Raw genomic sequence first — 288,358 nt, forward strand, 5'->3', positions numbered from 1 at the left:
AGGGAAACTCCTTTGCTCTTCCTGTTGGTTCCCCACTCCATCATTGGCCACTTGGCCATGGTGTATCCGCAGTCAAGTGACAAATTTAGGAGGATGTTGTTCCTGCAGGTAAAGTTAGCTCCGTGTCACAGATCTTGGGATAAATGGTGGCACTCGGTGAGGAGGTGGCGGCTCCCACCTCGGGCAGTCGCGGTTTGGTGGCGCTAAGGGGGAATTTGATGGGAATTTGATGATCTCTGGGAGAAAATGCAGTCAACAGCCAGGAGATCCTGCTGAAACCTCATTTCCTATCAGTCCTTATCAGGCTGGACACTGCCAGGAGAGGGGTGGGGATCAGATCCAGATTAAACCCCAGGGTTCTCTTATCACCTCCAACGCTGCCACAGCAAAACGCTCCAGCCCAGCCCTCCTGGCAGGGCAAGCCCAGCATTAGAATTTAATATAAAAAATGGGATCAGAAAAATGATAAAATGCTTGTGCTCCTTGGAAATATCATTTTTGTTCCTGGCCTCTCTCCCTGCATGCAGATCTAATGAAAATCTTGGGTTTACCAAAAATAAAAATATGTGGACAGCAGCAGGGTAGCACAGCCTGGAAGTTGGGGGTCCTTAAGGCATTAGGAGTAGAAGTGAATTATTTGCCTTAGTTATTAAAACATGAACACCACTGTTTGCTGGTTGGTTGATTAAATTTTACAAACATTACTAAGTAACAGCAATGTGCATTTTAAGAAGAGGTTTTTGCATATTGGGATGTGCAGGATTGAAAATACAGATTATTTTAATAGTAAATTTTACATTAAAGTTTTGCATAATAATGCAATGGGGCTGAGGGGGTCCTGATTTTGGGCATTGGTGTTCATATGTGGATGAATTGTAAGAGAAATAATAGAAGTCAAATATCTTGGAGGAGGAATTTGGCCATATTTCCTCAGCTTGAGAAGTATTTTTATCCTTTTCCCCTTTCCCCTAAAAATGTAACCAGATTTTGGGTTTTCAAGGCTGGAAAACACAGGAAGAGCATGATACAATTTGATTTTTGCATGTGAGCTCTGTGTGGTCTAAGCAGCCTTTTAGGGCTGCAATTCCATTTAATTTATAGCCAAATCTCTGGTACTTGATGAGTATAAAGCTGGTGATGAGCTCTGAAGAACAAATATCTGAAGGGTGTTTCTGAGGAGCATTTCTCTTCCAAAAAGTGCTGCCAATTAGCTTTAGGAGCAGGGAATGAATGGCAGCCTGGAGAATGCCGTGTCTGAGGCAGATCTGGCTGGGCTTTAAAGAAATGCAAACGGGCAGAAATTAAAATTAGCAGCAAAAAGTCAAACTTGCCTGGTGCGGTGCTGTGGGTGAAGTCAAAACCTCAGGAGTTAAGGACGGCTTTTGGCGGTGTTTTCATCAAGTGTAACATTTGTGGAGGATAGATTTTGTTTTTTAGTGATTAACCACCAACAATTCATGGAAATGAGACCTTGAGGTGTAAAATACACAGATAATTTCAGGTAATTTTGTTGCTGAAACCCAAATTTTTCTATTTTTGCACTCAAAGAGGAGCTGTGATTTTTGCCAGTGTAAATTCCTGAAGTTGATGATGCTGTGCTGGAGAGTTCCTTCCAGGGCAAACATGGGGCTTTTGACCAAGAAGACTAAAAATCAAATTAAGTTTTCAGCCCCTTGGGGTGTTACAGGGATACTTTAGACTCAGCTCCAAGCCTGTGTAGGTGTTGGTGTTGGCCTTGGTGGCAAAGGTCCCAGGAGGCTCTTGACCTGCTGGGATGCTCACTACTGAATAATCCCTTTGCTTTGGGCTTTGCAAAAGACATCAAAAATAATGGAAAAAGTGGATTTCAGGCAGCAGGAATGAGAAGTTTGAGTTTCCTTCCCAAAAGCAGGATTCTTGAGCATTGTGAAAATCTGGTGCTCCCTCTTGGACATGATGACTTGTGCAGATATGTTGTGAAAGTTCTGCTATTTTTAATTGATTTTAAAAGAATTCATCCATTGAAATGAAAATTCCCCTGTAGCAGCAGCATCTACAAATTTGTTTTCATGTTTGGTTTGAACTTCTCTTGAACCCCCAACTTCTGAAGGAAAATATTTCCAACAGAGCAAGAACTGAAAAATCCATTTGGTTTAAAATAGGTGATAATAATTATTAATTTTATTATTATTTAGACTTGACAAGTTCTGTTACACAAACCTGCCTCTGCTTGGATTTTAACCACTTAAATAATTGGGAAAATTCATGGTCCAAGTGGCTAAAAAAAAAAAAATGCCCTGAAGACCCAGTGGTGCTTCATTCTATATTAACTGATGTTTCTTACTGTGAAAAGTGAGTTCTCTCTTAGCAAAATGTCTTTTCTGTTCTGCCAGGCAATTTAAAATTAAAGCTTGACAGGCCATGCTAATGAAATAAAGCAATAAACATTTTCTGACAGGTGCAAAATACAGCCCTTGTTCGATAAGATGATATTTGGGGGAAAAATTTGCTTGGTAAATCTAATTTGTGTCAGCTCAATATTGGCTTGAGCATCAAATTCTAATTTATTGAAAGCACCAGCAAATACTAGAACCATTTGTTTAGCACAAAGCATTCAATCTATAAGGACCAACTCCATGAAATTTAATTTTCTGAGCCAAAAAAGACAATCAAAGTAGGAAAAGCAGGAAAAAACCCCCTCATGTTGGAATAAAGGGAACTACAACTTTAGAGGATGAAAATATTTAATTTACCATGAAAAAAGGGAAAAACCTCTATGAAATGAAATAATCTGACAGATTTTTTTTTTAGCTGTTGCTGATTTTTAATTCTATTTTCCCCTCTTTTCAGTGGAAATACTGATATTCCAACCTTCTTCCTGACCACTCATGCAGAGATTTTTGTGGATTGATAAAGAAACATTGAGCAGTTGGGATGAGATGAGCTTTAAGTCCCTTCCAACCCAATCCATTCTGTAATTCCATGATCCTCCAGTGTTTAAATCTCCACCAGTTTCCCCAGTTTGCTATTCTCAAAGCTGATTGGGATGGGATTTATTTAACATTGGAGTTTAATATTAGACCTGCTGAAGTGGTAACTGCTGCGTTCAAATGAAGGAGTTCCAAGTATCCCAGCTTTATTATTAGAATAATTTTTATTATATCCCCATTTTGGTTTATTTTTGAGGGGAATATTTAATGAACCTCAGTGAAAACCAGGAGCAATCATCTCTCCCAAGGTCTCAGGTCTTGGATTGGATTCCTGTAAAACTGTTAATCGAAAATCAGATATTTTTAGCATCTTTTTGGGGGGCTGGTAATCCTGCAAATATTTTTGCCTTCACTTTTTGACTTCCAGAAATTTAACTTTTTTTTTCTCTTTACAATGATCTGATTGGCTGAAACAATTACAGATTAATCTGGCTGATAATTAAGCATCATGCTGGGTTTATGATGTGTTTCCTTATTGGATATTGCACAAGGCTGGAAGATTTTGGAAATTTCTTTATTCTGCTGTTCCCAAACCCATCAGCACTGCTTCCCTGGCATCTCCTCTCTGGTGCTGACAGAGGATTTAGGACAGATCCTGTGTGGAAATTCTTCCCCTTCCCAGAAGGTTGATTGATGAGGATTTCCTAGATTTAACCCTAAAATCACTCAAATCAGCAGGGCTAGATTGAACTAAAAATGAGATTTCCTTGCAATTAGGATTTTTAACTGTTTCAATTCCCTTTGGGGTGCAGCAGGTGAGGAGCTGAGGGCAAAGCTGGATTTTGAGGAGCAGAGATTCCTCCAGCTGTGCCTCCCCTGCACAGGAAAACTGGATCTCCAAACCTCTCCTGCCCCAAAAATTTCCTCTAAACCACTGTCTGCACTGAGGAGATGCATCCTGAAATATCAGCAAGGTTGGGAATTGTGCTGCCTGGCAAAGTGATGTGGAAAGATCTAAAATCCATGGCGGTTATTAAGCAATCCTTCTGCTCTTATGGCTTTTGGGGATTGCTTCTATTTACTCCTTGAACAATTTTTTGGGTTGATTTTTTTTTTTTTCTTTCAAGGAAGTGTGAGGGGAATATTTCTCAATTTTATCTGTCGAGAGCTCATCCAAGCCCATAAAATTCCTCCAGAAAAGAGGAAAAAATCCATATGGCATATTTATAGCCAATTATTTTCCTGATTCTTCCTTTCTTCAACTCACAAGTTTTATGGGAGCTTCATCTTTATCCATTTTACACTCCAGCAAGCTTTGCAAATAAATACTGAAGGTTAAGAAGAGTTGCTGATTTATCCTTAAACGCAGCTGGAGAGGAGCTGTGGTTCTGGGGCTGTCTGGATCCCATGGACCCATATTAAATTAGCAGCTCATTCCTCCTGGGCTGCTCATTTGCACCTTTTAATCACGGAGTTCTGAGGTGGCCTAAACTTGCATAGGTATAAAAATTGCCTGTAACAGTCAAATTTTTTGTTATTTTTCTTGTCAAAATTGAACCTCATGGCACTGCAGCTGCACTCAGCAATCCAGACCAGGCACAACTCACAAGAGGATATTTTTGGGAATGCTTTGCTTCTTAAATTTTTCTGCAGTTTGGGGGAAGAGGCTTCTCATCCTCTGCCAAAAATCTCTCATTGTTGTGTGGCTTTTGCACTGCAGAGTTTTTCCAGCCACGTGCTCCACTCTTATCAGCAAGAGCAAATTGCCACCTCTGGATTTTTGGGAACCTCATTTCCAGTTGGATCTTTGGGACAATTGTTGTCTTCATTCTCTGGTTTTTTTGACCTTAAACTCTTTAGCTCTGAATACCACATGTTTTTGATAGGTGTTGTTCTTACCAGCAGCTCCTGAATACCTGCATTAAAATCAATTTTAGTCCAGGGATTAGGGAAATGGATTGTGGGGGTAAGGAAAGGATTGATATTTTTCCATCTGTACCCTAGTTAATTGTATCATGTTTGGTACTTAACTGTACTTTTTGGGTTTCAGGATGTCTTTGCTGAATTAAAACAATATTTTTTCCATCCTTGGACGTGTCCAAGGGCAGGCTGGATGGAGCTTGGAGCACCCTGGGATAGTGGAAGTTGTCCCTGTCCATGGAATGGCTGAAATTAAGTTGGAATGGGTTGGAACCTTCCAATCCCAAGCCATTCTGTGATCTCAGTGTTTTCAAATATCAAAATAGATCTTTATTATTGCCCTGAATCCCTGAACAAAATTGTCCACATATTTAATTTCATATTCTATTCCAAAGTGTCCATTTCTGAGTTGGAATTTTGCTGTGCAATGTATTTTTAAATATTTTCATAAAAGTAGCTTAAACTGTTGGCATCATTTAGAGAATGGTGCTGATAACAGAGCCCAAATTGAAATATTTATAAATTTTATTAAAATGTATTAAAATTATTTTTACATTATATATTAATGTATAAATATATATTAAAATGTATAAATGTTCTATATTTATAAATATAGAATATTTATAAATATATCAATATAGAATCAGTTGATTTTGGAGCTCAGATAACATCTTGCCCACAGAAGGCTGTGTGATTTTGTTTTCCAATATATTTCTACTGATATTTTCTCTCTACAGTTCCCAAAAGGAGGTTGTAGCCAGCTGGGACCTGACCCCTTCTCTGAGGTAAAAGTGACTGGATGAGAGGAAATTGTGCTAGGGAGATTCAGATTGGGTGTCATGGAAAATTCCTTCACTTTTGATATAGATTTGGCCATGAAATTCCTGCTTCTTCTCCTTCTGAAAGCCCTCAAAACCAAGTAAAATTCCTTTGGAGTTTTTTAATTTGTTTTTTTAATACTTTAAAAATGAAGGCGCCAACGAGACCTACACAACCACACGTGAAATTTCATAAATATTTCCAGGGAGGAATTTTGAGAAAGTCAAGTGCAGAAGTTTCTCTCTGATGCACATCTGAGGTGAAGGTGTCTATTTAAGAAAGGATAAATCTGGATGCCATGGTGATGGGAGGCTTTATATAGTCTAAAAGGATAATTGCATTACTTTGAATTTTCCTGGGCTGGGACAGGTCTGTAATTTGGATTCCACAGAGCTTGATGGATCAAATTAGCAATGACTTTATTTGATGGAAATAACCTTCAATATTTTACTTTTTAAAGCACCCACGTGATTTGCCACCAAGTTTGCACCACTGAGGTCGTGGTGCTCCTCGTTCCTTGGTTCTTCCTTTGGGAAAAGTTGACTTTGGATCCACTTCTGAGCCTCTTTGGATCTTTTTTTCCCCAGCAACAGGATGAGAGGAAAGAGCTTCAAGTTGAACCAGGAGAGTTTAGGTCAGACATCAGGGAAAGTTTCTTCAATGAAAGGTTGGTCAAGGTTTCATGACCTCAAATTAAGACTTTTCACCAAAAAAATCTTTTTTTTACTGAGATAAATCAAACAAAATCCTTTATTCATCAACCAGAAGGTCCAGGTGGGTTGAATGAGCAAATTTATTAAAATAATTTAACTTTTTTTACTAAATTTACCTTGTATTTTTCATCCTTTTTTTTTTAATCTCTCCTTTGTTGTATGGTGGCCTCTTGATATATTTATTATTTCCTACTTACTGTTCTCCTATCACCCTAAATTTACTTTTCTATTATCTTATTATAAAAACCTCAACACGTGAATATTTCTTGGATGGATAAGAAAAAGTACTTTAAAAATAAGACCATAATTTTCAATAATTTTTCTTTCATCACTTTTTTTGCTATTTATCTTAATCCCCTTCTCTTGCCATATTATGATTATTTTTGTATAGATTGATCACATCCAGATATTTGAATATATGTGAAATTGGGCAACACGAGTGGTTGACTTGGTGTTCCCACAAAAAATGGGAAATTCGGATGTGCTGAGCATATTCTCATGAAAATCTTTAGTAAAAATATTGTTTATATGAAGAATTCTTCAGGATCTCACTCCCAATAATTTAATGCATTTTGCAGATTTCATGACCTGCATATGAAAAGGAAATTTCCAAACACAGAGAGAACTTTCCTAAACTTTTGATAAAATCTCTCATGATCTGTGCAAGGAATATAATCTTTAATTTTATATTTGACCTCATCAACATCCTCTTAATGCTCCCATTTGGAAGTGCAATATTCCTCCCCATGTGATATTTGTGGAAAATCACAGAAATGGTTTAAGGAAAGTAATTTTCTGGAAGACTTAATTTTTTTATATCTGATAATTAATGGTTATTTGATGAATGATAGGACAGTGAAGTAGGAATTTAATTCTCATTTAGAAGTTGGATTAAACACAGAAATCCCAGGGGCCAGAAACATGTATGGGATTTTTGTTTGATTTATGAACTTGTGCCACCCACTCGTGAAAATCTGTGCATTTTCAGCTGATTTCCTTCAAATATTTTTTTTTCCAGAGGTTGAAGATGTTTTGGGAGGGAGAGATAATTCAAATATTGTGTCCCCAGCCCCTCCTGGACTGCAGTGTTCAATCACAAGGTGGCACTTCTGCCTCACAGATGAGGTTTTTTTTCCTCCCTCGCTTTCGATCCAGCTCCCAAAAATCCCAGTCGGTGCTTCCTGCCTCGCTCCCCCTTTCCTTTTCCCTGGGAATAAACGTTCCTTACATCCCAGGAAAAGGGCTTCTAAATATGACCACAGCTTTTAACTCCAATTCAACCCTGCAATGACAACAGTGTAAAACCAGAGATAGGAGTGAGGTTGTAAATCTTCATTTTCCCTTCCTGCCCTGAACTTTCCCTAAAATGATTTAGGTCAGTGAGGTGCTAAAATTGGTCTTATTGCTATTTTTAAATTTTGGTCATGGAAAAACGATCTCTTCTTTTATCTGAATTTTATTATTTCTTACATAATTTTGATTTAAAGCTCACAACCTGTTCCCATGTCCCAGAAAGGTGCTGGGAGCTGCTGGGGTCAAGCTGGGATATTCCAATAATAGTTTTATTTTATTTGTCAGTCCAGGTATTAAATAACTTCTGGAATGAGCTTGCCTTGATTATTGAAGACCCAGGTTTTGTTCCTCTCTTTGCCTTGGGAATATTTTATGGCTTGAAGAGGGTTTGTCCCAGGAAACACCTGAGGGAGAAGGAAAACTCCTGGCCTTACTTAATATTTATATTTTCCCTTACTTAATGTTTATATTTCTCCAACAGGCTGTTCCTGTTGGCTGCCCAGTCCATCAGGATTAATATTTCTGTGAACTTGAGGCCGTCATTCTACCTGACTTTTATTTTTTTCCATTATCATTTACGATCATCCTCATTGGTAGCCAGAGAAAAAGTAATTTAGACCTTCCTGAAGACTTCCCAAAAACTCCATAATTAGTGATAATGTTTAGCTAGAAAAGGATAATTTTTAAAGGGTATGGGCTTGGATCTTTCTTTTCTTTTTGGAAAGCTTAAGGCCAGGTTGGCTGGAGCTTTGGATGATCTGGGATAGTGGGTAATGTCCCTGCCCTTACTTAATATTTATATTATTTCCCTTAGTTAATATTTCTATTGCTCCTTTTCCTCATGTCTCTCCTCTCCCTGCTCCTGTCCTAAATTCCAATCCCTCCTGTGGATAAATCTCCCCTGGATCACTGGGACCAAATAGGGACCCCAGATAATTCATAACAAAATTAGTTAACAATGCTCAACTGCACCATTTAGATTTCTTAGAGGCATCCAACTCCATGAAGAGTTTGATTGGAAAACAGGGAACTTGTAGCTCAAAAATTCCTTGATTGGATTTTTTTCCATGTTTTTCAGGCACTTTTCCTTCATTTTCAGAATAAATCAGGTGATTTTGAAAGCAGTGCTAATCTAAACAAAGATTTATTATTATTTATATTTATACACAAAATATAATTTAACCTCACCACGGCACAGGATGCAGATTAACATTTTTGCCATACTCATTTCCTGACCTATTTCGGGCTTTTCCTTATTTTACCTTTTCATTTTATTATATGTGGATGCCTTTGCTGAGCCCTGGCAACCAGAAATCCCTTTATTACAGAGCTGATGCCTCAGGTAGGTCAGCAAATAATCCAAATATCCAGATGGGATCCCCAGGAAGGGTTGAACCTCCTTTGGATGGCAAGAAAGACCTGAGCTTTGTCTCAGCTCTTAAAAAATTAAGAGCTGAATTTTCTTTTTTTTTCTTAATTAATTTTTTTTTCCTTTGTTCTTTTTTTTTTCCTTGTCTCTTGACACAAAAATAAAATTGTATTTTTAGCTTTAAACGTGGCTCTGAGGTGGAGGGGATGTGGTAATTCTGCTTTCTCATGCTTCTGCTCTGCTAAATCAAAGGAATTGACATTTAAATTGGTTTAAACCTTGCTTAAGTTCAATTTTTACCAGGTGATGTCAGGATAAACATTTGATTAGATCATGAAGAATGAAGGATCCAGGCAGGAAAAGGAGCACTGGAATTGTTTGTTTTCCTAGAGAATTTCTAGGGATTATTTTCTTCCTGTGGCTAAAATCCTGGCCAAGTGTGGATATGGCCCTAAAATGCTCCAAACTGCTCCAGCAGATTGAGAAATTTTATCCCAAATTAAAGGAGATTTAATTGAAAAAATTCTTTAATCTGCTTTTTAATTTTGGATAATGACTCAGAGAATTTCAGTGTTTTGATTAGTTGGGTTGTTGATTTTTTTCGTTTTTTTTAAACCTGTCATTTTTGGCCTTTTTAATCCCTATCCCAGGGTCTGAGTAACTGCTGTGTGTGTTTGGTTGTCCCTGACCCAGGATTTCAATAATTACTGTGTGCATGATTCAGTTCTGAAATTGATGCCACAGAGAGGTGCAAATTGGGAAAATCAAAGCAGAATTCTTGGTATTTTTCGCGGGTGCCCCTGCAAACATCCCCAAGTCTGGACTGTGATTCCCCTTTCTCTGTTCTCAGCTCTTCACGTGTTTGTGAAATGCTGGAAAATATTAACTGACCTTTTTTAGATATGGAAAAAAAAGCAGATTTCAAGCAGACACTGAATTTCCATTGATTTTTACATTATTTGGTTCTATTAGGTTTTGCTGTTTGTTCTTCCTTAATGTAGCATTGGATGAAGATTTATTTATTTCCTCAAAATCTTATTTTTGCTGTGGAAAGGTTGCATCCAAACCTTTATTGTTAAGTCGATTTTAAAAGTCCTGAATTTCCACCCATCAGAATGAATAAATACAATAACCAAGAACATTTTGCTGACATCCCATGGAGTTATGGAGGGTACTTAATTTTCCTAATTTGCGTTGTCTGGCAAAATTCTTGGTCTGTTTCCTTCATGGTTTTCTTGAGATGTTATAATGTGGGATTATTATTTATTATCATTATTATTATTATTTATTCCCTATTTTTTGTCTAACATATGCTTTGCTCCATGTTTTCCAGGGATAATTGTCAGCCTGGAGACACGTAGAGCAAGGAGCTCATAAGAAATCTGATTGTGCCATATGGTTCCAAACGTTGTGCTGGAAACATTTGGGGTTTTGGAAATCCTTGATGATCCTTGCTCTCAGCAAATGGTGGTGGGGAGCACTAGAGAGAACTTCTACCATCCAGAAAATTCACGTTAATGCCAAATTTATTTCCCATCTGTGGATTCCTGTTGCCATCACACGAGGATGAGTTGGGAGGGTCAGAGACATGGACAGAAATAGCGACAACTGAATTTTTCCTGTGGAAAAAATTGCTCATTAAAACCTTGAGGAGGATGAATTACTTGCATGGAATGGTTTGGGTTGGAAGGGACATAAAAAACCATCCCATTCCACTCCTGCTATGGCAGGGAGACTTCCCACTATCCCAGGGTGCTCCAACCGTGGAAACGAGAAATTTTTGTCCTTGCAAATGCCTGAGGGAGCTGAGGAGATGGAGAGAGAAAATTGTCAGGGAGTGGAGGGACAGAACACAGGGAATGGCTTCAAACAAACAGAAATTAGGAATGTATGGGATTTTGGGAAGGAATTGCTGGCTGTGAGGGTGGGGAGGGGCTGGGATGGAATTCCCAGAGCAGCTGTGACCACCCCTGGAGCCCTGGAAATCTCCAAGGCCAAGCCGGAGCAGCCTGGGATGGTGGCAGTGTCCCTGCCATGGCAGGGGTGGCACTGGGTGATTTTTGATGTCCCTTCCCATTCTGGGATCAGAAACACCTCTAGATGTTTGGTGTAATCACTCAGCTTTGATAGTTTTGGCAAAATTTCCTGGCAAAATTTCCTGAAAAATTCCTGGTCAGGATGTCTGGGAGCTCATCAGGACGGCCTGGTCTGCTGGAGCGGAGCTGGGCCCTCCTGAGGGCAGCTCTGGGAGCTTTCCTCCTTTCCAAAGTGGGTTTTGGAACATGAATCCCTACACTTCTTGCCTGTGTGATGAGGAAATCATGTCTTTGGCATCTGGAATGTCACAATGTGGTTTCTATTTGTGTTCAGATAAACCTTGGATGGGGCTGAGATTCTGCTTCTCCTTCGCTTTACCGAGCAAATCAGGGCGGCAGAGCCACAACTTGCTTTTGTTTCCCAGTCCCTTTGAACAAGTGATTTTATTGCTACTTGAACAGGAATTTTGGAGGATGAGGGGGTTGCTTGGCAACTAAACTGCAGTTTTTGCACTGGTAGCTGCTGGGAGAGCAGAGTTTTCTCTGGTTTTCATTTGTTGCTCACACAGGACGTGGTGCTGCTCCTCCAGCCTGGTCTGTCATTCCCTAGACCCTGAGGGGGACTCATGGAAATTCCTGCCCCTTCCCAGGGCTTTGCAAACTGATTTTTGGTGAAGTTCTCAACCTCTGAAGGTGCTTAAAGCAAAACTGTGTCTGATTCATGGAATCACAGGTTTGGGTTGGGAGGGATCTCAAATTCACCCTGTTCCACCCTGTGCCATGGGCACATTTTCCACTGTCACAGATGATCCAAACCTCCAGCCAACCTGGCCTTAAACTTTCCAAAAAGAAAAGAATGATCCAAGCCCATACCCTTTAAAAATTATACTTTTTAATCTGAGCATTATTATCATTATTTAAGAAGTTTTTAGGAAAGTCTGAATGACTTTTTTTTTTGCCTACCAATGAGGATAATGGTAAATGATAATGGAAAAAAAAAGAAAAAATGTCAGGTAGGATGAAGGCCTCAGGTTTACAGAAATATTAATCCTGACGGGCTGGGCAGCCAACAGGAACAGCCTTCACAGCCCCTGTGTTTTATTTCATTTTTAACTGAGTCTTAAGGTGACAATCTAGCTTTTATTAATGGCAACTCCAGCTAATCTGCTTTTTTTTTTTTTTTTTTTTTTTTTTTGGAATTGAGAGAAGGCAGAATGTATCCCCGGATTAGTCATGCTCCATGATATAATGTGCACACAAAGGGCTATGTTTTATTCATTGCTGATATGCAAAGTGCATTTCCAAATAGAAACTTTCTTCCAGGCCTCCTACAGCACCGTGTCTAACACTGGTCTGTACAAATGCTCTCTTGAGAACACCTGGTTTAAAAAAGGGGAGGAAAACCCCCCCAAAACACTTTCTTTTACTGTATGGACATCCTTGGGATGCTTAGAAATTATTTATCCTGTCCAGAAGCTAAAAATGAATGAAAATTGAAAAAAAAAAAAGCTAAATTACTGGAAAGAACAAAGATTTTCTAACCTCTGTTTGCCCCTGCAATATTTTGTGCAAAGAACTTGGCAAAAAAATTTTTATTATCAACAATTTTAATAACTTTTAAGGGACACAAAATACAGGAGGCCTGGAAATGTGGCATGAGGGAATGGGTTTTTAGGATTCCCCCAGACTTGCCAAAGCTAAATAGCTGAATCCTTGTCCCTTAAGTTATATTTTAAGAGGAAAAGGAAATACATTTCCTTTCATTTTCAGATAATGGTTTGTGAACCCTACTTGGAGAACTTTTCTATCAGGGGACATGGGCAGGACAACCTGGGAATGATCTCCAGGAGGAGAGCGCTTTGGAACATCTGGAAACCCTTCTGGATACAGGCAGAAATTGCAGGAAAATGTTCATGAATGGAAATGTGATGCAGGCAAGGAGAGCTCAGAGCCTGAAGGGGCTCCAGGAGAGCTGGACAGGGATTTGGGACAAAGGGATGGAGGGACAGGACACAGGGAATGGCTTTGAACTGGGACAGGGGAGATTGGGGTGGAAGGAATTCCTGGCAGGGATGGAATTCCCAGATTTGCTGTGGCTGCCCTGGATCCCTGGCAGTGCCCAGGGCTCCTTCCCCTCTATTTTCCACATGAGCCTTTGAATCCACGGGCTGCAAACTGAAAGCAGCACATGGAGTGAAGTCTTGGAATCTTAACTACTTTGATCCTTCACCTCGCCAGATTTCTCAGCTGTAGGGGGAACATAAGCAGGGAGGAAATTCTTCCCTCTGAAAAAAATCATCCAGATCTTTAGTATTGAATTTATACCCCAAATACTGCCATGGGTGGGGGAAAAAAAGCAATTTTTGTGGGAAAAAGCAATCAAATCAAGGCAAGATGAGGAGCTGTATTGCACACACAGCCAGGCTGAAAATTATGGGGGAGGTCTCATCATGTGGCACCTCAGCTTTGCCCTTGAGCCTGGAAAAATCATATTTTCCTTTTCTAAGGAAAGGAAAAGCGTGGAAGGGCTGAGGAATTAGGGAGGGGAGCTGATTCCCACCTCCCACTTGATCCCCAATCTTTGATTCCCCACTTTTCAGGGAAATTGGGCTCACCCCATTCCCAGGCTGGGGTTGTGGAAGGAATATTGGGTTTGCTTTCACCTTCACCAGTGAGATCGAAAAAAAGACAAAAGAATCAGCTGGAACTGAGCTCCAAGGAGGCAAAAACCAGCAGGAAGCACAGCTCCTATAAATGAAACATGAGGGGCCTTGTATGAAAATGTGATAATCTCGTGTCACCAGGCTCCTGGCATGAGCTGGGGGCGTAGGTGTTGTCTTAGGTGAGTAGGAACAGAGATTTTAAAAATAACATCTCCAAAGAATGGTTCTGGAGGGAGGAGAGCTGCTTTTTTTTCCCACCAGCCGAGCCCCTAAGCTGCATAAAATATTTGCCAGAGCATGTCGTTGATGTGAGTACAAGATTTCAGGAAGCTGGAGTGGTTTTCCACCCGTTTGTTGTTTTTTATCTTGTAACAACAGCAAATGTAGAGAATTCTGAATTTAAGGGAGGAAATGCCCAGTGCTCTCCACTTGGCATGTTCCCTGTGTCCTGTCCCACCATCCCTTTGTCCCAAATCCCTCTCCATCTCTCCTGGAGTCCATTTAGGCACTGGAAAGGGCTCTGAGGTCTCTTTGCCTCAATTAATGAAGATTTCCCTGTAATTTCTGCCTGCATCCAGAAGGGTTTCCAGATGTTCCAAATGCTCTCTCCTCCTGGGGGATTAATGGAGAAAAAAATAGGATTTTAAGTGTCTGCACTGACCTAGGAAATATCTTAACCATAACCAATTTTATCTCTGTGCTTTTACTTGCCCACACACAGGTAAGCCATGCCCATCACGTAAAAATTGTTCCAAAATGTAGAAACCACATTGAAATGATCTTAAAATTAAAATATCAGCCAGCTCCGGGTTTTTCAAGAAAATTCTGATTTTTTTGGCCCTGCAGCTGAAGGTGATGCTTGGTCACCCTCACCTGGGGCTCCTTGCAGCACTCCTGGGGAGCAAGGAAATAATTTCAGTAATTAACTTGATGGATGCTTCCCATCAAACCACTCCAGTCCAGGGAGCTGCTACTGGGATACCCCATGTGAAAATAGGGAAAAATTCCATTAAATATTATCCAAATCCTGCATTTTCTTCCTTCTTTTCTCTAGGCTTGCTCTGCAGAGGTGCAGGTTTTGGGATGAGGTTTTAGTTTTTATTCTGGTTTAAAATGTACTTTGGTTTTGTCAGGATTGCTGATCCTCGATTTAAATGTTGTTTATTGAGTGACAAGAAGTATCAAAACAGAATCAGGTGGAGAATGGGGATTTTTAGGTTCTTTCTACAAATGTGATTTATTAGCAAAGCACAGGATTTTCTGTGGATTTTACTGTTGCTAGTGACAGAAAACATTGTGTTAGAATTTTGTTTATATTGAGCTCTTTGCTTTGTCTCAGAGTGTAAAATATGATGGTTCATACAGTATCTTTCTAATTTCCAGCTTTATTTTATTGTATGATTATTTTAAATTTAAATTTCTTTTATTCCATTTTTATTTTAGAATTTATTTTAATTTTATTTTAATTTTTAAAATTTTAATTTATTTTTTAATTTTTTTTTTTTCCCCCAGGACCTGCATATTTGATACTTGGACAATTTTGATTTTTTGATACTTTTGATAGTATTTTTTCTGTAAGTGCTGGAATTTTGATCCTGGCAGCAAAAAACTGGGCGGATCTTCCTAATCTTGAGCTCCCTGATTTGATTTGCTCTCAGTTCTGACACAGAGGTGCTGACTGGCCCTGTAGAATATTCCCAGTGATGCAATCAGGGCAGGGAAGACTTTGATTATCCTGGAAAAGTAGAAATTCCCCCAGGATGGGCCAGAGATGCTGAGCTCACCTGTTTCCCCTGTGCTCCATAAGAACAAAGCCTTGAAATTCAAATTATTCTATAAAAATAAGGACCAAAGAAATCAATTTTTTTCTGGAAAAAGCTGGACCTGGCTGCTGTTTTAATTTTAAGGGAATTTCAGTGTGTTTTGTCCATTTTGCTATAATTTTTACTGGGGTGATGGGAGTGACTTGTCTGGGTATGGTTAAAACCACAGAGATAAAAATGAATTTGGTTAAATATTTTCTAAGTCAGTGCAGACACCTAAAATCCTATTTTTTTTTTCCCATGAAACCTAGCCTGGACTCTACTGCTGTTCTGTATTGCAAGAAAAATCCCTGAAAATTCACATTAAATTTAACTGTGGCGTTTCCATAGCGATGATGTTTAGCATAAAAATAGCTGAAACATTTTGACACTGATTCCGAGCCTGTGGTTCATAACATCTCTCTTTTAAGCTGAAGTATGGAAATAAATCCCTCATTCCAACCACAAAAACCACGGGGTGAAATATGGGAAGGTAAAAGAATTTGTCTCTAATTCAAGATAATTAAAGGCAACTTTTCCACAAATTGGAAACGGAACTTATCTTGTTAAATCAAAGATGAGTTGAAAGGAACGTTGTAATTTGAATTTATCTCTAATTTAAAATAATTAACCCCGAATTCTCTGCAAATTGGAAGGTGTAACTTTTCTTGTTACATCAAGGATGAGCTAAAAGGAAAATCCTAATTTAAATTTCCACAAATGGGTTGGGTGTTTATAGGTCTGAAGGGAAGAGTGAATTATAGTCAATAGAGATGTTTGAATTTTGTGTTAGAAGCCAAAAACGTTGATTTTTGGATCATTTCCTTCATTGGCAAGGACTGCAGGAAGAGTTTCAGAATAATTTCAAGTGCTTCTGGAGGTGAAGCAGAATGATCTCCCTGTTCAGGCTCCTGAGCTGACATTTTTTGGGTTCCATCCTGGGAGAGGAGCCAGATCTGATAAACGTGGGGAGCCGAAGGTTCAGAGATCCCAACGTCGTTCCACAGGAAATTCAGTTTGGGTTGTTGGCTCTGCCTGATGGATTTTAGCAAGGTGGAGTTGGAATAAAGAGGTGAAGGAAATCCAGAGGTTGAAAATTACAGGAAAAATGCCACGACCCTCAAAACACCACTGTTCCTGAAAAAATTAGGCATTACTGGCAATTTTGGCCCAGGAAGCAACAGGAATGTTCTTCCTTCTGGGTGCAAGAGCACTTCCATAATTCAGAATATGGGGTTTTTACATCGTGGTATTCCAAACAAAAAGTTTTTCCAGGAAAATATGTGTTCTTCCTTTGGAACTATGTGTTCTAATTCAAGCTCATGTCCTGTTGGGCAGAAATTCCCCCGAAACTTGAAATGAAATAATTTTGGCTTCAGGAAATGCAGATAATCAAGTGATTAGTGGGCTGTGGGACTCATTAAGATGTTTGGTTTTCATTCCCAGTGGATCTCACCACCTCTGCATCCATGAAATGAATGGAGAGATATCCAAGGAAAGATAAAAATGGGATCTTTATAAGGGATCTTTGGGATTCCTCCTCAGAAACACTTCAAAGGAGCAAAGCAATGAGATTTTGGGCTGGAAATCCTGAGTTTTGAGGAGCAGCTGCTGGGAATGGCTGTGCCTCTTGGCTGGAGACTTGGGGCACCTACAGGAGGCAGGAAACTAATTTCCAGGAGTATTTCCTGAATTTTCAGAGTGGTCTCCAGAAAATCTGGCAGTGCTGGTGTTTCCTTGGAGCCACTCATCATTCCAGAATCCACTTTTTTGGGGGTCCCAGCCATGCCTTAGTGAGGAACCTCACTGAGTTTTAGGAACCAATGCAAAAAAATAGCAAAAAAGTCTAAAAAAGAAGGTATTGAACAGGTAAATCCTTGGAATAACTGCTGGGAAATGAAAATCAAGCCATGACCAGCACCCTTAAATGGGTATTTACAGGGAGAACTGAAATATTTGTTAGACTATATTTTGTCACCCTGTGATGTTATTTCCCACCAAAAATGACAAAATTTACTTAAAACAGCTGTTTTAGACTGTGGTGAATTCTAGTTTTGTGGGGTTTTTTTGCTGCCTGTCCTGATTTTCCTCATTTCAGTGACTCAGAAATGAGTTCTTTACTCTTTTTGTGAAGAACTCCCCAGAGGTGACACCAGTGCCTCGTTCTTGCTGCTTTTGAGGCTCCAGATAATCACAGGGAACTTATTTGGGGACTGATGGGGAAGTTGTTAAGCGGCTGTGCTTCACTTCCACTGAAAATCAGCCTTAATTAAAAGATAATTATTTGAAATTGTCCCAATCCTTTGGCAACAATATTAGAAACACGGAAGGGGGAAGCGAGGGGATTGATTTCAAATGAGATCCAGGCAATTAAAAGGAGGGCTTGAAACGGAATTCTCCTGGAGCAGGGGGTGGAAAGGCAGGGTCAGGTAAATCTCCTGAGAAAATTCCTGGGATCCAGAGAAATTCCTGTGATTTGGGATGATTGGAGCAGGGATATTGGTCAAACAGCCGCTGGTTCAGTGCCTTCTTTTCACCACTGCCATAAGGAACCAATCAATAAATAATCAATTAATACAGTCAATAATTACTGCAAACCATCTTTGCAGCCATTGAAAAATTGGGAAGCTATCCCTGTCCTTCCTGTGCTAAAGTCACAAAGAAGTGATTTCTGGAACCTTTTAAAAACTTTAAAGGTAATTTATTGTTGTTAACTCTGTCAGTAATAAATATAAATATAAATTTAATTATATATAAATATGCATATGTTTAATTATATATTTAAATATACAAATATTTAAATATAAAATATATTTAATTGTACATTTAAATATATAAATATATTTATTTAATGCTTAAATAAGTTACAAAACCTGTGCTGATATCTATGGCAGCTAAGAAAAAAATGCAGAAAGGCTATAAAAATAAAATGTAAATTAAATTATTGGCCTGTGTGGCTGTCCTCTGCCCTGTGCCATTAAAAACTGATTTAAAAACATCAAATATTCTTCTGCCTTTCTATTAAAATCACTGTAAAAGCAAAAAATAATAAAACTGTGAGGGGAATTTTAAGATGTTTTTAGACACTTTTCCTTGCTTTAAAATTTTTTGAATGCATTTTTCCTTTTCCCCTTGTTTTGGTGATATTATTTCAGGCTCATGTTAGGAAAAAATGTGAATATTCGCATATATTAAATATATAAATTCACATATGTAAGTATATATATATTCGCATATATTAAAGTATATATATATTGATGGGGGGGGAAATGGGAGGAGTTTTTCTTGTGATGACTGCATGTAATTTGTGTTAATTTGCAGCTCCTGCCTCAATAATCCACCTGAATTATTGAATTGTTCAGCTGAATTATTGAGCTGAGCTTTAGTGTGGCAGAGGAAAGCTGATCCAGCCCTGGGATGTTCCTGCTCTTCCCCTTCCTGGTGGATTCTGGGATCTGGAACCCTTTGAAACCATGTATTTATCAGCAAATAATGAAGTACCTTCATTTTCTCTCCAGCTCTAAAGAACAAACAAAGAAAGGAATGGGAGAGGGCAATCTAGAACATGAATTTTTAATTTATTTTTTCCTTGCTCAGCCTGAGGGAGGTGAAGGAAAATCCCAAGAGCCCCAAATGAGGGATGGCCTTTCTCCAAGTTTCTCCTGTGTTGATCAGGGCCCTTTACAGGGAAAAATTCCTCATTTTCAGGACATGTTCCTGAAAAGAAAGCTCACATTCTTTTCCAGAGCAGGGTGTAAAAGCAAATTCAACTCGTCCTGAGCTGCTACAGCAAAAAGTGACTGAGTTAGACCCTGAAAGGGGAATTCTTTAGGGATTTTGGCAAGCACCAAAATCCAAGGGCTGCTGTCCCTCTGGAGGGTTGTGCCTCAGCTGCTGCTGGAGGAGCACACCCATGGCTTTGATTTCCTCTGGATTTGCTCCTCCTTGCAGCACTCTGGGGTCTGAGGCTGAACAAAGAGCACAAATAGCAATTAAGGACATTAAAAATTATTCTTATGGGAAATCCTAGGGAAGCTTCAGGGAGAAAAAGGTGGCTTGGGTTTGTTTTTTTATTTAATTATGAATCTGTAATTTTAAATAATATCTTTGGTTTGTGTTGGGAAATTCAAGTGCTGGTGAAGTATGGTGATGAGATACAAACCAGCTGTGGTTTTCTGAACTCCTCCTTGGAGAGAGGAGGCTGGGAATTATTTATTCTGATAAATGATTGGACAAAAAGGACTCAACCAGAATTGTTTACAAAGGGTATAAAAACTAAAATTATTATTATTGTATAAGATAGGATAGTTCAGTATAGCAAATAATATTAAAACAATTATATTGCTTTAGTTACAAATAATAATACTAAAGCAATGTAAATTAATTGTAGTTAATATTAATATTAAAGCAATTATATTGATTAGTTAAAAATAATATTAGCGCAATGTTAATGAATTATAGTTAATATTAATATTAAAGCAATGATATTACTTAGCAAAAAGAATCAATTATTAGAGGTTGATGGAAGGTATAAAAGTTAAAATTATTATTATAGTATAAGATAGGATAGTGCAGTATATCAAATAATATTAAAACAATGATGCTGCTGTAGTTAAAAAGAATAATTCTAAAGCAATGTTAATTAATTATAGTTAATAATGATATTCATGCAATGACATTGCTTAGCAAAAAGAAATAATTATTAGAGGTTGATGGAAGGGTATAAAAGCTAAAATTATGATTATAGTATAAGATAGGATAGTTCATGATATTAAACCAATTACGTTAAAGTTAGCAAAAAGAAACAATTATTAGGGATTGATGGAATTCACCCAGATTAAGGACTGTGTCTTGAGGGATACCCTTGATGTGCATCCCCAAAACCAAAGGGAGGAATCGCCACCCATTCCAAGGAGGAATATGGAAAAGAACCCACCCCACGGAAAGTTTTATGGTTTTCTGGGGTTGGCAATGCCAGGCAAATGTCTCCAGATCAGCTGAGCTAGATTTTGACCTCAGTGTCAGGATGAGGATTTGAGGTTGGGGCTCCAGACTGGTTTTAGGATAATTCCACCCCAAACCCCAGCCCCTCTCAATCTGCCCCTACAACCTTGCAAATAGGGCATTGCTGGAGCTGCTTCTTCACAATCCAGCAGCCTGAAAAATCTGGGCTTTTAGCTGTTCTCAAAGCTCCTTCAGCTCTGTCAGAGCACAGGACTTTTAAAGAAGACACAAACAGGGAGAATCAGTTGTGGGGACAATAATGAGTTTTAGATTCTGCCACCATCAAATGTGGAGAAAGTTGTTAAAAAAACCCAGATCTCTGAACATTTCAGGTATTTCCAGATGATGCAGCTGCCGTGTGCTTCGGCCACAGCCGAGATTGTGAGCAGAACATCAATTCCTGTATGAAGCCCATTGTCTGCACCAGAAATGTGTTTGCCACGCAGGGAATTTATCAGATTTGCTGATTTTTGTGCTGCTCTGTAGTCAGAGGCTGCTGTTCCAGTTCGGGCAAGCTCCTCTCTGCATTTCCTTCTGCCCACTGCCTCCACAAATTGCTTTCCCTGGAAATCAAAGGGGGCCTGGAGCAATGAATTTTCTTATTCTGTTTACATCCTTGAAGTTTCTGGCCCTCTCTGTGACTTTTGCACTTGCAAAGGTTTTTCTGTGAGGAATGCAGAGCTACTGACACATGTGCATGTGTTTATATGTGCACAAAACCACCTAAAGTGAACTCTTCCCCCTGGGATCCAGGGATAGACTGGTGGGAATGGTTCAGAACTCTTCTGAAGATTTACAGCAGGAAGCATTTCTTTACTGAGAGGTGGATAAACCCTGGATCAGGCTGCCCAGAAAGGTGATGGATATCCCCAGCCTGTTGCTGTTTAAAAAGGGTTTGGAGAATGCCCTTAACAGGCTTTAACTTTTGGTCGGGCAGCTGGGTTAGATATTAAATTATTTTATATCCGTAGAATCCCTTTCTCATCCCCAAAAACCAAAAATTAGGTGAATTGCAATGACTGTAAGCTCTAAAACTTGCTATCCTTAATTTCTGTGGTTCCTTTATCATTATTTCTGTATCCTCTGATCAGGGATTGGTAGTAATCAGTTGAATATTTATATTACTTGTGCAAGATTTGAACCCTTTTAGTGCCTTAAGGATGCTTTGAAAAAGAACTTTTGATACAGACAAGGATTTGAAAATGAGGAGAGGCAGATTAAATGTTAGGAAGGAATTCTTTACAGAGGGTGCTCTAACAGTGGAACAGGTTGCCCAGAGAAGCTGGGAATGTCAATTAAATGTTATTTAATTAGCAGATGGAAGTGCATGACTGAGAGAAAAACCTCCTGGAATGAAAGCTTTCCCCTTGTCCTTCCCTGGAGTGGTTTCTGAGTCCCTGATTCCTTCAGTGCCTTCCCTGCAGTGCCATGTGTGAGCTCTGCTTGGTGCTCCTGCAAAACAGGAGATTTCTAGTGATTAAAATGGGCCAATAAAATTTCATTTTAGCTCAGTCTACAAAGCAGAGCTTTATTTTTACAGATATTTAACCGAGGGAAAGCTCAGAGTTCTGCATTTGAGCTTCAGGAGAGGAAAAAATGTTTCACACAAGTTCGACAAGTACCTTGATGTTGTTTGGAGAAAAGTTCCCAGTTCAACAGGTAAATTTTTTCTCCAAAAATAAAAATACCTTTTTAATTGCACCAATCTAGCATGATTGCTTTTATTTTGGAGCATCGTGATGATGAATCACGCTGAGATAATTGGCTTGAATAAACTGAATAATCCCTACCTATGCAAATAAAAGATGGAAAAATTGGATATATTCTGAACATGTGGCGCTCAGGCAGGAGGGAAAGGCTTCCATGGATGATGAGGACTAAGATTAGTGCTCATCAATTGCAGTTATTAGTGCTTTCAAAATTTTAATTCGTATGCAAAATGGATTGTTTTAAAAAGAATCCACAGAATCAAGTCTGGAATAACTTCTCAATATTGTGCAGTTGTCCTGGTTTGTTTCAGCTGTTGGGAATATGTGTTGGGAGAGTTATTGGAGAAAGCAGTGCTTGGAGTTGTAGTCTGTGGTGATTTTCTCCTGAGAGTTTTCATTTGGTGTGTGTTTAAGACAATTTCAGGGAATTTAAGCACAATGTGTTAATACAATTTTTAAAATTTCTTTTCTTTTTTTTCAGGAGAAGGAGTTGTCAAGGATTTTGGAGACTTTTTTCTTGTTGCTATGAAGATGGCCATAAAGATCTTGCAAAGCAGTCAAAGCAGCTTTTCCTGACTGAGGTGAAGATGATCATGTCCAGGTGCTTCACCTTTCCCATGTGAGCAAACAGCTCCAGGCTCATCTTTGCAAGGGAGGCCCCCACAGTTTCAGTAAAGAAGGAAAAGCTGCACAAGTTCCTGAGCAGTTTTCAGTGGAGGCAGAGGGGAGTGTCCTGGTTTCAGCTGTGCTTGAATCACACCATGAGCAGTCCTTGTTTCTTATTTTTTATAATCAGAATAGTTTGGCTTGGACCAGATTTTGAAGCCCAGCCCATTTCACTATCCCAGGTTGCTCCAAGCCTGGCCTTGGACACTTCCAGGGATGGGTTATAATGTAGAATTTTACATGTATTACCCTGTGGAGCCAAAACCTTAAAGCCCTGAAGGTTTGGACTGTGGAGAAGGTTTGTGCTGTACTCAGCCTCCCCAGGAGGAGCAGAGCTCTCCTGGGACTTTCCCAGCTGCACACTGCAAGGAGCTGGGAAGGGAGTGATGCCTTGAGGGGGTACCTGGAACACAGGCTAGGCAGTGCTAAAGGAATAAAGTAGAGATTTATTAAAAGGCTTTATTTATGTATTTATTATCCAAAGGATACACCTTGGGCAGTACAAGAGCCTCACGAAGGCTCTGCCCAAGATGGACTCCTGGTCACGAGTTCTCACCCTTTTATAAGTTTTGGTCCATTTCCATATTGGGGTTAATTCTCCAATTCCAGCCCCAGGTTCTGCAGTCCCACCCTCCCAGTTTGCTCTCCTCCGTCCCCTGCTGTTTGCACTTTGGGCTGAAGTTGCAGCGGTGTCCTTGGTTCTGGGCTGGAAAAGGATTGTTTTGGCTGAACTGTGAGAGCTGCTGCTACTTTATACAGTTCAGAGTCACACACTAAGGCAGTACAGAATCTGGAAAATATGAAAGCTAAACTGAAGGTGTCAGAGGCAGAGCTCAGACAAGGCCAGGTCACCCTTGTAGGAGGCCAAGAGTTCTCTGAGGTCTCTGGCAGAGGAAGGAAGGAGCTCCCAGGTGGGCAGAGCCCTCCTGGTGCTGCTGCTGCAGCTCCTGGGGCACACGTGCTGGGTGGGGATGGAGCAAAGGGCAATTCCCAGCCTGGAGCTGCTGCTCCATCCCCTCAGCCCTTCCAGGCAGTGGGAATCCCTTCCATGAGTGCAGCTGGCTCCTTGCTTCCCTCTGTGCCAGCAGCAGTTTGTGTTGTACAAAAACAAGGATAATTTTTTCTCCTGGCACCCTCTGTGGAGGCAGAACCTTGTCACCTATTCCCACATCACATCCCTTCTGCTCCAGCCTCCTGCTCCCAGTGATGCCTTAGTGTTTGATTTTTTTCTATTTCCATGTATCTGTACCCCTGCAGCTCTTCAGTGTGTAACTCTGAGCTCCACACCCAGTGCCAGCTGCTGCTTTCCCATCCTGGGCAGACACAACAATTCCTCTCCAGGCCTGGCAGTCAAGGACACCTCCCTGCCTCAGGGCCAGAGATGGAAACAAAAGTGAGCTGGGGGAGCAAACTGGGGGTCAGTGACTGCATGAGCTGAAGCTGGAACTGGAGGATGAGCCCCCAAAATGCAAATGGCCAAACTTATCCAAGTGTGAAACCCGTGAGCCGTGGAGCATTTTGGGTGCAGCCCTGGGGGGCTTGGTCTGCCCTGGATGTACCTGAAGGGCCTGCAATAAACAGAACTGCTTTTTATTCCCTGCACTCTGGCTGCCCTCTGGTTTTAGGTAGACCCGGAAGGCATCACAGGCACACAACTCCTTCATCCTCCCTCCCAGTCAGTTGTGGTTTAATGTCAAACTGGATTATGGAATTGAAGATGAACTCTTGCAGGGTGATCATCAGAAATATCAAAGCATAATTGGAAATGAAAGATTGGAGTTCAATCTCGGAGGTAATTAATTATCGTTGCATAGGCACACTGTATGTACAACTACTTAAATCACTTTATCTAAGCTGTATCATTAATATTAGAAATATTTGGGTAGGAGACAGCAAAATTGCTGTACTTAGCATAAAGTTAATGAGTTAAACTACTATTATACCTAGAAAAAAATTCTCAGTAGATGACAAATTATTGGTATTAAAGAGAGTGGGTATTTTTATAATTATTTTTCTTTGCACAATGCAGTGGAGTCAAGAGGTTCATAATAGATTTTTAAAACAATAAAGAGAAAATTTAAATACTTCCCAGAAATCAGGTAAAGCTGCCATGGGTTATGTGATAAATGAGGGCTGAAAGCAGAGCCATCCTGAGCCAGCAGGAAAGATTAGATTAAAACAGCTGAGATAGAAAACACTGGAGAAGACATGGATGGATGAAAAGGGATGAGTGAGAGTTATGTGGGAAATGAAAGGGCAGGAATGGGATTCAGGATGAACCCCAAAGATCCTCCTGGACTGGGCGTGAGGCTCACACAGCAGCAGTGTCACCTGTCCAGGAGGAGGGGAGGATGAAGAGCTCATCCTGGGGCAGCTGAACAAGATGTTCCAGCTCTCTGGAGAAATATGGATGTGGGTGGGGTATTTGGGTTGTGAAGAGATGGGTTTGTGCACCAGAGCAGCTGTGCTCCTTTCCCAGAAAAGGTGGATGTGGTTCAGCATTTTGGACTTGTGGGAGTGAGTCCAGAGGAGGCACCAGGATGAGCAGAAGGATGGAGCAGCTCTGCTGTGGGGAAAGGCTGGAGAACTGGGATTGCTCAGCCTGGAGAGGAGAAGGTTTCGGGGTGAGCTAACTGTGGCCTGAAGGGAGCTACGAGAAAGATGGAGAGAGACTTTGGACAAGAGCAGGTAATGACAGGGAAAGAGGGAATGGCTTCACATGGACAGAGAGTAGGTTTGGCTAAAATATGAGGAAGAAATTCCTGGCTGTGAGGGTGGGGAGGCCCTGAGCAGCTGTGGCTGCCCCTGGATCCCTGGCAGTGCCCAAGGCCAGGTTGGACCTTGGGGCTTGGGGCAGCCTGGGACAGTGGAAGGTGTCCCTACCATGGCAGGGTGCTGGGAAAAAAGGGATCTTTAAGGACACTTCCACCCCAAACCATTTATGATTCTAGGAAGAAAAACATGAACTTTGCAGTTTCAGTCCCACTCCAGAGTTTGTGGATTCCTCTGGGCTCTGCCAGAGTCACTCATTTCCAGTTTTTCCCTCAAAGCCACGGAATATCCGTGTGCCAGCTGAAGGCTCCACAATTGTGTGCCGTTGTGATGGAGCAGGCACTGAAATAAATGATTTTTTAATTTGATGTGCTCATTGTTTGAAAGCTGAGAATCGTTTTCCTCTTTATTCAGCGGTGAGCTTTTTTTTTCTTCCTGGCTTTTCAGACCAAATGAATAAAGAGCTGTAACAAATATTGAAGGCTTAGAATTCATAAAGCAGTGCATAAAAGTATCTCTCCCACTTTATAAATCATATTGTCCATTTGAAAGATTTTGCTTTAATGACTGGAAATAAATTGGAGGCTGAGGTGTTTTTCAAGGAGCTGTGAAGAACAAAATAGCTGTGGAAAACTCTGCAGCAGTTAAATGTACCAAGAGGAGAAGAATTGATTGAGAACCCCAAATGCACGATGCCCTCCTTCAAATCAATTAAGAAATTGCTGAAAATGTCATAATTAATGACAAGTGGGAATAGTGCCGTTGCAGGAAAGGTGTTTTATGCAGATTGAATTATTCCAGGGATGCTCTTTCCTTCTGATTCCATTCTCCAGGTGTTGTGTGCATGGACATCAGTCAGTGGGATTGATGGCAGAGCCCAGCAGCTCCAGCTGGGGATAGTTGTGGATGCAGAGATCTGAATAACACCGTGGTGGGATGGACTGTGAGCATCTGAAGGTTTGTTCAACACACTTCTGATCTCAGGGATGGTTTTTCTGCCTGTGAAGCTCATGTGGGGCTGGCAGGGGGAAGCCAAGGATAAAAACCTGTTTGGATCAGGCTGTTCACAGCTCCATTCCTCACCACGCGGTTTTGTTTCAGTAAAGGACCTCACACTTTGATTCCTGCAAACAATGATGTGGCCTGAGCATCTGTGGGTGCTTCAGACAAGAGCTGCTCAGGGGGGTGGCATCTTCTGCCTGCTGCATGGGACTAATTCAAAACATGCCACTTTTCTCACCTTCGGTTTCCCAACCAGGCTGCTGCTCTTGAAACCTCTCCACTGAAACAATTCCTTCTGTAACGTGTCCCCTCACCTGTTTCCATGGCAAAGAGTGAGCACCTGCTCTTGCACTGATTCACTGATGTGTAATTTCCCCTGAGAGTGCTGTCCCTGGAATGTGGCAGCCTCCTCTTTGTCCTGAAGAATTACGTTTGGATAGAGCATCCTCAGGGTTTAATTGCAGCTTGTTCTTAGGCCTGGCTCAACAGCTCTCCAGATTTGGATTGAAGGAAAGGGGGCACCAGGGAAAGGAGACAAATCAAGGCTGTGCATGCAGAGACAAGAGTACCCAAAAACACTCTGAAAGTAGAAGAGCTGGTTTTTGGTTGGGTGGTTTTTTTTCAAGGTTGTCTCTGTGCTGTCAATAACAACTAAATTAAGGTAGGCCTCAACTTAGCCCTCATGGTCATCAAAATGAAGACATATCAAAGTAAATCTTCAATATAGTTTGCTTAACAGTCTTTGAGGATTTATTCTGCTGTTTGTATTTCCAGTTTCTGGCTGGCTGTTCCCTTGCTTTGTTAATTTAATGAGGAATTGGTGCTGTGGGAAGTGAGAAACATGTTGCCCAAGCAGTTGTGCGCTCATTTTTTGTGGAAGGAAATCCCAAGGTGAGAAGCAGAACCCCATAAACAAGAAGAGGTTATAGAGGAAGTTAAATTAATTGTCACCATTTCACCATCATTTTTCACCATTTCATTTGTTTGGGGCTGTCGGTGGGTTTTGCTTGATTGTCACACAGTTAAAGGAGGCCGAGCTCAAAATACTCTAATTGGGCCTATTAATTAACAGGAAATGATGCCCTGTAGCTTAATGGGTCATGGGAGGTGGAGCAGAGGCAGAACCTGGCAGTACCCAATTAGGTCAACCAGCAGGTTTTTCATTTCCTTGTTTTGGGCAACCTTTAAAAGAGATTGGGAATGAAGGCACTTGGAATTGCACTCGTTGGGAGCTGCAATTGGGGCAATGGGTGCCATCAACAAAATTGCTACTGGTAAAGGAGGTTTGGCTCTTAGGATGGATTCTGGGGAACTGCAAAGTAGGTGAGGAGCGAATTGAGGTAATGGCAGTGATAACCATTAAACCAGGGCTGTCTGCCAAGACCTCGCCCCTTAAGAGAGCAAGGAGAGAATTGTCTGGGCTGGGAGATGTTCCCATGGAACAACTGGAGGTTTAAACCATGAAACACCCAGTCATTTCAAACCAGTCCTCAACACACCTGAGAGAGACCCTGAACAACTAAACTGAAGGAAAAAAAAAAAGCAAGAAAAAGCTAATTTTAGTTCAGCCCCTGAGACCAACACGAGACAGAATAAACCCAACATATTTAGAAGTGCCCGAGGCTTTTCCAGTGCATGGAGAATGCCTGATGCAGTTTGGAAATTCAGCAGATACTGCATTCCCATTGCTGTTATCACTCCAAAGATAACCCAGCTCCTCCCTATCGCTTTCCTGACGTTAGTTCTGATAAGTGCACGTTTCTTTTTATGGCTTAAACCACTTTCAGAAACACTGGTCTTTGAAAAATTGATATATTTTTAACCATGTAGCAGAAGAGGGACAATCCCAGTGGACTGCACACGTGGATCTGCATCTACTCCACACAGAACCCACTCAATCAATAACCAGAAAGAATGGGGAGTTTTCTGTGTGTTTTTTATGTCTTTTGCAAAGGGAGAAGAGAGAACTGTGAGTGAAGAGTAAATAACTCCTGAATTTTAAAGAGATGGAATTGTTGGATGTCAGCAAAACCTGTGTCCTATGAGTTTCTTTAAATAATACCCACTTTGGAGGAAAAAAACTTATCAAAACATGCCAAATGCACCAAAAAACTGGCTTAGTAGCCATGGCTGTGTACTGTAAACAAGGATTAACAATTAAAACAAAGCATGAGGCAGTTGGAGTGTCCTTCAGAGCCCCATTCCAAGGACGACTTTTCCATCATCTTCTTCCCCATCCAAAGGTCACAGGCTTTGTAGCAGCCACTTCCATGGGTGGCTCCATGCAGGCAAAATCTTGGAAAACTAGGAAAAAATCTCTTTGTGGAAAGGGCTGTAAAACATTGGCTCAGGCTCTTCAGGGAATGGTAGAGTCACCATCCCTGGATATATTCCAAAAACGTGGGGATGTGGCACTTGAGGGCATGGTTTAGTGGTGACCACTGTGGTGGTAGGCTGGTGGTTGGACTTAAAGATCTTAAAAGTCTTGTGCAAAATTACCAATTCTCTGATTTTATTTTTATTTAATGCTATGAAAATATTTCAGATCTAGCATTAAAAAAAAAATCAGTTTTTGCTCAAGAAATAAGGATTGGCACAAAGTATCATTTGGTTTTGGTCACCTCCACCAATTCATGAGCCATATTTTTCATTAGGGTGAGGGAGAAACTTTTTTTCAAGCTTGTTGGAATTCAGCTTCTTGTTGGCTCTTTACAACAATTAATACCACACAGAAACTTCATTTCTATTGGGCTTTCAGTTTTGGAAAGGGATTCAGAGGTCAGAAATCAACACAAATAATGCTAGACGTTTTTTGCCTGTTGATTTCAATAGATAGTGGATTTAACTCAGCCTTTCCCATCAGAAACCAACTCTCCCAGTTGTTTCAGACAAAAGGCAATGACCTGTTCTTAAATATGAAGTCAGTCTTGTTCTGATGTCATTTCAAGGGGTAGAACAGAACGTCTGCACTCATCTCCCTGCTCTGCTTTGGGTCTGGAATGTTCCTTCTGAGTGACTCCTGTCAATTATCCCTGGCCTGTCTTGGCTGACTCACAAAATGCTGGGGAAAACACAAAAGCCTTGTGAGTAATGGTATTGATGGGAACCCAGAGCAAATGATGATGTCTGGGAAGTAAAGCCGTGCATTCAAATCTCCTCAGAAAGTTTGGGAAAGGACACAGGAACTGGATAACTTTTATATTGTTAGAGAGGGGCATGCTCTGTTCTTGTATTTGTTCCTGCAAAATCACATCTTCTCTTGGAATGATATTGACTGGGTGGTTATTTAAATCTGTAGTGTTTCAACATTTCGAGTTCTTTTTTGTAATTATATTTTCCTTCCATCCATTGTCATTTGTTTGTACTTGGTCAGGCTCTTCCCTTTGTTTGAGTTTTATATTATTTTATATTCTTTTCCCCAAGAGAGTTGTTATATCTGGTTTTATTTTCTTGCCTATTGTTTTCGTGAGCTAATCTCCTTGTTTTCCTTCATTTTGTTGTTCTCTTTGCCATTTAGACTCATTGTGTGTGTCTTTACATCCAAGCCTGCATTGATCTCATTTTGCTGGGGAAGAATTGCTCCTTTTGGCTGCAGTTTGAAGCTGTATCTATTTTTTGCTGATACTTTTTATTACCATGACAAATCCTTTTATTTAAGGGCATCTTGTTAAGACAGCATCTTGTTTTTGTTGCTTCGTGTCTTCAGTGGGTTTAAGGCTTCTCTGCCAATTTTGCTCATGAATTCTGTATTGTCCACTTCCAACATCAGAGAGTGTGCAGGCCCTTTTCCATAGTATTTCTCCCTAATTTTTCCTTGGATGCATCTTCTTTTTTTTGACCCTGAATTCCCTGCTGCTGGAATTTTGGCCCTGCAGGATTGAAGGTGTGTAAATTCAGCTTTCCCATGCACAGAGTGCAGAGTCAGTTTTCCTCTTTATATTTAATACCAGTGGTTAAAGCAGCCCTTTTGCATTTTTTGGGGAGGCTGTTACTTGTTAAGAGGGTCCTGTACAGCTTCTGCTGGATTTTGGAATCAGTTGGACAGTTGGGATCAGACCCTTTTAGGTGGAATCAGCACATATTTATAATTGCAATGTCCTTAATCCTTGGAGCTCTTACACATCCCATTGGACTGGTCATGGGAATTCTGTTTCCCTGCCAATATCTTGCACAGAGATACACTGATTTTTTTTTTTTTTTAATATATAATTTCTCTTTGAAGACATAGGCTGAGGACTCCAGGAGCCCAAGAATGAGCTGAAGTCTCTGAGTGCCCTGTCAGGAGTGAAAAGGGTTTTCTTTCACAGCTGACAGGAAAAGGGTTCATTCATGACAGTCCCTTCAGAAAAAAACATTAATTAACACTTGTCATCTGTGCCAGTCACAGGGAATTCCCACAGCGACAGGTCTTTGCACGGATTCCCATTTTGTCCTTTGACAACTGGACCGTGAATTCTAATTTTACCAGGACAGAAAATGGTATCAGTGTCTATGCCAGGTTTTGAAAGGCATCAAAATGAGCAGGGAAGTGTCTGCAGAGCACTGGGAGCACCCAGGTGCTCCTCTCAGGACAAGGGGCATTGCTCTGACAAGCAGCAACCAGTCATTAATTACAAACAGCTAATTGGCCTCTTAGGGCAAGCTTGAGGATCATAATCCAAAAAAGAAAAAGAAAACCCAAATAATTTGTTGGTGGTTGGCTGCAGCGAGGGAATTAACAGCTGAATGCCTGAATGACAATAGAAAACAATAGCTGACTTTCATTCTGTAAAATATCTCTGATTAATGAGTTGATAGTGGCTATGAGTATCCAGTGAGTAATCCTGCACAGATGAGTAGCTGCTGCCTCAGTAAGAATCACAGAACCACAGAATATCCTGAGTGGGGAGGGCCCCACAATGATCTTCCAGCCCTGCACAGGACACCCCAGAAATCCCACCCTGTGCCTGAGAGCTGTGAAATGGGAATAGTCTGGGAAGTTTTACACAGGTCTGGCATGAACAGTGACAGAATTTGGAATCCAAGAAAAACACTTCCCATTTCCGAGTAGATCAGAATGGTTTAACACCTCATCCATGGGAATGTGCTTTCCTTTGACACCACCAGTGCAAATCTCAGCAATTCCTGAGACAATTTTCCCCCACTGGAGTTGATCCCATTTCTCTCCTTGGCTTTAGGGAGGTGCCAGTGTCCTCTCACAGCAGATCCTGGCTGAGCTTCAGCTCTGGGGGAAGGAGCTACTCCAGTTGACACTCGACTTAATTATCTTTGTAGCTTCACATGCAGTGCCTTTTTCCCCCAGACAACTTGGTCAGGCCTGGCTTTTGGAATGCCTCCAGCTCTTGTTTCAATCCATAATGTGCAGCTGAGCATATGCTTTAGGATCTCTTAAAGAACAAGTGTAGCATGAAGGCTGAAATGAGGCGTGGACGTGTCTGCTAATTAGAGCAGCGGAGCAGGGAGCTGGAAACGAGCTGGGAATCAGCTCCTCTGCACCAGTCATCTCCCTCACCTGCAGAAATTCTTATTTTGGGACTCATGGTGTTGGGGATTGTATTAAAAAATGTCATGATTGATGTGATCTTCAGATAGAGGTTGTGACTATGAGGGGAAGAACTCCCTCAGAGTTCTCCTGAGGGATTTTCCTGAGTGCAGGGAAATCCTATCCAGAGGGCAATGAAGATGGTGTAGCAGGATGAGAAAGTTTTCTTTGAGTATAATTGTCACATGAATTTCTGCTGCATGACTTCCCAGTAATTCCCAGTATCCTCCTGGTTACTCAGGGCCTGTATCCATGTTGGATGTTTCCCACACGGTGCCTCCCACATTCCTGATAAAACACAGAGTTTCTCTATGAGGCCTCTGATGCTGAGTTTAATATCCAGATATTTCCTACTTTATCAGCAAACCCACCCCCAGCTCCGATACCAGCACTTCCTCCAGCTCATGGCTTCACTATTCCCTTCTGATTATCCCCCAATTTCTAAGTTTCATCAACTTTATCATATTCCACCAGATAGCAACTTCCTGCTGGATATTTTAGCATGTTCTGGTGCTGAGATTGTGGTAAACTGCAGACCCTGTGTTTGTCAGTCACCAGCCAGCACTGCCTGCCTCAATTGATGGACTTTTATCTTGTGGAATTTGCTTTATCCCAACAGCTCTTCCTCTCCTCCTTTTCCAAGAGCAGGAAAGCCTGGCTGCTGCTCTCCCGTTAAAAAAGTTCATACATCAATCCAGGTGAGATGGGAATTTAGCCTTAACATCTGTGCAAGTGCTGTGTGTGCTGGTGTTCAGGGAATGGATAAAAGTTTGGGCCTGAGGAGTCTTTGCTCCTTTTTGCCAGGGTCAGGATTAAAAGCGATTAAATGTTTGGACTCAGATGTTTATTGGTTTCTATGTTACAGTCTCATTAGTTGTGAGCTCTGTAGTATTTGACTTCAACAGGCTAAAAATGGAGCCCCGTGTCTCTCTCTCTTTTTAGGATAAACTGACCAATTAAGAAATAACACCTAAATTATTTTTACTTTTAATCCAATAACCAACCACCCGTGGCCCTCAATGGGGACTTTTTATCCAGTTACACAAAACCACCCAAACCCATGGAGAAGGAGGAGAAGGAGCAGCTTCTGCCCTAAAACCTCCATCTTGCTTTATCTATATTACTATATTCTTATCCCCTAAACTCTGAGTTTCCCACCCTGTGATATCACACACTTCTATTCAAACTCCACACCCACAATCCCAGTTCTGTCATCCCAATTTGGAAGCTTCTCCATGGCCTCAGGTCAATGCAGAGTTCTCATGGAGGTCAGAGCCAGCACAGAAAGTCTGAAATTCTCAGTGCCCAGGGTTTCAACATGGGCCTACTCAAATAAAAACTCATTCTATTAAAACAAGATTTACAGGGCTGGACCTGTGCATGGAAGTGCTGAACTTACCCCATAATATTCTGTGCTGTGCTCACCCCATAAAACTCCTGGAAGGCTTTGCCTTGTCTGTCCAGCTTGGATTTGTGAGCATGTGTGCCTGTGTTAAACTTCTTTTTGCAGCTGCTATTGCTAGTTTAGCTTTTTAAATCTGATTTTATTGTGCTGTAAACTCCTTTCTCTCTTCTGGAAAGTAATTTCACTTCCCTCTGTGTGAGGAATGTGGTAAAAAACTTACAACTATTAAGTAAAAAAATATAGGGAGTTTTGTTTGCCTCCAGCCTGGCTTTTTATTTTACCTCTGGAAGCTTTTGGCAATATCCGTGGCCTGGGAAGTCATGCTTGTTTTGCATGCTTTCCAATTAAGCAGCTTTTCTTCATCAAATTCTGCTCTCGAGGACTTTCAGCATCTGCTGGCTCAGAGGAAAAAGTTCTCAGTGAAAATCCTAATTTCAGAAGTACTTTCTAATCACAGCATGTAAGTTTTTATACAATATTTCAGATTTTCACCCCAAACTCTGACCTGTGCTTTGAGAGATAATTAAACTCAGTCTTAGCTTTAAAGCAACTGGGGAAGAAGGAGCAAACAGAAGGGATTTATCCAAACTTCTGGTTACTCTGAGATGGAAAATTGCCTCTTTTAAAACACTGAAAGTTGAAAAAGCCACCAAAATCCATGGAGGAATAGCAGGAAAATTGTCTTGTCCTCCATTTCATGTTTATTTTATGGGTACTTTCCATGGCTGAATAAATTATAGGGACTTTTACATCCTAAATGACACTTTTTGGCTGGTTTTAAAGTGTTCCAGTTTTTCCTACAGGTTTTGAGGCTCCAGCCTTGGGAAGTACCATAAGAGACCAGGGAAAATGGGATTAATTTGGGGAGTGGCACAAACCAAGCTCTGTAAAACAAAATGCTGGTGGATTTTATTTGCTGTCGTCTTAAAAATAATTATTATTATCACTATTCTATTTAATTTTATTAATATTTTTTCATATTTCTATTTATTGTATTATTCTTCTAATAATTATTATTAATTCTGAGCAGAGAATCTGCTCTTTACCAGATCAAGATTATGTTCTTTGTACAATACTTTTCCCTGCATTTTTTCATTTTCAACTCCAAGTTTTCAAGCCAACTCCAGGTAAAACGTGGAATATTCATGAGGAATGTTGTGTCAGCCACAGAGAACTGAGGTAGAGCCACATTTAAGTTAATTAAACCTTGACCTGGACAGGTAATTTATGTCTTTTTCATTGACAATAATGAAGGAAAGGTTAAAAAATATAAATGTTGGAATACCTAAAAAAAACCCCAAAAACAAACAAAAAAAAGGAATTAAAGATGAAAATCACCACCACAACCAAGTAAATGCAAGCAATATTTCATATTTTTCATATTAAAAGCCATTTATTTCAAATCACTCACAGAAAATATTAATATGTGATTCAACTCTCCTTAAATATCCATTTGGGTTGATTATATAAAACAAAACCCATATTTTTTCAGTGGGTTTTCTGCAGCAAAAGCACGTTTGGAACACTTGAAAATCTGTTTTTCTTTTTGTTCTGCCTCATTTATTTGTTGTTTTCAGCCAAGGTTTCAGTTGAGCACTGCAAAGTGTCAGAGGTGGTTAAAGAACATTATTGATTCCAAAACTGCTGAAAGACAGAACCAGTTTGGGATGAAGGGATCATTTTTCTGCATGGTGAAGGTTTCTCAGCCTCCAGTTTTGTTCCAGGGTGACTGGATTGAAATGGGTTTTTAATGAGTCAAGGGAAGTGCTAAACCATGGCAGCAAAAAAGAGTAGATTTTGGAAGATTTAAGAGCAAAAAGAAGATTTTGTAAAATTTTGGAGTAAAAAGAGGCAGATTTTATAGAATTATTCAGGGGCAAAACCAATAAGAGGCATATTTTGTAAATTAATTCAATTTTTTTTGACTGAACAGGAAAAGTTATGGGCTTGATCTACAGGAATTACATGAAATGGTAGGAAAATCCAAGTTGTGGGTTTCAATGGTATTTCCTACCATTTTCCTGTTAAAACAGGCAGAATTATTGAGGTTAGCAAAGAGTTAATGGATTTGGAAAGGAAAAAAATTATTTGACAGTGCTGGGTCCAAAACCAAACAAGGATTTTTGCCTATTTTAGTGCTGCTTGGAAAAAACAAACAAAGGATTAAGTGGCTTTAAATTGGAGGATGGAAATAATACCTCAAGTATTTTTTGGGAATTTGGGAATCCATGAGAGGAGCTGTTGAAATCCAAAATAACATAAAAAAATATTTTTGTGGTACCTGTGGTACAAAGAAGGGAAGTTTCTTGTATTTGCTGTTTTCTATAATTTAGGAATCAGCAAAAGTAGAATCGATTCAAGGATATCCTAGTGGAAAGTTTCCCAGATTTAGGTTGGAAACAGCTTTGGAATTCCAGTGTTTAAAACCAACCCTTGAATCTTGAAGCAGCAAATATTCTTGGGATCACAAAGAGTCAGGAAAGCGCTCCTTTCTCCTCATTCTCTGGTCTCATCCATCTCTTCCAGGAGCTGCCTCAACATCCTGATCCCTGATTTTCACCTGCACCAGGTTTTTTTGGAGTACAGTCCATGGAAGTTTGGAGAAGGGCCCTAAAACCAACCCAAACATTGGCTCTGTTCACCACCAAACCCTGTCCCCAAGGGCCACATCCTGAACAGTTCCAGGGATGGGCATTCCACCTGCTCCAACGCCTGAGCAACCTTCTAGAGGAGAAATTTTCCCTGATATTTAATCTAAACTCTCCAGCTCAGTCTTGAGGAACATTTGGGAGAGATCCCCATTGGATCAATCTCCTTCATGAAGTCACGTGGTTTTATCTGCTGCGGGTGTGGGAATTTTATACCAAATTTATCATACATATATATTTTTAAAGATGTTTATTTTGATGAGAAAGCAAAGAGATCACATTTCTTCAGACGTTCCACCTATTCCTGCTCTTTAAACCAGGGATGGGAATGGATCCTGTGGTGGGATTGCTCCTCAGGTGAGCTGGCAATAATGCAAAAGGAGATTCCATGATTTCTGAAGGCTCCCTAGCAGCCCTTGTGGGCACTGCTGTGTGGTTTTGCTTACCTGGCTTCCAGACTTACCAATCAATAAGTCCTGGCTCGTGTCTGGGTATTTTCTGCTCTTTCAGAGCTGTCATTTCTCACGCTGCATTTAAAAATTGGCTTTTTCCAAAGCTGTTTCATGGAGTGGTTGGGGTTGAACGTCGCTATTTAAGATCAACCCTTAAAAGAAATCGGGTTTAAACTCGAAGTGAAAAATGCTTTTTCTGAGACACAGCAGGCTGAGATCTGACAGTGCCTTCAGCTGCTATTTTCAGTCTCTTCTCAAACTTTTTATGCTTCATGCTGAACCCTCCCTAGAGACTTGGTAAAGCAAATGTGGAAAATGCCACTGTGCTCTTTATAAATGTAGACTAGAAGTGTTTCAAACCCCAAAGTTTATCTGTCAGCATCAGGAAAAGCTACATTTCATACACTGGGTATGATTTGTTTCTCAGTGACAGCTCTTGTTCAGATCATTTTGTTGTAATTTTCCCTGGGTTGAGTGAATAGTCTTTAATTTTGGTGGAATTTTAGGTCGTTTTACACATCCCTGGTATTTTTCCTAAGGGAGCAGCTGTTATAAAAACTTGATTGTTATGTGGAGTTTTCTCTTGGTGGCTTTGTTTCTTTTTGCAGAATCACCTGAATTTAGAATAAGGGAAAGGAAATGGATATACACTAAAACTTCTGCCACTGATTATGATCTCCTTGGCTTCTTTTCTCCTATTTTTTGCCAACCAAATTCTGTGGATTTTCAATCAATGCATTAAAAATTTGGGTGGTATTGTCCTGTATCCCAGCAGATCCCTTGGGAATATGACTCCCCCTGAAGGGTTCTGAGTGTGGGGATAGTTTATATTGTGTAATGGAGCAAATCTAAATCTTTCATCCCCTTGGAGGATTTGAAAACTTGTCATTATTTAATTGTTTATATTAAGTCGAGTTTCACCTGCCCCTTGCCCATCCAATCTCTAAGATATCCACAACATAAAATACTGAGAGTCTTTGCTCTTGTGATGCCTTTCCAAAGGGATTAATCTGATTTATTCCACAGAATCTCTGAGTTTCCATCCAAAGACATCCCGTGTTTCGGGAGGGATGTAAAATTGTGGAAGAAATTTCATTGTGGTGTCTCCTCCCAGCTAAATCAACTCACTGAGTTATATTTAGCAGAGTGTGATGCTCCTGAACTCGGGAACAAATCTGTCTGGGCTTTCATGGGGCTTGGGAATGATGAAAACTGATGCCCTGAATGCAATTTGTTTGGTTTTGTGCTCTCTGGCTTCATAAACTCTTGAAAATTGCTATAAATACAGTCAGGCACAACACAGCAAGAACCAGAGAAGGCATAAAGCTCTCCTCTGGATTTTCCAGTTCCGTGCACATTGTCTTTGAAATGCTCCTTTAAAATGTGCATTACTCATTGTATTCCTGTAACCCTCTAAACATGACAGGAAACCAGGGACTCTGTGGCTTGTCACCCACATTTGGGACATCAGCAGGCTGGGGGAGAGGAGCCCAAAGGGTGAAGGCAAATATTTAGCTGTGTAAAAGAAATGTTTTGATCCTTTCATGTGTCAGTCATTCATCCTGTCCATGGCAAAGGAACACACCTGACGAAAAGCTGAATTTAATTGTCCCATGTTGTTACTGCCAGATGCTCCTAAATAACCTTTGTTTTTGCAGCTGCCAGAACTCAGCTGATAAAAGGTGTTTGGATTCCATTCATCATCCCTTTTCTGGAGCCACAGAAGTGAGGCAACACTTCATCTTCTCTGAAGGGTGGAACACAGAGCTTAAAGCCTCCAAGTTTGGTGTGGTTTAATTATTGGAAAGTTGTTCCCTGCACCATTTGGATAAAATCAGAGAATAGGGGACAGAATTTTTGGAATATTTGCTAAATTATGCGGGGCTGGATCTCTTCTGGAATCGAGATAATCTGAATTATCTCAATCTGATGTCTGATAGACCTTATCTAGAAAATAAGTATATAGTCTTCTCTGTAGCCCTGTGTTTCTTGAAAATTAAGGTGAATTTCTTGTCTTCTGTGGGCAGAACTGTCCTGATGCCCAAAAAGAAAATAAGTGCTTTGAATAGAGTTAGGTTTCAGAAGTGCTTTGAATAGATTTAGGTTACTTCCATGTAAAAATCCCCTATATTTTAGCAGGGCTCAGGAACACCAGAGCTCATTCCTTTGGTGAAGTCAACTTCTTTAAACAGCTGATGCTTTGATCTGACTTGCAGATGAGAGAGGGATAAACAAGCATTTCCCAGCATTTTCCCTCCATTCTTACAGCAAGGATCAGGCATTGTCTGGGAACAGCAGATCTATTGCTCAGCCCAATGCATTTGAATAAATAACATATTAAAAATCCCTGTTTATCTGTTTGCCTTCTCCCCTGCTCAATTCCCAAAACCAAACCAAATTTTAAAGCATGCCTGAATTTAAAAACAAAAAAATATGGAGCAGTTAGAGTTATCACTTTGAGTAGATAAACACTTGTGACTCTTGCATAGATGTCAATAAATAATATTAAATGAGCAGTACCCTGTTTTCTTGTCTAATGTTCTGGTTTTTGTTCTGTGCCTGCTGCTATAAATCATGCAGGATGTTCCTCCAGCTCCTGAGACACTCAGAAGAGGCTTTTCTGGGTCATGACTTCAGGAATTTGCTTTTTTTTGCCCGAAACATCTGGTTTACATGCTCACCTTCACCTCAGGTGAGAAATGGCAGGAGGAAAATATCGTTATCTTTGAAGCTGTGCTGGGTTATTTGTACAGGAGCCATGCCCTGTACGAATTATTGTATGCCCTTATTGAAAAAGGTGGATATTGCCAACTGCAGGCAGCTGGGAGGGCTGGAATGACACGCTCAGCAAAGGAGAAAGTGTTTGTGGCAATAAAAATGTAAAGGTTGGATTCTAACTGCTTCTCTCTGTGCAGAAGGGGAGGTGAGGGATGGAAGGGTGAGGCTGTTGCACTGGAATAATCCGAGGGGTTTATTTGCACAGTGGCCATGGAAGTGGAATTTAAACGGGCTCATGGAAATAAATCAGGATTTCTGCTGCAGGAACTTGTGGGAAATGTGGGGGTTGAGCCCAGGTGCTTGCAGAAATATCAAATGCAGCACTTTGTTGGTAAAGGAGAGGGTGGACATGGCCTTGCTGGGGGTGGCACTGGCAGGGAGGTGAAGCTGCTGCCCCTGCATGGTGAGCTCAAGGTTATAGGAATAAATCACAGAGATTCCATTTTCTTCATGGTGGAAAAAGCCCATTCTTCACATTTTTATTCAGATTTACAGACCTGTGTGTGACTCCCATTGGTCAGTAATTTTCTTGCCAATCACTTTATTGGTCAGTACCAAGTTGTTATTCTGTACTCATTGGTCACTCCAACCCCAGTGTGTATGTGCTGAAAAGTTTGTGAGATAATTTTCATTTTTCTAAGGGTGTAAAAACAGTTTATACAGGTGCTGGTTGGTTTTACCTGGGAATAGATTGTTATGTTAATGAACTGCTCACACCAGGATTGTTTTTACATGGCAGTTGCAGAGGGCTACCTTGACTTAGAAGAAATGACAGACCAGACAGAGCAGGCCTGATTTTATAAAGGTTTTCTTTGTAGTTTTTCTACCTTACTGCAACACAAGGTGCCATGGCCAAGGCAAGGGAGTCATTTGTAGGTCGGTGATTGTGGTCTGACTGATGCCAGTGGTTCAGAGCTTCGAGAAACTTGTGTTAAAACAAATTTTTCTTTTCAGGACAGTTATTACACGTATTTTTTGTCTCTTTGGAGCCATTTTTCATAAAGAGGCAAGAAATTGTTGTGCTGTGACAAAACCAGAGCTGCCATATATCAAACAAGGTCCTTTGGTTTCCTTTTGTGCTTGCTGGTTTATGTTTTGAGGTTGCTGTGACCTCCACACACACCTAAAAACATTCCTTGGCAGCTTTCTCTTCCCTGCATGTGTTGTCCCAGCCACGATCCAAACCTTCCCCAAATTTTTTGTTCCCTTGTTCCATATTCCTTTGTTCTGTCCTGCCACCACAAGGCCTTTGTTCCACAGGACCTGGTTCTGGGAATAACTGGATATCCATAGAAACCTCTTTCATCTGGAATTGGGAAGAAAAGCCTGGAGGGAGAGGACTGGGGCAGGAAGAAGCTTGGATCGAAAGCAAAGGTAAGGGCTTCATTCCTAGTGGCTGAAATAATTAGTTGTGTTTATCTTTGCAATCAGCTCTTCAAATTTCATCTTGGATCAAGCAAAATAAGCCGGGCTTTCAGTAGATATTATCTTTTCAATTGTAGTTCTTGATATCCTTGTATTTATTCATTTCATGTAATTTCAGGACACAACATAATAACAGAAAAAGTGCTCTTGTTGGCAGCTTCTATTGAACTTAATGTCTCTGTACTAAATTCAATTTAGGATTTGCTCCACTTTGAGCATTTTGCACCCTGCATCTTATATTGTGGAAGGCTTCTCATTTTGGTGGTACAGGTATTTCCCTTGTTAGCTGAAGCCTGTGGTTTTTATGTTTTGATGGAATGAATCAGTCTAGAGGCCAAAAAATTCTGCTTTCAGGTTCCATTCCAGTTCCTGCCTAAGGAATAAATTTACAGCCTCACAAAATGTAAACCAACAACACTAGAGGAAAGGTTTTAATTCCCAGGAGCTGGAGGAAATGTGGCAGGGCAGCCTCGTGCCTGATTTTCACAGGTCCCAGCTGAAGGGCACGAGGTGATCTGGAGCAAACTCAAAGCAGGGATAACTTGGGGAATGAGCACTTGCATCCTTTCTATTCCAAAACGCCCAGGGTGTAAAATTCAAACTATTTTTTTATACAAAATTGTTTGTGGCAGTCCCTAATCTGATGCAGACAAGGAATGGGAGGAGAGGGAATCATCCTGCTTGGTTCAAAGAGGAGGTTTTCCTGAAATTCCCATTTATTAAATGGACACAAAGGATCTCTTGAAATTTGCAGTTGATCCCTTGCTGGTGCCATAGAATATTTCCTTCAGTTCTGCATCTGTGCTTTTAATTCCCACTGCAGCCTTCAGGAGTTTAGAAGGGCAATTAATCTCCAAAATTTAGAGAAAAATTAGAATAAACCAGGAGAAGTTCATAATTCAGCAAAGATGAAAACATCAGGTGCAGGAAAACTAAATCCACATTATCCCTCCTTGCCCCCTCAAAACATCTTTTACTCTCCAACAGACAAAAACTAGATTAAGAAAACTTTATTTGCCTCAGGAATAATTTCAGTATGAACGAGAGTGTCATTGTACCTTTCAAATAATTTGTATTCCGTGGTCGGAAAAGTCTTTTGGGTGTGAATTTTCTCCCAGTTGCAGCCTTTCCGTCAGTGGGATCTTTTATAGGATTTCTCTCAGCCCTGGCTGGGATGGATGAGTCAATGTGTTTGCAGTTGGATGGGAGTGGGCAGGGAGAGCTGCAGGAAACGGGATGTGAAACATCCACACGGAGAAACAGGGCTGGGAAATGACTGCAAAACACAACAGTTGCTCCTCTCAGACCAAAACACAGGCTCCACACCAAACTCCACAAATATCACAGCTGCCACAAGCTGTGGAAGCAAAGATTCCCACGTGGAGAGGTTTAGATTGAAATTTCGGGAAAAATTCCGGCAGGAATTTGTTCAGGAAAAATTCTCAAGCCCAGGGCAGGGATGGAGTCCCCATCCCTGGAGAGATTTAAAAGTTGTGGAATGTGGGCTAGGGGTGGCCTTGGCAGTTCTGGATCACTTGATGATCTTAGGGGGCTTTTCAGACCTCAGTCATTCCCATTCTGTGAGGTAAAACAGCCCTGGACAGATTCCAGCCGTGAGTAAAATCTCTTTTTGACAGTTGTGAGGATATAAAACAGCAACAGAAATTTAAACCCTTTAATAAAATGCTTTCCAAAGGACTTTTTTGGGAATTTCATTCCCTGTTTGGGCCCAGTGAGGCTCTGGGAGGTGGGAGCAGAAAAATAATTATTTTGAATAATTGGTTCACATGGAAATGATGAACGGCTCTGGAAATAATTTCTTCCTAAAACAAATCAGTGCAGAGTGTGAATTCAGAACACAGCAATGATTGGTGGCTTTCCTTCGTTATTTGTTTAATTCAGTTTATTTTGCCAGAAGTTTCCATCCATACATTTGAGGACAAAACTGTACCTCTGGGAACTTCAGGTATAATGCACCAAAAAATGAATTTTTAAATGGGAAATAATAAGAGTAATGCATCATTACTGACTACACTGGTGTAAATTTATAGCAGCTTCATTTTTAACCATTAATAAACAGGCTAAATATTAACATTAATTTCCCTGGAATATTGGTTATTATATTATTGAGTTATTAATGAATTATATTATTGAATTGTATTCTGTACACCCAGAATGCTAAATGTAGTATTTAATTGTATGCCTCATTGCTCCATATTTTTAAAATACAATCAATATTTCACAGTTTTTGTGGTTTATGTCTCCTACTTTGGGTTTTTCCCTGCCTATTTTTGAAAACTTTCTTTTGTTAGAACCCTGTTGTTCACTGCTTCACTCTAAATCAGGATTCTGATGAAACATGTAAGAACTAAAAATGGGAGGGTAAGAGTTTAATGCCTCTTGAAATGCCGTGTAATGCTTGGAAGAATCCCATCACTTGTACCAGGAGCCTTCATGCATGATCCCAGAATGTTTTTTTATATGGAAAAGGAAAGGAATGGAATAGCTCCTTCATTCCAGGCACATTGGCTTTTTGTGGAATGATAAACTGATTACCTCTGACTGCTAAAAGCAGGATTTCAACGTGCTGAACAAATTGGCTTTTAATATTTCCCTATTTATATAAATGTATATCACCTTAAAATATGGGATTTCCATTTGGGATTATGTTAATGGAAAAGTTCAGCCTCACAGGCAACAGGATGGAAAAAGCCATCGTGTTTCAGCCTTTCGTTCAATCTGGGGATGTGTAAAACTCATCAAACTGGGTCACAGAATGAGCACCTGGAATATGAGCTGCAGATCTGATCCTTGTGGGCCTGGAGAACAGGAAATTGAGTGTCGGGAAGTATTGAATTCTGAGCTTAAAAATCCATCCTGGATCTGCATAAGGGGTCTAAAACCAAATAAATCACCTGAAGGCCGCGGCTGTCCGCAGCTCTGCTGTCACTGTGAGCTGACCCTGCCCAGGTGGGGATGTGGGATGGGTTTGTGGTCCTGGAGCAGTTCCCAGCTCTTGGCAGGAGTCCCCAAACCACACACCAGCTCCATGCCTTTTATCTTCTCTTCCATTCCAGCAGGGAATGTGTGCGGGAAGGGAATTGAGGGACTTAAGTGGGAAGGGGGGAGATGGGATCTGGTGAGGGATTGATCCCAGCCCAACACACGGCATGGTCATGGAATGGTCTGGGTTGGAGAGACATTAAAACCATCCAGTGCCACCCCTGCCATGGCAGGGACACCTTCCACTGTCCCAGGCTGCTCCAAGCCCTCTCCAACCTGGCCTTGGGCACTGCCAGGGATCCAGGGGCAGCCACAGCTGCTCTGGGAATTCCATCCCAGCCCCTTCCCACCCTCCCAGCCAGAAATTTCTTCCCAATATCCCGTCTAACCCTGCTCTCTTTTGGTTAGAAGTCTGGAAATTTGACACAATTGACCCTTAGCTTGCATCCAAAGTATATTCTGAGTGGACATCCCAGTAGAAGGAATATTGGGGGAGTGGGAGAAGGAAGAGCAGTTTGTGCAGCTCAGACCTCAGTAATCTTCATTTTTTCCTTCTTCTTTAAGCAATTACAGAGCTGAGGTCGTTGGAGGAGCAGAAAGGAATAAAGAAGAAGGGGGAAAGGAGATGGTTGTAGTCATAAAAGTTGCAGGAGAGGCATGACTTGTTTTATTGATGTGAAATTCCCTGGATGCCCAAGTGACTTCACTTCTTAGGAGAAATCTCAGCGATGTTTCAGAAGGGGATATTCTAAATGAAATGATCCATCTGTAAAGTGCTAAAAATACATCTCCTCTCTGGTGAGTTCTTTAACTTTGAGGTTTCTGGCTTTGGGAAATTACCTTTGAAGCTCCTGTTGTCTGCACTACCTCTATTGGAGCCCCGTTCCTTAAAACTGGGGGATTATGAGGGAAAGCAATATTTTTTTTTTTGGTTTTCCATTTTGCAGGAAAGGTTGTTCCTGCTGTTCTGCCACTTCAGGATCTGTTTCCCCAGGAACACAGACATGGAAAATTGTGCTGACACAGAGAGGAGTCCTGGCTGTTGTTGCAGAGGCGTTGGTGTTGTGAGACTTTATTGGAAATCTGGGAAAATTTGTGTCAACCCTGACTAAGATCTGTCTCCAGGGAGTACAAACTAATTCTGAGAAAGAGAGGGAAAACAGAACACCCCAAAGATGTTCAGAACATCTCCTCAGCAGTTTCCTGCATTTCCCCAAACACCAGCATATTTTAGGATGCACTTTAACACTGCTTTTCCACTCCAGAAAATCTGAGCTCCTTTTTACTCCCCCAGGTAATCAAAACAAAAATCCTTGTTTTGATTTTCTGTATAAAGTAAATATCCCTATATTCTAAAGACAACTCTTCAACAGGAATGGATAAATGGATACAGTGGCACTTGGAGAGGATCCTTCTCTTTTAAGAAGCCTCAATTTCCTTTCTGAAGGCACTGGTACATCATGAGGGTAAAGTTCCCTTTCAAAAAATCTCTCTCTTCATGCTTCCGACTGATGGGAGCCCTGTGCTGCTGAAAGGTGCCAATTAATCCTTTAACAAAGATTTCTTGCTTGTCCCAGGTTCCTGCTGGCCCAGTCACAGCAGAGCCGTTTGTAGCTGGGAAAATCTGACTTTCCTCTGTTATTTTCTCCCCCTCTCTCACAAACATTATCTCCCAAACAGGAATTTCTCTTTCATTTTGCCATCATGGCAGCTCGAGGAGGTGTTTTTCATTTCACAACCACATCCCTGAGGACAGAGAGCCAATAGTGAGCCTGAATTCCCAAAAGCTATTTCCTTTGATATCCATACCCTCTTCTCCTTCTATTGGCGCAATCTAAAGCTGGAGATGGATAAAAGCTACTCTGCTACAAGTTCATCTCCTGCCAGGGCAGGAGCTGTTCTCTGTAGTTTATTTCTGGTGTTTTTGACCAATTTGTTATTTCGAAGTTCATTGTATCTGTCTGTTAGGAAATAGAAGTTTCTCCTGTTATCCATCCTAAATTTTTCTTTACCTTATTTCATTTTTTTCTTCCCTCCTCCCATTTCTATTTTCTTGCAGCTCAAAAGTAGAGAATGACACATCTTTAACACTCACAAGGAAGAATCTTTCTGTAAAAATAACAAATTGAGGAAGCTTTTTGTAAATTTTTACTTCTAAATCTTTAGACAGGATGAATCTGGGTATGAAACATAAGATTTCTGGAGAAAAGAGCAGGCTGATGCTCCTGGTGGCCCTTGAATTGCTCTAAAGCAGTCTCTAGCTGAGGAATGGGAGAGAAATTCCTCTGACAACTGTTGGCTTCTCTGTGGGTTTTGTAGGGTTCTTTTTTTTGGTTGTGTGTGACAAACATTTGCTGTCACTGTAGTTTCAGCAAGCTCCATGATATGATGCAAAAGCCAGAAGTGCAGAAGCGTTTTGGGCAATTCTGCTTGCTCCTTTCAGTGTCACTCACGGGGCTGGCAGCTGTCAAACCCACAGAGACAGGTCCTGACCATGCTGGGAGGGATCAGCATTGATCCTCCTGGAAAAGGGAGCTCTAGGAAAGGCCCCCAGCCTTCCCCTGAGTCCCTTTGGGAAGGAGCAGATGATGGGTATGGGAAGCCACCAGAACCATGGAGATGTGGCTGCTCTGAGGCAAGAAGAGGTTAATAAGAACTGAGAGAGGGAGGGGGAAGAAATCAAAGCACAAAAGAAAATTTCTCAGTCTCTCTTGCAGTCCTTTGGCTCCAGCCTTAGCTCTGCCTGGTCTCCCCTTTCCCCAGTCTATTCATAGCTCTGTATTTAACACTTGTGTTTGCTTTAAAAACCCAAAGTACATCAAGGCCAAGCAGAAGCATCTCTGCGACTCTTTGTTGTCTCTTACAAAGGCTGCAGCTGAGAGTCCTCACTCCCTGGCACCTCCAGACACTAATTACAGATGTCAAACGAGGTGTGGGTTGCCACCACCACCCTCAGAGGAGAGTTTGCTTTGATGTCTCACACCTTCCCTGCGCTGACTGAAGTCCCTGGCAGAGGTGCAAGACATCCTAATCCCTCCCTCTCTTCCTGCCTGTTTACCTCTGGGAAGCTTTCCAGGTAAAATATGGGAGTGAAGCAGTGCATTGGTGGTACTGATGCCTCAGGTTTGAGCTTTTCTATGTTTCAGGTTCTGTGTTGCTTTAGTGTGCAGTTCTGAGCTTCACATGAGGGGGTGGTGAGCTCTGTGCACAGAGCAGGGAGACAAAACAATTCCTGCTCCAGCTGGGCACCAAGGACAAATGATCCCAATCTCAGCCCAGGAGCACAAACCCCGTGGGCTGCAGAGAGAAAAACAAGCAGGGTGGGACTGCAGGGGCTGCAGTGGGATTGGCCACTGAACTGCAATGTGCACATGGAGCAGAGCTGAGCCCAGGGAGAGACCCCGGCAGCGCTCGTGCATTTTGGGGCCATTTGGGTTCATCCTGGGGGCAGCCCTGGCTGGGCTCTGCTGCTGCCCAAGGGGGATCCATGGAGGAGATCCTTTGAATCCATCCCTGCTTTATTCTGGAGCTCTGGCCAGCCTCTGCTCTAGGGCAGCCTGCACAAGGCATCAATACCCTCCTTGCTTTGAGGTGCTGCTTTTATAAATTTTGTACATTTTGTCCTGTTCCAAGTCACCTCTGACCTGAGGTCAGATGCACACACATCATTTACATAAAGGCATTTTGCAATTCTAGTTCAATAACAGCTCTGATTAATCTTTTTATTCTCATGGAGAAAACCTTGATGCTTAAGGTAAACTTCATAATTTTTTCAGTAATTAAAAAAAAATCATATTCTATGACTGCAATGACCTCCCTGGAAGGAGATGGTGGTGAGGAGGGGCTCAGCCTCTTCTCCCATAAACCAGTGACTGGACAATGGGAAATGGCCTCATGTTGTGTCAAGGGAAGTTCAGGCTGGATATTAGGAGGATTTTTTTGCACTGGAAGAGTGGTTAAGCTTTGGAAGTCTCCATCCCTGGAAAACTTCAAGAAGTTGCAACTTTTCAGTCTGGTTTAGGGCAGGGTGGTGATCAGTCAAAGGTTGGACTTGATCTTGGAGGTATTTTCCAACTTTAATTTCATTTAATTGTATGATTCTATGATCTGTTTCTTTTGAAATCCTGTTGTTGCGGTGTTCACTGAAATTCCCCTTCCCTCTGCTTTGTCCTTTCCTGCATTCCTCCCCCCTGCTCTCTCTCTAATGTGTGATCAACGCCCCAATTCCATAGGGAGATTTTCTCATCCCCCTGATTGTGGGGATTAAAGTTCCAAGAACCTTGAGATTCCAGCTCCCAAGAGGGGCCTTTCATTGAGCCTCTCTGCTCTCCTGTGAAATCACAAATAATAACTTGTCTACAAAATATTTCTGCTTGGAATTTAACCAGAAGCAGGGATGTAAAACATCCCCCTGTGTCCGGGGAAAACTCTGTGTCCTGAAGAAGCCTTGGGGCCATCCACATGGGATTTGTTTGTGGGAAACTGAGTTTTCCTGAAACCTTCAGGAAATGTGTCTTGTAGTAAACAGGTTTCAAAGAGACCGAGCTGCCACAATTTCAGCTTTGAGCAGTGAACACTGTAAATATAAATTGCCATTATAAAATGCAGTAATTGTGATTTTCAGGAGTTTAACTTTCCTATTTTATCCTGCTGTTTATAACCAACCAAGAGCTGGAGCGATATAAAAATACATAGATTCACTCAAATGCTCACTAATACACTGTTTAATTCAAATTGTCCTTAAATAGCTTCCTAAATTCTATTTCATTTTGTTATTTTTCAATTTATGGCTGCTTTAGTTCATAAAGCTGCTGGATTCCAAAATCTGAATTACAGTCCCTCTCTTTTTTTTTTACTACAATAAGTTGTATACAAGTATTCTTGATTACTTTCCTTTAGTTCCTCGTGAAATAATAAAGTAACAGCTTTTTATGCTCTATTTAAATTTTGAGTGCCAGCCAAGCTCCGTCTCTCCCTGTTTTATCATCCATTTAAAGTGAGTTTTGTAATCAGCTCTGCCCTGCACATCATAAAGCCTCCCCTCACTATGTGTGCTGATAACTCCAGAGATTTCCAGGCTGGGAAATTGCTGGTCATGCTTCCCTGGCACTGCTTCCCCCAAGAATCCAGCCCTTAGGAAATTCATATTCCCTGATCCCGAGATGATACAGATTCAGGAGCAGATGGTTCCGTGGAATTCCCAAGGTCAGCGTTCAAGGAGGTTGGAAAACTTTCTCTGAACATTTCCATGCTCCACAACCTCAGTAACTTCTCCCTCTGATAAGTTTATTTGGTTGATCTTGGGCTCTTTTTCTCCTTGAATGGTCTCTTACTTTTCAATAAAAGCCCTAAAAGGAGAAGATGTAGTTTTAAGTCCTAATATTAGCTCAAAACAAGACTCCTGTTGGTTTAAAAGGACCTTTCACCCTTCTCAGGGCTCCTCATGATGCCAATATCTTCTGGCACCATGCAACCCAAACCTGGTACTATGTCCAATTCCAGTCATATGAGGTAAAAAATAAAGCACAGTGACTCTGGCCATCAAATTATGGCTGTGATGAGTCAAAGGATGGGGTGAAAATTGCAGAACTCAAAGTAACCCCATTCAAAACCCCTACATGGCAGGAAAAAACCTGTTCCCCCTCAGCAATCTTCTCACCTGGCAAATGTCTGAGAAATTAAAAGCAAACAAATAGATGGAAAACTAAAATTCCCCCTCACAAATGCCGTTTTTTGGTTATATTCCCTCATCAGCAATGGGCTGATGCTGCAAATGAAAAATGTGGATTATTGCTGTGAAACGAATCTCTGCAGAGGAGGCATCGAGCTCCATTCAGCCCCAAGAAATGGTGCTTAACTGGGGCTGTAAAATGAAAAGGCAGCAGCAGGGAGAACACAGCACTGAGAGCTGTGTTATTATGCTCAGATTTGAACATTAGCAAGGAGTAAGATGCAAAATATGATTTCTAAACATCTCCAGAAGCCTGTGCTCCTAAAATGAATTAATTTTAGGAGACATTGCAATGTCTGTAGCCCCACAATGACTCACTAACCCTCTTATTATGCTTCAATATTATTATTAAGTGTTTTATTCATAACACTTTTATTTTTGCTGTATTTTCTGAGATGCTTCCATGTCAAAAATCACCTCACTTTTAGTATCGTAGTTGATACTTAAATTTTGCCCTTTTTTCCAAGCTTTATCTTTTAAAGAGCAGCTCAAATATTTGTCATCTGGCTGCTGCAATAACGCTGAGTAGATATGAAAATTCTCCTCCTGAATTTTTTTCCAGCAGCACTTGTAGCAAATCTTCCTTTTCAAGGTCGTTTCTCGCCTTATTTAGACACCCAAAGACCCTGATGGGGGGTTTTGGTTGCTTTTCTCTCTGTCCCAGCATGGTTTTGCCTGGGCTCACCCCCGTGAGGATACAAAACCCATTCCAAGGCACAGCGAGGGCTGAACCTCCTCTGCAGGGCCAGGCTGGAAAGGCTCCAAGGAGGGAATTCTGCTGGAACTCCGGAACGTTCACTGCCTGCTCCCAGTGTTTCTCTTGCTCCAGTTGGTTTCATCCTTTCCCTTTTGTGTGTTTTTGTTTGAAGGGGAGGTCAGGGAGCCGCTGGTGTCCCAGCAGAGCAGGAGGGAGCTGCCGCCGGAGCGCCAGAGGCCGCCTGGAAGGGAACTTCTGACGGGAACAAAGGAAGCTGGAAGGAGACAGAGGTTCAAGGCACAGCCCTTTAGAAACAAGAGGTCAGGTGAAGGTTTCAAATTGTGTATAGTTTTCTCCTGGCTTTGATGGAAAGTTCTTTTCAAGCTCAGCTGGAAGAAAGGGCTGGGAGTGAGGGGAGGGTTTGCAGCTGATTTTTCTGCTTTCTCATCAGGATTGCACACTCTGCAATAGCCCCAGCCTTCTATTTGGCTGCTCAGATGTCTGTGGAGAGGTGAGTTAAATTATCCCCTTCAATGGCAAATTGACTGTGTGGGTAAAGTGCACACACAGAGAACTAATTATAAAAAATAAAAATTAAAACTTCACCTCGGAAGATTTCCTCCTTCCTTCCTCCCTCCTGGGGAAGGCTGAGGACACCTCAGCCTTGGGCTGGTTCTCCCTTTGTGGAGCTCCACACGCTGCTCTGAGCACTGAAAATGTTGAGAGGTGTGGTTTTCTCTGAGATGGGCACCTGAGGGGGCTCCATGTCACCCATGGAAGCAGCAGCACTTGGAATCTTTATAAATAACATAATGGATCTGGACAAACATGCCAAATAGCCCCTCTTTTGATTTAAAATTTCTAATAATGGAATTATGGAATTGTTTGGGTTGGAAGGGATATTAAAGGTCTCATTCCAATCCTCTGCCAGGATTTCTTTCAGCTGGTTTCATGTTTTGGTGAACAGAGGTTGTGAAATGCATTCAAGTTATCAGCCCTCATTTAGATTTACTCAAATTTTAAGTATTTTCTTGAATTTTTTCCCTTTTTTCATGCTGTGTTTTCTTCCTAGACTTGTGTGCTCAGTTGAAGTTCATGAGGCTGTTGTAAGGATACAAATTTAGAAGCTGGAGAAATTTAAAAAATCATTAATTGCACATTTTAAGCAGAAAAAAACCTCCATAATCTGAATAAATAACCACCCCCTGTCATGGGCAGGAGCACCTCACACTCTCCAGGCTGCTCCAAGCCCCATCCAAGCTGGCCTTGGACACTTCCAGGGATGGACACCCTGTGCCAGTCCCTCCCCACTGTCACAGGGAGCAATTTCTTCCTAATATCCTATCTACCTCTGTTTTCTTTCAGTTTGAAGCCATTCTCACTTATCCTGTCATGTAAAAAAAAAAATATCCATGGACCATTCGCAATTTCCATTTCTTTACCTTTTCTCCCTTATTTTTTTTTGGCAGTGCTGTTGCAGAAGGGTGATACTCTGACATTCTGCAAAGGACAGCAATTGGATTTTTTGCTGCTTCCAAATTGATTTGGGTTCCTAACATGACTCAACAGACATACAAATCTTACTTAAACTTGTCAGATCCAGAATAAAATGTATCAGTTGATACAGAGTGACATTTTTAACTGAGATGTTTGATTTGCAAAAATGTTCTTAGTCCCAGCTTTTTTTTCCCTCATGAACTGTAAAAGGAGTAGTTTTGGGCATGTCCTTACATATCTGAGTGGGCAACGATTGCCTTGATTGCTTTACCAGAGCAATAGATGACATAATTAAATAATGAGGCTTTAAATGTTTATATTTTGTAAATGCAAGGATGAGGCTTTAAATATTAAATTCAAATCAATAAAGCAGAGTAGCTGCATTACAAAATTCTGAAGGCTGACAATGTTCCTGGAATGAGGCTGGGCTTGATCAAAACACAAAACTGAGAGAAACTGTGAAAATTTTTATAAAGAACACGTAGACCAAGATCTGATTGCTTTTGAACCAGTGCAAGATCAGCAGGGTTATCCCAAAATCCATTCAGACTTCCAAATCCATCCCGTTGACTGCCTCAAAATCCTGGAATGGTTTGGGTTGGAAGGGGATATTAAAGCCCATCCCATTCCACTCCCTCCATGGGCAGGGACACCTTCCACTAGCCCAGGCTGCTCCAAGCCCCATCTAACCTTGCCTTGAATATTTCCAGGATTGGTGCAGAAAGATTTTTTCCCACCCTCAAAGGCTTGGTTTTTATTTTATCCAAAGTCAAGGCTATGGAGTCACCACCGGTGCTCTTTGTGATGGCTTTCTGGTCTGCACTGAAATTATAAATTTTAATTAGTGGAGTTAAGAACAGTTGCAGCAGCACAGATCCATAACCCTGCTGAGGCTGATCGATGTCCGGGGATGATGGAAGGGGTGGGTTCAGTTCCTCACCAGCTTGGGGAAAATAAAATGTAAATTCATACGTCAGCATCAAAAATCTTGAGTAGAACTTGGTGTTATTAATGTCTGAAATGCCCCAAACCATGTGAATGAGCAGCAATGACCTGGTTCTATGAAAAAAAAAAAAAATTGTACAGAAAAACCTACTCAAGCTGTTTTAATTGATTGTTCAGTCACCTGCAAATGATGCCCCTGGCCATGAAATGCAAATTTGCCTCGAAATATTCTTGTTCCTGTGAGGAGAATGAGGTCTGGTGTACTTGGAATCTCAATAGCTTGAGGAGCCTGTCCTCTGCACAGAGTTATTCATACAATGTGAATATATAGATTATTGTATAAATCATATATTTTAAATGGAGATGTATAATCTATTTGTATAATCCCCTTGGTGTCCATGGCAGGAAAACTGGGAAACGAGAGACAGGACTCTGCCACCATTTATTTTCCAGATTGTCCCCCTCAGATCCTGGGATATTTGCTGCATGTTTGAGCTTTTGGGGTATTTTCTCCAATCATATCTTAAATTACCTAAATGATAATGTTTTTCTTTCTTCCTTTCAGAGATAATCTGATATTATAATCTAATTTTGCAATCTAATATGTCAGTGTCAGGGAGATATTTCCCTTTAAGCTCTGCTCCCTTACATTATCATTTTCCCCCACTTCAGCTCATTCATCAAACGTTTATATGCAGTTTATGCCCCTATTTACTCATTACTTAGCCAAATTTTACACCCTTAACTCATCCTTCAGTCTTCAAGTATTTACCCTAAAGGTTTATTGCAGCTCAGAATGTGCTTTGATTGCTAGTGAAGAAGAAAGATTAATTTTTTCTGATTTATGTCACCGTAACTGTATTAGAACATTACCTGTCTTATTTATCCAGTGTCAGTGCATGGAGAATTATGAAAAAAGTACAGAAATTGGTCTGTTGGGCTTGTGTTGCACTTTGGGCAGAAGTTGCTAATCTGAAGTGACATCGAGCTGAAAAGCAGCAAAGAGCAGTGGGCCAGAATTGCTGTGCCTTGGCAAAATCCTATTTTTCCTTCCTTGTACTCTGGTTATTAGAGAGGCAGAGGAATAATTTTGGTTTGTGGGGCAGAACCCAAAAAGTTTCTAAATATGGATTTCTGAGTACAGGTGTGTGTGGACGTCTGGATGCTAAAGAGAACTGGTTCTGCTTTGAGAGAATGAGTCAAGCCCAACCAGAAAATAACAATAATCAGTGTTTTTCACATCCTTGAATTAACATTTCTGCATTCTTTTGCTTCACTTGGGAAAACAAACCCATTCTGCATTTTGTTGCTTTAGAGCTGCTCCAAGGGCTCTGTCTGTTGGAGTGAATCCTCTGCTCTGGCTCTGTGCTCCTGCCCTATCCCAGCCCTATTAGAGGAAATCTTTGTTATTGACCCCAGCAGCGTGTGAGCTGCCACTGGGCCGTGCTGAGCAGCCCAATTTATTGATATTATTCATGCTGAGCAGCCCAGTTTATTGATATAATTCATGCTCTTGAGCCAGAGGGACTCCTGTGAGGCTGGCTGCTGAAGGAGGCATGTCCAACCCTCAGCTCTGGTGGTCTGGGGTGTGCTCAGGAAAGGGAAAATGTGATTTCTTTGGAACTCTGCAGATCTTTGTTCCTGGCTGGGAACAAGTGTTTGGGGGGAGTGGTGTGTGGGCCAGTGTTGGATGTGTTGCTGAAACCCCAGCCTGAGTCTCTGGGGATGAAGGAAGGGAGCTTCTGTCAGTTCTTTCTGATTTGAAATAATTTTTTTTTTTCAGGCATGAGGCAGTTTTAATATTTCCCCAAGAACATGTGGTAGAAAGAGCTGGAAAGTGAATGATGGGGCCATAAAACATCCTAATTTTTCAGGCAAAGGGAGATGCTTTCTCCCACAGCTGTTGTCTCTTTGCTGGGTTTCCCTTCCCACGAGTGTTATTCCACACTTTTGGAGCCTTTTGCAGCCTCCAACTCCTCTTGGCTCCTTTCAAACTCTGCAGCAGCCCAAGACTTTTGGGTTTGTCACCATCCCCAAGGAGCCAAACCCATCCCAGTGCAGAGCCCACCCCTCCCAGCAAAGGCACTGACTCTCTCCTCAAATACAATGATTTCCTTCCATAAACAACAGAGGGAACAAATGGCTGGAATTCACATCAAAAAACAGCACAGAGGGGAAAATCAATTTTCAATGACCTCTCTCATTAGAACTCTAAAACTCTGGCACTGTGCTGCCTGTATTTATTTCTCCCTCTTTATTCCTCCTTGCAGTTGTTGCACGTTCCTGTTGTTTCAGTGCTTTTCCTGGCTGCCTCTGCCTCGCTTCAGTTTTTGTTGCAGTTGTTCCCTGTGGTTTTAGGGCTTTTTCCTCTCTTTTCTGTGCTGCTCCTCGTGCTGAGAAAAACATCACCCGCTGCTCTGTGCTCACTCACCTGGGCTGAATGGGGAGAAATAAGGTTAAAAAAAGGGAAAGGTTGTAAAATTTCACAGGTGTGGTACTAAAACATCACCCCTGACAGATGGATTTCAAATCTGGACTGTGCTTCGATTTATTTACTTATTTATGTGTTGATTTTCAAACCAGAAACTGCCCTGCCAAGCTCCCAGCTGACTAAAACTGTGACTTTCCTTTCCCAAAACCAGTAAATAAAAAGGAGAATGTGGTGTCAGCACTGTCAGTCTTGTCCCTTATAAGTTTGACCACCATATTTAAAGAAAAAAACAAGAATGATGCAGGTTTTTGTGTTAAAAATTTTATGGTTTTTTATGTTAAAAATGGTGAGTTTAATTTCATATTTTTGTTTTCCCCCACAGAGTAAGTTGTTGAGGAGAAAGAACATTGTGGGGCTGAACAGAAGAACATTCTTCAGGGATGGACATGAAGATTTCAGATGAATTTATTCCTTCATTTTATTTATTTAGAAGAGGATGAATTAAACCTTCCACAGAATCCTGGCCACAAACATTTTTCTGGGATATCTTCAGGAAAAAAGAAAAGAATTTAAAAAGTAAGTGAGAACAAATTATAGCAATAGTTTAGTTTTTCTATCTTTTAGAGGAGACTGCACCAGAAATAAATATGTTTAAACAATTTCTAAGATAGTCACAGTCAAAGTTCAAAGATTCAGAAATAACTGAAATAGCTTTTACATATTTGCACTTTTAGTCCAGGTTTTTCATTTGTTTGAGTTAAAATAGCCTTAAAGTTGTTCCTTTAGTACGAAGCTTTTTATATGTCTTTAGGTAAGATCTTTATCTTCTCAATTTGGAGGTTCTGATCCCTTGTAAAACACTGGCTATAAATGAGAAAATATGGTCCTTTCAATGGTGACCTGGGAAGGGAACTTTAAAATGCTCTGTTAAACTTCTGAGCCTGAAATTTCTAAAAAAGAAAGATAAATAAGAGAGCTGGGGAGTGCAAATAAAAGAGTGAGAGGTTTATGCTGCTGGCTGCCAGGAATGCTGAATGCATTCAGGTTGGAGGGAAGGAAGGACAATAAAACACCAGGCTGCAAATCCAGGCAGGGATTTCATGGCAAGTAGAGGGACTAATTGTTCTTGTCAGGCTTCAAATGTAAATGAAGGTGTTGTGGGGATGAATCCCAGACTGGTTTGGGTTGGGGAGATATTAAAACTCAACAAATTCCACTCCTGCCATGTACAGGAACAGCCTCCACTGTCCCAGGCTGCTCCAATCCCTGTCCAGCCTGGCCTTGGGCACTGCCAGGGATCCAGGGGCAGCCACAGCTCCTCTGGGCACCTCCCCACCCTCCCAGCCAGGAATTCCTTTCCAATATCCCCGGGAATCCCACTAGACCATGAGACAAGAGAAAATGAGAGACCTTGATGCTTCCTGTTCTAGAACTGTCTCTTCACTTATCCAGAGTTTGGTGTGGGGGGATGCTGTTGGTTAATTGATTTTTTGATGGAGTTTTATTGTTCATGGACAAGTGGGAATGGCTTCCCACTGCCAGAGGGTAGGGAGAGATGGGGTATTGGAAAAAAAATTCCTCCTTGTGAGGGTGGAGAGGCCCTGGAATAGAATTCCCAGAGCAGCTGTGGCTGCTCCTTGATCCCTGGAAGTGTCCAAGGCCAGGCTGGACAGGGCTTGGAGCAGCCTGGGACAGTGAAAGTGTCCCTGCACATGTCAAGAGTAGCACTGGATGAGCCTTAATGTCCCTTCCAATCCCATCCATTCCATGACTTTAATCTGCTCACTGTCAGTAATAAGAATTGGTTACATTTCAAGGTATTGAAATGATTTTTTAGAAGCAATGGTTGCAGAAATTAAAATATTTTGGTTTTGTGCCTTTAAATGAATTTTTAATATTCCGTCTCTTAATTAAGAAGGGCAGGAAAGAAAGGAATTCTTCAGGGGAAAGCCAGAAGATATGGTTTGATATTTTAAAAGTGCTCAAAAATTTAGAAAGCTTAATGAAGTAATAAAGCAGAAAATATATTCCCACTGTTCCCATTTATTTTCTTTATCTTCCACTATCTTGGGACCCTCCAAAGTTTCCAGGGTAGGTGTAGGAACAGTGACTAAACTTTTCCTGGTTACCTCCAGTGCCTCAGCAGTGATCCATGGCCCTGGGGATCTGTAGATCATGACTGGGAGCAATAAAAGCTGCAATATAACTCATTTAAAAGTTACTTTGTGGAAATGATGATTGCTGAGTCTTGCAGCAATATTCACATGAATTGTCTCTTGACTTGGATTGAGTCAATTAAAGCTACTTAATTAGTGCAGTTAGTAATCATCTGCTAAAATTACAGACATTATTTTGTGCCCGGGTTTGTCTGTTTTAATAACATTTTAAACCATTTTAAAAAATGACCCTGTGCAGATGAATTTGGTTAAACATTTTCTTTAAGTTGCTTTTGCACTTAAGGACAATTTTAAAATATTTTAATATCTGAGACTTCTTACAGCAATATAATTCCTATTTTTCTATATTTTTATGATTCCTGCTTTGATTCCTTGTTATCCCTCGTGGTTAAATCTTCTAAACTGTGAGACTTGCTTCCATTTTCCTTGGGCTTTTGTTTGTTTTCCCAATTAATTTATTAATCCTGAAAGGCCATCAACTTTCCTTATAGGAAATGTCATTTAGTGCACCAGACTGAACTCTTAGACTGCACTTTGATTTTGAAGTAATCTGTTCCCTCTTGGAAGGAGCTACAGGACAAGGAAAACTGATAGACCCAAATTAAACATAAATCTTGGGCAAAAAGGCAGTGGAAGAAGCAGAGCCTGTAAATTCCCTCTGGAAGAGCCAAAGGGACAACAGGCTCGAGACTGCCTGGAAATTGGTGGGAGGGATTTTTAGTCGTTACAGGAAAAGCAGTCCTGTAACAAAGCTTTGGGTTATTGATCCCTCTTAAGTTCCATAAACATCACAAGGCGTTGTCACAGAATTCCCAGAATCCCTGGGTTGGAAGAGACCTTCAAGATCATGGAGTCCAACCCACTCTAACTCCTCAACTAAACCAGTGCCACACCCAGGCTTTGTTAAACACACCCAGGGATGGTGACTGCACCACCTCCCCGGGCAGCCATTCCAGAACTTTACCACTCTTTCTGTAAAAACTTTTTCCTGATATCCAGCCCAAATTTCCCTTGGCACAGCTGCAGGCTGTGTGCTCTGGTTGTGTCAGTGCTGCCTGGAGAAAGAGCCCAGGCATCTTTCAGGAGCTGTGCAGAGCGATGAGGGCACCCCTGAGTCTCCTTTCCTCCAGGCTGAGCACCCCCAGCTCCCTCAGTGGTTCCTCACAGGGTTTGTGTTCCCAGCCCCTCTCCAGCCTCATTGCCCCCCATGGACACTCTCAAGCATCTCAACATCCTTCCCAAAATGAGGGGTTTTCTCACTTAGCAGGATTCTGTCATTGTCTCCAACCTGAATGTTTAAATCCAGTGTGGCACCTGGAATATCCCCACGTGGGCAGTTTTTCCCTGCTGAGGAGCTGATTCCCCAGCACACCAGGCACTGGGAAGGACGTGGCTCGTGTTTAGTTCTGGAGCTGGTTCTGCCACGACAAATCCCTCTCATTTTGACTTGCTCATATTTGTTGAGCGAGTAGCAATCCAAAATATTGTGAGAATTATTTTCGAGCCGAGCGTTTGTTTTGCCGGTATTGAAAAAAAGCAGGGGAAAAGCAGAGATATTATCCTGTGACAATGCATCCTTTTATACCTGAGAGGCATCGATTCACAGCAGAGCCATTTGCAGCTCTTCACACGCCTCAAAAATTGTTTACAAGAACAAGGAACCACTGCCAGGCTGCTCTGTGAAATCCTGAGGAGTTTTTTTTCCTATGAAAATCATTCCATATTCAGGATGGGGTGGGTGGAAGGTGGCTTTGAACAATCTCTGTGCTCCTGCTTTGCAGGTCCTGTCAATAAAACCAGACCAGATTTATGGACTGACTGCACAGCCCAGGAAAGGACAGGAATGCTCTGCAGGGAATGAGATCACCAGGAATGAGCCCAGGAACAAACAGCTCACAGGAGAGGACACAGAAGGTGCTCCAAAAGGTGATGGGACAAGGGAAATGGCCTTAAGATAAAGGAGGGGAAGTTTTGATTGGATATTGGGAAGAAATTCTACACTGTGAGGGTGGGGAGGTGCCCAGGGAAGCTGTGGCTGCCCCTGGATCCCTGGCAGTGTCCAAGGCCAGGCTGGATGGGGCTTGGAGCACCCTGGGACAGTGGAAATTGTCCCTGCCCATGGCAGGAGGTGGAATTGGATGATTTTAAGGCTCTTTCCAGCCCAAACCTTCTCTGATTTTGTGATTCTCTACTCTTCATGGAGGAATTTAGCTTCCCAGAGCTCCCATCATATTTAGTGTCAATTTGTTCAAAACTGAGACCTTCAGTCTTTCACTGGGCATGGAATCGTCTTCAGCTAGGGAGATTCTTCTCTCAGCAGCGTGGCTGGATCCACAGTAGCCAGGCTGAAATCACTCAGATATTTCAGATTTATTTGGTCTTCAAATCCTACACCTGAATTTAAGTCCAGATCCATTGCATAAACCCAAACAAAATGAGGTTTAAATGAATCTATTTGCTCTCCAAATCTGTATTTTTTTGTGATTCAAGTATTTCTCAGTTTTAAATAATACAGAACATGCCCCTTATGCTTCATTGGCTTTATCCAGGCACGTGCATGGCCTTGACCTTGGAGAAAATGCCAGTAAATGTTTAATAACTCCACAGGCCAGCCTGAACTGTAAGAATTGTTCCAATACACGGATCAATAGCACGTGTTGGAACGCTGTTATTAAATAGAGAGCTGCCTCAGTAATGAAAAAAACACATCAACTTTCTATGAAAAGCTGTTTTTTAGAGGCAGAGTGAGCCATAGATCAAGCTTTGACAAATTCTGCTGCTGTTGAATAGATTAATTTTTTGCTATCAGCCCCTGTTCCACCTGTAAGAGAGAAAAGAAAGGAATTTGTGCTACAAAAGAGATTTAAAAGGAGGTGAAGGAAGGCACAGCTCCAAACAGCAATGTTTTGATTCAGAAGCTTGAACACTGGTGCATCATAAATTGTAAAATGTGTTTGTTTCTACTCAGTGATAATTCCTGTTTTAGGAGAAAAAGGCTTTCTTTTATATTTCTGACAATCTGAAAAAAAAATTCAAATCCTGCTGTGTTTTTGCAGACAAAATTCAATTAATTTGCAATTCTGTGAAATTTCACTTCTTCACAAAAAGAAAATAAATGGCAAAATATTAAAATTTGAAATTTCAGTGCCTCTCCTGCCGCTTTGCCCCAACAGCACACAGTTGTGGATCCTTCAGCTGGCACTTGGATATTCTGGGTCTTTGAGGGAAAAACTGGAAGTGAGCAATTCTGGCAGAGCCAGAGGGATCCACAAACTCTGGAGTGGGACTGAAATTTCAAAGTTTGTGTTTTTTTTTTTTGTACAATCCCAGAATGGTTTGGGTGGGAAGGGACCTTGAAGGTCATCTCCTTTCACCCCCTGCCCTGGCAGGGACACCTCCCACTGTCCCAGGTGCTCCAGCCCCAATGTCCAGCCTGGCCTTGGGCACTGCCAGGGATCCAGGGGCAGCCACAGCTGCTCTGGGAATCCCATCCCACCCAGGAATTCCCAATTCCCAGTCTCCCATCCAGCCCTGCCCTCTGGCACTGGGAGCCATTCCCTGTGTCCTGTCCCTGCATGCCCTGGAAATTGACTCTCTCCAGGTTTCCTGAGGCTCCTCCAGGCCCTGCAAGGCTCAGCCCAAAGCTTCTCCTGTACAGGTGAACAATGCCAGCTGTGCCAGCCTTTCCTGCCAGCAGAGCTGCTCCATCCTCTGCTCATCCTGGAGCCTCCTCTGGGCTCTCTGCAGCAGCTCCAGCTCCTCCCTGTGCTGGGCACCCCAGCTCTGCAGGTGGGGGTCTCAAAAATCAATAATCGAATTTTATCAATTACCAAAAGCGTTTTGAAGTTTGATTGTCCTGGGCAGTGCCTTCCTGCCCTCTTAGCAAAAGAAAAAGAAGTGTGTTTGAGATGTAAACCTATAAAATTTGTCTGTTCCCAATCCTGCTGAAAATGATGTCACGCTGCAGGACAATACATTCCAAACAATACCTGATATTAAATTATCCATCCTCCCCTGCATGATCCCATTGTCTGTGACCTCAGGGGGGCTTTGGCTGCTCTTTTGTGCTGCCTCCCTGCTCTGTCACCCTGACACTTCCCAGGTGTCCCTGGCAAGGAGGGCGGCACCAAATGTTCTCTGTGAGGCAATTCCACTCAACAGGTGAAATAATCAGCATTTTCCCAGTGGTTTCCTGACATGTCCACCCCCGCAGTGAGATCAGTTAAAATTCCTCCTGTCCCGCTGTCCATCAGCTGAGGAAAATGGAATTGTCTTTGTGCCTCTCTTTGGAAAATTTGGCCATCGGTCAGTGGTGTTTCCATGGCAAATCCAACCTCAGAAGTCCCCAAAGTGCGCCAGCTAAGCACATGTAGCCAAAATATCTCCCAAAATGTGAAATATGATGCTAAGATTATGTCAACAAATCCAGGACAGACATAACTCTTCCTATAGAGTAACTGTGTTATATAAGCAGCCATGAAAGCCTTGGAAACACAAGATATTTGAAATCTCATTTGATAGAGACGATTTGTGCTAAAGCAATTTCTCCCAAAGAAATGTGGATCTAATTTGCCAACTGTGATTTGAAAGAAGAAATATATCTATATTGATTTTTTTCTGGTTTTGTAGTTTTGTGGTTTGGGGTTTTTTTTTTGGCCCTTGCAGGATTTTACTCCAGATTTTACTCCAGAGCAGGGAAGGGGACACGGAATAAATACTCAATTCTTCTCTCATAGATCACTGAAATTCCCTGTAGGAAGTGATGTTCCATTCCACAGATGTGACATCCCCACGCAGCCCTAAATGGTTTATTTTTAAGCCCTGTATTATATTGTAGGTTACGAAACATCTTTTAATAAACACTCAATTTAAGAGGAATTTAGCAAATTTTGGCAAGGTGTCCTCAAAGCTGACTCCTCCCTTCAGTACTTTCAGGGTTTATTTGAATTAATAAAGGTATTAACTTACAGCACAATGAAAATATTTGACAAAAAAACCCCAAAATATTGAATAATGCTTTTCCTTAATATCTTTTTCCTGTATTTTCCAACAGCTGGGGACACTTTTGGAGTCATGATTCCCAACTTTTGCTGCATGAAGCCATGAAAAATAAAAAGTCAAAGTGTTTCTCACAGATTTTGTGATTCTCACTGGAGTCAAAAGAAGCCACCTAACTAAAAGTGAGTATTTTCCTTTGTGGGACATGGGAATACAGTTTCTAAGACAGAATTGTTTGGAAACTGTTGTGATCTGAAGTTGTTGAGGGCACAGTGATGCCGAGTTTTGTCCTTTTAATCTGTTTTCTTAATAACACAATTTTAAAGTCTCGTGAGCTTCCCATTGTCACCTAGTTCAAGGAAAATATGAAAAATCTGGATAGGGATGAGCAGGGAAGGATTGATGGACCAGGAAGCCCATGGGAAATCTCTGGCTCTTTTATTCCAAGGGCTTAAAACTCCTTCTGTACCTCCTCACAAAGATGGTGTCCACCACTCCATCTTTGGATGTATTAATTACGTATTAATGGGAAGGAATTAATATTTATTACTTTTTTGGACTGCAACTTATGGTATTGATGTTTCTTCCCGTCCTTTTTTACTGTTCTCTGTGGAAGACAGTGCTAAAAACAAACAAACATTTGCAGCTCTTCCTCAGAAATTCTCTTTAAAGTTTGATTGTTTTTTCCCAGACCGTGCCTGTTAATCCAGTGACACAAACCCTTCGTTGTTCTCCTTAGATGTTGAAGTTTTAGTTTAAAAACAGTGGTTCTGTTTGAAATCAGAGTCAAATATTTTTATTGTCTCTCTGAATCAAAAAGCATTTTTCTGCTATTTAAAGTCTAAAGAAAAATCCTCTTTACGGTGTTTTGCAGATGTCAGAATCACTCCCTAAATTTGCTGTTGCAAACTCTCCACCTTTCTCTGTTACAGAACAGATAAACACAGGCTGAGGGGCTGTTTCCCTGCCATTTTTTTCATGGTATTTTTCCCTTTATTTGGATTCCATGGTATGATATATGAAGCAAAATCAATAATTCCCACTTTTCAGGTTAAGGGCACAGCTGAATAAATAATTCATAAGTCATTGGATCAATGTGATTTCAGAGAACATCCACCAGCAGAGACCAGTTTTCTCAGATACCCCCATTATTTGAAATTATCTGACAATTGTCTTGGGTAAATCTTTAAGTCCTTCTATTGACCAGAACTAATTTGAAATAAGCACTTGCTATTTGTGCTCTGCTACTTCTTTGTGACCTGCCAGCTCTGAGTCACCTTGTGCTGCCTGATTGGATCAGCAGCAAATCCTTGATGAAAAAGCCTTAAAAAACCAGAATTCCAGACTGGTTTGGGTTGGAAGGGAGATTAAAACCCATCCAGTTCCAACCCTGCCTGGGCAGGGACACCTTCCATATCCAGGGTGCTCCAAGTTGGCCTTGGACAATTCCAGGGATGAAACTACCACACCCTCCCTGATTTCCTTGGGTGGAAGAAATATCCATGCCTGTCCTAGTTTAGATGGAGACAATACAAACCAACACACTCCATTTTCAAAAGGGCTTCAAACTGTTTTTATTCTAGCATGCATGCTTTTTATTCATTCTTACAAAAGTTTACACTTTACTCATTGGTCACCAGAGACAAACAAAGCGTTCATTGGAACAGGCAGCTGCAGGTTTCTCTTATTTATTCTTCTTTCTTTCTTGGTTTCTGTGTCAACAACCTTGGTAGAGAATTTCTTCAGGGGTAAACATGGATCCTCTTATCAAACATGGATCCCCTTATCAAACTTCTCTCTGGCTCACAGAGGTCACTGTAAAACCTCTTCCACACATGCCATTAAGAGTGCAGCACTTTCCCACCAATTTTTTTTTAAGGATAGATTGTCTGGAGTCAAAATCCCTTCTCCTTCCCATTTTTTATTGGCACTATGGAGACAATGTCTGCGAAGGCATTCATCTTCCTGCAGCCTCTTTTTAAGGATTCGCTCTGGAAGGTGTAACACATTTATCTCCCAGTCCCATGGGGCTGATCCGAGCGCTCTCGGAATCAATGGAACAATTCCCGGCGTTTCCAGGGAAAGTGGAAATGTTCTAAAGGGATGTTGGGACACGTTTGAGCCACGGAGATTTCTTGCAAGGTAAAGTTCAGCTGTCTGTGCTGGCGGAAATCAAAATGTTTTAATTCAGAAATTGAATGCAAAGATGGAGGAACAGTAAAAAGAGACATTAATCAAAACTTTTCTGATATTCAGGCTTCTCTTGCTGTTTCCATGGTAGGTTTCTGATATCTGCTCCTACACATAAGTCTTGCCCATATCACATCTTTTGTGATAAGGGCTATCTTACCCGCTGAAAACCCAGCTGATAATGCCTTTCCCAGTCCATTTTATGGAGCATGGAATTTAGTTCTATGAATTCTCAGCCAGGTTTTCTATTTTAAATTGTTTCAGCTATAGGTTGATTTGTTTCTAGTGCTCTTAACAGCTGGTACATCTCTGAAATATTATTTTTGTCATTTATTCTTCCAGGCCTTACTCCTGCCAGGATCACACTGGGACAACAGCTCCCGTGTGTAGCTAAAACATAGTCAGTCATTAAATCAGTCATCATTGCTCATGTGAAAATCTACTTTTTAAACTTCTCCCCAAAATCTTAAAATCTGTTTTATGCTACAATATTTACAGGTAAAAGAGGGACCAGGCTGCTGATGCACTCTGAGCACTTCATCCTTCTGGCCTTTATTTTCTTGCTTTCTGTACTCCTCTAGTGTATTTTGTCTTCAACTTTGGAGGCAGATTCCTGGCCGGGGAACTTCCCTAGGAAGAGATGTAATTCCTCATGTCCCTACTCCATGAACAAAGCTGCAGGCACTGCATTTATACAGATTATAGCTGATTTTATATATCCTTATGTAATGCATTCTAACAGATTTAAGCTGGGGGAGCATTTTGTAACTTCTGTATGGGAGCTTCATCATCAAATCCTATTTGTTTTTCAGATTTTGGTTCTAATTCTCATGAATCCTTTTACAAATGTCCTTTTCTTCACGGAATAATGTCAAACAACTTTTCTGATCGCTGGGTTTTGTTTCTCCTGGAACATGCTGGATTCCTCTGAGGTAGGATTTGTAAAGTTTTTACATCTCCTTTTCTGGTCACAATTGAGAGTATTACAAGTATTTGGATTTTTGGATACTTTGTCCTGAAATCTTTCCTTATTAACAAACTCAGGGAGGTTTTGTTAAGTAGGCTGGCATAGCAGATAACTAATTTTGAACTCTTGAGTGTGCTGAACTCTTGGATATCTCAGGCTGTTCTAGCCACAAATAGTTTTGTCAGTTTTTTCAAGAGAAAAAAATAGGTTTTTAAAGCAAAGCCATGATGGTTAAGATTTAAGACATCCCAATGCAACAGCAAAAAGTTATTTTGGCAGGATATTGGACTCCCTGGTTGAAATAATTAATAAATCCTTGGAAAACTATTGGGATAATCAGTTTGCAGCCACTCTTGGAAGACTCTGCTGCTCTAACTGCCCAGGGAGGGATCTGCTCTGTAAATAAGATTTTACCATTCCTCCATCTCCATTTCCAGTCCATAAAATTGAGGCTTCCCATGGAGGAATGGCCCAGTTATCAACAGCTTCATTTTGCATAATTGGGTTCTCTGGTGCTGCAATAAGAAGTCCCATTAAATCCTAGCCAGGCTGACAAAGCACGGGAGTGAGAGTGGAGAGCAGGAGTGAATCCTGGAGCACTGACATCCCCAAAAGCACCTCTGTGGAGCTGGTCAGCACTAAGACAGTGGGAAATGCTGTTATGCAGAGATGATCCAGATGTCCTGTGCTTGGAACTGTTCCCAGTGCCTTGTTTTGTGGGTGGATTTTCATCCTACACTGATGCAAAGCCACTAAAACTGGTGAAGTTCTCCATGTGGGATGTGGGAATTAGACCCGTGGTAGAGCAATATCCATAACCACCGAGTTAAACCAACTGCTTGGATAGTCAGGACTGAATTTTGAATTCAAAGCATGAACTGTTTTTTGGTCTACAGTTTCTTACTGGTTTAGGACCATGTATAAAACCAGTATATATGTGCAGTATAATCCAAATAATCTGTGTTAAACTGGTTTTACTCCCTCTGTTGCCTGTTATGGCCATGTCCTATAATGATGGGACTCATCCCAACAATTATATCATCCTTCGTCCCCAGAGCATGCTGTGTTTATTACAACCCTTCAGTTTCTCTGGTACTTTGAATATTTTTAACTTTTTTTTTCAAATGCCCAAACAGTTTTCAGATCATTCTGTCTTCTCACTCTGCAACTGCAATGATATTTCAGAGAGCAGTAATAACCTACATTTTAGAGTTTATCCTTTTCCTCTCAGAAAATACGATTAAAACTCTGTTCTCTCAGTTCTGAAGACTTAATTTATTTGTCTTTCACAGGCAGATTATTTAAAGTCTTCTAATATTCAAATGTAAATAATCAAACCTAAGGCCTATTTGCTGTAGATCTTAAAACAAAATCTCTGTTCTTTAAATCTTTGTTTCCAAGAGAGAAAAGAACCTTATGCCAAAAAAATAAAAAAATTAAAAAACAGGGAAAAAAAGAAAAATCACTTGCAGTTCATCTTTTGGATAAGACTATTACAAAGCTATTGGAAGCAAAAAAGCCAACCTACAAAAATGCACATTGTATTGCCTCAGATATAGAAGAATGAATTACAGGATTTGAGTCTTATTTATTTTCCAGAACTGCTTAAGAACATTCAATCTTGTGTTAAAAAGTAGCCACTCGCTGCTTTGTTCATGGGTTTGTTGTTGGGGGTTTTGGCTGGGTGGGTTTTTTTTACCTAAACTTTAGCAAAGCAGAGAGGAAAGTAGGGCACTGCAGCAGAGTGAGGGCCTTGGAGAGGGGAAAACAACCCTCAGCCAGCAGGGATGGGACAGGGGCAGGGACAGGGATGGAGCAGTGACAGCAATGGAGATGTGACAAAGATGGAGCAGTGACAGGGATGGAGGCAAGTCAGGGATGGAGCTGCATGAAGGATGGAGCTGTGTTGAAGAAGAAGCCAAGTCAGGCTCCAGTTTTCAGGATTGTGATGTTTGAACTTCCATATGGGTCTATGGAGATATGGCCACCACAATTTTTTTGAGAAGCCATTGAAGAACAGTGCTGAATGTTCCTTTTCCATCCTGTTATTCCTTCCTTTTTAAAGTTTGTAATCTTCAGAGTGGATGAAATCTTTGGAGAGGATCAGCACACGGAGGAGTTTGTTATCTCTCTTTGACCCTGTGAAATCACCTCCATTCTGAACAAAGCCACCTTGCCTTTGATGTCTGGGGGAGGCACAGGAGCAGAGCTACTCCCTTTGGGAGTGTGAATCCTTCAAACAGAACCTTGGGACATTGTTTTAAACGCTGAAAACAAAGCAGAGCCCTGACAGGGCACATCGCTTTGTGGAGTTAATTTGGGGAGTTCTCAGATCCTTGATGGGTGAACAGAAATCCTTTCTTGGAATATTACTGTGGAGATGCTTCAATTTTACACCCCCCACAGTGGAGGATTCTTGTCACAAAATTCCACATCTCAGATGTTTGATAAAAGCAAGGATGCTGTGAGTGCCCACAGATGAGGCAGCTCCAAAATGTTTTTTTTTTTCTGGAGTCCATAATTGTAAGACATTTTTTGAGGTTTTTTCAAATGTTTTATCTTTGTATCATGATTAAATTATAGTCTGATCATAGACTGACCACGAGGATGTTGGTGAAATAACCTATGAATAATGCAAGGATACTTATCCAGGAGCCTTACATGGGTCTGACTGTACCACCTCTGAAATTTAATTTGAAATCTTAACTTTACCTAGAATTTTTTACAGTAATGTTAATAGTTACTATAAGCACAATTTAATTTCGCTGACAGCAAGAAGTTTGGCTTCTCTATACATTTCCTTCTATCAAATGCAAAGTATTTTTTGAAATCATCTTAGAAATTCCTTCTGTGAAGTAGCTCCTGGCAAAGGTAAAACAAAGGTGCAGTTCTGTTACATTTAACAAGCAGAGAAATGCTTTATAAGCTTGAAGAAATAATTAATGAATTTCTTCTCCTTTATTTTAAATGTGTCTAATCATGAGGAGAAATAACAGAACAGACTAACACCTTTTTCTTTATATTAAGTCAAAACTTATATTAAGTTTTAAAGATTCATTTTCATGTGGAACTGGCTTTAAAATGATGCTTTTAATTTTAATTGTTGCTCTATGAATATTTTAATTTAATCTCTGCTGGAGAGGTGAAGGTCCAGGACAGCGGTGACACAGCCGAGGTGACCCTGAGGGAGAGGGAAAAGCCAGTACAGAAGCTTTAACTCCTTTCACAAGTTCAGACACATTTACAAATACCTATTTTCAGCATCTTCCTGCTGCATCCAAATCTGTCAGATCAACCTCTTTTCAGTTTGTGTGGAATCACATCACTCCTGCTCCGAGGTGAAGCCTCATTAGCCTTCACAAAACAATATCAACAGGAAATGTCTGGGATGATGGGACTGCAGAGGTGCAAAACTGCTGGTGGAAACACAGATACCTGACAAGCCATTAATGAGATCATTAAAAACAGGCAAAAATTCAATTTCATCTGAAAATATGAGACTTGTAATGTGCTGAAAAATACATCAAAAAGCTGTTACATAGCTAAAAATGCTCAGGGAGTTTTGCATCCTAATGTGGGGCATTGACTGACATGCAACTGAGGGAAAAATATCAATATTAAATCAAATGGAATGGCAGGCTGTAACTTCTGCCATCCGTGGGAATTGTAATTGAATTTCATGTGGGAATTGTAGAAGTGGAGGTGCACAAAAATCCCCTTAGGGAGACAGAGGTGCAGAGGCTGCAGGTTTGCTCATGCCCAAAGCTACAGCAAGAGTGAAAATGCAGTGAAAAGGTATTCCTCAATGGATTTTGTCAGGAATTATATTTTTGGAAATATTGCTGAAAGTGTTTGAGGCCAGATTGGACAAGGCTTGGAGCAGTCTGGTCTGTGGAAAGTCTCATGGCAGGGGTGGAACTTCATGGGTGGGCTTCAAACCCAAACCATTCTGGGATTTATTATAAGATTTTATGAAGTTCTTAGGAAATTTGTCAAGTTTGAATGATCTGGAGTGTGACAAAGGGATCTCTAATGAAAAAGCTTTAGATTAATGAATTTCTCCTGCTGAATCATGGAAAAATTTGGGTCTGAAGAGACCTTAAAGCTCATCTTGTTCCAGCCCTGTGCCGTGGGAGATGGGTGGTGCTCAGTGTGGAATTCCAGCTGGGTGGAAGGTGGGGATCAGCTCCTGTGCAGCTCATTCCCATCCCAAGGAACAGCGCTCGGGCTCCGGATCCATCAGCCCCGTTCGATGCCCGCCTTGTCCGTAATCTCTTGGCAGACTCCTGCAGCTAATCTTCCCATTGATTTTGGCTTAGGAACACCTGGAGCTGCTCAAGCCCTAATAAAATCTGAGGAGCTCAGTTTTCGAGCCATTTAACTCATTTGGAGGCAGAGCTTATTTATTTTCTGAGGAGCAATCGAAGAGCTCTGCTCGTTCCTGAGTAAAGGCGTTGGATGGACGGGTAGAAACCGAGCCAAAATCCATCCAACCACACCAAGTCCAGCCCTGCAGCTGGAATCCTTTGGGCTACCATGCACCTGCCTGGGTTTTTTCCCTCCTTTTCCTTCTCTCCTGTTTATTTTCCCAGTTTTGACTTTGGAGAAAAAAAATAAGTTTCTCTTAACCTTGTGTTTCAGGACACTGCCATAAGATGGGTCCAGGTTGGAAGGAATGCCAAACTTTCTGATTGCCTTTACCATTGATTTTGGCCTCTCCTTCTGTTATTTTCTCCACCCTACTCCAGGTGTTGTGTCCAGGACTCCTGGCAGATTTGCTGAGGAGAAGCCAAGGTGAGACAAAGCTATAGGTGCAAGTTTTGGGGGATCGGGTGTGCAGATGGGGTCACCCTCCTGTATCCCATGCCAGGTGCCCTGGAATCCTGCTCACTTCTTCAGGAAAGGCAGGAATTACCAAACAACCAAGGCAGTGCAACAGGAAAAAATCCAGGAACTTTAGTCTGGATAGAAATCGTTACTGGGATGGAGAGAAGGCTGAGGTATGGAAATGGAAAAAACATGGGGAGAGTTCACATTTCCAGATATTTATTTACCTTTATTTATGTTATTTACCTTTAAATAATAACAATATTTTAGTAAAAATAGTTTTATTTTATTGTAAGTCCCTTGCAGAAAGCCTCTAATATTTCGTTGCATAACTGATAAGCCCAAATCTCTGTCAGATAATGTCTCACTTTTCTATTTATCGAAATGATGAAAGATGGATTTTTTATGACTAAGATGATTAAATGACTTTTTCTTTCACGTTTTCTTAACCAGGATGACATTTAGACAAGGGAAAGGAAAAAAAAAGTCAGAGCAGCCATCAATAAATGGTTTTATTGGTTAAATTTTAATGTTATTTTTAAGCAAATAATGAATTACTTTGACTAATAACTGCGGAGCCAGACATGATTCATTCCATAATTAGCTTGACAGTCACCATCAATCCTGTCTTTTTTTTTCAGCTGATTATAAAATCTTGTCTCCTTTTCCCACACAACATCTTCCCAAGTTGCACCCTATAAAACAGGAGGTTCCTGAGGAATTTCCAAGCAAATCTTTGGCACCTGCAGCTCTCCAGCCACTGGAGGTGAGCACCCAGACCTGAGACAGAGCCTGGAGCCAAAACGTGGGAAATATTGAGGATATTGACAGTGTGTGGGAGCTTTCAGCCTGGGTCAAAAAACCAGAGCTGGTTTTGTAGGAGAGTTAAACCTGGAAGCTTCAGATGGAAATCAATCCCTCCCGAGGAACCCAGCCCAGCAAAAGCAGCTGCAGTGGTTGAGCAGTTCTGGGGGACTGAGGTGACATCACACAGCCTTTAGTCACAGGCCTGAGGAGAAGAAATCACCTTGGATGAGAAGTTTTGACATGGGAGACTCCTCACATGAAGAATCCAAATGGAGAAGCTTTCCCACCTTTCAGGAAGACAACTCAGTAGTGGCAAAATAAGAGAAGATGGCCCCAAGCTGTGCCAGGGGAGGGTCAGGCTGGAGATCAGGAAGAATTTATTCAGGGAAAGGGTGATCAGGCATTGGAAGGGGAGTTGTAGTCTCCATCCCTGGAGGTGTCCAAGGAATGCCTGGACGTGGCGCTCAGTGCTCTGGGATCAGTCACAGGTTGGACTTGATGATCCTGGAGGACTTTTCCAGCCTAAAGAATTCCACAATTCCATACCCAGCAATAATATCAAAGATGTGAGAAGATGTGGGGATTTGTGCATTTGGGAAAATCATTGCAATTCTTTCATCAATTTACTTTTATTTTATGAAAATGCATCCACATCCACTGCAACTCCTGTAGATAAAATGCATTATCTCCCTTTGCTCATACTCCCAGGGAGAAATCCTTGGAACCTTCCTGGATTTCCCACGGTAGCTTGCAAAGTGTTTATCCCTCAGATGTGTCAGAGAATAAACATCTATTTTCCGATTAAAAAAAAAAAAGAGTGCAAACATATTGGTGTGTGTTACTAGCATTTAACACCTGAGTTTGGCAGCGGTGCTGCTGTTGGGAAGCCAACTCTCAGCGCTCCCTCTGCAAGAAGAAACTCCTCCTGTAACAAGTGGCTCACAATCCTCACGGTGTTTTCATTCCGCACTTCGCACTTGTGCTTGCTGACAGATTTAGAGCGCTTTGTGGAAGCAATAATTGGCCTGGAAATGCAGCTGGCAGGCTTCCCCAGGAAGGAGCAGGAATTGCACTGCCTGAGGTCTTTCATGAGCTGCTAAAACCGAAGGAACGTGGTTCCAGGGCTGCCGTGTCCTTCCAGGAATGCTGGGAGCCTGTGGTCCTCTCCATCCTCCTGGAGCTTTGTGGGACCTGCTGCAAATGATCTACAGAGGTCTGGAATGCCAGGACACAGGAATGGCCTCATGCTGGCAGAGAGGGGGCTCACGTGGGATACTGGGAGGGAATTCTTCCCTGTGAGCATGGTAGGAGCCTCATCCGACCCATGCCCCATCCCCGGCTGGATGAGGTTTGGAACATCTTGGTCTATGGAAGGTGATTCCATGATGACCCGAGAAATCTGGGATGTCCTTTGGGGACAGAGGAGAGTCCAGAGAAGCTGAGCTGATCCATCTCCATGGAGGGGTGCCCAGCATAGCATCCATCCCGCAGCACTTCCCATTCTTTGTCGGGAAAGAAGTTGTCAGAACAGATTTGTCCAGTGGGAAAGACATTCTGCTGGGTTTTGGGGTTGCTTTATTTGGATTTTGGGGGGTTGTTGTCATTTTGTTACCTTTTTTTTAAAATTTGAAACTATCTCTTTTCTCTCAAAACCATAAAATCTCTTTTCATGAATTCACAGAAGGATGCTTCAGGAATTGAATGCAACGGGGTCATATTCTGGCTGTTAATATTAATGCTTAAGCCTGGATTTGGAGATGCCTCCTAAAATAAAACCAGAAAACTGCACTTTTGGAAGAGTTGTTAATAATACAGAAGGAGTAAAATCTGTCCCACTTTATTTATATCAGAAGTTCCTATCTGAAGAAATATTTCTGAGGAAATTCAAAGATCCTGGAAGAAATCGTAAATAGGTAATATTTAGATTTATTGTCGGTTGTATGGAATTGATACCTAAGAAACTAAAAAGCTTTATCTGTGCAATCATCAGATCTTTTTGAAGTGAAGAGAGATTGGATAGAAGTCAGTGGGAGGATAAAAATAGAATTATTATGTAAAATTGTTTTGGAAGGAAAATGAAGTGCTTTGCCATCCCAGACATCCCAGTTTGTTCCGTTCACTGTGGCTCTTCTTCCTCTGGAAAAAAAAATAAAATCTGATTATATTCCTTATGCCTGTTTTCACTCACGGAAGGTAATTTAAGGAAATTAATTTCCCTCATTAGGTTGTATAACTCAATACTAATTTACTGAAATGATCTTAGAAGGGAGAGGTAGGCTCATCTTTAGATATTAAAGTGTTTCAGTGAGAATCCCTGGAACTTTATTATTTCTGTCAGCTTGGGGAATTTGGTTAAGGTCTGGTTTGAAGGATGGGCTATGAAATCCCTAATAAACATCTCTGCCCTGGAACACTTAGATGCTTTAAGGCTGCTTTAATATTCCTCTCACAGATGTGCTACTGAATGAATCAAAACTGAGTTTATACCCTTAAGTTAGGCCCTGTATCAAACCCAGACTAAAAGTCCCTATTCAGGGAAATAATTTATGAAATATAATTTGTCCTGAAGTGCTTCTGAAACCTCTATCCCTGTAACTAAAACATAATTAAATAATAAAACCTCAGAATCAATCCAGATGGTCTTTTTGGTAATTTGATATTTTTCAGAAGGAAATAAACAAGAGAAATTACACTTGGACTCTTTGGGAATGGATCTTGGTTAGTAAAGTCTGTGTATTAAATGATAATATAATTACTTGTGTGTGGAAAATATAGATATTCCAATAGCTGGTTCAGGCAGTAAAACTGTACTAAATTAAAACAGAAATAAGAATTTATATTTTTATTCAAGCCAACAATACCAAATCCATTCCCTTCTTAAATCTCATTTAAAAAAGTTTTTCCATAACAACATAACAAAAAAAAAAAAAAACAAAAACAAACAAAAAAAACAAAAAAAAAACAAAAAAAAAAACCAAAAAACCCCATAAAACCAGACATTATCACCACTATAAGGTAGGGGAATGACAGGTTAAAACTTGAGGTCTAAAAGTCAGAATCAAAGTAGAGAAGTTGATTAATGACCTTAAAATACAGGAAATAATGACAAAGCTTCAAGAAAAGCAGATTTTGCTGAATATGATTTTCAGCGGAAGAAATGGAGCCACAAGTGGAGAGCAGAACATTAAATAAATATAAGTGAGGAGAACTGGGAATAGAAAAAAGTGCAAGACAAGTTGGTGTGTTCCATAAAACATGAACAAATGCTTAGCAACATTTTACAGTTAAAAAGAGGGATTTTGTTGAGCATGTACAGGTCAGGGATGTCTGTCCCTGTGCATTTGGAAATCTGCAGCACAGATGGGCAAGAAATTTATGTATTTGTCACGTCCATGCACAAATACATTTGTATATGGACAAAAAACCCTCCCAAGTTCAACTTGTTAGACACAAAAAAAAGAGAAATAAACACTGAATTTTTTTGTTTTTAAAGCCTTTAGGTGGGCCACTGTTTTAACTAAAGGGTTTTTTTAGTGACATTTTGAGGGATTCTGTTGCTGCTTCATTGTTAATCTTCAAAACTCAAATAAAAATATTGTTTTTCATATTTGCTGCTTTAAGTAACACATCCAGCTTCCTTTTAATCTCTTGCCTTGCTTTTGCTGCCTTATAAATACATAAAAGCTTGCCTTGAACATTTTAGCAGTTGTTAAAGCAGCCAGAGAGATAAAAGAAAGTTAAAGGACATGCAAAGATTGAATTATGGCGTTTCCCAGCATTTGGATGACAAAGTTTGACCATTATGAGGAATAAATCAATTTGCAGGCACTGTGGCCAGCGAGCTGAGGCTGGAGCTGAAACTGCTCCACTGGGAAATGTGCTCAGAGATAAAAGGAGTCATATTTCTTATTTTGTGTGGAGAAACATGGAAGGGATTTTTAGAGACCAGGAGATATGCAAAAATTTACCAGGAAAATGAGAAGGGAGAAGAGAATGTGAATTCTAATTCTAAAATTTCCCAGTTAGTGTTCTAAAGATGTTTCCCATTGTTTAGAAGTTAAAGTGAAATATGCACATCAATTACAAAAAATTGGTTATTTATAAATTAGGACAAGGTTTCATATTTATTGGTCCACTGTATTTTAATTTTAAAGGAATTCTGGGTTCCTAATGAAGAGTCCCATGATTAATTATTGGAATTTATGATCTTTGAGTTAATGATTCTATGAAATGAGGAGCGCCATCAGAAGCTGAAAGTGCTCCTGGAACCAAGATGAATTGACATGAACTGCTGTGGAACTTCTGTTTGCTGTCCAGGGTCCCAAAGTGTCCCTGGAAGGAGTGTCCTGGAGAAGGTTTGGAAATCTGGTGAATGCTTCATAACGTGAGTGGAAATTTTCCTCTTTTTCATCCTCTCATGTTTTCTCCTTCCCTTTTTATTCGCCAAGAATCCCTAAGCAATTGCAGATATTTCTGAACTTCCTCAGAGTCATTTCCTGCCCTTATCAAGATTTTGTCACAAAAATGAAGAGTTTAATCCACCATACTCACACCTCAAATGGCAACCACTCCATCTCCTCAACCTTTGGAGTGTTCTGTGATGGGGTGGACTGGAGATTCTCCCCTGCTGCAGCCTCAGCAGCCTGGAAGGAGGGGAAGGGTGGTGGAAATCCAGCATTTCAAAGTTCAGGGTGGTTAGTCAGGCTGGGGGCTGTCATGCCCACTTGCTGAATCAGGCACAAGGATTTATTTTCTGTTGCTTTATCATCATGAATCAAAACTGGAAAAAGCCAAACTCGGGAACGGCACAAATCAATTTGTGTGGTTCTTTCTGTAACGAGAGAGACAAAAAGCGAGGGGGGCCTTTTTTATCCTGCTTTCCATTTCAGCTGAGTGTGTGCTGCTAATTGAAACCCAACTCCTGGGCTCCAGCTGGAGCTGTTCCAGACTGGAGCAGGGGGAGCCAAGGTAATGTCTGCTCGGATCTGTAAAGCTTTAACCTGCCTCAGACAGCAGATGAGCCCTTTCATTGCACACGATCCATGGGAGCACTTATAAATGAGTTTGCACATGTTAGAACACTCTTCCAGCCTGGTGGAAGAGCCTGGATAAAGTCAGGAAGGAAGGAAGACTGGCAGGCTGGCTCTGGGTAAAGGAGCCACCACTGTCATCCCTAGAGCAGCTCAGATTTGCTTCTCTCTTTGGGGTAGATCCCTGTACTCCTCTGAGAATAACATTTGGTGATTCCACAGGCTGTTCCTCTCTGATTTCACAGAATCCCAGAATGGTTTGTGCTGGAAGGGACCTTAAAATTCATCCCATCCCACCCGTGCCATGGGTAGGGACACCTTCCACTTCCTCAGGTTGCTCCAAGCCCTGTCCAGCCTGGCCTTGGACACTTGCAGGGATCCAGGGGCAGCCACAGCTGCTCTGGGAAACCTGAAATACCAGCATAAGAACTATTGGAGCCCTGATGCAGAGAGAGTTTTCAGGGTAAATGGTGGTGCTCAGAGTGAAGGGTTAAAAACCAATGTCCTCTGCATCTCAGTCTAAACACTAACAGCACAAAACATCAAAGTTATACCCTCAAAAAACTGTCTGGCTGCTGTTTCTAAAAACCCACTGAAACATTCTGACTTCACTTCTACAAATATTTCTCTCCTGATGTGTACATGGAGTTCATTAGTGACTGTCTGGGAGTAAAACCTTGAATATTTATCCATAGCCTAAAGCCCAGTAGTCACATTCAGTGAAATCATCTCGTAACTGTGCACTGGTTGTGGTTGCCCACATAATTGGGAGAGATGGTGAAATACTTAAGTGCTTCTAGTGAGCTTTGTGTCAAAGTGATTTCAGCAGGAATTTGTCTTTGGTGTTGTTACAGACCCGGCTGGAGCCCCTTTTTAGAGCACGGCTCTCATTTCAGCAGAGATGAAGAAATCTCTCTGATCATCCCCCTCTGAGAGGAGATTTCCTGGGTTAATTGGACAAACAATGACATTTTGAAAAATTAGAGGGTTTGGCCATTCCAAAAATATTCTGAGGATATTTTGCTTCCACAGCTTGACCTAAAAAGTGTTTAACTTGCTGTGCTGCAGTGCCATTTCTTTGGGAATTTTTAGTGCAGTTTGGATGGCTCTGGATGTCTGATTCCAGCATGGCCTTCAATGCTCCAGGAGAGGGGCATTATTTTCTCTCCCCAAACCCATTCCAGTTTAATTAAAGAAAACCAGCTTATACTTCCAGCATGAAAACCATCAATACTCAAAATCAGGGAAATTCCTATTCATGCTCCACTTAAAACTTTTTGTCCTAAAGGGAGCTGCAGTGGCACAAAATGAAAATGATCCCATTTATTCTAGATAATTGCAGAAATAATGCATTCAGCATATTTAAATATATTTTAAAAAGGTGATTTCAAAAGCAGAACTCCCTCCGAGCAAAATATTGTTCGGTGCAAAGATGATCCTGCTTGGGTGGAGCCTTGTGGGTGTCTTAGAAATGTTACCGTCCCAAGATGTTTACAATTTCTTTATCAGGTGGTTTTCGTGTCTGGAAGAGGCGTGTGACACTTATTTTTAGGTTCTGTCCTTTTCTTTCTCTCCTTGCAGCTCCCCCAATATCGGTGTTTCCTTAGAAACCCTGGCTGTCAGCTGGCATCATAAAAATCTGAGATGACACCGAGCTGGCTTTTGGGGGAGGTGATTCTTGTGCAAACAACGTGTTTTCTATCACTGACAAAACTCTTGGCTTTAATCCTCATCCTGAAAACAATAATTTCAGTCAAGATTTAGGAGAGGGAGGGGCCCTTCTGTGCTTCCCTTTGCATTCCTGGTTGAGAACGAGCATTACTCTGAGGAAAAGCTCATTGCTATGCAGAGGTGGAACCTTTTTAAGCCCTAGGTTGATGCTGGATGGATGTGTTGTCATGAGAGCTGCATGCTGGGCTTGCATAACTCTTTGGAGGTGTTTATGTACGAGCTCTCCCAAGGGTGATGTTTTATCAAACCTTATTACAAAAGTGCTCTTCTCTGCGAGCCACCGAACGCTTCGGGAGCATTAAAATGCAGAGATGTGTCTGGTCAAGGATAAGCAGAGGCTGTGTTTCATATTCATGGGAGACAGAACTCCTAGAAATTTCCAGAAGATTTTATAGGAGCTGCAGCTGTCCTGTGCTGTGGTCACCCACAGGGATTAGAATCCCAGAATTGTTTGGGTTGGAAGGGAACTTAAAGCTCATCCAGTGCCACCCCCGCCATGGGCAGGGACATCTTCCACTGTCCCAGGCTGCTCCAAACCCTGTTCCACCTGGCCTTGGATGTTTTCAGGGATCCAGAAACCCCTGCCACATCCAGGGGTTTCTGCTATATCTTTTAGTTCTTCCTCTAACAAAAAAAAATGCAGATCAGAAGGAGTCAGAGGGAAATACTTGAGGAAAGGTCACTCTGCTGAGCTGCTTTGAAACTCGGATAAAACAACACTGATAATCCCATTACAGGGGAGCCACAGATGATTTAATTCAATCCTACAAACCAGGGCAGTCCACATGGAGCCTTCCCTGTCCTCAGGAAGTTTTTGAGCTGCAGGAGAAGGTGCTGATGACACCTTGAGCTTGGGCACAAGAGACAAGGAACGGGATGGTGATGATGGGGGAGACTGTGTGGACATGGAGATGCTGAGGAAGGACAGCCCATTCCAGAGTGATCCAAACCCTCATCTAAAGGAATTTGCAGCTTTATAGACTTGAGATTTTATTTATTTTTGGCTGATTTGGGCAGTGAAGCTCTGCCAGCCCTGGTGGGAGGGGGCACTTGATGCCTTCTCCTGATTGAACCCCCTGAGGCCAAGGGAGGAGAGTTTTATTTTCTGTTTGCAGAGTTCAGTTCTTTTCTCTCTGAATCACAAACCTCAATTCTTTCATGATCCACGGCTTCAGGGCCTGCAGCACAAAATCTCTGCCAGTGTTACTAGGTCAGATCTGCTGTCCTCTATTTATGTTTATTTTATAACTGAGCAAGAAGGGTCAGGTTTGGTCTATGGCAAAGGTCATTTTTCTGTGAGCAGGCTTTGATGGACTGAGATACAAAAGGTGATAAAGTTATTACTTTGAAAAAGTCTTGTTAGAGTACAAATATTATGAATTCATTCTTTTTTTTTTGCCTTGAATTAAAACCCACCAAGTGCAGCTATCTTTGGTTCCCTCGTCTGACACGGCTTTGCCAGTCTGTAAATTTTCTTTCAAATTAGCAGCCCGAGTTTTCTTATCAACCCTTAGCCAGTTGCAATTACTGTCACTCTTTTCAGCACAGTTAATAGGTTTGTGCCAACCAAACTGAAACTTTTGTCAGGAATTGTGATTTTCTGAGTGCCCTGAAGTCGCTGATATTGTTTTAAACATAAGAGCTTTTTTAGACATGGGGGTGACAGGCAAAGCCAAACTTTGTTCTCTGACTTTCTAAATTACACTGGACAAGTCAGCAAAAGCTGAGGGCGTGAAGGATTAGTTTTCCCCTCATTTTTGTGAGGGATTATATATATATATATATATATATATAAAGTTTTTTTTTAAGAATACAATTTGAAGTAGAATAAACAGAACATGCACAAAACAGCTTTTGAAAAATGTTTGGTACAAATGCAGGGTCTTTTGGGAATCAGTGTGATGCATCTAAAATGCTGTTGAAAATGTTAATTAGTCCCATGTATCCAGTACAAAGGAGAACATTTTTGTAATTAAGAAATATGTAGAACTAAGAAGAAAATAGATTCAGATGCCAGGCAGCTGGACTTGCCTTGCTGTGTTTTCTCACTAATATTTTTGAGAAAGGACCTTTTATGGGAAAGAATCCTGTAGAGGTGCAGGTATTTCTTCTGACAAGAAAGGTGGCTTCAGCTCTTTTCTGATGGAAGTATCACTAAGGATACTTCACATCTCTTCCTGATGTTTCCTGCCAGTGAATATTTGGACATTTACCAGTTTGGGGGCTTTTGAGGTCATGGGAAAGGGATCTCTAACATATCTGGGGAGCTCAGTGCTGTGTAACCCGGGAAAGTTTGGGGTGGGGACCCTTGTCCATAAGGCTGAGCCAGGCCTTGCCCTTTGCACGAGAATTTCTGTAAAAAGTGAGGGTTTACAAGGGATTTTTTTTGGAAAAAGAGCAAGTTTGCCTGATCTAAGACAACCATCCTTGATATGGGGCAGTGAGGCTGAAGAAGTGAGGCCTCCTCTGCCTTGTTGCTGCTTTTCTCTATCCAGCTGTGCGAGGAGGGAGTTCTCAGTGGATTTTTTTTTTTGCTGAACACATATTAACATAGAACACTGGGGGGGATTTTTGTGTTTTTCCAAGATTTTTTGCTCCAAATGGGCCAGAGCATCCTCTTGGCCCAGTGGCAGCACTCAGGGCACAGTGGGGGAGCAGCCCTGAGACCATCTGCCATCGTGTCCTTCCCCTGGCAGTGGCCAGCAGCAGATGTCCAGGGCCAGAATTTAACAACTGGGCCAGAATTTAACACTCTGAGAGAGAATTCCTCTGGATATCCTCTCCAGTAATCTGCTGTTTAAGGATTTTCTGGAAGTGGCAGCTACATCACAGCCTCTAACAGCCCCCAGTGGGCCTTGCTGCTGGAAAATCTGCCTCGTTATCCCCTTGCACAATGGGATGGGATTTGAATGAGCAGAAATTCCTTCCTCTTTCATGCTGGTTAGGCCACCTCCAAAGCATTCTAATGGGATTTTTCCTGATTTGACAAAACTGAGGCAATGTTGCAGCCAGACCTCCCAATCCTCATGACTGGGGTGTCCTTAAATATGTGTTTGCTACCAGGGCTCAGCCTCCAAAGGATAAAGGACAAGAGTTGCTGTAAAGAAAGATGGTCCAAACTGCTAAAAATACATTGTTTTGGGGTTTGAAGTCACATTCAGGCTTCCAACAGAGAAATTAATTTGGTTGTCCCTGACAGAGCCTTTGCTCCCTGTGGGTCTCTCCACAGAACTGTTTCTTCAGGGGGCAATTAAAACCCACAGTGCTGGGAGTGAGGGAGAAGGGGATGGACACAGTGTAATAATAGCAGGGCCCCAAATGCTCCTTTCATTACTTCCTTCTCTTCAGATCTCCTTCCTGGCCTGTCTCTTTGTTTTTGTTTTCCATCAGCAGGATCCAGTCTCTTTCTGAATATATTTCCCCGAGTAACTTGCTGGAAATAGCCCACATTTGATCCTACACAAAATGCTTTCATGGGGACCGAAATCCAGCTGAGTGAAGAACATTGGATCCAAAATATATATTTATAAAAACCAAATAAACTGAAAAGCAACCTCTCCCCAGCAAGCCCAACCCTCAGGAATAAAAGTTCCTGCTGATATCCTGTTTTCCCCTTTTCTCCTTCCTTTCACACTTAGTTATATCTAAATGCAAAGTAGACAGCAATAAATCCAGAATCAGGCTCCCACTGTTCCTGTTGAACCATCAAAAATATTTGTTCCAAAATTTTTGCAGGGTAGTTGTAGGTTATTAAGAGTAAAACACTGGAGAAGTTTTTGGAAGTCTGGTTTGCCCCAGGAGAGGGGAAGCCTGCACCAGGAAGCTGCCCAGCTTTGGAGGAGGATTTCCACCTCACTCTGCTACTCCAACTCTTTAAAAAAGAGAATTCTGCTGGATTTTTAATTCCTGATTTCAAGCCAGGCCTTCTTACAGAAAAAAACGAGAAATCTTTGCAACTTGATGCATAAGATTTTTACCCTTGTGTGTTCCTTTACACTTTTCTCACTCAAAACCTGTGTGACTGCCCTTCCTGAGCTTCCTGCGGTCCCAAACACTTTCTGTGCAAGTCTTTATCACCTCAGCCAGGTTAATTCCTGGGATATCTCCCATGCAAACATCAGCACTGGCTTATCCGGGTTGTTCTTCAGAACTCAGTGCCAGCAGTTCCTCGGGGTGGCAGTCCCTGAAATGTTCTGGTGGCTGTAGGGGTATTAATTTATAGGTTTTCTGCTGTTTGCATTTATAGGTAGAAATGCTTGCATTTTTTCCTTGTGTTTTCTTGGGGTTTTCATTCCCAAAATCCAGCATCAGTGGCTACATCAAATGGAGCTGATTGAGGCTGGTGAAGTGTGCTTGGCTTGCATTTTAATGGGAATATTCAACCTACAGATGGGCTCGGAGAGAGGTCACCTAAGTTCAAGTGAGACTTTCCATGCAGATTCGTAGATTTTCAAGGCCAGATGGCACCACTATGATCATCTTGTGTGATCTCCTGCAGAACACAGGCCGTGGAATTGCACCCATTCATTCCCACCTCAAGCATGATGTTTTCTCTGCAGATGTTTGACTTCTCCTCTGTCAGGCCTAAATTTGAGCTGACCTCAATACATCAGTGATGTGGTACTGATATCAGTGCTTTTAATAACCCAGATTACTGGAACATTAAAGAGAAAAGCTTGCAAGGTCTCCCCTGCACTCTTTGGCTGCAATTCCTTTTTTATTTTTTTTTTTTAATTATTTGCTGTAAGATCGATAGAGCTGTATGCTTGTTTTCAGGAGTGTTTAGTAAGAAGTCCAGAGGGAGGATCTGACAGCCTTGCTCTGTGATGGATTGGAATGTCAGATCAGCATATGGTGAAAGGAGGGAAAAGGCAAGAGGGACAGCCAAACCAGAGCTCTTTTTTGAAACACCCTGGAAATTGGGTTGGTGACTAAATAAAGCTTTCTCGCCACCAAAAGTACAGCAACAGCAGCAAAAAATGTAATCTAAAAATAAATCCTACCCCTTTTTTTTTTCCCCAGAAAATCATCATATTTTCCTTGTTCACTTTGGGCAATTGTTATTTTTTCCCAGTAGGATTTCTCACTTCCCTGGAGAAACAATGAACCTATGAAACTTTCCGGAAAAACCAAACCCATTTTTGATGCTTCCCAGCCAAATCCTGGTATTGCTGTGTCAGCCAGCCAGGACAAATGTTGCACGAGGTACTGTGAGCCCAGTTCCCTGCTCTTTGTTCCCCCAAAAAGGCATTTTTTCCTTGGAATTATCTGATTTGGTCTGACAGGAGCTCAGCATGTGAATAAAACACCCTGGGATGTGAGTAATGATTGCAGAATCTGATGTTCTGCACAGAGCTGGTTAGAAGTAGGAATCAATTAAAAAATAAGAGGGCAAATATTGTTCATTTTGCAATTTCATGTTCATTTTGCAGTGTTGGCTGAAGTGAGTTGTCTTGGAGCTGGCTCAGAGCTGGGAATTCCAAATTTCAAGTGTTCCCACTTGAGATTGGGGTGTTTCAGCAGGAGGTGAAATGGGCAGTGATAGGATGGCAAATAGGGACAGGAGCTGGGCAAGGAGGATGAATATTGGCAGGATAAGGGTGATGCAGATCTTAAAAGGTGTTTTAGAGATTGGTGACCAGCATTTCTCCTCACTCCTTGGACTGTGGTTAAAGGTGTGGAAGGATTTAGCAAAACCCAGCCCTGCAGCTTCAGCTTAACAGGGATCCAAAGAAATCCTGTTGTAGTCATGCATCCTATCCCAGTGTCCTCTATCCAGAATCCTGGAATTGTTCAGGTTGGAAAAGCCCTCTGAGGTCATTGATTCCAGCCTGTGACTGATCCCCACCTTGTCACCAGCCCGGAGCCCTGAGTGTCACATCCAGGCCTTCCACAGACACTTCCAGGTGTGAGGACTCCAAACCTTCTTGGGAAGTCCATTCCAGTGCTTGACCACCCTTTTTTTCCCATGGAGAAATTCCTCCTGATATGTGTATGAACACGTAGATTGTGGGCTGCCTTTGTTTTCTCATAACTTTCAGGGAATAAGAGCTAAAAGCAATAAATAATTATATTCACAGAACTCCACAAACCAAATCCTCAAACGTAGAAATGTGGAGGAATAATTTGGGACAGTGGGGGAAGGGACAGATTCTTGGTGGGGATCTTCAGACACAAACAACAAACCTTTCCTAACTGTGGCCAGAAACACCTCGGTGTTCCTCACTTTCTTCCAGGTCAAGATGACTTTAATTTGCAATTAACTGAATAATCTGCAGGGTCTGGAAGCAGTCTGTGTGCAGGAAGGATGTGCCATGGGAGGGAGGAAGAGAATCCCTGGTGTTATCAGTGTTTACAGCTCCTGACAGGATGGCTTTTAGGAATGAAGGTTTCGACGTGGCTTAGCACACGCACGCTGTAATTTGTCTGTCAGTTCTCTGAAAGTTCATTGGCATTGTCAGCTCGTGTTTAACTCAGTGGGGAAATATGGATTTCATCCCTGGTGATTTCACGGAGCACTTTGATAGCCTGAAGGTTCCCCATTAGAACCACATCCTCCCCATCTCTTCAGGAATTACTGCGCCTCCTTGGAGGACTTCAGCATGCACAGGACCCAAAATGAATCTGGATTGATTCTTTCAAACTGTGGGTCCTGTTTGAAAGGATTAAATGTCTGATTGTGCAGAACACCTGCAGGTCTGGAACCTGTCTGGGTATCTGTGTGAGTAGGGGTTCATAAAGCCAAAAGAAAGGAAAGGACAAAAATCAAGGACACAAATCAATCTTCTACCAAGTTTTCCTTGGCAGAAGATGGCATGTGCCAAATATAAAGAACTCTACTTGCTGTGCTGGGGCATGTCCTGAGTAGTATGACAGGAATATTTTGGCACTTTTCTTCCCCTTTTCATTTTCACAGGAGAGTAGGTAACTCTTTGCAGCACTGTACCTGCTGGGCTTGGTCCAATATCAACAGAAAATCTCCACATCCATTGAGGAGCCCAGGCCAGAGGTGCCTCTGCCTTTCCACAGCTGTTGCAGGCTTCAGATGGAGACCAATAAACCTTCTGTATCTGGAGAACATTTAATTTTCTGTGCTCAGCCATTTAGTTAAAGGTGTTTCCAGACAATATTAACAAAAATAAAAGCTGACAGATTAAAAGGAACTCTTCATTTTGGAGGTGTGCTCCGAGCTAAAATAATTCTCGGTACTGATCCTCCACTGTTCAAACCTGAGCTGTGCAAAGCACTTTCTGTGTGGCTTTGGATGGGTAAATATTCCATGTAAAAATAAGAGTGTTTATAGCAAAACAGTCTTTATTATTTCTTTTTCACTCTTCTTCCACTCTTCTGTGGTTTTTGAAATCTGATTTCATGAGCACATACGTTGTTTTTATAGTGTCATTTTACCTGGTGAGTGGAAAGGCAATTTTTATAAACAAAACTTAGTGCTAACAAAAAAACCTGCATCTCTTTGTGGTACAAATGAGCATAATTACAGTAAAACACTGCTTTTAAGGGTGTTCAGCTGCTGTCAGCGTGCCTGACCCACAGCAGAATTGGATACGCATTCTGTTCCTGGAAAAATAGACAGGAGACATGGGTTCTGTTGGGTGCAACTTGAAGACAACTTTTAACCATCAGAAAACAACTTTTAACTATCAGAAGCCAACCTTTAACCCTCAGAAGCCAACTTTTAGCCATCAGAAGCCAAAGGGCACGATGCTGACATTGATTTTCAATCCGAAGCTGGGTTAACAAGTTGGAGGGGAAGAATGGAGATGATTTTTCTGCTGACTGCACAGAACTGGCTGTTTGTTAAACTCCAAGGGTAGATCACTCCCACGTGTTTCTGCCTTGTTGTTTGGCCTGGGCAGAGCTGGCTGTGCAATACGGGATGTGCCAGGCTGGATCACTGTTAATGCTCAGCCTCCAGTGCTGCTCGTCTGGAACACCAAGTGCTCTCCAGTGGCACTGGGATGTCCTGATCTGCTGCAGGCTTGAGGGGACCCCACCCTGACAAGCTGTCACAGCATCCCTGGAGAGGGAGAGGAAAGGTGTGTGAGGATGTGACAGACACGAGGACTCCTCCTGAAACCCCTCAGGGCAGGACGAGGTGCTGGAGGTGGAATTCTGGAATTGGATGTTTCCTCCCAGGCTTCTCTGGCACCTCAGCAAAGCTTTGCCAGGATGTGAAGAACATTTGCTCATCTCCACTTTGTTGTTCCACTCTCACTCCAATCCCTTTCCAGAATTCAAGAGTGGAAAGAACTCCAAGCAAGCCATGATAATAATTCTGTGGCTGTCTTGGTAATGCCTCCATAATTAACATTTGTCCTTACAGATACAATAACTCTCTGCAATGCAGACATAAATATTCCATTTTAAATAGGCACCTGAGTTCTGGGGATGAGTGGTGTAAACTTTAATTACATTTCACAAGTGCATTTCCCTCATAATCCCATATTTTTCATTAGACACAAAATAACATTTCTGCTGATTTTGGATAGTTATTTTTTTCTTCTTTGCTTTGGTCTGTTTAAATACAAAAAAATGTGAACAAGTAGAGGAAAGCCTGTTGACTTAGACAAATTAAATATGTACAGAGTAATTCATACAGAAAGTTTAATTTTTTTCCCTCTGTCTCAATAAAGATATGATAATTTTTTCAATCAAAGTCTTAAGCTTCATAGTGCTACCATCTCTTCAGGAAAACAAATGCTCGATTCATTTGAAAGTTATTTAACATGTTACAAAGATTAATCTCTCAGCTGTTATTGAAAGCTCATGTTGTTGAGTTTTGGTAATTCAAAGAAATATAATTACAATTGAATTTGATGAGGGTCTCTATTGATGGAATACAGACTTTGCTTTCCAACCAGGATTTACCTGCTAATCTCATTTTTCCATGTAGGAAACCACAGCTGAGTTTGGGCAGAAATGGAACTTGAGTTTTATCCTGAAGTGATCCCTGTGAGTAGAAACATCACCTTAAACTGGCTCATGGAATTCATACAAGGGATGGAGGGACAGGACAAGGGGGAAGGGCTTCCCATGGCCAGGGGGCAGGGAGAGATGGGATCTTGGGAAGGAATTCTTCCCTGAGAGGCTGAAGAGGGTCTGGGATGGAATTGCTAAAGAAGCTGTGGCTGCCCCTGGATCCCTGGAATTGACCAAGGCCAACCTGGACAGGGCTTGGAGCAGCCTGGGACAGTGGAAGGTGTCCCTGCCCGGGTAGGGGTTGGGATGGGATGGGATTTAAGATCCCTTCCACCCAAACCATTCTGTGATTCCGTGATTCCCTGAGATAAAACTTCAGCTGTTGTCTAAAACGATAAATCAAAAGTTCAGGCTTAAAGCAGAAATTTCTGTCATTTCTGAAAATAGACTCAAGAGTTTAACGTTGCATGTTTGGTTGTTTCCAATTGACAGATCCTTTTTCTCTCCCTCTATTTATTGAATATTATCTCTCCTTTCTGCCTGTCGTGGCAGTACCTGAAGTTTTGTGATACGCAGGCTTTGGCAGCGTTATTGACTTAAAAAGTTCCTGTGTCCTTCACATTCCCTTGTGTTCAACTCCCCAGATAAGTTCATGGTTATATTCTATAGATCTGATCCAATTTATTTCAACAACAAGATATTGCTTGGAAGGAAATATGTCCTGCTCTCTATCTTTAGGAATTACCTAAACGTGTTAAAATCTGAGCCTAACTATTTTTCACAATTAGGCTGATGGGGCTTGATGCCTTTCTGAGGGAAAAAAACCTGAGAAATATACCCAGAAAAACAAATCATTAGATGCGATAAGCCAGGAGGTCCAGTTTTCCTGATAATTTTTCTTAATTATCTTTTGGGTTTTTTTTTTATTTAACTCTGGGCTACTTGTTTATATTGGAAGTAAAAATAATCCCTCTGTCATCCTTGGATATTCCCAACAGCCAAGAAAGTCTTTTCCATCTATTTCCCCTCATCTCCCCAGCCCCTGCAGCCAAGCTGCCTTCCAAGGTATAATTAATTTATGGTTTGTGCCCCAAGGAGGAAAAACTGAGTGCTCATCAGTGTGATGTTCTAGCACTTCAGTGCCTCATTTTTGGGAATCTTATTGTGTTTATTCCACTGCCCATGGCAAACAAACCTGGATTCTTTGCCCTTCATTTCCTTCTTGAGCACAATAAATCTAATTCTGGCACTAATCATGTTGCAACCAGTTTTTATGATGGTAATTCAGACTAAAAAGGGCCTGATTTTGGTGCTCTCACTGTAGCTGGCTGGGAGGGAGTGGGGGTATCCACTGAAATAGTAAAACACAAAATAGAATGCTCAGAAACTGGCTCTGTTCTAAAAGAAAACCTCAATTTTATGTGTTTTAAAGTGCTTTGTGATGCAGTCCCTGCACAGGGCAACAAAATGTGCACAATTCTTGGTCCAGTTCATGCCACACTTTTTTACTTCCTTGGGAACCTGGATTTCAGCTCCTTATCTGAGAGTCTCAGCCTTTGTGGACAGTGGCAGAACAAAAATCCCATTGCCAGCAGCTCCTGTTGTAACTGTCTGCACTATTTTAGCAGTTCCAGGTAAGTTTGTGAGTAATTTTAGTTTTACAGGAACTGAAAGGATTTTTTTTTTCCAAAATGGTGAATATTGGTCCCATTTTCATCCAAAGATTTTTATTCATTTTATTACTTTTTAATTTGGCATTCTATTTTCTCTTCCTGTTCTAAACTGAGCTGTCAAAAGCCAGTGTAGTGTCTGGGAAGTGTGCAGGGAGAAGGGAAAAAAGTCACATTTTTGTGTTCTTTTATCTCCTTAATTTACCAGGAGATTCAGTCTGACCCAGGACTTCGACAGAGAGAAAATACATTTAATGAACAAGACAGGAATAGAAAGAAAAGAGTAAATAAGCTACAAAATGTGATATTTTGGTGGATAAGACTAAAATTATATATATATTCTATACAGTCAATCAGAAATAGCTGAGTGCTGGTGAATTGTGGTGTTATCTTGAAGGGGGTAGGGAGATTCTTAGCCCAAAATGACAGAATTTCATATCCCTAAAACTTGGGAAATTCTCCTTAAAGAGGACATCTGAAGTCATCTGCATGAACCTGATGTTTATTTTTCACAATGAAATATGGTATTTTCTTACTTTCTCCTCTAAATACCAGAGAACTTTGTTGTTGCTGTTTGTAATTAATAATTCTTGGCATTTTTGCTGCGCATTTTACTGGCTATATTTATAGAACTGAATTTAATTCAATCTCACATTAGGAATACAAATATATTAAATCCCTAAGTCATGGTTCTTCTTTTTTTTTTTTTTTTAACTCCTCACATACATTTAGTAAAAGCTACACTTCCAAAATTCCCATCTGTTCTGCATGTAAATCCATCTAATTATACACTGATTGACAAGGCTATAAAAGGACATTTTTGGGGAGATGATAGGTTTGGGAGCTGCACTAAAAATTCCCACGTGGAGGCATTCTGCAGTTTTCCCATGGAAACTCTGTGTGGGAGTCAGGGGGATACAAACACACACACAAAAGTGTGCTCTGGCTGTCACCTGTGTGGTGTCAGAAAGGCTTTGGGGTTTTTGTGTGTGTTTATCCATGCTGGAGTAAATGTGAGTGTGGGGAGGGGTCAATAATCCCAAATAACGCCACGGCTCAGTCAGGAGCCCTGGATCAGCAGCGATTCCTCAGGCTCTGCTCTTGGCTTGAAGGGCAGCTGGAGGGATCCTAGAGAGCTGTGTATGGACCCACAGGCTCTTATGGGATCAGAGAATCCCAAAATCCTAGAGACACTGAGATTGGAAAAGCCCTCCAAGTTCATCAAGTTCCAAATGCCCACCTTGTCCCCAGCCCAGGGCTCTGAGTGTCACCTCCAGCCCTTCCCTGGACACCTCCAAGGATGGGCACTCCAAGCCTCCCTGGACAGCTTCTCCCAATGTTTACTGACCCTTTCCATGGGGAAATTCCTGCTGTGTCCACCCTGAGCCTGCCCTGGCCCAGCCTGAGGCCGTTCCCTCTCCTCCTGTCCCCGTTCCCTGGGATAAGATCCCAAATCCCCCCGGCTGTCCCCTCCTGTCAGGAGCTGTGCAGAGCCACAAGGTCCCCCCTGATCCCCCTTTTCTCCAGGCTGAGCCCCTTCCCAGCTCCCTCAGCCTCTCCTGGTGCTCCTGCCCCTTCCCAGCTCCGTTCCCTTCCCTGGCCATGCTCCAACCCCTTTATTCCTCCCCATAATTCCATGGAGAGCATCATAGCCAAGGGATGATGGATTTCGCAGTTGAGCTGCAACAATAAATTCTGGGCGTCAGCGAACACCTTGGATTTGAACCTTAAATGCTGAACTTTTGTCTAAAAATAGCCATGGTGCAAGATGAGCCACTCAGTTTCTTTTTAATAAATCACCCACTTTTAAAAATAATTTTGTTAATATTTCTTCATCCTTTCTGTTCTTCCTTTTTTATTTTTTTTAAATCCACATAAGCCACTTTTACTCTAGACAAGGAAGAGGAGAGCTTGTATTTTAAATAGATTTATGCATGAGCAGGGCTATTTATGACAGAATTTGGGAGAAACATTATCAGAAAATTTTGATAGAATTGGAAGGAAAATTGAACACAGAAAAAGGTCAAACAAAAAGCAGACAATTTCTTAATTGTATTCTTAACAAGGGTAATTAAGCACTGGAACAGATTATTAATGGATGTGGTTCATGCAGCATCAGATATGAGGAGCCTTAAAATAAGATTGAATCTCTTCCTAAAATGCCTGATCTAATTTCAGCACGAGTTATTGGGTTAGATGAAGGCACCAAAAAATAAAATCCCAATCTGTGGCACAGGAGAAATGTTCACAATGTTTCTGACGGCCCTGGAATATCTTATTCTGGAAAAATCCACCAGGAGAAAATCCAATTGTTCTTCTAATATGAAATATGAGTATAATCAGGTTTAAAAATTAACACATTGCCTGGACTGTAGAATAATATTGGCTTTGCGGGTTTCTTTTTTTAATTTTTGTTTGTTCTTTTGAAGATGACAGATAAAAGTACCAATCTGTATTTTATATTTTCTGATTTCACAGTATTAATGTGATGCTCGTTGATCACATCAACAAGGAATTCCTGGCTGAGGATCCCAGGTGTTTTAGATCATTTTAATGGGATTTTGAGGATTTACTTTTAACATATGGGGAGGAAACAACAGAGTTCAAATGCTCCTCAGATTCTGCCACAGATCCATGCCATGGCTATCTTGCCATTCCTTGTCCTACAGTGAAATTTGGGGAATGCAATTCTGGAGCACCATTTAGCCCTTGTGGGAACAGGTAAATCTGAGAATGATGTGTTCTGGAAATGGTTTTCCATGGGTGGAATGGTTCATCCCCCTGTCCTCCAGGGGAGTGCACAGGATGCAATCCAGAGCCATCGTTTAATCATTGTGGGAGCAGCTAAACCTGGGAATGAGGTGCCTTTCCATGGATGGACTGGCTCCATCCAGAAGCTCTGCTCCAGATGGAGAATGCCAAGCACCTCCCAAGGTAATTAATCTCCCCCAAACTCCTGTCTCATTTAATGAGTCATAGTTCACAGAGCGGTGTCAGCAAGGACCAAAACGTTGGCAAAGGTCTGTGAGGAGCCTTAAATCAGGGAAGAGCATCACTAATGACTGCTGGAAGTCAATCCAAAGGCTGCTCTGAATTTCAGATTAACGTTCCTAGTCCCTCCTCATCGCCCTAAATAACAGTTTCACCCCTCAGCCCTGAGGGTGAGAGAATACTCGTGGTCCCTGTGCCAGGGATGGGTGGGAGCTGGATCCTTCTGCCACTGATATTCCCAATTTCCAGCCAACAGAAATACAGGATTTTTCCTCTTATTCCCTGGAAATTGCACTTCGCTCTTTCAGCGCCCTTTAATTTTGTTGCCACCATTTCAGGGAAGTGTAAATTCTTAAATTTGGTGGATTTGATGCTGGGAAATTGTGTAACTGATAATTAGACCCCAGCCTGGATGTTTACAACCCCTGGCTCCATGTTTTCAGCCAGTTCTTTCCCTCTGAATTCCATGAGGGTCTTGGTGCAATAACAGGAGCAGGTTTCCAAATAATGCAACTTTGGCTGGATGAGACTTTGATTTTAGCCTTTCTTAGAACCAGGGCTACAAAAATATTTGGGTTTTTTTTCCTTGTAGCCTTTAATTTATACAAGAACCCTTAATAACCAGTGCTTAGCCACCAGGAGGCTGCATTTATTTAAATCAATATCTAATTAGCTTCCTTTCACTCCAGAAATTTAAGGAATTTAAGCAATTAAGTTTGGGCAATGATATCCTCCTGCTTGCTTTTGTTTCTGCTTGACTAAATTTTGCCTGTAATTGATAATTTCTAGACCACCAAATCACATTGATTTCTTTAGTTTGTTGGTCTACTTGTGTATTTTTAAGGATTTTTAAAAATGATTTTGGGGTTCAAGAATCTTTTCTCTTAACTTTCATTTTTTTCCAGCCAGTGGAAAATGAAATTGAAGGATAAGAAGAGTGATTTTTATGGATTCACAAGACAATGCAAAGGTGAGATTTCCTCTTACTTCTACCTTGAAATTGCTTTGATTAAAAGATAAATTATTTCTCTGCAAAGAAATATTGTAAAATGTAGAGATTCTGATTCGAAGGCAAAGCAGAATATTTGAGGAAATTTTCAGAGAAATCCCTTTGAGGAACTTCTTGTGGTGGTGACAGGGAAATCCATCCCATGATACTTTGATACAATTAATTTTTCAATAATTTAATAAGTTGAAATCATTCTTTCTTTGTTTTTACAAGCGGGACCTGAAAAGTAAAAATGAGAAAAATCAGTTTTTCCCTTCCAATAGAAATATTAAATACATGAAAAATCAGAGCTGGGACAAAATATTTCTCCTTTGTTCTTTGTAAAGAACCTGAAAGGCCTCACAAAAAAGATCCATTAGGAAGGATGATTCCCTGCATGGTGATTTGTGGGAATCACAACTTTCCAGGAAAAAATGGAAGTGCTGAGGTTTTTTTTTTAAACCCATGAAAAAATGAGCAACCATTTTGGGCGGACCAGAACAGCTGATACACTCCTGCCAACCTCGTTTCTTTATATAAGTGGTTTATTTATATATGGAGATGTATGCAAATCCTCGACACCGAAAACACCCTGTAAGCAACGGAATTTACAGGAAATCAAAGAATTCCTGGCGCTGCCAAAGAAACTCTGCAGAACCAGAGATCCCCACTGCAGGAAGCCCCTGGTTTGGAGTTTTGGGGTTGCTTTAAGAGTTTTCAGGTTCTGATATTAAAAACTGAGGTTAATGGTTGGACTTGATGACCTCAGAAGGTTTTTCCAACCTGATTGATTCCATGATTTTGGGGTGGCCCTTATGGAATATTCAGCACAAAAATGTCTGAGCAGATTTATTTTCTGCCAGATTTCGGGGCCTTTTCCTGAGTAAACTCATCATGAAAATGGTGCATTGTGGATGGATATCACTGGATTTAATTTGCACCTTTGACAGGAAAAGTGGCTGCCTGTTGTATTCTAGGACAGAGAATGCTTCAGAGCAAACATCCCAGAAGGAATTTTACATTATTACAGCACTGTCAACCTGAAATTGGACTTTCTAGGACTTGGAAATCCCATTCACACAGAGATATCAATTGTAACAAATAATCTCTTGGCTCACTTTATTCCTATTCACCTTATTCGGCCTTATTGAATTAAGGAAATATAAAAATAACCCACTTGCTGAATTTTTCTGCATACGTATTTGTCATTCATGTCAGTACAAAAATAGCTCGATTTTTTCTGGTGTGCCTTTTATTTTTCTCCCCCAAAAACTTGAGAACAGATTTTTTGAGCTGCCTGGAAAAAAAGTTGCCTCAGAGATGACATTTCAAAGATCCAACCCAATAAATCACGATATTGTGGCCATTTCCCTGTATTTCTAAGCTCGTTGTTGGAAACAACAGCCTGATAATTGTGGCTGCTCATGCCATTAATGAAGCAAAGCCATCTGAAGCTGGGATTTTGCAATCTTTTCTGCATATGAATAGTCTGAAGTTCAATGTAATCTGATGATCAAGACCCACTCGAAGCATTTGATTGTGCAAGTTGGTTTTTTTTGTGGCATGGTTTTGTGGTTTTCAGCTCCTTTTGACTCCCAAGTGGCTGGAACGTTGTGAATCACAAGTGGGGGAGCAGCTAAATGGGGAAAGAGAAGCAAATAGATAAATCAGAAGAGAGTGGTGGATTCTCTCTCCTCTACCCCAGCTCTGGGCACACAATGGCAACTCTTGACTTGAGGAACAGGAGGGGAAAGCGTTGGGGTTTCCAACAATCAAATTTGGTATTTTAAGTGTGAGTTTGTAGGGTAACTCAGGTTTGCCAAATGCTGTTGTTGTGGGTTTTGGATGCTCCATGCTCAGGGTTTTTGGGGTGTTTGGGGCAGAGTCTGACCCCAGTGTCTGCATCCACAGATGCACCCTCTGCTTGCATCCTGAATTTTTTGGCTCATCCAGATCCAGCAATGTCAGTCCATGCAGAGCACGGTGAGGTGTGGTGGCCTTGAAGAGCATGAGCAGCACACACAGGTCCTTGCTTGGTGCTGATAATAAAACAAAAAGAGAAAATTCTCCTGATCTGTGCCACACCACACAATTTCATATTTTTTTTCTCTTTTCTGTCTAGATGGGGAGGTTTGGAAGTGTGGTTTGATGGCAGCCCACAACAGAAACTGATCATAGGAAAGTATTTTTAATAAGGACATGCAAGAATGAGCCAAATCAAATGTAAACAACTTTTTTTTTTTAGCCTAATCTGCCTCAAGAGAAGTGGCAGATTCACCTCCAGCACTAATGAGTGAATCCATTCCAACCTCACTGGATTTTCTAACAACTTCTTACAGGAAAAATACACAGAATATCCTATATACAAATATATGGAAGTGGAACTTGATGATCCCACGTGTCCATTCCAGCTTGAGGTATTCTATCATTTATGAAACAAAGGCTGCAGGTAAAAAATTAATTTTAAAAACAATCCTACCACTAAATTAAAGCAACGCTGCAGGTGTTTTCTGTCTTGTTTGGGACTAGAACAAGGTTGGTCCAATTGGATCTGTAGCTTATCAGTTCTTGGTGGCTTTTAATGATTCCTGGTTTTCAGATGTATTTATCCACGCCACACACACCTTCCATGCCACATCGAGAAATTGCTGGTGGGGATATGAAGTTGAGTGTCAGGTTGTTCTTTAATATGCAAAGTGTTTATATATCCCATTTGGTTGAAAAAAACCCCACATTATTTCTTAGTCAGTCTCTTTCTTGAATATGTATTTTCCCAAAATACTTCTGAAGTGTTCCTTTCACCAAGATTTTGAGGTGAAAATAAATATTAAGGTTTTGGAGCTGGCCAACAAGCTGGAAAATCAATTTCTGAACCAGTTTTATGTACAAGATGCTCAAAATAAGAGAGGAAGCAGGATGGAGTCTTCATTCCTACCTGGAGGATAAAGCCCAGCTGTTTCAGAACCACGAGAAATATAATTATTGAAAACCACTAATGAGGTTTCTCAGGTGGCACAACAAACTCACCTGTATCTTATCTCTATGCTTAGCAAAGAGATTTTTACTGGAAAGAATGGTTAAAAGCAATGTTAAGATGGGAAAAAAAGAATTATTTGCTGCACAAATTCTCTGCTTTCAGCTTTATTTTCATTTACAGCCGTGCAAGCTGAGTATAAAACGCAGCTATTTTGACTTTGTAGTATTTCACGTCTCGTTTGAACGGTTTTAAAAATTGATTGAAAGCAGCCAAGAATTGGACCTTTTCCCTCTTCTCTTGTTCCGTGGTGCTTGGTTTTATGTGGCACCTTTTCCACTAAAAAGGCACAGAGGGGACTAAACAGCAAAATAAAAGCCTGCCATGCTCTACTAAATCTTATTACCCAAACCAGAATCATTTGAATGTTTTAAAAGTTTTATCTGTTGGGTCCCTGTGGGAAGGGAATGTTGGGTTGGTGGCGGATTTATTTTCCCTAAATTTCTGAATTTCAATCAGGTTTGCTCTAATAGCTGTCAGCTGACCTGATTAAAGCCTACCTCTCCTCAAGTTGATTTAAATCAATTTGGCTGCCACACAGCAAGCTGAAATCCATGCTGGCCATCTGCTACGTGAAATTAATTTATTTTGGAGAACTTTAATTCAATTACCAGGCCCATATTCCATGGCAGGTGTAGGAGACAAATCCATATTTCAGGTTCCTGTGTGGGATCTGGTGTAGGCAACTGAGGAGTGAGAGGAGGGCTTGGGTAATATAAAGGGAGTAAGACAGGATTTCCCTGAAAGCATTAATTACAGTTTCAAAGCAGAAGATTTAAACAGGCTTTGGAATCAGGAATATTTAAAAGACTCATATTGTGACCTCGCAAATTGCTGCTGGTGTTGCACACAATGCTAGAAATTATATAAATACTGTGACTCGGTTAACATTTCAAATCTCTGACTCACAAATTACCATGAAAATGGGGAATATTTCAGGATCAAATGAGGCCTTTACCCATTTCTTGGCTTGGGGTTGTAGATCTGGAAGGCCAAAGTGGCAGAGCCAGATCACGTGTGGCTTTTGTGTGGTGTTGGGAGCCCTCCTGTCACATCTGTCAGCTGTTGGAGGAGCTGCACTCCATGGATCCGCTGGCATCCAGGGTGTGGATGCTCCCATCCAACAGGAAAATGTGGAATTGGGGTTTAAAAGTTCAAACCAACTCCTGGAAAACATGGAATTGAGGTTTAAAAGTTCAAACCAACTCCTGGAAAACATGGAATTGAGGTTTAAAAGTTCAAACTAGCTCCTGGGCTGCTCCTGGAAAACGTGGAATTCAGTTTGTTTAAAAGTTCAAACCAGCTCCTGGAAAACATGGAATTGGGGTTTAAAAGTTCAAACCAACTCTTGGAAAATGTGGAATTGAGTTTGTTTAAAAGTTCAAACCAGCTCCTGGAAAACATGGAATTGGGGTTTAAAAGTTCAAACCAACTCTTGGAAAACATAGAATTGAGGTTTAAAAATTCAAACTAGCTCCTGGGCTGCTCCTGGAAAACGTGGAATTCAGTTTGTTTAAAAGTTCAAACCAGCTCCTGGAAAACATGGAATTGGGGTTTAAAAGTTCAAACCAACTCTTGGAAAATGTGGAATTGGAGATTAAAAGTTCAGACCAGTTCTGGTCTGTTCTGGTCTCACCTTAACAGTTGTGGCTCCTCCTTACTTATCAATAACATGAGGGGAAAAGTAGCCTTGGTCTTCTTAATTCCAGGGGTGGTTCAGGATGGAGATCAGCAGGAATTTCCCCATGGAAAGGGTGCTCAGGGCTTGGAAGAGGCTGCCCAGGGAGGTTTGGAGTGCCCATCCCTGGAGGTGTCCAAGGAATTCCTGGATGTGTCTCTCAGTGCTCTGGGCTGGGGACAAGGTGGGGATGGGATTCCATAATCGTGGAGGGCTTTTCCAACCTCAGTTATCCTGAGATTCTTTTCATGTGTCTTAAAGGAAAACTTTTGGTTTTCCTTCAAACTTTAATTCCCTTCAAGCTTTAGTTTTTCCTTCAGACAGCTCAATGCTGAAATGGTTTGGAAGAGAAATGAAGAAAATATTTTGCCAAACTGCTGTAAATCTGTTTATTGATAATCATTTTATGAGAAATTGATAGATTTTAACTTTTAATCCTAATTTGGGAGGGAAAATATCCCAAATATCACTACAACAAACCCATTTCTTGCCCAGCTCTACTCAACCTGCAGATTTATTTCACTACAAATTCAGTTACCTTCTCCTGAAAGGGCAGATAAAAATGGTCTTTTACTACTGGCCTGACATTTTATTAAAATCCTGTTTTATCGTGTATAGGAAGAGAAGTGGTGGTGTGGGAATGCACAAGAGTGGACAGGGGAGTTCTGCCAGGTTCCAGCCGCTGGATCTGCATCTCTGAGCCTCATCACCACAGTAAATACATTTTTCTCAGCTCAGTTTCTGACAATAAAATTGTTCTTAATTTTCCATACGCTTTTTGGTTTTGATTTTGGTTTTGGGGTTTTTGTTTGGTTTTGGTTTGGGATTTTTTGTTGGTTGGTTGCTTGGTTTCATTTTTGTTTGTTTTTTGGACTTGTTTGTTTGTTTGGTTTTTTTGCTTTGTTTTGTTTTTGGGGTCTTTTTTAATTATTTTTTTAGTCCTCCCGTTACTCTGGATTTTCAGGAATATCAATCAGTCGTGCTGCCACGTCCCCCTCCTGCCACCAGCATGACCTGGGGAGTCTTTGAGGGGCACCCAGCTCTGGAAAGCAGCAGGAGCTGGGAATTCCTGCTGTGAAAAGCAGCAGAAATGAGGAATTCACACTCTGAAAAGCAGCAGAGTGAAGAGTTACTACAACCACCCTGAGCATGAGCAGCTTGCACTGTGGTGGCCGCAGTTTTCAGCCACCTTTGCTTCATTAAGGCAATTCCATCAGAATTTAAGGAAGAGTTAGTGCCTGCTTTAAGGGCCTATAATCAGAATTAATGAGTTTCATCTCTCAGAGCCATTAAATTGTTAATCAGGACATGGGGAGTTCAATAAAGGGGGTTGACGAAGATTTATGGTCTTACCAAAATGGAAGAGAGACAATTTTTAAAAATTCATAAATATTAGTGGGTTTCCATGTTTGCCACCCCTTTAGGGAAAAATAAACCCATAAATCCATCACTGCCCTACAGGCAGGGTGGGATTTCTTTCACCTGATTTCATGTTTCTGATGAACTTTGTCATATTCTGGTGAACAGAGGTTGTGAAATGCATTCAGGTTTCCATCCCTCATTAAGATTTACTCAAATTTTGAATAGTTTCATAGATTTTTTTCCCCTTTTTCATGCCCTGTTTTCCTCCTGCACTTGTGTGTTCAGTTGGAGTTCATGAGCTGTTGTAAGGACGCAAATGTAGAAGATTTTAAAAGCAGATTTTAAGCAGAAAAAACCTCCATAATCTGAATAAATAACCACCCTCTACCATGGCAGGGACACCTCCCACTGTCCCAGGTGCTCCAAGCCCCATCCAACCTGGTCTTGGACACTTCAGTGATCCAGGGGCAGCCACAGCTGCTCTGGAAAGTCCATTCCTTGCTGCCGAAGCATCTTCAAACTCTACTTGGGCCAGTCCATCCTTATTTCCCAGTGTTCACTTTACATGCAACACAAAGACTGTGGAAATTCTAATAGAAATTCTAATAAAGGGGGAATTTTCTAAGGGCTAAAATAATTTTTGCCATTGCAAAGCATTCACCAGCTCCCATTAAATATTTTCTCTTTTTAATTGCAAATGACAGCTCGGAATGGCTCTGTTTTTACTGCACTTTGGAACATATTAGTTTTTTCCCTTCAGGGGAAGAAATGAATTTTTCCCCTCCAATCAAATGTAATCTAGAGCATTTAAATAATTCTTTTCCCAAACACATTCTTCAGTCCTGCCTATGAATGAAAATCGAGATTTATTCTTTGTGCTCAATTTTTAAGGGTTTTTTTTCCTTTTTTGATTTTCAGCTTGGATTTTTGCAGTGGAAATTAACTGATTTTTCAATCAATTATGAAATTTCAGTTTTCCCAGCACATTTCTGACTAACCTAGAAGGAAGGAATACAGAACCAGCTGAGGGAATGCAGAGCTGTATTCAACTCATTTCTGGTGGATACAATCACAGGTCTCCAGGTCCTAGTGCGATTGCAGGACTGAATATCTGCTTTTATTTCAGTTTAGTGTTTTAGAGGATGAAAGGTCACAATTTCTTGTCAGCAGCAAGCTGTAATTATGTGTGTTTAGATTTAAACTTTCCAGATCCCACTCATTAACATTTCCTTGGCAGAGGCACAGTTTATATTGTGATGTAGTCCTTTTGTGGAAAGGTTGTAAGGGCTCTGGTAATCTTTGACTTGCTTGTGTTTCTTCTTCTGAAAATGCTGGGGCTGTATCAAAACAGAAGCAAAGAAGAGGAGAGAACAAAGCCTGAACTCTGGCTTTTAGTTTATTCAGCTAAACAATCTCATTCCATCATAGTAACACTGATTAATTCAATAAAATCAACAAAAGCCATTAACAGCTCAAGCCTCTGTGCTGTGACTGCTCCTCGATGCTCAGAAAACTTCTGCTGAAGGCACCTCTGGAGAACATCTGGCCAAACCTTCTGCTCAAGCCAGGACTGAAACAAAGTCAGATTTAACTTCAGGGCTGGGCCAGGCTGCTCAGAGCCTTGGTCACACAAGTTTGGAACATTTTCTGAGTAAATAAAGACACTCAACATGTTTCTCTTCCACCCTGAGCTCTGCAGGGATGTAACTTTTCTCTCTGCTTCCCAAAGATGGGAAGGTACAGTTGGAAATACTGCCCTGGGCTGAATTCTCCACCTTTCCCTTCTTCCCCACTGAAAATAAAATTGTCATACACAATTTTAAATAGCAATAAAAATAACTCTATTCTCATTACAGTGAGTATTCCAATGAAGGCTTAATTAGAAGAAAATCAAGGGGGATACTTTGAAAGACACTTTTTCTCAGAGAGAGGAATTTTATTTGCTTGATTTTTCCTTCATCTCCAACTCCTCCCTGTGTTGTTTGAAACTGCAAAGAAAATAAAAATATTTCAAGGAATATAAAAGATATTTAAGTGCATTTTGGCATTTATTTCTGACCAGTGAAAGGTTTCTTTTTATCAAGGTGGATTTCTTCAGTGGGATCCATTAGTGGAACCGGGTATAATTAATGGTTCACCAAATAACACATAGCCTGCTCTTTCCCATGGTTTTCTTGTTCAGGTTTCCTTTTGTTTGACCAGTAAGGAATCTCCAGGCTTTAAAAATATCTGGTAAAATTCCCTTCTATAGATCCCAGCCTTGCAGACTGATCTTTGCTTCCTGCAAAGAGAAGAACTGTCCTGCCCCATTTCTGCTCCTGGAGGACTCATCCAAAACTCAGCATTTTGGGGCCATTTGCCTTTACAACTCCATCACAGAATCATGGAATGGTTTGGAAAGAACTTAAAAGCTCAACCAGTTCCACCCCCCTGCAAGGGTGAGGACACTTCCACCAAACCAGGTTGCTCCACCTGGGTGATTTCAAAGCTTTTCTCCTTTCCAACATCCAGAATATTCCCCGAGCACGATTCCCTCCTCTCATCCAAATGAAGGCGTTCATTAGAGCATCCAGATTTCAGATCTCCACTGGGAAAGGGAAAAATGCTGTTCCAAATTCTGCTGAGCTCTCCTTGGGTGCTGCTGTCCCCAAAATCCACGTATGGCCACAGGCACCTGGCTGCAGATGGCTGCTGCTCCTAATTGCTGCAGGTTTTACCACGAGCTAATTGCCTGCTCAGAGCCCGTTGTGTAAAGCAGGGGAAGTAATGGCCCATGAGACATTAGAGGTGATTAGGAAAAATAAAGTTCTGTGGAAGACTGAGATGTTGGCTGCCTGGAAGTTATTTCTTCACTTAAATTCCAGCAGCTCGGGTGGGCAGGAGGATACAGCAGGAAAATTAAAAGTGGAGTGGTTAAGCTGCTACTCAGCCTGAGTTAGCAAATTAAGAACAAGACAAATAAACAAAAACCTCCTCCAGATTATATTGGATCAAATTAACAGGAAAAAAAAAAAAAAGCTGGTGAAGACCTGATAGAAAATGAAAAAATTGCAGAGTGAATTTTTCACTACTTCAAATAGATATAATTACTGGAAAAGTGGAGTAGGGAATGTGGTTTTGGTGGTGTTCTTGACCTGGGATTTTTCACACAGGATCTCAGCAGCTTGGAAATATCCTGACAGTCAAGAAGTCAAATAAAAAAAAAATGGTTCTTGAAGGGGAAAAAAAAAAAAAAAAAGGTGATCACATTAAATCAGAATTGACTTTCATTCTGGCCAGACTATGGCTACATGATGATACATTAATGTTTCATAGAGAAATTTGCTTAAAAGCACATGAACATATGAAGGGTAAGTGGAGCATCTGAAGCTGAAGAGGCTGCAAAAATATTGCAGTAAAAAAATCACTTTGAGTAAATTATTAAAAGTATATAGAAATTATGAAACAATGCAGTATTTTAATAACCATGCAGAGCCTCAAGCCTTTTCAGGCCTAGGCTGGAATTTGGGTCCAATGAGGATTTAAAAGGACCCCACCTCTAGGGGGGGATTAGGCACCCACACTGCTTTGGGAGGCTCCTCCCCAGGCATTTATTAAACACAGATTATCTGTTCTTTCTTTTGAGAGTTCTTGATCTATCCTACAATAAAATCTAACAGTACATTTTAATTTCAAATGACAGATAGTCATGATCCTGTCAGAGCTTTCCATTGGGAAACCTAATTTTTAGTTTTGAAATAGCAAAATAATGCTGGAGACAAGTCTTGGAGGAATGAATTTGCTCGTCAACATCCTCATATCTGCCAACCTCTAACTTTAGGGGAACTTTGGTTCAGGCTTTGGATTGAAAAGTGGAGTTTTTCAAGCAAAAGTATTGTGTGATATAAACCAGAAATCTTCCAGCCTAGTCTTTTAAATTCTGGAGGGTTCATGTTTAAAGAAATGTTTTGCTGTCAGCAGACAAATACTGAAATAATTGTTCTCTAGGGGATGACAAACACCCGTTAAAATGCAGACACACATCCAGTTCTTCATTTTTAGAGCACACTAAAAGTTTGATACACTGGGGACTGGCAGATTGATCAGGGAATCTGGAGGCTGGACAACAAACAATTTCTCATTTCTGTCTACAGCAGCTGAACCCAAGCTTTGAGGTGAGAACGATTCAGTGGCACAAAAGGTTCTGCTTCACCCCAATTTTACAAAATCTCCTGAGGCTGAAAAGGTTCTGATGGAGGAATAGGGGGGTGTTGGTGCAGGAGAGGCTCCTCTTGATGCCTTGTGCAGGCTGCCCTAGAGCAGAGGCTGGCCAGAGTTCCAGAATAAAGCAGGGATGGATTCCAAGGATCTCCTCCATGGATCCCCCTTGGGCAGCAGCAGAGCCCAGCCAGGGCTGCCCCCAGGATGAACCCAAATGGCCCCAAAATGCACGAGCGCTGCCGGGGTCTCTCCCTGGGCTCAGCTCTGCTCCATGTGCACATTGCAGTTCAGTGTCCAATCCCACTGCAGCCCCTGCAGTCCCACCCTGCTTGTTTTTCTCTCTGCAGCCCACGGGGTTTGTGCTCCTGGGCTGAGATTGGGATCATTTGTCCTTGGTGCCCAGCTGGAGCAGGAATTGTTTTGTGTCCCTGCTCTGTGCACAGAGCTCACCATGCCCTGATGTGAAGCTCAGACCCACACACTAAAGCAGCACAGAATCTGAAACCTAGAAAAGCTAAACCTGGGGCATCACTGTAGCACTGGTGAGGTTCCCAAAAATGCCGTAGGAATTGTGCCAATCTGCAAGAAAAGAGGTGAGGTCACTCAGTTAGGATAACCCAGTCCTGGTGTGGCTGTGAGGGCCAGAGGGAGGGGTCCAGGCCCAGCTGGGGTTGGGTGGGTTTAGGTTTAGGCTTAGATTTAAGAGGGGGGAGGAAGAGTGGTTTGGCTTTTCTTTTCCTTGAATCATTTTGGTTTGAAAAAACCTCTAAAATATTCTGGACCAACAATTCTGTGCCTTCCACTCCACCATGTCCCCAAGTGCCACATCTCCTGGAGAAGGTAGGGAAGGAGTTGTTCTTGATTGTCATATTCATGATGGTTAAAATAATACTTTTTTAGCTTTTTTCACTTCTTTTTATTTGTGTTAATGAGCATTTGTCCCCTTTTGTGACACAGAGATTCTGGGTAAAAGCCTTAGCTTTGGCAATGCGTTATATGTCCTTTAAGGTGTTAAAAACCAGCAGAATTTGTGTTTTCAACTGTGTTTTGGCTCACATATTTTCAGAGGAGTTGTTTATTAGGTACTCTGGCTAATGAAGTGCCCTTTAATAATTAATTTGTCAGATTCAATTTATTGTTTCATAGAAAAAAAAGTTGAATGTCTAGCTTTGGTGTAAAATTCAGGGTGAGTAGGTTCAGACAATGCTGCTAAAAATAGTAAAAAAATAGTGTTGTGGGTTCAGCCAGAACCTGCTGGATTAATGAACGTTGGGAGTGCTGGATTAATGAATTTTGGGACTGGATTGGGTGGTGCAGCAGGTGGCTGTGTTGTAATTATCTGTGATATGTGAGCACGAGACCCAGTTCTCTTTGGGTGAACCTGTTTGGGGGTAATTCCACCCCAGGGCTTGACCTCCCTGCCTGCACAATAATCAGTGGGGTTTTTTGTACACAGCAAAGATGGGCTTTGCACTTCTTGGTCTCAAAACTTTTGGAAAATCTGGGAAATAACTTTTAGTAAAAATGAGCATTCATGGGAGAGGTTTGCTCAGCACTGGGATAGTTCAAGGACTTGGTTTTCTATGCCCAGGCACCACAAAAAGGGATAGAAAAAAAATATCAGGCAGGAAAGCACAAGCTGAGGGTTTCTGGAGCAATCTTGGTGCTATAATACTGATAAGCAGGAAATTCTGGTATTTTTAAGGAAAATAATTCCAAAATATAGCCACTTCAATGGAATTGTGACACCTTGAAGTCAAGTAAAATCTGTTCCTTGTGCTCCCTGTTTTCAGGAATGTTAATTAGGAGTTAACTGGTGTGGAAGGTTGGATTTTTCTGGGATTTTTGGTGATTCTCTCTGGAGATGAGGGTATTAATAAGCCTCTGCCTGGGTGTTGGTTACTATGACACCATTAATAAGGACAGGCTGTTTCTATGGTAGACATGCAGAATGTTTTAGGTGTAAAGATGGCTCCAAGAAAAAAAAAAATCCCTTATTTTCTCTTGATAACAATACAAATGAAAGCTCTCTTTAGAAGGTTATTAAAGCTTTATGGCTTTATTAAATTATTTTCTGTTTGCTGTTTGGGGCTGGAGGTGTTTGGGTCCACGTGGATAAAGGAATGTTGCCTGGAAATTCAGTTTGTTTAGAGTTCCTCCTCAGACTCATCCAGGATTTTATTCCAAGCCGTATACAAGTGCTAATCTTTGCTTATAAACAAGAATAAAACCAGGTTTAGGCTGAAGAACAATCTGAGGCTGGCAGGGTTTGTTTGGGATGGGTTGCAATCACATTGTTCCCATTGGAATGCTGCAGCTTTCTGCAAAGAAAAGGAAAGTGCTGGCTACTCTGCATGATTCCAGGGAACTGCCAGTCCTAAGGGAATTAAAATGCATTTTTGCATGTGTTCACATAATTTTTAAATCCTCTGGGAGCCTCGTTTTCCTGCTGACTCCATCTCCCATCCCTCCTCAGCAGTGCCACCACAGGCTGTGGCACGTTGTGAGCCAAGGACCAAACCTGTGCTGGCCCTCAGCTCCTCTTTTGTCATTAAATTCCCAGAAAATCCCCGCCACGGTTCAGTTTTGATTTGTTGCTTTATTCTCTGCATGCATTATTTTTTTTTTGCCTTTGCCATCCATTTTTACCAACCCCAGCGCTTTGCCTGGAGGAGACATCCTGGGGGAGCAGCTTTTATTTATTGGGTCAGGATGTGAGACAGCGACCAAACATTGTCCTGGATGCTCGGGTGGTGCCTTGGGGCTGCCTGTGAAGAGGGAAGCCGGGCTAAAAGCAGGAGCTGGAGTCTCCCAGCTCCCATCCATCACTAGATGGCACGCTGGGAGTGGGAATGTGCCTGGGCTGGGTTAATTCGTGCAGACACTCAGGAGCAGAGCAGTGGCAGGCAGCTCACAGCCCCGGTGCAAGGGACAGGAGCTGAGCAAATTAACTGGGAGCAGACGTGTGTGGCACAGCTCCTGGCTGGGTGGGTGGCACGGCCACCAGGGGATGTTTGCTGTTAAAACGTCAAGGGAATCTCTGGTTTCTTTTTTTTATTATTATTGTTTTTATATTGCTTATATTTAATGTGGGTGTTACAGCCACCTAACAGCTCTCAAGCATCAGCGAAATTGAATTTTTTGTTCACTATCACAAATGCCGTGCTAGTGGCACCTTGTATTATTTATATTACATAAGTCTAAGCATTCCACTTAGAATCAGACACAAAATGAGCTCTTGGAGAGTTTGGAATGGCAGCAGCCAAGCTCCTCTCTCCCTATCCCCAGTGGCAGCAGAGATCTGCTCTGCCTCATGTCAAGGGGGAATTCCTTGTACAATCCCACCACAATTTTAGGTCTTTAAATAGGATCTGCTGCTTTTATTACCCCTTCTGAGGGTGCTGCTCATTGATTTCCCTCTCCTGCATGCCCAGACTTTGCTGCTCCCATGGGATGCTGCTCTGGCTGCTGCAGTCAGTGCTGTCCTCAGTGCTTCTGGATCAGCTGGTGTTGGCTGCCACTGGGAAGAAAAAAAAAATAGGAAAAAATAAACCAAATCCAAACAAATTAAATCCTGTGGCCAACCCACAATCATTCACAGAAGTACAGTCGTGGAATTGTGGATATGAGGTTGGAAAAGATCTTAAAAATAATCAAATTCCACCCCTGCCATGGCAGGAACACCTTCCACTGCTCCAGACTGTTCCAAGCCCAAATGTCCAACCTGGCCTTGGACAATTCCAGGGATCCAGAGGCAGCCACAGCTGCTCTGGGCACCCTGTGCCAGGGCCTGCCCACCCTCATGTCATGGAATTTTTTCCCAGTGTGGAGCCATTCCCTTCTGTCCTATCCAAGATCCTGTTCAATCTTCTCTTTAATCCTAAATGTGATATAGCTATGCTGGGATTTTCTGTGGGGATAACACAGATTAATGGGAATTTCAGTGAACTGGGATTTAAACCTCACTGTTTAAATCTGATCTCTTGAGGACTGAGCACAAACTTCCTCCGTGTTTTCCACAGTGTTCTCCCCACCTGTATTTGATGAATTATTGCACCCTCACTGACACCATTTTTGTGTTTTGGATTCAAATCCCTCTGAGAGCAAGTGATGGCTGCCCCTGGCATTTTTTGGATGCTGTGGTGGGAAAATGAGGAAATCTTGGCTAATTGCCTTCAGGAGGAGCAAATTGGGTGATGAAAGGAGCACAGATCTTGTTTCTTGGAGCTGAGTATATTTGTGATAGCTTAAAGGTGGTGAAGGAGCTGCTGTGACATTGCAAGGAATGTGACAACTCCCAGTTTGGCCAAATGCCTGCAATCCCCCCGAGCTGATTCAGACACACATAAATCTTTGATAGAGACCAAATTTCATTGATATTTTCTATCTTCCTGCTGCTGGATATGCTTCAGGCAACTCAGTGACAATCCTAAACTCCAATATCAGGGGAAGATCAAGGGACAAGAGGCAACTTTGGAGTTTGGGCCGTTTCTGTCCACACTTGTCACGAGAACAGCAGGATGCCCTCGACTGCAGATGCCACTAAGAGCTCCAAAAAGGCACCACATCTTGTCTCTGTTGTAGGCAGCTGCATCAACAAATCCTTTGAAAAATATATCCACAGTATCCATGGGACTTCTGACAGGCTTTGGGAGTTTGATCACCCTTGGAAAAAAAACCCAGCTCTGGAGTTAACAAAGGAACAAGCAAAGCCCCAGATTACCTTGCCTGCTGCAAAATCCAGATTTTGGTACAAGGAGAGAAAATCAAACCTATTTGTGTAAATGTGATGCTCCTCTGAAGCCTTACTTCCTTTCAGAGAGTTAGTTGTTCAAAATTCCCAGGAAAATAGGGGAATACAGCTTTTGTAGGAAGGCAGAGTGACAAGAAAAATCCAGCTCACCCTTTTAGGAGGGTGCTGGATGAATATCTTCAAATTCCAATGTATTTTAGAGAAGCAAAGAGTTTCTACAGATCCAACTCTCCTTTCTGTCCCTGTCAGACTCCTATTAATATTCATAAGGTTTCAGGGGTGTTTTTAAAGGGAATAATATTCAAACAATGTTCAAACATGCTGGCTGGCTTTTATTGTGGGAGGTTTGCAATGACATCACACCATTAGATAAAAGAAAGGATGATCATGTTATCATGGAATGGTTTGGGTTGGGAGAGGCTTTAGGGATCATATCCAGCCTGTGCCAGGGCTTCACCTCCCTCAGAGGGAAGTTTTTTCTTCATATTTAATCTAAATTCAGAATCTTTCTGTTGGAAGCCATTCCATCATCCACAACCCTTGATCCATTCCACGTGGACTGTCCATCTGAGGTCAGAGGGAAAAGTGCATGTCACCATAAACATGGTGCTGTGGTGGGGTGAGCTGATATTGGTCATTACACATAAAAACTGGAATAAAGACACTTTCATTCCATCTCTTTCATAATCCAAACCTTTTCTCCACGAGTTGTGCATCCCAACAGGAAGGATCCTGTGTGCATCCACCACAATACACAGAATATACCTTGGCTTTTCTTCTGCAGCACTGCTGAAAAATAAGAATTGATGGTTGTTTTAAATATTGATCTGCCCTACACTGGGGAAATGTTGGGAAAAGCCTCATGTGGATTTCAATGTGGATCCTTTACTCTGACCATAACTTATTTCATGTATATCCCATGAGATATTTGCATATCAATACAGCCATGGTGTGGTTTTGGTGCTAGGTGATCTTGGACAGAGCACAAAAGGTGATTCTGGTGGAAATAATACAGAAATACAACTTTTTCTGGCCTTTTTTTTTTTTACTGGCCTCTTCTAGATGGATGAACGTTCCAAAGTCAGGAAGTTCATCCCTGGAGCACTCATTGTTGCTTGGTATTAAAGGCTGAGAAATTATCTCCACAGTGGGGGATACCTGAAACTGGAAAATATTTCATTTTGGTATAAATATCTTTAAGTGGAAAATAAGATGGTAGAGCAGGCAGTGATTTCATTTCAGATCTGCAATTCAGACAATTGTTTTTTTCCTGAAAAATGATGACTATATTGAAAAATGAAGGATAAAAGGAAGAAATAAGTGATCATTTTAACTTGGGGTTTAACACATAATTTATACCCTCATTTCAAGCTGTATCATCTCCTGTATAATTCCTATGAGCAGCTCTTTTATTGAGAAGCATTGCTGCTATCAGTGCCACTTTTATCTTAGAATCTTTTTATACAATGCAAAACTGGGAAGAAAAATGCATTCTTTCCTTCAGTCACTCATCCCTGTAAACCCCAAAGACAAAGAGCTGAAATTCCTGGGGGTGAGGCAGAATCATTTATCACTCCAAATTCTGGAACACAGAGCCTGGGAGATCAGGCTGGGCTCTGAATGCTGAGAGGCAACTGACATTCCACTCCAGGAAAAAAGGAAGGGAAGGGTGGAATTTACTCCAGAGCTTTCACAGTGGGAAAAAAAACAAAACACCAAGAAAACTGCCAAAACAAACAAACAGAAAAAAACCCAAAAAAAACCAACCAAAAAACCCCCAAAAACCCCCCAAAAACAAAACAAAAAACCAACAAACCACCAAAAAACCACAAACAAAAACGGCAAAAAAGGGTGAAAAACATCATGTTACAGAAATAGAGAGGAGATTTATCTGGGATTGCTCATTTTAAAAACCTAGGTGAGCTGAAATAATTCTTGAGCAGTGGGTTAGGGACTGTAAAGTTTTATTACATAACCCTCAGTACAGTACCCAGCTCTGATCCAGCAGCTCATATGGAGGCACCTCAAGGCAATATTTTTTCACCCCTTTGTTGTAGATAAGAGAATTAAGGGAGGGAAAGGTGAAGCTGGGTGGCAGCAAGAGTCAGGAAAGGAGCCCTGAGGGTGTTTCAGTGAAGCTTCCTGGTCTTGTGTAATTAGGAGAGGTCACTTTATTGTGTAAGTAATAATTTAGTTCACTCTGGAGTAATTGTTTGGAGCGCAGGGTGGTGAAGGCTGATCCTTGCATGGATGTTTTCCCAGTCCTGTGATGCCTGTGCTGGCTGTGGGGGAGGGATGAATGGTCAGTGATCAAGTATTGTGAACTGGGACTGCTGGGAATTAAATTATTTAACTCCAATTCATCTTTGAAATATGTACCTACATCTCCAGGAAAGAAACAGCTCATTTTCAGATGGGTTCTGACTAGATGTTTAAATTTTTTAAATTATTTTTATATCTTTATAAATTTTAGATTCTATATTTTAAAAATTTTAATAGTTGTTGATTTTAAATTTTTAAAATAATTATATATTTTATATAGATGTTAAATATTTAAATATTTTTAATTTTTATATATTTTTACACTTAAAATATTTTTAATATTTTAGAATTTTAAAAATATTTTCAGTTCTTGAGCTGACATGGGCACTCCTGGCTTTTTTCCTCTCCACTCATCAAAGTTCTCTCAGTCCTGCCTGGCTGCAGAGCCACGAGATCTCCCAAACTCACCTGTATTAACCCAAACCAGTGCTGAAATCTTTTGTTCTGTCTCCTCTTGGAGTTAATTCCATGCTCTCCTAGCTGTTTCTTTACCTTTCAAGCTGTTCTTTTCACTCCCTGAGGTGCAGCTGCTGCACTTGGGGATGGTTTTTAGGACCTGCTTGGGCTTCCCAAGGCAGGCTGTGAATTTTTAATTGCCCTGCCCTTGCTGCACCAGTGGCTTTGATCTGGTTAAACCCCTGTGAGGGGAACCCTGGGGCTTTCCTCGGGTGGGAGGGAAACGTGGGTTATTCCTGGAGGTAAAAACACAAACCCCACAGCGTTGCCTTTGAAATGTGCTGGGTGAGGGAAGTGCGCGAGGTTCGCGCGGCCCCGGGGCCACGGCAGCGTCTGCTCCTCGTGTGTGGTTGTGTTCAAGGACGAGGGAAGAGAGGAGAATCTTGACTCCATGTTTCAGAAGGCTGATTTATTATATTATGATATGTATTATATTAAAATGCTATATTAAACTGTACTAAAATGAATAAAGGATAGAAAGGAATGGAATGATGAAAGCTCGTGACTGAGTCCACACAGCAGGACCATGACTGGTCATTAAGTAGAAACCTCTCACATGGACCAGTCAAAATGCACCTGTTGCATTCCACAGCAGCAGATAATTATTGTTTACGTTTCTTTCCTGAGGCTCCTCAGCTTCTCAGGAGACAATCCTATTGAAAGGATTTTCATAAAATATCACAGTGACACATGTCCACGCGAGTTGGATGCTGTGGGGTTTTTAACAAAAAACTGCTGCCAGCAGAGCTCTGGGCAGCTCTGCCCAAAACATCTGGGCTCTGGGAGCTGCAGGAATTGATGCAGCCAAATGAACCCCTCTGAGTGGGGGCTGTCTTGAGGAGAGAACAATTTGGTTTTCAGCTGAGAAAGGGCTGGGAGGGCATTTTGGAGTGCTGGGGTTGGGCTCTGAAGGTTTGGGGTGGGTCCTGCTGATTTCTGCTGGGGTTCTGTTTATTTTTGGTGTGCAGTGCTCTCCTCTTGTTTGATTTTCCTCTGTGGGATCAATGCAGTGCCAAAAAACTGCAAAACAACTCTGTGTTTTTGTAGGGTCATCATAAAATCCCAGGATGGCTTGGCTTGGAATGAAGGGACTGATTTGGTGTTATCTTTCCAACTATAATTACACTTGTAATAAAAGTATTGATATATCAGGGAAATGCTCTATTATCAATAATTTTAGGCCTTTACTTTAAACTTTCAGCTTCCCATGTCCCAGTGTTAGACAAGTTGTCCTCAAGACCGAGTCCTAAAAATCCAAGTTTTAGTGACTTAAAGGAGGAGATTTTGTCCTTGAATTTTATTTCAGTAATGCCTGTCACTTCTGAATATCTCAGGCCAATATCTGGATTATGGTACAAGATATCTGCCTTTGCCTTGCTGGTGTGTTAAGTTTTTTTGAGCATGTGACAGCTGTGGTTGTGACAAAATCCCTTCTTGGAGTTCTCTGGACCAATCCATATTGTCCCAGGGAAGGTATGGTGCTATAAATTCCACCCTGTTCAATAGATTCTAAATCCCTTGGCTGACAGGGATCACCAGGAAGCCTTTGGAGAGCAAATGTGGATGTGCAGGCACTTGTGGAGCCAGTTCCTGTTGATAAATGAACTGCCAGATCCTTAATCATAATCTTTAATCCCATGTCCAGCTTCAGGTTAATTATTCAGAGCTCTTGGAATCAATTTTGGAATGATGCACACACTCAGGAAAACACTTCAATCAAATCCAGGGCTATACATGTGTGCTCAAACAACTTAAGTGCTTTTTTTTGCAGAAATATTCTGTATTTTTGACGTCAGGCCCTTAATTGAAAGGGGAGGTTGTTAGGGAGAAACAAGAGGAATATTTAGGGCATTCCTAAAAGAGGGAATCGCTTTTTCTTGGCCACTGGTGGTAGGACTAAGCACAACTTGGCCAAAACTTCCACTGAAAAATGTTAATTTTACTTAATTTAGGTATTGTTGAAAGCATTCCTTGGTGATAGGGGTGGGTGGTTTGGTTTTTGGGTTTATTTGTGGGGGTTTGCAGTTTTTCTCTTTGTGGTTTTGGGTTTTTTGAGGAGTCTTTTCCCACATTTCAATACATGGTTGGGTTTTTTGGCATGAGTGAGTTTTGAGTCATTTGTAACAGTCACCTGCCAGTGCACAGAGCATTTTTTCCACAGCCAGTGGTAAACGGGAGCTGCTCCCCAGAAATGTGATTTCAAACTCCTGACATTGAGTGATTCCCCCCAGGAATGACTTGGAAAGTGAACAACTAAAACCCCACTCCAGGTGGATGATGGAGAGCTTGAAATACACCTTCCATAGCCATGAAAACCCAAAACCATTTGGAAAAATAAGGACATTTAAGCCTGATTATTTGAAGTGGTGTCTCCTACAGGCACATGGATGCGTGTGGGTTTGTTCCATATATTTTTAACCCTTTAAACATCCAGAGCACTTCATGGAGTGTTGGAATTCCATCACAGGACTGTGAATGTAGATGTACATTCAAACAAATTAAGTCTATAATTCCCTAGCAGAGCAATAATTAAAAAAAAATAGATTTGAATTTGGTAATTTTTCTATAGATTTTTATTTACTGTCACCTTTGTGGCAAAATCCTGAGGGAATTCATTACACTGAGTTAGGAAAGGAATGTCATCCTTTGCAGGGTATGTTTTGTTGTATTGTCCCAAGCCCAGGGTTATTTTGACAGAGGAATAATGGAGATAGCCATGATTTAAAGAAGAGGAGGAATTCCTGACAGGAATGGGGATCTGTCCTTGTTGGGAGCCAGCCTGGGGTACTTGATCACAGGTATTGATTCAGCCCATCAAAATTTGTTGTAGGAAATGTAATTTATGCTGCGACCTTCAGACAGCTCTCAGCTGAAATGGAAAAACATGATCCTTACAGATGGGTCTGCTTATCACTGGCTCCAAGGAAATGCAGGATGGATGGAGGAATTCAAGCAGTCTGGAAGGACTTTCCAGTGGAAAAAACATATGGAAATATCTGTTCTGTAGGCACTGCTTCACATAAAATTTTACCATAAAACTCCTTTGATAGAAGAAATGCATCTCCCAGAAAGTAAAAAACTCCTCCTTCCTCCCTTTTGCAATTCTATTTTATTATTTTCATTATAGAGGTGAGGGATTGTTGATTTTGTTTTGGTTTAGGCCATTTGCAGGTCTGGGGGTGGTGTAGATGGTTGGGGAAGGTGCACAGGAACAGGATTTGAAGGGTTGTTTCTACTGTAAGGGTTAAAGGTGTATTTAAAGGAACAGAGTGATGAGAAATGATTGGGAATGGGATAAACTTCACTGTAAAGGCAAGGAAAGGGGCAGGGACTCCTATTCCTGGTTAGTTTCAGAAAAGTAACCTGGTAGGGAACCTTTCGGCAGGATGGCCTAAAGTATCTGTGGCCCTGTCCAGCCTGACCTTGGACACTTCCAGGGATTCAGGGGCAGCCACAGCTTCTCTGGGAATCTGTGCCAGGGTCTGCCCACCCTCACAGATAGCAATTCCCTTGCAATATCCCACCCAAACCTCTCCTCTGTCACTTCAAAGCCATTCCCCCTGTCCTATCCATACCAGGATACTGTGTTCAGTTTTGCTCCTCTGCTGCTCAAGAGAGGAAAATCTGCAGGGGAGCCAGAGGAGGGATATCAGGATGATTAGAGAGTTTGGGAACTTGACACATGAATAAAGATTTAAGGAGTTGGCTCAAGAAGTTTATCCTTGTAGTGCCAACAACAAAACGGGGGGAGGGAAATGAAGCTCATTCCTCTGTAAGGACTTGAATCAGAGGCACCAGGTACAGCCTGCTTCAGAGAAAAATCTGAGTGCTTAAAAGCAGGAGGAGAAGAGAAAAAAGAGGAGGAAAGAAATGTTAACCACTGGAGTAAATTTTCCAGGGAAGTGAAGGGCTGATCCTTGCTGAGATGTTCATGGCTGGACAGGGAGCTGGACGAGGTAGGAGCCAGGTGGATGTGATGGACAAAGTGATCTCCACAGCTCCTGCACTTCGAGGTCTCCTGCAGCCCACAGGTCTCTGCTCTGGGGCCACCCACAGCAAAGTTTGCAGCACAGGAGGTTTTTCCTCTCCTCCCACCCCTCCCCACAGTCAAATGTTGTTACAAGCCTCGGGGTAAAAGCGGTTCGGAGTCGCTTGGGATGTGGTTTTCCTTACATTAAAATGTTTAAGGAGTTTAAAAGCGCAGTTTTCTAAAAACAGACACCCTCAGGCTTCTGCTTGAGGAGCTGGGGACAGGAATTCTGTTTCAAAGCTGCTTCAGATGCTTGATGGCTGTATCAGAAAATGCTCCTGCTTATGCAGGGCTGGTGCCTGCGGTGGATTCGAGCAGCCGAGTGCCTCCAGCCTTTGTGTCTCTTGGATTTGGAGCATTACAAGTTTTATTTTGCAGTATTTATGTACAAGGCTGCTGTGTCTGGAAACTCAAGAATTGGTATTATTAAAGATATTTCCCTTCCTCTTCTTTTGTTAGATATACAGATGCAGTTTTCAGTTTTGTTTGAGTTGAAATCTCCTCGGTTTGGGGTTTTTCTTTTCCCCCAAAATGACGAGAGTAATCAGCACTGTGCATTTCAATTGCTGTGGAATTAAATTTCAAGTGGAACAGCATGGTAGCTATTTCATTATCTCAGAATTTATTCCAGAATTAGGAACCAACGTTTTCAAATTTCATTTCCTTGTGTAGCTTCTTGAGCCAGCCCTTGTCTGTGACAGGCTGAGCTCCAGCAGGAGCAGCTTTAATTTATTAATTGGAGGCAGCAGGCGTCGAAAGGTTCTGCATTTGGGCATGAACACATCTATATTTGCATACCTTAACTAGAACAAATGGATGTCACTGCTCAGCCCTGGATTTTCAAAGGAGCTCAGGAAGTTACTTTTCTCTTTGAAAACCCTAAACTTCAGAGGAAATATTTTTTAAATTATTTTTACAGTGAATCTGTGGTTTCAAAACCATCAAGAAGAAATCCTGATTAACTCAAGTTTAGTGACTCTGTCCTTCCTTAGCCCAGCTCCTTGGAGTTATCTCAGAGATTTTGTTCTGTTGTTGTGTCCTAAGTTTGTCAATTCTTCTTCAGCAATATTTCTGAAATCCTGTCCTTTCTAAACAAATGCCCAGCATCTTATCTGCTGTCGAGGCTGTTGGGGCTTCATCTCCCATCCTTTATCTCTTATCCCTTCCAGTCCTCTTGGAAGCTGCTGGATCGTTGCTGTTGTCTCTGGCTCTGACAGCCCCATCAATTCTCTATCCCTTCACTGGTCCCCTTTCTTCCTCCTGCATCAAGATAAACCTTTATTTTTATTTCTGAAGACGTTCTCTGTGTTTTCTCTCTGATGTCAGCTCCTGTCATGTTGTCCTCTTGCTGCTGGCTCTGTTCATCTGGATGGTTCCAGGCTCCTGAGTCCATCCCTCCTTGTTTCAGGAACAGTTTCCTGTCCTCAGCCCTTTCCTGCTCTGCAGGGGCCAGAGCTTGCTTCAAAACTATAAAAATGCAGTGGTTAAGGTTGACCAGCTTGATTTAGCCCTCACCAACCCAAGGGTGTGTGCTGGGGACTGCAGACTCCCATCAAGACTCTTCTCTGGCACATTTAAGACGTGTCATCCTCTGCAAGAGCATGGAAAATGCCAAGGAAAGCTTGGTGGGATGTAGGGAATGCTGCCTTTCCCAGCCAGGTGCTGGGAGGATGATGATTCCTGCTGTCCAGTCTATTCTCTGAACCTTGGTTATGTGAGCTGAAGTTTGATTTTATCACTATTTCACTGCTGGTTTTGTTGCAGTACTTCTATGCACAAATCCTTTATTCCTGGTGAATTTGCTGTTGTGAGTGTGCTTAAAAGTGTCTTCACTTCTCATCTCACTGAAACCCCAAAACCTCAAAAAAAGCTGTTTATTCCAATGGAGACACTGGTTTCATATCTGCTGTCTGTGAACAACCCCAGACTGATCAGGGATCTGTCTGGTGCAGAATTTGAAATCTGAAGCCTGGCAAAGTGCTGAACACTTTTGGTTCCTGACCCTTTTGCTGTCTTTGTGCCCCACTCCCTGTGGGCCCGACATAAACCTCTCCTTGTACAAGAATCCTCCTCTAATTTTCACTGCTTACACTCAAAACACTTTTTGTGTGTAAGCAGTGAACATTCCCAATTTCTTAACCCTCTTCCAAGGGCAAACAGCTGTTTGCAATAACAGGATAACACCAAAATGAGAATCTGGTTTGTCCAAAAAAACCCCACACAGCTTCTCAAAACCAGCGTGGCCCAAAAGGAACTGGAGTCATTGCAGGATAATTACCATCCCTTGGATATCTGAGTGTGCAAAAGTGCATTTGATGCCATTCCTGTAAGACCTGATTACATGATGGTAATGAGAGTTTTTGGAGCTGCATTGTTGTTACGGGAAAGCTCCTTTTGAATTCAGCACAGCAATAATTCGCTTCCTTTGATCACAAGAAATGTCAATTACATTCATATTTGAGCTGCGGATCGTATAAACAAGCCCAGTCCTTTCAGTAGTGCATGGATAACACAAAAAAAGTAATTAAAGCACATCAATACCGTTTCTCAGAAAGCATGGGTAGGGGCTAACAACAAAGTACAGAATCTTACCCTGCTTCTCATTATTCTTTAGGTTAATAAAAGATATTTTTGCATCAGCTTGGTGGTTGTCCACATATTCAAAACACTTTCCTCTCTGGCAATGTCAGATATTCTTCCTTTTCCACCTTGTCCAAGAGGAGAAAGGCACCTCTGGGAACTGAACTGCTACTAAACCAAGTACCAGGAATTTTCAGAGTTCATTATCACCTGTGAATAGGAAACAGGGCGGGGTTTTATAATTCAGTTATAACATTGAATAAAATAGCAAGTATATTTCATATTGTGGCTTCCTAAGAGAAGAGCCTGGTAGGAGGACATGGTCAAGTTCTTGGCCTGTGTGCAGCAGGTGGGAAACTTTGAAATATGCTGTTGGGGAACTGAATTGTCCTGGTTTCTTAAGGTTTTTGTTTGTTCGTTTTCAGCTAAAAATAAATGGGCTAAATCAAGGTCAAGAGTTTGTCAGGCTGGTATGAAAACAGCTTTCAAGAACTCACTGCAACCATCTAGTGAAGGATGAAAAGATTTTCTAGATCTTTGTTCTGCCCCACAGTGATGCTCATGTGTGGGTTGAGAATTGTGGGTGTTGTGTGGGAAGAGGGCTTTTTCCTCTGTTCCTTAGTCCCACCAAGTGGAAAGGGCTCAGGGATGATGGATTTGGAATTTTTTGGCTGTGATCTCATTGCACAAAAGTCCCTGGATTTATTTCTTCAACTCTCAGGCATGGGGTGTGGTTTTGGAGTTGTCCTGAGCAGGATCAGGAGTTGGAGTTTTGAACCATGTGGGTCTCAACTCAGGATATTCCATGATTCCCTAGATCAGTGTCCGTGTCATGGTAATGGAAGTAGTTAAAATGAGCTGGAGATGTTACTGGAGAAGAAACGATGCTGAATTGGGAGCTACCAAATATGTGTAAGTTGATGTTTGATGTAGTTACTGCACTCTGCAAATTCCTAAGGAAAATATTCCTAAAAGAAGCAATTTCAATGGTAATAGTTAACCACTTCTAGGACAGGTTTATAATCCAGAACATGGAATACAGTGACTTAAGTCTTGACTCTGAGCAGATGTATGGCAACAAAATAGGGAAAATATTCCCTCCTCTTCCCTGCAAAGCATCAGATGCATTCCATGCATCTGCTAAACAATTTTCAAGGCACAGCAATAGGTAGGATTTTTTTATAAATGCTTGATCTCCAAGTCCATGGACAGAAGTGGTTAACTGGGCTCTGGTGGGAGGGATCCATGAGGAAAAACCAGGAGTGTGTTATTCCAAGGTAATTGTTTTAGTGCACAGTGCATCTATCTCAGCGAGCAGACGCTGCTTTGTGTCACTGGCCAGAATTGTCATGGTCTGCTTCAGCAGGCAGACTTGCAGAATAATAAACAAGATTTCTGTATGTGTGACTGCAGCAAACACTTGTTGACGGTGACTGCTGTATTTCTTTCAGAGGTCCTGCCAGCTTTAATTAACTCAGGTTTATTCTGAACCGTGCCGAGATTAGGAAGTTGTTTGCAATCTATTTGCGTTGTAATACACAACCCAGAACATCTCTCCCTGTGTCTCCCTGACTGCAGATCTGTCCTCTGCCTTTCCACAAGTGAATTGGAACCCTGGCCATCCTCTCTGCTCCATTTAGCTGTTGCTTTTTAGCCCAGGTTTGGGGACACGCGCTGGGGAGAGGGTGATGCCTGCCAGGCTGCCTGTGTTTGTCAGACCCAGCAGCTGTCAAAATCTCAGAATTTCTTGTCAGATGTGCTTGTATCATATTTCAGAGTTTTTCCACATCACCTGCTCCTCTTGCCTTCTGTCTGTGAGCACCTGGGGTCTCTGATTCAAGGACTGGATCCTCCTCGAGGCTGGAGGTGCCTCCAGCTGTTGCTGTGCAGTGCCTGGAGCAGGGGTTGGACCCTGGGTGTGTTTTGGGTGTGTGAACTCAGCTGTAATTACACAAGACTTGTCCAAACACACATTTGTATATCTTCCATAAGGCTGCAGCACAAATTCTTCCAGTGTTTCACCATTTATTGCTTTACCCTGCTAGGACAGGCTCTGCCAGGGATGCTGCTGCACCTCCTCCTGCTGCTCCCACTCCTGATCACTCTGCTCTCAGCAATCTCCTTACAATTTAAGTTCTGGCTTAATGAAACAGAGCAAAGCCTGTTCTCCCTGGCAGCACAACTGGCCAAAATGACAGTTCCCACTCTGGCTGGGACAGAGATTGATGCTTGTGTGCTGTACAGGAAAAAAGCTCCAGTAGTGCTGGGAGAGAAGGGAAAACACAGGGACAATGGGGATGGAGGATAAGTAAGTGCTGCTGCCAAGTTTCTTAGATGATTGTGTTGGATTGGTTGGGACATGATTTGTTTTCTTTTTCAGGGGAAGGGAATAGCAAAGTTCCTCCCACCACTGCATTGTGTAGTTTATGGTGTAGGGAAATTGGTTTCTCATGCTGATGTACTTTAACTCACCCCTTCAGCTTTCAGTACTGAAACCCACAATTATCTGTATGGAAATGTTTTCATGACAACAGGCCAGGCAGTGATTTACCCAGGAGGTGGTGTCACCACCTCTCCAGGGACACTGAGAGCTGTGTTTACTTATTCTCTGTAGAAAAGAGGAGTTTTACTTTGTGTCCCTGTAATAAACTCTTTATCCTTCTGCTGCCCTCCTGCCCACACTGCCATCCTCCCACCCCTGGAAGAGAAACCTGCCCCATCCAGTGGGAGAAGTGCTGGGAAAAGCTGAGCTGGGGCCAAAGTAGTGCTGGAAAGGTGATTTTTGGTTTAGTGCAGAGCTCTCCTTCAGTGCTGCTGCTGCTCCAAGCTGGCCTGGGTCAAGTGTTCCACTTAACAGTGGAGAGCCTCAGCGCTGGGAGCAGCCCCAGGAATGGTCCTGCTGTGGGGATAAAAGCCCTCAGCACACAGTAACGCAGCGTGGGTGGAAATGGAGAGCTCCAGGCTTTTAAAAACAAACATTTCTGGCCCAGCAAGCCAGAGACAGCCCAGCCAAGGAGCCACCTGCTCCTGCTCTTGTTTGAAGTGGAACTTGGGTCTCCTCTTGTGTCACAAATGCTTTGCCTTACTGCCAGCTATCAAATACTAATATTATTTTATAGAATGGAGCCCTTTGTGCTCCTCTGAAGGACCAGCAGGGCTATAATCATTGCCTGAAGGGCTTTAAAATTCCAAGTATTTTTGCTCAATGGTTTGGGAGGTTTTTCTTTGAAAGAAGCCCTGTCCCAGGGGAGCTGCTTTGCTCTCCACAAGCAGGAGCACAGGAACTCCTTGTGACACTAATGGCAGCTGTGCCTGCATGAGGTCCCATGCCGAGATTCCATTGAACAAAGCTCAGCCTCCACAGCACAAAACGCAATGGGAAAAAGGTGAAATTTGTAAAGGGCCTCCTTCTGATCTTGCCCAACATCAATTTTAAAGAGACAGAAAGTGGGAAATTGCTGTAGATTCGCTCTCTGTGGAAAAAGCAGTTTGTTTCTTGGATTTCTTTCCCTTTCCTGCAGTCAGCCTCCCTCCCTCTGCTCAGAGGCTGCTCAGGTCCTTCTGGTTCATCACCCAAACGTGCCCTGAGGGCAGGCTGCTGTCACCTCCAGAGCCTCCCTGGCCACTGCTGCCAGGCCCCATCCATCAAGTGAACAGGTTGGAGGAAAACAGGAGCTGCCAGCCTGAAATAAATCACAGCTCTGAGCAGCATCAGCTTCTTGCTCCTGCTTCTCCTGCCTCATCCCTGCCTGAAAGCTTCCCAGCTCTTGGCATGGCTCTGGAAGGGGCTTGGCTTTGGTGTTGACATTTCTTTTTGGCTTTTCCCTGCCAGACAGGCTGGGAATGGTGGGGCTGTGGGATCTGGGGCTGCTCAGACCATGGAGACAATGCCTTGTGCTGTTGGGTCATCCCTGTGCCAGCTGGGAATTCAGGGCTGGAAGGCCCCCATCCCCAGGCACTTGGAAAAAGTGGCAGTACTGATTTCATTATTTTATTTCTTTTTATCAACTGCTTCCAAGTCAGACAACAAATTCCATGCCATTGTATGTGATCCACATCCAGAGAACTGTGTGATTGTTGTCCCTTTCACTGATAAAGGAATACCAAGTCTTCTGTGCTGCGGTGGGATTTCTGGGATTAAATTTGGAGGTCCTAATTTAGTTTGCTGATGACTGGGATGCCTAATGAAGGGAACACTGATTAATGTGGTTATGAAAGGTAGTAAACAAAAACATGGAAATAATTCAAATTTGTTGGTAGCGCTTTTGCAGTTGTACATGAGAAAGTCAGTGGTACAAGATCTACAAAATGTGAATTCAGGGTGGAAGAGGAGCCCTTCCTTTCATCCTAAAAAATAAAAAAGTAGGAGAAAGCAGGCTTGGAGTTTTGAAAACATGCTGTATGTGATGGATCACACCCACTCTCTTGAATGACTTTACTTAAAGGTACCAGTGCATTGCAAGTTTAATTCCTCTGGTTTGAAATCTTTCTTGTAGCTGTTTTGCTTCAAGGAGCACTCAGGGAGTCTGGACAGGATGGAATGAAATGATGAATGGTTCTGTAAACATCCCTGATCCCTGCACAAACATGGAAACACTCATGGATTACCTCAATGGAGGAGAACCAGGAGCTCCTCGGAGCTGGAGCAATGCAGGATGTGGATGTGTGAGCAAAGCTCCTGTCAATAAACAGACAATTTAAGTGATTTTTTAAATTTCAAAACAATCTTGAATTTCTAATGTTGAATTCTAGATATCAAACTTAAAACCATGCCTGCTTTGACCCTTTTTCCTCCTGTTTTTATTTGTTTTATAAGATTCATTTCACTCATTTTTTTACCCCACTAAAAGGTGAACTCATGGTTAGCACGACACCTTTAATTTTCTCCTTTTCATTTCTCCTTTTTATAGCACACCTCAGGATGCCTCTTTGCTCCACACCTTAATTTTAATCATGCACTGAGAGCAGCCTTTATATTATTCAGGCAATCTTGGTGGAATAAAAAATGGAAATTGTTATTTGTCCTTGATGGCTCCATTTCCCGGGGAGATGTAAACATGCCAGGCTTCACTTCCCAGTTCCTAAAGCCAGGCTTCCAGGTGTGTCAGGATTACACATGGAGCATTAGGAGGTTTAAAATGTTTTTCCTGTCAGGATGGGAGTCACAGCAATTTTGGGCATTTGATGCAACGGCCCATCCCATGCTCGCTCTAATAGGGGTCGTTATAATGCCTGTTTTGGAAGTGGTGTTATTGATGAGCTGCAGCTCTGCAGAACCCAGATTGCCTTTCCAGTCTGCTTTCTGCTCACAAGTTGTTTTCTCGGCGGGAAATAAATTGTTTTCACTGTGGGAAATGTTGGTTGTTTACTAATAAGTTGTTTTCTCGCTGGGAATAGATTTTGAATGTTAAGATGGAAGATGGGGTTTTGCTTTGTGCTGGTGAAGGAAATACAATAAGCCTCAACTCCTTGACTATGGGGACTTTTTAAACAGAAGATTTATGATGTCATGTGTCAGTCTTGCACCTTATAGGGTTCTATGGGGACACAGGGAATTGTGTCTTGGCAGTCACTCAGAACTGAGGGAATTGTGGTCAAGCAGGCTGCCTGTTGATGGAAGAGGAGCATGGATATCTCTGGAACTTGTGCTCATCTGCAGCTCTTCCAGGGGAAGATCTGTGTCTTTGATCTGTGTCTTTGTTTCGTTTCTATCATGGCAGCACAAAGGTTGGAAAAGCTCTCCAAAGCTGTGTCTGACCTGTGTCTGATCCTCACCTTGTCAGCCAGACCAGTGTTTGGGTGAAAGAGTCCTGAAATCACCAACAGTGCAGCTGGGTGTGGTGTGCAAGTGTTTCCTTCCCTCCCAGAAAACCTCCCTGGGTTCATCAAAACTCCAACAAAATTCCTGCTGTGTGGTGATGGGAACATGGGATCGACATTTTCTTCTGGAGGTGTTTGGACAGAACGAACTCTGAAATACGTTCAGTGGAACAAGGGTTTCATAGCTAGAAAAATGAGACTGAGTTGGAAAATATTCAGAAATTAATTTTCTTCCTATATTTTTCTTCAAATTTTGTTTCTGTAGACCAAAGGAACTTTTTGATGATGCATTTTTATGTGAGATTTCATCCTAGAATTCATAGAATTGTTGTGGAATAATTTGGATTGGAATTGGACCTCAAAGTTCATCTCATTCCAACACCCTGCCATGGGTAGGGATAACTTCCACTAGAGCAGGTCATGGTATTCAGGAGGAATTTCTTCATGGAAAGGTTGTTAAACATGGGAAGGGGCTCCCAGGGAAGTTTGGAGTCCCCATCCCTGGAGGTGTCCAGGGAAGGGCTGGAGGTGGCACTCGGGGCTCTGGGCTGGGGACAAGGTGGGGATGGGTCACAGGCTGGACTTGATGGTCCTGGAGGGCTTTTCCAACCAAAATATTTCTGGGATTCTGTGATAGCAGTGAAGTAACAAAGACCCATTCCCATCCAGGGAGTGCATCTTTCTTGTATTTCTTGGATACACTAGATATTAGGGAATATTTCTTTGAGTGGAGTCATCATCCCTGGAAGTGTCAAAGAAAAAGTGTGGATGTAGTGATATTGGACATAATTTAGCAGTGCTGGTTCAATGCTTAGATTTAATCTTGGAGGCCTTTTCAACTTTAATGATTCCATGATTCTGTGAAATATTAAAGAAAGCTTGATATGTGTTTTCTGTAACGTTTCTGTTCAGGTGAAATACAAGATTTGTGGTTTTCAGGAGGTTTTGAACTTGTTAATTATTTTCTGTTGATCAAATGGGGAAAAAGTACAGGAGAGGGCTTTTCTGAGGGAGGAACAAGCTGGGTTTTCAGCAGCCAGAACTGGGATGTGCAAACACATTGTACCTTTGGACATGTGTAGCTCAAAGATGTTTTAAATGGGGAGAAAAAGCCAGATTATTTTACATGGGGGAATTGTTTGACTGGGTAGAATACACATTCCCCCAAAAATGGTCTACATGATCCCCATTTCCTTTCCTGGAACACTTCCAGAAAACTGAAACATGTCAAAAATTTGAGATTTTGCATCTATTGGAGAATTTGCATAGGGTAACTGCAGCTCCTGCTGTAATTCATTGGGTGCCTTCTGTGAACACAGATGTGAGCCCTTGGTGCTCTCCATAAATTCAAAGAATGACTGCAAAATGATACATCTAAAAAAATAAAACCAAAAAAAGCAGAGAAAACCAAGGAAAAACCTGGGCAGGGGGTGAAGAATTTGCCAGATGTGCAGAAGAGAAATCACAGCAATGAAAAGAAGCAGCTGCTGGAGGGTGGGATCTTCCTTCCAGGCTGGGAGAAAGTTCTTGGGGTCAGCTCAGGGCCTTGCTGGGCCACCAGAAACTTCTCCTTGATTCCTGAATCATGGAATCATTCAGGTTGGAAAAGCCCTCCAAGATTTTGGAGTTGAACCATTCCCCAGCACTGCCAATCCCACCAGTGCCCCATGTCCCCAAGTGCCACACCCACAGGGCTCTGAAATCCCACCAGGGATGTTTGGGAAAGGAAGAATTTTGGAGGGAAAGGGTATTGAAAAGCTTGGAGTAGCAATTCATATTTGGTTATTTAAAAGGAAGTAAAGTCCAGGATCTCTGTATGGCAAAATGACATTTGAATTTTTCAAACTGAGCCATTCAAAATTCGTCTCTCAACCACAGGATGCAAAGGAGATGGTTTAGGTCACTTTCCTTTTGTTTGTTTGTTTTTTTTTTTCCTTTTAAAAATTTTATTTTAAAAAATTTATTTGGGTTTTAAAATTGTATTTTATTTTGTGTCCATCTTTGCAGCTCTTTGCCTTTTTGGAAACTCCTGAATTTCCATTTGTTGTCTGTTCTCTAGAGCCAGGAGTCCTGGAATTATAAAACTCTTTAGGCTGGAAAAGCCCTCTGAGTCCAGCCCTTAACCCAGCACTGCCAACCTGTGCCCCCACTGCCACCACTCACTTTCTACCCAGTTTTGGTGGCTTTCCTCAGGTTTTTCTCCATCCACTCCATATTTTAACAAACTAGGATGCCCAAAATGCAGCTCAGTGCTCCAGGTGATGACTCCCCAAGGACACAAAGGAGGGGGAACATCCTTATCTCTCCTTCCCCCTTACTTTGGATATCAGTTTAGATCTGTCTGATAAAAAGCTGTCACCACCTAAAGTCACCAAACTGGGCTGGAGGGAGGAGCTCACTCTGGCATTTGGATGTCAGTAAATATTTAGAAAAGTAAAAAGTCTAAAATGGGAATTTTGTGGTGTTGGAGCAGAGGAACAGATGGATTTCTGCTGTGGTTTCATTTAGGTCAAGGGAAATCTAATTAACAGAAATTACAGCAGTTGAGTCTGGTATTAGTGCTGTATTCACAGAAACTATGATTTTTACATTAAAAAAGGTAATTATCTGTTCCTGTGAAGCAGTAGAGGAGACATAAGAGCTGTCAGAGGGCATTTGGTGTATTTTGCCATGGAATTTTATTGCTAAATCTAATTATAATAATGAATTTTTTCAGTGATGGTGAGGCTGATGGGATTGCTCCTGAAATGAGGAGCAGTGATTCCTATTTAACAGTCTTCCAAGGAATTTATCAGGGCTTCTTAGGCTTTGTTTTGTGGGCATAGCTGGGGAAAATAATCCAAGTGGATTTTTCAAACGGGTTATTTGAATTGAGTTTTGAATTGTAGACAACCAGAGATTGAGAATTCAAGTCTTAAATTTGCCTTAGAGATGAATTAAGCAAAACTGAAATAAAGCTTTGTTAATTCTGAATGTCTGAGAGGCTTCATAGCTGTTAAGGCAATTTTAACTAATCCCCTATAACTTGATATTTCCAGTTAATTTGGATTTATATCTCAGTGTTGCTGTGCTGACAAAACCTGATATAAAACCCATGTTAAAATGAGCTTTTTGTAGGGAGAAAGTGGAATTTTGTTGTGCATCTCAGTGGAATGGTACCACTTTGCTGAAATCCAGGGTGTTTTCCCTCTTGCTGGAATTGTGACAAGGCAAATATTTGGATGACTAATTTTAACTGCTAATTTCTAATTAATTGATTATTCAGGGGCGTTCTTGAAAATTTTTCTTTTCTCTGGAACAAGCCTTACCTCTGTCAGGCAAAATTCAAAATTGTATAATTTTATTGAACGCTTTTTAATTTATAAATGTGGCTTTGTACCTTCAGAGGTTGCCTCATGTACAAAACTTTATAAACATCGCCGGAGAAACAATTTACAGAACTTTATAAATAATACACCTCGAGAAACAATTTACAAACTCGTTTCAAAATTACTTTGGTGGAGAGGCAAAGTCTGAAAAGCTGGAGAGAAAAGCTCAGCTTGTGCTCAAGCTGGGTCTGAGCTGTTCAGAAAGAGCAGAGTCACGTCCTGGGTGGCATTTAATGATTTTGTCATTGTTCTGACTTTGCTGTCACCGTTGTTTGTTTATCCAACCTGCCTGAGGCGCCGGGGCTCGTTGGGAGCTGTGACACTCAAAGTTCTCCAGAACAGATTTGGAGCCAAGAAGGGCTCGTGGGCTTGCTGGGCTCTGTGACAAAGGATGATCCATGGGGATGAGCTTCCCCGTTAATATTTCTGTGGAGGTGGTCAAGGTGATGGAATGAGCTCGGAAATATCCGTAACGGCTCATCGGGGATCTAAAGACCTTCGTGCTTAAAGATTTTTCACTTCATTAAGAAACCAAAGTGAGTAAAAGTTAACTACTCAATAATCACCGAGTTCTGAAGACAATTTGCCATCAAATTAGGTCGGATATTGAGAGGGAAGGTCTCTCTCACCCTGGAACTCCTATAAAAGCACTTTTGAGGGATGTTTTTGCTCCCCTGGTGAGCAAATTTCATGTTCAGATTTATCCGGGTGACGTTTCCACCCTGGAACGTCAGCTGGGTGCCCTAGAAAACCTTGCCAGTCATCTTCCCACTTGATCTTTGGGGATAAATTGGGAAGTGCTATTTTCCACAGGTTTCATGTGGAAGGGAGGTGAGGGAGCTCAAGGATGTGAGATGGCTCCTGTGGGTTTGGCTGGCTCTTTTATTCCTTTGAAATTCCAACGTCTCTTCCGTGGAACAGTTTGGGAGCTCTGTTCTCCACCATTGATCATGAGAAGAGAAAATTTTGAGTCAAATGTTTTTGCAGCTCAAGATAAATTGGTGGCAATTTTAGGATGAAGCTGTTTGACTTCAGCACAGTCTCTTAAGGTGCGGTAAATTTGGCAATTTTCCTAAACTTAGACTAACAGGACTTCAATATCTTGGAATAAACTTCACACCTTAAATATTTCCAGTTGTTGTTAGCACCTGAGTAATTGAGCTGCTATTGCCTGAACAAAATTAAATGTCAGCTAAAACAAGTGTTACTGTTTAATGGCATGAAAGAAACTGAGCTACGGCTCAAGAATTTCTGGGAATTGATAGTCTGGTTTTAGAAGATTTACTTGTTACCCTTTCGTTAAGCATTGCCACTTTTTTTGATATTGTATTGCAATTTCCTTCTCACCCAACTATATTTTTACTTCAATTCTTAGCCTTTTTTGTCACATAATAAACTTCATTAGTGAGTAGGATTTAGCCTGACTTTTTATGTAGCTCATCCAAACTGAAGCACATCAACCACGAGCCTCTAAAACGCTGGAATGGGAATGTTTACAGACTTCTGACAAATACTGAGCTGTTGATTGCAGAGATATTTTTATGAGTGAGTAGCTAATGTTTCTGGAGAGATCATTTACAGTGAGGCTGTTCTGATTGAGTTATTTGCTGCATTTCTGTGGTGCTTTTTTTTTTTTTTGGTTGTTTGTTTTCTCCAAGGGAAGTCACAATAAAAGATGAGTCTGAAAATAGGCCCTGTGTCTGGTGGTAATGGATGCAGTGCTATAAATAGTGGGACTTCTGGGGGCTTTTTGGATGTCACAATGAAATCAATCTTGGGATAATTATACCACTCTGAAGAAGCTGGAACATCAGCTTAGTCGTTTATGTGTGAATATATAGGAGTGACTTTACTGATAGTACAATAATTGGACATTATAAAAACTGTTCAGCATCTTCCCTAAGTGTGGAAGTGCCTATGAGGATAACAGAAACTCAAATTTGATCTGAACCCAGCAGCTTTTCCATAGATGGGGGTCCTTCTTTGCCTCTACCACCAGGAATGTAAAAAGCAGTTTTTCATCACAATGCAAGCAGCAATCAAAAAATCTTAATATTTTTGTTTCCTTCAAAAGGCAAATGAAGTGTGAATGACATATTTTGTCCCATTTTGCCAATGCGTGTGTTAGAAATGTTTTCTTCTTAAATGGTTTTAGTAGGGTGCTTTTCTTATCTGTGGTCTGAGTCTTGTGTGTCTTGTGAGATTTTTACACCAAAACAAATATTAAATAAGAAATAGCTTTTTTTGGTAAAAAACCCCCAATAATCCTAGATTAAATTTATAATCTAAATCTATTGAGACTAAGAAACACTGGCCCAAAAAGACAAGTAATATTTATGTTAATATTTGCTTTAAAGGGAAGATAGTTTTGGAAAGTCCAGGTAAATTCCTCCACAAAAAATATGGGAAGAAGTTTTCTTTTCCTGTTTAGCTTGGCTCTGGAATGTGGTGCTAACAGAGGGAAAAGAGATTCCTTGTTAATATTTCGCAATTATTTTCTAGTTTTGCACCAAGGGTATTGGGTTTTCATTGTACAGGGCAGTTGTACATAAAAAACTGGAAAATATAATGGAGTGACTGGAACGAAAGTCATCTTGTGGATGTCTTTAAGTCCTTCCCATGGTTGGCATTGTGGAGGTTCCTCCTTGGGCCAGTCTGGCTGATGTCACTCAAATATTTGGGTGCCTCCCAGGGGCAGTAATCACTGATTTTACAGCAGAGAAACTGTTAATCCATTTCCCTGCCTTATGTACGTATAGATTTGTGCATATAGATTCAAGGAGAGTGAACACTTCAGGAGAAAGCTCAAAAATGACATTTCTTACACCTTCATGGCTATTAAAATAGGAGCATTTGAGTCCAGCCCTATCTATAGACAAGTTATAAATAGGTTCCAGCCAGCAAATGATTTGTCACCAGCAATTATTAAAAACTTTCCAGTTAAATCCAAGTTATAACCTCCTCCTTAAAAACAGAGAGGGCTGAATTATTATTTTAGGTTTCATCTGGGTCATTTTCAAACATGAATAAAACATTTCCCTTGCACGAATCATTCATCTCCACGAAACCTTCAGGAAGGGTCGCAGAAATGACCAGCAGAGGTGAAGATGTTCATGCAGATTTCGTGGTGATGGAAAAGCTTTTTTAGAAACAAGGGGAGAAAGCAGAATGTGAGAAGAAATCCATCAATGGAGGGGGGAGAAATGAAGTGCTTTACTCAAATGGCACCACGACTGAATTAGTCAGGGGCTGAAGGCTTATTTCCAACAAAATATGTTCACCCAGCTATTAAGAGTGTCCTCATGAGGAATTCCTGCTGTGTGGGACATCAGTCACAGGCAAATCTCCTGGCTTGTATTGAAATTGCTGGGTGAAAAGGTGATTTCGAGTCTCCAGTGATTGTTAGTGGATTATACATCAGGGCAGAGTGAAATGGCAAAGCTTTATTGTCTGATACTGCCTTGCAAAATTGGTATTAGGTTAAATCACGTCGGTTGGTCATAAATCAGAGACGCGCGGGTAAAAAATGAATATACACAAGCCTTTATTGCTGTGGCTTTGTTTGTGGCTTTCTCCACTAATTCCTGCTTAAAATTCAGCTCTGTCTGCTGGAAAAGCAATCCCAAACCCATCAGTAGCTGTAAGGACCTGATAGGAGCAGTGATTCGGGGGAGCTGCTGCAAATATTTGTGAGAGGGCGCTGGCTCCGCAAAAATCATGGAGGAGTCATTTGTAAATAGAAAATTTATCTGCAAAGCTCCTCTCTGGGTGCTTAATTCCTTGATCTGATGGGGATTTCAGGGGGAATAAATCAGGAAGTTGGACACTTGGACTCTTCCAAGGATGGAACAGTCGCAGCTTCTCTGGGCAACCTGTGTCAGGGCCTCCCCACCCTCACAGGCAGGAATTCCTTCCCAATATCCCATCAATCCCTGTCCTCTGGCAGTGGAAGCCATTCCCTGCGTCCTGTCACTCCATGAACAATAGAACTTCATCAAAAAATCAATTAAATGGCATCACAATCCAACAAAACGTTGGATAACTGAAGACACAATTCCAGAGCCAGAAGCCTTCCTCTGGGCCTGTAGCTTATTTTGGCTAATATTTAATGGTTTTAGGCAAGAACAAAGTAAGAAAAATAAGTTTATGAAGGAAGATTTAATTATTTTTTCCTTTTACATTTTAATTTCTTGGAATATTTGGTTAAAATGCAACAGTCTCCTCAGATTTTTATGTATTTACTTTTGTGGTCACTCTGCAGGTTTTGGTAGCACTAACAGAATGAGGTAGCACTGTAAGAATGAGGTTCCACACCTGACTGCAATAATGAGTCATAAAGTCCACATAGAAATTATTTTAAAAATCCCCTTGCTGTTAATTGGAGTGATGTTATTTCTCTGTATGTTATTTCATTTGGGCTTTGGAGGATTAATTTGCTGGAAGTATCTGAATTGCAACAGAAATGCTGATTGTACTGAAATTACCTTAAATGAGTCAGACAAAAATGGGTTTTTACAGTCAAGCTCCTTCTCCTTTTCTTTTTCTTTGAAACTTTCTTCTGCTTCTCCACTTGCTTTGTCCTTATAAAAATATTCAAATTCTGGTTGCTTTTTGGAGACCTGGAAAATCTTAATGTAGCTCGATTTGATTTCAAACACTCGGCTACACTCTGGGTTTGCAATTGGTGTCTGAAAACCTGTGAATTGAAAGTTTGGGGGTAGGAAGTGGAGTAAATTCCATGGGAATGAGCTGAGCTGGGAACCACCTGCGAGCACCAACCTCTGGTCTTGTTTCTCCCTGTTTTTTTTTGGGGCTGTTATTCCAGAAACTTCAACACTTAAACAATTTCTGGTGTCTGTGTGTTCAACAAATCAATTTTTGACTTTTTGCTCAAATATGTGTCGGTAGTGATGACAGATTTATGGGATACAAGGACTGCCAGCCATGCTGAGGGTTTCCAAGGATTTTTTTTTAGTGTAACAGGGAAGTGCTTCCCTATTATTATTATTATTCCTCCTTACCTTGGCTCAGCTGGCAAAACCAAATCAGTTTTACAGCTGCAGCCTGAAATCTTAATTCAAGCCCCTCGTTCCAAGCAGTGTTTTTGACATTTCTGTTCCTCCCCATGTCAGTTTTTGGGTAATTGCCGCGTGTTTATGGAAGCGTTGGTTTGGAAAACCTGGGAAGCTGGAGTCCATAGCAGCCAATTAACACTATTTAACAGCTGTTCAAAGGGATAATTGCCTGATGTTAGCATCACCTAACGTTATTTTTAATGCTAATTATGCCCAATTTACTCTCCCAAAACATGGTATGTTTCCAAACGTGACAACTGCAATATTTGTGTTCCTGCCAGCTGCATAAGGGAGCTGCAGGATTTTGTGGCTGTGCTGGTAAATCAGAATATTCCTTGTTGAAGGATCCTCTCCTGAATGGAGATGCGTCACATTTATCCTCTTCTCCCTGGGGATTTCTTGGTAGGATTGGAAAACCAGAAGGAAACAAGCCACAAAAATTTCCACAGCCCAGCAGATAGCTCAGTGTGTGTTATTTTTTTTCCAGAAAATGGGGACAGCAGAGTAATTCCCACCCTTTTTAATGAACTTTATGTTGTTTCCATAGTCCTGTTCACTAGAAGTTTCTTGGAGAATTACAAGATTACATCTGTAATTTTTCTTTTAAATCCAGCCTCTTGATTTCTGTGAATTCCAGAAGTGTGGTTTTTAGATTTTTTTGAAGATTTTTAAAAGATTTATTTGCTCCATAACCTCCTACTAAGAGCTGCCTAAATTTTACCACTTTATATAAATGACTTGTTCCTCAGCTTCTCTACAGTTTTACAAACTGAATAAAGCAGCATAAATTACCCATCTAGGAAAGGTCTTATTGAATGTTAACATTTTACATCCAGGATCAAATTGAAATAATTGCCTGAAAGGAAAACACCTAAAACAAATGATGGGTCTTGAAAATAGAAATCATAGTTTCAAATAAAAATAGATAGAGAGCCCTTCAGAAGCTGTGGTAAATGAATGGTTGGTTCAGTTGGGAAGTGGGGATTTATTAGCTTGGGTAGATTGTGATGAAAGATACCTGTGAAAATAATTGGTCTCATTTTGGGAAAATCAGGCAGTCCATTAAAACTGCTGCACACCATGATCACAGGAATACTAATTTGGCTTGTAAATTCCTGTGATTTTTAGCACGCCCCGAGCCAGAGTAAATTCCAGCCAAGAGAGGATAATTCAGGTCATCCAGAGTCTTTTGTTTGTGCATCTTGGCATCCCCTGGAAGATCCTTGTGTGGGAATGTTTGCTGTGAATCCCTCTGAGTCCCTGGGAGCCTCCAAGCGCAGGCAGGGAGATATCAGGAGTTGATGTGGAATATTTACAATTAATTTGGGGGTGAAATAACCCAGAAAATGGAGTTTACACTCCCAAACAGTGCCTGACCCACACCCATGTACAGAGCAGGGTGAGCTGTGTGAGTTTTTGAGGCAGGAAAGCAGAGCTGGAATCACCAGTTAGTTAGGGCACAGGGAAATAAAATTCTCCTTTTTTGCCTTTAAAGATGTAAAAATAATTTGTAGAAATATAAATAAAATGTGTGCTTTTTTTTAGGACAGAAAGAGTTAAAATAATCACTATCATGGATAATAGAAGTTGGGGTGGAAATGCTTCATTGGCAGCAATGTGTTTTCTGTAGGTTGATAGAGACAGGAAAATACTTTTAATCTTTTCAATCATGATTGATATCAATCATCTAAACATGCAATTACCCAGGTATACAATTAATCAAAACACTGTGAGATGAACAGAGTATCATTATTTAATTTCACCAGTAAATGCCTTGACAGAATCTGCTCTTGAAAGATTTTTCCAATGCTGGCTTCAGAATTGGTTTCAAAATAAGAAATGATCTCCCATATGGAGTCATTTGTGAAAGTGTTGCTGGTTTGGAGTGTGGGAATAGTGAAGCTTGTGGGTGTTGCATCTCCTGCAGCAAAAAAGGAACATGAACCTGTGGAGCCAGCCAGAAAAATGTACAGGGAGAAAGTCCAAGTGAAGAAATAGTGGGTGAAGATTAAAATGTTGCACTTTTCTACATATTTCTGGACTTAAATTTCTTATGATAAACTATATTCCCTTTCCCAGCCAGGTCAGGAAGTCTCAGGGCTCAGCACTTGGGCTACCAACCCATTCTGACAACAAACACACCTGGAACTGCAGAACTAAAAACCTTTCTACCACTGATTTATAATTCCTTGTGCCTGTTCACTGTGACCAAACACAAGGGGTTTGTTGCCCCTCCAGTTTTTCATTCTGCTGTGGTTGGACAAGTGAGATTTGTTGTTCTTGGTGCCTGGGAGAGAATTTTCTGTCTGTAAAATGAACAGTGAACAAAGAATGACTTTGCTTGGTGTAATTTTGTGGAGCAATTTGATGGCTTTTGAAGATTCTCTGTCATCCTTGAAGCATCACTTTCTGTGAGAGTATTTGATTTTGATGTTCATATTTTCAGAGCCCAGGCTGAGCTTACACTTTCCCCTCTGCTCCTCTCCTCCCTGATCTGGAGTGCTGCTAGGATTTCCCAGGACCTTCTGTTTATGAAATGCAGAGCAAACCTGGATCTTTCATCAAAATTAAGATTGAGTTGTGCCTTATCTCTGTTTCCTCTGCATCTGGTGGATTTGCAGGGGAGCATATTTCTTTCCTGGGTAGTGTAGAAATGGGAAGGGTTTTATTTTTAGTGAAAATCCAGATGAATTCCACTGTAAGGCCAGCTCATATCTCTAGTGTAAGAAGTGAACTAGGATGCAATTGATTTCTGGTTTTGCTATAAACAGCACCATAAAATGGAGATGAAATTGGGAAGGGTGAAGTGCCTACATGGAAATATCTGTGTGTGTGTAATGGCTTCCAGTGGTCTGAGATAAATATACATGACTAATAGGAAATATTCCCAAATTCCAGCAAAAAAACTCACTAAGCAGGATTACAACATGAGGGACAATTCTCCAGTCTGAAGGATTAAACAAAGGAAACTCTCTTTGAAAACCAGGAAAAGGAGTTGTGACTGCAGCCTTCATTTCCTAGAGGTGTCCCAACCTTGGATCCCATCCTGATCCCTCTAGCTCTTTCCCAATCCTGCCTGGACAGGGTGATGTGACAGCTCCCAAAGGTTCCATCCAGCCTGAAGCATTTTGTGACTGGGCAAGGCTGAGGTGACAATGGCTGGGTCAGTGTTGACTTTCCTGGAAAACTCCAGTGATTGTGGCAAAGGATAATACTGAGAGAAATTGCAATCATTTTCAGGTGTTTGAATATAAACCCCACTGTTTTCTGGGCTAGTAATGCAGTTGTATAATATTTTCAATATTAATAATGGTGCTTTTGAAAGTGGTTTCTAAATGAATAAAGGTTTTTTAGGTAATGCGACTTGTTATCCAAATGAAAACATCCTTTGAGATCAAACTTTACCCTCCTGCTCATTCCAGCTCCTGTCCTTTGTGTGTTCCTTACTCAAGGAGTGACATCTCTGGCAGAAAACTAAAGAGTCTATTACAGAGCGAGGAAAAAAACCAAAACCAAACTGAATTTAGCTCAGCATTCAAAAAGGCAGTTTCCTGAAGGGCCCTGCTCCCCTCGGAAGGCGCGGAGAGCCCGTGGCAGCTCCATTTGTCACTGCAGCAAACGGGCAGAGCGTGGGGCTGGCTGCAGGCACGCAGGGGACACAGGGGCTGATGGATGGTGCTGGCCCTGGGCTGGAGCAGGAACCCCCCAGAGGGGCTGGGCTGGATCCTCTGCGGGCTTGGGGCTCTCCGGGGTCCCATTCCCAGGAAAATCCGCGGATATTCTTTTAGCAAAGCTAAATGTGGCAACTGCTGAGGCTGGATCTTTCCTTTAACTGATTTTCTTGGGGCAAAAAGAGGATGGGAGAGGAGCTGCTGTAGCTTAAAAGCTGAGCTGAGGGGTGGAATGACACTGTCACATTTTCTGGAAAAATCCCTTCACCAGGATTTCTCTCCTGGGAAGATGAGAAGCCTCAGGGAAAAAGGAAAACAATATTATCTCCTTTGCTTCTCCTGTGTTTTGCTGCTTTGGAATGTGGTAGGTGAGTGTTTCATTGGTTTCATGTGAATTGTTTTTACTTAATGGCCAGTCACCATCCAGCTGTATTGGGGCTCTGGGGAGAGTCATGAGTTTTATCTCATTATCTCTTTAGCCTTCTGTCTGTATCCTTTCTGTATTCTTTAGTATAGTTCAGTATAGTTTTAGTATAGCATTTTTTAATATAATATCATAAAATAATAAATTAGCCTTCTAAGTACATGGAGTCAGATTAATCATTTCCTCTCTTTGATGGGATCTCAGAAAATACCACAGTGGGACTCCTCAATTTTTTTCAAGCAGAGGAGTGTGAAGTCCTCTTCTGTCCTCGACAGTGTCACCACAGAGGAATGTCACCTGATGGAGGCAGGGACACTTGAGTCAACCTCTCACTTAAAAAAGTGATTATATTCACAGATATAACATCCCATAGCCATTTAATAAGTTAATAAGTTATGTAATAACAGGGTTTTTACAGCACAAAAAGATGTTTAAAGCAAATACTGACCAAACTTTCAATATGGGTTTAAGCCAGACCCTAAATTTAATTTCTGCTTTGCCCCTCCAAGTGTATCAGAGGGAAGCTGTGATTCCTCACTGGAACACTGGGTTATTCCTGCAGTGCTGGCTGGGAAATAAAGGAGGCTTTCTCCAAACTTGTTTCCCAAGTTGAGTTTCGTGCAGGGCATGGTCAAATGCACACTGGAGCTGGGAAAGGACAGGCAGGAGCGTGGAGGGACCACCTGCTCTGCCTCAGTCCGGTCTGCAGCCAGGGAAGTCCAGATTAATTGTGTTTGTATTTAACATGAGATCAGGAATAACAGATCTGACAGAGCTCACCAGCCTCAGGGCTGGGATGGAAGATGGAAATCAAAGAATTCCAAGCGTAGAGCTGGGATATGGTGCTGTCAGGACAGTTGCAAGTGAATTGCTGTGAATTTCTAGCCTTGAAATATCAAAGGATGGAAAGGGAAGTCCAGTTCAATGCTAAAAAGTCCAGAGAGGTGGCCTTGCCTCTTGCTCTGATGACTGCCAGAGCTAGGGCTTGTTGGAATTGCTTAAAATTGGGGAAGTGATGAAAGTGAGTTATTTCAGAGCCTGGAAATGCTGTAAAGCCACAGCATTTTGATTCTTTGTCAAAGAGCACTGCAAGTCTGAGTGTTATTGGTAAAAACAACACAAGAAAATGATGGTTTGGGCTGTGGCCTCTTCTGTACACCAATGTATCAAGCAAGGTATTTCCCTTTGGGTGAAAAAACATTGTTTTTAATGGAGTGGAGGAGAACCTTTGGAAGCTGTGCCTGGCACAGCCTTCATTAAATGCTGTCTTTAGACTGATAACTTCAGCATTGCAACCTGCATTTTATATTTCTGATAATGCTAGAACAGGAATATTAAACATCTCTATATTCTGCCCTTTGCCTCGACAGATGTCTTGGCCAGGATTAAATTAATTGCTAAATGTCTTTTCCTGCCTGACAGCTGGGATTTTGAGGCTTCAGAGGTAAATAGGTTTTGAAGCAATCCAATAATAGGCTTACAAGGCTGAGAGGCAACAGAGCTGAAAAGTGAAAAAATCAAGAGGCTGGACCATTAATACCTCCTTGAAAAGTTAATCAGCCCATGACAACGGGCTGGAGTCGAAAGAGTGGCTGTGTTGAGGGGTTTGGCAGGTCAGAGTTTTGCCCCGGGTGTTCAGGTTTGGAATATTTATCTTGTTATGTGTTGTGTGGTAAATAGTTGTAGTTAATTAACTTTGTAATAACGGTGTGAGGTGATCTGAGCAGGTTTTCCTCAAGAGAAGGGGTGAATGTCCTCAAAGTGCTCCTCTAAAGTTGGTTGTCACTGCCTAGCAGATATTGTCTTGTATATCCCAAATTTAGGTTGTTTTTTTTTTTCCTGTATTTAGGTTCAGGGTCAAGGCATGATGGAGTTGCTGACTCCAAACACCCAGAGAGGATAATTCCAGAGGATGAGGAGGCTGAGGGTGGCTCTTCCAAACCTTTTCAAGGAAAATCTCAGTGTTGGTGACCGTGGGTTCAGTGGGGACAAGAGGAAAAACAACATCAGAAGGTCCTTGGTGGCCTTGGGCACCAAAGGCTGCAGAAGTCGAGGTGGTGCTGGAGAGAGGGCAGAGGTTTGGGGTTGTATCAGAGAAGGAAAGTGATGGGGAGGGTTAAAAGATTAATGATGGATGGAGAAGGAAAAACTTGGGGGTGACAAGCCTACTTGATAATGTTATTATTGAAACAAAAGTAGAATTGCTGAGAGCCTCCAAAGCATTTTGCACCAACTGATAAAATACCAGTGCCCATCTGCAAAAGGGGCTGCTGGAGGTTTGTTTTCCTGTTGTCTGTCTCCATGGTAATTTAGTTTCCTGAGGGCTGAAATCCATTTGTTTAATTACAATCTTTCATTTTAATACGGCGGTGGCTCTGCGTCCCTAATTGCTCTGGCTGGTGTGCAGATGCAGAGAGACCTTTTTCCATGAAATGGCTCCAAAATTCTGGGGGTGTTCCCAAAGAAAACATTAACATCTGGAGCAGAGTAATACTTTTGGCTATTAAAGCTTCAAATGAAATATTCAGCTTTAAAGCACGCTCCTGACCGTGAGGAATGTGGACAGGAGGAGGTCTGGGAGCCTGGCAGTCTAACAGATGCCACTGAAGTGTGCAAAAGTGCAAATGTAAGCCAATCTGGGCTTTTTGGTACAAATTCAGGGACATTTGTGCCATTGAATTCCTTCCATGTGGGTAGAGCAGCTATAAATTTCCATGGAGAAATTTCCCTTTCCAGCCCTGCTGGTGCTGGGAACTCGTTTTTACCCCCAACCACCTGCAAATCACCTGTAATGAAAGACCTTGGGGGAAAATGGGATTTGCAGGGCTGGGCTGTGGGATGAGCAGGAGCAGGGATGGATGGAGCTGATGGAGACTCCAGAATTATGATGGATTCTGCCTGCTTTAGCAGGAGAAATGTCTTGGCAAACATTCCTGTTTGTTAGCAGCTCCTAAATGGTTTCTTCAAGGACTCCTCTTTGCAGGAATTGCAGAGGAATTCCCTAAAAATGGGAATTTACCTCTGATTTGGACAGAGGAGTGTCATGAGGGAAGGGGGTAGGAATGGCTCTGGGAGCACTGCCCCTGAAGGAGGAGATTGTAAAATTTATTATTATCAAATCCTGTCATTTCCTGGCAGTTTGTAACCATGGTATGGTGACTTCCTTTTTATTTGAATAACTTGCCAGGTGAATTTCTACTTACATTATTTATCATGTATTTCTATGGAAAATACTGGTAATTCTGGAAAACAGCCTTCATAAGGAAGGAGTGAGCCTTGTGAATTTTAATTGACTCATAATTAAGTGTGGATCAGATGCTATTCCCAGCATAATCTGTCTGGTTTCAAGTGTGGTTTAAGTTTTGGGGTTTTTTAATCGAAAAAATTACAGAGGAAATCTTTCTTGAGGGATTTCTGAATTTCTTTTATATTTTCTTTGGTAATTTCTACCTGCTTGGATCTTTCCTGTGAATACCTTGGATGGGGATGGGACAGTGGAAGGTGTCTCTGCCCATGGCAGGGGGTTGGAATGAAATGATCTTTAAGGTCCCTTCCAACTTAAACCATTCTGTGATTCTATGATAGCATTGAGAGTGTTAGAAAAATGAAGTATTGCTGGTAAAACTAAAGGAATTTTAAATGTTATGATGATGAATTATTGGCTTTCTCTTCTGGATTTGTCTCTGTTTGATGATGCTGAACACAGCACAGCTCTCTTTAGACAGATTTTGTGCCATATTGAATTCCCAATTCCCAATTGCCATATTGAATTCCCATATTACTCTGCTCCAGATGTTATTGTGTCCAGCTGTGCCTTCAGCCCTCCAGGGAGGGGTTTGGGGGCCTTGAGCTCCCTCTCTGTGCAGCTGTGATCCCCCAGAGCCCTGAAGTTCCAGGGGCTGTGTCTCAGTCAGTGTCAGTGGGGCTGAACTAAGCACTTGGTGTTGGATAAATTCAATTTCCAACATTGATGCATTTTGCCTTCACGCCCCACCTTCCTCCCTGTTTTTTTCCTGACTCCTGCTCCAGGGGATTGATCCCCTCTCCTCTCTCTGATCCAAACACCTCTCCTGGCCACGTGAGCTCTGCAGGCTGAGCTTGTCCTGCTGGTGCCTTCCAGGCAGGGAACAAATGAGGAACAGAGACCAGCCAGCAGCCACGGAGGTCAGGAAATATTTGTTTTCCTTCTGGCAGCAGCAGCTGCATCCCCAGCACTGGACAAAATCTCCTGGAAAGCTCCTTCTGGCTGGTGTGCATCCCATGGTTTGACATGGTCATGCTGAGGTGAAGCCACCCTTATTTAACGCCTTGGAAATTAAGGAAGGGAAAAGCAACATCCATTTTTACACAGAGAGGTTGTTGATGCAGAATCCCAGATCCCTTTAGGTTGGGAAAGACCTCCAAGATCGAGTCCAAGCTGTGCCAAATGCTCAGCTTGTCCCCAGCCCAGAGCTCTGAGTGCCACCTCCAGCCCTTCCTGGGACACCTCCAGGGATGGGAGCTCCAAACCTCCCTCAGCCCCTCACAGTGTTTAACAATCCTTTCCACAAAGAAATTCTTCTTGATGTCCAACCTGAACCTCCTCTGGTGCAGTTTGGGACTGTGTCCTCTCATCCTGTCACTTGTCTGGGAGAAGACCCCATCCCTGCACAGCAGGGGAAAATTAAGCCCAGCCATGAGTTATTCCAGAGTGGAGAGCAGCTGGAAGCTGGCATGTGTGAGTTACTTGTGTCAATTAAAAATATTGTCCAGCCCTATTCAGTTTTTTTCCTGTGGAATTTGGCCTAAAACTGTAATTCCCATCCTTAATTTCCCCTTCAGCTCTGTCTTACGAGCTAAATGTTGATGTGCCTGGGTTTGATTTCATGGTGCTATCAGGAGAGTGCAAGAAAAACAGGGTGCCTTTGAATTTTCTTCAACAAAATGCCATCTTTTCCCAGTTATGCCGTGCTTTTCTCCAAGATTCCTGCTAGTTGGGCCTCCAGCTCTGTGACAGGCAGCATCTGCTGCCAGCCTGGAGCTCTGGGTGGGCTGCCTGGGGAGCAGGTACTGCCATTCCCTGCCCTGCTGGGAGGGAGATGCAGTTCTGGCCATCTGGCTGCTGTCTCTTAAGAGCAGAGAAAGGAGTCAAAGACCTGAGAATTGGCAGCTGGAGGGGCTGAGGAGTGGATGTGTGGCTGTGTGTGGAAAATGGACTTTTCAGAGCTGCTTTTTGTGCTAACTAGAGGATTTTTAATTTTTTTTTTTTCTCTCAGACAGCGGGTTTTGTTTTGAGTTTTTCATGCTGTGGAATATTTGGGTTTTACATTATTTTGACTGAAAAAGGAAGTTGTGTTTCCTTTTCTTAATGTATAGTTGCCTGCTCTGTTTTAAAAACTGTAAAGGAAAACCCCACCTTGTCCTGATGGAAGTGTTTTTCTTTTCTGTATGAGAACATGGAGAATTGCACACTTGGATGCTACATTTCATTCCAGTGGATCCTCTATTAGGCTGTATCAGATGGAAATTGAGGGCGTTGAGAGAAATTAGTGATTTTTTTCTTAGGGTAAAGCAGGTGGAGCATGGCCTAGACAGGCACAGGGCACTGATGCAGGTAAATCATGCAGATAAATGATAATTCCCCTGTCCATCAATTAATGAGAGGCATTTCCCCTCCATTTCAAGCTTTGATTGGGCAGCTAAGACTTAGAAATCAAAACTAGTTTCTTCCACTGTCAATTATTATAATAGACCTTTGTCTTTTGCCTCTTCACAGATCAGTAGCAATTTATCATCCACTTAATTGCATACAAAAAAATTCTGTTCAGCCTTGAGTTAACCAGGAAAGCAGATCCTTCCCTTTGATCCTGAGGATATGAGCTGCAGTGGGGAATTTTCCTTGCCTTCTCCTGCCTCAAAGCCAGACCTCACCTCATGACTCACTTGCTTGAAATGAGCACTGCTTAAACAAAAGAGAAATTAAGTCAGGAGGCCCATGTGAGGATGATTCACAATTCATATTAAAAATTGCCTCGTCATTTGGTGATATCAAACCAACGTGCATCCAGATCTTTTTGGCTTCAAACACTTCCCTGGTGAATAATTGCATCTTTCCAGCTTTGCACTTCTTTTACTCTGCAATTTTCAGGGCAGATGTGCCTGGAGGAAAAGCTGCTGCTGAGCTCCGTGCTCTGGGGTTTTGCTAATTAAAGGTTACCAAAATGCTGGTTAGAAAGTTCACGAGAAGAGACAAAAAAGCTTTTCTGGGAAGTGGGAGAGGGATGTGGGCACTGGGATGGGATTCTTTAGGGACAGTGGGGGCCGGATCTGGGTGATCCCACTGCAGATCCCAGTTTGAAGTCACAGGTGGGAGCTGAGGGACTGAGGGAAGGAATGGGAGTGATGCCTTGTCCAGGCTGAGCTAGAGGAGAGGCTGGGCAGAGTCACAGAATAAAGCAGGGATTGATTCAAGGATCTCCTCCATGGATCCCCCTTGGGCAGCACCAGAGCCCAGCCAGGGCTGCACCCAGGATGAACCCAAATGGCCCCAAAATGCACGAGCGCTGCCGGGGTCTCTCCCTGGGCTCAGCTCTGCTCCATGTGCACATTGCAGTTCAGTGTCCAATCCCACTGCAGCCCCTGCAGTCCCACCCTGCTTGTTTTTCTCTCTGCAGCCCACGGGCTTTGTGCTCCTGGGCTGAGATTGGGATCATTTGTCCTTGGTGCCCAGCTGGAGCAGGAATTGTTTTGTCTCCCTGCTCTGTGCACAGAGCTCACCATGCCCTGATGTGAAGCTCAGAACTGCACACTAAAGCAGCTCAGAGTCTGAAACATAGAAAAGCTAACACTTAAGTCCTCAGGAGGACCTTTGGAGAGTGCTGTATCCATGGATGCAAGCACAGCATCCTGGAGTATCCCCCTCCCTCCTCCCAGTGTCCTCAGGTGTGTTCAGTGCAAGCATTTTCTCCTTACACTGTTTCTGCACACCTGAGCTTACTGTGTGTTCACTGCTGGAGAAATTACATGGAAATGTCAATGAAAACATTGCTGAAAATTCCCTTTGTCCTTTCCACATGTCCCTGCTGTGATGTGACATGCCCCTGGTACTGACTGTGGGTGTGCTGTATTTTGCAGAAGCCTGAATCCTGGTACTGTTTTCCATGTGAGATTGGAAATTTGGATTTTCTGAGGGGATCAAACCCCACAGGAGTCTCTGTGGAAGGGAAACTTTTCCCATTTAGCTCAAGCTGGAAGTGCTAAAGTGCTGGAAAACTTTTCTCATTTAGCTCAAGCTAGAAGTGCAAGTGGAGTGGCCAAATGGCAGCTCGTAAACACCAGAGGTACCAAGTGAATAAAACCCACCCTCAAGCAGAGAGGATGTGGAATTGCAGAGCCAGGCACATCCAGCTGGGGATCCAGGAGCTCTGGGGCTGCAGGGAACATGGACAGAGCCCACAGCTGTGAGTTTTACAGGCCTTGTGTAATGCAAGGGTTTACTGGAATGTAAACCAGGGAATGGCTTCTTGCAGAATGGGAAGGGAGATGCAAAGTGCATTGATGTGAACAGATGAAAATCAGCCCATTGGCCTGCCAACAAATACTAATTTTATAGCTGCTGTGAAAGGAACTACATCTGATACAAATCTGATCATCTTCTACACAAATCTAATTTTAAATTCGTTTATTCAGTAGCAGAGCATGGGCAGGGTTTACTTCTGACTCTAGGTCAACAAAGGCCTTTAGCATAGATTAACACCAGAAAAAAAGAGTTTTATAGTTTAGGTGGTTATTAGGTGTTAGAGAGTGTCCAGGGAAGGGAATGGAGCTGGGAAGGGTTTGGAGCCCCAGGAGAGGCTGAGGGAGCTGGGAAGGGGCTCAGCCTGGAGAAAAGGGGCATCAGGGGGGACCTTGTGTCTCTGCACAGCTCCTGCCAGGAGGGGACAGCCGGGGGGATTCGGGATCTTATCCCAGGGAACAGGGACAGGAGGAGAGGGAACGGCCTCAGGCTGGGCCAGGGCAGGCTCAGGGTGGAATCAGCAGGAATTTCCCCATGGAAAGGGTGAATAAACATTGGAACAGACTGGCCAGGGAGGTTTGGAGTGTCCATCCCTCGGGGTGTCCAAGGAGTGACTGCACAGGGCACTCAGTGCTCCGGTGGGGATCGATCACAGCTTGGACTCGGTCTGGGAGATCTTTTCCAAGCTGAATATCTCTGTGCTCCCTGTGGATGAGGCTGCCCAGACAGACCCTGGGCTCTGTTGTCTCAGCCCAACTGGCTTCAAATCCTGTTCCAAGTGAGCATTGACTTGAGGAGCCCCCTCCCTTGCCAGGGCTGGAAGCCCTGCCTCTATCTGATGGAATATGAAAGCTCCTATCTCTTATTCATGGTGCTGGAAGTTGCTCAGCAGCAGCCTTCAAACACACCCCTGCAAGCACCTCGCTCTACAATTCATGTGACATGGAATGACGTGCAAACATCTTTGAAAGTTAAGTATTTGTGTTAATTATTGAAGAGAGACATTCCAAGTGACAGACTGGATGAATGCCTCCGGTCTTGTGGTGAGGAAAAGGAGACTTAGGGAAGCTCTGGGAAATATTTAACTCTGGAAGTTGTAGTCATTCCAACTCTCTGCTGTGGTTCCACTCTCCCAGGCTGTTCCAAGCCCTGTCCAGCCTGGCCTTGGACATTTCCAGGGATCCAGGGGCAGCCACAGCTTCTATAGGAATCCCACCCCAGCCCCTCACCACCCTCACAGGGAAGAATTCCTTCCTAATATCCAACTTATTCCTCACTTCGTTTAAAAATATTCCTCTTTCCTATCACAATCTGCCCATGAAAAAGTCTCCCTCTTTTTTACAAGCCCTGTTCAGGTCCACTAGGCCACACTAGGCCACATCTGGATTCTTCTCTTTCCCAGGCTGGACAGCCCCAGCTCTCTCTCCCAGCCTGTCTCCAGACCAGAGGTGCTCCAGGACTAAAACAATCACCCCACTGAGGTCACTCCTGTCCATCCATGGGTTCTGTGCCATATTTATAAATACTGGAGCTTGGGCTCTCCTTCCAGCTGGTCTGAGGGTGTTTATCACCACGTTTCAGTGAGAATCCTCATGGAAACACACAGGTGAACAAAGCCCCCAAATCCTCCTTTCCAAGATTGTGGAACAATAGAGGAAGAAGCTTTTGTTTCAAAGGTCATATCACCTGCTATTAAAATTCTTTACAAATAATTCTATGTGCTACTCTGCTGTTTAAGTTTCATACCTTTTTTAATTCCAGCAGGCTGCAATATTCCCAGAAATAATATAAAAATGAGAGCAGGGAGATCTCCTATGGAAAAATTTCAAATTATTACAGCTCCTTTTTTTTGGACTTATTTGAAAATCTCCCCTCTCAGCACTACAGCTCCTCCCTAACACAATCTGCAGCATCTTTTGTGTCATCCTGCTCTGTGGCAAAGACAAAATTGTGTCTTCCAGGGAAGGAAACATCCACTGGACATGAGAACACTTTCAGGCTTTTGTAGGAATACAACAATATCAGGCACAGGGGAAGATGCCATAGGGAATGTGATTTTCAAACTTATTTGTTTTCTGCTTCAGTGCTTTGAGTGAATTTGTTCCCCTAATTTGATTTGTTATGTGCTTGTTGTAGTTTTGAAGCCTGGTTCTCAACAATTGTGGAAATATTGAGGCCATGTCAAGTAATTTTCTGCTTTAATTTCAAAATATAGCTTCTTTTATCTGCTGGTGTTCAGTGATAAACATCGATATCGTCATCAAGACCACTCACAAGATAGTGGTGTGTGTGATAATAATTTAAATTTTATAGGATTTATATGGAAAATTGATTGAGGGGTGGCACTGTACAAAATTAGCCTGAATGTTTACTTTGTGGTTTCTAATTAAGCAGTTTTCATTGCTGAATGAAAGCAGTGAAAAATTCCTCTACAGAAATTTTTATCAAGATTCACTGTCAGTTTTTCTTCCTGAATTTTCTTCCTGGGTATTAGAACTAAATCAATATTTTTGTCCAAGGAGCTATAAATATATGTATGTATTTTATATAATCCCACTAATGGAAGTGCCAGAATTTGTATGGTTTTTCTCTCTAAAAACAACCTGATAACTTGATTTATTTTGGGTTTTTCAAGGAATTGAAGTCCCTTCATTCTTCGTTCTTGAAAATGTGTGTGTTTCTACATTCCTAAATAGAAATTCGATGTGTTTATGACTCAAATGCACTTTTTTAGTCACTGACTCTTTAAAAATGAAACAAACCCAGATGTTTGGTCTCCTGGGCATCCATTGTTGATATTTTATTGCACTTGTAGAGGCAATGAAAATGTTTATAAAAAAATGTGTTTGCAACTTCCCACACTGATAATTTTTGGGGAAGTGTGAGACAGTGTTGTCTTTTCTGCTACCTGGCCTGGTGATATTTATTTGTAGATATCCAGGAAAAACATGATGGTGCAGGGTTTGGAGATATTGAAATATTAGGGCCTATTTAGGGTGAAGTGGTGGATCATACCCTGGATCCTGTTATCCAGAGGAATTTTAGCAGATGTGAGAGATTTATTATGGCCATAGAAATCTTGTGGGTTTCAAGGTGATGCTTTTCATTTATTTCAATAAAAATAAGGTTTCCCAAAGGATCCAGACTGCCCCAGGAGAATGAAATTCTGGATTTTCTCAGCCACGAGCACAGACTGTACCAGGAAAACCTTTCTCCACACCAATTTTTCCATGGCTTGGAAGCTGCTGTGTGCACTTGGGCTCAGTCAGGAATTTTAGCTCCCAGGGAAGTCTCTGTGTGTTTGGAATGTCATTCATGGAAAGGATTCCTTATTTTTTGATGTCCCCAAATCCCACCTTTGTCAGTCCTAAAACTTTCACAATTCCTGGGCATTCTGTGAATACCAGCTTTTAGTGGAGACTCCATGGGGACATTCCCATCTGTGGCTTTCTCAGGACATCCCTAAACCCCCAAATTTGAGTTTGTACTGAATGCAGTGGGAGATGAGAAGGTTCCCTGGCTGTATGGCTGATTCCTTGTGTTTAGGAGCTCCAGTAGTAAACAGTTCAACTCCACCTACCTGAATTTACCTTTTGTGTCTTTAGCATTAATAATAATTTATTTTTAACTTATGCCTTCCCTTTGTGACCAGGTAATTACTGAAAATCAGGGAATCATGGAAAGGTTTGGGTTGGAAGGGACCTTAAAGTTGACCTTGATCCAAATCCCTCCATGGGCAGGGAAATTTTCCACTAGACCAGTTTGCTCCAAGCCCCATCCAATCCAATTTCTATTATAATCAGTATCAATCTCAATTATTCCATATCCAGGGAATTACTGGAATCCCAACAAAAGGATCAGTCTTTACTCTCTTTTCTTCCTTTGCCATTGTACAAAAGCTCCTCAGTGCTGGGCTGGCTTTCAATAAGGAATGAAGCTCCAATTGTCTGTGAGTAGCTGATATATCAATTTAAATATATTTGGCCATTAATTAGGTCCCCTTCTTTTTGCATGCAAATGGATTTCTCTCCAGGGAATTAATTACAGAACAAATTTCAAGCTAATCTATCTTTGCAGTCCAATGCAATATTGTGCTATAAAACCCACTCTCAAAATGAAGCTGCTCCCATTTAATGAATTGCTATCAAATTTCTCTAAACAATTTGGCACAATCCAGTTAAACAAAACCAGGAATCTGCCTGAAACTGACTTCTCAACATCCCAGTGCAGTGGCTCTGGGTGACAGGGATTGCACAGGGATTTGGGAGAAGAGCTGATGGATTCAGAGATGGTTGCATGGGGTTTTATAAATGGCATATTGAAATCTGGATTTAATTTGGACTTTTTAATTATATTGACTGTAATAGTAATTTTCCCATGGAAACAGATTAAAGCCCATGCTCACTATTTTTAAAAAAAATTCTACCATGTCCATCTTCTAAAAAATGAAATCTTCCAATAATCCTTCTATTCAAACTGATAGTGATTATTTTTCTCAGGACACAAATATCCTTTCTAGAGGAATTCCTCCTCTCCTGGAATGAAGACTAATTTTAAAATAAATTTTTTTCCGTGTACTTATATTTAGTAATATCAGGAACAGTTGGGCTGGGTGAGACTTTACTTTCTGACTCATCCACCTTTCTTTAAAGACAGGGAAAACTCTGTGTGTCCTAGATTGATACCAAAACCCCCCATTCTTGGCAAGAATCTTATGCTCTGGAAGGAAATTAGTACAAGTGTTTATTTTTTATTACTTTTGAAATATTATGGTGTTGCCTAATAGTGATTATTGGTGTGAAGACCTCGGTGGTGCAGTGCTGGTGCAAAGCCCTTCCAATCCCCAGGAATGCCACCAGCCGTTCCCATTCTCCTGCCAAGCCCAAAGGACAAAGAAATATCAGAGCTGCTGCTCTGGAGGGATGACAGCATGAACACCCAGCATCAGGGCAGCCCCTTCTGCCACAGTCTGGATGTGTCTGAGCTCGCTGGAAAACCTTTATTCCCCATCTGATTTATTCTGGCTCTGAGCACCGACCTTTAGGCAGCTTTATCAAGTGGAATCACTCTCCATTTGCTGCTGCTTTTTAACAGCTTTCTGTTTTACTTGTGTTTTCCTCCCTGGCAAAGGTTAAGTGGAGGTCACCCCAATCACATTTCCCTCAGTCCCCACTTCACTCTGTCCTGGCACCTCTGTCCTCCAAGGCAGGATTTATCATTGCTGATCTCATTTACTTTGGGTAATAACAGAGAATCTGCTCTTCCATTTCCTTCCCTATCACTTCCCCAGCTCCAAAGCCGTGTCCTCTGCCACTCTATTATCACTCTTAGAACAACTCAGAGTGAGTGACTCAAAGATTTGTTTGTAAATGGGTGCTTAAAGCTGTTTTTCAAAGCACAGTTCATGGCAATTCAGCACTCACAGTTTTTTTGTGGAGCTTCTTTCAGGTGCAGTAACTTCTGCTGGCCACCTTCACGTATTAATTTGTGGTTTTGCCTGCCTGGAGAAGAGGAGGTTGTATGGAGATTGCAGAGCAGCCTTCCAGTGTCTGAAGGGGCTGAGAGGGACTGCTCATCAGAAACTTGTTATGGGAAAAGGGGGAATGGATTTAACTGAAAGAGGGGAATTTTAAGTTGGAGTATGGATGGAATTCTTCCCTGTGAGGGTGGCACAGGGTGCCCAGAGCAGCTGTGGCTGCCCCTGGATCCCTGGCAGTGCCCAAGGTCAGGCTGGAGCAGCCTGGGACAGTGGGAGGTGTCCCTGCCATGGCAGCAGGGGTGCAACAGATGATTTTTAAGGTCCTTCCAACCCAAACCATTTTGGGATTTTATGATTAAAATAAATGAGTTAATAGCACCTGATAGCAATGCTCAGTTTGTTCAGCTGTGTTGGCTGTCCCTTGTTCCAACAGCTAAAAAGTTTCAGATTTATTTCTTCTGCTTTGAGAGCAGTTTTGTTTTTCCTATCAGTACAGAAGTAAAGTGAAATTCTGAACTTATTTCTACTGTGGGGCAAAACTACCTTGAGCCTTCAGGGAAAACCCTGAAGGGTCCAGGATGTTCTCTGCACTCACCTTGTAGCAATATACTTTAAGCACCTTCAGATAGAAGTGATATCTAAAAGAACAAAAATAAAAAATATACATCTGTTTTAGCCTTGAAGACAGGCAGGCTCATAGAACATCAGGAGCTGTAATAAAGCTGGAAGTTTTAGTAGTTATCTGGAGAAGTGAAAAGGTTGAAAGGACAGAGCAGGAGATGGTGCCCTGGTGAGAGAAAAATAGCTTTTCTCCAGGACATGTTTAGTGTGTTGTGACCCTGGGAAACTGTGGAAAAGGAACTAAAATGCAGCTTAGCATTGTGGTTGTGATGTAGAACAGAAAATGCTATTAAAATATGGATCTGTGTGAATAAATGCACATATACAGACAAATACATGTATATGCACATATTTATTTGCCTGAAGGGGGTAGGAATGGAGATGAAACTGCTCAGATGCTGCTCACCAAGTATAAACAGAGTGAGGTTTTGGGCTTTGCAGACACAGGAGGAATTTGCAGCTGCAGCTCTGTGAGGTAATGTGCTGGTCTGATTTTTCAGCTCTTGGACTGCTTTGACAATTTTATTGCTGCGGCCTCTGACAAAATGTATGAAAAAGTCATTTTGCAAGGCTGGAAAATGAAAGGTGAAAACGGTGAGGGGGCAAATCGAGATGGACAACAGTCAGCAAACAGAGCCATGGATTGCTTAGGCTGGAAAAACCCTCTCAGATCGAGTCCAACCATGACCCAACACTTCCAGCTCCTCCAGTAACCCCACACTTCTGAGCCCTCCCAGGGATGGTGATTCCACCACTGCCCTGGGCAGCCCTTCCAATGCCTGACACCCCTTTCAGTGCAGAAATTTTCCTTAATATCCAACCTAAACCTCTCCTAGCACAACTTTTCCTCTTGTTCTACCTCTCGTTCCCTGGGAGGAAAGACCAACCCTGCCTGGCTGTGTCTCAGCTTTGACACTCACACACAACTTTCCTCAGCAGCTGGAAATCTTTATTTTCCTTCTGTTTTTCATCATTTCAAGCCAGGGCTGGAGTGGTGCTGCCTGGGCAGCAGGAGGAAGGAGTGAAGAGGTGTTAAACAGAGCAGCCCAGCAGGGAGCAGAGGGATGGACTGACGTCCACAGAGGGACAACAGGTGGATTATGCCAATCAGAGCATCCTGTGTTTAGGAAATAAACTGCTTTGGAAGTCAAAAAATGCAACAAAACACCACAAACCTGAAGGGTGTTTTCTAAGCAGAAAGTGGACTGGCAGGCGTTGGGTAGAAAGTAATTGTATTTTCATTTTCAAATGGAATAATGAAGTGTGTGCCTCCAAAAATATGAGAATTGCCTCCTCGTGCATAAATGGGCAATCTAAATAAGACAGATTTTTGTAAAAAAATGAATTTTTAAGCAGAACTTGTTAAAATTAGATATTAAAAAAATCTGAGCATATCCATTGTTTGTGCGAGAGTTTGGGTTGTTTGTGGTGAGACTTGGATGTGAAGGAGTTTCTGTTTCTTTAGATGAGAACCTTCTGGAACAAATGAGGTTGGATGCAGATCAATTGCTGCGTAAAATCACAGACTGGCTTTGAATGTAGAGATTTAGATTTGCATTGCTTTAACTCACAATTTTCATACAAAATTTGTATCCCGTTCACAAAATTTGGTTTCTAAGGCCTGCTTCTAATTAAAAAGTCTGTCAGAAATTTTACGGAATATCTAATTACTAAAATTGAAAATATGTGTATGCAGCCACCACTGATTCCAACCTCACCAAAGTTTTAATTGTAATTGGTGCTGCTTACCCAGAATTGCCATATCTGTCCTTGATTTGCAAGAACAATTTTGGTCAAAAGAGGTGATACTGGTAAAATATCCAATTTGGATGGAAAGACCAATGTGCTCTTAATTTGTCTGCTTTGAAAACAAAGTACAATTTCTATAATTTCTTTACAGAGAAACAATGAGAGATCCCTAAGAATTTTTTTTTTAAGTGGATTTAAAAAATAAAATAGTACACTTAACTCCAGTTTTTCCCCAAGGAATGCTTTTTTAATCTTCTTTCAAAATATATACCTGCATTTAATTTATTTAAAAGACCTCTTTGATTTTCCACTCTTTGCCTTTGGAGGAACTTACACCATGAATGATAAATCAGGATGTTGAAAAGTTTTCTTATCACTTTTAGACCTGAAGGATAATGGATGTTTCAAGAAACAATACCAAAAGCTACTTGAAAGGCAGAATTAAAAATAAATAAAAGAAAAAAAGATGAGAGAGGGAACCTCCCCTGTGGGTTTATGTCCTTTTGATTTATCTGGAAGAAAAGCTGAGTTCCTGTGACAGGAGGGAGAAGGGCTTTAAGTGCCTCCTGTTAACCTTGGGATATTCTGAATTTTCAGTGCTGAGTGTATGGGATAGCACATAAGAACTTGTTGGGTGATAAAAATCTGCTTTTTCTTTTAGCAGGTTCTGATCTTCTCTATCTTCTTTCTCTTTGTGGTTTTCATCAATAAATGCAAGATGGAATTTCTCCTGGAATGAAGTCATCCTATAATAAATTGGGGTTTGTGCAATGAGTGAGGCATTTGTAGGATTGTCCTGTGCACTTTAGGGATATAACTGCTACAAAGAAATATCCTAAATTTACAGCTGGTGAGGAGCAGCATCCCTAAACACCCTCACGTTGAGCCATTCCAAGCTATTTCCTCCTGGGAGGATTTTTCTGCTTTACAACTTTAAATTTCCCCTTGGCCCTCCCACGGGGTGGAATTTGGTGCTGCCTTTTTGGCTCTGTGCTCATCACCTTTGGGAGGCTGGTTGAGGGCAGAGCAGGATTCCCTGTGGGACATTCCCTGGGTGCAGAGCCCATCCCTGCCCTCCTTTCCCTGCTGGTGCCAGGGATCCCGGCCGTGTGGGCTGGCAGCTCACACCGAGGATCCCCCACCTCTCTGCCCTTTCCCAGAGCTTCTCAGAAAGACTCATTTCATTCTAATAAGGCAGATGACATTTCCAGCAGCCCTTTCCAAGCAGATTCCCTGCAGGGAACTTGAGGAGATTTGATCTAGGCCTTGTCAGTTTTTGCTCTCTTTTGCATCTTCTTTGACCACTCGCCCTTAATTTGGTTGGCCCCCAGTGGTGTCCTGAACCAAGAAAGGTTTTTTTGTGACAGCTGTGCTGCTGCTGTCCCTTGGCTCCTTGTCCAAACACTTGGCTGCACTTTTGCTTCAATGGAAGCCACAAACGAACTAATTTGCATCGCACACCAATTATATGATTTGGAATAATGAAATATCCGAGTGCTTTCACTCCTAAATCAAACCGTGCTCCTCCAGGTGAGAGAGATTGTGCTGCACGTTAGAAATGTTGGCTGTGCCCCACTCCTGAGTCCTGGCATTTGGGAAATCAAACCTGAGACCCTCAAATTTCCAACAGAGACTCACTGATGCTTTTGACTCCCTCTCCCATCGTGTCAGCCTTGCCAAACTTCAGACTTGCTAATCAGGGCAACGGATTTTCTTTCCTTTGGCTGAATTTTATTTACTGTCCTGACATGTAAAATTCATCTCTTGCTCTGATGCCCCTCTAGTTTTACATAAAGACTCCAGGAGCCAACATTTCTGTCATTTCAGACTAACAGACTTTTGTCTGTACAATTTTTGTCTTTGGTTTTCACACAGTGAGGACCCAAGGAGAATATTGCTTGCTAGCCATCCCCCTCATCAGTAGTTACAGTATTTTAGTTTGCATGCTGATGCTATTAATTAGATTTGAAGAACTTTAGGACTAGATTCAGAATCTCAAAGTATCTGAGAACTACTTTAAGATTCTCTCCTAGTTTTGATTTGTTGTTTGAACTTGTCTTCCCTTTCCTCATCCATATGTTGGATGCTCCTTGTTTCCTTCCAGCCATTCAGATTATTCAGGCATAAGAATTGAATACCATTATGGCTCAGCTACAAGAGTTTTACATTAGCCAAAATATGAAAAGCAGATTTATAGTAGCTCCTGTAAAGCCAGAGATGGTAAATTGTATTGACGTGTAGTGTTTAGGGAAATCTTTCTTTACCACTGTCCATTTGTGCAATGTAAACTGATTCTTTTGCTCCTCTCTCATGAGAGCATGTTCCATTCAGGGAAATACATTAAGGTTTCAATTATTCAGTGTGCTTTGCTTTGAATGCTCTGAAATCAAATTCAAATCTAGCAAATAAATCCCTCCTTATGTATTAACAATGGAATAAATACGAGTGTTTTGCCAACAGAAATTATTCTTCATCTGGATTTTTCTGTTTGTTCGGTTTTGACTCGTCAGAGCAAAGTGGAACTCTGAGTTTTCTCTGCATCCCAACTTCTCTCTGGGTGACCTGGGGAAGATTTTTGTGGCAGGATGTTCTTCCTCCTCTCATTTCATAACAGTGTGTGTTGTTGTGAAGGACTTGGTGATGGAAGAGAATAATACACAAGATTTGTGATATGAACTTTGTAGTGGACTCAACACTGCTCTCCAGAGTAATGGGAAAAATTCTGAAGGCAGCTTTGCCTGAAGATAACTTCTTTTGTTGTCTGAATAGTGTCAAAAAAACTGAGTAGATGTGACACTCATGATAGGTGTGATGGTCAAAGGTTGGACTTCATGGTATCAGAGGTTTTTTCCAAACCTTCATGATTCTTTAAGCTGGGTTCATAATTTTTTTCTCTAAAGGCTTCAAATATTACAGAAATGATAGAAAACAAGTAGCATCTGCAGAACTCCTCATGGTAGCATCACATCTGTGATGGATTTCTCAGTAAAATTGGTTTTATAGGAGAAGGTGCTACAGAGCAAAGGGCAGGGCAGAGTGAGGGGTGAAATCTCCCGAGCTGCTGCACCAGTCTGAGATGGTCCTACTGTGGCTTTGGACCTCAGCCTTCAGCTGTTGACTTAAAGATTTTATGGAAATAGCTCAAGTTTGGAATAGATTAAGAGCTAGTGAAGGTTTTTTGTCAATCCTTGCAGACTTGTGACCAGGAGATATTTGACTTAAAGTCCCTGTGTTAACAAAACCTTAATAGAAAGCTGTGGCCTGGGAATGGGGGTAATTTATGGCCTGCTAAATTTAAGGAGGAATTTTTAGGGTTTTCACTGCAGATGTGTTTATTCCATGGACAGAAATCCTGGGATTCCTGAGATGAGGATGGTGGAGTTGGGAGTGCTCTGCATGTTGCAGAATTACCCTAATTGTCACTATAATTACCAACTGCTTTAGTGCCTTCTTTTCCTCCTTTTCCTGTTTTCCAACTGAACAAAATTTGCTGCCCTTGAGTCTCAAAAACTGGTAATTTGCTGTGTAAAATGAACTTCCACTGCAGAGAAGAGGTGACACCTCTGCCTCATTGGTGTTAAACAGATTGTTTGATGTATCTACCTTCATTTCCTTGAGCCTCCTACTGTCAGCTTTTATCCTTCTCTGACCTTCTGACAGTTTATGCAGAGTTTCAAAGCTAATAATATCTGCTAGAAATCATATGCTGTGCTTCAAATCACTCCAGAGCAGGTCGGAATTCAGCTGGAAAATTGAGGAGACTCTGTTAACTTTCTGCAACCTCTTAACTGTCTTCCTAGAAGAGTAAAATATGTGTTGGTTTTATGGGAAATCTTTGTACAGAGTTTCACGTCCTTTCCAGGATCTGAGTGAGAACTTGTTCTGCTTTGTAATTCCATAATAATCCATGGATATTCAGTCAGCTAAATGAATCCAAGTTGTGGAGGAGTCTGATGGTGCCTCAAGAGTATGGGAGTCATTGGAAAAAAATGAATGGAAGGAAATTTGGGGAAGGATTGGAGTGTTTGAGGTTTGTGTTGGAGCAGCCTGGGTTTTCCTTGTAAAACCCAGTGGGTGCAGCAGGTTTAGTCCAGACTAAACCACATTTCTTGAGTGCAGCTGGGGCAGTGTCACAGCAAGCCCAGAGTCCTGTGGCTCCCCAATGTCTCCCTCAGTGAATAATGAAACCTCATTTCAGTTTCCTTCATGCCCAAAACTGCACAAGAGCCTCTCTCACAGAGCTGTTGGGGGAATTTGCCAACAGCTCGACAGCCATGAAAAGGAAAAAAAAAAAATCTCGAATGTGTGTCATATTTGTAGATGAATGTTATTTTGTTCAAATACATGAGAACTCTTTCCAAATATTGTCTGTGGGTTACAGGCTGCTCCCTCTTCAATATTGCCACGGCTGTGAATTGCACCTTGTGTTTTTTTTTTTTTTCTAGTCCATTCACTGCTGTGGGCACTGAGATTGATGCATTTTCTGATTTTTCTTTTTTTTATTAAGTCTGTAATATGTTGGCCTTCCTCAGGTTCTTATCCTGACACTCTGATGTCTGTCCTTTTGTTTCCAGAGCGTCCCAAATTGCTCATAGCCATAGAGATATCACTTTGTATGCTCTTCTCTCCTGTATTTATTCCTTCTTTAGGGCACTATTGTTGATGCTCACAGGTTTTAGTGTCGCATTTTTGCTGACAACTCCCAAATCTATTTTTCTATCTGTACCCACTGACCCTGTCCTGGCTCTCCCTTTGCTGTGCCTTCAATGCATTTCTGGTCTGAACTGATGCCATCAAACTTTCCCAAGCTGAGTTGTAGCTTAAAGAGCTCTTTCAGTATTACTTTTATATCTGTATTTCCTTTTTTCCATTGACTTTGGTGGATGCAGAAAAATCTCATTATTTCCTCTAATATCAATAACTAATTGTAGCTAATATCAGTAAATTATTAGTGTTTCATCATGGAAGTCTTAATAGCAATCAGTGTTTAATAAACTTACAATCCTCATAATCAAATTAATGAATTTAGGCAACTGGAATTTCTTCAGTGGATAAGGATGTTAACCTGTTAAGAATGTGTGTCTGTTTTGAAGGGCAGTTCAATATAAAACTTTAAATAATAAAATTCAGAAAATCTTTTTCTTTTAAAAACTCCATGGATTTAGTTTGTAATGCTGAGGTGATTAAATCCAAGCTCTATTTTGTGATTTCCTGTGTGGTTAAAACAAATTTTCTTTACATTTTTCCCAATTGCTTCAGTCTTTACCCTTATCTTCTCCTCTGCTGCTCTCTCCTCTGTCTCTCAAGCCTGTAACAGAATTCCTTATCTCATCACCCCCTCCCTCTGCTGTGACTTCTGAGAAGAAAAGGTTGATCCAACGTTTATACCCTTTGCTTCCATAGTAATTTGCTCCTTCTGGAGCTTCTCTTTGGTTTCCCAGCTGTGGGATTAACACCCAGCTCCTTTTGGAACACTTCCTTAGACTTCCATTGTACTCCTGAACATCCAAGTTCAGGACTCATCCAGGCTTTAAGATATTGGAACACGATCTGCAAAGCGGCTTCCAATCAATATCAGCCCAAAGCAGGAAGCTTTATTACCCCAAGAATTATGCTTAAAATTCAGAGTTAGAGGGGAAAGGAGTCAGGCTTGAGAGCCAGGGGTTCAGGGTGGTTTGATCCTGTTCTTCTGAGGAGGGCTGGAGGGCAGATGTTGTGCCCTGCAAGAACTGATCTTGTTATCCTCCTGAAAACCTGGAGAGGTGACGTGAGGGCAGAGGGAAACCTCTTCAAGCCTGGAAATAGCCACAGAAAAGCTTTTATTTCTGCAGTGAATGTCACTGCTTGGGAGCTGTTCCTGCAGGGACAAAGGGAAAGTGACTTCCGACCTGGGCAGGTAGTGATGGGAAAAGGGGGAATGGTTTGCAAGTAAAAGAGGAGAGCTTGAGATGGGATTTGGGGAGGAATTCATGGCTGTGAAGATGGGCAGGGCTGGCACAGGGTGCCCTGAGCAGCTGTGGCTGCCCCTGGATCCCTGGCAGTGCCCAAGGCCAGGCTGGAGCAGCCTGGGACAGTGGGAGGTGTCCCTGCCATGGCAGGGGTGGCGCTGGGTGGGCTTTGAGGTCCTTCCAACCCAAACCATTCTGTGATTCCATGATTTCTATGATCCAGCTTTCATCCTTTTGGACTGGACGTTGACCACTTGTCCAAATGTACAAAAATTAAGCCTCTTCTGGTTGGTTTGGGCAGCTGTAGGACTGGAAATCTCCCAAATGGTAACAATATTAATTCCCTCCATCTCAGTATTAATTACTTCACCAGCATGCTTAATACTTTCCTTTCTCTAAGTTATCCCCCCTCAATCTTAACTTCTCATTAATTTACACTTCATGGTTCCCAAAAATGACGATGACACACCAAACCACTTGGCTGCTGAGCAGATTCCAAACTGATGGCAAGTGTTTGTAAGTCCGTGCAATTTAATTAAACTGCGTCCAAGCGCCTCAGAAAGTGACGAGTGGAAATGATCTAAACAAAATGTTTACAAATGGGCACATAAATCTGGTGTGGAGCCGGGCTCTTTGCAATGCTGGGCTCGTCTCTGTGCAAAGGCAGCTTCCAGCACAGCCTGCCTCTGATAATTGCATTTTGCCTTAATAAACACAAATGGGACGGATGCTTATTTTTAATTATGTTAATGTTTCCTTTTTTTGATGCATCTCACTGATGCTGTGCATAGAGGGGTGCTTGGCTTTTATATTCCATGGAGAATGTCTCCATGTTCAGAATTAGGGATGGTTAAAAGAAGGAGCAAATTTTTGTCCTTTTGGTGGAAAATTTGGGGCACATTTCAAACCCATTCTATCCTTGTGAGTTTTCTCCAAGGGAATGGAATTTATTGTACATCAGAGGGGTGGTTTATATTTACTCAGCAGTTTCCACTCTAGGTTTTGTTCATATGAGCTATGTCACTGTTGTGTGTGGAAATATGGGATATCGGAGTGTGGCAGGACACAGGGAATGGCTTCCCAGTGCCAGAGGGCAGGGATGGATGGCAATTTGGGAAGGAGTTCCTGGCTGTGGGGGTGGGCAGGCCCTGGCACAGGGTGCCCAGAGCAGCTGGGGCTGCCCCTGGATCCCTGGAAGTGCCCAAGGCCAGGTTGGACACTGGGGCTGGAGCAGCCTGCGATGGTGAAAGGTGTCCCTGGGACAGGAACTGGATGAGCTTTAAGGTCCCTTCCAAGCCATTCTGTGATTCCATGATTTACAGGACCTGGATCTAACCAAAAATCTCTATTTTCCCTCTCCATTTTTCTTTGTCTGACACATTTTTAGAGCTGAGGGAGTTAAGGTTAGACACACTTCTGCTAATGGGCTTTTTGACAGTTTTTTAAATGCTTTCCTAAAAAAAAAAAAAGAAAAAACAAACCCAGTGGAGCAGGATAATGCCATGGATTTATCAATGTAAATTGGCTTTCTGGGTTCAAATTAACTTCTCAGAAATGTCACAAGACATTCACAAGTGAAAAGTAGTTCTGTCCCAATTAGACAGAATTTGCTCTTGGTTGTTATATTTTAGAAGAAAAAAAAAAAAAAAAAAGGAACACTTAAATTCCTTATTTTAAGAAACGGAGTAAGAAAAATTAGTCTTTCAAAATCCTTCATAACCCTTGCCATGCAAAGGAAATGAAAAGGAGCACAAACTTTCTCCTGGAGAGTTCAGAGGTATCACTTTTACCTTGATTTGTGACAATGGAAAACTCTATTGACCAGTTCAAGCTGAGGATTTGGAAGGAATGCTGGGATCTCCATCCTGGCCTATTTTTATCCCCTACTAAGTTTATTTTTAGCTGAAGTTGAATTTTGCTGTTGTGTCTCTGCAGCCTTTTATTGTTATTATTTCAGGTGTGAAAACTCCTAAACATTAGGACAAGGAAATCCATAATAAAGAGAGGAAATGCAGTGATTTCCAAATGACTTTCCAGTGAAACAGAGAGTAATATTTGGGATGAGTAAGAAGTTATGTATCTGCTGGAGTTTTGCTCTTTGTTATTAGCACGTGGCGCTCTTTGTATTCTTTTGGAATTTGTGGGTATTAATGGAGAAGCTGAGTGGTAGGATAAAAGGTCTGTTCCATATCTGTTGTAAAAAACTCTTTGAAAATGTGTCAGAGGAATTTCTGCAATTCCATAAAACTCCAGGGAGTTTGTTGTTCCTGCACCAGAGAGTGCAAAACTGGGGCACTTAAAAAATTGGGTTAAAATGTTTTGTTCAACAGTCATGAATACTCCTCTGTTTGTTATATATGTTATTAAATAATTTTTATAATGTATTCACGGGGGAAATAAATGGTGCCATTCCCCAGTTTTGATGGGATTCCTCGGGGCACAGCAGTGCAGAGGATTTATCTCATTAGACCTGGGTTTATATCAGCAGCAATTTGGATTAAACCAATGTGCTCCCTGAGTCAAGAGACCTGGCTTCAGCAAATGCTGAATTTAAAAGTTATCTTGGCTTTGGTTAATTTTCCTGGCTTGGGAAAATTTAGTTTTGATTAAGAAAAGGGTTTTCCTCTCCTTTCACCCTATAGATTAGGAAGAGCCTAATCCTGGAGTGTGTTGGAAGCTGGGAAGGGCCTCAGGCCACTTTTGGGGCAGCAGTGCCAGGTAGAATTCAGCAAATGCCTGAACATCTTTTTGATTTATCCCGTGTGAGTGGGCAAAAGGGAAATATTAGCCTGCTGCTAATGCTTGTCACTCACCTGCCACGTCCCTGTCTTGCTTCCAGCTCTGCTGATCCCTCCTGCCCCTCATCCCTCCCCTCTGGATGAAGTGGTGGCCTCTGGACGAGCCCCTGTAATTCCATCCCTGCTGGGATGCAGAGGTTAAGTGGGAATCCTTTGGCTGGCTGTCAAAAGCAAATTTCCTTCCAAGAGGCAGCTCTTAAATGTGCCTTGGGAAGGAGTTGTTGCTCATCTCTGTGGCTGATGATGGGCAGTGCTTAACACAGCTGCTGGAATGTGTTTGGGGTTGGGGTTTTTTTTTTCCTTACACAGAGGGAATTTTCATCTTTCCACAGCTGAGAGCTCTGTGGCAGCACACGGTGAACTCACACAACCTCCCATCCCTGTCTGCTGGCATTTCATTGCTGACAAAAATGCTCTGATGTGCCAACACCGGCAGTGAACACAAAGAACAAAATGTGTTTACCCTTTTAGTGTGTTTTATCAGCTCTATTGATTTCTTGATAGATCGTCCCCAGGATCTCTCTGTTACAGAGCAGAGCAGCCTCACGTGTTCCAGAGGCTTCTCCCATGTGCCCCACTGGGAAAAATCCCAGAGCCTGGGAGGGCTAAATCCTGATTTCAGGCACTCTGTTGGGAAGGCAGCTTGGTGTTGTGTATCCACAGGGAAAACACTTGGAAATGTGATTATTCCTGCCCCTTCAGGGGCTTGGAGCATCCTGGGATAGTGGAAAGTGTCCCTGTGTCTTGGTTGGAAAAGACAGGTGTTTGTTAAGGAAGGCAGGAGCTCCTCTTGAAATGCAAAATGTAAATTCCTTCCCTTTGAATTATTATAATTTTGAAATTAGGGGACTCTCAGGCAAAGATATGGGAATAGGAATAACAGCTCTTTATTAAGAAAATTAAAATAAAAATGCAATAGTACAAAACCAAACCATTGCCAGAGTCAGTTCAGGAGCTGAGCCCTGTGGGTCAGGGTGGTGGCACAGTCCCATCCCATGGGGGCTCAGCCCTCCTGCAGTGCCAGCTGTGCTTCTGCTGGAGCAGGGATCCTGCACAAGGCTGCAGTTTTCCTCTGCAGCTCCAGGGCTGCTGGAGATGGGCCTGGTGTTCCTCTGGGAATGCAGGGCAGGAGAAAGCTGCTCCTCTGGGAATGCAGGGGGCAAAGGCTGCTGTGCTGTCCCAGGCTCAGATTGTATCCAGGTAGGAATGCTTGGCTCCTCCCCTGGGCGGAGCAACTCCCCATGGGATGCTGGAGTTTTCTCAGCCCTGCAGGGACACTCAGTGGCCATGGACAGCAGAGATCTCCTGGAGGGAGGATTGGCTGTGGGAGAGATAAAGAAAAAACTGCCCCACGAACAGCAGAGAACTGCCCAGCTCTGACAGATGGGAATGGAATATACACCCCAGCCACAGCTTGCATTTCCAGCCTAAGAAACCCTGGAATTTGGAAAAGTTGAACTTCAAGGTCCCTTCCAACCCAAACCACTCTGTGGTATTGTGTGTATGCATTGCTTATTCACTACTAATTATATACAAAATGGTGATCTTGCGTTGTTTAAATACTGAACTTTACAAGAGTATGTGAACCTAAAAGAAGTTCCACCCAATAACCAATTAGATGGATCAACTATGAATGTTGTAATAGTATTTTTAGTTTTTATGACATTTTCCTGCCAAGGAACTCACACTGGGTATGGCACAATTTGTCAAATGTCTCTAACAGGAATTAAAGGGTATCAGGAGTATTGTAAAGTCTCTATGAATTATCGAATTGTAGCTCCCATAGTCAAAAGCAGCTTCCCTGGAGGCAGAAGGAAAACAGCTGGACATACAGCATTTTGGAGGGGAAAAAAGCAGGTGTTCTGTCTCATGGCAGGAAACTCAGGGGAGCTCAAACGTCTATTAATAAATATTTCTGAGTCCTAGTAATGGAGCTGAGAACTTCACTTTTGAGCCAGAGATTGCATTTAATGCACATTTCTTCAAACGTGCTCCTTTATTACAAATATCTTCTCCTGGCCCCTGTGACCATAAAAAAAAGCTTAACATTCTCCAACAAAAATTTTTGCTGCTCTCTTTCTTTATTGCTCAAGATTTGTAAGGTCCAACTTTCATAAACATAAGGATTGGAGGGAATTTTTTTTTTTTTTGCAAAGGTCTCTTTAGGCTTCTGCTTTTTGCAGCAAAAAAAACAAACCAACTTTCAAAATCCTGGAGAAATTTGCTGATTTTCAATGTCCAGGCCCAGGCAGCTTTTAGGGTTTGTGATTTTAAGAGAAGCATTTGTAATTTAGCAACTTCCATGGCAAAAAGACACCACTAAGTCAAATATGTTTAAAATTGCAAAAGGTTAAATATATTTAAAATTCAGAGATTTAGAGTCTTTTGAATTTCTGTCTACAATGGATCTCTTTAGGGACTGTTATCATAACTGTTGAGAACGCTCATTTTATGAGTAGGAGTCTGATATTTCCTTTTTATGCAACTCTTTTTTTTTTGCTTTGGTGGCTCAGGATCAGGCTCTGAGATGGGAGATAGAAGCCCTGTGATAGAGGGTTATTTTTGTCAATAGCAGTCCTGGGTAATGAGATGTATCTCTTGGTTTCATTTGAATTTTAGAAGACGTTTCAAGTTATTTTTAAAAACTTTATCACGACTGTCTGAAAGGAAAGATAAGACAGGATGTGGAAACTTTTAGAAACTCTGCTTGGGAGATGGATGAGATAAAGGGTCTGAGTGTAAGTGGGAGAATGAGCCAGTGTCATGCCAGAAACTGATAATATAAATATAAATAATATAAATATAATTAAATAAATATGTAGGTAATTTGGGTATTAATGACTTCAGCAATTCTTGCTGCAATATGCAAAAAATATATAATTTATTTCACAGCCCATTTCAGTTCTGCCAGCCCATGGGTCCCCTGGAAGAAGAGCAGGGAGAGAAGGGATCATTCACTGCTCACTTCCATTGAGGAGATTGTGCTTGGCGTCAGCTGGTTCTGGGTTTTGGGAAAGGAGTTTTCCCTCTAAACCCTCACCTGGGAATACTCACTGAGCACTTTTAACTGGGTTTTTGTCACTGTTTAAGGATGACAGATAAACCATTGCCATTAGTGTGAAAACTATCAATACCACAGGGAGTTTTCTTCACTTTTTACTTAAATTGCTGCTAAAAATAAATTTGTGTGCTCCAGTGGGGCCACTGGAGTTGCTGGTGGCTGCTGGCCCGTGGGACACTTTCATTTAAGTGAAAATTAATTTAATTTTCATTTTTTTTAATGCAGCAGCTGTGGAAAACATGGCGAGGGTGTTAATCCCTAATTTTGTTGAGAGGTGACAGTGTTAGTACAGGAGAGGGGATGCAAAGATCCCCAGCCCTGTGGTCTGTGCAGAAATAAATAAAAACACAGGCATGGAAGGCAGCACAGAACCCACCTGGGCTGTGCCATGATGGAAATGTCTGCTGGCTCCTCTGCCCGATTATCAGGGAGGTTTGGAAATCAGGAAAAGTTCTTCCCTAAGAGGATGGTGGGCACTGCCCAGGGAATGTCCCAGAGCTCCAGGGGAGTTGGGACACCACTGCCAGGGATGCCCAGGGTGGGATTGCTGGCTCTGTGCAGGGCCAGGAGCTGGGATGATCCCTGGGTGCTGTCCCTTCCCCTCAGAATATCCCATGGTTTTTACAGATAACAACAAAACTGATCTGTTCATGGATTAAGCTGCAGCAGAGGTCAGTTTAATTAAAGCATGAGACTAAAGAATGGTTTTCTCTACCCAGCTTTGCTCTGGTCTCCCTCCTGCCTGGGTCTGACCAGCAGCTGGAACCATCTCCAGGTGCCAGTTGATGTAAGGAGGGATCCAGCTGGTTATTAATAACCCCAGACCTGTCAGACATTAAGCCCACACTCAGTAATGAGCACACCCTCCCTGGCAGACTCTCTTGAAAAAAAAAACCAACCCCAAACCCCTCCATATATTAAATATACACTTGAGAAACACGACCTAGCAGTGCTCCAGTTGCAGGCATATGCTGCTGAGAATATGCAGCAATTTCAGACTCAATCATATGTTCTCCAAGGAAACCCACTGATACCTAATTAGGGAAAAGATTACAAATGATAATGACAACATAATGAATTGCAGAACCTTCATGACTTATTAGCACAGCTTCCTGCTATGCAGCAAGGCACTCGGATGGGATGTGAGGAGAGCTTTGAGTGGCGTTTGCTGGTGGCTTCCAAGGGAGGCCAGGGAGTGATGCCTTGTGCAGGGTGCTCTGGAGCAGAGGCTGGCCAGAGCTCCAGAATAAAGCAGGGATGGATTCCAAGGATCTCCTCCATGGATCCCCCTTGGGCAGCACCAGAGCCCAGCCAGGGCTGCACCCAGGATGAACCCAAATGGCCCCAAAATGCACGAGCGCTGCCGGGGTCTCTCCCTGGGCTCAGCTCTGCTCCATGTGCACATTGCAGTTCAGTGTCCAATCCCACTGCAGCCCCTGCAGTCCCACCCTGCTTGTTTTTCTCTCTGCAGCCCACGGGGTTTGTGCTCCTGGGCTGAGATTGGGATCATTTGTCCTTGGTGCTCAGCTGGAGCAGGAATTGTTTTGTGTCCCTGCTCTGTGAAGAGAGCTCACCATGCCCTGATGTGAAGCTCAGACCTGCACACTAAAGCAGAACAGAACCTGAAAAATACAAAAGCTGAAACCTGAGGCATCAGGGGAATTAGAAACTGGGTACTTCTGGTTTTATCAGGATGGCACAAGTTCTTGTGCCTGCTATGGTTTTTATAAAGTTAGAACAAAAAATATCCTGATTATGGCATTTCCTAAATCTTTGCCATCTCTCTTGATACCATGCTTTCTGCTTTTCCAGTTATTACATTTCTATGTTATCACATTTTCTTTTTAGCCCTAATTTATTCCATTGCCTTTCCTGGCATAACCTACAGGTTAAGAACACACAAATAAAATTTCAAAGGAGAGGAATTCTGGAGTTTGATAAGGCCAAGATTATACTTCCTATCACTGCTCTTCCTCCCCTTTTCCGTTCATTGGGTTTCAGACATGGACAAGACCATGATGTAATAATTGTAGATAAAATGGAGATAAAAATCTCAGTGTTCTCTCTTCAGTCATAAAAGTACTGTTGATTTTAAGCAAACCATATTTAACCCCTGGTATGCCCCCAAATGCCACAGTGGTGACCCAGGCAGAACTCTGTAATTTTATAATTATCTCCTGCAGACAATCCTAAATTCACTGCTGACTGGAAAAGGTGGGTTTCAGTTTGAACAGGTTAGCCAGGATTTCCTTCAGTCTTGCTAAGCTTTATTCACTTCTTGTGTAACTCAGCAATATCTTGTCAGAATTAGACACTGTGGTTTTCAAAACTGGAATTTGTTTCAACCAAAAAAATGACACAGGTGAGGTTTGAAAGAAAAGGAGAGGTCTTTGCCTAAAAGACAAAACAGCATCCAAGGAATTTATCAATCATTTTCCTTCCAATGGTGTATTATGGCTAAACATGTAATGAATACTCAGTAAATGAAAAGAAATCTTGTATTTGTTTGCCTCATTCAAAGTGAATTTAAACCCAATGTGTTTTAGCCACAGGAGGAGAAAAAGCTGTTTGTCACTGGTGTCAAATGCAAGACCTCTGGTCATTTTAAGAGAAGTGAAACAAAAAAAAATCATGAAACCCGTACATTGAGCACAAGCAAAATATCAAATATCTGTGTGTGGATCTGTAGAGTTGATGGCAATGCTGTGGATTTTACTCTCCATGGAAACTAACATTTTTATTTTTTTTATGAAAGTTGAACCCTGAAGTCTCCCTTTCAGTGAATGTCACTCTCCTCTTGTGGAAAACAAACCTTTGCAGGAAAGCAGTGTCCAATGTGAGTCCTCCCTCTCCCTGATTTCTCTTAGGAGTGGGAGGAGAATCTTTTGCCCAATTCTATTTTTAAATTTAATTTTGCCACTTGATTCCTGGGAAGTACTTGGCAGGTACTTTTTTATCATAATTCTTTCCTGACAGCTGGGAGCTTCACCTGGGTTGCAGGGCTTGTCCTCATTTTCCCAAATCCAGAGTGACTTGTACAATTCCTGTGTCTGGGAACCCTGAATTTTGCAATAATTATTAATTCCTACTTGAATTCTGTTATGAGTAAATGGGAATTAAGGAGCTGGCCCAGTATCTGGAGATAACCCACTGTGGGGCTGGCATCAAAGAGAGATCTGATTTAGAAAAAGGGATTATCACAGACTTATTCTGGGGACATTAAAAAAAAGAAAAATCTTCAGAAATCTGTTCCAGATTCTTAACCACACCTAAATTCCTGCTTAAAAAAAAAAAAAAAAAAAAAAAAAAAAATCAGTGTGCTGCTCCAGAGCCTCTTGGAGCCATTGGTGGGATAATTTCTGCCAGTTGTGACTTTTTAAAATATCTTTGAATTTCTTTTACAAAATATAAATCTAGCTTAGAGAATGGTGTTTCCAATATCCTTTGTGTAGATTTTCGATCAAATACTTTGAATAAAAAATAATTTGGAAATTTGAGACAGGTTTAAAATCAGTTTGTCATTGTGGGATGGTTAGAACCATGCATCCAAGTGTTGGGCTGTGTATATACAACTAAGAAAGAAACAAAGAGTTAAATAATAAGGATAAGGAAATTATTATTTGACTTTTTTTTAAGGGGGGAATGTGTGGTTTGAATTCTTTAGAAGACAGTTATTATGATTTTGATTGTAGGAGCTATGAAATTGTTCAGGCTGCAAAGCGCCCCAACCCATCAAATTTCCTTTTGAGCCAGAGTGCCACAAATTCACAGAGGAGCAGATCTGATCTCTTTTCTAATGCACATAAAATATACAAAAAATTAAGGTATCGTATTCTACTTGCTGGATTAGAAAATAGAAATTACTGGAAGAGTGTTCTGATATCTCAGGCACTCGAAACCCAAGAATTGAGTGTAAGACATTGATTTTCCCTTCCAGTAATTGTTCCTAAGAAAACGAGTTTATTCCACAAAAGAGAAAGGAATGGGTGGATGTCTGCATGTCAACCAAACTCCTGTTGAAATATGTGATGGTTTATATTGATAAATAGATGGGCAGAGAAAGTCGGGAAACTCCAAGCCAGAATCAGTAATTTACTTATGAAATAATGATTAGATTTCCCAAAAGCTCTCCCATAAAAGGCTTTCACTGCAGTGCAATGAGGAGTTCAGAGCTGGAAGTCTGGGATACCTGCAGCTGGTAAAAAAGCAGGCTCAAACACCTCCAGGTGTGTGTTCAGCATGTTTTTTAATTTCCTTTTTACATCTGTTCTGCAACCTTGCAGGCTGTTCTTGGAGCTGAGGCAACAACTCCAAATGGCTGGAGTGGAAAACATTATCTCTGACTCCGAGCTGGAAAATTGAACCAGCGGGTGAGCACAGGTAGGCAACTGCTTTATGGGAAGAGCAAATGGTTCTGTGATTGCTGAGGTAAAAGTGCTTCTCGAAACCAGAAATATATAAGAAAATATATAAGAAACCAATCATAAGCCTTAGCAACTCCAGGCTCACAGTGCCTTTATATTGGAAAGAAGTAATTTTTAGGTGTGCTGGAAGATTTGCTGAGGTTCAATTTCCAGTTTTTATTTAGTCCTTTCATTCAGTCTATTGTGTTAAAAAAAATAAATATAAATCCCTCTGGCGTGAATGGAGTGGTTTCTCCTTTCAGTTCTGTTTGTTAATAATTTCATTAAACACCCCAAATATTTAGAGGCTGAAAGGACACTTATTTCTGAGTGGGCAGCTGGGTGGGATCCAGGGCAAGGTGAGATGATGCTGGAGAGTTCCTCCTGAGTGAGGTTATTTTCCTGGCAGAGCTGCAGTCAGGGATGGAATTCAGAGCCATTTTGCAGATTTTCTGATGGAACATTTCACACCTATTGCTGGGAAAAGAAAGAATTATTCAGCTTATGCTTACTGGAGCTGATGTATATCCTAAAATCAATTTAAACACGTCTCCTGATTGAGGAACTAGAGAGGCTTTACATGCATCTCAGTTTTTTATTACTGCTTCAATTTGCAAGGTTAATTTGAAAAACATGCCCTCAGCCTAATAATTGAGACTTTTTTTATTTATGAGGGTTCTTCAGTGATTTGTTTATTAATCCAATTGCAAACAGATGGTGGTGAGTTGGGGTTTTTGTGTTTTGTTTTTTTTTTTTCTCCTTTTTTCCTGGCTGTGTTTCTCTCCCATGTGACCTCACTGTGAGGTTTCCCACTCAGTTGAATGGGGAAAATTTGGGTGAGACTTGAGGTTCAAGAGAAATCCTTGAAAGGAGGTGGTTCATATGCAAAGATGGCACAGGAATATATTGATTAACAAAAAAACCACCTGAGATTTCCTTGTAGACACAGAATGGTTCACATCTGCTCCACAGCTGGGGAAAGGCTTTGTCAGAGTGAAGCTGAAAAACTACAAAGTGGCCAAAAAATTTAATTTTCTTGCCACGTTTTTCTGGTGTGTTTTGTGCTGTGACAGGAAACTCAGTGGCAGCGGATGCATCTCCCTTGCCCCCTCCAAATATTTTGCTAATTGAACAAACTCTGATCTTAAAACATTTAAGAGGAATTTATGCTGCATGAGGTGAAGTTGCTCCTGTAATAATGTTATTTGCTGGAGTATTTTTTGGCATTACATGAAGACAAATTGGATCAGAAAAGTCCAATCAGTCTGGTACCTGAGCAATTTTACTTTATAAATGCAAAGTGCAGAATTGTTGAAATTCATCAACTTTTTTTTCCCCTCATTAATACTAGAGAAAAGAAACCCAGTCATCTTTGAAAAAATTCAATAATATTTTACCTAATGAACAATGCTCATGCCTCATTTATTTCTGGAAAATTCCTTCCCTATTAAGTAGCTGGTAGTTTTTAATTATAATTTTTCTTTAACAACCAGGCCTTTCCAACATTCATTTTTGTGCTCTTATTAGTATTAATAATAATGATAATAATTTAAGAAGCAGGCCTTTCCACCATTCATTCATGTGCTATTATTATTATTAGTAGTATTTTAATAACCAGATTATTCCATCATTTCAAGCTGGTTTTAGCAAGGACACAGAGGTGACAGCCAGGACAGGTGAAGGGTGGTTCTGGGAAAGGTTTTTGTGGATATTTTTGCAGGAAACCCCTCTGAGCTGAGGGTTTGGGTTGGTGTTGAGAGTTCCTGCTCTGAGATGCAGTGGCTTTGTTTGATTTTTCTGTCTTTTGAGTGTTGCAGGGACTGTGGGATGTTTTATCTTCCCATAAATTTAAATTACTGCTTTCCCCAAGCACCTACAGGAGATTTCCAAGAAGGAAACTGCTGTGACCTCGGTGGGTTTGCACGGAGTATTTCACCAGCCATTAGGGGAGGTTTATGATTTAATCCATTTTCAACTCTTCCTGTAAGTACTTATATTTTCCACTTAATTGTATCCATTTGATCCTCAGCAGTCCTTCAGGAGACAAAGTTATTGGACCATTATCTAGTCATGAGGCATTGATTTGTGCTATATAAAGAATGTATGGATCTTGCTCTTTTCAAATGAGAACACCTCTTTGTACTTGATCTTGTAAATGGGAGAAGACTTTTCCCTCTGTGAACTTCAGGCTGAAATCTGTCCAGATCACAATTTTAATTTTTTTTTAACAATATGCTTCTTATAACACCCTTAGAAATGGGATTTGGATTTTTCTTGTCACCTTTGAATGATGATTTTTAGAGTCTAATGAAGTGGTGTGCCTAAAAGGAGAGGGCTGTTTATGGGATGGAATTGGATTTTGTTCAAAAAACATTGTGTTAAAGAGGAGTTGCCAGTGGATGTGACTGAGGGGATTGGCAAAACCAGGTAAACATTTCTGAAGGTTGGTGTCTGTGGTGTCTCCTCAGCACCATCAGCTTCACAAGGGTGAGCTACAGCTGCAGGAAGTGTGTCAGGAATTCTGACATCCCCTGCCCCAGTAATTCAGCTCAAAGACAGATCCACAGCTGGGATTTATCCCTGCACACAGCTCCTTCCCCAGGGCACTGCCTGCCTTGGCTGCAGTGACAACCAAAAGGTGCTTTCCCTCTGGTTTAGAGCAAATGTAGGATTTCATTTCTTTGAGCTGGTGCTCGGGGATTCAACGTGAGGCTGAGCTGGTGGCAGGGCTCTCATATTTTACCCTTATCAACTGATGGCGTGACTACACCCAAAATCTGTCTCACAGGTCCACTTAAGTCAGAAACTGGTGCTGGTGGCTCCCCAACCTCCCAGGGAACAATTCCTGCCCAATCTCCCACCCATCCCTGCCCTCTGGCAGTGGAGCCATTCCCTGGCTCCTGTCCCTCCATCCCTGTCCCCAGTCCCTCTCCAGCTCTCCTGGAGCCCCTTCAGGCCCTGGCAGGACTCTGAGCTCTCCCTGGAGCTTCTCCTCTCCAGGTGAACATTCCCAGCTCTGCCAGCCTGGCTCCAGGGGGGCTCCAGCCCTGCAGCAGCCCCTGCTCCCCTCTGGCCTCTCTCCAGCAGCTCCATGTAGGCTCTTCCTGAAAGTTATAGCCCCTAAAATCACATTTAAATGAATGTGGTGGGAGAAGCAATCCCTGTCCTGAGCTGCTGATGGTTGCAGTGGGCAGAATGGGGATCCATGCAAGAATCCCCTCTTGGATGCCAGATTTATGGGCACAGGCTCACCCTAATAAAGCAAAATGAGCAGCAGTAAAGAACAGAGAGTGTCAGACTGAAAGGGCATCTCCAGTCCTGCTGTCTGTGGGAAAGGATTTCTGTGAAGGGAGGAGACAGCACCTGAAGGAAAGGGCTCCTGGACTCCTGAGACTGATAATGCTCATCTCTACCTTGTGACTAATTAACGCTCGCCACAAATCTTCTGATTGTCTTTGCAGCCTCCGCAGTGTCCTGACCCTTCCCAGCCATTTATTCTATGCCTCTCTCTGAGTTAATATCCAGCAAATCCATTTGCTGCTCCCTTGTGATCGCTCTGCCCGTGGCACACGAGGCTGAGGTTTGTTTAAGGCATTAGGAGTGATGTTCCTGCTCATATTTCTTCTGCTGAGGTGGCACTGAGCTCACAGCCTGGGCTAATCTTGCCTGGCACTGGACATGGGCACAATTTCCAGTTAATGCACCCTGCAAGGCTGGGGACATCCATGTGGTGATGGTGGAATGTTGCAGAAAGGTAGAGAAATTATAAAGAAAAATATAAAATCAGGCCTGCTCTGGCTGGCCTCTCATTTCTCCTAAGTCAGGCTATCCCTCTGCAATTGAAAACAATCCTGGTGCGAGCAGTTCATTAACATAACAATCTATTCCTGCGGAAAAAACAACCACCACCTGTATAAACGGTTTTTACACCCTTAGAAAAATGAAAACTATCTCTCACAAACAACTTTTCAGCACCTACACACCGGGGTTGGAGTGACCAATGAATACAGAATAACAGCTTGGTACTGACTAATAAAGTGACCAAGACATCTCCTGACCAATGGGAGTCACACACAAGGTCTGTAAAACTGGATAAAAAGGAGTTCTGTGAATAAAGAATGGGCTTTTTATTTATTTTTATATTTTATTAATTTATTCCCATAGTGGAATCCCTGCAAGTGTTCGCAGTGAGTGGTTGTGGCACTTTGTGATGTGATTTAGCAGCAGGGCAGTATTCAGTCAAAGGTTGGAATCCATGATCTTGGAGATATTTTCCAACTTTAATGATCCCAGGAGTCTTTGGTTGTGTGGACCACGGGGACATCACCCCTAGCACACGTTCTAATTCAGGATGGAGTTACAAAAGGAAGATTAAACAGTCCCTGCTACAAGCTTGGCTCAGTTTGTGCAGGGGATTATTTGTACAACTCCATCCTCTCATCCCTCAGTTCAGCCCATGCCCTGTCCCAGAGCAGTCTGTAATTCCTGCCCTCCTGTGCCACTGCACCTCTTGCTCACTTCCAGAACTCACCTGTTGTCTCTCCTGCTTTCTCTGTCTATTTTTAGAAGAGGGGGGTGAGTTTAGATGTTTTCCTGGTGTGTGAGATGGGTACTGGCTGCGTTTGTCCTGTTGTGCTTCAAATGCATCACAGGAATTTAAAAATATTACCAATATTCCCAGGCATGCATATTACTCCAAACACATCCTGATAAATTATTCATGTTTAATGTATTTATTATGCCCATGTACAGGCACACCAGTAAAGTGAATCATGTTTTTTATCAAAAGCAATATTATGTTCTTCCCCCTTTGCCCTTGTCACTAATTTTGAGAATGTCCTGGCACAGTTTAGGTGGGATTGGGATTTAACTGGGAACAGTCTTCATGTGCTTTGGAGCTCATTTTAGTCTATCAATGAGTGTTTCTGTTTGGTTCTGCAGTACAAAATGCTCATAATAAGAAATATCACACAGATTTGGTCCCCGAATTCCCAAAACTCACAGAATCACAGAGTGGGAAGGGAGCACAGGGGTCATCCAGTCCAGCTGCTGGCCCTGCCCAGGACACCCCAACAATCTCACCTTGTGCCTGGAGCATTTTCCAAATGATATTTTCTGCCTAAAATCCATCATTTTGACCCACCTGCCTCCCTCAGTGCCTCTGTGTCCTATAAATCCCATAAGCAATGCCCACCAAAATCCATATCCTCATTCCCCAAGCTGAATCTTCTGTATTCCAAAATCCTCTCTGTTTCTAAATTTGTGATGAATGTTGCTGCTGCACTTTTCTAGGTTGTTTTTTTATCTGGAGTGCTTTAATTTGCTACCAGTGCAAATATGTCTCTAACTACTGCTGAACTCCAGCTGACAGCACCTTATGCTAATGTGGCAAATAATAAAACCACTTTGTTATCAAGCAAATAATTTAAAATACATAAAGAAGAATTCATTATGATCTGTTGTAAAAGCAATGAGAGAAAGGAAGCCAGCTTTTCACAAGGCCATAAAACATGGCTGGTGGAGCTCACCTCACAGCACAATCACCCAGGAGTAAACGAGGCCATAAAATCAGCCTTGCCATCCTTAATTGCTTAATTAACACTGGATTTTAAAGCAGAGTTTTAATATAAGGCGCTGCTAAGCATTGCAGAGATTCACCTGAGATAAAATGTAGGCAAGTGAAGGAATTTTTAATTTGTTTACAGCAGACCTCGTGTCAGCCTCTCCTGCAGCTGTCATTGCAAGGACCAGCTTTGGCTCCTGATTCCAGCCATCACAGGGCGGGACTTGCCAAAATATCCTGGATTTCTGAGCTGCCACCCTCCCAGGTCATTTGTCTGGAAGAGTGATAGGATCAGCATGGAGCAGCAGGGATATTTTTAGGGGAATATTTATATATTATTCCATGGTATCACCATGGGATGGCATCCACTGATCCAGGATGGATCCAGTGATCCAGGAACAGACACCAGAAATGGACCCAGATAAAAAGTGTCTTCAAATGTGGAGTGGCATGTTGTGGAGCTTAAATTAATTCAGTAATTAATTAAGTGCTATGGGGTCTTTTCCTGAGAGGAGCTCTGTGTGGTGGGGCTCTGGTTGTATTTGTGGAACTGTGGAATCTCACAAAGTCATTTGCTCCCTAAAACTCCCTGAAAAGAAATTGTGGCCAGGTGGGAATCAGTCTTTTCTCCCTGGTAACAAGAGGAAACAGCCTCAAGTTTTCTCCAGAGGAGGTTTAGATTGGATATTAGAAAAAATTCCTTCACCAAAAGGGCTGTGAAGAATTTGGAACAAGCTGTCCAGGGAGGGTTGGAGTTGCCATTCCTGGAAGTGTTCACAAAATCTGTGGCATGGTGTTTAGGAACACGGGTTAGTGGGGGACCTGATGATTTTGGAAGTATTTTCCAACTCGAATAATTTTGTGATCACGGCCTGGAAAGGCTGTGCAACAAGTTATACTTTAATTTTCCTTTTCTATGTTTGTTGTGGTGTGGTTTGGTGTGGTTTGTGATGGTGTGGTTTGGTGTGATTTGGTTTGGTGTGGTTTGTTTGTTGTTTTTGGGTTCTTTGCTTGGTTTTCTGGATTTTTTGGGGTGTTTTGGGCGTGGTGAAGCCCAGAGACTGTGAAAAGAAGGCTCAGGCTGTTCCAAACCTCTCCCATTTTACAGTGTTCCTGCTCAGTGGTCCCAGTGCCTCGGTGACACAGCCATGCGTCAACGTCATTGCCTGGGTGCCAGCTCAGGGATAATCGATGGATTTACAGGTGACACTCTCCCAGATGGGAACATTCCTTTGACTGATGGGTTACTGTTCCTTTGCCACTTGAAATTAAGCAAATAAATTAGCTCCAGGTTCTGTGTGGAGTGAAGTGCAGCTGGATTGGGAAGTACATTCCCAAACAGAGTGTGGGGGCTTGGCAAAAATTCAAAGTAACCAATCTAAAGTACAGTTCAGACCACCATTTTCCAATTATCCTGTTTGCTCCAGTTCTGCAATTCCTACTTTCTTGAGCCACTTATGAAATAACACTTTACTGAGGCTTAAAGGATGGTTGCAGAAAACAAAACAATTTATTTAATTACTTATTTATTATAATAGTAAGGCTATTACAGGTTTGTAACAATGAAATTAACCAAATTTGATCTATTATTTTAGAAATTCCAGGAGGTTTTTTTGATGCTGGTTCTAGTCCCTGTTTAAGCCATGAAATAATTGTCCAGCCTGGTGCTCCCCTCCTGCTCTGGGAACAGCTTCCATGGGAATTACTGGGCTGGTGGCTGCAATGAGGCCACCTGCCCACAGGTGACACCTCTGCCCTGGGACAGTCCACAGACTGGATGGGTTGGTTATGTGGGAAAATTAAATTCAATTTTTTATTTCTCAGTTTCTGAGGCAGCTCTGCTTAAAAAATAATGGATTTATAGGAGTTAACACCATGGTAGCGCTTTACTTATTTATTTATTGAGATTTATTGTGAAACTACAGAAGCTAGTTGAAGTTAGAAGCATTATGAAACTAATGAAACTGCTATTATGATCCTACAGAAGCTGTAGGATCAGGAATTTGGCAATCCTTGGAGTATAGGCATGTGAATATCAGGAATTCTCTGAAATCCTGTTGCAGAATTGGAAATTCCAAAAGGACAACCAGGAGCCCAAGAGGAGCATTGGTTCCAGGACAAGCTCCCCTCTCTTTCTCTCTGTCAGCCTCAAAGGCTTCCTGTGGACACATCCTTGAGCCCAAAATAAAAATACTCTGGGAATAAAATTTTCTTTTGCAACTTCCCTGTGCTCCCCAAAAGTGAAAAATGAGGGAAGACCAAGGACATGAATTCCTACCTTTTCCTTTTACTGTGTGAAACCCACCTGACATCAAAATTCCTGTTATTGCAGTTCAAAATGCATCTTTTTGTATGCTGCCCTTGGAGCGCATTCCAAAGGAAAATGTTTGGATGGAAGATTTGAAAAATAATTATTTGTTTTCCTGCAAGACACCCTGTGCAATCTAAGCAAATAGAAATAGCACTCCTAAAATAGGAACTATTGTTTCTATTTGTGCTGCTTCATCAACTGAACCACTTCATGATCCTGTTTCTTTATCAAGGAGACATTTAAATGGAGGAAATGATTTTTAATACTAGGGCAGAAATTAATTTCATGCATCTGCTGGCAAATGCCTACTATCAAGAACCGAGTAAACAAACATTTGCACATCTGCTCCTGCTCTGTGACAACAGGATTCAAATTAGAAAGGAAGTTGGGGTTTGCTTTTTAACTTTCTAAAGGCTGCAGTTTGTAGTTTGCCATTTAAAATGTTGTGAAGCGCAGTAGAACAGAACATGATTTTGTAACCAGGATGAGGTAGAAAAATGTCATTGGTGGTGATATTATGAATATTTAGTATGAGCTAAATTGTTGGTTTAGTGTGTTTTTGGTGTTTGAGCCAGTCCAAGTCCTGACATTGGGTTATTGGGAGAAGTGTCTCCAAAGATGTTCCTCACTTCTTTTGTTTTCTTTTTTGGATTTGGGTGGTGAAATCTGAGGCAGCAAATCAGTGTCATTCAGGCTGCTCTCATTATCGGAAATGTCCTGGTTTTGGACAAGCTGGAGACATAAACCTGGCAAATTCCTGGGGTGGGAAGGCAGAGGGGCTTCTGCTGCTGGAGGTGAGAGCAAGCCAGAGGCAGCAGGTTCTGAAATTTTAGGGAGTTTCTAGGTCTTTCCATGGCTGGTTTTGTGTGGTATAAAGGTATTGGGTGTGTAGGAACAGCTAAAAAGTGCTGGTACAGGCTGAAATAAAAATCTCATTAGATAACACAGACCAAAAACATTTGGTCATAGAATCATTGAAGTTTCTGGGTTGGAAAGGAGCTTAAAGGATCATTCCATTCCACCTCTGCCATGGCAGGGACACCTCCCACTGTCCCAGGCTGCTCCAGCCCCAGTGTCCAGCCTGGCCTTGGGCACTGCCAGGGATCCAGGGGCAGCCCCAGCTGCTCTGGGAATCCCAGCCCAGCCCCTCACCACCCTTCCAGGGAACAATTCCTTCCCAAGAACTGATCCCAGCCTGCCCCTGTGAGTTTGAAGCAATTTTCCCTTTCCCTAGCCCTTCTCCCGAGAAAGCTGTTGGCCAAAAGGTCTCGTTTTGGGAAGTTTTGGCTTTGTCCTGCCTGGCTCTGTTTGCTTTCTCAAGTGTCAGATGCCACACGAGGGTTTTTCAGACTACAGGGAAAATGGTCTCTGAAGAGCATTTTGCCTAAATACTTCTGCAGTGTGTACTGAAGGGAAATTAGATTTCCTTTGGCTGTAGCTTTACTCATGGAGTGTGTTTTGGACGTGGTGATATTCCAGGAATAGCCATAGAGGCACCAGAAAAGATGGGAATGTCTCCATAGGGAGGATTGTGCCAGACAGCTGATTACACACTATAAATAGAGATTTAAATTTGGTTTAAGCAGTCTGTGGAAGGCATCATTTAAATCAGTCACAGACACATGCAGTACAGGCATAATAACATATTTTAGCTCTGACAGTGACTGGAGTTAATTCTCAGGTTGGATTTTTTGACATCTGGCTCCTCGAAACACATCCCAAAAGAAGTTCTAACAAAGCAAGAACTCTGATCTTGTTCAACAAATGGAGCTGAAGAGCAAATAAAGCCTTTGTGGCAGGAGTTGTACATCATTAGCTGTGATCTCCTGGGTGCAGGCCACCGTTTAATGGCATTGCTAAAAGAAAAGCAGGGAAAAACCCACCCCAAATCTGAGGCAGTTCAAAGGGAAGACTGTTTTCATACCCTCAAGAGAACAGATTAGAGAATGGGACTGATTATTTTGAAAATGAAATTGGTTCTTTTAAGATGCACTCAGGAATTCTGATTTTCTTGTTTTCCTGTGTCCTTATGATATAAAACATCACAGAAGGTAAATAACGGATCAGAGGTGTCATTCCCAGAATTTCTCCTCACACCATAAGCAGGAAAACAGAACTGAACCTTTTTTTTTGCCCATTAACTGCAGTAGGAGCAATTCTACTTCCCTTGAAGTCACAGAGACCTTTCCCATTATCCATAGCCCAGATCTCACCCTGAGAATTGCTGAGGTAGAGTCTAATAGAAAATCTGTTGGAGTTGATGGAATTTCTTCTGATTTTAGTGGATTTTGCCTCAGGCCCAGAGTGGACAGGGTGTTAATATTACATCAGTGGTGACTCAAACTGCTGAGCCCTCCTTTCGTTGCCCCTAAACAATAAAATACAGTTTGTTAGCAACAAGGAGACAGATTTTTTCTGGGCTCTTGTGAACCCTCTGACTCTGCCTTCAGAGGAATCTGAGGATGCTCTGTATTGTTTAAATTTAACCCCAAAAACTCATTGATAGTTGCACATTGTACACAAATATCTTGCACTTCAGCCATCCCAATTAGGCACAAGAAAAACAGAAAAATATTTTTTTTCTAAATTAAAAGCACTAAATCTTAATAGGAAAAAAAAAGGTCAGGCACAAATATCTTGAATTAAACTAGCTGCTTTTGGATGGGTGAAACAGAGCATGGAGTAAATCTCCTCAAATAAAACAGCAGCACTCTGGAGGATTAGTTGCATGCTCTATTTCCCCCTCACAAATGTGCCACGGAGTGCTGGGCACTCCCTTGCTCTGCTGGAGTCAAGGTGTGTTATCTCCCTGATGCAGATACAGCCCCTCCTTGTCAACCTGTTGAACTTCAAATTGTAGTTGTTTATTAGAGGTGACAAAGTGATCAGCTGCTGGAAAATAATAATATCTTTTCCTACAAGCAAATGCAGCCATGTGCTAGAGCAAAATGTGATGTGTTAATTAATTTGGAGCCCCTCTTTTAAACTGGCTGTAACTGAGGGGCCCCAAATTAATTGAATTTAAAATATTATTATTGTAATTATGAAAAATATTATTGAACAAAACAACAAGGTGTCTTGCTTTGTTTCCTGGTTGGGAATTTGGATGCTTTGGAAGCTGAATGTCATTCCAGCCCCCCAGGAAAGGAGCTTTGTCACCCTGCAGGGATGAGCAGATTATTTCTCACTCCTTACCTGCTCCGATGTACTGAGGTGAAAACATGTGCCAGAGTAATGCAGGAAACAGGAATCTGCTGTGAAATTCTGGTGTCTTACACAAAAGTTGACCTTTCCACAGAACTAATTCAGGAGAAGTCAGTGAGAACAAGGCACAGAACATCATTTGTCACTCTCCAAGCCCTGGCTGTGCCCACAGCTGGGGCAGCCTGGGCTGTCTCCATCCCTGCACCCCAGGCAGGGCATGGAGCCACCAAGGAAGGTGACAGGAGAGATTAAAGGCTTGGGGAGAGGGCGTGGGAGGGAATTTTCAACAGATTGCACTTTTTTATTATTATTATTATTATTTCTCTGTGTGTAGATTTTAAAACACGTTACCTTTCTGTATTTTCCTATTTTACACGTTATCTTTATAAACTGTACACGTAATTTTTCTCTGTAAAGAAAACCTGCATGCCTAGGGGCTGGGGTTGGGAGTAGTTAAATTCTCTTTTCATGGTGAAATAAGGGCAGTGGAGAAGAATGCTTAAAGAAAGGAGCTGTAAACCCTCTGCCACATTAATGTAAACATTATCTGCCTCCTAGGTTTGACCTCACAGCAGGGCAGCTAAATCCATCCAGCAACTAAATGATTTTACTCTATAAAAGTCTTTGGAAATAGATTTTATCTTTTTTCTTTTTGATTTTTTTTTTCCTCAGGAATATATCAGAGCAGAGGGATTGATTTTTGGAGAGCAAATAAGCTCTATAGTGTAAATTATGTTAATTACTGAGTAAAATGCCAATATTGGAGGTATTTAGGCCAACTTATGTGGAGATGCTCTGCTAAAACTCCTGCCCTCTTGTAGTTAAATATACATTGAACACAGATTTAAGGAATAGTTTAATGAGGGTTTTTTGCCCCAGAAAATTGGATTGGATTTTAGAAGAAATGGTTGCATAAGGAGAGTTAGATTAGTTATTTGACCCAATTAACCCACCCAGTGTTATTCTAGATATTTTATTTACACCTCATCCTGTTTTCTCCAGACTAGGAATATTCATGGAGAATTTCTGGGAGGAAAAGCAGGAGGGGCTGGGTTTTGGTCGGTGCTTCTTCCTGGAAACACAGAGGGGGAAAAGTGGGAAAATGGCAGAGGGGGCAAAAAAAGCATCAAATGAACCAGTCTTTTTGGAAACAGAAAGGGAAACCTGGCCAAATAATTCAGTGCACGAGTTGGAGCAGCTCTGAAGGGTTCTAACTTGTGTAACTGGGATTTATGTAACTTGTAATTCAAGCTGACACCGACTTTGCCACCACCGGGAGGGTCATTTGGAGCTGTTCTTGAGCAATCTCAGCACTGAGCAAACCATCCCTCATGCCATGGATTTAATGTTTGCAGCTGACACCCTGCTGAAAAAAATAGCTTTAATTTTGGGGGGAATCATAAAAAAAAAAGAGCTCTTTCTTGGTTGTCAAAGTCATCTTTTGTGTCTCTTGGTGCTTTTGAGGGCGGTGTCTGAGTTTTGGAGTTTTGTTCCAAATTCCTGTTTGCGTTTTGGATCTTGTTTGAGAAGCCAGAGCCAAAACCCAACTGCTGCTGTTTAGTGCTGTCCTGCACCACTGGTTTTTGTCATTTGAGGATTGCAGAGGATTTTCTCCTGGTTTTTGGCATCTGTACACGTGGCGTGCGCTGCCCAAATCAAGCGCTGCGAGCGTGTGTAGCAAATTTAACAGAACCAAGTCCAAGCTAAAATATGAGAGAAAAAAATCCAATATTGATTGAAAGAGCTCCTAATTTTCACAGAAAGTTTATCTGGAGCACTGCCATGCTGCTTTAATCCTCGAGCCCAGGCAAAGTGAGAGCTGGGATGGAAATGGTTTTTCTGGAGAAACCTTCCCCCAGTCTCCCCCACTATTCTCCAGCAACTCTTCTCCAGCTCCTCATGTCTGCTTGGTTAGATTGTATTTTACACAAATCTGGATTACATCAAGCACAAAACTGATTCAGGGGCTGTTCTTTGTCACCCAGGACTTTTTTGGACTCGCCCTTCTCAGTGAAAGTCGAATAAATCCCAAATATTTTGAATTCCAGTGCTAACACTCAAAGAGATGTTTTGTGAGCTCTCCTGCCAAGCTTTACAGGTGACAGCAGAATGTCCAGCTCATCTCTGAAGAGGCTGAGGTTTGTGTGCCTGGATATTTGGGTTAATATTTGGCATATATTTAAATGGCAGCCTGGATGATGTACTTCAGGAGAGTTGGGAGTGTAGTTTATTAGAAATATTTGGTGATAAATTACTTATTGAGGGCACTAAGTCAATTCAGAGCTCCTTGTCTGTAATCCATCCAAATATTGATTTTTAGAAATTATTTTACTAATGAGTTAGAGCTTAATTTATCCAAATAACATGAGGAACTGTGCAGCTAATAATGCTGTTTATTGGCCTGATATAATCAAATTAATGTTCATGTAAAAGCAACATCATAAAGGTAAGAATTATGAGTGTTCATTGATGAAGATTGTCAGAAAAAATATTTATATCCAGGAAAAAACATCAAGGAAATTCTGCTACAGAGAAATGGATGATCTCTTAAAAATCTCACAATAAATATATTTATGGAGAGTTGCAGAGGTGAGGCGTAACAGAGGATATTTTGCATTCTGGCCCTGGGATTCCAGCTCCAAAATGAGATTACAAATCCCAGCTCTCAGATTCCTGTTGCAGCCACAACATGAACAGTGTTGAAAGCAGAAAGGCACTGAGTGAATTTTATGGAGCTCATGAGTAGGTGTGTAATTGCACAAAACGCTAACGAGCATTTGGCAACTTAAAACAGGGCCAGGCTCTGAGGGGAGGCTTAGGGGTTCCTGTGGAAGTTGTTATTCCAGTAATGACTTCTGAGTGGCCAGAGTGCCCTGGGAGTGGATTTTTGATAGGAGAGTAACAAGCTGTGCTACTCTAGAATAACCTTTAGTCCTCTTAGTGTCACTGTCCTTGTGATCAAGAAGGATCTGCCTGGGGGTAAATCAGGGTTTAATGGGAAATTTCCCCTGGAGAGATGGGAAAGGTGGGATAGAGACCTGTCAGGTGAGGCTGCAGCAGCTGCTGAGCCTACTCAAGCTGCTTTAATTTAACCCTCCTTTAGATTAGCTGGGATAAAACTTAATTTAGGATAATGGAGAGATCATATTAATCGTGATTAACATTAAATCCCTCCCCTTTGGAACACTGGTGTAGGTATTATGTTCATGGAAGTTTATTTTTTCTTAAAAAGATCTGGGAATAAATACACTGCTGAATGAGAGAGCATTAGGCAGGCTGAGAGCATCAGGAATAAACTGCTGCTGTCCCAGAGGTTCCACAATTGGGAATCCCAGAATCATGGAATGGTTTGGAAGGGACATTAAGGATCACCTTTTTCATCCTCATGCCATGGCAGGGACACCTTCCACCATCCCAGGCTGCTCCAAGCCCTGTCCAGCCTGGCCTTGGGCACTGCCAGGGATCCAGGTGCAGCCCCAGCTGCTCTGGGCACCCTGTGCCAGCCCTCCCCACCCTCAGTGAGGAATTCCTTCCCAAAATTCCATCCATCCCTGCCCTCTGGAAGTTTGAAGCCAATCCCTCTTGTCCTGGCACTGCAAGCTCTTGTAAATAGTCATTCTGTGTTTTAGAGGCAGGGATGAGAATCTCCCTTTGTGTCCAGAAAAAGGGAAAGCACTTCATGGGAAAACTATTCCTTAAGAGGAAAAGAAAAGCATTAATAAGGTTTTCTTTCTCCCCCCCTTTTTTTTTTTTATTACACTCTTTTATATTCTGGGTTATTGCCATTACAATGTGCAGAGCCAGGGGACAGGACAAGGGACCCAGAAAAATGCAGAATGTGTGAAATAACACCAAGCCTTCCTTAAGTTATTTCACCTCAAAATTCAAGGATGTCTCCATCTCCCTGATCCTGGCTGGACTTTGCTTATTGGATTTTGGCTGCCTTAGATGGGAATCCAGAAACTTTGATCGATGTCAGAGCTGCTGTTGCATCTTTAGGACTGAAGATCAAGGGAATGGAGAAACCACAGCTTTGGCAGGATGCAGAGGAGTGGGACAGTGAGCTAAATTAATATAAAATATGTTCACACCTTAACTGCTGTTCCAGCAATTGCTCTGAGCAGGGCACAAACAGAAAAAGCAGTTCCCAATTATTTGTCGTGGCTGGGAATGCACATCATTACTGAAATGTGAGCCTTCACCTGTTCTACATTTGCTGAAGAATTTATCAACACTGACACTTCCCTATTTAGGTCAGTCCCAACAGCATCCCTTTGCCTTTCAGAAATCATTTAATAATCAATCTGGGAGCTCTGTTAAACACAAGCTGGGAGTTCATTGTCATCTGGCAAAATCCCAGCCTGCACATTTGGATTTGGCTGTGCTGGAGAAGAAAATTCATCCTTTCGTCCACCAGAGAAGCTCAAAACAGGACAAGTTGCCAATTTTCATATCCAGCCAGAAATGGAGGTAAAAATACACAGTATCATGCATGAGATGGTTAAAAAAATCGACTTTTTTTTATGTGAATTGGAAATCTAGACTTTTCATTTGAAATATTGCAGCTACAACATCAATAAGAGATAAGAGAAATCTCTGTCCTTGCCTCCAAATTAATCAATTGCACATTGATCCAATAACAGAGAAAATAATTTTGTAGTCTTTTCCATCTTTTCCTTATCACTAAGTGATCAGCATTTACACCAAATTCATGCATTTCCTTATTTGCTGCTAAGAATGTTTTTTTTTTTTTAATGTTAAATACTTTCAGACTTTTAAAAATAGGCAGAATGGATAAATGAACTTTTTTTTTTCCTGTGGAGGGAGACCTCAGCACCTGAGCTCCTGTGTGGAAGCAGGGGATGTTCATAGCACAGGGAGCAGGAAAAGTGTGGGGATGAACAGAACTGGAATGGGAATTGAACTGGAAAGGGAGGAATGACCTAAAGATTGTGTCAGGACCCTGCTGGTGGCTCCAGCAGTGCAGAGATGCAAGTGTTGCTTGTAGGATTTAGGCAGAGCTTAGAGCCAGCCTAATAACTGTTTTTTTCATGAATATTTGGGATTGATTTAAGATTAGTGAAAGTCCCTTTTGGAAACAGCAATGGGCCAAAACCTGTAGTGTCCACAGTGTTAAAAGCTCTTTTAAAACTCCAATCCCAGTGACTGTTCTTCTTCCCTTCTCCACCCCAGCCCTCTCTGGTGGCTTCTCCGTGTCCCTCTGCTCATTCTGCTCCTTGAGCCTTCTGAACCTGCTCTTTCTTCCTTTCCAGAACCCCTGGTTTGAATCTGGGGAGTTTAAATTCAGAGAGTTGGCTTCCCAGTGTTGGTCCATGCGAGTCTTGGACTGAATTTTCTCTCCTACAGCCCCTGTTGCCCTCAGCATTGTTAATCCTCACCACAACTCACCCTGGGGTGGCCTCAGATGAGTGGAAATCAATTTCTGGTGCCCACAATGAAAGGAGAAGCACCAAAACTGGAATCTGAACTACGACCAGAAGCTTCCAAACCACTAAACCCATCTGAGGAGCTGTTGAAATGAGGTGCTGGCAGGGAGCACTGATGTGAGCTTCAGCCCGTGCAGTGCTTGGTTCCAGACCATGTCCCCTCTCTGCCTTGACATGAAGAAAGCACCAAATTCCTTTCAAACCATTCCAGCTATCCAGCAAGATGACATCATTTGTGCGCTCCAAAAAATCTGGTTCTAACAGGTTAGAAATTAATTTTAATATCTATTTTTTAATTGTTTTAATTAATACTGTAGCTTTGCCTGCCCTCATGATCTGTAAAGGAATCCAGGTGTTTTTAACAGCTGGAATATTGGTTTTTTTTCTCAGCCTCGGTGAAGTCCTTGTGGTGAGGATTTCAGGTGCCTAATTCAGTCTTGTATGGAAGAAATCCTCTTGCCTGCTTTGTGCCCTCATGCTGTTCCTGAATTTTTACATCAGGGGACTGGAGAACAGGATTCCACCATCCCTTTGCTGTTGTAAGTCTGGGCTTTTTATTTATTTCTTATTTCCCTTGTGTCCAAGGCAAACAATGCTGCTTTAGACAGTTTTCCATGTCAATAATGGTTCTATTGCCTCTTTCCAAAAGCCGCCAGTCCAATGGGGTGCTTCTGAGCATGAGGTTCCAGGAGGGAATCAGGGATTTATTTAATGCATTCTAATATTTTCTGTATTCTTTTTCATCCTGCTTAAATATCCTAAAGTTTCAGCTGCTTTTCCAGCCAAAAGAGCTCTGCTCTCAGCTGCTGGAAATGATTCCCATTATTTTCCTGCTTTGCTACGACTCACATTGAAACTCAAAAGGGCATGGATGGTTCAGACCGTTCTCCCCTGAATCCATCGCTTTGTGTTTCTTAGCACTCAGTTCCTTTTTTTCCCCCTTCCTGAATATTAATTTAGTCTGGATCTTCTGAGGAAAGATTGGCAATGCAGACCTGACAGAATTTGCATTGTGGTTCTGGTGTCTCATTTCCATGTTGGATGGGGCTGCCTTGTAGTATTTTCCTGTGTCTATCCCACAGCTTTTCCCAAATGTTCTCTTTAAATAATTTTAACTGACTGGAAGGATGTTTCAAATCTATTTTTTAAACGTTTCTGCTGGCAGAGTGTAATTTGTGAGGGACAGACAATTTTCTAAATCAAAGTGGAGTTCCTTTGCAGGTACAGATTTTATTTCCTGTGATACCTGGAGAGCACATGGAGTTATATTTTATTACTGCTGAGCACCAAAGGGAAGCAGAACACTTTGAAACATATACATATTTATATGGGGTGTATTTATAGGGTTATTTATATATTTATATAGGGTATATTTTATGTCAAGCTTCATGAAAGAAGATCTCAAACTTTGATTTCTGGGGTTATTAAAATACCTTTAATTTCTAGATATTTTTAGCTGCTCTCCATTTAAATTTTTTGAAAATTATATTTTGAAGCATGGTTGGACTTGATGTTCTTGAAGGTTGGAAGGGACCTTAAAGCTCTTGTTCCACCTCCTACCGTGGCAGGGATATTTTCCACTATCCCAGACTGCTCCAAGCCCCATCCCAACGTGGCCTTGGGCACTTCCAGGGATGGAGCAGCCACAGCTTTTCTGGGCCAGGGCCTCCCCACCCTCCCAGGGAGCAATTCCTGCCCCATATTTAATTGACATTCCCTGGGATTTTTCAGGGTCCTCTGTTAATTCTCCACGGTGCTGAATGTTGAGTGTTCCATGAGAGACCCGTGTTGGGTCTCAGGGGTGAAATGATGATGGTGGGTGCAGCTGAAAGATAAAGGACACCTTAAAAGATAAGTGACATGCTAAAATTACTCCTAAAAAAGCTGGAATGGAAAATTTTGCACCAAACCACAGGGACAGGGAGCCCAAGGTCCCCCATCCCCAGCTGGGAGGCATCCAGGTCCCAGAGCTGGAAAAGTCTCCTGAGGAAGACACAGCTGGAGGCCTCTGCATTCCCCTGCTGCCTGATGAATGATGAATCACAGGTTTATTGCAGGTGCCTGGATGTTTCAGGCTGACAGGGAGTGTTAAAACACCCTCCTGAACGCTGTCAGGGGAAGTTGTTAATATTGAGATTTTCCACCAGTGCCTGGAAGTGCACAAGGAGCAGGGGAGAGCTGTGACTGTGCTGCTAAAGAGAAGCAGAAGCTCCTCCAGTAAATACAGAATGTAAAGCTCAGCTCTGTGGCTTGTTAGTGCTGTGCTTTGCCTTTCTCCAGCCCCATGAGCTCCCTGTGCCTCCTCAAAAGTTTAAAAAAATGTTTCCTCAGGAAACTTTCCCGAAGTGTTTTATTAAAATTGTGCTCCTCCTGACACATTGATGAAGTTCTTCTCTAGTGGAAGCTCCAATGATTTTAATTTCATCAGGAAAACACATGAAAATCAAGCAAGAGGAAAACCATCAAACCCTAATAAATCTTTTAAAACAAATTAAAGTGATGGCTGAGCTGACATATTCAATTTTCAATAAAAAAGGATTTTCAGCAAGCCACAGGCATTACTCAAAGACTTAAATCTGCAAAACCAGGATTCTGCTTGTTTGTTTGCACTTTTGAGTGCACTAAGTCAGCTGGGGGGGCTGATCTGTGGAACACTGCCCACACTGTGGTTCCCAGTGCTGGAAGTTGCTCATAAATAACAGATAAAGACAGAAAAATGACTTTTAAATGAACTTTCTGTGCACAAATGCTGTGAAGTTTCATGTTTGGGTCATCTGCCAGTTATATAGATAGGGATAAGATGTAGGATTTGTGTAGTCACAGTTAAAGGATTTGTTCCTACATATTTCTAATGAGTAGTGTTGGATGTACCCTAAGTGACTGCTTTGTTGCCTGCTCAGCTGAACATATAAACACTAGGAAAAAAAATCCCAATCCTAACTGGAAAATTTCCTTCCTCCAAATGTCCTCTTTAAGCATAACACACTACAGAAAAAATATTAATAATTAAATTACAAAGCAGGGGATTGGTGCAAGGGTTTCAGCATACAGACAGCAGGGCTGGGAAAAGAAAATCCTTTTGGGCTTCTCTGTGCGACTCTGATGCCTTGTGCAGGCTGCCCTAGAGCAGAGGCTGGCCAGAGTTCCAGAATAAAGCAGGGATGGATTCAAAGGATCTCCTCCATGGATCCCCCTTGGGCAGCACCAGAGCCCAGCCAGGGCTGCCCCCAGGATGAACCCAAATGGCCCCAAAATGCACGAGCGCTGCCGGGGTCTCTCCCTGGGCTCAGCTCTGCTCCATGTGCACATTGCAGTTCAGTGTCCAACCCCACTGCAGCCCCTGCAGTCCCACCCTGCTTGTTTTTCTCTCTGCAGCCCATGGGCTTTGTGCTCCTGGGCTGAGATTAGGATCATTTGTCCTTGGTGCCCAGCTGGAGCAGGAATTGTTTTGTCTCCCTGCTCTGTGCACAGAGCTCACCATGCCCTGATGTGAAGCTCAGAACTGCACACGAAAGCAGCTCAGAACCTGAAACACAAAAAAGCCAAAACCTGAGGCATCACCTGAAGGTGATGGGATTCCCCTGAAGGGAAATATACGGATGAAAATGATGATTTAGGGCCAGGGTTGTTGGTTCATGTGTCTGCCCCTGTCTGGAGTCCAAAGAACTTCCCCATTTCTCCCCTCTCTGATTCTCCAGCCTCAGGGCTCATTCCCATTCCAGCTCATAAAGGTAAACCCCACATCCATTCTGCTTCCATATTTTGCTTCCTTCATTTCTCTTGTCTTATGCCACCTTTTTCATGTGGGGAACAAAAGGCTGATCTCTAATGACTGAGTAAACTCCAGAAAACTGTGCACTGCTTTCCTAACAGCAACCACAATTACTGACTTTACTCACAGCCTTAGCTTGATGTGCTCCTGATTAATTAGGCAGCATTTTTTCAAGCATGAAGCAGTTTTAAAATACCTTTCCAGGTCTAACAAGTGCTGCACACTGGATACCACAGTTTTTACAGTTGAGTTTATTCAGCTTTTGATGATTTGTGCATCCTGTCCTACAGTCCACCTTTGGATCTCTACCTCATTGCCTTCAAAGCTTGGGCTGCTCTTTTTATAATGAAATAATTAATATTGGTGACAGAAAAACACGAGGCGTGAATACAGCAGGAAGAGGGTTATGGCCTCTAATTAAAATAAGTACAGGAGTACAAAAGAAATTCCTCTTTTATAATTATCATCTATATTATGCTTTTAATGAATGGAACATCAGGAGGTGGGATGTTATTGATTGTTCCAGAGCTGCACTCCTTGAGGCACTTCAGCTTTTTCCAGGTAAACTTTATTCAGCTTCTGGTGTGTAGGACATAAATCTTTATTGGGGATGGTGTGTCAGTAACAACATCATAAAACTGAGAGTTGAATATTCCTGGTAATTTGTGGTGCTCTGCAAAGGTCAGCCCTCAGCTGTGGGAGAGGGGGAGCAGCTCCCAGCACGGGCACCAATTTATTTGGGAATTTCTGCCTGGTTAAATGGCTGTCAGGCGTGACAGCTGCATTTATAGCAAGAGTTAATGCTCCAGAATCTGTCAGGACTCTCTGACTCTCCTGACCTCATCTTTAATTCAGTACCAGATTTCCATTTTGGTGGGCACAGGATGAATGTATGACATGGATGGATTGATTCTTGGTTTTCATATGAATGGTTTGTGCCCTCGTGGTGCTGGTTTTGTGGTTGTTGATGTCCATCCTATTAACCTGTAATGAAGGCATTCATTTAAACCCTCTAACACAGGGCAATATAAACTTCCCCAAGAATTACTGTGGAGCTATAAGGATTAGGTAAATGTTCAATCTCTGTGTGTTCAAAGTCCACCCCATAATTAAAAGGAAGAAAAAACACCCCCAATTAATATCAACAAAAGCCATCCCCAATTAATATCAGTTCCCCAAAACAGACTTTTATTTTAACACACAACATTCCTGCCCTGAGATTTGGTGGCATTTAGGGTTATATTAAAAGTACCCCAGTTCCTCTATGAATATGCTGATTGTTTATTAGAAATCCTTCTTCCTCCAGGTTAAGAGAATTTGTTCTCTATCAGAAATTCCATATAGATTCTCATTTGTTACTTGCACAGAGCTTTTCCTTTCTTTAAAAGGACACACTTTGTCAGCAAGGAACTATTTTCTGGCAATAATTTAATTGGGAGGGAAAAAGGCTCTTTCTTCTCCTTTTTATTCCAACAAAAAGGCTGCACATGATGTTGTTTTGTGAACCATGGCACAGCCAGGGACTCGATTCCATTTTATCCCATCTCCAAAGGCACTGCTGCTTTGAGTTCCACCTCAGAGCTCCCTGCCCCTCCCCTCCACTCATTATTTTGTTGTTGGAGTTAAACTGGGGTTTGATGGTTCAGTGTTTTAAAATCAGCAGCAAACCTTGAGTTGGAAGAGCTTCTCTTCCCAAACTGATCCTGAACTTGAAAGTGCTGAGAGCTGAGTTGTTTTTAATTATCTCCAATCCTACTGAAAGCAGAGCTCACATTTCAGTGTCTGTGTTGTGGAAGTTGTCTGGATTTTATTTACGTAGCTGCAGGTGAGGCGAGAATAAAAAGAACTTAAAAATAAGCTGAGCATTAACAGCTTGAAACAAGTTGAGTGCTAATTGTGTTACTAATGCCACCTTCATCTTCTTTTTGATAAGACAGAAAATTTTAAAAGCCCACACTTGTAGATCTGTTGTGAAGATTTTCAGAGCCACAGCAAAATTCTAGACAGAGCAATATCTTTGCATAAAAAATATTATGGAGAGGCCACTTTATATAAAAGTGATAAACTGCCAATTGATTTAGGTTCAGTCTAATTGCTACTTTAGGACTTTTTAAAATTTAGCTTGGAGTTTATAGGAAAATTTCCTCTGGCTGTAAAGGGAGTTTTAACAGATCCTGGGGAAAAAACAAGTGTGTGTGTATGTATTTATATATGTATATATGAATGAGCGATAAGATGGAAAAAACATCAGAGCACAAGTTGGAGCACTGCTGGCGAAGCTGGCAGCTGGAATGGCTGCTTAAGGAGTTACTCTGGTGGATTTTCACTGTGTGAGCTTTTGGCGGGGATTGTAGCAAACAACGGGAAGGGAAACGCAAACATCGGGAGCGCTGGAGCCGCCAGCGATCCAATCCCCGGGAATCCAAGCTCCAAATGTGTCCTGCCTACTGGGCAGCTGGGTGGGATGGCTTTTGGGGCTGCCTAAAACCAGAGTGAAGGGAATAAAAAGCAGTTCTGTTTATTGCAGGCCCTTCAGGTACATCCAGGGCAGGCCAAGCCCCCCAGGGCTGCACCCAAAATGCTCCACGGCTCACAGGTTTCACACTTGGATAAGTTTGGGCCATTTGCATTTTGGGGCTTCATCCTCCAGTTCCAGCTTCAGCTCATGCAGTCACTGACCCCCAGTTTGCTCCCCCAGCTCACTTTTGTTTCCATCTCTGGCCCTGAGGCAGGGAGGTGTCCTTGACTGCCAGGCCTGGAGAGGAATTGTTGTGTCTGCCCAGGATGGGGAAGCAGCAGCTGGCACTGGGTGTGGAGCTCAGAGTTACACACTGAAGAGCTGCAGGGGTACAGATACATGGAAATAGAAAAGATCAAATCCTAATCATCAGGTGCCAGGGGCAGTGCCATGAAATTGGGCAGTTTGGCTTTAGTCCAAGGTCTCAGCTTGGCTCTGCCCAAAAAAGCATGAGACAAATCTGCAAGAGGTGACAGCAGAGAAACCTTTGGGAATAGAAAAAAATAACCTGAACCAAAGGGCGCTCACCAGAGTAATTTTTCCATGAATTATGGTTTTGTCATGCCAAAATTATGTGTTTTCACTGCTGTGATGATTCTGGAATCATTATTTATTGGTATTTTTAACCTTTCGCTGTGGCACGCCAATAAAGCTTGCAGGAGGTGGGGACATTTTTGGAAGTGCCACTGTCACATTGTAACTTGGTGACAATATATCTCCTACAGATGTGGCTGTGTTATTTTATTTATAGGTAATGCAAATAAATCCATTATGGGCTAAAAATAAATCAAGCAGGCTAGTCCAAACAGGTGTACATCCCTCCAAAAAAGCAGTATTATGGATTATTTAACATTAATCTTCTCTAAATCAAATTAGGAAGTTATTAATTATCAAAATATGTATTTATTCTTCTGTAAAAGTTATCTATTGCCATTCACAAGTTGTTGCACTTGTTTCTAGGACATCTGAACCAAGCTTAAATCTTAGCATTTAAAATCTCTTCCCAATGCTAATAGTGTTCTACATATTTGCAAATTTTGTATTATGGCACCATAAAATCCATAAAGTGCCTCGAGCATTTAAACTGCACAAAAAAGCGACAGCAACTCATGACTTTGCCTCGAGTGTGATGGTTTTTCATGTCTCCAAAATGAAGAGCAGGAGAGGGAATTCCAGATATTTATTCTTATTCTCAATTGGGCCTTTTTCATCTGCACAATGGGTTAGTTAGTGGTATTTGAACTTTTATTCGGGGGAAGAATTTACTGTTCTGCCTTGGTAAGGATTCTTTTCTTTGCTCACATGCTCTGGTGTGACACAGACAAAAATAATAATATCAAACCATTGCCTTTTTGAAGGAGTCATTATCTTTTTATTAATCATCTGATGAGAGGAATGCATTCATGTCACAGCAGCAATTTCTCATGCTCTGCTCCTGGTGAATGGAGCTTTTGTGAGGCAGCAATTTTACCTTGACCTGTAACTCAGCTCTGAACCTCTCTCTCTCTATAAGGAATTGTTCCCATTCCTTCTCTTCAGCATTCTGCATTTTACTGAGTGCCAGGAGCTTCAGAATTCAAAGAACTAACATTTACTTTGCCTGTGTTCAAACCTAATTCCATCAGTACGAAAATAATCAGGGTTTCTTTTCCATGGCATATTCCTCAACTTTTCTGCATTGGATGTGCAGCATTAGCAGAAGGTGGAAAGTAGTTTTGGGGCAGGTGCTGAGAAGTTTTACACCTTCCTGAGAGCTGCTGGGGCATGGTTGGAGATGTTTCCCAGAGCAGCTGTGGCTGCCCCTGGATCCCTGGAAGTGTCCAAGGCCAGGTTGGATGGGCTTGGAGCAGCCTGGGACAGTGGAAGGTGTCCCTCTCATGGCAGCTGGATGAGCTTTAAGATCCCTCCCAGTCCTCTCCAATCCATGATTTTCTGAGTGACTGTGAAGATTTAAATTCCTTTTTGTCTGCCCCTGGGAACTCTGCATTGGAATGTGAAACACTTTATTGTCCATAGGTGGTGTTTGTGCACTCTTGCAATGGGAAAACAGTGAATGCTACAAGAATTCCATGGTTAGTGGAGTCTACATCCCTGCTATTTACTCTTGAACTTCATGGACTTTTTACTTTTTGTTGCACGGTTGTTTAGGTATTAATTAATTTAGGTATTAAATTGTAGTGGATTTAATAATGAGCAGAATGCAAATGGTAAATTAAATTAATTGCTCTGCAGTAAAGACCCCACAAACACATCCCTTCCATCTAGGTTTGATATAACCCAATTAAAAACAGGATAGAGCTCATCCCTTTGTCTTAATAAGCATGTTAAATTAGCTATTTCCTCCTCAGAGAAAAACATGCTTAGAAACAAACTCCGGAATATTTAGGAATGGGAAAAGAGTTGATTTCTTGTCCCCTGCTATTTGTAATCTGTGATTAAGTGGTGTGAAATGGGGCTAAGCCTTCCTGGCGCTGCCTTAGAGCGCTTCCTCCTCCCCTGTGCGCTCCAAATGTGTCTGGAACAAAAGCTGAGCAAGGCAGGACTAATCTCCATTTTCTCCACAGCCTTGGAAAATCTTTCCTAGTGATGTAAACTCCAAGCAAAGGCTGTCACATGTTTAATCCCACAAATCTGGAACTTAGAGAGGAGGGATTTAAAAAAAAAGGAAAGTGTATGGAGCTCCTGTATTCCATGGTAAAACGAACTGAAAGTTGTGTTGCTGTCTCCATGTATAAAGTAAATTTCTTGGGTCCTTTTTTTAATTTGATTACATTTTTGAATTTGGAAATCCCAGTGATCAGAGGCTGGGCTGCAAAGTGTTTGAGTGGATACTCAGATGTATTATCAAATATGTTTTTAGTGATGCTAAAAATTAAGTTATTCAGCTGTGTTGTATTTACACCTGCAACCACATCCTGGGGACAACACACCTGCCCATCTCCTGTAGGAGCACTGAGGGATCATTCCCTGCCATTGATGCTGCAGGAATAAAAGCATTACTATGAATAAAACCTTAATTCAGAAGTTCTCTAAATCTGATTGCATTGATCATGACTTCAACCTGTTTGCCAGTTTGATTTGGAAATGGTCCACACTGCACCTCTTTTCCTTTTAATCTCCTGTTGTGCAGCCTAAAATGAGTTTATTTTATTTACTCTGAATTTTACTTGCATCAGAATAAAGGGAGACACGGTGCTGTCATACCAGGTAAACTTCTTTCCCTATGGAATTGTGGATACCTGTGATTCAGTGTGCTGTAATAAATAAAGCTTTGCTGAAGCAAGGTTATAAAACAGATTATTATTTTCTTAAGAGTGATAGAGACACACAGGAGTCAAGTCACCCTAGCAATAAAAAGAGGAAAATTCCGGATCCTAAGGCAGCTGGAGGCAACTGGAACAGGGAATACCCACTAAAATGAAAGGTCATTTCTATATTACATATAGTAAACTTTAGGACTACAAATTGCTGAAGAGACCTAATGGTGAGGCAGAGAAGAAAATAAATTGGAAGCAGAGTATTGTAAGAAACGGGAAACAGTAAAATAACTGAGGGTCACCAAATACTTGGGGACACTGATAGAATGAGAGAAATAGGAGCTTAACTGTAGTGCAGAACTGAGGCAACCCCGCACTTTAAACTTGTTTTGGCCATGAGGGCAGATCCTCAGGCAGGGAATGTTGGAGCCAGCCTTTTGGGTAGTACCGACCTCCCAGGGATTATGGAGAGTTGTTTTTGAACTTGTTCATTTTCTTGTATTAATGTTGAGGTAGAACAAGACTTTCCTGAGGTGATGTTCTTTATAACAGAAGCTGCATTCCTTGGTTTTTGTCAGGTTCACATGGGGAGGATGAGGGCTCCTCCTCCTCCCTCCAACAGAAACAGCAAAATATCAGCTCTGTGCCCAGGGCAGGGAGAATTCTGTCTCCAGGCTCAGCTGCACTCCACAGCCTCACCTTGGAAAGCAGCAGCTTTGATTAAAAAAGGGCAAACCAGCAGGAGCCATTCCTATGATCTGGAAAAATTTAATCTCCTTGTCTGTGATCCTAGAATTTAGTCCAGAGGAGTTTGTTGTGGTGCAGCACTGAAATACTGGAAGGTTGTGTTAATGCTTTCATTTGCAGAAGACATGAAGGTTCTAATATAAAATTAAATTCTTCAGTGAGTGGCAGCAGTTTATTGATCTGCAGAAATGTGTTGCAGTTAATAATTCTTCTGTGAAAAGTATTTGGTTTATTATTAAACATTATTGAAGTTTCGGGATTCATTCGTCTTCTCTTTCCCAGTTTGTTGTGATCGTGGCACACCACAAGGGCCTGGAGTGACTGGACAAGAGGAAATGGATTTAAATTGAAAGGGAGCACGTTTAGATGGGATATTTGGGAAGAAATCCCTCCCTTGAGGATGGTGAGGAGCTGGCATGGAATTCCCAGAGCAGCTGTGGCTGCCCCTGGATCCCTGGCAGTGCCCAAGGCCAGGTTGAAAAGGGCTTGGAGCCGCCTGGGACAGTGGAAGGTGTCACTGACATGGCAGTGGGTGGAATTGGATGATTTTTAAGGTCCCTTCCAACCCAAATCATCCTTTGATTCTACTATTCAAATCATGTAAGTTCATATATTTTATTTACCTGAACCCCTTTTAGGGATCTTTACTTTTCTAATGCTCTCTTGTAGAACACTTTAGTCACCAACACCTCTATTCCAATGTCACATATTGTATCTGACTCTTACTTTGCAGTGGAACGAAAGCATTTAAAATTGAAATTTGTAACTACCATAATCAGCCTGTGAAGGTAAATTCAGTAAATATCAGTGTTTCAGTAAAGAATTTGGCTCCTTGACATACAGTGGATGTTCACAACAGAGTTGTTCAATATGTGCATCACTCTAAGACCATTTATTAGGTTTGAGCTATGTTTGAACTTCCAAAAAATGGGCAAATTTGTGGTGCTGTAACTGAAAGAGAAGAACAGTGGTCACTAATAAAGTGAAATAGAAAAATTGATTGTGAAAATCCAACCTCTCATCTATTTCAGCCCAATCAGAATTGTCCTGGAGCAGAGTCCTTGCTCTGTCAGTTCCTCCCCTTCACCTGTACTAAATGTCAGAATTTCTGAGGGATCACAACTCAGCCTCAGGAGGTGGGAATGAGCCAGCGTGGCACAAATATGAAACCAGAGTAAATAAATACCCACAGCACTGCAGTGCTGGGACAGGAACCATGATCAGATCCATAATGTCCAGACCCAGAGGCACTCCTCCAAGAGCAAAAGTGGTTTTGTTGCTTGAAATGGCATAAAAAAGGTAAATTGCTGTGCCTGGGCATCGTGCTTGTCTGATTTAAGAGCTGCTTAGCTCCCTGTCTGAAAGACCAGTTCCAATTCTTGCCCATGTGATTCACCCAGAGCGCAGGGAGCTGGGAGAGATAAAAAGCTTGTAGAGCAGTTAACACTATTTTATGTTGGAATTGATGCACCAGGCGGCCAAGTAGCACAGATGCTTAATACACTCAATTTGTAAAGGAGATTTTAATCTTCACAAGTACATCTCTTTTCACTTTCAGTTCCCAGCTCTGCTCGGTGAGAAGGAGAAATGTTCAGCCAGGCTCAGGACACTAAACCAGCTTAAAGAAGCCCTGAGGTGGCCACTAAAGGACCTTGAATTTGCCTGTGAAAGCCCCTGATATTCAAGTCTATAAATTCCAGTTTATTCCAGTAAATCACAACAGGATGTGAAGCAAAAAGCTGGAGAAGGCTGCAAAGTGTCCTTGGAAATGGGGGTGTTTGGGATAATCAGGACTGAAATTCAGCTTCCGAGAGGAGTCAGGGCTTGCCCTGTGGCTGGTGAAGCTGGAGTGAAAAGGTGAGGAATATTTTGCTTTTATCAGCCTCCCTTGGTATTTTTGTGTGTATAATTAAGGAGGAGCACAGTCTGTAAGCTCTAGGTTGAGATTTTAATTAAATTGAGGGTTTGTTTTTAAATATTGGTGAATTCAGCTACAGTCTGGTAAAATTTTTTGTTCTTGGCTGTAAGAAATGTATTTTTCTTTAGGACATTGTTAAAATAACATCACTAAGTGTGTTCTCCAACACCTTTCCCTCATGGCTGCATTCCCATCCTCTGATAGGGTGGTGTCTGTATTTAGGAGTTAGATCAGGATATTTCACACCCTTTTCAGATTTAACATTTGGTTCATGGTTGGACATTTAAATCTGGATTCTGCACTATGAGAAGCTGGGCAGTGGGATTTGTGACCTTTGCAAACTCCACACAAGGAAGGACCTGTGATAAAAAATATCTCTAAGGGTCAAGAGCCCAAGGGAAGAGTGGGCACCATTAAATCATTGGAAGGAAAGGAACAAAGTCCAGGCCCAGCAATTCCACGTGGGGACTGCTTTGCCTTTGGGAACTGCAGTTACTCAAGGGTGTTGAATTCTGGGGGTCAAACCCCCAAAGGGAATTGATACTTAGGAAAATGGTGGGGTTGTTTGCCAGGGAAAGGGTTGCTGTGGTTGTTGTCAAAAATCCCCAAATCCAGTCAGGTCAATGGAGTGACTGTCATTAGTCCAATGATGATGTCATCATCATCATCACTGACCAGCTCATCCAAAGTCCAGGCAAGTCAAGGACTCATTTTCAATGACTTCATCAGGATTTGTATCAAGCCCATGGTGAAAATGTAACTTTTGTTGAACAAAATTCTGGTGCAAAATTCAAATACGTTTTCATCCTTATGCAAACACACCGTATTTGGGTTGATTGAGAGCAGGTAAAAGCTGTAATTCTGTATTTTATCCCTGTCCCATTTGCAGTCCATGGCTGTGTCCCCCTCTGATTTTGAAAGAGGAACTTAGCCATTTCCCATACAAGATTTTCTTTGGTTTTGTTTGTCAGGGCGAGGAATTGATGATCCTTGAAGATCCCTTCCAACTCAGTTTTTTCTGGGATTTATTATGGCTAAAATGATGAATCTACTTCAATCTCCCCATTTTCCCTCCTCCTCTCAGGCTAAATGACACCTTTTGTTTGACTCTGTACTGACTGTGGTGGGGGCATTGCTCAGATTGTGACTGATTTAATGAAAACCACGTCATTAAACCCAAAAAACCTCCTGAGAAAGCACTGTAAGCTACGGGTGGAACTCCTAGAAACACAAGTGGTGAGTACTTAATCCCATTATACTGGATAAGCTTCTCTAGGGTGGGTGTGTTCAGAGTCAGAGCTCCCTCAATTGTAATTTTTTGGCTGATTTCTGGCCTGGATCACAGATCTAGACTGGCATGACCTGTCTCAGGCATTCATAACTCTACTGAAGTTCTTGCCAAAGCAGGATTGCTGTGCCTGATGCCTGTGAGCCACCAAGGAGCTGCTGTTAAGGTGTTTTATCCACTGTGCAAGCTCTGGGGATGCAGCCTATTTAAATATCCACAGGTTAGGCAGTGCTTTGCATTCCTGCTTCCTGGAGCATGACAGGGAATCTCACCCGCTACCCACGTGCAAATAAATACAATCATCACTCCCATCATCATGGATTTTCTGCTTTGCTTACCCAGCCTCAGCTCTGAGACATGCTCAGACTCTGTTGGCTCCTGTAGCACACATGAGAAGTGGATTCATTTGTAATTTTGCTGTTTAAGCTGTTCTCACAGTGCTGCATCACTGTTTGTTTTCTTTTTTTTTAAGGAACAAGTTCTTGTGGCTGCTGTTACACACATAACTCCAAAAAGCTTTGTGGTAATAATACAGATAAGCCAACACTGCTTGTAGGAAAAAAACCCCAATGTTTATAATAGCTGGAGAACATTCCTATTTGTATTTCAAATTTCCCTTGTACACTGGAATTGATTTCACACCAGCCTCATGCTTGGGCTGTGCTATCTTCACTCTTGCAGGGAGAAGAGGCATTTGAATGAAGCAGATCCTGTTGTTCTCCTGCAGTGGATTTGTCATGTTTGCTCCTGTCTGAAATGAAAAGGAAGCGGAATGGGAAGGAAATTTCTCCATCTTTCTTTGAACTCTGGGTAAAATCCCTGCAAGCAACAGTGGTGGCTCTTGGGGCTTGGGGTGACGGTGGCTCCTGGCTTTGTGACAGGGTGGGAATGGCTCAGGGGACAGCTGGGGTGGGATCTGGGGGCTCTTCTCCATGGCTCCGGCCAACATGGACCTCTGGAATGGGAGGGAGCTGAGGGAAGGGGCTGCTGTGGGGAGGTGGAGCCAAAGGATGGTGTAAGTTGGAAAGACCCATAAGATCACCAATTCCAACCATTCCCCAAGGCCACCACCAACCCACGTCCCCAAGAGCCACATCCACACAGCTTCAAACCCCCAGGATGGGGACTCCCCACTGCCCTGGGCAGCTGTGCCAGGCCTGGACAGCCCTTCCAGTGAAGATATTTTTTGAAATATAAAAAACCTTCCCTGGTGCAGCCTGAAGCCATTTCCTCTTGTCCTGTCGCTCGTTAACTGGGAGAAAAGGCCTGGCCCCAACCTCCCCTCAGGGAGCTGCAGGGAGTGAGAATCCCCAGATGACTGAGGTTGGAAAAGCCCTCCAAGACCATCCAGTCCAACCTGTGGCCCATTCCCACCTTGTCACCATCCCAGAGCTCTGAGTGCCACCTCCAGTCCTTCCCTGGACACCTCCAGGGATGGGCACTCCAACCTCCCTGGGCAGTTCTAAGGCCTGAGCACCCTTTCCATGGGGAAATTCCTCCTGGTGTCCAACCTGAGCCTGCCCTGGCCCAGCCTGAGGCCGTTCCCTCTCCTCCTGTCCCAACTCCCCCGGCTGTCCCCTCCTGTCAGGAGCTGTGCAGAGCCACAAGGTCCCCCCTGATCCCCCTTTTTCTCCAGGCTGAGCCCCTTCCCAGCTCCCTCATCAGACAAAAGGAACATGAGCCCTGTCCTGGGCCTGGTGCCCACACTCAGCCTGGATGCAGCCCTGGGACACCTCTGGAGCATCTCCTCACCCTGGCAGGAGAGAGGGGACACCCCTGGGAGGAAAAGGGGATCAGCAGTGAGGGCTGGCTCGCTCTGGGCAGTGAGAATGCCCCAAGACTCCCAACAAAATCCAAATAATCCGGTTGCAGCTGCATCTTTGGTGCAGAATGGCAGTGGAAAAATGAGCAAACATGTCTGAGTTGGGAAAAGTCCATCCTGACCCAGAGATGATTAAAAATACAGAATAAAAACTTACCTGGAGGGGCTTGTGAGCACATGAAGGGTCTTTGTGACAAATGATTTTATAATGGCTGAGGAAGAAATTATTTATTAGTTCATCAAACATAAAGGAATAGTTAATGAGAGCATTCATTATAATCTTTGTTGTGGCACATAATTAGCAAGCTCTGCTTCTGTCTCAGTGCTGTTGCTGAGCACGACTGGGAGAGTAAAATGTGTGATTTATAATAATATTACAAGCCACGATATTTCACCCCAAAATTAATGAATCCTAGCAGAGGGAAACAGGGAATGCATTTACCAAGATTTGAGTCTGGCTCTAAAATAGCAAGTTGTGAACCAGCAGCTGCTGTCTTGCAAGTCTTGTGCTTTTTGTCAAAATTTGAGATGTTTCAGGCTGGTAGAAGTCACATTTCTAGCAATGATCATCATTACTGGAGAGTTTGGGTGATTCATAACCTAAAAAACATTTCTGTTCAGCTTTCTTATCAGCAGATTCCACTTTTTAGTACATCCTTCATTTCTAGAGATGAAGAGGACAGGAAAGCTTTTGATTTTATGAGGCATTAGATGTCCAAACCCAAAATTCTGGGCCTTACAAAGAAACTTCTCACTGAGCAGGAAATTGAACCTGACCTTTAAATTTGGGCCTTTATCATCCTCATAAAATGTAACAATTCCTCTGTGGTTGTTTCAAACCCTTTGAGTGTTGACCACTAAAAATTCCCAAATCCTCACTCACTAATATTAATTTAAGGCTATTTACTGCTAATAGAATTTCACCTCCATCAGAATCCACAGCACAGAATTCATGCTAAATAAACACTTTATGGGCATCTAGTTTTGTAAGTGCAATTATAGAACTGCCCAGGATCTTATCAGTGTAATTGAATAATATTCACATCTTTCTTTATTTCTTTATCTCCTTATTCTTCTAAATTCTGCCTAGGTGGCTATTTCTACTTCTTTCAACAGAAGCTAAAATACAGAATTTAGAGTAGGTATCACATGCCTGGATAAATAATATGGGATTGATTTGGGGTGGGTTTTTCTTTTTAAATGCATTATAGTCCCTTTTAAAAACACAGCAAAACAAATGGCCTCGAGTTGGGCTGGGGAGGTTCAAGTTGGATTTTAGGGAAAATCTTTTCCCTGGAGGAGTGGTTAAGCACTGGAAGAGGCTGCCTGGAGCAGTGCCGGAATCACCATCCCTGCAACTGTTCAAAAAATGCATTGTGGCTGTGTAGGATATGATTTAGTGAGAATGGGGATATTCAGTCAAAGGTTGGACTTGGTGATCTTCATCTTTTCCAGCCTTAACAATAATTAAAGGCTTGAGAGCTTCCCTGAACCAGGGCTTGTGTCAGTTGATCAGGCTTTGCAAAGATTCTGGCTGGCTGGAAATATCTCCAAGTATTTAGAAGCATAAATAGAGCATCAATAAATAATGTGGATTATTAGAAAGCCTAGCCCATCCTAATGTCCTTCCCAGCATTAGGAAAAATGCTGCAAGGTGATTAGGAATTCATAAAGAGGATCCACAATTAATGTCATCTGCTTACAACTCACTAATGATTAGGTTTCAGATCCACTGCTGCTCGTGCTGCCTAGCCGGGCTTTCATTTTTTTATCTTTTTTTTTATTTTTTTTTTAATCTGCAAATAATAATTGAGATAAATAGTTTAAAATGTATGTAGGGCAATATTTACTTTTGTGTTTCAAATGTAGGACTTGGGATAGTCAGCAATGTTTTCTGACATTTCTATCCCACTGCAAAGCCTTTTGGTGTTTTCTCTTCCAGCATCTCCTCCTTCCCAGTGGGGTTTTGTATGTCTGTACAAGGGTGTCCTCCTGGCCCAGGTGTGGGGCTCAGTTAAACCAAACCACCTCAGAGACTTTTTGCTTGAAGAGAAATATTTTTTACTGGGACATGGAGACAGCAAAATCCCTTCTCCAAAAATATCAATGAAATTTAGGTTTGGGGACTGAACTAAGCTTAAAAAAACTCAGAATAAAGGAGAGATCCTGATGAGTGCATTGGGATCCTACTAAATTTTGTCCTATTAAATTCTGAATCCAATCCCTCTAACGTTAGGGTTTATTAATGGTATTAGGTCTTGTGTGCAGTAATTAATTTGTTTTATTTTGGAAATTGATTGGGTTTTGATTATTGGTTATGTTTACTGTCAGTATTAAAAGACAAAAAAAAAAGATTAATAACAAGGTAAATAATCTTATTTACTGAGAAAGAGGGGACTCAAACTGAAGTACTTGCTTAAATATTATTATATGTTTAAATGTACATATTCTATCTAAAAAAATCTATGCTTTTTTTAGATGAAAGCCTTAGGTCAAACTTGTACCTGTAGCAAAAATTCTCCCTGATTTCAGCAGACTTGAAGGGGAACTCCAGTGGATTTAGGAAGATATTAACTCAGTGCTGAGATGGATGGGATTAAGAGGTCAAACTGGAAAGAAACAGAGCAGAGTAGAGGCTGAACCTGACACACCAATCCGTTGTTCTCATAGATTTTTAAGCAAGAAAATGCCATTATAAACATCTTTCCTGACCTCCTGTGTATTGCCAGGCAGGAAATTTAATCCCTGATTCCTGCATTAGGGGAAACCTCTGCTCTGTTTCATAAAATGCTTGTCTTGTTTGTTTTGCTGGGTGATATTTTACCTTCTCAGGGTGGAGAAAATCAGCCATCAGAAAGCCAATTTCTGCTCCCATTGCTGGGGATTTCTTTGAAGCATTTTGATATCTGTTGTCTAAATAAAAGCTTCACAGCACAAACCCCACTGAAAACAATGCAGTCACCTCTCAATTCTTGGTTATTTTTTCCCCTCTCTCTTCAGATTACAAAAAGCTCTTTGTTTGTTCAAAAGCCTAAGCCCACCTAAGCCTGGTTTGGCCATAAATCCAAGATGGAAATCCTCACTCTAGCCCCAAGTGGGACATTTAGTCCCACACAATCAAGGTAAGATAACATTTTTCTGTTGGAAACCCACCTCCAGCTCAGGAAGCTGGAGGGATGAGGTTGGAATTCCAGCCAAAAGGTAAATCAGAAATAAAATAGACTGGGAAAACTGCTGAGGAAGATGTTTTTTGGGGACTGTTCCATCTCCCACTCATTACAAACCCAGAATTGTGCTCCCTACATTGAGAAAATCTGCTTTTTTTATATCTTGGCACACCTTCAGAGACTGGATTTGTCTGCCCTCACTTTATTATGACAAGAAGTGAAATCTCAGGGGAATTTAGGCACTTAGGCTGTTCTATTCAATCACTGTAAATATATTTATATGTAAAGAAGTCTGAATTTCCTACCAAAAATGAAATAGGAACTGTGCACAGTGTATTCAAGTGTCTGAATGGAAGGTGTAGAAATACTAACTTTCATTAAATCAGAATGCATTGCCCTGCAAACACTCCTGAAAAGGAAAATTTAAGAATTTGGGGATTTTACAGGCTGTTTAGATGAGTTCCTCCACAATCTGATTTGTACTGCCCAAATTAATGGAATAACCATGTTCTGTGATACTTCTGCCATCACTGCTTTATCTTAATTATAACTAATTTGCAAAAGGTATTGGAGTGGAAAAATAAACAAAGTAATAAGAAAAATCTCTGCTAAATGCAGTGCCAGAAAAATATAATTATATTATTGATTTCATTATCAAAAATTAACTGATTTGGGTTTTTAAATCAGCCAAAGTGTTGCTCTGAGAGTACTGAGTAATCCTAATGTTTTGTTTCCCATTTTTTATTAGATTTTCCTCTGGAAGGAATTTTTGCAATATGAAGGTGGATAAAAATAATCTGAAATTATGTTTTAAGATTTTTAAAGTATATTTGCGAGAGTTTTAGTTGTTCTGAAAGAGGGGAGCCAGAAAGGGAAAGACCAACATGGCCCAGAGGAGCCCTGGGGTTGATATCAGAGTCGAATTTCTGCATGAAATATTTGAAAAATGTGAACTCTGAAAAAAATCCATCCTAAATAAAATCAGGAAGAGATCCATTTGCAGAAGACATTGATTTCAGCATAAAATCCAGCTAGTGGGGGTAAAAATCATTATATTTTTGTTGGATGGCTCAGGGACCCAAAGGCAATCTGTGTCCTGGTTTGGCTCTCCTGGAATTTTCAATCAAATTGAAATTTGCTGGAAATTCCTCTCTCTCCTGGTGCTGCCTTGGTCCTTGGTTGGTTTGGGTTTTCTTTCTGTGGAGGAGCTGAACAGGAGACACCAGAGGGGAAAGAGGGAGGACAACTCTTCCCCAGGCCCTGTGGACACCGATACCTGTGGGTTCTGAAGGTGAAGGATGTGCCCATGTGTCTTTTAACATGTTTATTTGTTAAAACCTCTGGTTTTTTATGAATTTCATTGGAGAGAGGTGTTTTTATGGTGCTCTAACCTGACCCAAGCACTTGGAATTGTCAGAGATATTTGCTGATTGTGCTGCTGCACCTCTCTCAGGTCTCAGCTGAGAGCATTTCTGATGTGCTGTAAATCACCTATAAATGTATTTTCAGACACAGTTTTCTATCCATTTTGCAGACCATAAACAAGAGAGAAGCTGCCTGCCCAAATGCAAGTTCTCCTTGGCTTTGCAGGATGGAGATCCATAACCTTTCCTGAGGGACTCATGACAGTCCAGAATACTGGCAGGCCACCAGGGTGAGAAAATTCACCTGCTTTAGTAATCTGGAGGTGATTAAATCTGCATTAAAACTGGTTGGAAGCTCTTGTGGTACATTTTGTGCCTCAGTTTGTTCTCCTGATCTCAGGGTCTGGTTTGGGCCTTGGTGGATCTAATTCCCTGGGACGTGAACAACCAAAACCCTTTTTGGTGCTTTGTGCTGGGCCTGAGCACCCACAAAGTGCTGATAAATCAGAGCTGCAGGGGAATTTATCAGCAGGCACCTGGAGATATGAGGGATCTCATCTCCAGGAAGGTTGGAAGGCCCCAATGGCTCAGGCTCTTTGGCACAGTGAGATACTGAAGGGAGGATGAGCTCTGGGTGATTTATCTCTGGCTCCTGGTTCCAGGTGAGTTAATAAAAGCTCATTGCAGCTAATCTGCATCCTCTGGGTATTGTCTGTGTGTCTTTGTGGCTGGGATGAGGCTGCAGTCATGCCTTGGCGAGGGGAGCAGAGCTTAAAGCTTCTGATGTCCATGAATTAAATGAATCAATCTCTTCCAACACACTTTAAATTGATCTTTGATTGGACCACATGGCCCTTGGATAAGGCACCCTGGTATTAGTCAATTTGACTTGGAAAGATGATGATACAAATTCAAATGGAAAGATGATCTATATTGAGCAGCTGTGCTTCTGCAGAGTGATTTTTTTTTTTTTTTTTTTTTTATTAGTATGCTGCTCTGTTTGTGAAGTCCTTTTTGTGAATACTGATGTCTGAGCCCAGGGCTGCGTCCAGAATTGCAAACTTGGGCATTTGCATTAACGATCTGTGGCCTGTATTATTGCTTTAATCCTGCCTTCAAATTGCTCAGAATCTATAACACAAAATGCTCCTATATCCTCTGCTTAAAAGAACCTATTTATGTCTAACACAGTTACTCAGAGCTGCCTGCTGGTTTGAAGGGTCTGTCTTCAAGTAGCTTCAAATTCATATTGAAATTCATGTGAAGGTCTTGAGAATGTACAATTGAGATTAAAGTCCTGAATTCCCGGGGAAAGGGTTCTGTTCAGACACCTGGGCTGCAAGGGAGGCTCCTTCTGTGGAGTTTTATGTGCCCAGGGGAGAGTGGGCGAGTGGAGTAAATATTTTCCTTGATTTCAGCAGGGTTTGTGTGACCTTTGCACAAGTGACAATGTAAAACTGACGTGTGGAATGATTTCCAGCTGATTTATTTTTGATTAACCATAAAGCAAATGCCAGTAATTTTTATGGGTGTAGAAAAGGTGAAACGTCACTCACCTATCTCAAATGTTCTTTAAACGAGGCTTATCCCCACAAAGAAGTGTTTATTTCAAAATCCAATAATTACCTGATTTATTAACGAGATAAACCAATGCGTCTTCAATGTCAAGCCCCTTCTGCTTTCAGCCTCTCTCACACGCAACTCCACGACCAAACCTGATTTCTAACCCCAGCTGATTTCAGCCCATAATTAAAATTTCATGGCTAAATTATAAATAGGCCATTCCCCTTATCCCCTGCCAAAGAAGATTTGTAATGGGACAACTGACAAGGCGGGACACTTGTGAATTTAGATGTGGAGGCTCCATTGTGTCAGCCCCATAATGCCATTGCCTTGTCAGCTGCATCAATAACAGAGGGACAAGATCAATGTGTAATGAAGGGAGATGAGGTCATTTATCCAACTCCAGGGCTGGGATTCTTCCACAGGAGCTGGAAGCTGGAATTGCTGTGGTCATGCTGGATGACCCTAGTTTGGAATAGCCACTAGTAAATCAAATTAAACCTCCAGAGCAACACATTGCTCATAAAGATTTGAGTAAAAGAAGGTCATATTTCAGGTTTTGGAATGTAGTTTGTATCTCCAAAGCACAGAATGCAGCATTTTGTCTCTGTTCTGTTGTTTCTAAGCTTTGTGTTGTGTTTTTTCAAGTGAGTTTAGCTGCAGAGCTGTGGGTGAAATGGGGAGAAGTGAGAGCCCCAGGTGGCTGCAGCCAGGAGGGTTAACTGCATGAAAAATCTGCTTGGGCTCTGCTCTTTGGGGGATCTGCAGGTTGTGAGGGGATCATCCACGTGAAGGAGCCCAAAGGAATCCTCTGAAGCCAAAAATGACACCTGAACATGCCCCTGATTCTTCCTTCTGCTTTTCCCATCTGAGGCATGACTCCACTGTTCCACATCCTGCAGAGTGTGCCAAAGGCTGGATGCCTGCTCTGGACAGATCCTTGTGAAGGGATCACAGTTTTACCAAGGTTAAAAGGATCTGTTCCCCTGCAGGACCATTCCCACAGCCCCTCTTACACAGGGTTTCATGCTCCATTTGCCTTTGGCCACGTGGCTTTGAGTTCCCATCCCAGCAGGGCCACTCCATCCTGTTCTAAAGTGCCCAAAACATTACAAGCAGGTTGTTTTTGTTGTTTTCCAGGTAATATCTTGGAGTTTGGTGTCTGGGAGAGGGGCTGAGCTGCTGGAATGCAGCAAACCCCTGACAAGTGCAACAGGGTTGTGTCTGTGCCAGCTGAGGGCTGAACTTGGTTTCTGTAAACATCACCCAGAGCTGTGGTCACAGCCTTTGCAGCAGCAAAGATGTGCTAGAAGTTGGGAACTCTGCTTCTAATCCTTCTTTAAAATTAGTGGTCTGGAGGTGAGCAAGAGGTTAATGATTGAAAATTAGTAATTATGCAGTGGTGGAGGGGGAAAGTGAGGAAATACCTGTCACCTGTGTCCCTGCAGACCCTGTCACAAGCTTCTGAAGCAACATCCATCCTCCAGAACCCCCTTGCCGATTGCCTGGCTCCAGCTGTCTGTCATCAGTCAGCACTGGGTACAGACAGCTCTGACAGCCAGCCAGGGATGCAGAGGGACACAAAGGAGATCGGAAGAGCTCTGCTGCAGGAATGGCAGTTCTGCTCCTCACCTGGCAGCTCCAGGGCTGGGGGCAGCTGGGAGCTGGGACTGAGCTGCTGATCTCCCCAGGATCTCAAAAGGAATCAGTGTGGATCAGCAGGGTCAGGGGATTAGGGAATAAACCTCTTCAGCCACACAGGTTGCCACAGCAATTGTGTAAGGAGTTTCCTTTGAGAAATGAGAAAAACCACCCTGTTTTGGTTCACTTAAAAAAATATGGATAATTTTCTTCTTTCCCAAGCGATTTTGCTGTTGAGATGTTACTCACAATGGTGTGGCCAGAGTCACACCTGCCCTGAAGGAGTTTGTGGCAGCAATTCTGTGCAATCCAGGGACCTACAGGGGATTAATAGCCCCAAAAATGCCCCCACAGCTGCACTTTCAGCTCATGTTTAACACAGCAGGTTATGTAAAGCATCATGTGATAATTATGTGACTTTTTAAATCCTAAAAGATGATCTGGTGGCATTTTCTTCGCTATTTCTTTTACTAATTTTTCTTAGATTATTATCTCAAAATTCTTACATTGACTTAAAATTGTAGCTTCAATAACATCTAACAATTAAATGATCTATTATAATAAATAATAATTTATGTATTATAAACATCTAATAACAATTAAAACCCCCTGGATTTAATTTTTTATACATTGCAAAAAAAATCCAAGAAGGGTAATAAGAATGACTCAAGACTTGTCCTTGACAGTAATAAATATTTTTTATTGCTTTTATGATTTTAATATTCCTAATGATTTAAAAATCTGTTCTGATGTTATTCTGGAAGAGGCCAGATGGCCAAATAATGTGTAGCATGTAAATTAAATCAGCAGTCTGATCAAAATACTTATCCAAAAACAAATACAGGCTGTGACAATAATTCCACAACCATTTTCAGAAGCTAGGAAAAAAGAGTCTTGTGCCAAAACCTATGCTTTGGCTATTCCTTAAAATTGCATTAGTGGTTTTCAATGAAAGGAACATGGAAATTGATGTCTTGTGTGGTAGAAGGAAGTATCTATATCATATAGAAACATAAATATTATTAATTATATATTAAAGAATGATACAATTCTTTAGTAATGGGTATTTTAGTATTGGTTTTTAATGTTGGTGAGTGTGCTCTGTGCTTGATCACTCTGTCGTGTGCCAAAAGTGCAGGAAAAGTTCTGTGGGCATGGGGTTTTCCAGACTTTTTTCTTTAGAAGTTGTTCCCAAATGCTGCCATCAGCAAAGCAGCCCCAGCTCCAGTTAAACCAGTTTGGCCAGCAATGCAAATCAGTCCAGACAGTCCCTGGAACTGAAATTAGGATTAAGGATATCCCAAAAAGGAGTAAACCCAGGTGATTGTTGTTTCACATTATTAGGATTGTTTAGGGTGTCCCATACAGTCCTTCCCTTCCATATTGCCAGTTTTAATTTTAGTGTACAAAGGAGTGTTGCTGAGTCCCAAAAATCTGGATAAAATTAGGTTTTGCTGGAGCAAGAGGCCTCATCTCATTTTATGTCTCTTTCATTCCATCCAGCAGATCACTGGAGATTGTTCTTGATTTGCTCTTGCCAGAGATTGTCCCTCTTTATTAATATAATAATACTGAGATTTAATTAGACCACATATTTTATTTTACTTCCTATCCTGTCAGCAACAAAAGGTGCAAGGAGAGCAGATCATAAAATATGTCAGCTTGGGGGGGGTCACTCCATCAGCTCTGCCCTGCAAGGCGTGGAGCAAGGTTATGGAAAACAGGCAGCACAGAGGAGGAGGGAATGATGGATATTCTCATGTTGGCTTAGATCTGCTCCTCTTTAAATCAAAGTTTCAACTCAGGGAGACTAATTCTGGCCTCTTTTGCAAACACTCTGTGGAGAGCAGGATCCTCCTCGTGTGGAAATCAAGGGAAGGAGTTTAAGTGGTGCTGAAGTTTGGTGGCAATGGCTTAGGTGACAGTAATGCCTTATAAAGTTTTTTACCTCTAGGTCAGCACTCCAAATCCAGTCTAGGTCATTACTGACACAGAGTCGTTATCATCTCATGAATGTCATCAAATGGCACTCCAAATGTTAAGTATCCCATTCTGCAATTGAGACATGAGGAATCTTTCTGTCAATTTCCAGGACGATCGGGGAATCGCTCGTCGTGTGGCTCTTCACCCGTAGCCTCTCCTTTATCACATCCAATAAAAGCCATCACCTGCCAAGGATGGTCGATATCCCGTGGCTAACCTGCCATCCTCATTTTCTGTAGGATAACCTGAATAATTTATTTGGTTTGTGTCCAATATGATTTTCGTCCTGTCATTGTCTCACATTAACATTTCCCCTTACTTGCAGCCCCCTGGAGGTGATTTGGTGTAGTAGATATTTATTGCCAAGGGGCAAATAGTTAAACTCAAAAAGTGCTTTTCATCTCTGTGTTGTTATTTGCAGAGGTGGCTGGAGGGCAGTGTTGACTTTACCAATGATATGATGTCCATTTTATGTTTCAAGACACAACTATTAGTCCAGTTCCAATAATGCTAAAACTTCAAAATTGATAGAGGAAAGCCTTATTGATAAGGAAAGCCTTATCAATAAAACACTCAGAGTTAATTTATAAGAAAACTTTATTGTATTTGGTGTCATGCTCCCCCGACATCCTTCTGTGTCCAAGTGTCCACAGCTCCAGTCCTTGTGAAGAGGGATGGGGAAATTAATTTCAGTGCTGGTCAGGGTGGCGATTTCTTCCTTTTCTGTTTTGGGTACATCTCTATTATCATTTACTTTAAATCCTTTTCCCTTTTATTATTCATGCTGCATCTCAGTTACATTTGGAAAACTTCCCAACAGCTCCTCCAGCCCAGTGAGATGTGAAGGACAACATTTTGTGACCTGGTGGCAACCTGAGCCTGTCAGACCTTGGCCATGTGCAGCCTTCACGGAGCAAGGACAGGTGAGACGTGTGCTGACCAGGGCTGAGGTTTTAAATAACACCAGCCCTGCTGGAACAGTCTCTGCTGAAGCTGGAGTCCTTTGTGAGGGTGACCCTCCTTTGGCCAAGAGGTCACTCTCCATTGCATAAAGAAAAAAAGGACAGACAGTTGGAGACAGCAGTGAGGAGGAAGCCAAGGAACTGTCAAAATGTCTTTAGGATATGAGCAAATTATTACTTCTTAATGTGCTTAAAAGACACAGAACTGAAATGAAAACTAGTAGGTCTGGTTTTATTCAGATAAAGTAGAAAGAATCTATGAAGCTTTCTTTCTTTCTTTCTTTTCCTCCTTTTTTTTTTTGACCCAGAGATTCTAAAATAAAATGCTTTTTAAATAGGATTGTTCTCTCCAGCCTTACTTTTCCAATTTCCTCTTAGAGCTGTTTCTACAAAGGCTCGTGCTGCTGCCACTGGAACATTCCTAGCCAGCCTGCTTTTCCCCATGCAAAATGCAAGCAAGGCTGAAAATGGAGAGCTATTAAAAGCCCTGTTCTAAATCCAGGTGGAGATAGGTGTGCCAGCTGCTGGAGAGGAAGGACATCTGAGGTAAGTGGGTGTTTCCCTCATCGTTTAGAGCAAACAAGGTCTAAAAGTCGAGGGCAAGACCCCTGTGCAATGGGATGCTCAGGGAATCATTCCTGAGGCCAATTTTGTGTGTAAAATAAGGTTAAACCTGCTCACAGCTTGGGCTCTGGGTGCTCCCATCTGAGTGCAGAGGTGTTCCTGTAGGACCAGCACATCCATGGAATAATGAATGCCCAGCTGCCTTTTTCCTTTTCCCACATGTGTTTGCTCCAGCCCAAAAGGAGATGAGTGCATGGACTGGTACAAACAGCTCTGGCTTCAGGAAAACACACAGGAAGGAAAGGAACCAACCTGGCTCAGCAGTAAAACCTGGGGAATTGCAGATTTTTAGCCTGGCGGTGCTGCAGAAGGCAAAGCAGGTAAAGAGGAGGGAGCAGGATTTGCCTGGACACATGCCCACCCAAGTTTCCATTTTGCAAAAGGAATTAAACAGTTATCATTCAAAGATGTTTTGATTTCTGAAATTATACTGGTTTCTTCTTCCAGGTTGTGTAAAACTGTTAAAAATCAGTTTGTCCTGCAGAACATGTGGGTTCCTTTCTATTCATTGTGATGACAGGAAGGAATCTGATGTCCCCATTACCTCAGTTTCCCTCTCAAGGAGCCAGTCTGAGACCAGCTCTGCTAACTGTGAAATGTGATTAGAAGCTCTGCTAGGTCAGAAAGATCTTTCTTCCCCAAATGTGAAAATATCTTCTTATGTAATAGACCATCAGAGTCACCAACTTTTGCAAACCATCTTCCTAAAGAAAAACAAATTAAATAATCTTGAAATTATTTAGGAAAATCTTGTGGGAAACTGCATCTTGTGGTCCACATGCAAAGATCTCAGAGTCTCTTGCAGTATTTTCTATTTTATGTATTTTTAAGGCACTATTCCTTTTGGTTTATTTTGCTTTTGCTGGTACAATACCTTCTAAAAGGTTTTACATACATAAAAGAATGGAAATACAGGCAGCAGCTGAAGCAGTTTCCAAGGAAAAGCAAGAGGAGGATGATTTACTGAGAGCTGTAATGAGGAATAGACTCTCAGTTTCATAAATTCAGAGTAAGCCCTGGTGCATCTCCCTTAATTGATGTGCTCTCCTGAAGTGCCACACGACTCTGAGTCCATCCACCGGGGAAAACACATGGATTGGACTGGGTTATTTAATAATGCAGGCAGCGAGGAGGGGAAAATCACTGCAGGCAGAGGACTGCTCACAGCTCAGGCCTGAAATCCCCAAAAATGAATGGGCAAGTCCTGCCCTCCCTGCGATCCAATCGGGAAGATGAGTTGTCCTGCACAGCTCTTCTCATTAGATCCCGAGCAGCACTGAGGAATTATTGATGGAGATATTCATGGATTGCAGGATGAGAACCTTGGAGGCAGAGCTAGAAGGTTCTTTTAACCCAGGAATTGCTGTTGCCTGTTGGAATCTCCAGGAAAATCGAGTGTCTTTGAAGGTGTTTGATTCTGCACTGCCGATCAGAGGAAATGTGACAGTTTGCCTTGGGAATGCTCTCTGGAATAATTTTTTACATCATTGAGAAACATTTTGCCTGAAGGTGTGAATTTGAAATTGTGCACTAAGAATCTCGAGATGTGGTGCTGGGTCTTGTGAAAAAGGGAAGAAAAGGGAGAGAAACCCAGTAATGTAGATAAATAGAAGAAAATGAGATCTACATGAGAGGTTTGATTAAATTTGGAATCGGCTGCTGGACCAGAAAGATAGAACTAAGTAAAAGCATGGAGTTAACTAAGGGAAAAATGAGTTTGGAGCAGGAACAGAACTCAAATTCATCTTTGCCAGGGAGGCAGGAAGCTGGAGTGACCTTGAGAGCTGCTGTGAGTGCCGTGCACGTGCGAGCCCTACGGCGGCACGAGAGAGCCCCGCGCAAAGGCATCTCTGATTTTTATTTTGGTGCATTTAACACAGAGCTGCCATGGACCGTGTGTGGCATTTGTGTTAAGTCTATAACTCATCCTGCTGAGAAACCAAGGAACTGGCAGGGAAACTCAGGCTCCTGAGGCCCGGGTGGTTTTATACTGAAGTAGCCTCAGTCTCTTCATGGTGCAGAACTGGATGTGTCATTAGATATAGATTAACAGGTGACAGCCTCAATTTAGATGTGGTTTTTTACAAACAGAGGGATTCTTCCTGGCCATCAGGAAGCATTTCTTCGTGGAAAAATGTTAAACATTGGAAGGGGCAACCCAGGGAGGTTTGGAGTTCCCATCCCTGGAGGTGTGCAAGGAATGCCTGGACATGGCACTCAGTGCTCTGGACTGGTGACAAGGCAGGGATCAGTCACAGGCTGGATTCGATGGTCTGGAAAGACTTTTCAAACCTCAGTGGTGGTGTGATTCTGTGGTGGGACCTTGGTCAGTGGTGATGAAACCTGTGGTGACAGTTTTAGGGTCTCTGAATCAATAGATGGGTAAGTTACTGCTATGTCATGGCCGGTGGTTGCCCTAAAGCTCTTGTGCTTTTGGTTTTAAACTGAAGAACTCATCCTCCCTCCATGGGAGCCATGGCCACATTCTGGCCCAAGGCTGTCCTGTGTCCCACAGGTGGCTGAGCTCCTCTGGAGGGTGTTCCCCCAGCCCAGCTGGGGAAGGATCCTGCTGGGATGTGCAGGATCATGAAATAACTGAGGATGGAAGGGAGTTCAGGAGGTCCCTGGGCACAGCTCCTGCCCGGTGCCATGAGCTCTCACTGCTATTGGTGGGGCTGCTCTCATCACTGTCATGTGCCCAGAGGGATCAATAAAACACGGAGGGAGAGCAGAATAATGCAGTGACACCTTGAGAAAAATCCCAGACACGTCATCACTGTCCCACTTGGGTGTGCTTCCCACTAGCAAGACATCAGCAGTGCCTTCCTGCACATATTTTCCATTATTCTGATCCTCTGTGGGCTCGTTTTTCTGCTCCCATGACCTATTTTTTCCTTTCTGTCCAGTCACAGCTACTTCATCTCCTTGTTTTTACATCCTATTCTTTCTATCCAGACTCTCTTTTTAAAATTTTTCCCCTGCTAGTTAACTGTAATTATACAGCTTTTTAATGAGTTTTGACTCATTTAAATGTGCTTTATGTGCCTTACAGAAAACCCCCTGCTGGTCTGAGTTTATATAGTGTATTTAATTGAGACCCCTTTTGCAAGTACAGAGTTTGTGTGTGGTGAGCACTGTCTCCAGCCATAAATTCTGCTTTATTCCCACTCTTCTGATTAGATTTTTATTTGCATTACGTGAATGTTTTTTTCCCACTAAAATCCTGTCACGTACATTTTAACCACTCCAGCAAATTAATTCTTGCTATATTTAATGCCATACAGAGAAACGCCTTTATGGAGCTTCTAATTGTTCATTTCAAGCATTCCAAAATTAGTTCCCTTTTATTAATTGGGGAGTCACTGCATTGTGGAGAAGACAGAAAGCTCTCTTGCAAACCACATTAAGTGGACAGATGTTCTGAAATATGTTAAAATATGATCAGTGAGTGGTGATACAGTTCATCAATCATGTCAGTGCCACAGCCACCCTGGGATCTGCTGTGGGATAAAGGTGCTGTGGGAGAGGCAATGTCAGAAAGGATGAACTGACACTACAGACAGCACTTTTATGTTTAGGGTAAAACAGGAAGAAAATAATAATTTAAAATAACTGGAGAAGTGTCATTATACCTAACAGAGAATTATAGAATGGTTTGGGTCATCTAATTCCAATCCCCTGCCATGGGCAGGGACATCTTCTACTGTCCCAGGCTGCTCCCAGCCCCAATGTCCAGCCTGGCCTTGGACACAGTTTCTCTGGGCACCCTGTGCCAGGGCCTCCCCACCTTCATAGGGCATAATTCCTTCCCAAATCCCATCTAAATCCATCATCCAGCTCAAAGCCATTCCCCCTTGTCCCACCACTGGATAACATTGAATGGAACCTTGCAGCGCTCAACAAAGCCATGAGAAAGGAGGGGACTTGGTTTGGCTTTCACTGCTGATTTGGTGTTCACTCTTGGTTTGGGGTTCACTCTTGGTTTGGGGTTCACTCTTGGTTTGGGGTTCACTCTTGGTTTGCGTTTCTCTCTTGGTTTGGCTTTCACTCTTGGTTTTGGTTTCTCTCTTGGTTTTCCCTGGAACTCAAACACTTTACAAAGAGTCAGGATCATTTAATGAGTGCCAAACACAAAGTTCAAGTACAGCAAGAGCTGTCCAGGCAAAGTTTTCCTGAATGTATTGACTATGTGGGTAAGAGGCAGATTAAGATTTTCTTTCCAGAGTGGTCACCAAAAATAACCCACCTGCCTCCTGGCAACAGTTCATTAACTGGGTCATCTCCATCCCTCTCTTCAAACAGATCTTATCAGCAACACATCTGATGGGATAAGAGTGTCTTGGGATGTACATTTACATACAGAGAGATAAGAAGCCTTACATAACCCTAAGAGCAGGAAATGCATCTCCCCCTGACAATTGCCAATGTTCCCTTGCTAAATCCTGCATAATGGGGTTTTCCTGCCATGTCAGCAGCTCCACAGCAATAAAGCCAATGGCACAGGTATCCTGAGAGCCAATTTCAATGACCACGAGGCAAGAAATGCCAAGTTCTCTTCCTTTTTCCAGCTAGATGGATGATATTTGAGCAAAGAACAAAATCTCTGCATTATGGTTCTTAACTAACCCATTCAAAATAGCCCTGGGAAATATCCAGAGCTCTTTGTTTTATAGCAGGGTGTTCAAGACTGTTTAGTCTTTTTCAAATACGTGGCAATAAAATTGAATTTCCTGAAGCCTTCCAAGAACCCAATCAGGGCACGTACTGACAAAATCCCATGTGTTTAAAATCATGGGCACAAAAAGAGTACTGCAACAATTAAATTTCAGTTTTTAGGTGCTGGGTGTCTTCAACAAGCCTGTTTATTGAGTCAGCCCTTTTGATTTTGTCCTCCCTCAGCCAGGTTTTCCATAGGATTTGCATAAACCAGCCGAAGGATGTGGCCAACGGGAGCTGTGAGGGTGAAACATGAAGTACTGAGACTCAGGACAGCCACTGGCATCTTGTTCATTTTCCATGTTTACTTCCTGAAATACCTGTCCCTGATGTGTGTCCTACAGTGCTCTCAGAGGGATGAGCTGGGATTGGATGTGGGGTGGCCTTGGAAAGCAGAACTCTGTGTCATGACTGGAATGAAGGGTGCTGCTTCCTGAGGGATGATCCTAATTGATCTTAACTTCATCCCACAGAAGCCTGTTGTGGTCCTGAGGAGTTCTGGGCAAGTCTTTCAGGAAGTGTGGAGCTGAAATGTGGTCATTTGGTGATGGTCAGACTTCACAGTGGACAGGGGTGACCTTTTGGGCTTCGTGCTTCTCCCAAGTAAAGAACTCTCCATCCACTCAAGTCAAACTTGCTCAGGACAGAAAAATCTCTCTGGGATTTGTCTGTAGAAAACTGAGAAATGAATTCATTCAATCACATCATGGAAAATAAGAAGTTTCTGGTAGTATGAGAACACTTTGATTAGCTGTATGATCAGCCAAGAAAAAAACCAACCATAACAGTAACAAAATCATCTGAGGTTTATTTTTGCTGTGAGCACTTCAATTTTCTGCAAAAGCCACAAGCAAACAAGACTTTTGAACCATTTCAATCTACTCTAAGTCAGAAAGCACAGTCTCTGTTGGCATCTGTATTTTATTATTGTGTCAAAAATTAGGTGAGAAGGAGAAGCCCGAATTAACAAAAAGCCCGTGTGTCTTATGTGTTACAGGAATTATTTTTGCCTGGCTCTAAACAGGCAGCTCCAAACCCCAGCAGGATTCCGGTGTTAGCTCACAGAAGAGTCAATGTTTGCTCAGTTCTCTCTTCAAACACTTCCAGCATTTTGACCACTCATTTGAAATCCTCCAGAGTTCCTTTGAAGGGTTTTGCTTTCCCCGGGTGTTGAAACAAACATTGGACGTCTTTGTGACTCTTTTCAGCCGGTTTTCCTGCGGTGCCATCCCAACTCTGTGGGATTCCTAACGGGGAAAAAGGATTCAGAGCTTGCACATCGAGTTGTGACGCACTCAATATTTGCAGCAGCTGGGGAATGTTCACTGAGCCCACGAAAATCCACAGAATCTCCTCTATTTATGGTTAAATATCATCCAGAAAATGTTCTCCAAAAGCTCTGCTGTTTGTGTGGGACAGAGGTCCAAGCCCCACAGGAGATGCTCAGAGGAGAGCAAGGACACTGTGGCCATGTCATGATGCAGCAGCAGCAGGAAATTTTTAGGAGTACAAACAACTTGAGAAAGGCCACCAAGGCCAGAGAAATCCTTGTATTTTCATTCCATGCTTTAAAGCAGGATTGGAGTGTTTCATTTTCCATGTTGGAGCAGAGTCCTTTATCAGAAATGGGAATGTTTTGGTCATGTTTGTACCTAATTTTGATCGGAGTGTTTCCCGTTCCTGCTGGAAGTGTTTTGCTTGTGTGCACTTACACCAATTTTGGTGCTTCTGACATCACCATCTTCAAAAGTACAGTGAGAGTTTTAATCCAGCAGGATAAAATTGATAACATTTATAATGACATAATTATTACTAGGAGTATTAAAGAATTACTGCATTTCTTTAAACCAATGTTATTTTTAGCCCTGACTCTACAGTGACACATTGGATGACAGTATCCTTGACATTATTTTAAAATTCAATTTAAAATGTAACCCATTATGTGTGAACTGCCATTCCTGGCAGGTTACCTGCCATAGTTTCCTTATTTAAATCCAATTGTAATTTCCAAATTAGTGACTTGACCTTCTCCACACTTGAAATTAAAATCAGAATTTAAATTTCTGAAAGTTTTGGGGGGGTTGGGGGGAGTTTGCCCATTATACAGTTTTTGTATCTTCTCCATGGCCATTAAATATGCTGTTGGGAAGGTGAGAAGTCCTGTGCACCCAACAGGAGATGAGTTCTCCAAAATTTCTCTGTTACCCACAGGGCTCCTGGCTTACTCATAACATAACTCACTGCTCCTGTGAGTAAGAGCCTACCTCTCAGGCTGGCACTAATCTGCAATCAAGAAAATCCCTCTGGGCTGGTTCTCCTGGGGAAAAGGGGCTTGAGCATCACCAAAAGTTAAAGAGGGAGTGACCCAGGAAGGCATAAAAAGGGCTCCTCTTAGCCTGGAGTTTCTATTTTTAAGTGGATAACTGTGTTAAGCTTTAGACTCTTTTATTTTTTTTTTCAATGGCTGAGTATTTGAGGTTCCTTTTCAGCCCTTTCAGAGCCTTTGAGAAAAGGAAAATAAATCCAGTGGAAACAAATCAAACCAGAATATACATCCAAGATATCACCTCTCCACGTTTTCCAGCTGAAACCCTGCACTAGGTAAGGTTGTTTACTAATCATGTCCTAAAACATGTTTGAAAGCTTTTATTTGTAATTGAATTTGTTCTAATGTTGCAAAGTAGCCAGATTTAAAATAAGATGTTTATTAAATCTGTAAAACCTCAGGTCATTGGGTGACAGGGTTGTGAAAGCAGGATGTGTTCAGCAGTGCTTGTAGGGACTGCAGCTGGAAATTCCTTCCAGAAATTCCAGAATCAGAGTGTCATTCCTGCATGGAGCAGTGGGTGCACAGGAGGAGCAGAGCTGGAAAATCCTCTCAGGTTCCTGGGAGTTTTCTCCAATTTCAGCTCAGCACAAGAGAGATTTTCCCTGGGGCTCCCTGTGACATTGTTATCAATGGTGCTCCTGCATGGAAGCACCAAGGAGATGCTGTAGATGTTCCTCCAGCCATGGCCAGTGTGTGTTTTTAGGGGAAAAATCCAGGAAAAAAACAAAACTCAACAATCAGAATAATGTTTATGAAGGGCCTACCTTTCACAAGCTCAGGGGAAAAAATCAGCTGCATTCTAAACTGAAAAAATTACTCCCCATCTTCTGTTAGCTGGAGTAATGAGGGTGGAGAGAGATTTGGATGTCGCTGCCTAAATCCCAAGGTAATTTATCCAGTGGTTAACAATGTTCAGAGGAAAATACCTTTGGAAAGGACGTAAATCAAAGCAGAGCTAAGAGGGAAAAGCTGCCTATCTTATATAACGAGTTTGCTGAATGGGAGTTACAGATGTTTTAGCATAAGTATGAAATTATTGGAATAAGGGAGACATGGCTGAGTGAGAAAAGTGATTGGGGATTTAAAACATCAGGAGTTTCTGGGAAGGATGTACTAAATGAAATTGGAGGTGTTATTGGCAAGGGATTATGGAGGCTTGCAGAGAAATGATGGATATATTTAGGTGACATGGAAAAGAGTTTTGCTTTGAAATTAAGAGCAGTGAAAGTGGAGAGATGGCTTTGGTATTTTGTCTCCAAGGGAAGAAAGTCAGGTCATTATTATAAAAATATATTAAGAAAACAGGCTAGTACATCAATTACTGTAAAAGTGCATCAAAATTGATAGTGCATCAATTACTGCTTGATAATGTGCATGTTGATAAAGGAATAAAGTTGGAATATAGATTTGCCCCTGGAATATTCTGTTCACTGGGGAGAGCTGTGGGGTTGAACACTGCAAGTGAAACTGGGAAAACACTCCTCCAGTTTGTAAATACAAATTCAATATTATCCTGAACTCCTTGCTTTTGGAAATGTCAGCACTTGGTACTAAAACACCCAACCCCAAACCTGCAGCAAGGCACTGCCTGCAAATTTCCCAGTCCCAGAGTCTCAGCTGATCCTAAATGAGCCACATGGTGGTGGTTTCTATGAATTGTGGCTGCTTCCCTAGGGAATTTCACATCTGCCAGAGCTGGGTGGAACACAGATTAATTAATTAGTTATTAATTGCAGATGAGCTCTATTTGGTTTGGCTTGTCTAGGGAAAAAGTTTCTCGCTTCCTTTGCTTCCCATTTTTCTGTTGGTGTTCTCCTGTCTCTGCATCAACTCTTCCACCATTTGATTTTCCTGTTTGCTTTTTAAATGGCTCCCCATGGAGCAGGGCATTGATTTCTCCTGCATCTTCTGAATTTCACCTCTGTTCCTGCATTTACAAGCTCTTTTTTCATCTCTTTTCTGTGCCTGTGTCACTCTGGTGAGTGCAACAACTGCCACCAAATTGACACCAAAGTTTTCTGATACCTCCCTGTCCCTAAACCTGCTCCTGTCAGACCCAAAACACCCCTTTCCTTCTTTTCCGTTTTATCTTGTTCTAAACTGATTCCTATCAAATGATTGCCCAATCCATCTGTCCACCAGGCTCCTTTCTAATTTCTGAGAGATTTGCTACCACTTTAATTTCATGTTGCAGCCACTTCATTGTCTTGCTTTGAGAATTAATCTCTCCAAGCACTTTAACTTCTCCTTTTCTTTATTGCTGCTCTCTCTTGCTTATTATTTCCTCCAACATGCATCAAATTCCCAAATAAAAACCTGACAGTGGCCTTTCAAGAACTGTAAATATTGATAGTCTGAGTTTTCCTTTCCTTGGGTGTTGATTCATGTGATGGCTCTTATCAAAACTTGTGTGGTTCTTCCCCCTAAAATATCTCAGTAGCTGGTGACAGAGGAACAGCTTTAAAAATAGAGATCACAGCCTTGGGAAGAGGTGAATTACTGGTATTGGGGACTTGCTAGGAAAAAGTTCTTCCCTGAAAATGTTGTTAAGGCTTGGAACAGAATATCCAGGGCAGTGGTGGAGTCACCATCCCTGGAGGAATTTTAAAAACATTTGGATGTGGTCCTTGGGGACGCAGTTTGTGCTGGGACTTCTTGATCTCAAAGGTCTTTTCCAACCTAAATGATTCCATGACTCCCTAAGTTTTGAGTTTCAGAATTCTGCACCATCTCTGTTTACTGCCCGAGATAATTGGAGCAATAAATATGAGAAATCTCATAAACTCTGCTCTGAAATACAGAAGATATTTGAGTCCGGTGTGGGACAGGCAGTTTAATCCATGGAATGGGAATGGGAGCAATGAAAAGCTTTCAGACCTTCTTCTGTGCCATGGCTCAATCAATATTATTGAAAATCAAAAGGCAGAATTACCCAACACAGAAATATCGCTCAAAAAAGGAGATACTTTTTGTTCCGCTTGAAAAAACCATTTAATCCAAAAGAAACAGGATTTTGAGGCTGTTTTTTTGGCAAACCAATCCACATTTCTGCATGCAGGTGCTTTCTTTTGACAGGTTTTAGTTAGCAGGTGTTTAAAGGAAAAAATGGAGTTGTTAATGTGTCAGGTGCACAGGGAAATGTTCCCTGATGTGACAAAAATCCTGCAAACGACAAGTGGAGTAAAATACCAAGTTAATATGGGGTGTGGGGCTGCAGTCTAGCTGGAATGGAATCCAACCCATGAGGTTAACTTGAATTTTTAAATTTATTTTTAACACAGAAATTAGAAATTCAAACCACCATGGAAACAAAGAACTGTCTCTCCCCCCATTACATGATTTTATGGAGGTGATTTAGAGGACAGACTGTGGATCAATACAGCAGCTTTTTATTGGCATAGCAATTTTTGTTGATTGATAAGTTGTCTGATATTTCCAAATGTAAAAAGTGGAAGGTGTCCCTGACCCTGGCAGGGCGTGGCATGAGGTGATCTTTAAGCTCGTCTTAAACCCAAGAAATTCTAGGAGTCTCTGCCTGTTCTATCTCTGCCAACCTAGGCTAAGTCTTAGTACTGAAATTTTTGAAATCAAAACTAAAATTACCCAAATTCTGATTGCAGGGCCAAGTACCCTCTTGCCTGATGTTTGTTATATATTATTGCCTCCAACCAATAAAAGAATATCATCATTAACTTTATTTAATGGTCGCCACTAACTGCAAACTGATTTAATTATAACCACGAGGCGACTGCACTAGTTAGACTGATTATTTATCAGCCAGAGGTTGATGGCTTTAATAGGGCAGTAATCTCCTAATGAATGCACTTTAATTGTCTATATGGAGAGGCTGTGGAATTGTTATTTAAAGTACAGAACAACCCCTGAATTGCCAAGGCCCAGACAGAACAGGGTGAAACGCTGCTTCCCAAAGAAGTTCCTTGCTGGAGTGAATTAAACTTGAACCAGGGTCAACCACCTGCAGTAAAACTCAGTTTTTATGGCCTCTTTGGCTTTTGAAATGTTATTCTTCTTTTTTCCCCCCTCGTTTATGGTGTGTGTATGAGTGTTTCTTGATTTACAATGGAATGTTTTATTAAAAATGACGCTGGCAGTGTCTCTGCACCTGCAGAATACTGAAACTGGAGGGATTATTCACAGACACACACTGGAAAGCCAAAAAGTCAGCTCAGCCTCACCTCCTGCTCTCCTTGGGAACAATAACTGTCCATGGATTTTAGGTAGGCTGCAGTAGAATGTCATGAATTTATTATTTCATAGTGATTTATGCTGGTAAATATTTTATTAGGAGTTTGAATTTATATTTTTCAATAGGCATACCTAGTGCTAGAACTCCTTTAGGATATTGGTGTTTTTTTTGTTTATTAAGTTAAGTTTGTGTCTTTAAAGTGTTTCAGAGTGGTTTGTGGTTGGAATTGACCAACATCATTTGGAGGGTAGTCAGTGGCCACAGGGAGCATCACAAAAAAATCAGAATTTAGTTATTTGGAGTGGTTCTGTCAGGATATTCAGGCTGTGTGATTTCTGTACCAATGCCAGGATTCAGGAATATCCCATTCCCACAGTGTGTGTAAAGAATTAGACTTTGAGAATCTTTCCTGACTCTTGTCTTTTCCTTTGCTTCATTATCTTTAAAACTTAGCCCTTTTTATCTTTTCCATGGCCCAATCAAACAAATATGAGAATAAAACTTGTCCATGGAATCTTGGAATAATCTTTACATAGAAAACAATCAATACCCAAATTAACAGCAGGAATGGTCTGTTAACAAACACAGCATTAAAAACTAATTAGAGATGCATAAGGCTCAAAAGGCAAAAATAACATTGGAACCCACAAAGGCTGCAGGTTTTGAAGCAGGGCAAGGGCCCTCCATGGTTTCTTGGCTTCCTTGTGCTCCAAACTTTCTTCCAGTCCTCTGTTCCCATTTAATGTTGGCTCATGGTCATAGCAACAGATTTCATTTCTTCCCCCATTAAAGCATCCAGATTCAAAAATAAAAATATGAAAAGCAGGGAGTGAGTAGGTGGAAATCCTTTGTTGTGGAGCCAAACAGAAAGATGGACATTCTGTAATTTTCTGACACAGTGGGAGCTCTGCACGGGGTGGGGAAAAAAGAGCTCTTGAAGCCACATTTCCCTTTATCAGTTCCTGTGCCTTGAGTGCACTTTCTAGTTAAAACTTTTAAATTACTTTAATTACAGCAACTAAAAAGGGCTGCTGCAGAAATTATTCCCACGCAAGTGAAGAGGTCATTAAAAGTTGTGGCACTGCAGCTAATTTGTGAACAATGCAAAGTGAGAGGGGCTCCAACTGCCATAATTACATTCCAAGATGCATTTGCATTTTCCAGCCTGTCCCTGCAGCCCCTGGCAGAGCCCTCCCTCAAATCCTTCTGCAGCATAGACACAAGCTGTCATTATCAGAGATTAATAATTAGGAACTTCACATCAACCCGCTGATGTGATCCTGAAATCCATCCCTGACAGGTCAAGCTTTGCTTGGGTTCACCTGGAATTTTGTGAGCTGAGCTCTGTTGTAGTGGAATTCCCCAAGGAAATGCTGTCCTTTTAGGGATAAAATAACAGAATTCAGTTGCCTTCCCACAGGTTTGAAGGCTTAATTTTAGTTTTCTTTAAGAAACAAAAGATATTTTACATATATAACCACCTAAGTCACCATAAGAGATCCCATTAATATTTGGGGATTTTTTTTCCTCCAGGAACTTTGGCCTGTATATATTTCCTCCTGTTATGACATAAAACTGCTTTTCCTAAACATTAGAAGCCCTTTTCACCCTCCTATTTTTACAGGCATATGTTCCAAAGCAGTAAATTCCAGCTTGGTTGAACACTTAATGTGGTGTTGGCAGCAGGAGCTGGGCTTTTTTTAAAGCCTATATGATACTTAACACCAGCAAAGCCCTTAAGTGTGACAGAAGAAATCAAGCCTGAAAAGCTGATTTTTGCTCCATCTTGTAGATGATGCTTTCCACCTTGAAAACAAGCTGTGAAATATTGAATTTAAACATAGAAGGTTTCTTTCCAGTCATCCTTTGCTCAGCAATAGCTGTGGTGTTAACACAGGTGTTGCTATGATAAGGGGAGGTTCTAAAGGGGGCTGGTTTTAAAATTACCCAAAAATTTGGGGACCTGTGAGTTGGTTTCCTGTGAGGGAGCTTTTCCCAAGATTTAATGATGGCAGATTTAATCCCATCCAGGTTTAATTCCAGCAGGAAATATCCCATTGCAGGCACCTGGGCATCCAGGGTGCCCCAGACAGGCAGGAGCTGCCTGGTGCTGAGGGATAACAGGGAGAAGGAGAGATTTTGGGAATATTTCATGGTTCCAAAATTGAGAAATGTCTTTTTTATAAATAAATAAATACATATATATAAATATATATATATACACACAATATCTTGTATATATAACAGAGACTATATTATATATAATATTGCATATACAATATATGTATATTTATAGACTCATATATATAATATATGTATATTTATTTATATATATGTATATAAATGTCTATTAATATATTAATATTAAATCAAATTACATTAGCTCATTCCTGCCTGGGCAGTGCCTCCAGTGTGTCCCTTGAATTGCAGGGTCCAGCACATCTCCATCCCAAGGGACCAGGAGAGTTCTTTACAAACAAACCCCACTTTTGTGCCACTCTGTTGGAATTCAGTGTTCTTTTCCTCCAATCACAGACTGGGCAAGGACTTGGCAAGGTTTTGAAGCTACCTGAGATTTCCAGTTTTAAGATTTTATTTATTTCCTCACCACTTTAAGCAAACAGATTTTCTTTCCAGACCCTACATATTTCTTTCTCTTTTTTAAAAATATAAAGTAGTCACCATATTTTATTATTTCTTTATAGAGAGTAATAAAACACAGCCCTGGAATGGATGAGGAGGAATACAAAAACAATTGCAAAAAAAAAAAGCACAATATAAATGTAAATCAGGCACATTTTTACTTTTCAGAGCTGTGCTTGGCTTTTCATCAGCTGGTCCATTGTGGTAATCCTTTCCAAATTGTCCAATTTTTTTTCCTAAATCCATGGATTCATTGCTCTGCATCCTTAACCTGCACAAAGTTTCTTTATTGGAGATCCCACTAATGCCAACCAATATCCTGAACGTCTCTGGATGTCTTGGTGGAGTAAACATTTATCTGGAGTGGGAAGAACATGGTTTAAAGAGAAAAGAAAAGCTGAATGATTTCATCCCACTCTCCACGGTAAATGATCAGTCAAAAACCCCCTAAATATGTTATGGGGGATCAAATAAAGTTGAAAAAAATTCCAGATCTCTATATTATTTATTTATTACTTGAACCAGTTCAGTAGAAAATACTTCTGAAAATTTTTACTTGTGCAATGTGGGGTTGTTTTTATTTTTAATTTATTTTAGTTCTTCCTGAAATGTCTTTATAAAAAAGTTAAAAAGCCCAGCTGCAGAAATCAGGAAACGTGAAAATAGTTTAGTTTTTCATTAGAAACGTCTGTGGTCAGACCCTTCAGTGAAATCCTCTTCTGAAGAAGGCTGTGAAAAACCAACTTCTATAAAACACTTTGAGGAGAATAAGGAGGAATGAAAGGAGTGACAAAGCCCGTTTCATGTTTTGTACTCAACTTTTTAATGCATTTTTCATTCTCAAGTTCCTTTCAGGTGAATATTTCTACTTTCTTAAGTCAATCCTGACCCTTCTTTTGTGTCCATTTAATTAAAGCTGACCAGGGAAAAGACCATTATTGAAGTGAGAAGCAGCCAGTGAGGGTTTTCTGGAACCAAACCTTTTGTTCCCTGACAAAACTGATGGAAATAGGAAGGGCAGCATCTCTTTGGATGAGGCTTGAGACATGACTTGCCTTATAAGAATTATTGTATTTAATATCAGCACTACAGATGTTAAGATATGACATGGGGTTGGAAGATTTCTTTTTCCTGGTCTATCTCTGCTGTCCCTGCTCTTAAAATTCTTCCATTAGAACAGAATCAGCCCCAAAGAAGTCATTAAGAGAGGGGAGTGTTTGCATTTAAAGATCTTTTTTGTTATGTAGTGGTTCACCCCTTCAGCCATGGACAGGGTCATTTATCTTCCCTCAATTCTGTTTCCCTGCTGTGTTTGAAATAAAAAGTGATTTTAAAAATAAGTCAAATTTAAAAAGTGTGGTTGGGAAAAGTTGGGGAACTTTCTTACCACTTAGGAGTGGTAAGAAATGCATGTTCTGGCTGAAGTCTGGCATCATTCCAAAAATAAAATTGTCAGTTTAAAACTGATGTGGAAGTGGAGCTGAAGTTTGGAGCGGTTGCAGTTGCTGGAGTTTGAGACATCAGCAATTTTTGGAGACAGGGAAATGGAGTTACAGGTGGGATGTGCTGAGATGGAATAAGGAGATTAATGAGGACTTGAGCATGAAAATGAAATCTAATTGAAAACTCACATCTGTGGGAAGTGTGAGTTGGGTTCCTGATGCCTTGTGCAGGCTGCCCTGGAGCAGAGGCTGGCCAGAGTTCCAGAATAAAGCAGGGATGGATTCAAAGGATCTCCTCCATGGATCCCCCTTGGGCAGCACCAGAGCCCAGCCAGGGCTGCCCCCAGGATGAACCCAAATGGCCCCAAAATGCACGAGCGCTGCCGGGGTCTCTCCCTGGGCTCAGCTCTGCTCCATGTGCACATTGCAGTTCAGTGTCCAATCCCACTGCAGCCCCTGCAGTCCCACCCTGCTTGTTTTTCTCTCTGCAGCCCACGGGGTTTGTGCTCCTGGGCTGAGATTGGGATCATTTGTCCTTGGTGCCCAGCTGGAGCAGGAATTGTTTTGTGTCCCTGCTCTGTGCACAGAGCTCACCATGCCCTGATGTGAAGCTCAGACCCACACACTAAAGCAGCACAGAATTGAAAAATATAAAATCCAAAACCTGAGGCATCATTCTCTCCGGGGAGAAGGGTTGGGATTGGGGTGAGCAAGGCCGTGCTCATGGTGCCAGCAAAGGGAGGATTTGGGAAAGCCTGGATTGCAGGGATCCATCTCTAAGAAGTGTTTGGTTTTTTTTCTTCAATGCAAATCCCATTTTGGAGCTGAATGCACAAGTACGTAACTAGAAAATGCAGCCCAATCATTGCTAGGAAAAGCCCTTGGAGGAATTTTGTCTCAATTCCATGTTCACACCTCCGAGAGGGCCAAACACAATTTTTTCAGGACAATGTTGTAGTATAGTCATGGAACAAATACAGGAGATAACAGGCAGCGTTATCAGAAAGGTCAGGAACAAATTAAATAAAAGATTGGAGCTGTCAGGACTTTAGATTGTTGTGTGGAAGAGACAAGGGATGTAAAATATATTGAGTAGGAACATTAAATAGTGCTGGTGGTGCTGGTTTCCATACTAAGGGTGATATTTGTGCTTGGAAGCACAAATCCACTTTCAAGCCTCTTTCTTGCCTATATTTTAGTATTTATGACATCCCTGCTCCCTCTTTCCTTGGAAAAAAATTGTTTCAGTCACTGTTAATTCTCTAGATATAATAAAATCTTTTGCAAGGTCCTTTCCTACCCAGCAGATTCTGTGAAAACACAGAAGGGAAATGGATGAGTGACCATGTTTAATCTGTTCAATGGAGGAGCTAAAAGTGTTCTTAATTCCAGTTATAAAAATTAAAAAGGGGAAAAAGGAGCAATCAAAGCCAGGACTTCTGGTGTTTGATTTTTCATGTTATAAAATAGAAATTCCCACAAACACCCACCAAAACAGTCAACAGAGGCCCATTTACCCTCATGCCCCAAACCTTTTCCAACCAAACCACAGAAATTCCCAACATCTGAGCATTCCTGGGAAGTTCTTTAGACTTGAGCATTGCAACATCTCAGGAGAAAAATGGGTTTGCCCCAGGGCAGAAGAGATGAAGGATGCTTGAAACAAATCTCCTGGAAGAATGATACTTTTCCTTTTGCTCTGTGATTTTTTTAGAACTTAACATAAAATTTTCTCCACTAAAGGGATGTCTTGACTGCAGCAGTCAGTGACTGAATCATTGAATTATTTCTTAAGGTGCTTGGAGCTTCCCCACCTGGAAACTGTCACTCAAAAGCCATTAAAATATGTGCACTCCATCTTCTCAATCCCAGTTTGATAATTTAACATAAAACTAAACCTCACTGTCCTACTTTAGGCATATCATTTGGTTTTCCATTTATCTTCCTGACTTGCTTTTTTAAACTTTTATTCTTTTTTTTTTTTGACAGTTAGGCTGCAATAAAGTATCAGGAATTTGATTTTATTTGATGGAGACCTGCCGAAGAGATGCTGCTTTCTAATAGTCAGTAAACATAAATCATCATGGGTGATGGACCAAAACTTGGTTTAAGATGAGTTTCTACATTTTTTTAATTAATAGGGTGATGGAAAAGATAATGAATTTGGGAAGGAATTGTTCCCTGCAGAGGTTAGTGAGGCCCTGGAATAGAATTCCCAGAGAAACTGTGGCTGCTCCATCCCTGGCAGTGTCCAGGGCCAGGCTGGACAGGGCTTGGAGTGATCTGGGATAGGGGAAGGTGTCCCTGCCATGGCAGGGGTGGGATGGGATGAGCTTTAAGGTCCCTTCCAACCCAGACCATTCCAGGATTCCATGAATTAGGGATCATGTGCACTAGGTGGCAAAGCTGAATTTCTCCTTTGTTTTACATGTCAACGATCATTATAGTCAAATTTACACTACCTTCAAATTAATTGATAGGAATACAATTTCAAAATCTCTTTTTAATGCTCTCTTTGGGAGGATTGACAAGATTTTCTTGGGACAGAACCTGCTGTGTTGGGGACTGAGGAAGTCTGGATCTCTACTGGGATCTCCATTGGGATATCTCTTTTCTCCATGTTGAATCAAAGACATTTTTTGTAAGAAATGACTGAATGTGTGGATACACATGATTATGTGAAGGAAAACAAAATTACAGCCTCACAAATTATCAGGAATCTGTGCAACAGGAGTTTGGCTTCTTTGAGATGCCAAATAAGTTGTTGAGTGCAATTCTTGCTCTAATTTTTGGTAGAAACCCTTTGCAGCCGTATCCTTTGTGTTTCCTGGAGCTCTCATCTGTCTCTGGTTCTGTCTGCACTTTGAAGGGGCAAAGAGCACACGAAGGATTATCCTAAAAGAGCATTTCTACTCTTTAATGTATTACAAGCAGAAGCTTTAATAACAGTGTGGATAGCAGAGGCTGCTCTGCAGCCTTTATAAGCACGAGGAGATGGGATGGAATATTTTGTATACAAAGCTGAAATATCATTGCCACCCAAAGCGCAGCACTTACACCCAGAGTGCTCTCTAATCCATTTCAAATTGAATAGGAATACTTCAGGGAAAACACCATCTCTTTTCATCAGTGTGTTGTCTCATTTAGAAGAGTCTTTGATCCTATAAAAGCCCCCATTTTCTGGCTCAGCCTGTTCCAGACATGGGGCTGGATTTCTGTGCATGGGTATTTGCTGGCAATGGGTTTTTAGGTTTTGTTACGGGGTTGATGTGTTCAATAAAAATTGCACTTCAGAGTTTATGATGTGGCACAGGAAGGGCTTCAGCCTTGTGAACCAAATGCATTTAAAATGTTATCCTTTAGGCTTAACTTTGTTGTCAAAAGTAGATATTAATAGAACATCCATGCATTTGTTAATTAGGTAATATATCCTTGGATGGACTGCCTTGTGTTGTGAGCACTTTGCCTTTTTCTGGTGGCACAGAATTTGTGACAGGGCTCAGAGAAGTCACCATTTCTGTAACAAAGTTTTAGATTCTCTGTGAGATGTGCTTTTGTGGGGTTAGGATTGACATGATGCGCAAGAAAAACCACATCCAGCTGGGAGAGATGGAAAGGAGTGTGCAGGCACAGCGTGGCAAGTCCTGGCTAAATATCACTGATTTTTACTTTATTTTTAGATTAAGAAGTTGCTGTTAGCACAAAGTCCCCCCTGCTTAGAGCTTGTTTTATTTCCACCAGATTTGCTCCCAGCATGGAAGCTCTCTGTGGAGCCAACCTCATCTTCTGGCAGGAGTGTGGAATTCTTCAGGTTTCCAATGCTCAGATTTCAACCCCAAGTGGACGCTCAGGAGCCAGAGCAGTGACTGAGCTCTGGGGCTGAAGGGCTTTGCACTGCACTGTCACCATTTTATTTCTGAAAAATCCCTTCACCAGGATTTCTTCTCCTGGGAATCTGAGAAGCTTCAGCTTCTCCTTGTTTTGGAGTGTGTTCTGGAGATTGTTTATCAAACATGTGAATTATTTTTACTGAATGACCAATCAAAGCCAGCTCAAGGCTCTGAGAAGTCACGAGTATTTATTATTTATTCTTTTCTATATAGTTTAGTATAGTTTTAGTATATAATTTATTTTAATATAATATAATAAGACAATAAATCAGCCTTCTGAGAATATGGAGTCAGATTCATCTCTTCCCTCATCCTGGGGACCCTCACAAACACAACACTGCACCACTGCAGCATCTGTCACGTTAGCAAAGACAAAAGCTGCTCTTCCCCATCAATTTTGACCAGGTTTGGATCTTGTAGGATTGTCTGGCTTTGATTGATGTTGCCTCCAGCCCCCCAAGGGCTTCGGTGAGGAACAAAATGTTTTGGAGAGAGAGAGAAAGCTGGAGCAGGGACAAGTGCTCCTTCCTTCCAAAAGGAAATAAATCCAGGGCTCGCCCAGCCCATCCATCACTGCTGTCCCCTCAGTGTCTTGTGGGGAAAACTCCCGAGTTTTCCACTGGGAAACTCCCTGGTGAGGCAGAAGGAGGTGGGAATGCAGTTTAATTGAGATGGAAGCTCCCCATCCCTCCTGAGGGATTCAGCAGCAGCAAAGTCCTTCTTTTCCTCCTTCGTGTCGTCATTCAAGCTGTGTCCTAGAGAATGTGGTGTTTTCCCTGCTGGTAAAACTACCCCAAATTACCCCAAAATAAAGCACGTTATTTAAAATTAAATAATGTGTTATTTGGCTTTGCTGCCAGAATACAAAGTAGAGGAAATTCATAAAAAATTATGAGCAGTGCTGGATTTTCAATTAGGATTTCCTTCTCCTTGGTTTTGTGTTGTTATACTCAGCAGAAGATACGGAGAGGGAATATGACATTTTAGGGATAAACGTGATGCTGTCCCAAACTGAGGCCAGTGGAAGTGAAAAGAATTTTTCACAGAACTTTAAATTATTTCTGGTCAAACTGGAAGTGGAAAATGTTTGGGTTATGTTTTGTAATTGACAGATTAGACAGTACTTCTGTGTGGGATTAAAATTATTATTTTAAAGTCAGAGCCAACCAAATCTGGAGCCACAGAGGGCAAGAGCAGAGAGTTTGCTGAACTGGGCAAGTTTCCTCTGGGGATTTTCTCTTTCAATATTGTTGAAATTGAAAGGAAAAAAAAATCCCAGAGGGATTTTTAAATTCTTTATTCTTTAATTCTTTAATTTTAAAATAATTGCTTACTTTGTAAAAAAAAGGTAAATATTTTTTATTTTAAAAATAATTTTAAAATAAATTAATTTAAATTTTTGATTGTTAAATTCTTTTCAATTTTTCAGAGCTCAGGTGAGCTCTGCCTTCCACGTGAGGTGAGCCCCAGCCACCCTGCCCACATCCCTGTCCCCACAACGCTGTTGTCAGCTCCCCAGCAGGTTTGTCCCTTGTTTTTATCCTAAAATAAAAGGATTTAGAGGCTTAGCTCCCTGCATTCCTGTGCATGTGGTATTTTCTTTTATTAAAATGAATGTCTTGGCTCTGTACGTGGATATTCCCCATTCCTGTGAAGAATGGGAGGCTGGAATGATTCATTAGAAAGGTTTTGCAAGAGTGATTGCCCAATGCCAATTTTTTCCTTTAAAATTCTCTCTAATTTTGATTTTTTTCCTTAAAAAGTCTTGGGAAGGCAATTAACTTTTTTGTCTATTTATTATTGTTTCACCTTGGGGTGGGAACTACAGGAACTTTGATAAATGGGTTCAAAAGTTTGTCCAGCTTTAAAACTGCTTTTATAAATCTCAGCTTTCTGCTGCTCTGAGGCTCTGGCACAGATTCCCAGAGCAGCTGGGGCTGCCCCTGGATCCCTGGAAGTGTCCAAGGCCAGGTTGGACAGGGCTTGGAGCAGCCTGGGATGGTGGAAGTTGTCCCTGGATGATTTTTAAGGTCCCTTCCCACCCAAATAATTCCACGATTTTCCATTGCTTTGGCCTGATGCAAAGCTATTTACAACATTTAACATCCAGGAGTTATTTCTTTGTTTCAGTCACATTTTTGGCTTACTACAGCTCTGAAATTAATTAGATTTTTTCCTTTTTCTCCCCGTTTGCTTTACTATTCTGGGTCTGCTGTGTGAAATGACAGAGCTGTGGTCAGGTTGGCAGCCAGGCTTTGCCCTGGGAGCAGCCACTTCTCCATGACAACAGAGAGTTCTTGTTTCCTGTAGCTATTTAAAGAAGTATTTCTTGAAACCATCCTGGTGTTAATAAGCACAGTTTTCATGGAATTAGCAGAATTAATTCACGTGGACACAGGGAAAAAATCCCAATTAATTGCAGCCTGACAGATTTGGATCTCCCTCCTTTTTTCTCTGTGCTGTGGAAGGAGCATTGGGAGGCAAACTGGGACGTGGCTTTTCCCCAGCCCCTCCTTGCACCAGGGCTCCATGAAGTGCATGCAGAGAGCGATTTTTCATTTGGAACCAAACAATAAAATGACATCTCAGCAGCAGCAGCAGCAGCTGCAGTGACCTCCAGCTCGCCCGTCACGGGCCATCAGTCCCTGAGCACCTGTCACATCCCGGGACTGCGCTGGAAAAATGTCACAGTGTCAACACATTTACCACGTGAAACTTCTCTGCTCGTGTCTCCTCTTGTTTTATGTGCCCATCAGTCAAGCCCAAAGTGTTAGAATTCCAGCAAATGCCTTGGAAGGGGAGCAGTGATGTTTGGGAGCGGGATGCTCGTTTCCTTTAAGTGCTTCCATCCAGCCCTGAAGAAGTAATCACTTTACAGAAGCTAATAAAGAATGGATTAAGCTCCAGCTTTGAAGAACTCATCTCCAAAGGGCCCCGAAACCACTGTCTAAAAGCAATATTAGCAGTATTAGGAGCTGAAAAATTACACCAACAGATCTAGGTCAGTGCATTATAGGGAGAAACAATGGGACTGATGTCAGGAATATTACCCAAAATCTGCCTCTGGTAGTCCAGGGGGATTTCAATCATCAGCTCTGCTTTCATTTGGAGAGTTTGGGGCATGGCTGTGTCAATCTGCATCCTCATGTTTGGGGTTTGGCTCAGCAGGGGAGGTTCTGCTCCAGGGTTTTGTTTTAAAGATTTCCCTGCGTGTTTGTTACCCATGTGTGGGTTCTGCTGGGAAGGAAAACCTGGACCCCAGGGGAGGTTCAGACTGGATATCAGGGGAAAAGCCTTCATGGGAAGGAATGCTGAGCACTGGCACAGCTGCCCAGGGCACTGGTGGTGCCACCACGCCTGGAGGGGTCTCAGAGCAGAGGAGGTGGCACTTGGGGACATTCAGGCTGCCCTTAGAGCTCTTTCCCAACCTCTGTGACTCCCTGGTTATTGTGTAAACCCCATTTTCCTCTGGAAGGCTCTTGCTGGGATTGTGCTGCTCACCACGCTGTGACTCTGCTGGTGACATCCAGGGACATCCCCTGCACGATTTGTCACATTTTAAACCAGTGGTCATTCCCCAGCAGATGATGCTGATAAAAACCCTCCTGGACAGGGAGAAGAACGAGCAGAGAGGAGGGTGGGCAGGTTTCTACAACCACTCCTGTGCCCTGCTCAAAACACCTGCTAAAACAAGGCCTGTGGTTCTTTAAAGTTCTGTTTGGGGGGTTTTGCATCCTTTTGTTGCAAGGGAAGAGCTCTGGGAGGTGCCGAGTGCTGTGAATGCATTATTTGCATTGATATTAAATCTATATTAGAGACTAAAACTCATTGGTGTGTACAACAACATGCAGCAAAATCAGCCTGAAGATTTGAAGCGAAGACACAAAATTATGGGTTTGATGTCTGGAGGTTTTATCAAGTCACTCTGAAGCCTCCTGTGCTTCAGAGAAATAGCAATAATATTATTTATATTAATCTACATTACAGCTCTGAGGGCTGGGAAGGACCTGGTCACAAAGGGAGGTAATGCAGACAAAGTTTTAATCCTAATAAAACTAATATTTTATGTTGTAAAAAACTAAGATTTTTCACTGTTTTAGTACTCTAGTTGAAAGCACAATTTTAATAATAAGATAATGGAGAAAAACAAAGATGACTGGAGTGTCTGCGACAAAATTATGAAAACATTCTTTTCTTTTCTGAATGCTGATGGATACCAGGAAACCTCCTCTCTAGCAGCTGGGTAATTTGATTTTGTGTACTATTAAAAAAGATAATTAAGCATCTGAGAGGATGAAAAAAGAACCAATGGGGGGGAAAAAAAAAAGCCAGTATAAAACTAGTTGTACAGCTACAGGAAAGCTATTAAAAAAAAAAAAATCAATTATTCCCTGAAACATGAGAAGCTTCATTTCAGAAATTGCAACAAAAGGAACTGCTGGTAACCACCCCAATACATCTCCATGTCTCAAAATAGTACAAGCACTTGCAGAGAGAAGCCAAGTCATTCATTATAGAGTACCCCCAGGAGAGAGATTTTCTCCAAGTGAACTTCACATTCCTCTTTTGCAGAGAAAAGCAACCCTGAAATAAAGACAAGGGCTTAGAAAGAAAACTTGAGTGGCCTTAAAAGTTCATACATTTATGGGCAGCGTGGGCATTTTGTGGGTCAGATTGTTCATTTACATATTTAGATGTTTTTAAATCCTTGGGTTTAGGTAAAAACCCTCTCTGTAGGAGTAACTGGATTGCAATACACCATTGTTTTAAATAGTTGACTGTAATAATTAACTTTTTTAAGCACTCAGGTGAGTGGTGTTAAAGGATGGAGAGGAAGAGGTTTCACCAGGTTTGATTCGGGACTGTTGCTTCTGCAAAATGACAGCATTTTATACAAAAGTCTGAATATAATTCCTGGAAAAGCAGCCAATGAATACAGTAGTATTTTCACAATAAATAGATTTTCCACAAGAGAAATTACAGTTTTGCAAAATTGGCAAGTCAGACGCAGAAAAGAGCCCTCTCAAAATTGATTTCTTTTAATCCTGCCATTGCTTTTTGATAATAAGACAACAAATTGCTGTGTTCTGCTAATTTATAATTTGGCTTCTAAAGATTTTTCTTTGGTAAAGGATTAGCAGAGCTGGTGTACAGCTCTCAGCAAGGTAAAGAGACTTTGCTTTTAACTGTTTTCAAAGGGATTAGATGTCTGCCATCCCTGCAGAGCTTTCCCTGGGAATGGTCATCTCAGGGAGCTGGAAATGGGCCCTTGCCAGGAGAGATTAACCCTGACCTTTGCTTGGCAGATCAGCTCCATGGACAAGAGGACTTTGATCAGTTTATGCACAATTCAGAGCCTCTCATGAGTTCACTTTGAAGCACTTCTTCAGCATGAACAGGGAAATAATCTCAATTTCTGCACTGCTCCTCCCTGTATTTTCCTCGTGTTGTGCTGCCCCTCACTGATATTTATATTTTTCCAAAAGCTCAGCTAATTGGGAATTGAACCAACAAGTTTTTTGGCATCGTCATCCTCCTCTGAGACCTCAGGGCACTCCAACATTCCCTGAGAACAGGATGGAGCCCTTCAGGTGTAGCTGTGACCCTTTTTTGCAGCTTTTTGCGGTTGATTCTTCATGCAGAGCAATTCATGAGGAAAAAACACCTTGGTTTTGATCTTTAGGGTGGTGCCCTGTTTTTTGGGTTTTTTTCCCCTGTCTTTTGTGGTTTGCTGAAAAGGGATTGGTGGATGAAAGATGGAAAGGAGGACAGAAGGTGGTCAGGACAGTCATGGTTAGGATGTTTTCTTTTAAAAGATAATTTTATTATCTTTTAAATAAAAGAGGGGGAAATGACATGGCCACCACCACAAACTTCACCTAAAGCTGTGTCTCCTCTTCAGCTTCTTCTTGACCTGGGGCCTGTGAGATGTTTGGGAATGCATTTGCATCTGGCTGGAGTGGACCCGTGGACATGAGCAGGAATTATGGCATCACATGGAAGCTCAACTGATACAAAACAAACCCAACTCTTTCTTCCTCGAGCCAGAACACTGGAGAATTATGAAAATTGGTGTTTGAGACTGAAAGTCACTGGCTGACATTAAAGGTCAGGTAAGGCTTGAATATTCATGACCCCTTTTCTACCTTGGTTCCCCATTAGGAGCTATGGGAAACTCTTGGGATGTTTCCTAAAGGAAAAAGTGGTGAAAACCATATTTGTGCTCCTTGGGCTGCTGATTGCTGAAATATCCTCATTAAATGAGGCACACAATTACAGGGACTTCAGAAAAATGAGGCAGAGCTCACCAGCAAGTCTTTGAGGGCTTTTCACTTCCTCTTGCATTCCTGTCAGTTTGGAGGGGTTTGTGCATTTTCACAGTTTTGGGGGGAATTGTTGTTAATGCTTCTTTCAAAGTGAAGATTAAATCTTCAATAATTCAGTCTTGGAATTTGAGTCTGATTGTGGTTGTTAAGGATGCTTCACTTCCTTTAAACAAGTTAAAACCATCACAAATGCATTTTTATACTGGAGTTACTAATGTTGCTAATGAAGTCATAGTGAGCATGATGAAGGTTGGGCTTGATGCTCTTTTCCAGCCTTAACAAATCCACGATTCTTTAATTATGGTTCTAGAAATCAGGCTATTCTCTGTATTCTCCTAAAACAAGGTTGTTTTGGTTTTGGTTTTTTTTTTTTCCTTCTAACCAGCAGTGTTTATCCCAAGATAAATGTTTGGGCCTGGCAGCAAATAAAGCTGTTCCCCACCCTTTATGACCTGGGCTGGTTTTGGTTTCTCTACAGAAATCAAGTCAGATGAGGAAAGCTCTAACAAAGCCACAAAAATATGTGGAGCTCCCTCTTCCAGGAATTTCCAGGAAGCTTTGGATGCCTCCAATGCTTTTGTGCCTTTGAAAACAGCACCCAAACAACTTTTAATTGAAGCAGAAATCCAGACGTTATTATCAGGGCCTTTCTCATCCTTTGTGTTCATAGGCAATAAAAGAACTTTCAACACCAAGAAAACAGCAGCAAATACTGTTTATTTTCCTGTCCTGTTCCTGTGACTTTTTCTATCATGGAGCTTCTAAAGTAGGGCAGAAAAATGAAAATTAGGGCTAGCATGGCTGATATTCAAAGCAACAACAGAAGACAGATTTTTTTTTCCCTTTCTTTTTTTCTTTTCTTCATACTTAGGCAATTTTTATTTTTTTTTTGGAGTTGACATTGTGAGATCAGTCTGGCTAGTATGAAAGGGAACAATCCCTGCCCATGGCACAAATGAACAGCCACTGCAGGCAGATGAAGTTTTTGTGCTGGGCTGTTGGCACTGGCCTTTGTGCTCAGCCTCACCATCAAGTTGGAGCAAAGAAAGAAAGGTCTGGGGTGTGTATCCCATAAAAAAAAAGAGGGAAAAGTTGAGAAGCAGGCACTCAAAAGTATTTGCTGTTTGTTTTTTCTTACCACCTCTCTGAAGAATCCTCTTTTTCATGTGAGTAAATCTGGTGGAGTTTGATTTAGTTTTTTTCTTAAATAAAAAATTCCTTATGTCATACCCATGGATAAACTCCTAATGGTGTTATGGGGAAGCACAGGAAAATTACAGTTGTGGTGTAATTATAAAGTGCATTGGGAAGGGAATAAAACAACAAGTTCAGCTTTAATTTTTGAATATTAATTTTTTTTTCAAATATTTAGTTGAGGAATAGTCTGACAGGCTAAATAGTTATAATTAAACATATTGACTTTGCATTTGCAGAGCAAGGAGTGTAACGAGGACGATGTTTGGTAGATGTTGATGTTCTGGGGGTGTTTATTTGGAAAGTTCCTTTCCTGGGGAAATGGGAGAGTGAGGATTTCTCCATCAGCAAAAGGTTCTGTGTTTATGCATTATTTGTCTGTATTTCCATGAGCATGGTGAGCACAGCCCTGCTTGTTCCTTGCACCATTCACAGAACAGTTCTGGGATCTACAAACCTGTAATTAACACTCACATCATCAAAAGTAACAATTAGCTAAAGTTTCTTGAGCAATTTGTTGTTAAGGAGTTTTTTGCCACATCTTTTCATAAATGTATTTTATAAACAAGACCAGATGAGCAGTGGGCAGTTTTAGGCATTCCTGCATGTAGGTTTATGCTCATGAAATAATGTTTTTGTATTTTTAAAGATCATATTTATCTACCTGAGATGTATCTTTAAGTTCAGAATTGACCTTTAACTCCAAAAATATAAAAATAATCAAATCTTGAGAGCTCCAGAAATTTGAATTCTCTGCTGCTGTAGGATATTTGTGTTTAGGTTTCCCACAATTTACCATGTGCCACTTGTCGTGTCCCAAGGAACTGAAAGGAAGGAAGTGACAAGTTGTGGTGACAAGTCTGGAGTGAAAAGATGAGCAAACAAAAATAAATGCAGACATTGCTGCTCTTTTCTGTGCTGCTGCAGAGATGAAATCTTCAGGCTGCTGGGTTTGGGTTTGCTGGAAACACAAATTGTGGCTCTGGGTCCTGGTGGGCAGGGAGCCCTGGGGATGGGAAAGGCAGAGAGGATCTTGCTCAACAAGCAGGGAAAAGAGGGGGATGTAGATTTCACGGAAATGCAAAATGCCAGCAGAGCTTCTTCCCCCTCCCTCTGTGTCTTCCTCTGGAGCTGGAAGTATTTGAAGAGGCAGTCATTAGTTATTTTAACCATGATTTTGTTGAAAACTTCAGTCTTTCTATGCAGAAATAACTGGGGAAAACATCAAAATATAATATAAACTCAAACAATTGTAGTAAAAGCAGAATTTTCACAGAATCCCAGGATGGTTTGGGTTGGAGGGGACCTTAAAGATCACCCAGAGCCACCCTGCCATGGCAGGGACACCTCCCACTGTCCCAGTGTCCAGCCTGGCCTTGGGCACTGCCAGGGATCCAGGGGCAGCCACAGCTGCTCTGGGAATTCCATCCCAGCCCTCCCCACCCTCCCACGGAACAATTCCTTCCTAATATCCCATCCAATATCCAATCTGTCCTCTCATTTCTGACATGAGTTTGACCTACAGTCACCTTGAAATGCATCAAATCCACCCTCAGAAATGTTTATATTTTCCTGTATAAAGTAGGATTTCAACTTAGAGGTGTAACATTTTATTCATTTATTATTAGGATTATTATTAACATTTATTATTAGGGTTCAAAGCTCCCTGCATCTACCCACAATCCCCAATGACAGAAAGAAAGAAAGCAAGAAAGGAAAAGAAAGTCAAGACAAGTGGAAGATATTTCATATAAGAGGGTAGAAAAAACTGCTTAAAGCCATGTCCCAGACTTTCTGACAAAATGAAATTAATTAACAATTAATCACTTGAAGTCCAGTGTAAGTTAATTGTACTTTGGGTTCAAATGACCCCAAAGTCACTCATGGGTGATGGTAAATAATGCATCCTTCAGCAGAAATCATGGATTACTTCTTGTTCCAGGCATTGAAGGGTCTATTTGGAATTATTTTGCAGCTGTGTATGTGCCACTTGCCCCTTGTGGATTTTAGTTATCCCCGCCTCCTCCTAATGCAATTGTACATCACTTAAATGCTTTTTTCTTATCCAGTTCAATAGATCAGGAAGGGTAAGGTCACCTCAAGCTCTGCCTTACAATTCTTTCCAGGGTATAATTGAACATTTTGTTAAAAAATTGACATTTGAGGAAGGAGCAGCATTCATTTCACTCTCAAAACAGATACAATGTGAATTTATTTGGTTCTCAGGACTGTTCTTATCAATGCCTAATTCATTTCTCCACAATGTGGGAAGATAAAGAGAAGCTTTTTATTCTCAAGGTTCCACCTCTCCTAATTCATTCCAGCTTCCTGGCTTGAAGCAGGTCGTGTTTGCACATCCAGGGATTGATCACAATTTGTTAGAACAAGACAGAATTCCCACTCATCCCTTGCTGCTGATTTATAAATGGGTTTTATGGGCCCATCTGATCTGTGCGTGCTGTTCTTGCATTTCAAAAGGCTTTAATACATTTATTTTGACGGCAACTTTTTGTTTAATAATAATATGTCAGTCTCACATCCTGGCTTGCATAAATAATTCCTTCCAACAGCATGTTGCTCACACAAGAAAGTGTTCTTCAAATTATTCTTTTGTAAATGTCTCTAGAAATTCGTTTCACTCCACATGGAGAGCTCATCATGTGCATGTTTTATATTTGAATTGTCTGTTAGGTGGGGAAATCATTTCATGTTCTCGTTTTGGGGCTGCCGACCTCTGATTCTGGGCACATTTGGGTCATGGAGCTTTTCTAAAAAATATAATATTGATATTTTTCTTTCACCTGCTATTCAAACCAATTGGTCAATGGGTGTTGTCCACCTTTATTTAGAGAGCACAGAGAATTTTAGGTTATTTAGGAAACCTCCTTACCGATCCAACATTTTGACTAGACAAGGGAAAATAAACCCATGAACTGTAACACACCTGGCATCTGTAGAAGAAATGTTTCAGAAAATTCTGATTCCAGCTCTTCTGGTTTTAAGTGCAATTAAGAGCTATTAATGCAAATATTTAATTACATAATTGTTATAATTTAAAGCAGCTTTCAGCAATCTCCACCTTGCACTACAAGGCCATCTGAAGAGGTTGTGTTTTGTTCAGTGAATTCTTGTCTTTACTGTTTACAGGGTTTGCTATACGTAGTTCAGGGAGAATATATATTAAATAAATTTAAATACTCTGGTTACAGGGTTTATAGCTTGTGTTTTCTAAATAAACACAGAAAACCTGTAGTAGCACAGCAGAATAAGAACTTTTCTCTCTCAAAATGGCCTTTAATTTGATAACAATGAAATAATAATAATAATAATAATAAATCTCTCTCACTGCCATCAGTCACACTTAAATCACTGTGAATATTTTATTAAAAGGAAAGATTGCAACAAAGTAATTTTAAGGCAGTAGAATTGAAGTCAGTTCTTGTGGGAACGGACTACTGTTCTTTCCTTCAGTCTATGATTAATTTTTAAATAAATGAAACTACACAGGCATGAGACCTTAGAGGCTTCTGATTTTCTCCTCTCTGAAATGATCTGATTAAACAGCAAGACAGAAGGATTCCAGAGATCCAGAGCTGAAAACTATTGTAAATATTGCAGTTTGTTTCACACTGGAAACGTGTGATCCAATGGGCCTGGGGTGAATATTTCATTCCACGTTGGCATCAGGGCTGGGTGACGCCAGGGCCTGAAACTGGGAGGGTTTGGAGTGGGAGCTGGGGGCGAATCCAAGGTGCTGCAATACTGCAAATCTATCCCGTTTTCCTAAGGGGAATCCCAGGATCATTTAGGTTGGAAAAGCCCTCTAAGATCGAGTCCAGCCATCCATCACCCCTGCCCTGTGTCCCCAGGTGCCACATCCACACAGCTTTGAGATCCCTCCAGGCATGGGGACTCCACCACTGTCACCATGGCATTTTTATGAAAATCCTTTGCTAGGATTTTTCTCCTGTTCTAGCTGAGGAGCCTCAGAAAAGAAATGTAAATAAATTTTTGATAGGTCCATGTGAATTGTTTCTACTTAATAATCAATCAAAAATGCACCTGTTGGTAAACCATGTCCAGACCACATTACACAGCCAGCAGATAGTTAATTGTTTACATTTCTTTTCTGAGACTCCTCAGCTAGAACAGGAGAAAAATCCTAGTAAAGGATTTTCGTAAAAATATCTTGGTGACACACCACTGTCCTGTCTCAGCCCTTCTGCTGAATAGATTTTTCCAAATGTCCAAACTAAACCTCTCCGTGTGCAACTTGAGGCCATTTCCTCTCATCCTGTCCCTTGTTCCTTGGGACAAGAGCCTGAACCCACTCAGCTCCAGGGAGTTTTTGATGCTCACCCCCTCTCAGCCTCCTTTATACATTTCCTGGGCACATCCAGTCAGCACACCCAGCTCCAAATATCCAGAATAAACCCCTCTGCTGTTTATTAACTCGCAGAATGCAGAGCAAACCTGATGCTGTGTCTTTTTTTGCCTCCCTGTCCAGCCTCTCTCTGCTGTAGCAGCAGCTCTTGTGCAGCACCATTCACTAGGGGGGCTCTGGGTTCATTTTTGGGGGCAGGTGAGGCTTTGATTTAAGCTCAAAGTCAAGACTTGGTGACTCACACTGGTGTCTGAGCTCTGTAAATTTAGAAAATGTAGTCCATAATCCTCAGCCCAGCAGCTGTTTACTCCATCTGATGAGAATCTCTGGTGCTTTGGCTGCAATAGCATATATAAAAAATACCTTAAGTGGCTTAGGTAATTGTGCCAAATCCTGTTTGATTAATGCACTTCGTCTCCCTGTTGCTCCACTTGCAGCTTTGGACCATTCTCAAAAAACAAATATCTCAACAGAAACTCATTTTAGTGTGGATGTGACATCTCCTGACAGTGGGTCCCTCACAGCCTCTTAAAGCTTAATTTACTTTCCTGTCTCAGAATATTTCTGAAATCTAAACCCCCAAAGTTTTCACAGAGGACTTTTTTCCCTTTTTCTCTTTCCCCCAGAAAACAATTACTGTCCATGACTAATTCACTCGTGTTGGTTTTTAAATTCTGGAGCAAATAGGTGAAGCCAAAGGGAGCAAAGCTTTTTTATTTATTTATTTCTTGCCGTTGCCAACCGTCTGTGATATTTTTCATCCTTAATCATCCCTGCATGAAATCAGGAACAGAACGGGGCTGATCTGCTAAATGAGCCCAAGTGGTGCAGGGCTCCTGGCCACCAGATGAAAGTGGTGTTATGTGATAGAGCTGATCTATTTTAGCCGACTTCTGGGTGGATTAGAGACTCTAAATCTGTTCTGGGCTGGGTTTTGTTCTGTCCAATATGCTTTGCATCCAGGCTGTGTTATTCCACACACCTCCTATCCCAGATGGGATCGGACCCGTTCAGCCTAATGTGGTTTGTAGCCATTTGACCATCTATTAAGTCTAGATTTTTATTTTTTTAAAAGGAATCTGCCTTTTTATGGAATTAATGAGATCAGACAATGTCTACTGAATGATGTGGTGGTTTTGTGTGACTGTGATAAGAATGGAGTTGGCTCAATATTAAGAAAATTTAAATATCTGCCCCTCAGGCGGTGGAAACAATACAAACTTCTGAGGGCTCCCTGCATGGATTCCCTGCTTTAGACATCTGCTCTGATAGCAGAAAATCCTGGATAAGTGATTAATGCTGTGTCAAGGATTTGCAAAGTTTTCGTTCAGAGTTGAGCACTTGTGACAATGAGCCCAAAAATCTTTTTGCTAAGCTGGAAAGAGTAGAACAATCTGGGGAAAAAAAAGGATAATTCTCATGACCACCAACCTCAAAACCCCAAACTGTGATGCTTGAGAACTTACTTACAAAAAAATTGTTAATTTTGTCATCCCAGGAGCTTTGAAATGGCAGGAAATAGGTGATGGAACCACAGTTCCACCACACACAGGCAGTGAGTTCAGAGCTCCTGGTGTCTTCATGGTTTCTAGATTTTTTTATCTAGATTTCTACAGAGAGTGTCAGATAAATCTCACTGTGCATTCACTGCATTATTATCAGATTAGTGACAAATGGGCAGTGCTGCACTGAGAATGGGGTTCAGGAAGGGTTGGGACAATGCCCTCAGTCACAGGGTGGGATTCTTGGGATTGTGCTGTGCAGGGCCAGGAGTTGGACATAGATGATCCTTGTGGGTCCTTTCCAATTCAGGATATTCCAGGATTTATGAGCCCCATTTCATGAGGGAGCACAGCAGGAGGTTCTCAACCCACAGGCTGTCGGTTTCAGACATTTCCTTGTGGAACAGGGAAAATGGAATTAAGGAAGGTGTTTGAAATGGGACCCAGTGGTACCAAACTGGAGATCCATGTGTGGGTTATTGGTTGTACATCCCAGAGGCACCTGCTGCCAAAGCATCACCTCTGTGGGATGCGGGATTGTCTCCAACCACCCCACTCATCTCCAGGCCGTGTCATTCCATAAGTACTGCTGCCATGGAATTCATTAACCATCAGCTAATGGGGAAAACAGAGAGAAAATTTGGGGTTTTTGGCTCAGAAGCCACTCACCATCAGTGAGTCTAACAGAGCTGTGGGGATGGGGGCAGCCAGGACAGGGGACACACACCTGGCTGTGTCCAGCTAAGATTTTCCAGCTGCAGTGGAGCTGTGCACCAAAACACACCTTGGGGGCAGCAACATCAAAGGATTGAAGTCATTGATGACTAAAAAAAACCCAAAACAACCCAAAACAGAAATGACTGCTTGATCAAAGCTTTTACTGTGTTTACCAGCAGCTGTTGCCCAAGCACCACCATAGAATATCCAAACCACACAGGTTATTCACAGGGACACAGAAGTGCTTTGTTGCTGGTGTGCAGTGAGTGACAAATCAAATCCAGGGATCTCCAGTTGGGAGAATCATCTGCCATCTGCTCTTCATTCACTTGGGAAGTCTTTTCATACTGGGATGGGAGAGATAAGATCCAAATGATGGGGAGGCTACAGACAGAGGAACATTGTGTGTCTTTTAATCCCCTAAGAAATCCCATAAAAAGCCTTTTACTTTGAATTTGATACAAAAGTAGATGTCAGGCTCTGCAGTAGAGCATTTCTGTTTGAGGTGATGAATCTTGAAAGGAAAAAAAAGCCATTTTTCTTCTTGGCAAAGGCTCCCGAGTTGATCAGTTGGATCCATTTAATGAGACTTGGAGGGCTGGCCTTTGACCAGCAGCGCTGGGATGGACAGCAGAGGATGGATTGCCTGGAAGGGCAGCCTGGGTGAGCCAAGGGAATTCAGTTTCACTGAGATTGCTCCTGAAAGGGACAAGAAATTTCCTCCCTGGAACATCCCTGGAGACATCTCCCAAAGAAGCAAAAAACAGAGACAACAGAATGGAGATTTTGCAGAAATCATTAATAAGCACAAAGAAACGTTACAAAATATTCATTGTCAGGCTGTTGATTTAATTCCAGTTGTGGGGAAACATCTGTTTGTCTTTGCTCGAGCTGGGGAAGCACCGTGAAGCATCAGAAATAATTCCAGAGTTGTTACATTTGCCATTTCATTGTAGCTCTGGCTTTGTTCTTTGATGAAGCACATTCAAAATCACAGCAGATGCCAGCTTTCAGCATAATTTTTGGAGGATTAAGTCTTATTCTGATCAGGTTTGAAATAAAACAGGTAAAGGGTTTCTGAACTCCTGGTAAATCCCTTCATAATTAAAAAGAGAGGAATTTGTTTCAAGCCTAATTTGAAGGATTTCTTTAGGATGATACTGCTGTAGTTCGCTACCCACCTTCATTATAATTAATAATGTAATTACAATCAAAAGGGATCTGAGTAGGAATACTGATAAGAAATGGGGATTTTGATAACATTGGGCATCATGGGAAAACTTGTTGGCATACAAAAAAATCAAGGACTTTTGTCCCTCACTTTTGACATTGTTTGACCAGACCTGCAAGGCCCAGAGGTTAAAATAAATTTCTCTTATTTTAAAATTAAAACAGTTAAAATAAATTCCCTTATTTTATAGAAACTGACAGAACCAAGAGACTTCAGAGCCCATGCCCAGCACAGAAACAAATTCAGAAGCTGTTATTTGAAGAGGCTACAGGAAATTCCATTTAAATGGATGCATATCTTCTAAGTGAGATTTGTTTTGATGATCCCTTTACCCTCACTTTCTTTTTGTCCTGCAGAAATATTTGTTTGGGGTTTTGTTGTTTTGTTTTGGTTTTTTATGGAAGGTTTCTGTTCAATGATTACTACAAGCCCTTGAAAGGACACAAATTGCCAGGTCCAAGTGTGTCTGTGGAAATCATGATTGATGGACAAGGGAATGAGCTCCAGCCTCCACCCTGGCTTAGAGATAAAGCTCAAGTCTTGAGACGTGAACTGTTTGCTTGTGCACTCAGGATGGCTCCAAGACGTCAGGAGGAATATTTTTTTGTTTTCCCTGATTTTTATGACTCTTTTCCATGCCTTGTGTTTGAATGTAGCTGGAGGATTTCAGGGAATTAAAGTCAAGTCTTGCTCAAGTAGTGGATTCAGCAGGAGAGAGAATTTAGTGAGGAATCACAAAATAAAATATAAAATATTAAATCTATACAATATAAAATCTATACAATATAAAATATAAAATAACACTAAATATAAAATAAATATAAAATACAAAATATAAAATACAAAATACACATGCCTGACCAGGGAAGTCAGCAGTGATGGAAAGCTGCTCCTGTAGATAAAAGAATTGGGTCAGGGGAGAGAGAGCTGGCAAAGACAAAGTCTTGAGCACCTTTATCAGGAAAAAACGGAGCTGGATTGGCTGTCAGAAAGGGAGAGAAGATTAGAAAATCAAATGGCAAGGTCTCTCCTGCTCCTCCTTGTCAGGGTTCAGCTGAGCATCCTCCTGAATTTCCATTGGCTTTACCTTTGGACGTGTGGAGTAACTGTAAAATGCACCTGATACTGAATTGTCAGGAAATTTCCCTAAAAATGGGGGAAATATATCCTAATTCCCAAATACAATTACTTCAGAATAATCAGTGATCTAAAGAAGGCCCTAAATAGTCAAACCCACAAACTTACTGTCTTTTCTGTCCCAGGAAATGTCATCAGAACTTGTTTTAAAGTTTGCAAATGTCCTGATGTTCTAAATATCTAAATTTAAATTTTTAAAAATCTTTGCATTATTTAGCACCTCAGACTTAACTGGAATACAAAAATGAACTTCTGGGAAAGATCTACAAATTTGTCTTGGCCACTTTTTTATTGCCTTCCCAATATGGAAAATAAATTCCATTTTATATTTGCAAAAGGTTATTTTAGGATCACCTACAACTCAAAAAAACAGGTGCTTTTTACTCTATTTAGGTTGTACTACATTTAGGGCATTTTCTTCCTGCAGGTGAATGACTGTGACAAATTTGAAACTAAAAATAGCTGCACAATGCCTGGAATAACACAAAACTAACACCAGGAGTCTGCCATGGATCTCTCTGGCCATGGCCAGTGCCTCAAATCTGTAATTGTGGGGGAAGAGCTTTCAAAGGGCTCCAGCTGCTGTGAAACTCCATGGGCATGGAAAGCTCTGGCTGTAGGGAAAGGGCAGCTGCTTTTAGCTGCAAACTTTTCTGCTTCACCTGAATTATTGCTCCATAATTTGAGATTTTGTTTAAATTCCAGCCGGATTTTTTTTGTCTGTATTTATATTTTAAAATAATGTATTTTGACTCCAGCTAAAAAACACTCACAGGTTAAAAACCTCATAAACGATATCAAAAGGTTTGGTGGTTTTTTTTTGGTTTTTTTTTTTTTTTTTTTTTTTTTCTCTTGTAATCAATATCACTCACCTGCTAATATTAAATACAGATTTTTGTTCAGGAGTTCTCCCACTGAGAAATTGCTGGAGACTTGGTGTTTATTCTACAGAATTATTTTTCTTCTAATGGAATCCATTTCTAGGACATTTTCCCAATATTTATGGAGTAACTCTGGTTCTGGATAATTTTAGGACAATTAAATGTATGAAAATATAGAATTATGGAAATATTCAGGTTGGAAAAGAGCTTTAAGATCATCAAATCCAACCATCAACCTGGACAAATTAACAACAAATCAAACCTTGTCCCCAGGTGCCACTTCCACAGAGAGGGGCTGGAGCCCCATCCATCCATCTGGAATTTCACTAGAAATGAAATGAAAATTGCATTGTAGAGACAAGCATGGCCTCTTTTTCTGTAGGGAAGTATTTCTGCACAGTGTGAAGAGTATTTGTTTGGCAAAATTGCATCAATTCTGCTCTCATTTCCAAGGGAAGGATAAGGCAAGTGGGCAAAACATTAAGGGACATTCAGAAATTGGATTTTTTCCTTCTTTCATTTAGCCTTGTTAGTGTTAAACCCTCCAGTGCCCCTCTCCAATTGCCAGATTGATTGGAAAATGCACATTTTGATAAAAATGCTGTCCATTGTTTCATCTGGCTCTTAATTTCTAATTCTTGGGAAAAAGTGGCTCTTTTTATTGTTTCATTTGGAATGGCTCCAATTTAACCCTGGAAGGAAGAGCTGGATGAAATATAGGCAATATGGACCAACAGAAACTGGGTTTTCTATAAAAATCTTCTGAAAATTCACCTTGCAATCTCTCTCCTGCACCCAGATGGCAGCAGGATGCTCTCTATAACACAGGACAGTGCTTTGGAGAGGATGTTCAACATCCCCACTCGGGTTTATTCTGATTATTTAAACCACTTTAAATAAAAAAACAAACACCACCTCCAACCTAATAATTGTAAGACAGCTTCATGACCTTGGAAAAGCTGGGTTAAATACAGCTGAGAATTCCCCCACCACAAAAATCTATATAGAAGTGGAATAAACAGCTTTGAATGTCCAATTTGGTTTTTTTTTCATGTTTTTTTTTTTTTCTTTTTTTTTGTTTTTTGTTTTTTAAGGAGGAGGAAGGATCTGAATGTTTAGGGTTGTAATACATCCTTGTGGGATTTTGGTCCAATTATCTGCTTTTTCCTGGATTTTTTCTATCTGCCTGAGTAATTTAGCTCATATCCACACTTAGCCCAGGTCTATTTAGTTATGGAGACCTTGATTTAATGAGTGCTGAGCTGCCCAGGCAAGGACAAAGGTATTGTTGAGGCTTAGCAGTGCTGAGCATGAACAAAATACTGCTCTGGTCAATAAGATCCTGGCTTTTGGGAGGTCTTTAAGGAGTTGCTCATGGAAATCTGAAGTTCTGGGTGTTAATTTTGGAACTTAACAGCTGGGGGACAAAAGCTGTGCACAGTAAGGGAAAAAGGCAAATAGAAAACAACAACAAAAAAAAAAAAGGAAGCTGGTGATGGCAGAAATGAAAAGGAGGTTTTATTTCATCTTTTGCCCAGGTTTTTTGACTGAGGAACAGCAGTGAGACAAATGTAGCCTTGTCTGGAGCACAGGCAATGACTTTTCCCTCAAAAGAACCAAACCTTGTCCTTGGTGTCTGCAGGAAAATCCAGGAACAGGCAGAGCTCTGGTCCTGCACCACTCCAGGGCCATCAGTATTTGCCCTGGGAATGCACCATTCCTGCCCAAACTGGAGCAGGATCCCCTGCTCTTGGCTCCTCAGCAATGGGAAACTGCTTTATAAACCACATCCAGAGCTGGGTGTTGGCTGCAGGGTCAATCCTTAATTTTATGTGCTCATAAATTCCCTGAAGATAAAAAGTCCTCTCTTTTCGGAGCCAGTTTGAGCCCAACTGCACGTTGACCAATCCTCTAAAATTCAGCTGTGTTTGTGGGTTTTTATAGGAATAAATCACACTGAGTCCATTTTCTTCATGGTGGAAAAAGGCCATTCTTTATTCACATTTTTATCCAGTTTTACAGACCTGTGTGTGACTCCCATTGCTCAGGAGCTTTCTTGCCAATCACTTCATTGGTCAGTACCAAGTTGTTATTCTGTATTTATTGGTCACTCCAACCCCGGTGTGCACGTGCTGAAAAGTTGTTTGTGAGAGATAGTTTTCATTTTTCTAAGGGTGTAAAAACAGTTCATACAGGTGCTGGTTGGTTTTACCTGGGAATAGATTGTTATGTTAATGAACTGCTCACACCAGGATTGCTTTCACATGAGAATTGCAGAGGGCTTCCTTGACAAGGCCAGCCACTGATTCCAGGAGAGCAGGCTTGATTTTCTGAAGCCTTTTTTATGATTTTTCTACCTTACTGCAACAGGTTGTAATACAGTTGCAGAGCATAAAGAAATGGGTGCTGTTCCCTGCTGGGGTTTGTGATTGACAGTGGTCGCTTCAGGTAAGCACAAATGTATTCTAAACCTCCTCAGAAAATGATTGGATATTGTGCTAGTACTGTTGGAATTTTTGAAAGTGCAGTATGAGATTTTCTCTTTTGTACGTTCAGCATCAAACCCAGAAAAATTCAGATTTTTTGAAAATCTGAAAGGCTGGAAGAGTTGGGATTGTTCAGCCTGGAGAAGAAGAGTTTTGGGGTGACCTCATTGTGACCTTCCAGTGCCTGAAGGAGCTGCAGGAAAGACGGAGAGAGAGGATTTACAAGGGATGGAGTGACTAGAAAAGGGGGAATGGCTTCAAACTGACAAAGATGGGATATTGGGCAAGAATTGTTCCCTGGAACGGTGGGGAGGCCCTGGAATGTAATTCCCAGAGAACCTGTGGCTGTCCCATCCCTGGCAGTGTCCAAGGCCAGGCTGGACAGGGCTTGGAGCAGCCTGGGACACTGGAAGATGTCCCTGGGGGTAGAACTGGATGAGCTTTAAGGTCCCTCCTAACCCAAACTAGTCCGTGATTCTGTGATTTTGATACAATAATTCCTATTTTGCATGCTTACTTTATTTGTTTCTCCCCTTCTCATCTACCCTTTGTCCCACTGTATTATTTTTCTAGGATTTAAAAGTAGGAGTGACAAGGAGATGGACAAGGGGATTGAGAGATTTAGTTTGTGCTGTAGTGTCTGAACTTTTGCAAGGGAAAATTGTCTTTATGGGATGGTGGCAGTGCCTGGTGCAGGCAGTGTGGGAGAGCTGGGAGAGCAAGGACAGGCAGCTTCATTCCCTCACCTGGAAGATCATCATCTTGGGAAAAAAAGCCACTCCATCATGCAGTGAATTATCTCAGCTGCTAAAGGTTTCAAAGTTTCAAGGCCACTCTTGCAAAGCTGTGAGAGAGGCACATTTGGGGAGCAGCACGGGGATGATCCATCACTGCTGACAAATCCAAGTTTTCCTGTTAGGATGTGCAGGAGTGCATGGCAGACATCTGTTCCCTGTGCCACAGCAGCAGCCACCACTTGTTTTCCCAGCTCTTAAAAAGAGTAATCTGCCAGAACCTGAGCTGAATTACCTCATGTGGTCACTTTAATGCACATAATCTGGGGAAGAATGGATTTCTGAACAGATGAATTCATAAATGATGGCTTTTTGACATTTAGATTCATCACAGGAAAATATAAACCAGGCTCTTTTGGAAGTACAGTGCATGCAGAACACTCTGAGACCTTGCAGATGTGATTAAACCAACCTGTGCTCTGCTGCTCCAGTGAATCCCAAAATTCCAACCTGCTCACACTGCTTTTATCAGCCTTTAACTTCCAGCAGCCTCACACTTCCATGTGCCCACCTGAGCTGCTGCTGTGTCACTGAATGTTTTACTACTGAATTCTTTTTATAAACCAGCTTCCCTGGTTAAGTCTTCTATTTTCAGCTACTTAAATTCAGTGTATATTTAGAAAATTCTCTCTATACAATCTATACATAGGTTATTCTGTTTTTATTCTATTTATATATATATCCTTATAGTTTATAAGGAGTTTATAAGTTTTTATATATATATATATCTCCATAAATAGTTTAGATAGTTATTCTCTCTTTATAGAAACTATTTTTATAGTTTACATAGAAATTCTGTCTTTATAGAAACTATTTCTACAGATAGTTTACACAGATATCCTCTGTTTGTATAAATTATTTCATATAGAGAATATGACCTCTATTTAAAGAGTTCCATGTGCCATGCGTAGAAATAGGTGATATTATACAGATGATACTTTTTATTTTATTCTTATTATTTTTTAAATTTTTATTTTTTGTTTTTAAAATTTATTTTTATTTTTAAATGTATTTTTGTTTTTAAAGTTATTATTATTATAGTTTTAAAATACTTTTATTTTTGGTGTTTTTTAAAATTTTTTTTATTTTTTAAGATTATTTTTATTTTTGTTTTTTTAAGATTATTTTTATTTTCATTTTTGGGATGTTCTGGCTCTCAGAAAGTTTGGGTTTGGCTCCAGGACAGGAGCTGTGGATGCCCCCTGTGACCCACAGCTGAGATCCATCCCCTCCTCGAAATTTGGTGTCCCCACCAAAGCCCAGCCTGGTCCTGGAGAGGCTCCCAAGCAGCTCAGGATTTTGCAGAGTTTTCACAAAAGGTCTGAGGGCAGCGGGGATTTGATTTCCTTTTCCACAGCCATCTGGAGGACAGGGGGAACAGCTGCTCCTGCAGCAGGTGCCAGCTCCCAGATTTCCTGGGAGAGGAGCTAACGAGGTTTTCGGAGGTCTGGCTGTCAGATCAGGATTGCCATTGGATGTTTCTGGTCTTGCTCTATTAAGCAGGCACTGTGGTTGTTAAAAATCAGGGGTTAAACACCTGGAATAAAATCTCTCCCTTGCAGATTGTGTAGAGACTGGGGATGGTCACAGAGAAGAACCTGCATGGGAAATCTGTGTGCTAAAGGCAGGTTCTGATCATGTTTCAGAGTTTGGCCATAATTTAATCAGGGGAAGCAGGGGAGGAGCGAAGTGGAGAGATAAAAACAGATAAATATGAATGAGCCACTGGTCTGAAAGGCAAGGAAGCAGCTCTGGTGCAGAAAACCATGGGCAAGTCTCAGCTGCCAGGGTAGAACCCAGAGCAGGCATGAAATGTGTCTTCAGGCTGGTTCAGAAATCCCTGTTTATGGGAAGAATGAACAAATTCTGGAGCCCAATTTCCAGTGCTTAGACTGGAGCAGCCTTGTTGGATGACCTGGGCTTGGTCCAGCTTCTGATGCTCCTCAGTGGCCGAAGACCTCAGTCCAAATATCCTCTTGATTATTATTTTTTTAAAATTAATTTTCTGGTGCTTTGCTTTTATTTATCCAAGAAGTCAGTATTTTATTTATGCCCTCCTTTATTTTGTAAAGACAAACTTTTCACAGCTTTCTCTAATTTATGGAATTATTTCGTTTGTCTTCCAGGTTCCAGGGATCACCCTGAGCATTCAGACCATAACCAGGTGACTGAGGTAATTGATTGCCACTAATCAACCCTCTAGATTATAGAAGCCAAAGACAACACTGTAAAATAGAATATTTTATCTCCAACACTTACCCAGACTCAAATGAGCTAAAATATTTCACTCAGAGAACCAATGAGCTGATGATTTCACAGTTAATGCAGTGCCCCATTACAGAATGTAATTACATCAAAGGAAGTTCTTGTTTTCATTCCCACATTTTTCACTAATAATGACAATAAATACATTAATTTGTTATCATCCTCATTCACTGAATTGTCACATCCTTTCATTAGGTCAAATCAAAGATACAGCACTGAAAAGAACGGATCTGTCAAAATTTGACATTTTGGTTTTGTTGATCTTCTGAGAAATATTTATCTGGTAAACATTGATGAACGTTCTGTCTGTTTTAATCATCATTCTCAGCTATCTTGGACAAATATTTCAGAGACTGCTGTGGTTGAAATGCAGATAAAAACCCCAAATAATTTCTCTGAGGGTGTTCATAACCCCATCACTCAGGGCTTGGAACCTTCCCACTGAGCTTTTTTCAGTCCCATGACAGAAATCACTCAAGGCTAAAGGTCTGGATCAAATAATTCACAAATTCCACTGGTGTTTTATTATGCAAATTGCAAGAGTTTCTCAGAATATTTTAATTTTAGACATTAGGGCTAATTTCTCTCAGAGTCCACTTATAAAATGATGTTAGAAATAGTTGTAACAACAGAATATTTGATACTGAGAGTTGCCTGGAGGCTTGGAAATGATTCAGTGGAGGGAGGCATTTCCCAAAAGAAAAGAAGCTTTTTTTTTCCCCCCAACAGAATCTAAAGGTCAGCCCATTTCAGAAATATTTTAGTTATTAGTGGAGATGCTTAAAAGCTTGAAGGAAAAATGTGAATGTGTCATTCCCAGTTTAGAGTTGCCCTCCAGCTCATTTAATTTTAAGATGATCTCACTTTCATGGTATTGTACAGAAGATCTGAAGATAGAAATGTCACAACCAAAGGAATTCATTATCTCTGTCCTTAAATTTGGGTGGAATTCCATGCATTTTTACATCCTGACTAGGGATTATTTGAATACTGCTCCATCTGGTGACAGTCGAACCAGCAAATCTGAGACCAAGCACAGCTTTTGGCAAAACCAATTTATACCCCAGATCAGCACTGGATTTTTACAACTCCTGCTGCAGTGTTGTGATGCTCAAAGTCCTTGTTTTCCCAGAATCAGTATGAAATTCAGCAGAGCACTAATTCCACGTGCCTGAACCTGCTTTTTCCCACAGCTGTTGCTCCATAACTCCTTTTTATCTGGAGGCTTTGGAAATGATGCTGTTCTGGAGGCTGAATTAAAGACTCTCCAGGGAATAGAGACATTTTATCTGGGAGTCAAAGGAGAGGATGGGGAGGAACAAAAGTCTAAGGCAGGTTCTTGAGCTCACTGAGCTGTGCTTAAGAAGAATTAATTTCTTAAGAAATAATACCTGAAAAGCAATGCAAACAAACAACTTATTGAAAAAAAAAATACTTTACCTGTGATGAGAATTATATCTGCTTCAGTGAACCTGAGCAGGTTCCTTTGTTATTAATGCCTCCTGACTAATTTAGTTGCTAATACCTGCTAATTCCATTTTTATCAGCTCGGAAGAAAAACCAAACCCCGTCATAAAAACGCTGCCTGTAGCCAAATAAACTCTCTGGTGACACATTTAAAACAGGTTACATGAAACTTCAAGCTTGGTGGAGATTAAAAGGAAGTGGGGAAATTCTCTGAGAGTTACAAAAGGTCTCAGTGCTTAACATCACTCAGGGAAACAAAACTTTTGGGTTCTGAAATAGATAAAGGACAGAGGATGATGTGTCAGGGCCTTCCCATCCTCATAGCCAAGAATTCCTTCCCATTATCCCATTTATCCCTGCTCCTCACAGCCAAGAATTCCTTCCCAAAATTCCATCTATCCCTCCCCTCTGGTAGTTTGAAACAATCCCCCTTTTCCCAAGGCTTCTCTCTATCTTAAAGTTCCTTCCCAACCTTAATTCTGTTATTTTGGGATTTTAACCCTTCTCTAATTTATTCTTGGAGGTGTAAGAGAAATCTTTACCCACACGAATATCTGAAATTGAAGAATTCACTGCCTTTCCAAAGACTCTACAGAGGCAGAATTTTTGAATGAGCTCTGATCCCCTCTGTTTCTCAGGGTGGAGCACACAAGCCATGGAATTTTGTCTTGGAAAGGGATGACCAGACCACAGAGATCTCCTCATTTAACAGTTTTTTATAATTGCTTTTTATTTCCAGAAAAACATGCAGCCTTGGTGTTGACCCGCCCTGGACAGGATTCTGCTGGATTTCAGGTGAATGCTGCAATAGAAATTCAGGGTTTATATATTTTTTTCCCACTTCATTGATCTGCTCTGTCAAATCCAGGGAATTGCAATCACCTGCAGGAAGCACAGGGCTGTGATGTTTTCTGGTGATCCAATGCAATCTTCTTTCTTTTCTTTTTCTGCTAATGGCAGGAGCTGAACCAAAGCTGGCTCCTTCTAAAAGCAGTGCCTGAATTCCTTACCCACGTGCCATAATCTCAAAATCCCAAAGGAAGGGATGGTATTACCACATCCCACTTTTGTCCTTTCCAAGCTCTGTGGAAATTCCTTTGGCATTTCCACAGCTGGGCAAGCTCTGCTGGTCTCAAACTGAGCTGAAGAAAGACCTTGAGCTGCTTCTTGCAGCAGAACACCCAATATCTGCTCATGGATGGGACTTGGCAGAAGGAAAAACTCCCAAAGAATGGTGGGATTTTCCTACAGGAAGGCTTGAGACCACCAGGACTGAGGGTTGAGGGGGGAAAACCTCCCTAGTTTTGGCAGGAAGGTGAGAGTGAGGTTTTTCTGGAATCACAGCAAAACTGGAGGTGATTTTTCCCACTGTAGGTGATTCTCTTCTGTGCCTTGATTGGCAAGGAGCAAAAAATGGGAAGTGGGAAACCTAAGGAAGGCTGTGAGGAAGATGGGGAGAGACAATTTCTGAGAGAATGGGGGGACAGGACACAGGGAATGGCTTCACATGACAGAGAACAGGGATAGCTGGGATATTGGGAAGGAATTCCTGGCTGGGAGGGTGGGGAGGAGCTGGAATGGAATTCCCAGAGCAGCTGTGGCTGCCCCTGGATCCCTGGCAGTGCCCAGGCCAGGCTGGCTTGGGATTGGAGCACCTGGGATAGTGGAAGGTGTCCCTGCCCATGGCAGGAATGGGACAAAACGATCATCAATGTTCTTTTCAACCCAAACCATTCTGATCAAAGAAAAAAAGATGTGGGGAAGAGCTCAGGCCTTTCCTGACTTCCTCACACCCATTCAGATCCACCACAGTTCATCTCCTAGAAAATAAATTTATCACCAGTCAGAGCTGGCAGCTCTGTTTATAGCCTGCAATTCCTCCAGGCCCCATAAATGTGGATGGAATTAAGTGTTAATGTCTGTCTGTACGAGGAGAGCAACAGCACATCAGCTCTGAGTGTTGTTGTATGAAGGTAATTATTGACACAAGTCTTCAGCTGGATCCTAATGTATTTATGAATAATTCTGTTACAAGCACTGTTGCTCTCCCATTATTGTGATTTTATTCTTTGTTCAGCTGGTAGATGATAACCTTGGAGAAGATACTTGTAATAATAAACTTTGGCCATTGTTTTTAAATGTGGAATATGTATTTAAAACATAAATTATTAAGCCTAGCATTCATCAGCATTGATTTTTCCAGGAAATAGAATTTCCCTCGTCTAATAGGAAAGAAAGAGGACAGGAACAGGAATAAAAGAGGACTGAAGAATTTTTTAGACAGCTCTCACTCAACAAATTATTATATTATTACATTCTTTCATCCCTTCTAATCAGAAATGAAAGTGTACAGAGGTTGTTAACACCCAAGTAGTAAAGGTTACAATAATTTCTTTGGAAGTTTGACTTGGAATAAAAGGATTTGGGCTCAGATAAACACTCAACACGAGCTAAATTAAGTCTTTTTGAGCTAAATTAAGTCTTCTTGCTGGATATCAGAGCCAAGGAAGCAAATATCAGAGAGTAAACTTCCCACGGTCAATAAACCATAAGTAACCTGTCAAATGTAAGTAAAAGGGGGGGAAATTAGGCAATATTGGGAACTACAACCTGGAGCAATGAGGCAGAAGAGTGAGAAAATTAATGCCAACACCTCACAGAAATTACCTGTGGCTTCAGCTGAGTCTCTCACAAGTAAATGTCAGCTGAGCCAGAGGCAGCAAACACCTCTGGAACATGAATATTGAAATTACTTTGAAGGCAAATACCTCAAATACAGGGAGAAAGGTGCCAGACTTGGAAATTGAGTCAAGCATTAATGAGCAAGAGCTGAGGAGAGGCAAAGCAAGCCCTGGACTCTCTGTGCTGAGGTTCCACCCCTGGGTGAAATCACTGCCGTTTTGGGCAAGATTTCATTTTCAGCTGGGCAATTTCATTTGAATTTTGCCCAGTTTTCAGTTTGGGCAAGATTTAATGTAACTTCTCTGTTGACACAAACAGATCATCACCAGGAATCCTTTGGAATTCCTATCTTGTTAAGGCAAGCTAGGACCCACAAAAAGCATTTTCCCCATATTTCATCTGCTCAATAGAAATGTTTTAAAATGCATTTCTGTATTTTCATCTGCATCATCCATATTTTCTCCCCAAAAATATTTTTTCCCTGGAAAATTCACTTCAGGAATATTCCCAAACCCTGTTGAGACCTAAGCCAAGACATGATTGAGACAATCTGTAGCCAGAAAGTTACAGAGTGCTGGAACTGTTTGTTCACCATTGAAATTCTTCTCCCCAGTCTCAGTCCTACTCAAACCCTTCTCTTTAATTCCCTTTTTCTTTTCCAGGTTTTGTCCATTTTGCTGGATGAATCCAAAAGGGAAGGGGTCAAACAGCACCTCCTATGCTCACTCTGCTCTTTGCTTTCAGGTAGGATTGGCTGGGTGTGTGGGAAAGAGAAAAATGGGATTTTCCCACTGCCACAAAAGACTGAGTTTTTTTCCACTTAAAGACTGTTTTAATTAGGAGCTGAGTGACGGAAATGTCTTTAAAATTATCCTAAACAAATAATAAGGACCTGTTTTAATCCCACATCTACATCAGGATGAGTTACAAGCCCACTTTAATATTAATTCCTACATTACTGTGCCTTTAATTATCATGGCCCAGCATCATTCCCACAATAATCAATCCAAATTGGAAATACAACAAAAATTAACCTGCTGTAGTGGCTTTTCCCTTGTATTTCAGAGTTTATATAACACAACTCTCATAATACCTTCAAGGAAATAAAAAAAAAAAATAGCCAGCAAGAAATAGATGTCTTGGTCTTTCATCTAAATTTAATGAGAAAAAGAGTTGCAATGAAATTAGAGATGTGCTGAACTATCCATAGGAGATTCCAAGCCATTATTAGCCTGCTCACCCTGCTACTTATCTTCAAATGCACACACCAGCAGCAGAAAGGATTTAGGTTACATTTTAGTAATCCAAATCTTGTAGGTACTGGGGTTTAGTGAAACTGGAGCACTCGTTACTATAATTTTGCTACAAAAAAATCAGCATTTAGTGAAGTGAGAGGTCTGGCTTTAATGCACAAAAGGAAGGAGTTTGGGGCTGTGGCAGCGAGGTTGGAGTGTCAGTCTGGATTTCCAGCCCTAAAGCTGAATTTCCTTGGGTTTGGGGATTTGTCAAGTATTTAAGAGTGTTGAAATGTAAACTTTCTTCTTGATGATAGTCAAACCTTTGTAAAACAGCCTTTAAAGGAGAAAATACAGGAGGAAGAAGCAAAATCAGCAAGGCTGGGGTGGCTGTGGTAAGGAATAAATCCTTGTTTTTTGTGGCCAGAGCGGGAATTGACACCTGAGTTCCCTCCTGGCCATGGATGAGGAGGAGCTGGGATCTCCCAGGAGAATTTCTGCCTCAATTTCCTGGACCAGCAACTGGAGAAGCCTCTTTTTCTGCTGGTGAAACTGCAATTTCACTGAAATGCAGCCTTATGAATAATATGATAATATGGCCCTGGGTGTCTGGATCTAATTGATCAAAAGTAATAACTGTGATGGAAAAATTAATTGGAAAAATCATTATCAGAGGTATAAAACCTACATCTATTTTTCTATTAATCTAAAACCTCTATTCCTCAGTAATTCAGCTGGTTCTCACTGCAATCCCTCTGTTAATGGTGCTGTGTGAAAGGAGGAAGCATCACTGTGTAGAACACAAATGTGTTATAAAAATAACATTTTGTGACATGTGGAGATGTTGAGGACTGGGTTTAAATCTGCAAAATTCAACAAATTCTGGACAACAGCACATTTTAACAGTGAGTGCAGTTCCTCCATTATCCGTGTCCCCTTGGCAGTTTCTACCTGCCCAAAAATACTCAAAATTCCATTTATGGGAGCTGCTCAGCCACTGATTAACCCAGATTACCACAGGGGTCTCCCAATTAATAAAAATGAGGGTTCAGTGGTCCTGTCAGACTCGGGGCTGCATTTCTGATGGCAAATTCATGACTTGGAGCTCTCCCAGGTGCTGCTCTCCCTGTTCCATCTCTCCTGCTTGCTGGGCTGGGCTGGGCTGGGGGGACACAGTTCACTCCTTGGTGAAATAAATTACTCTCATTGGATTCCAAATGGAAATGTCAGCCCTTTATTCATCTTCATCTAAATCCAGGTGAATATGCAATTAAAATGGCTTTGTTACCTGGAAAATAAATCCTCCGTTGCCTCTAGATTCCTGACCCTGCCAGGCAATGTTTGGAGCATGAGGGAATGTGAGAAATAATCACTGAGGGTGGGCAGGCAGGAATTGTTACAGAGGGGAAAAAGGCCAAGGGTTTAAAATCAACTCTCTGGGAAGGTTTGGAATGGGTTCATGCATGGTGGGAATGCTCAGAGGCTTTAGAGCTGTAGGCAAAATTCTCACCAACCCATCAGGTCCTGGCTGGTGGAAATTGCTGTGGTCTGTAATACTGTAATCCCGGAAAGTTCATTATAATTAAGGATGTGTCTAATTAAGACAAACATTCAGTTTGTCCCCTGTTCAGCTGGTTTTAAACCCAAGGTTTTGCTTGGAAGCTCTTGGTGATATCTGAATATTTCTCCTCATGTCTCTGCCTATATTTATCTGATCCTCTGGTAAATCCTTCAGGGCTGAATCTCCTGAATCCATTATCCAGGCTGCACTCGTGGAATCCAATTCAATAATTCAATACTACTCAAAAAAAAAAAAAAAAAAAAATTAAACCTATTTTTAGAAGCTCGGCTCCTCATTCAGATTTTTCTGTACAACCAAGTGCAGCTGGGGATCATTTTTCATATTTCCCTATCAGTGTTTTATCAGCTTTTTCAGATTGGGATGTTAATTGAACTGAATTAATTCTTACCAACTCACTGTGAGGAAAATGTTACACCCAGAGCTTTATAAATGGCACCTCTCTAATTATTGACATTTTAATGGATTTACATTCTAGATACAATATTTGACCTCCAACCTAAAAAGTGGGGATTGATGTGGCACAAGAAGATAGAATTTCATGATACAGCAGCAAAATGAGACTGATACTTTGTTAGAAGTGTTTGCACATGAAATGTGCTGTGAAAGTTAATTTTATTACTAAATTGGTATACAAAGCTGAATCCCCAAAAGGGAGCTCAGCTGTCAATTCTTCAAGCACAATGCTACAACTAAAAATAAAAAATTCAATGTTCACATGAAATTTCTTGGCTTGAAGCGTGCAGAGCAGATTGTGCAGCTCTTCTTGCTCCTGAATACTAATTTTACATGTAAACATTTCCTTGCTCTGGAAATGTTCTTCGTTTGCCTCTCACAATCCCTGTAAAACTGGAAAATAGGAAATTATTTCCCTTACAAAGGGAGGCTGGAAATGGAATAGATGTGAAACTACAGATGAAAGGGTCTTAGAAGTAAATTGTGTGTCCAGTGGTGCCTCTCAGCCTCCCTGTGCCAGTGATTCCTGCTCCCATTGCTGTGCTCCCTGCAGCCACCCAAAGTCCTGCAGAAAGTGAATTTGGGGTGAATTGGGCCCAGGAGGTGAAATATTAGAAGTTCATCTGTGTTTTGCATTGATTTAAACATAAAAACTCTTGTGCAATTAGTGAGATTTAACAGGGTGATGGCGGGGGAGAAGGGGAAGATCAGGCTTTAGCTAAGGCTGGTCTCCTCTACCAACAGGTGACAGGATGAAAATTAATTTGTATCTGAGATTTGGGGGACAGCAAAAACAGGGTTTTTTATTAATTTAGTGCATCTAGCACAGTGTCCTTCCCATGGAAAAAAACCAACAATTTTCTCTTGGAATAATGTCCAAGGCCAGGTTGGACAAGGCTTGGAGCAACCTGGTCTAGTGGGAGATGTCCCTGCCCATGGCAAGGGGTGAAAAATAAGATTCCATTTGGCACTCTGCACCTACAAACTGAGTTTGCTTTAGTCCCCTGTTCCTAATTTAGGTTTTCCTGCTGTATCACTTTCTGGGGGCACCCCTGGGCCATACAAGCCTTGTTTTCCTGTCACAGGAGTGCTGTGATTCCCAGCCAGGTGTGGATACACTCCCTGCATTATTTATCCTTCCAGGAGCATGGAAATCCCTGCAGTTCGTAGCTGCTTCAGGCTGAGACCTGATTTAGATTGGCACAGAGAGACTTTTTGTTGCTGTTTCCCTCTGCAAATAATCCCATCCTCCTGCAGACATTCCTTTATTAATTCAGTTGTTCCCCAAAGTCACCTCCTCTGCTCTGCTGGCTGGGTTCTTCCACTACAAAGAGTGGTGGGGGATCATTCCTTGATAAATGCACATCATTAATGGAGGTAGGAAAGGGGATAGAAGAGAATAGAACATGGTGGAGGAAAGGAGTTAAAAAAGAAATTGTTTTAATTTCAGGTTTTGGAGAGGAGGGAATGAAAGCCTTTTATATTTCCAATTTGAAAGTGTTGTGAGTTTGTAATTTGTGGTTGGTTTTGTGTGGCTACATTTTAGTGTCTTGGAGGGGTGGCCAGGACACTAAATGTGTTAGATCCCAAACCAGGGGGGCTGGGTTGTGTTCTTGATGATCTTGGGGGTCTTTTCCAGCCTTGATGATTCTGTCATTGCCTCATCCCCCACCTGCCAGCTCAACCCTTCTGCCTTGCCCTTGAACATCCACCTGGTACGTGCAAAATTGGTTTTTCAGGTGGGATTTTGGGCTTTGAAAGGTGCAGGAAGACTTCGCTGAGCACACAGCCATTTTTTAGATGAACTGAAGAGTCTCTTCTCTGGCTTTGACAAGAATAATTCAGCTCCATCAGTGTTTGGCTTTTCCATCTGACCCCAAAATCAGGGGAATCCTTCCTGAGGGAAGGAGCAGGTGCTGCATGTCCCAACACCATCCCAGCAGCAGAATGTTCCTCCCTGGTGCTTTAAGCTCTCCTCTGACAGCTTCTCAGGCACCACAAGATGAGCACTGGAGCATTTTAAAGGCAGCATTTTAATAGGAGAAGCAGCATCTTTGCACGGTGTCATTAGGAGATGACATTTCCAAACGAGAGTCAAAGACTTATTAAAATTTGATGTGAGCTTCAGGAGCCTCTCTAAAGTGAATCATCCCCCCTTCCAGCCAGGCTTTGTGCTGACTCCCCCCAGTCCTCTGAATTTCGGGAGCTTTATGAATTCCCCATTACAGAGTGTCAGGAATTCAAGGACCAGCTTGCCACAGAGCACGATTTGGATGGAAGCATTAAAAATTCCTGCCTGGAAATGTTCTGGCCCACCAGTGGGAGCAGAGCTGCTGGTTGCTGGTGGAGGGGAAAGCAATTAGAGGAGAGGCTGCTGCTCAGAGCTCCTGCTCCTGGTTGTTGCAGGTTGCAAACATGCTGAGAGCTGTTTATTTGAGCAGAGACTTACTAAAGGGAGTGATATTCATACATTTGGGTCAGTGACAATTTTATGTAGAGCTGTGAAGTGCTGCTGGTTTTCTTTTTTTTTCTTTTTTTTTTTTTTTTTGCCTCCCTGGGAACATGGGCTGTAGCAAAAACAAATTGCTGCAAACAGAAGCGGCTGCCAGAGAGGTCAAAGAGTAATTTCTGTGGCCAGATATGATCAACTGGTGTTGAGAAAGAGGTGGATAAGGGAGGAAATTGTGCAGTGCCTTTGTTTCCAGAAGAGGAGCTGATTAAGATGTCAGCTTGTTCTACTTCCATCTTCATTTATTCAATTGTCAGCCTCTATCTGTCCCACGGGGTCTTCCTGTAGTGAATCTTCTCTACAGAGGAAGATTTCTGGAGCTGGGTTTGATATTTCAGACTCAGCTTCCCATTGAAACTGTACTAATTTCAGGGCCTTAAAGATGGGGATAAAAAGCAGCACATTTGATCTCAGCTTTTGTCATTCATCACACAGGGTTTTTTTGGCCAAAGCTTCAAGATCAATCCTTTGGTTTCACATTCCATCAGTGTCCTGTAAAATGCATCTCTCGACTTCCAAGTGACTTTGGCTTCCCTTCAGGCACTTCAGGCTGACCCAGGACCCTGAATGGAAGAAGTTTTGGCTGTCACTGGAGCCTTTCCTCCTTCTCCAGGCTGACCTGGAGCCACTCTTGGAGGTGTGAGGTCATCACAAGTTGGACTTGATGATCTCAAAGATCTTTTCCAACCCAGTTCATTCTGTGATTGGTTCTGTGATTCTCTTTGTCCACTGATTCTCCCAGCCCACTTTGCCCTAAATCAGCCTTGCTGTGTCCTCCTGGTTCATCCTGTGACAATTTTCTGTGCACAGATCAGAAATGCCTCATCAGACAGCTATCAAACACCAAATCCTTGAGTCCTGCTGCACTACAGGTGCCAACACCACCACGTGGCCTGAAGGGGAGACCCTTTGGCTTCCTTTTAGCTGATTATTCCTCCCAAGGTAGGATCACACCAAGAGCATGTAAAGCCTACTGAAAACAGCACCTGGATCTGTGAAAAAGTGCAAAAGCTCATTGAGCTGATTGAAGAGTGTTCAGTTTGCAAACACCTTCATTGCACTCAACACAGGCCTCACCCAGGCCCACCCTCTGGGAATAAAAACCCTAATTTGTGTTCCCTGCCCCCAGTGGAACCTGGCTGGTGCCAGAGGCTTCCCAGAGCTGCAGCAGAGCCTCCCAGAGCGTGCTCAAAGTCACAGCATCCTTGAGCTTTCACTGCCTCCCCGTTATTATTGCTGCTGTTATTAGACTTTGTAATGCACTCAGCTCCCAAGTGCTCCCTGCTATTGCTGAGATTACACAATCCTTCAAGGAATTTTAAAGACAGCTGTTTTGTGCATGCTCCAAAGGAGCAGGGAGGGGGAGAAGCTGCTTTTTGCACTGCCAGGCAGTGTTGCTGTGCAGAACTGAAGTGCAGGTGATGGAGAAAAGTCCTACAAGCAGGAGAAGGGAGGGGCAGCTCTTCCCAGCAATCCTGTCCTGCATGGCTCAACTGGGACTTTGAGAGACGTGCAATGAGGTTTTTCTTTGGCTCAGTAACCAGGGTGGAGAGTCCAGAGCACACAAATGTGGCCAAGAAGGTCTCAAAAGTCAAGTGGTCCATGGTGGTCCCATCTCACCACAGAGCCACACACAAAGCTTCACAGAATGAGAGAATCATGAAGGCTGGAAAAGAACAAGATCATCAAATCCAACCATTCCTTGATAAGTGCACATCATTAGTGGAGGTTGGAAAGGGAATGGAATGGAATGGAATGGAATGGAATGGAATGGAATGGAATGGAATGGAATGGAATGGAATGGAATGGAATAGAATAGAATAGAATAGAATAGAATAGAATAGAATAGAATAGAATAGAATAGAATAGAATAGAATGTGGTGGAGGAAAGTAATTAAGTAAGAAATTGTTTTAGCTACAGGTTTTGGAGAGGAGGGAAAGAAACACTTTTATATTTGCAAAGCTCCTTTGCATTTTAGAAATGTGCTGTAACTGAATTGTGCAACAGGATGTATCATTGATAGGACTGTTAATGCTTTTTGATTGATTTTTATTCCTAGGGACAGGGAGTTTATAATATCTGAATGTTCCTTTTCTGACTCAAGCAGTACATCCCTAATTTCTTGCAGGAGTTTTCCCTGAGGTTGAGTCTAGGATACTTTTCCTGCGTTTGCTTCTGGAAGAGATTTAACAGAACAACATCCGAAATTTCTGTGTATTCATGAAGTCTAAAGGTTCGGAATTATTTTCACAGCTGAGATATTCCAAGAAGAGTTGAGGTGAGTAGAAAAAAACCCAAACAAACCCCATAATAGAAACATTAAATAGAAACATTAAAATTTAGCTTTATAGCACGAGGAAAAAAAATTCCACCTTGACAGAAATTTATTGGGCAGTGGGATGGCTCTGGAAAGGAAGTGAGATCTGGTTTGGGAAACTAAAACCTGCACTGAATAATCAGTGATTACTATAGTAATTTACCAGTAATTAAAAGGGTAAAATAAGATTTACTAGAATGTAAGAGTTTCACTCTTTTCATGGTTCAGGGAAAGGGGGGTTCTCAAGCTGCAAAGTTCTGCAGGAAAGTTACAGAACCTCCTGGAACTGTGGTGAGGGTGGAGAAAGGATGGACCCAGTGCTGTGACAAGAGGTGACAGCCAGAGGTAAACCACAAGAATTGTGCCTCACTATGACAAGAGATGACAGCCAGAGGTAGAACACAGGAATTTAAATTGGAATCATTCTAGGAATGTTTTTTTTCATCATAAGTGTGGTCAGACATGAGATGATGCTGTGGGCTCACCTCTTATGAAGGGGTTAAGGAAATCCAGAGGGGCTGGATCACCGTTGGTTTGGCAGTGCTGGTGGAATAAGTTAAATTGTTTTATTGGGCCTGAAGTCTGAAGGCAATCAGAGAGAGAAAGGAACCAAACCCATCCCTCTGGCTCGCTGCCAAACAACCTGAATGCTGCCAGAGCAGGATAATAACACCAATTGGCTCATTGTCTTTTCTCAAAAGCCATTTCCATTCATTCTGTTCCCTAATTGTTCTCCCAGCCAGCTCCCATTGCTGTGTTTGGGCTGCACAGCTGAATTCTGTGCTGCTCCTGCCTTCAGCTCCTGCTTGGAATCTCAGCCTGCAGCACCTGGGGGTCAAAGCAGCCCTGGAACAGCACAGCAGCAGGGGATGGCTTTGTAAGCAGGGCTTTGTTCACGAGGGAACCTGCAGCAAAATATCAAAGGGAGGACATGAAGCCATGATTGGAGATGAGGTTCAAACAGGGATGATCCAAGGAGCACAGGGTGGGGGTGAGGAACTGGGCAAAACTCCATTTTCCCCTCCTAAAAGTTGCCTTGGAGCTGCTGCTGCTGTTTAGAGGATGCTCAAACCCTCAGGTCATTGTCTTTTGCCTGAATGACAAGAATAGGAACAGCAAAATGTGTGATGAGGGGATTCTGATGAGACCCCTCTCAATTTGAAGATGGAGTATTAATTTTTACAGCCTTTCCAGCCTGAGATTCGATTTTACTTCTTGTGCTTTGCCAGAATCGATAGTTATTCTTTAGATGTTGAGTAGAAAATAAGTGTCTGGGTGTTGTTTGAAATTGCTGGGTGTATGCAATGATCAGGAGTGACCCCTGGAGAGTCACTTCAGGAAGGTTTGAATCACCCACTTTGAATCACCACCCTCTGTGCCACCTGCAGAGATAAATAAGGCTTATCTTACATCTTAAATATTTACAGTGAAGATGAAACCATCCCTAATGTCTTCACCTAACAGCTTTTGACACAGTGAAATCAAAGCTGGCTGTGAAATCAGGGTTACGTGGTTGCTTAAACCCCACCAAACCCACTATTAAATGTTATTGCACCCAGAATGGATGTCTGGGACTAGAATGGATCTTTTGGTCAAATTTGGCTTCAGGACTGCTAAATGCAGCTAATAACACATAGATGAATTAATCTGAATCTGCTGTTTTTCACAGAATTTAGCAGTGCTTGACTATTCCTGCATTGCTCTGATGCTTATGCTCCCCTCCAGTCTGCAAATAGCCATTAATAAATTTGGGATATGGAATGACTCAGTTCATTATTAAAGGATACTGAACCTCAGAGACTGCAGATAATTACTTTTGCATACTATTAAAAGTGTTCGTAAAAATTGACATTATTTTAAGGCTCAACGAGAGGTACACGACTAAAATAGCATTAAAATTTTATTTTTTTTCCCCTCTCTGCAAATCCAATGACATTTAAAATATGACATTTGGAAGGCAGAACCTCTAATATCCAATAATGCCAGCGTGTGTGGCCATATTTCTTTGCTGGCTGCAGACAAATGCTTGTCAATGTCACCTTCAGCACCTGCCATCACTTGTTAGCAGCTCTGAAATCCTGCTCGGGAAAGTTTGGGAGCATTTTATAGCCACCAGGAAAGTCAATTAATTAGGCTGTGCTGCCACACGAGCAATGCAATTATTTCGCCTTTCCCTTTGATTTTCTGTTGACCACAAATTTTCAGGCAAATCCTGGAGGCCAATTAAGAAGTTGGGGGATTGCACACAAGTGCAGATCCCGTTCCTGTGGACTTTGGGCTCGGGATTTGCTGTGTGTAACTTTGATTTGTTCATCTGCTTTGTTTCTGCTCTCGTTGCTGCCATCTGCATTGCTCTTCAAGGAAATCCCTTCTTTTGAGGGCTCTTCCTTTCAAATTTAGCACACAAAGTTGGAGACACAGAAAGCGATTTGGGAAGTGAGTGGATTCAGAATCAATCCTTGCTGAGTTCTTAGTATAAAATTACTTCTCCTAAATATCCAGCTGTAAAAATTTAGATTTTACTGTGTTTAGCCTTTTTTACCTCCTTCCATCAGATATCTGCAATTATGGAATGAGTGGATGTGGCACATTCTGATGTGGTTCAGTGGGCAGGGTCATATTTGGTCAAAGGTTGGACTTGATGATCTTGGCGATCTTTTCCCACTTTAACAATTCCAAGATTCTCTAATCACACCCCAGACCAAACTCTAAAATTCTAGTTAGCATTTAGTCAGGGTCCCATTCAACAAAATTGACCCCCACGACACAGATTATTCAAACAACATTAATTTTGACCTCTTCCAGAAATTGAACTCCTAAAGGATGCAAAAAAATAATTATAATAATAAAATATTAAAATAATTATAAATTAAATATAATAAATAATATTTTAAAATATTTTAAAAAATAATTTTTTTAAATACCCACAGCAAAGGCTGTGCAGATATTGCCACATGGCAGAAAACTGTTCCAACTTCTTGGAGTTTTTGCTTTCACCACTCTGTCCGACCGAATTAAGTGCAAATGGTTCAGAGAGGGAATTCTTGAGAGACAAGTAAAAGATAAGAATTTCTAGGCTTGGATTTCCACTGAATAGCAAATGAATTTGGGGACTGGATAAGATGGGGCAGGGAACTGGTCTCCATCTGCACTGAATGACCCAAATTAGCTCAGAAATCAGTGGGCTGTCAGGAGTGAATCACACTGGAGGTACCTAATAATAAACTGAGTCCTGACAGGCAGAGGGGGAGAGGGTTTTGATGCCTTTTTTCCTGGGCTACCTAAAACCAGAGGGCAGCCAGAGTGCAGGGAATAAAAAGCAGTTCTGTTTATTGCAGGCCCTTCAGGTACATCCAGGGCAGGCCAAGCCCCCCGGGGCTGCACCCAAAATGCTCCACGGCTCACGGGTTTCACACTTGGATAAGTTTGGGCCATTTGCATTTTGGAGTTCATCCTCCAGTTCCAGCTTCAGCTCATGCAGTCACTGACCCCCAGTTTGCTCCCCCAGCTCACTTTTGTTTCCATCTCTGGCCCTGAGGCAGGGAGGTGTCCTTGACTGCCAGGCCTGGAGAGGAATTGTTGTGTCTGCCCAGGATGGGGAAGCAGCAGCTGGCACTGGGTGTGGAGCTCAGAGTTACACACTGAAGAGCTGCAGGGGTACAGACACATGGAAATAGAAAAGCTCAAACCCTAAAGCATCAATTTCAGATGTGAAATGCTTAAAGGACACAGGAACAGAGGGAGATCATCACACAGAGACTGTTCTGAGGAGCTGAAATCAGCCTAAGGACAGGACTGGCATTCCTGTTAAAGGATTTCCCAGATTTTAGACCTTGTGTGGCTGAATGCTGCTAACTTTTGATTTGATTTTCAGTTGAGTTCATTCTCCAATCCAGGTTTTAAGGACATTCCAGCAGGGTCCAAGCTGAGCACTTCCCAAGCAGCAGCCACGGGCAGCAGTGGGATCCATCCAGGAGCTCCAGGGACAAATCCCATGGAAGAAACACCATTGCTCCTGTGAGATGACAGCCTTCACTCCGTGGATTTACCACATTCCCCCTCCTCTGTGCCTGCTCCATCCCTCTGGATCCAGCAGCACCACACACTCTGGCCTGCTTTGCCAAGTATTCAATTACTGTTAAACCACCTCTCTGAAGGCTTGGATTATTTAAAAATCCCCCTCAGATGGGGTCGTAGCCATCAACTCCTCTGCTATTCCCAATCCCTGTATCCCCTGCCACACATATCCAATGGAAACAGCCTGCTGCAAAGCTCCCAGGAGGGAATTCCTGCTCACCAGGAGCAAACAGGCTGGATTATTTCAGTGCTGTTGTCAATAGGTGGCAATAATCTCCTTCCCTGCAGCTCCTTCATAAATGTTTACACTTTTCCACCACCCCGCTTGGAAATTTTCTCTCAGAGTCTCCAGTTATTTATATCTGCAAAGTTCTGCTTTTCCCCCATTATAATTTTTCATGTCACCACAGGCCAGCGACGGGGGAGGCCTGGCATGACATTGCTTTATTAAAGCCGACACCCTGCCTTGGATCCATCGAGTTCTCATCTGCTGCATTTGCAGCCAGGAGTCATTAGCATTCCACTTCTGTCCTGCCATCAACCAACGTGCTCCCAAATATTTGCAGGAAATCAGATTTATAAAGTGGTCAGAGAGCTCCAAGGAAGGGAATTCACAGAATTCACAGAATCACCGGGTTGGAAGAGACCTTCAAATCATTGAGTCCAACCCAGCCCCAACCCCTCAACTCAACCCTGGCACCCAGTGCCACATCCAGGCTTTGTTAAACACACCCAGGGATGGTGACTGCACCACCTCCCCCGGCAGCCATTCCAGAACTTTATCACTCTTTCTGTGAAAAACTTTTTCCTAAAATGTGATGCTCCAGGTTCATTGAGGAGTTCAGAGTGTGGCAGAGTCGCAGCAGCATCACCAGGGACACCCAGGATTTGGTTTCCTGTCATTGTTCCCTCTTCTGCTCCTGATTTATCAGGAATGAATCCCAAGCCTTTACAAACACGCGTTTTTCAGTTCCCCCTCTGCTCCTGATTTATTCAGGATCAATCCCAAGCCTTTATGAACACGTGTTTTTCTCCTTCTTTATCAGAAAGGGGTGATGACATTCAGCCTCCTTTCAAATTTGTCACCTTTGAAGTTCATGGAGTGAGAACGCATCTTTGGAATTGCTGAATGTGTTGAAACCCTCTCACACCAAACAGGAGTCTGGAAATCATTCAGGCAAATCTCAGAATGAACCAGGGTGGCCACTGCCAAGTGCTTTTTGCACTGGTTAATCTGCTTTTCCTCAGGCTGGGTTTTTTAATCTCTTAAAAGATGAGAACATGATTTTCCTGCCATTTATGTCCTGTTTCATCTTGACAGCTGTGGCTGTGCAATATTAGCAGTTACTCATGAAACACTTCCCTACGCAGGGTTTGGGAGCATTTTAATGTCACATTCACATCACACTCACAAAGGTTCAGCTGCTAAAGTTGGTACACCACAGTCACTGATATTTTCCTGAAGTTTTTTTTGATGTGAAAAACCAGGATGTTGCTCACACAGGAATTTATATTTATATTAGAGAATTATAGAATCATTCAGATTGAAAAAACTCTCTGAGATCATCAAGAAGTGAGACCATAAATATATAAATAATATAAATACAGAGATTAAAGTTACCTTGAGATTTGGGATCCTGAAATTTGGGAATGGGGGCCAAGGTCCCATTAAAAAATGCACATCACACTGGCTGTGGTTCTTATGTTTTTATTAATTTTATTTGATTTCCATCCCAGCCCCTCCCTACCCTCACAGGGAGGAATTCCTTCCTCACATCCAATCTCATTACTTCCAGTTCAGCTCATTCATCATTACCAATCATCTTTCTAACTTCCAATCTGAACTATTTTATTTTCCCCACCCCAGGCACCCACCACTGCTCCTGCTGGAGGTGACCTGGAGCAGATGTCCCCAGTCAACCCACGGGCTCACAGTTAATGTTTTAACAAAGCAGATCCAGGGTCTCCCTCCCTGAGCAGCTGGAAATGGTTGGAGGAGGGAAACCACTCAGGGGGAAGCAGCTGCTGGGGTTTATAAAAGCAGGAAGAGCAGCAGAGTTTGGTGTTTTCCTTGTCCCAAAGGTGCTTCCTGCTAGGAGTGAGAATCCAACTGTTCATCTTCTCTTCTCCAACCACTCCAACTGCTGGAACCAAGGAGAGCAATCTTCTGTCCACTGTCCAAGAGGTAAGACTTGTCCCAAGGATGCTCTTTGGGTCTATATAGCTTATGTTGGAAAATCCTAGAAAAATATTGGAGATAATAAAAAATTACTTATTTTCCCTTTATTTAAAGGGGGTATAAGCAACGCATTGAAGTTGAGGCTTTTGTTGTTTGGTTGTTAGCTGTTGCAAATCTTTGACTTCTTAAAACTCTTGCTTTTATGATGTAAGTCTGTTGGAGAGCTGGTGTTAGAAATCTGACACATAAATTGTCTTCCAAGTGTTTTCATTCAGGCTTTGAAAAATCTAATCCACCCTCTTTTTTAAACTTTTTTTTTTCCTCATTTAATTCATCCTCTTCTCTTGTCAGGCCTGCCAATATTTAATTCTCGGAGTCCTAAATAATTTCAGGGTGCAACTTTTGCCTCTAAGTAAACATGAGCATAACAAACTCCCAGAATGAGGCAGGCACAGGCCATGAGCAATTACCAGACAAGGCAGATGCTGCATTGGGTTCCTGAAGAATTTTCTCCAGCAACAAAATGCTCCTTTCTTTCCTGCCAAGGCCCCAAAACTCTGCTGCTCAGAAGTTGCACAGCTCTCAAGGCTCTGGGTTCATCCTTTTCTCTCCTCCTTTTGACTCTGGCTGCAGGAGCAGCAGAAGGAAGTTCCAATTATCCCACTCAAATCACACCTCCCTGGCAAGGACAAAGGAAAGAGGCTCTAAATGGGGAGAGCTGGGCAGAAGAAAGCCCCAAAAGCAGGGAATTCACCCTCTTCCTGCTCCATCAGCTGCAGCTCTCTGAGCAATCCCGAGGAGATTGTTTATCCCAGTGCTTGTTTGGGAGGTGCCTCCTTCTGAAGATAAATTCATGATTATTCAAGTGGGCTGGTTTGTGTTACTGATATCCAAATATCTTCCTAAATGGGTCAGATCTATTTATGTGCTGTAGCAAAAACCCACATCCATGGGACAGACAGCACTTGTAGAACTACTCTCAAGCCAACCAGAAGCTTTATTAATTTATTTCTTTTCCTCTGGAGGCATTCATGTAGCTTTCTTTATATTTTTCTGCTCAGTGAAAGAGAATTTTAAAATCACGCAATTTCACCAACTAATCAGAAATGTAGCATTTTTCTTTGCTTTGAACTGTTAAAGGAAAATATTGACTCAACAAAACATTGCCTCTTACCACCTTATTAGGAGTACATGGCCTTTAGTAGAACAATTAATTAAATTAATTTAATAAATTAAATTCCTTTTCCTCAAAACTTCAAGCCCCTCTGTGGGAGGGGGCAATAACCAGGAGCTGGGAGATGGATGGGGTGCTCTTCAAGAATTCCTGGGAGCACAGGGAATGAGCAGTGAGAGCTGCCAGCCCTGGAATCCAGAAAGGAGCAGGAATCCACACTGTGTTAGGCACTGCCTTTCCCAGGACATCACCCCTCTTTATTCCAAATCAGACTGGGATCTTTGAAGGTTCAGCTATTTAAATGCTTCATTCAGGCAGGTTTTTCTTTTCCCACCCACTATTATTGTGGTTTAAAGAGAATGTGTATTTTGATCAATGGAAACTGCAGCCCTTATAGCAACAGATCAAATGTAGGAACTTCTTGAGCATTGTTCCATGTAACTTCAATTTAAATATTGATTATAGAGCTATTGGAGCACAAAACTCCACAAAACTTGGATATAAGGTAGTGCATCCACCACTAAGAATAAGGGGATTGGAAAGCAGAGCTTTTAAAAACCTATAAAAAAATCAATTATTACACTAATTTAATCCTTATATTTAGCAAAATATTCTGCACCAGGGAGGCCCAGCCCTGTGCTGAAGTGTTCTGATAAACAAGTGTGGTGCTGCTGAGGGTGCTTTTGGTGTGTAACCGAGTTTATTTCCCATTTCAAAATGTCTTTCCCAAGATGTGCTGCAGGACTGGGGTTTGGTGGAGCTGAAATAATGCACACCACGAGGAGCTGCAGCGAGAGAACTGGGGGGAAAAACATCCCACCTTCCCTGGGGGATTGGGATGCAATTTCTGACTCTTCTGTCTCGGAAAGAAAACCCTGCTGTGTGAAACCAGGAGGGGTCATCCCTTTTCTTCCAGGCCAGCAGCTCCCAGTGCCTGAATGATCTCTTGGGCAGCACAAGCAGTTCCCTTGGACTGCTGTTTATCCCTTTGGGATTTTACCTCCTGGGCACTGGAGCAGGGTATAACTCTGTTAATTTCCCTTAATTGGCTCGTTAAATTGAGAGTGGATCCCAGGTCTGAGGCTGTCAGCACAGGCAGGTCTTGGTGTCTCCATCCTCTAATTATATTTGCTTACCCCAGATGAATCCATAAAGTGATCCCAGTGTCTTGACAAGCCCGGATTTTGGAGTCTGCCAAGGCCAGCTGCAATCTTTAGGTCTTTATTATTCCACAGCCACATCTGGGTGGACAGAACAGACTCTCTGTACATGTTTCACTTCGTGTTTTACAAGGTGCAGCCAATTATTCACTGCAGGAACCACCGGCACTCGCTGGAGAGGAGAAAATGAAATATAGACTTTGCAACCCACCTGGCATTGCTCATTCCCTGTGCCTTGGACACGTTTTTATCGGGAATAGACAGCCCCAGCCACACTGTTTGGATGTTTTAAACCAGGAGTTAGGGTTAATGTGCTAAATAAATAAATAAATAGGAATACCTTTATGCAGGCACACCTTCCACAGTCCCACTCCAAGCTTTATCCACCTTCTCCCTGAATATTTTCAGGGATGGGGCAGCCACAGCTTCTCCCTGCTGCCAGGGAAGGATAATGTCTGGGAAGAGAGCAGGATGGACAATTAAGAGAAGGAACAGCAGATCCTACAAAATAATTAATAGTGCAGGGGACTTTATCAGCTGCTCCTGCTGATGCCTTTGGATGGGAACATGGAATTTAATGGAAAGGGAACATGGAAGGAGCTGCAAGAGTTATCCCACACAAGGTGCAATTAACACCTGGGAGCTTTGCAGTGCCAGATAACTTTAAAACCAAGTGCTCAGGAGGATGAAAAGGGGATTATATGATATTCATGGTGATAATGAGAAGATCAGGATTTATTACTGAAAATCACAACACAGAGGAGAAATCATCCTGTTTTTAGGATTGAAACTGCCAGGATCACCAAACGTGAGCTGACAGCAGCAGGTAGGAAGTGCCCCGAGGGGGAGGTGTTCACCATTAATTTTAAAAAGGTTTTTTTACACCCTTTTTGAAAGTTCTTATGGCTACAGTGTTACCACTGCCCCAGGTAGGATTTCAGATTGAGAATTTTTGAATCCCTGGCAGTTTTTAAGAGTGTTCTGGGCGCAGGCTTGGAAGTGTTTACAACACTGGCAAGGCTTTTTGAAGTCTTTTAAATGTGCAGTAAAATTGAGGGGCAACCTTTTAAGGATGGAAAATACATCTTTTGGGGAGGTTTGGGTTTTTCTATGAAAGTTATTGGGCTCACTCCTGGCATGGAAATGTGGGAATGGGTCTGAGCACTTTGGCTCCTAAACACCAGATAACTGCCACAGTTTTACACTATTTTGGAGTTTTTTAGTTGTGGATAATTATTATTCATCTTAATATCCTTCAGAATTATATCTAAACATTGTTATGTATATTAACATCAGGAATAAGTGAAAGCACAGTGAAGTCTTAGGAGGGAAAAAAAGTGGAATTTTTACCTTGTGCATCATCTACCAAGAGTGGAAAAAGGGGAGAAATATCCCAGAAACCAAAGATTTTATAGGGAACTGATATAAGCATGACCCTCCAAGTCCAGTTAGTTTTTTAGAGTTCTGATTCTGGGATTCTGAGGTAGAGCAATAACAAAATGCAGAGTTAATTAGTGAGCAGGGAGTATTTGCTTTTAGTCCTGTTTTTTTGCCAGTTGAAACACACAGTCTTAAGTAATGAACAAATAATCATTTTTTTCAATGATTTAGCTCTGTTTATTTCCTTCAGTATTAAGTTGTCATGGGAGGCAATGGATGAAGTTGGGGAGACACTGTGCAGCATGGTGTGAAATGATATTTGCACCCCAATCACGGCAGATAGGTCTGGGCACATCATAAATTCCCTGCTCCCTTTAATCCACTCCTTTCATTATTCCTTGCATATTGCTTTTTGCAAGAAAAGCTAATTTCAAAATACATCAGGAATTTTGCTGCTAGAATGGCAAGATCAAGGTTTGAAGCAGCAAACACTGAATTATGGTTGTCATTCACCTGTTAAGCTTTCTCTGGCCTGATTTAGCTGGCAGCAGATTCCAACAGAGTTAAGAAGGACAATTGGTAAAAAAATAAAATGATAAACTGTGAGAGGCTAAACTGAACACCAGTTTAGCTCAATAAAGCTCTTTATGGATAAATAACAGCAAAGAGCCACTGATTCTTGCTCTGGGCTATTATTGACTTGGAGAGAAGTCTCCCATATATCAATCAATAGGGAGGTTGGCTGGGAGAGTTTTACTACAAAGGGAAATGGACTGAAAAAGTGACCTGAAAAAAAGAGAAACTGAAGTTCAGTGTCTCAACGTGGAATGCTTCAGAAAGTTCTGTTTCAGTGAGAGACTGCAGCTGCAATAAAAATGGAAGTTTTCTTCAGACTTGAGACAAAAACGGGCAGGCAAATATTTGGGGGTTGTTTGGGCAGTGCAGCTTGGCTGTGCAGGTTGTGTTGCTGCTGATGCTCCTGGCCTGGGCAGAGCAAATTAATAGAGATCCCATTAATGGGCAGAACAAATTAATAGAGATCCCATTTATAGCAAAAGATTTCCCTGGCAGTGCCCAAGGCCAGGCTGGATGGGGTTTGCAGCCCCTGGGATGGTGGAAGGTGTCCCTGCCATGGCAGGACTGGCACTGGATGGGCTTTAAGGTCCCTTCCAACCCAAACCTTTCTATGACAGATAAAAAAAGACTCATTGAGGTTTCCAGGGTGAGAATGAGAACAGAGAGCAGGTAAAAACTCCGGAGCTGGAGGTGGAAAGGGAAGCAGGGGTGATGGTGGATGATTTCCAAGCCCTGACTGAGCAGTGTCTTTGTTACAGAACACAAACATGGGTTTATTTTAGGGTTTATTTTGCACCAGATCAAGGCCTTGCTGGAGATGCTGAGAATGCCTGAAAATCCATGCAGTGATTCCCACAGCTTCCCCGTGGCACAGCTGGAATCTGATTGTTTCCAGATCCCAATCCCTCGTGTCCCTCACTACGAGAATGGGACAGTGGTGGCTCTGCTGCCAAGGCTGGCTTTGTGCTCCTCAGAGCTGCTCAAACCACAAGGAACAAAAATCCTCCCCTTTCTCTTCTAGCAGCAAGAAGCTGGCTCCAATCTAGTCAGTTCTGGCTCTTCTTGAGCAAAAGGTTAATTCTGAGCACTTCAGTTTCCAGCAGGAGTTCTGGGCTCTGTTTATTTTCACTTTAGCAGAGCAAACTTTCCTCTGTGAGAGAGCTCCAAAGGGTTTGGTCAGAAAACACTGCTGGTGTTAAACACCTTTAAATAAAGAGAGCTGAAACAATTTGCAATGTCAGTTTTAAAGTTTCTACTTACGAGAAGGAGTAAATCAGTCCAGCAGAGGAGAATGTTCCAGAAAAACACCAAGATCCAGCTGCTGCAGAGGGTCAGGGCAGCTGCCACCTTCTAGAAAAGATATTAGAAACTGCTTTTGGGGTTCTGGGCATTCTTTAAAATTTCAGGCCATCCAGAGATGTTGAAAAGGAGATTTTAAAGCTAAGCCAGCTGCATGTAACTATGTAAAAAATTAGCCTATTTTAAAGGGTTGAAGAGTGCCTGATTCAAGGTGATGTTGAATTCTGTTTGTTTTTGTGTCATGCAGTAGCTCACATATTAAAATATTGTCTGGTTTATTGATAACAACATTCAATACAGAAAAAAATCCTGATTTTTTTCTTTCCAAAGAGAAAAGGGGCCTTGCCTCCTGTGTCATCTCTGCTGGTTTTGGGAGCCCAGGTGAAGAAGGCTCAGCCTGAGCCGTGAACTCCTGTGCAAATCAAACCTTTGCAGTGCCCAAAGAACACACCATGAGGGAGAAAACTGTGGTTGAGGGCTGCTGTCAGATCTCTGAGGGTGCTGATAGATGTGGAAATGCTGGAAATGTCTGCTCCTGTCCATGCATGAGAAGGGCAAGGGCCAGTCGGGGAGGTTTTTCTCCTTGCATTGATCCCACAGCTGGGAGTCAGCAGGAAAATAATAAACATCTCCTCTGCCAGTCTCTCCTGAGCCCTGCTATAGGTCAGGCCATGCTTCAGTCCCAAACAGCAGCAGAATATTTATGGACACTCGTGGAAAGAATGGGTAATTATTTCTCAGTCCTGCAGTAGTATTTATAGGCCCTTCTCTAGGAAATGTAGTGAAAATGGAGAAAAATGTTACCCCAAAGCAGATGTGAAATCCCATTTGCAGTTGTAGCTGCCCAGAATTTTTGCTTGATGATTCTGTTCCAGAGCAGCCTCTTCTGCACCCTGAGTGGTGACCTTTCTCTTCAGCATGAACTTTACAGTGCTCATTTCCCTGCAAAGGTAAGAAGGAGATAGATACCAAAGCCCCCTGCTTGTAAATTCCTTCTGCATCCCTGTTTTATCCTCTGTCCTCAGAAATGACATTTCATCATCCACATTAGGGGAAAGATCTTAATTTTCTAACACATTTGGGGATGGAATTGTGTTTTTCAGGTGTGTTGGTATAGACATTCTCAAGACCAGAAAAAAAAAAAATGTAGCGTTGATTTGTGTTTGTGCCTTGTCCTAACATAAGAGAGAAGTTTCCCATGTAAAGTGTCCTGTTGACCTCTGGAATTTGCTGTCAAGGCACTAATGAACCATCTCAAGGCTGCACCTCGAGTGCTGTGTCCAGTCCTGGCCCCTCAGTTTGGGGAGGACTTTGAGATGCTGGAACGTGTCCAGAGGGGGCAACGAGGTGGAGAGGGAACACAAACTCTGAGAGGAACTCCTGAGGGAGCTGGGGGTGCTCAGCCTGGAGAAAAGGAGACTCAGGGGTGCCCTCACCACTCTGCACAGCTCCTGAAAGGTGCCTGTGCTCAGCTGGGGCTGGGCTCTGTCTCCAGGAACTGACACAACCAGAGCACACAGCCTGCAGCTGTGCCAAGGGAAATTTGGGTTGGATATCAGGAAAAAGTTTTCACAGAAAGAGTGATAAAGTTCTGGAATGGCTGCCCGGGGAGGTGGTGGGGACATCATCCCTGGGTGTGTTTAACAAAGCCTGGATGTGGCACTGGGGGCCAGGGTTGAGTTGAGGTGTTGGGGCTGGGCTGGACTCAATGGTGTTTAAGTTCTCTTCCAACCCAGTGAATCTGTGAATTCTTTGAATCTGAAAGGGTGGAAATTCCCCACTCAGTTTTGAATGCCTGAAGGGTACTGCAGCTTTGGGGGAATCATCTCTGAGCGTGCCCCAATTTCCACACAGAGCCAGAAATTTGTTTTCTCCAAATTCCACTGGAATACCAGACTCTTAGGAATCCTTTCCACGCAGTTCCATCATTTTCCCAGCAATCAGGGCACAAGTGGGAAGGCCTGAGAAGGTGCCTCTGTTTGCCATGGGAGGTGTGGCAGCTCTGCTCCCAAATTGAGATTATCCATCACAATTTAGTCATTATGGGCTTGCAGGAAAATCCTGGCCTGCAAATATTTGCTGCTTTTCCAGCAAAGCACTGATGATCTCCGTCACTTCAGCGTTTGGAAACATTGGGTAATTTTTTTTTTTTTTTTTTTTTAGGGTTAGTAGGATTGTTTGGACTATTTGCCTTTCCAGGGAATTTTTAATAGGATGTTTCCTTGCTGGGGTCATATGAAGACACAGGAAAACGTCCTTTATTTTACAAAGTCTTTTGGAATGAGAGAATTCTGCAGCTGGGGCAGAAGGTGAAAATTTAAAGGGAGATAGGAAGTGTTTTAGCAAACTGATTGTCTTCATATCGAGAGCCCTCTGGTTCCACATGTTTGGAACCCGCAGAGCTCAGCAAATCCCATTTTAAATTGTGACTTTCCAGTAGGAAGTGCCTGGGGACACAGGCTGGTTACAGTAGGGACTTTACTAATGGCTAATTAATTGTCTAAACACATTAACTGTTGATAGGCAGAGGGAGAGAGTGGCTGGCATGAATAACAATGAAAGGTAAATTATCAGCCACAGCTCTGAGCATCCCCAAATTGAGAAACACTGATTTAATCTCTGCTCAGAGGCACCTGGGCACAGCCCGCCCTGCAAAACTGCTGGGGAAACTTCTGTGCTGCCAAATTAAGGAGCAATTCCAAGCTGGGTTTTGTCCTGTTTTTTCTTATTTTTCTCTAATCCTTGTTTTAAAACTAAAGCAAAACCCCCGTCACTATCAGTTATCTTGCCACAGGAAGATGTTTGATTATCACACATCCCTCATGTTTATTTTGCTCAATAAACAACACAAAGGCAGCTTGTAGGAAATGAATCCTCCCTGCATTATCGTGTTATCTGTATTTCCTCTGGAAGAAACAGTGCTGGAATTATTGTGTTTGCATTTTGAATTATAATATAAATCAGCTTGCAAGGGGAAAATAATTGGCTTCCCCACGCACCAGATTCAAACCTTTCCAGGTTCTGTGTATAGGCTGCACTATTCAGGACAAATACTGAACTTCCTTGATATTAAAAGCTGACTTTATGGGCAGATGAGATATTCAGTTAGCTGGGAATTTATCAGCTCTTTCAGGAATAGAATCACATCTTGAAGAATAGAGTAGTAAAAATGTCCATGTGAAGCTTCCCCTGCTGGAAGAAGGCACTGCTGTCACATTTTTTTGATTTGGCTCATTGCTAAGCAAAACACCAAAGTCCTCTCAGTAGCAAAGCCACCAAGGGTGGCAGTGGTGGAGAGAAATCTTCACACCACAGCAGGATGAGCACTTTGTCCTTTGAAAAATGCCTCCATTTCCTCAAACCTTGACGTTCTTTAGAGAAGAAAGTGATGGGCAAATACTGAAATGATCCCATCCCTGGGTGGGGGCAGTGCTGTTGAGAGAAGTGTGGAGGAGATGAGCTGAGAGCTGCAGCTTGGATCTTGCCAGTGAAGGACAGTTTTGATTTGGGAGGGTTTATTGGTTTCTCAGGGAGATGGGCTAAGACAAACATTTTCTGTAAGAAAAAATGCTCTGGGAAGTCATTTAAGGCTTTATTTTTGAAGTAGAAGCACTTACTGTGGCTTTTGGAGATTTGACAGTAAAACACCAACTCTCTTTTTATTGATGAACCTGAGGGGATGAAGAACTTTGGGTTCTTAAGCCTTTGCCTTGATAGGGAAGCTGAAAGCACATTCCAGGCCCTTTTCCAAAGTCCCTCTCCAGCTCTCTCAGAGCCCTTTTAAGCACTGGAAGGGGCTCTAAAGTCTCCTTGGAACCTTCTCTTCCCCAGGTAAACACTCCCAGCTTTCCCAGAGCAGAGGTAGGACAGAAACTGAACCAGTTCCTCAAGACTCAGCACTTATTAATTAGAAGATGAAGTCAATAATTGCTGCAGTGTGAAGGTTTGGATGCAGATAAACGTGTAAAAGTGCCAAGAACAAACTAATTGAAACAGAATTACATCAAACATTTGCCTCATATCAAGGGGGCTCAGTGTTTGTTTTGTGAGCCCTGGCAGAGGGGATGTTTAATATCTGAGCAACTGCTTGCAGGGAAACATTGGGACCAATAAAGAATCTGAGCCTCCAAGTGCCTTAGCACTTGAAAATGTCATTAAAAGTCACTCCACAAGATAAAGACTAAATATATATTCTGGCTCTCCATGCCAGCTTGCTGTGGGATGTGCATGGAGCTGTGCATTTATAATATCCTGCATCTCAAATCAGGGGATTAAGGAATATCCTGAGCTGCAAGGGACCCACAAGGACCATGGAGGGCAACTCCAGGCCCTGCACAGACACCCCAACAACCCCACCCTGAGAGCTTTATCCAAATGTTCCTTGAGCTGTGGCATCCTTGGTGCCTGATTCAGTCCCAATTTTTAGGAAAGCATGTGGTTTTTTTAACCATTTCCCAAGCTGTGCCCAGCTGTTTCCAAGTGCAGAGAGGTTTTCTTACCACTGCAAAGTAACCCTGCAGGACCTTGGGATTGTCCTTCCTGGCTGACAAGACTAAAGTTCAGCTTTGATCCTTATCTGCAACGTGGATTTAATCTTTCAGCTTTGACTGGGAAGACAGGCAGCAGAGGCCTGAAACTCCAGATGTTTGTGGCAACAGCTCTAATTTTGTATGTAAATTCCTGTTTATGCAGAGATTATCCTGCTGGATTCATGCTCTGCAGATCTGATTTATCTGAACACACGGGTGGAGGCTGTGGGTCATTTGGGCAGGGGTGAAGCACCCCTGAGTGAGGTTTGTCCTTGGGGCTCCTCTCCTGAGTGCCAGTAATGCCTTAAATTGTAGCTTTTCTATGTTTCAGGTTCTGTGCTGCTTTAGTGTGCAGTTCTGAGCTTCACATCAGGGCATGGTGAGCTCTGTGCACAGAGCAGGGACACAAAACAATTCCTGCTCCAGCTGGGCACCAAGGACAAATGATCCCAATCTCAGCCCAGGAGCACAAACCCCGTGGGCTGCAGAGAGAAAAACAAGCAGGGTGGGACTGCAGGGGCTGCAGTGGGATTGGACACTGAACTGCAATGTGCACATGGAGCAGAGCTGAGCCCAGGGAGAGACCCCGGCAGCGCTCGTGCATTTTGGGACCATTTGGGTTCATCCTGGGGGCAGCCCTGGCTGGGCTCTGGTGCTGCCCAAGGTGGATCCATGGAGGAGATCCTTGGAATCAATCCCTGCTTTATTCTGGAGCTCTGGCCAGCTTCTGCTCTAGGGCAGCCTGCACAAGGCATCACCAGGGTGGTGGTGCCATTGGTCTTGGTGTTGGTCTTGCCTTTTGACTTTAGTCAAAGTTGGGGCAGTGCAAAGGAGACTCCTCCATCCTTTCCTTAAAATTCATTCATCCATTCACTTAAAATCACACTGCTCAGAAAATATTCCCATTACCAGGAAAACCAAGCCCAGGTTGGCTTTGCAGTTGTGGGGATTTCACCGGGAGCTGCTCAGCAGAAAGAAGGAAAGAGCTGCTGCTGGAATATGAAATTGCACTAAGCTGTGATTAAAAATTAATCCAACTTCTAATTGGAAATACTCGGAAATTAATGGTGAAATCCTTATAGGAATATATTAAAAGGTTACCACTGTCAATTTTTCATGGATTAAGTTTCGTTATCAGATAAAGCCATAAAACCAACAGGCTTTCAAGAGGTAAATTTCCACCTTCCAGGATTTTCCCCACCTTGTTTGTTCCTTCAGCTTTTATGTTGATGACTCCAATAATTCAAAGATTTATGCTGCATTTGCATAAATCTTTGAAGCTGCATTTTCCCCTGCCTTTTTCCCAGTCCTTTTCCTTGCATGCTTTCCTGTACCTTTTTCCCTCATTTTCCTTTTTGCTCATTTTCCTCCCCAAATTTTCACTTCCTCAGATGCCATTTTTTAGGCATTTGCTCTGATTTTTCTAGGCCTTTATTTAAGCTGTTCATAGTCCCTCATACCCTTTACTGAAGCCAAATATTTTGATTTTATATGTATATGTTATCTGACCAAACACTAAACCTATATAATACTAAATTTTATTTTAATCTCTTCTTTCATCTTTGTCTGTGTTGATGTTTTGAAGATTAGGCGACAGATCTTCAGGTTTGATAAAGAATATACTTTAAAATATGAATTTTTAACATGAAACATTTAATCAGAGACAGGTTTTTATTGCATTGTTCTCTTAATCCCTGTTATTGTTATGTCCTCCTGTATATGTTGAAAAATGTTCAGTTTTACAACTGTTTCCCAATGTCCTTGTGACTCTTCAGATTCTGTGTTCATGCAAAAACCAAGTCACTATTCTCTTCTTTTTTTAGTTCATTTTAAATTTATTTTTAGCATATTTATTAAACATTTAAAAAAATATAAGGAGAGCCCTTGAAATAAATAGCTGAGCCTCACCAAAATATTTTTTTATTATTAATGAGATACACAAAATGCAGAGATTTGCTGTGCTATGAATCTTGAAAAGTGCTTATAATCATAATATTTATCTCAAGATTTCTCCTGAATCGGTGTTTTATGGTAATTAACAGTGAGTAATGGTGACTTGCTGAGTTATCTTTCAAATTTTGGATCCCCTAAACCTAAATTTTAGTTATTAATATTTTTTTCTCCTGAGCTGTTTCCATGTGCACTCCCAGTGTTGTCCCAAATTCCTGCTGGTGCTTTGGAAAGGATGTGGCCCCCTCAGTTGGGAACAGTGCTGTCAGAAATGAAATTAAAATAGAATTTTTTGACTTTTAAGGTATTTAATAATCTGAACCCAGCCGGGGAGGGAAGAAGCATTTGATTGTTTGCTGAGGCTCCTGCTCGGGTTTTGGCCTCCTTCAATGTGAAGGAATTTGAAGGAATTTGAGATGGGATTTCTGAATTGTTTTTGATGAAGTAGTTTATTTTTCTTATCTTCTACATAAGTGAGAAGGGTGAGTTCAGCTCACATCTTTATAGCACAGTTTAGAAAGTCACAAAACCCTTAGTTACATGACCTTTGAAGGAGTTGTTGACTAATAAAATACTACTAACAAAAATATTTGTTTTTAACCTAATCTTTAAATATTTTTTCTTACAGACTTATGTTACAGTGTAAGATTTCTTAGTTAATCATGTTATGACACACAAACTTACAGTACTATATTCTAAACTTCTTATTGACTTTTATAACTACTTTTATTTTTTCATATCTTAAACTCTAAAACTCTAAACTTCCTTTTACCTTATTTAACATGCCTCTACTTTAAACTATAAATCCACATTCTCACTTCTAACCCTTAAGTTTAGAAACCTTCCCTACAGTCTTAAATCAAATCTTATGTTTAATTTTAAACTTTTGCCTAGCCCAAAATTTTAGGAGTTGCTTGCATATCAAATTCCAGCACTTCAAGGTCTAACTCATTGCGAGTCAAACGCTGCTCTTTGAAGTTGTCATTTTAATGAGTATTGTGAGTTTCATGTTGTTGCAGTTAGGATCTGTTTATTAAAAAAAAAAACCTCACAAAACATCTTAAATTTAGTCTTGCTTATTGAACCGTGGCTAAAATCATCACCATGCAGCATTCGGGGTCATGCTGAAGGTTCTTCTGAGCTCTGAGGGAAATTTCTGACCCATAAACCAGAACACATCTGATTTTTACTAGTTACATTTGCACTGCAATAAAGTTTAGTGACAAACGAGGAGAGGACAGATCTGTAAATGAGTAAATGTGGGAGCTCAGAGAGAGATGGGGCAGGATTTGTCTCATTTCATAGTTCCATTTTTCCCTTTTGCAATTCCATGGCCCTTCTGTCAAGCCTGGCAGATCCTGATGGCTGTCCAGGAGATTTAAACTTTGATTTTTCACCCATATTTACCAGGATTTTTTGTTTCTTTAACCCTCTCCCAAAATCTTGATCTCCTTGCTAGCAAAGCAATGACTGATGCTGCCCTTAATTAATTTTCCATCTCCAATCCTCAGACTGCAAAAATATCATTCTGTTAGATTACTTTTCTAATGAACATATCTAGTTCTGTGTCAGTAAATATCTATTTTCACTGCTGTGCTGAATAATCACTGCTGCCAGCTTGTTTGGAGAGGAATCAAAGTGATGTTCCTCCAAATAACACAAATCATCAGTGCTTCAAACCCACAACGTTGAATTTCTACCAACAACTTGTTTCTTGTGTCTCCTGAAATATTTCCCATCCCATAAATCAAATATTAGCACAACACCAAGTTGTGGCAGCCCCAGCAACTCCTTAAGATGAAACAAAAAGCAATTTTTTTGCAGAAGCTTCCAAGTGTGAGACAAATCTCGTGGCTGAGATGGTTCAAAGGAGGCTGAGGAAAAGAAGCACTCAGGTGGGAGCAAATTCTAAACATTAGAGTGCTTTAATATTAATAATTCTTTGTTTTAAGGAGCTGACCAACCATGTGTAGACCCAAAAAAAAGTTTGGATACTCTGTGGTCGCCTGATTTTTACCAAGGAACAGTTTGTACCCTAAGCAGTGCTTGTCTTAAAAAATGCAGTGCATAAATCCCCACTCGGTGCCATCTTTTATTACCCTGTGCTAATAAAAGGAATCCTGAATTCCTCAGTGTTGCTGTAAATGTTTCCAAGCAAAATGATGTTTATCCTCATTTTTTACTGCTGTCACAAGCTCTGCGTGCAGAACCCATAACACAACTCTGGGAATCAACTGAAAACTTGATTTCTGTGGCCCAGCCTTTTGGGTTTTGGCTCATTTAGCTGAGCCTGGTGCCCTTTTGCTGGCAGAGCCTGGTGTTTGCTGCCCCAGCTCAGAATATTCCATCAGTCAGCGCTCATTGCTCCAGCACATCCACATTTACATTACCTTCTTCCCATTACAGTGCTTCCAATCATTTTTTTTCCAAAGCTATGTTATTTGGAAGCATTTGAGTTCATTCTCATCCACATCTCTAATGTCTCTATGTGCTGTATTGGATTTCCTAATTTCATTTGGGCGAAATTCGCTGATTTTTCTTCTTTTTTTTTTTTTTTTGCCATATCATTACTGAAGAAAAGAAACAATTTATCTCTCTGGGGGAATATATTGCAGTAGTTGTGTCAGTGATATTATAGAAGTGATTTTTTTTTTCTCCCTTTTAGGGTCCAGGGAAGGTAAAACTATCAGAAGAAAACCCCTAGAGATTAATTTGGAATTTGTGGGCTGAAGAATGAGGATTTGAGTCACAGCTGACCACATGTCTTCAGAATCAGAGAATCATTAAGGCTGGAAAAGACTTTCAAGATCATTAAGCCCAACCTTTGTATTTGCAGTTAACAAGGTGAATTCTGACTAAAATATCCAAGGTGGTAGAGTTCCATTAAAAAAATCCATTTTTTGCCATTGTTAGATGTAATTGTATTCCTTCTTTACTGCATGTAATTGTCTTTTGGGTACATATTTTTATTAGTAATCAGGAAAACACCAGTAGCAGCCTAAAATATGAAATATTTAATGTAAAATATGAAAACCTCATAGCCTTAGTGGAAAAAACTTAAATATAGGTTAAAATAGCACAGAAGTTTGGGATTGCAATGGGATTGCAATGATAAATATAATTTTTTGTTCTAGAACTCTGTGTTTGGCATAGAAAATATAAAAAAGAGGAAAAGTGCCACAAGAGAAATCTGAGTTTTGCTTAGAGAGGATAAAAAAAGGTGCCTGTATGGAGATTTAGATTGTACATGCAATGCATTTAAGGAGTTGTTGAATCCAGAGTTAAATTGTTAATTTGTTCTATGTTATCTTTTAAAACTCATGAATAGCAAAGATAATTCTCTCTAGTTTACTACAGAGCAGGTACTTGAGGTCATGAGTCTCCTCTGCTTTAGTTACAAGGTACAGGAATTCTTGATCACAACCTTCAAATCTGATTTTTTTCACTTTCTCCTTCTGTCTTTCCTTTTCTCCCCCCCAACAGAATTGCAGTTTTCTCAGTATTCTCTCGTCCTCAAATGTCACTGTAAATCAGCCCTCCAGCTGTCTCCATTCCTCTTTCCTCTGGCTCCTTCCACAGTGCACTTATTAAATATAACAATAACAATAAATTATCTCCACTCCTCTGTTTAAATCACAAACATTTCTTTTGGTCAGGTTGTGCCAGCAAATCCTGCAGCCTCTTCTGTCCTGCTCTCCAAAATTTCAGTGCTGGCTGCTCTTTCCCATCTCCTTTTCCACCACTCCATCCCTGCTCCAATCTCTCCCTACCACTCCTTTTCCTTCTTCACAATATTCATCCCTCAGAATTTCAGCGTGACTTTTCTACAGGAAAAGTCCTCTTAAAATTCAGATATTCCCGCTTAAAATGGCTCTGCTCTTGAAAAATCTTCTGGTGACATCAAGGCAAAAGACTTGTGCAGGCTGGAATATGGGAAAAGTTTCTCTCTTGTTAGTTGTTGTTGTAAGTTCTGAGTAACTGTGATTAAATTTTAAGAACGATAAATTGGATCAGCTCAAGGATTTTTTGTTATTTCAACAGAGCCAAAACCCAAAGAAGTGACAGCAAGCCAGGCTAACAAATAAAAACAATGGCTTTAATTAGAATAATTCATTAGAAGCAGAAATCCAATGTGCATTTTGTATGAAGACAGGAACAGAGTCCAAGGCGCTGCTGTTTGCATTCCGAGATAAATGCAAAAAACCCAAGCAATGTATAAAATTTAAATCACAACATTCTTACAGAGCTCCAGAAACACAAGTTCCTGCAGGGCTCTGTGTGTGTTACAAAGGATGCCTCATTACATCTCCCAGTTTGAGGCAGGTATTTGTTAGGCTGTTTTTGATGCTGATGTTTGGGCTTTCATTTGAATCCAGGCTGCAGCTCTGGAAGCACCACCCTGAGTCTCCCCGTGGCTTCTGCAGAAGGAGCTCTGGCTCCATCACCAGTGAGAAAAATCTGCATTTTCACTTCTTTTCCCAGGCCTATTTTGACACATCTTTGGCTTCTGGGTTGAAAACCACCCCCCAGACTCTCAGTCCTCACAATTTTTTCCTTGCCTGCCTCTTGTCTTTCACGTTTGGGCCCATCCATTCTTTCCAAGCAGCATTTGGGAGGGATAGGACAGGCAGCCTGAGCCTCCCAAGGCTGTGTCCTGTCCATCCTCATTCCTCATTTCATCAGAAGCTCCCACCACGAAGAGGAGCCCCATGGATGAATCTGCTCCATCACATCCATAGGAATCTGTCCTGTTTTCATCAGGGCCCAGCTGGGGGTTGGTGTTTCCTTGTCAGGGTTGGAGACATCTGTGGCTCTTCTTCACCTGGCCCTGGGCACTGCCAAGATGAATTTCACCACTTAATGGCCAAAAGGTGGGCACTGGATTTTGGGCTTCCCCATGAGGGGATGGAGCAGGGAAGGGGCTGGAGAATCCTGAGGGAGCTGGGAAGGGGCTCAGCCTGGAGAAAAGGGGGATCAGGGGGAACTTCTGCCTCTGTACAGCTCCTGACAGGAGGGGAGAGCTGGGGCGATTTGGGATCTTATCCCAGGGAACAGGGACAGGAGGAGAGGGAACGGCCTCAGGCTGGGCCAGGGCAGGCTCAGGGTGGATTTTAGGGAAAATTTCTCCCCTTAAAAAGATGATCTGGCACTGGCACAGCTGCCAGGGCAGTGGTTGCCATCCCTAAAATACCTCAAAGGCTGACTGTGGCACTTGGGGCCCTGGTTCTGTGGCAGTGCTGGGTTGATGCTTGGGCTTGATGGCCTCAGAGATGTTTTCCAACCTTTACAATTCCAGCATGGGGGCAGCTGGATGGCCATGGACAGCAGGCAGCCTGGGACCTCGAGCCAGTAAGCAGGTCTGTACAGTCCCTTTAGTTGTCCCTGTTTCAGTGCAGGGCAGATTCACCCATCACACCTCTAATTAATGCACCCCCGCTTTATTGAGTTGGATCAGGTGATGGACAGGCCAAGGCACTGCTGGGGTATCAGGGAAGATGAACTGTGAATGAACCACGTGAAATTCCATTTTCTTCATGGCGGAAAAAGCCTCTTCTTTATTCACATAACTCATTTTTGTACAGTTTTACAGACCTTGTGCGTGGCTCCAATTGGTTAGCAGCT

The 288,358-nt window shown here is 41.8% G+C and overlaps 2 long non-coding RNA genes across 3 annotated transcripts in view; both read left to right on the plus strand.

Moving 5' to 3' along the window:
- The first annotated feature begins 103,541 nt into the window (after nt 1-103,541).
- Nucleotides 103,542-210,336, plus strand: LOC135278579 (uncharacterized). Of its 2 annotated transcripts, XR_010346029.1 has the most exons (15): nt 103,542-103,658; nt 166,752-166,848; nt 168,742-168,854; nt 173,543-173,637; nt 182,235-182,419; nt 183,317-183,660; nt 183,787-183,935; nt 195,249-195,547; nt 196,693-196,844; nt 197,578-197,706; nt 201,719-201,840; nt 203,420-203,539; nt 209,257-209,359; nt 209,777-209,944; nt 210,197-210,336. It is a non-coding gene; the product is annotated as an uncharacterized LOC135278579 (long non-coding RNA). The 2 variants fall into 2 exon arrangements; XR_010346030.1 differs by lacking the exon at nt 173,543-173,637.
- A 77,648-nt stretch (nt 210,337-287,984) lies between these two features.
- The window catches only part of LOC135278573 (uncharacterized), a 3,885-nt gene continuing 3,511 nt past the window's right edge, over nt 287,985-288,358 (plus strand). The window contains exon 1 of the long non-coding RNA XR_010346025.1: nt 287,985-288,093. This is a non-coding gene — a long non-coding RNA (uncharacterized LOC135278573). The remainder of the gene's footprint in view (nt 288,094-288,358) is intronic.

The sequence above is a fragment of the Passer domesticus genome, chromosome 11, assembly GCF_036417665.1.
Source record: "Passer domesticus isolate bPasDom1 chromosome 11, bPasDom1.hap1, whole genome shotgun sequence".
NCBI classification, from domain to species: Eukaryota; Metazoa; Chordata; class Aves; order Passeriformes; family Passeridae; genus Passer; species Passer domesticus.